General features: G+C 41.4%; 2 protein-coding genes and 2 pseudogenes across 12 annotated transcripts; 2 read left to right on the top strand and 2 right to left on the bottom strand.

Annotated features, from left to right (window-relative positions):
• Positions 1–38,502: 38,502 nt before the first annotated feature.
• On the top strand, positions 38,503–40,932 carry LOC308560449 (elongation factor 1-alpha 1 pseudogene; annotated as a pseudogene). Its single transcript has 2 exons — positions 38,503–38,512; positions 39,562–40,932. The product of its transcript is annotated as an elongation factor 1-alpha 1 pseudogene (transcript).
• A 51,521-nt stretch (positions 40,933–92,453) lies between these two features.
• On the top strand, positions 92,454–237,038 carry JAK1 (Janus kinase 1). 4 transcript variants are annotated; one of them, XM_081145546.1, is made up of 26 exons: positions 92,454–92,733; positions 93,146–93,589; positions 183,574–183,655; positions 186,439–186,637; positions 190,114–190,237; positions 196,176–196,329; positions 201,097–201,260; positions 203,217–203,559; positions 205,343–205,528; positions 209,642–209,799; positions 211,565–211,688; positions 213,674–213,860; positions 218,468–218,574; positions 221,315–221,458; positions 222,147–222,234; positions 222,660–222,787; positions 223,388–223,523; positions 225,032–225,183; positions 227,564–227,714; positions 227,847–227,941; positions 231,038–231,230; positions 231,998–232,122; positions 232,456–232,628; positions 234,131–234,248; positions 234,745–234,855; positions 235,497–237,038. In XM_081145546.1, the coding sequence occupies exons 3-26, from the start codon at positions 183,650–183,652 to the stop codon at positions 235,590–235,592; spliced, it is 3,462 nt and encodes a 1,153-aa protein (XP_081001672.1). In that variant the 5' UTR covers positions 92,454–92,733; positions 93,146–93,589; positions 183,574–183,649; the 3' UTR covers positions 235,593–237,038. The 4 variants fall into 4 exon arrangements, with proteins under 4 accessions (XP_081001672.1, XP_081001671.1, XP_081001670.1 ...); XM_081145545.1 differs by lacking the exons at positions 92,454–92,733; positions 93,146–93,589 and adding exons at positions 113,232–113,461; positions 162,894–162,983; XM_081145544.1 differs by lacking the exons at positions 92,454–92,733; positions 93,146–93,589 and adding an exon at positions 113,232–113,461.
• LOC308560448 (NADH-cytochrome b5 reductase 3 pseudogene) lies at positions 101,128–104,281 on the bottom strand (annotated as a pseudogene). Its single transcript has 2 exons — positions 104,143–104,281; positions 101,128–101,795 (listed from the first exon to the last, which is right to left on the bottom strand). The product of its transcript is annotated as an NADH-cytochrome b5 reductase 3 pseudogene (transcript).
• On the bottom strand, positions 237,036–287,555 carry RAVER2 (ribonucleoprotein, PTB binding 2). Of its 6 annotated transcripts, none has more exons than XM_081145552.1 (13): positions 287,207–287,555; positions 267,827–267,893; positions 265,430–265,899; positions 262,552–262,743; positions 256,815–256,941; positions 254,243–254,328; positions 251,694–251,798; positions 251,431–251,542; positions 249,169–249,425; positions 245,595–245,706; positions 243,760–243,896; positions 241,047–241,208; positions 237,036–239,140 (listed from the first exon to the last, which is right to left on the bottom strand). In XM_081145552.1, the coding sequence occupies exons 1-13, from the start codon at positions 287,441–287,443 to the stop codon at positions 238,997–238,999; spliced, it is 2,208 nt and encodes a 735-aa protein (XP_081001678.1). In that variant the 5' UTR covers positions 287,444–287,555; the 3' UTR covers positions 237,036–238,996. The 6 variants fall into 6 exon arrangements, 5 of the variants coding, with proteins under 5 accessions (XP_081001678.1, XP_081001674.1, XP_081001675.1 ...); XM_081145548.1 differs by having other exon boundaries at positions 251,694–251,759; positions 287,207–287,507; XM_081145549.1 differs by lacking the exon at positions 241,047–241,208 and having other exon boundaries at positions 287,207–287,504.
• Positions 287,556–287,811: the final 256 nt, after the last annotated feature.

The following is a 287,811-nucleotide window of genomic DNA, read 5'->3' as shown; positions in this document are numbered from 1 at the left end:
TCTTTCTCCCTCTTTTTGTAACAGCTAAGTAATTTTATATCCATTGCTTTAGGAAGAAATCAATCAGCAGAGGAGAGAAACCCAGAGTCTTTTCTTGGCTTTGAGTTTTGGCCTGTGCCTCCAGAAGAAAAAAAACTGTTTGTGCTTAGAGAGTATAATTGATTTGGGAGTCTGCAAGTTGTTGAAGGCTTTTACTCCCTGTACCTTAGACTAGGAAAAATCCCCTGGGCTACGGGGAAGGGAGAGGCAAAGGAGAATTTAAGTGGAAATGGTTCCCTGGAAAAAAAATGATCTGCATATCTACTTACTTTCCAGAACTGGGGCCCTATAGCGAGGATAAGAGATATAGCAGATAGATTGGAAAGAGCCACATGCAGGGAAGGCTTGTGTCCCCTTTCCCAGGTAGCCCCTAGAGAAGTGGTAAGGCCCTGGAGGGAAGTATATCACAGACTGAATCTGGCCCATAAGCAGGTCTTATGCCTCAGCAGACTGATTCCACTTACTCAAGAGAGTAAAGAGACAGAGAGACAGAGAGAGGAGATTCCAATAGTTAGGTACAAGGACAAGTCACCTGAGATGCTATGACACTTCCAAAATCCTACTCTCCACCAAAACTGGGGTAAAGCACAGAGACACTGATTTGACTAAGATTACGTTTTTACCACTTAGCAAAATAAATTTTTGGGTGGGCACTGTGGTTGTCTCCCCTGAATTTATTTCTTCCCTCTATGTCACTGAGTACCAGCAGTGAAGCTTGGGGAACTGGTCTTGACTCAAGTGATACACCTGATTGGTCCAACAGTATTTTAATTATCCCTTGCTATTAATTAATTCAGGAATGGATAAGTGACCAAATTCTGACGAATTATGAGTAAAAGCAATTTTATAGAAGTTCCTAGGAAGGTTCTTAGAAACCAATGGGAGCTATCAACCTTTCTTTCAAACAAGATGTGTTTGCAGCCCAGCTGTGGTTGACGCTCACCCTACAGTCATGGCGGGGGAGCAGAATTAGTTTGAAGCCAACAGTGTGGATGACAGAGAAGAAAGATGAGAAGAACTTGGTCCTTGATCATATACTTCAGCTTCGAAACCAACCCTGAATTCTTCCCTGCTTTTGGACTTCCTCTTACAAGAGTTAACCAATAAATCTTTTATTGTTTAAGTCCATTTGAGTTGGATTTTCTATTGCCCACAGTTAAAGCATCCTGACATAAGCTCATAATAAATATTAATTTTAGTTGAGAAAAATTTTAAAGTCACCATTTTTTACATCATGGTTGAACGATTAACATTTTTTTTGCTAAAATTTCCTATAACCTAAAGTTGAAGTTTCATTTTTGACAAACCCAGTAAGCATTCACTTATCCTGACATAAAACCCCAAGGACATATTCTTTTTTATTATTTTTTTTTTAAAGATCCTTTTTGGCCCAGCCGGGCATGGCTCAGAGGTGGAGCATCGACCTGGGATCCAGGCGATCAGGGCTCGATTCCTGGTCAGGGCACATGCCTGGGTTGCAGGCTCGATTAATGACTCTCTCATCATTGATGTTTCTGTCTCTCCCTCTCCTTTCCTCTCTCTGAGATCAATAAAGATATATTTTAAAAAAATAAAAATAAATAAATAAATAAAAGATCCTTTTTGTTATGTGTGTGTGTTTAATATATCTTTATTGATTTCAGAGAGAGGAAGGGAGAGGGAGAGGGAGAGGGAGAGGGAGAGGGAGAGGGAGAGGGAGAGGGAGAGGGAGAGGGAGAGGGAGAGGGAGAGGGAGAGGGAGAGGGAGAGGGAGAGGGAGAGGGAGAGGGAGAGGGAGAGATAGAAACATCAATTATGAGAGAGAGTCACTGATCAGCTGCCTCCTACACGCCCCCACTGGGGATCGAGCCAGCATTCTGGGCATGTGCCCTGACCGGGAATCGAACCTCAATCTCCTGGATCCTAGGTCAATGGTCAACTGCTGAGCCACGCCCGGCCTGGCTACAAGTCCTTTTTTTGAGGTGACCCTAGAAAGCATGGTGAGAGAGAGGAAAAGTGGAAAAGGAAATGCGGGGAAGCCAATGCAATCCGTGTGAATGAGAGGGTTGCCTCGGCGGGCTGCTGGAGCTGATTCTTACAGGGACCCTCTGAATGACTGTGTACAGCACACCTCACACTGTCCTGGGATATTAGTCCACCAGCTTGTTCTTCATTAGTTGAATCAATTGGTAGAAGGTTGCTCCCGAGCCATCACTCAAGCAGAAAGACACAGGAAGCCACCTGCACACATAGGAATTGTCTGCCTTTGACCTCACCGCAGGGGTAAGGGGTAGGGGTGAGGAACCCACAGCTCTGCTGTATTAGGAGTGTGCCAGGCATGTGGTGGGCACTGGACAAATATGTAAAAGACAAAGCAAAGGGGAAATCACTTACATCTACCTGAGGGAGACAAGGGAGCCTTTCTAGAGAAAGTCGTAATTCCCAAGATTAGGTTTTGAGGATGTCTGCCAAGGGCACAGAAGCACCTTGTGTATCCCAGGCAAGGGAACAACACCAAGGATGTGGGCTATGGAAGGAGAAAAAGACCCAGAGTTACTAAGGTTAGAGAGTAAAGGAGTCAGGATAGGAAAGGCAGGAGCCAGATCCCGGATAGATTTTTATCCAGTCCTAACCACTTAGATTTTATGTTAAGGGGGTGGAGAATCATTGAGTTACACAAGTACAACAGCAATGGGGTTGGCTCTGTATTTTAGAAAGATAAATCTGTCATCCTTGCAGACACCCCAGTGGAGCGGATTGTCTAATGTCGGGTAAACTAATTAAGATGGTGTTAATAATATTCTAGGAGAGACAGTGGCAGGGGAAATAGAAGAGTTGAATATAACAGTTACCTATGAAATAGTATAAATTGGTTAGATGGAAGGGAAGAGAAAGGAGTCAGGTTTCTGACTTTTATGACTAAGGAAAAATGGCACCCCTCACTGAGACAGGAAGCACAGGGGGAGGGGAACAGGTGGGGGAGTGAGGAATTATTTTCATATATATTGCATCAGGGGCCTTTAAACTTCTGTGAGCCATTACTTCCTAAAATAATTTAGAAACACGTAATCCTAACACATTTTGACACTGCCTGTTAAAATTGTATGTTATAGCCCTGACCAGTGTGGGTCAGTTGGTTGGATATCTTCCCTTGCACCAGAAGGTTGCTGGTTCAATTCCTGGTCAAGGCACGTGCCTGGGTTGCAGGCTTGACCCCTGGTAGGGGCGTGCAGGAGGCAGCCGATCAATGTCTCACATTGGCCTTGATGTTTCCTCTCCCTTGCTCTCTAAAAATCGATAAAAATATATTTATTAAAATTGTATATTATAAATGTAAAAAGTGGCAAGTAGTATAATTTCTAGCCATACTATAATACATTTCAAAATAAAACTTATATTACTCTTTTAAATGTATCAGAATCTAAATACCATAACAAATTGATAGCTACTATATCATCCTCTTGAAAAGTACATGAGCAAGTTCTTCTAGGACAGTGAAATTTTTACACCAATCCTTCTATTCTTTGAACACCTTCCAAGTTATATTCCAAAAACCATGGAGTGATCTATTGGTAAAATGCATTTCTTAGTCATCTGTTAGCTGAAACTCAATTCTTCCCTCAATTCTGTTGCAAAAAATTACGAGCACTTGACTTGTAAAAGGGTTTGTTATCCAGTCAGGAAAACCATTCACTTTCTGGATTTCTGGGAAGTTTATCAAAAAGACTTTCTCAAGAATTTTCAAGTTATTATTAAATTATACCTGTTACTTTTCCACTTAGAGACATTTTGATTAACCGGATATGTTCAGAAAGGATTAGCAAATGAAAAACATTATTAATTTCAAAATACCTTGGTTAATTAAAATTTTGGCCAGGACATTTTCTCACTTTAATCATGTGATTTAAACATAATTTATTCAAAAATCTTGGTGCTGTATTTTCAGCTCATTTGATTTATGGAAAATATTCACCTACCACCTAACTGCCAAAGTCAGCCCTGACTTTGTCAAACCAACCAGCCAAATCAGATTTTTTTCTGTGTCAGAAAATATCTGACTACATTTTTCTATTCAAATAAACATGTTAAAACACATCCCCATGGCAACCACCTCTCTTCTGAATTCAAAGAGAAAAAAGAGAACCCTGTGGAGAATTTGTTCCTGAATGAAATGGAATATATAAAGTGACATTCTATTTAATATATTCTTTATCAATACCCCCTTTTTGTTTAGGGTGGTTATTGTTTGTGTGTGTTTCTGTTGTCACAAGAATCTATGTCAGAAATGATAGATTCTTTGACAATGGTCAGGGGGTGGAAAAGCTGAGGTAGTTAAAGAAAAATTCTGTAACTGGATTCAAAACATCCCAACGAGGGCAAAAATAGTCCATTCCAGATGCTGCCTTTCATTCTTCACAGCATGTGGATAAGTCAGGAAAAAACGTAAGCCCTGCTTTGGGTTCACGCTGCCTGGACCAGAAAAGGGTTAGCCTAGCCCAGTATTTTGAAAGGTCTCTTTGGAGCTCTGGAGATATTTACACCCTATGCAAGGTACATAATAAGATGGGGACAAGTAAACCTTTTTATTTTATCAAATGGGATATGGCTGATTATGAAGGTGGCATTGAGGAAGAAAACTGGCATAACACCTCAACACACAGCTTCTTCTCAGAGAAATCTTTTCTAGCAAAATTAGATATGAAAATAAGATCCAGGAACTGATTCCCCGAAAATTCTCTCTATTGTCATACCTCTTGGAAAGTCCTTTTATCTGTCTTTGAAAACCAGTTGACTCATAATATTTGCACCATTTGATCTTCACAACTGCTCTGTGAGTTCTGTACTTAAAACAGCTATTAACGCTGACTCTCATTTAACAGATAAGGAAACTAAGGTTCTGAGACATTATGCCAGTTCGTCACTCGACCGCAGTTGAATTGGCATCCTGGGCGCTTTCAGCAGAGCGCCGGCTCCTGCAGCAGCCAAGCCCTCGCTCTTTGCCTTTGCGCCTGGCCCTCTGCCCTTCAGGGAATGCCAACCAAAGCGGGCTCTAGCCATTTCTCGTTGAGGCTCAATTACTCTTTTATCTCTGGCTCAAGCTCATTTTTCTCCAACATTTTATTAAGAAACTTATTTAAAAATACATCTATGCCCGGCCAGGTGTGGCTCAGCGGTTGAGCATCGACCAAGGATCCAGGAGATCACGGTTCGATTCCCAGGCAGGGCACATGCCCGGGTTGCAGGCTTGATCTTCAGTGGGGGGCGTGCAGGAGGCAGCCCATCAATGACTCTCATCATTAATGTTTCTATCTCTCCCTCCCTCTCCCTTCCTCTCTCTGAAATCAATAAAAATGTATTTTAAAAATAAATAAAATAAAATAGAAAATAAAAATACATCTAAATTGGAAAAAAATGTTACATGCCCACCTGTATACCCATCACCTAGATTCTACCATTAATATTTTACCATACTTGCCAGGCTTTTTTAAAAAAACAAATCTTGGGCAGCTTACATTTCCCCCTGCTATAAAACAGGAAAATCTCACTGTACCTTCATCTGAGGTGTTTTCAAAGATTTAGCCATCTGACCCACAGAAAACGATAAATATAAATTTTCTCATCTCCGCTGTTTGAGGTCATTCCTTTAGTCCAGTGGTACCAAACCTGGAAGTACATTAAAATCAGCTGGGGAGTTTTTACTTATTTATGTATTTTTAAATATGTTTTTATTGATTTTAGAGAGAAGGGAAGGGAGGTGGAGAGAGAGAGCAAAACATCGGTCAGCTGCCACCTGCATGCCCCCACTGGGGACTGAGCCCACAACCTGGGCATGTGACCCAACTGGGGACCTCTTCTTGGTGCACGGTGCGATGCTCAACCAGCTGAGCCAGACCAGCCAGGGCACCTGGGGAGTTTTTAAAACATATCAGCGCCCTGGCCCTACCCCAGATCAACTGAGTCAGAATCTCTGAGAATAGATACAGTATTTCAGCTTCCAATTAACGAAGTAATTAACGAGAACCAACTATGTGTCAGGTACCATTTTAGGCATCAGGATGAGTAAGGAAAGTCCCTTCCCTTATGCAGCACCACCCTCTTTCCTCACCACAGAATATTTTCCTAAACAGTGCGTTCCAGCCCCTTCCACCTAACTCTCCCTCCCTCTCAGACCTCTGGATTTTTGTTCAGGACCCAGAATATTCTTTCTCTTCTCCAACTAGAGTGTGCCTACTCATGCCTCAAGGTCCAGTTTACATATCTCCCCTTCTGGCGTGTCCCTGTTTAGCTCAGTTAATTATATCCTTCTCAGAGGTCCAACTCTTGGTTTTTCATATCAAAGTTATCATAGGATATAGCACATTGTGCTAGGGTTTCTGCTTTCATGGGTGGGACTCCGCTAACTGTGAAGAGGCAGGGACTGTTGTATTTGACCTCATAACCTCAGTATGGAGGAAAGTGCCTAGATCATGGCACAATTTCAAAATTTTAAGCAAACAAACGAAAGGCCTGTTGATATTATATTGAATATATGGCAATCACCACCTCTGAGCGGGGCAGTGTTTCCCGAGACTCATTCTGTGTTCCTTTCAGGTAATTTATTTGATGGTTTGAGGGATGCACTCTTACCCAAATGGACAGAGGCTAGACTTAGCTGTGGACAGACTCAAGATCATGAAGGGGTCTGGAGGCTTACAAATTGTTTTCTTGGATTTTTCTAAGTCCTGCATTGCAAACTCTTCATTGGAAGCAAAACCAATAGAATGTGTTGTGGGGACTGCCCTAGAGAAGACATGGCATCTGGGCTTGACAGAGATGGTGTGGGCTTTGAAGTCTCGCCTCCACTCCTACCTATTTGGCCTAGGCAGTTTCCTTCACCTCCCCAAATCTCAGTTTTTTACCTATAAAATCAGACAAACATTTCCCCCCTTCTCCCCTCATTAGACTACAAGCTTCATGAAGAAGTACATTAATGGCTAACATTTCCTGAGTACTTACCATGTGCTAGGCACGTTGCTAACCCCTTTACAGTTTAACACATGGAGCCCTCAAGGTACCATCATCACCTGTGTGTTACAGGTCACGAATCCGAGACACACTGAGTTGTCAATGACTATACAGCTGTTAAAGAGCGGATTCAAATCCAGATGATCTGACTCCAAGAGCTTTCTCTTATCCATGTCCTAGTGTCCTTGTTTGCTTTGTTCAGCCTGTATTTCTAGGTCCTAGGATAGCAACGGACACATGGGTGCTAAAAATTGCTCTTGAATGGATCAATCAATACCTTCGTGCAGCATTGTTGTAAGGAGAAGGGAAGTGTTATTTATCATTTACCATATTTCAGACTCTTTTATGTGTCTGATCTTTCTTAAATCCTCCCTGTGAAGTGTGTGCTATTATTAAACCCATTTTAATGATAGCATACCCAGAGGAGGGAAGCCAACTGAGAGGGGTAAAGTGACTTGCTCAAGGACACACAATGACAGCCAGCCTCTAAGCCTCTCTACTCCAAAGCTGTACTCTCTCCTCCATACCTATGTTCCTTGAACGTTTTTGCTTACCTTGTACCTTTTTGTGTTGACAGCTAGAATTTTTTGTCATTAGTTTAAGTAATTGCAAAGGCTACAATTTCCTGGGTATTATAAATATCGACCTTTTAAAACCATTGCAGCACCTTTTTTTTTGAGGTGGGGGGGCAGTTAAAAAGTCCTAACATGCCCTGGCCAGTGTTGCTCAGTGGTTAGAGTGTCGACCTGCTCACCAGAGGGTCCCGGGTTGAATTCCCACTCAACGGCACCTACCTGGGTTGTAGGATCTATCCCTGGGGCATGTGCGGGAGGCAACCAATTGATGTGTCTCTCTCACATCGATGTCTCTCTCTCTCCCTCCCTCCCTCCCTCCCTTCCTCCCTCCCTCCCTCTCCAAAAAGCAATGGAAAAAAATATCTTCAGGTGAGAATTAAAAGAAAAAAGTCCTAGCTTTTTTTCCTTTTTATTAACATTATTGGAGTAACACTGGTTAACAAAATTATACAGATTTGAGGTGCACAATTCTACAACACATCATCTGTACACTGTGTTTTGTATTCACCACCCCAAGACAAGTCTCCATCCGTCACCATTTATCCCCTGTACCCTCCGCCACCTCCCCCACCCCTCTCCCCCCAGCAATCACCACACTGCTGTCCATGTCTTTGAGTCCTAACTCTTTTTTCAAGTCCTAACTTTTTCATTCCTGCTACCGCTACCACAAGTTACAAATCAGGGCAACACGCCTGATGCGAAAGAAAGAAAGAAAGAAAGAAAGAAAGAAAGAAAGAAAGAAAGAAAGAAAGAAAGGAAGGAAGGAAGGAAGGAAGGAAGGAAGGAAGGAAGGAAGGAAGGAAGGAAGGAAGGAAGGAAGGAAGGAAGGAAGGAAGGAAGGAAGGAAGGAAGGAAGGAAGGAAGAAAGAAAGAAAGAGCTACAACTCATAGAAGAGCACAAGAATGTACATCTAATTGACACTACACGCATTAATTATTAATTGCACTGTTTGCAAGCTGTGACTATAAGAGTCCTGAAGAAGAAGGGTTTTCTGTTTAAGCTGCAGTGACTTTATTGGCCAAGGATGATCATTCCTTTTGCGACAGATTTTTACAGGTCTTCTAATGCATTTGGAATGACTGCATTAGAAGTAACCTGCGACTTTCCTGACAACTCCTGTTCTCTCTCCTGCTAAGAACTACAGCCCTTTTCTGCTGAGCTTTTAGAACCTCCTACTACCATATCCACCACTTCTACCACCAGATTCATACCACCATAAGGACTGCCCCCTTTATTGGTACATAATTTTTTAAAATTTTCAATATTTTTTTTATTGATTTCAGAGAGAGGAAGGGAGAGGGGGAGAGAGAGAGAAACATCAATGATGAGAGAGAGCCATTGGTCGGCTGCCTCCGGCACGCTCCTTGCTGGGGATTCATCCCAAAACCCGGGCATGTGCCCTGACCGGGAATTGAATGTTGACCTCCTAGTTCATCGATCAATGCTCAACCACTGGTCCAGAATTTGATTGCTGCTGTCCACTATAACTTCCAAAATCTTTATAATTCCTGCCACTATAAGAGTTGCCACTGCCAAAATTTCCTTCTTCATTGTAACCATTACACCCTCCAGCATTGCCACAGTACCTCCACCTTGGTTTCCATGTTCTGGTCCATCGACCATATCTGCCATAGTTGGGACCGTCACCTACAAATCCATTGTATCTATTACTATGTCCTTCATAACTACCTGCACTGCCACCACACCCTTTATCATAGTTGACTCCACTGAAGTTCCCACTAGGGTGGAAGTTCCCTCCATGACCCATAAAATTGCCAGGTTCCCCCCCGCCCATGACCTCTTTGTGATCCAGAAGATTGAACTTGTTTAGAAAGAGCCTTTTTCACTTTGCAATTATGCCCATAAATAGTGTAGTATTTCTGAACAACAAATGTATCAGCTGCATCATAATCACCAAAAATGACAAAAGCAAATCATTCTCTCATTCTTCCACCCTGCTTGTCTTCCTTAACTTCTGTGGTTTCAGTCTTACCATACTTTTCAAAGTAGTCTTTCAAATTACATTCTTCCGTATCATCCTTAACACCACCAACAAAAATTTTGCTTCCCTGTTAGATGGGCACCAGGCTTTAGAGACTCCTCTCTAGAAACAGGCTCTTTGGTTCCATTACATGCCCACCAGTCTGGTTTAGACACATGGCTGCCTCCACCTCTTCAACATCAGAGTAAGTTACAAAATCAAATCCTCTGAAACATTTTGTTTGGGGGCCTCATCTGAACCCTATCCTCTCAATCATCTCCTCTTGAGTATTTACCCCTGTCCCTCTCTACTCCTTTCTCATTCTGATAATACATGCCAGCTCAAGTCTCTCATATCTTGAGCCCGCTCTCCTTCCCTAGCTATTTCCCTTTCCCTTCTAGAAAGAATGTTTTCACTCCATAGCTCCTCTTCCTTAACTGCCATTCAGGCCTTAGCCTCTTTCAGTCTGACTTCTGTCCCAACCACCTCACTGAAATTCCTTTCATCAAGATGACCCGTCAGGCACTTCTCTCTCAACCATATTTACTGAAAGCCTGCTCTGTGCCAGGCACTGGGAATCTAGCCACAAACAAAACAAAATCCCTGTACTTACATATTTCCTATTCTAAGAGGGGTAACAGACAATCAACTAATAAATATTCTAATGTCAAATAGAGCTAAGTGTCATGACTAGAAGCTCATCTGGATAAAGGGCTAGAGTGAGATGGAGATGCTGGATTAGATAACGCAGTCAGAGAAGGCCTCTTTGAAAAGGTAACGTCTGAGGCAGAGATCTGACCAGAATTATGGTGCAAGACATGCAAATATCTGGGGGGTAAGAGGAGTTTAAGAAAGGGGGACAGTAAGTGCAAAGATACTGAGGCAAACAGCCAAATGAGAAGGGAGAAGGGACTCCTACTTCTTAAATCCAGTCAAAGGACATTTCTCAATATTAACCTTATTAGACTCTCTGCAGCATTCACTAACTATTGACTTCTCCCTCTGCCTTGAAAATCCTTTCTCTGCTGGCTTCTACCATGCCACTTCCCTCTAGTTCTCTTACCCATCCCACTTACTTTTGTTCTTTAGCACCTCATCCTCTGTCTAATTTTTTTAACTTTATTGAGAAATAATTGACAAATAGGGTTGCATATATTTAAAATGTACAATGTGCTGATTCCATATGTGTTGTGGAATGATTACTAAGATCAAGATAATTAATGCATCCCTCACCTCACATAGTTAACCCTTCCTTTGTGTGTGGTAAGAATGCTTAAGGTCTACTCTCAGCAACTTTCAAGTGCACAATACAGTATTATTAACTGTAGTCACCATGCTGTATATTAGATCCTCAGAATGTACTCTTTTTACATCTGAAAATGTGTACCTTTTGACCTGCATTTTCCCATTTCCCTCTCCCCTCAACCTCTGGCAACCACTATTCTATTCTTTGTTTCTATGAAATTGGCTTTTTTTTTTTTTTCTTTTTTAAGATTTCACAAATAAGTGATACCATACATTTTTTTTGTCTGTCTCTATCTGGCTTATTTCACTTAGCACAATGCCCTCCAGGTTCATCCATGTGTTTGAAATGGCACCTAATTCTTATACATGAGTCGTTTTTCCCTCTGGTTTTGTCTCTGCCCTGCCCTTCTATCACTCTGCATTCTCTCACTGAGTGATCTCAGCCACGATTTTGGCTTCAAGTACCACTCATATGTTGATGAAGCCAAGGTTTCTATTTCTAACCCATACTTATTTTCTGAACTTCAGATGCATATAGCTGTTATGCCCACCTCTACTTGGATATATCCTAGGAACTTCAAACTCATCCTGTCTAAAGATAAACTCACCATCTTTCTTAAAACCACTTCTTGTGTAGTATTCCCTATCCAAATTGGTGGGAAGTACCATCTACCTTAGTTGCCTAAACCAGAAACCTAAATGTCTCTGGGATTCCTTTCCTTCCATGTTTAAAGAGTCACAAAGCAAGTGTATTCTGTCTACCATCTAGTTCTCCATGCCCAATGCCACTGCCTAACGCAGGTCCTCCCCCACCATTTCTTGTCGTTTCTTACTGACATGCCAGCTTCCCAGCTGGTCTCCCTGTGTTTAGTCTGTTACTCCTGACTTTTTTGTTTGTTTCCTTCTTTCCTGGGGTATTAATTCCTATGCTGGGAATTCCCAAATTCCCCATGGACTCCTGGAATTCCCAAATTCCCCATGGACATATAAACCTCAGGTTTATACGTTCAATGTATATTCACAACTGTAATTCAGTGTAACTATATGAACCAGAACTTGAGGCTCATTCCAGTTCAATTTAATTCTTTATTAAAGTCTGCAGACAATCAACCATACATCCACCTTGCCTCCAAATCTGCTCATTCCTCTCTTACCAACTTTCCTTAAACTAGCAAACCCTTCTTTCATGTTCCCTGACCTTATTTTCTGCACTGACTCTGAAAAGATCTTTACAAAATGTGTATCCAATCTTGTCACTCAACACTTAAAATTTTCCCCTTTTCCATTAAGACAAAGCACAAACCCCTTAGTGAGGAACATATGGTTTTCCAAGATCTGGCTCCTACCTACCTCTCCAAGCTCATATTCCATTACTCCACACTGGCACCCTATAGTTCTGTCACTCTAAATCAATTACAATCACAACTTCAATATATCGTGTCCTCACTGATCTCCAGGCCTTTGTACACGTGTGCCTTCTGCACAGTCAGTGCCGGCAAAATTCTGTTCAATCTTCAAGTCACAGCTTAATCTCACGAGCCTCTTCTCACTTCTCATACTCCCCAGTGTCGCTATGGTAGATGCTTCTCCTCTGTGTTCTGTTTTGCCTGAGCATTCACACACATCTCTGTCCTTCCCTTATAATTTTAAGTCTACTGATTTTTCTTCCCCTTATTTTTAAGCCCTTTTAGACCCAGGCCTGTGTCTTTCCTCTTTACCCCCAGAGCCTAGCTTGGGGTCTAACACACAGGAAGCATTCAATAAATATTCTTTCGCAGGTATGGAGGGAAGAGAGAAAATACCATACACACTGTTAAGGAGGACTGCGGAAACTAGAAACAAGTTGAGGCCAGACACAGAGAGCAGGCCAGATGCCTTAAGACCGCTTCCAACCTTGAGCTGGGGTGAGTCTCTGAGAGGAGGCAACTGGAACACCGCGGAGAGAGAGGACATTTGGTGAGATTCTTCTCACTCATCTCCCTCCCTTTTCCTCTGGTCTGCAGAAAGAAAGATGTATTCAGGTCCTGAGCACGGATATGCCCACGGTTTCACAGGTGCCCTATTCAACTATTTACCTGTTAAAGCCCAACAACGCACAACCTGTTAAAGCCCAACAACACACAACCTGTCTTCCTTTGACTCTTCTTTATTATCTGCCTTTTCAAGAAGACAAAAAAAAACACACAAAAGACTTCCTGGAGGAACGTGTAGCTGTTTAATTTGGCCTCTCTTGCATCCTCTAACAACCCAGCAAACTGGCAATCCTCAGTCCTTCCTGAACTACACAGGATGTGTCACCCCTGCCCACCCTGCTGCAGGGGAAGGTCGGTGCGGGGAAGGGAGGGAAGGGACGGTACTTTCCAGGCCCTCCCAGCAAAGAGGAAAAGGCTATTGCCAAGGGGCTGTGGGTTTTACTAGGCACTGAATCTTTCTCTCCGGCAATAGCTAAAATCCTCTGGTGAACCCAGAAATTCGGCTTTTGGAAACCGCTCCACTAAGCTGAAATCATGAATAAATGAGAACATAGGTACATGAGTCTTTCGTGCAATGTGATTTAAAGTGCCAAAAGACAAAAACACTAGAAGCTGCTTAGTGTGTATTACAGGGGAATATGTAGCTAAAATATAGTATCTACAGACTATGGATATTATGCATAAAATAAGTTAATTCTATATGTGTTTACCTGGAGGGGTTTGAATGAAATATAGGTGAAAAAAGCAAGTTATTTTTATGAGTTTATAACTCCCATTTTAAAAGAGTCTGACAAAAATCTTTAAATATGTGAATATATATACATATATGCACACATATATATGGTATATGTAATATAGATATACATATATCATGTATATCATACACACACAGATAAGGGTGTAGAAATTTATATCCAAAATGTTCATATTTGTTAGGGGGGACAGATTAAGCAGGGGGGATATTGTTGACTGATTTACACAAAGGTATTCTTTGGTTTGTTGCCTCATGCTGGCATTCGTTTTGCACTTCAAAATGAAAATCCAAATTTTAAAAGTACACACACACACACACACCTGGAGAAAAGGGGGGAAATGGAAGCTAAAATCCTGTTGCTGGGCTCCATAAATCTTTTCTTAAGTTGGGCAGCCTGCTGAGTGACAGCGCTGAAGGCTGTGAGGCCAGAGCTCTGGAATGGTCCATCCGAACTCTGTGTCCCAGGGAGGGAGAAAAGTGGAAGGCAGTGTGCCTCTTGGCTCTGCGCCAAAGGAGTTGCTGGTGGTGGGAGTGGAATTTTTCCATGGCAAAGGAAGGGGAAAAATCAGGTCACGTTTCCTAAAGGCAGAGCCCTATTTATCCAGGAAGATCTTGGGGGCCCTTGCTGTTCACAACGGGAGCATGCTCATTGGATCATGCCTTGATTTTCACTGTTATAAATCTTTTCTCCCTTTCTCTTCTTCCTTTCTTTCTTTGCAGGTGTTTCTCCCTAAAACACAAACTAGAGAAGAGCCCTCATTATTAGACTAAGCACAAAGGGAAATCAGGGCCAACAAATGTGAAGAACTATTGGGTCAGCCAGGAAAGTTACACCCTCCAACGGAATCACACTTCTCTCTTCTACTTCATAAAACAAACTGCAGCAGCTGTTTGGGGGGACTTGAGAGTCCACGAGTCCTCTCCACCTCTCATCCCGCTCTCTCCCAGCAGGGTACTTGGGCAGGAATTATGGACATTCAGAAACCGTTTTTGTAAAATTTCAGTTGGGGGCAAATTCAATGGTAAGTGTGAAGCCATAGAATCGTGTACATGGAAGGGACTTAATGGCCATCTACTCCCACCTCTGCTGATACACTAATAATACTTGACACCATCTCCTGAGGGCTTACTATCGGCTACGTGCACTGTCACTTCATATAATCCCCATAGTATCCCTCGGAGGAAGAGGCTTCATTTTCCCAGTTTACATGAAGAAACAGGCTAAGTAACTTTCCATTGTCACAGAGGCAGTAAACCAGATTCCATCCTCTCTTTATGTCACTGAAAAGTGATCACAAGCTCTGCTTGGACCAGCAATGGGAAGCTCACTATTTTTAGAGGCAATTCATTGCTAATTATGAGGAATTCTTTTTTTTTTTAATGCTGGCTGTCTTCAGTTCAGCCAGGTTTATACCTTCAAGTGTCCCTCAGAATATATCTAATCTCTAGATCTGTTATCTGTTCTTAGTTCTTTCAACTGTTCCTTCTTGTTTCTCACCTTTTTGGTCCTACTTCTCTATATATACACTCTCCTGTTTGTCAGCTTCCCAACTTAATTGCATGGTCAAAACTGAAAATAATACCCAATTGTAAACTCCACGGTGGAAGGGAGGGTATCTGTCTTGTTCCCCAAATAGAACCAGACTCTTGTCTCATTCTGGATGCTTTCAAAGTTAGCTAATGCAGTCTAGCTCACTGCCACTTTTTCTAGCAGTTCCCCCACCTCAACACTGACAACCTACCCAGAGTTCACTGTCACTCAAATCACTAAGGATCTCTAAAAAATACTGGCACATAGCCAGGCAGTTCTTCCCCAAAATGTTTTTGTAAAATAGGCTTGTTTTAATGTTTTTGCCTCTGGAGTGTGCTGTTGTGAAAAGAGCATAATCTTTGGCCATCTACACACATACCCAGGCTTTCCTATTTACTGGCTGCATAACCTTGGATCAATCACTTAGCCCCTCTGAGCCTCCATTTTAAGCATCTGTAAATTGGGATAATAATGCCCCTTTCACAGAAATTTCTCGAGGATTAAATAAGATGATGGATGCAAGGTACCTAACATATAAGAAATGCTTCACAAATTGTTAATATACTTAAAATAAATTTCTATCTTAAGTTCTTACACTATACAGGGTGGGGCAAAAGTAAGTTTACATTTGCGAGTACGTGAAACACTTTATATTGATTTGTTTAATTATTGTATTATTTTCCAACTGTAAACCTACTTTTGCCCCACCTTATATGTGCCACTTAATCACACGAGGACGCTGCATTCAGTCAGAAAAGCAGAGAGAAGGAATGTATGAAAGTCCTGGTGTTTATATGAAGAAAACAAAACCTAGAAACTAAAACAACTAGAGAAACAGATCAAGGCTGTTCTGCAGAAGACCACTCAGTCAGATATCTCCCTGGCATAGTGCCAGGCCCAGAACAAACGACATACAGCCTGCAGTTATGAGGCGCTGAGGGCACAGGGAACCACCAGGTGGGACAGGTGACATTACGATCAATGCCTCCAGACCAGGCTTCCACGGTGTCAGAAAGATAAATCCAAAGCAATGAGGCACCCACAGCCAGGAAAGAATCGGGGTGAGTTTTGGGGATTTAATCCATTCCCTTACTCAATAAACAGTAGAGAACGCCCAATATATGCCAGGTGCTGTGCTCGGCTGCTGCCCAGCCGGCGAGGAGGAAGGCGTAGTGGCTGCTCCCAGCAGCCTGCAGTCTAGTCGGGCAGACAGGAACCCAGATATGCTCAAGGCAGTGGGGTAGGTGCACAGCTAGTATGTGCAAAGTCTAGCGGAGGCACAAAGGGCTGGAGAAGATGTCAAAGAAACGACCATCTTGTTTCTAAAATCTTACATTTGAGCAAAGGGCAAGATGTTATGCTGAAAAGTAGAGCTGAGACTCAGGGAACAGGAGCTCTAATCCCTTCCTGCTCCTCTGACTGTGCAAATCTTTTCACCTCTTTGGGACTTAGTGTCCCAATTGAACTACATGTTTCTTAAGCTTCGGGCAGAGACCCAAGCTCTCTATATGTCTGTTTCCTCGTTGAAAAATGGGGACAGCAGTAATATCTACCTCATAGGATTCGATGGTTTAATATTTGTAAACGTACTGAGAACAATGCCTAATTCACAATAAGCACCGTACACCTGTTAAATGAAATGAATGTAACTATCCTAATAGTTTGTCACCAGGTCTTTATTTTAAACCTGTGAGTGAAAGGCGTTCAAGGATTTTCTAAGGACCCTCCTAGCCCAGGCAGTGATTCCCGTATTATCGGGCCATGCTGCCCACCACTATTTTTATCACAGTCATCTGCCAACATTCAAGTCCCTGGCTTAGCTCCTGGTTCGCCTTGACTCTCCCGACACCATCCCCACCGTAATCCTGTGATTTCTTGACCCACACAGACAATTCTTTTGGTGTCATGACCTCTGCATCCCTTGACTTCTTGTGTTCACTTTTCTACGTGGGGAGCCCATGTGCATGGGGAGTGCATGTGCTTGGCTCACACTCTAAGAACTTTCATTTTGATTTTTGACAAAATGCAGTTTATTTTTATATTTCCTTGGGGAGCTTCCATTTAATTCTAGTTTGTACAGAGCTATGCATAAAATATAGATTTTTTTTTTTTTAATATGTCTTTGTTGTAGGCAGAGAGAGAGAGGAACCAGGTGTCTGAACCTGGGTTCAGTAACCTCAATAATTGAGTTCTGCCTAAGAAAGAATTCAGAGCCAAGACTCCAACTCTCTAGAGAAGATTTATTGGGAAAGCAAAGAGAAAGTACAGAGAAATTTTGAGCAGGAGGCTCAAAGAGCTGCCCTGGGGAGTGGGCTAGGGCTCCTTTTAACGCTTTGGATGGGGGTTAACTGCTTTCTTCGTTAAGCTGACCTATCAGGGCCTGTCCAATAATCTTCTGTCCTTATATGGAGGTTAGATGGGGCTTCCCTCCAGCCCCCTTGTTCTCTAAGGGTGGGGGGCTACCACATGACTAACCACATGCCGGGGGGAAAGATCAGGAGAATCTGACCTGCATGACTAGAGCCATTCTAGGGTGGAGACTGTCTTAGGGGCGAGGTCCTGAATAACAATACTTATCTCCAATACCTGCCATTCTAGGGTGAAGAGGGGGGTCTCAGAGGAGAGGTCTTAAATATTTCCAGTATCTGCTCTACCAGTTCTTTTTCATTGGTAGGTGTCCGGGACATTCTGTCCTGGTGACATTCTGTAACTGGCCCATCGTCCTTGCTCTGCTCACATCTACCGAACTGCCTACCATATCTTTAGTTTTTCTGATAAAGGGACTAAATGGGTAATAACATAGTGAGTTGGCATAACAGAGTTACTTACAAATCAAGTGAATCAGCTCCATTCCTAAAACAAACATATTTTTAAAAATTTTTTATTTATTTATTTTTCTTTATCTTTATTGTTGAGAGTATTAGAGGTGTCCCATTTCCTCCCCCCCAATTCACCCCCTCCACTTCGCTCCCACCCCCTTCCCAGGCCTTCACCCCATTATTGGCTGTGTCCAGGGGTTATGCATAAATGCATATAACTTCTTTGGTTAATCTCTTCCCACCCTCCACCCTCCTTCCCTCTTCCCCCCAAAATATGATCGTCTGTTGCATGCATCAATGTCTCTGGATCTATTTAGTTTGTTAGATTCTTTTGTTCATTAGCTTCTTGTTAAAGAAGACCTTTCAACATTTCATGTAGTGCTGGTCTGATGGTGATGAACTCCTTTAGCTTCTCCTTGTCTGAGAAGCTCTTTATCTGACCTTCAATTCTAAATGATAGCTTTGCTGGGTAGAGCAAGCTTGGTTGTAGTTCCATGTTTTTCTTCACTTTGAATATTTCTTTCCACTCCCTTCTGGCCTGCAAGGTTTCTGTTGAGGAATCAGCTGACAGTCATATGGGTGGTCCCTCGTAGGTGACTAACTGCTTTTCTCTTGCTGCTTTTAAGATTCTCTCTTTGTCTTTAACCTTTGGCATTTTAATTATGATGTGTCTTGCTGTGGCCTCTTTGGGTTCCTCTTGTTTAGGACTCTCTGTGCTTCCTGGACTTGTAAGTCTATTTCTTTCACCAGGTAGGGAAGTTTTCTGTAATTATTTTTTCAAATAGGTTTTCAATTTCTTGGTCTCTCTCTTCCCCTTCTAGTACCCCAATAATACAAATGTTGGGCCTTTGAAGTTGTCCCAGAGGCTCCTTATACTATCTTCATATTTGTGGATTCTTTTTTCTTTTTGCTCTTCTGGTTGGGTGTTTTTTGTTTCCTCATGTTCCAAATTGCTGATTTGATTCTCAGCATCCTCTACTCTACTGTTGATTCCATGTAAATTATTCTTCATTTCAGTTCCTGTAGCCCTCATTTCAAATTGGTACTTTATTATGTTATCGATTTTCTCAGTTATTTCCCTAATAGTCAGCTTAAACATCCTTATAAACAAAATTCTGAACTCGGTATCAGTTAGCTTGCTTGGATCTATTTCATTTCATTCCTCTTCTAGAGATTTCTTCTGTTCTTTCCTTTGTGACATGTTTCTTTGCCTCCACATTTTGGCTACTTCCAGGTGTTTGTTTCTATGTATAGGTAGAGCTGCTGTGTCTCCTGGAATTTGTAGAGTGGCTTTGTGTAGTAGGTGTCCTGTAGGGTCCAGTGGCTCAGCTTCTCCAGTTGCCTGAGCTGGGTCTTCTAGGTGCTCCCCTGTGTGGGCTGTGTGCACTGTCCTGTTGTAGTTGAGCCTTGGTTGCTGTTGGCGTCCCTGGGAGGAACTGACCCCCAGGCCAATCAGCTGTGAGGACCAGCTGCAACTACAGCCAAAGAGCTGCTGTGCTGGAGACACCCCTATGGAGCAGGATTTACCTCAGTGGGGCTTTGGTGTTCACCAAGCGCGTCCCTTTAGTGTTTCCCTTGAGTGTTTCACTCTTGGATGTAGTAGGGTTGTAATCCAGCGTGGTCGAGTCTGAGCACCAGGTGCACTGTCTCTGGGGCCTCCGGGAAGGTGCAAAGTCAGCCTGTGCCAGTGCCTTGCCCAGGACCACCCAGCATGAGCTACACAGCAAACTGTAGTTGGCTGCTACTTGTGCTGGGCTTGGAGGTGTCCAGGAGAGGCCAAGCTATGAGCCAATGCAGGCTGCCGCTAGTGCCAGGCCTGGGGCCACTTATCAAGCCATATGGGGCCCCGCTGCTGCTTGTTTGAGAGATTTTAGGAAAGTCCGAAGCATAAGGCTCGAGAGGCCACTTGCAAAGAAAAGCCACTGGAAATGGCCTGGAGGAGCCGCAGGTGGGGAGGGGCGGGGCCTCCGGGAATCACGGGGCGGGGCCAAAGGTGCGAGTCAGGTGCTGTCGATGCAAATATGGCGCCTGCCTGCTGGCTGTGTGCAGGGAGGACTTGCCAAGGGAGCAATGGCCTCCGCCAGCCCTTCTGCCTGGGAGGAAGCCGCCCTCCACCCCTCGCCCGGATCTCAGGCAGGTTAGTTCCTCCCCGAGTGTCCCGGGTCCTTTCAGGCTGCTGCCCGGCGCTGGGCTCAGAGGGAGCGTCCGAGTGAGTCCGTGCCGGGCCCTTTAGAGGAGCTGCTGGGGCTTCTGCAGCCTCCGCGACCCTCAGGGGCAGTCCCCACTGGCTTCACTGCCTGAAGCTGTGGGGTCTTCTCTTCCCGGCCCTGGAGCCCTGGGCTGGGGGCCTGCTGTGGGGCTGGGACCCCTCGCTCCTCTGGGAAACCTCCCCCACAGAGATGTCCTCCTGGGTTTCAACAGCGGCACCGGGTGTGGGCCCGCGACCGCATCTCCCGGATTTAGCCCTGATCCGCCCGCGTCTGTGCCCCTCCTCCCGGTCTCGGTGCTTCTTCAGGTCCCTGGTTGTGGGGCTTCTGTGCAGCCAGATCTCAGGAGGCTCTGAGTGATGGTGGTTCTGTGTTTTAGTTGTAATTTTGATGTGGTTGCAGGAGGCGGCGGATGCCACTGTTACCTACGCCGCCATCTTATTTCCTCTCTAAACAAACGTATTTTATTTTAGATGTTTCTCAGTTGAAAGTTGCAGTCCTTGGAGATTACATAGGTCGTCTCTAACATTAAACGAATGGATGGGGTGGGAGAGCCTCTGTATTGAGTAGCTCAGAAAGAATCTATGTTTGCCTCAAGAGGGCTGCCGTTTTATGATGGCGAAAGACAGGAAATCTGTTAAAATTTAAGAAAGGCTCTTTCTTCACTTCTCAAGTCTCTCATCCTTGTGTTTACCAGTTAATAAAATATCCCTCCCCTCCCTCTCCCTCATTTTCACCAAGCCCCCTCGCCCACCACCGTGGGCTGCTTCTCCTGGGGTCTCTCTGTGGAGTCGCCATCTGGACAGAAGCTGCTTCTCTAACTTCAGCCTTTGCTGTGCTGACATGTGGGACTGGACTGCTCCCTGAACCTGCCAGGAGCCCCGGCCCCTGCTCTAGCCCACTCTCAGATTCCAGCCTTCCAGAATCCTCTGCCGCGGCAGGAGGCTCCCAATGTCTCATTTATGCTTGAATTCCCCACTGGGCTGAGAGCTCTTCTCCGACCCTCTGTCTACTTATCTGGGCTCTCATACCTCCTTAGCCCCTCCTGGAACACCAGCTCTGTCGCCAGTTGTGAGCCTTGGGACAAGTAACCTAAGCTTTCTGAATCTCCATTTTTGTTTCTTTTTTCAGTTCAAAATATTTTACTTATTTTCAATTACAGTACTAAAGATTTATGCTTCATTTCCTCTGTGATCAATGGCATAAATTACAACAATAAAAGAATGTTTTTCTAGGTAACTTTGAACAGGAATTGAATCTGCAACCTATAGCACATTGAGAACGGTGCCATAGTGAAGTAACTAACTTAAAAACAAGCAAAGAAAGTGCAATAAAAGAAAGAAATAGAGCAAAGGAGAGAGGGAGACCTGGTGGGAAGGGAAGGAGGGAAGGAGGGAAGGAGGGAAGGAGGGAGGGAGGGGCAGAAAGAATCACCATTCTCTGCATCTCCACAGGGCTACTATGAGGACAGTCACCCCTTAGTGCATCCATGCCTCCATCCAGCCTTGAATCTGCAAACACTCAGTGAGGGCTTATCTTGACAAGACACTTCCCTTATTGATGAAAAGAAAAAGAAAAACCCTACACACTCCTTTCCCTCAGAGAGCTCACAGTCTTGTGGAGACACCGGTAGCTGGTTTATAGATATTTAGCAGGTATTGAATAGTGCTATTTACTCAGCAGTCACAAATATTTACTTTTTTCTAGGAGGCTAGGGAGCACAAGGAGGCATACACCACTCAGCCAATGGGGTCAGAAAGACTAACCAGAGACATTGACATCCAAGCTGAATGCTAATCTTTTTAAGACTCAGCTTACACATTCCTCTTCCAGGGAGCCTTCTCTGATGTATCTCTGCTAGGTTGGGGACTCCTACTCTATGCGCTATCCCACAGGAATCAGCCCGCCAAATGCCAAGAAAACACATTCCCAACCTTGGGAACAGCATGTGCAAAAGTCTACAGGCTAAAAATATCATGGAACATGGGGTGTATCTATATTAATATACCCTCTGCAATGATTTCTGTACATATCCATCTCCCCTACTCATCTGTGAGCTCCTAAAGGGCAAGAGCTATGACTTGTTGGTCTTGGCATTTCCAGCACCTAGCACAGTGCCCGGCATGTAGGAGGAGCTCAACAACTGGACAGCAACAAGAACATAGGTTTGGAGGGGGATTCCTTCTGGGTTTACTTCATTGTCCTTCAAACTGGTATCTTGACCCCTTCTAGAACAGTAGGATAAGACCTCTAAGAGAAAATGAGGTATTTTTTGTTTTTGTTTTTTAATTAAAGGGGGGAAAATACAGATGATGGCAGGTATATGAATCCTGTGTAAACAAAAATTAGCATTAAAAAGAAATCTATCTCATTCATTGGTAACAGTCAAAGGGGTGGGGAGGGAAAAGTTCAGAGGTGGCCAAATCGTAAAGCATGAGCATATATATGTTCTGGGTTGCACTGCCTCTCCACTTTCCAGTCCAGGGCACATATGTCCTTCACTAGAGACTCTTATACATGACTTAGTTACAGCCTCTGTGTTATATTTCATCTGCATATATCACCTAGGTGGGTTCCTCTTCTACTTGCTGCTGAGAAGGGAGCCTAAGGTCAGCTGTCTTGTTCTGGTTACAGGAACTGAAGTTACAAGAGCCTTAACTCCCACCCCCTTTTAAAAATTCTATTGAAATAATGAACTTTAGAGTTAAACAGACACTTAAAAAATCTTCTACTTCACCAGTTTCCAACTTGCAGCCCTTGGCTCCATATGAGTTATGGCAAAAGGTCACTGAATCTATATGGGCACCCTGTACTGGGTACAGAGTGAATTATGGTTTCAAACAAATAGGTTCTATTTTTCAAATCATGTAGTGTAGCAGTTTAGAACACCGACTCTGGAGCCAGACTGCCTGGATTTGAATCTCAGCTCCACCACAACAAACCTTAAGCCTTTAGGCAAGGCACTCCCTTTTTGTTTTTTAATCCTCACCTGAGGATATTTTTGCCATTGCTTTTCAGAGGGAGAGGAAGGGTGAGAGAGAGAGAGAGAGAGAGAGAGAGAGAGAAACATCGATGTGGGAGAGAAACATCCATTGGTTGCCTCCTGCATGCGCCCTGACTGGGGTGAGGGATCGAGCCAGCAACCGTGGTATATGCCCTTGACCAGGATTGAACCCGGGGCCCTACAGTCCGTAAGCCAATGCTCTAACCACTGAGCAAACTGGTTAGGGTGGCAAGACATTTTCTATGCCTCAATTTCCCCATCTGTGAAATGGGTATAATTAGTTCTATGTCTCTTGTAGGATTAAATGAGCTGATATTAGTATCATGCTTAGCATAGCATCTGGAATGTAACAATCACTATATAAATATTGGTCAAATAAAATGAAAAAATAAAGCTAGTTGCAGCATTTATTATAACTCTAATAAATAATTATTTATACATATATTAAACATTGTCTCTCCCTAGCCTGTAAAGGCAATGGAGGGCCATGTCGGTCTTTTTCTTAATGATATTGACAGTGCTGAAAGAGTAGTTGGAACACAGTGTTTAATGGATACTGTTATATGGGCTAGGCTTCCACCTCTTTCCTCAATACAACCCCCTGCTCAAGAATCTACCATGGCTCCCCATGGCTTACAGCACTAAATTCAGTTTCTGTGCCTGAATTTCAAGGTCTCAGTAGCCTGGCCACTTTTGGTCTCTCAATAAGGGCAATTCTCAGTAAGGGCAATATCGCCCCCAAGGGGACAAATATTGGCTCTTGGGATTGAAAACAATCTTATTCGTGGCTACAGCATAAACAGATCTATAGTCTACAACAGATATACAATATATCTGCGGTTTTAAGATTTCAATGGAGGGAGTAATTGGGGAAAATGCCCTAAAAGATTCCTGCGCAATAATGAAAAAAAGTTTAGGAAACATTGATCCAGCACTATTTCCCTCAAGAGAAAGAGCATTCAAAGCATAAAGGGTCATGGAAATCATTTTGTTTTTCCTTTTGGTCGCCAGTCTCCTCAGGAGTAAAATGAAGGAGATGCCCATGACCTCTGAGCCCCTTTTCAGCTCTGATAGTTGATGCCCCAAAAAATCGAGTGCTCACCGAGATGACACAGAGGCACTCACCCAGAGCCTTTGCCCTTTTCATAAGTGAATTTCATTCCCACCCACTGTCCTGTATTTAACCTTGTCATTCCCCTCCCTCACCCTCCTCCCCTTTTTGAGGCCCCGCCTCCTTTACATGAAGCTTCCTCTGGTAACACTCCCTTCTCCCTCCAATGCAGGTAGTGCTGACTACCATGTGGAGCTAGGATTGAAGTGATGAATGGTTTCTCAGAGCCCTAGGACATGAGATTTCTAGCTGGTCCCCAGCATGGTCCTTGGCATAGACTAAGGATCTGCCGAGTGAATGACTGACTGACTGAATAATATTTATATATCTCCTTTCTCTTCCTCATTCCCTTTCACAATGTCCAAAGCAGTCAATAACTCATTGGGTAGGGAAGGTTGTTCTAATTTGGGATTCCCCAAAAGCAAAGCATGAGACAAAGAGTGGAGTGCAAGCTGTCTTTTTGGGAGGTGACCCCAGGAAACTGGTAGAAGAGTAGAGAAGTGAGTTAGGAAAGTAACAGATACCGATAAAAACTGTGATATTAAGCAAGTCACTACTATGGACAACCATGGTGTTCATCTTGCTTAATTCAGCTGGAGGACTCTAGGAGCCAGTGCAGTTGCCCCACAAGAGAGGAAGGAGCTGGGGCACTCATCCACCAAGCCCCATTAGACTACTGTTGAGAGCCTTCCCTGGGAATAACTCCATGGTAATTCCAGCCTTCAACAGGAGAGGGCGTAGTGGTCACTGGCATCTCGAAATGCCCTCTGGCAAAGAGATCTAGGCCCTGGGAGTTGATGTTCAAGTCAGAAAACAGGGTTGTGGTTAAGGGATATGGTGGGACGCCTACAGCATCTGCTACAGGGATACAGGTGAGGAGTGAGGGAGAAAGGACTGCTCGAGACCTTCCCTTTCTCCCCTTCCCCAGGTCCGAAACACAACCCATCCCAAAAAGGTAAAAGGACTGCATTTGTAAAACAGCTTGCATTTTTAAATTTTTCTTTCACCTTTCTATCACATCAACTGTGAGGGGATACCCCTGCGATGTTGCACAACTCCCGGGTGGGCCCCAATGTCCACCCCTGGAGGGGGTTCCTGTAGTTACAGAATGTCCTGCAGGGAGGTCAGGAGTGCTGTTGGCAGTGGTTTTATTACTCTGTCTCCACTTGACGATAAAGAGACCTTAAACACCCTTTAATCAGGGACAGGACTGAATGAGAAGATAAGCAGAGGCCAGAGCTCTTTTCCCCGCTGCAGGAGATGGTGTGTTTAGAAGGTCGTGGTCTAGTTACCGGTCTGCTCTCTATTCCTCTGGCTCCTTCCTGTCTGCTAGGACGACCACACCTGAACCACTCCGTCCCCAGGCTTCCCCCTAATGCAGCTCCAGAAGCAAAGTCAGAGGCACGGAAACAGCTGGGCTTGGCACAGGGCCCTCTGACACTCCACCCCACTCGCAAGGGGGAAGAAAAGGCCCTGAGCTTTAGGCTACTCTGCCACTAGCTTCCCGTAAAGCTGCGGCCAAGCCATTTGGCCTCTCGACCCTCATTTGCCTTGTGTGTGAAATAGTTCAACTCTCCCATGGACATTGAGAGATAAGCTAGGAGAAAGTGTTTTGTCAGACTGTAAAGTACTATAATAATAAGATATTATCATTGTTGTTGTTAATAACGTCGCCTTTCTCTGAACTAACGTGCGTGTGTCAGAACCACACAACAGCACTTACATTTTCAACCACCCTTGAATTTCAAATGACTCGCTGGTCCCAGCAGGCGCTGTGCTCTTTCTTGTCTCCTTGCGTATGTCTCTGCCTCTGCTCATGTTGGATCCCTCTTACCTCCTCCTAGACCTTCAGGACTCCACTCCAAGGACTCTTCTTCTAGGCATTCTATCCTGACCACCACCCTTTGCAGTCTGAACAGATGTCTACCTGTGGGTGCCCATGGTTCCCTGGGCTCCCCTCTGTGGCTTGCTGCCTTCTTTGTCAACAGAAACTATAGCAGTGCAGGCAGATTGTATTATCCTGTTAGGGTTGCTGTCACAAAATGCTGAGTGGGTTAAACTACAACCATTTATTTTTTCAAAATTCAGGAGGCTGGAATTTGAGATCAAGATCAAGGTGTCAGTAGAGCTGGTTTCTTCTGAGGCCTTGGCTTGCAGATGGCCACCTTCTTGTGTTTTCACACAGTCATCCCTCTGTTTGTTGTGTCTGTGTCCTAATCTCTTCTTCATAGCAGGACACCAGTCACATTGGATTAGGGCATATTCCAAGGACCCCATTTTAAAGTAATCATCTTTTTAAAGGCCCTATCTCCAAATACAGTTATATTCTGAGGAACTGGGGGTTAGGGCTTCAACATATCAATTTTGGGGAGAAATAATCCAACCCATAGCAGGGACCTTGCTTTTATGTCCCTAAAATTTCGTGCTGACACATAGAAAATGCACAATAAGTGCCAGTTGATTCAATGGGCGAAAAAATGAACAGGTATGAATTATACTTATTTTTTCAACCAGAGCATAAGTTACCTAAAGACAACGAAAGCACACTGGGTTTGAAATTGGGGGACCTGGGTTATCCTTTGCTTCATGTTAGTAGAGGAGGAGATCCTTCTAGTAACAGCATCAAAAATTGTCCTTTAACCTGGATCTGACATGCATGCTTCTCTCCTAAAGGCACTAGGGATTCTGAGCACTTATTTTTCACAGTGCCTAGAGCACTTGCCAAATTCCAAGCTCCTACAATTTCAACTTAAGAAAATGCCATTTGCTGCTCAAAAATTTATTGTTGGCCTCCCTTTGCCTGCTAACATTCTTCCAGTGAAAAACCATGTTTCCCTGCAGGGTAAGTGGTTCTTCGTAGCCACTTAGTAATCACTAGAGAATCTATTGTTTTTACTCTTGTAGCTTGATTTGTCCTTAGTGTTTATTCAGCCTGACAGCATTTTGGAATTGGAAGGAGCCTTAGAAATCATGGGATTTGGAGCTTTAGACCCAAGTTTGAATCCCGTCTCCTTGGACAAATTAAGGTTTCCTCGTCTGTCAAATGAAGAGAATAATATTTCAAAGACATATTCTGAGTATTAACAAGGGCCTTAGACATAAGAGGACTGAAATGCTATCAGTTTTCTTCCTCTTTTCCTTTAACGGGTGAGCAAATCAAGGCCCAGATGAGTAGAAAGCTCTAAGCAATATCAAATCATCAGTCTTTAAAACAAGCCAGAGTTTAAACCCTGATGTCTTTTTAAAAATATTTTTTATTTTATTGTGGTGACAACACTTAACATGAGATCTAAGTGTACAATATATTATTGTTGACTCTAGGTGCAGTGTTATACAACAGATCTCTAGAACTCATTCCTCTTGTTTAACTGAAACTTTATGCCCATTGATTAGCAACTCCCCATTCCCCTCCCACCCTGCCCCTGGCAACCACTATTCCACCCTTTGTTGTTGTTTTTTAAATTTTTATTTGTTGATTTTAGACAGAGAGGAAGAGAAAGAGAGACATCAATTTGTTGTTCCACTTATTTATGCATTCATTGGGTGACCCCTGTATTTGTCCTGACTGGGATCGAACCCACAACCTTGGCATATGGAAACGATACTCTCACCAAGTGAGCTACTATCCCACCCTTTGATTCCATGAATTTGACCATTTTATATATCTCATATAAGTGGAATCATGCAGTATTTGTCTTTCTCTAATGGACTTATTTCACTTAGTATAACATCCTCATGGTTCATCCATGTTGTCACATGTTGCAGGATTTCTTCTTTTTTAAGGCTTCATAGTATTTCATTGTATTATCCCTGATGTCTGGATTTCAAATCCAAAACTATTTCTTTTGCCCCCATGCTGGATTTATAAAATCTCTTAACTACCCACTAAGGAAATAATTATTTTTAAACAACAAGCAGATCTCAGTTGGCAAGTCACCAAGTAAAGAACAGCAAACATTTGAAAAAGGAATACACTAGCTTTCGGTAAGAGAATGGCACCCAACACTCAGGCATCTCATGGACGAGTGAAGACAGCTTCCCTTGGAATGCTCTGCCATCTGGGCTAGTCTAGTCAGTGATGGAAGTTTAAAATTCAGGCCTAAGGGTGAAATCATGCAAAAGTGTGCGTCCCCATAGTAAGCTCACTTACACACTCTTGCCTTCAGCATTATTCTCCAGATGTTTCTGGAACTTTAAGCAGAGGATTCGTGCCTCCACTTAAGCACAGCATTCTCCTCATTGGATTGCCAGCTTCTTTTCAGTTCATCTTCCTGTTGACATCAGAATTCTCTGTCTAGGACACAGATTTGATCTTGTCACTGCTCTGCTCAAAAGTTCTACATGGGTCTCAGTTTCTACAGGATAAAGTAAATACTTTTTAATACAGGGAAAACAAGTGTATCTTTTAAAATGCCTGTATGCATCTGGCCAGATCGTATGTGTGTGAGTTTATGAGGGCTGCTCTAACAAAATGTCACAGATTGGGTGGCTTAAACACCAGAAGTTTATTTACTCATAGGTCTGGAGGCTGGAAGTCCAAAGTGTTGGCAGGGTTGGTTTATCCTGAGGCTTCTCTCCTTGGCTTGCAGATGGCTGACTTCCAGCTGTGTTCTCACACGGTCCTTCTTCTGTGTAGGCATGGTCTTGGTGTCTCTATGTGTGTCCAATTCCTCTTCTTATAAGGACACCAGTCAGATTGGATTAAGGCTTACTCTAATGGACTATTTTAATTTAATCACCTTTTTAAATGCCTTATCGCCAAATATAGCCACATTCTGAGGCACCGGGGGTTAGGGTTTCAATATATGAACAGAGAATGAACAGGAATGATCTATCTTTGGCAAATGTACATGACACGACATTTGATAAATAGTGGGGAGGAGGCAGATATTTTGTTATGTACTTGGCTGGGAGAGAAAATACAAAAGTGCTAATAATGATCTCTGGGAGGTGATATTATGGATGATTTTTTAGTTATTCTGTAGAATTGGTTGCATTACCTAAATTTCCTACAAAGAGCATGCTTGACTTGTATAACTGAAAATAAAGATACATGTTATAAAGAGAATATAACTCCATCATAGTATCCTAGGGGCCATAAAATTCAATTGTGTAAAATGTGGGGTCTTGGTATTGTGAGGTTACTGATATGACCAGGGCAAACCAGAGCAGCCAGCCAAGAGGTATTTGGGGGTCGGTGATTGCCATCCACATCTGTCTCTGCCCTGGCTGTGATTTGGCACTTCCTACTGGGAATGGACAACCAGCAATTTGCAGACAATTCTAATTAGCTGACCCTCATGTTATCAACCCCAATATTGGGGACACTGGGCGCCCTTTGCAAAATGGAGCTGTCTGCCTTCCTATACACGTCTCCTCAGAGGGAAGGTGGGGAGATGCTGTGGGAAGTGGCTGGCACAGTCAGTTGCCTCATCTCTGATTTTTGTTATGGAGAGGGTCACTACCTTGGGAATTGTGGCTACCACAGAGGAGCATCACTCAGATCTCCCTTCAAGGAAGAAGTTGCTGCTCGGCTTCAAGGAATGCAGTTAGCTGGTAGCTTCCTGTTAGCTGATAGCTTTTGAGCTGAGGCTGTGCTCTTTCTCGGCAGCTCCCAGCCAACAGCTAAGCATGGTGGGAATACTAGAGCCTGGCTGCTTTTGTCCAATGTGGGACTCTTCTAATGGGCAATCTGTGTTCCAGAGCTTCCCAGTGTTTCGTCCTAGACTTTTTAGATCTACAACATGGCCTGCACAATCTTGCTTCTTTCCCCTTTTATCTGTTATAGGCATTATCTGCAACAAACTTCTATCACTCGTAACTCTGGCTCAGTGGGTCCTACTGACAGAGTTTTACACACACACACTCACAAGTAAAGGACCCATGAGTATGACTGATAGCTAAGCCATCCATGCAGCATGAGATTACCTCCTCATTTAGCTAACATATGCTAAGTGCCTACTCTGTGTAGGAACCTTGTTTCTACCCTTAACAAAGCCCTGTCTAATGGGGGAGACAGAGGAAAATAGATCAGAAAAATACATTGCGATACCTTTGTGTATGCAAGCATGCTTCTAATTGTTTAAGTAAATGAAAACCTCTAATGAGTTCCCCATGTTATCAGCCTACTGTTTTCTTTAGTTGAGTAAACATTCCCCGTGCGATTTTGTTTATTATATTGCTTTGCAAAGCCTTTTGCTGCTGCCACAAGAAAATGAAACTGGAATACACATCCAGTTGGGAAGTTCTAATAAATTCTAAATTGGCGATTTGAAATCATGAGTTCCTGAATAACAGTTGATTATTATATTGTCCTTAGTATTCCAGTTGCTGGTATTTTGTTCATTTTGGCCTTGAAATGACTGATGATCAGCAGACCTAGTAATGACCGACATCCAGAAATAATAAGACTTCACATTCAAGCCAATAGTAACAATAAGCCTCTGCCCATACATAAAGCCTTGGCTCACTAATTGTACCTGTAACCTAAGAAACCACAGCAAGCAACTCTGAGAGCAGAACCAGGAACACAACAGAGGAGCCAATATTTTCTAGCATCACAGTGGGGTTTTCTCTGTTCTAAGAAACTCTAAATGACTTGTTGCCACCCTGGGGGAGTTCACAGCAAGGCAGAAGTTGGGCCTGATATCACTTTTCTGAATCACTTATAAAAGGGCTAGAATTATATCTTTGCATCTTTGACACAGAAGTATCCAAGCATACCAGCCTTCTATGTCTCTGGATCTATTTTGTTCATCGGTTTATTTTGTTCATTAGATTCCACATATAAGTGAGATCATGTGATACTTGCCTTTCTCTGCCTGGCTTATTTCACTTAGCATAATACTCTCCAGGTCCATCCATGCTGTTCCAAAGGGGAAGGGATCCTTCATTTTCACAGCTGCATGGTATTCCATGGTGTAAATGTCCCACAGATTTTTTGGCAATTATTATTTCCATTCTGGAAAAGAAATCATTAGAGTCCAAAAACATAGGTAATGTGCCAAAAAAAAAATTTTTCCCTTTAGTACTGAAAATTTTTTACATTATTTATTTGAAAATTTTCCAACTCTTATTATTTGGAATACTGGACTTCTTGGATTGACCCTCTAATTCTTTTATTATTTTTCTATTGACCATCTCGTTTTTGTTTTCTGGGGTATCTCCTCAATGTTATACCCCAATCCATTTACTATGTTGTTATGATCCTTTTTTTTTTTTTTAATTTTCTTTATCTTTATTGTTGAGACCATTATAGACGTCCCCCTTTTAACCCTACTGATCCCTTCCACCCCACCACATCCATCCCACCCCCAGGCCCTCCCCACACCAATGTCCACGTCCATGGGCCATGCCCATAAACATACAAGTTCCCTGATTAATCTCTCCCCACCCGCACCTCCCTCCCTGCCTTCCCTCTGAGATCCCTCAGTTTGTTCGAAGCTTCTGTGTTACTGGATCCACTTTGTTCATCAGTTTATTTTGTTTATTATATTCCACATATAAGTGAGATCATTTGGTACTTGTCTTTCTTTAACTGGCTCATTTCACTTAGCATAATACTTTCTAGTTCCCTCCATGCTGTGCCAAAGGCCAAAAGGTCCTTCCTCTTCACAGCCACATAGTACTCCATGGTGTAAATGTGCCACAGCTTTTTTATCCACTCATCTACTGATGGGCACTTGGGCTGTTTCCAAATCTTAGCTATTGTACACTGCACTGCTATGAACATAGGGGTGCATAAGTTCTTTGCGATTGGTGTTTGGGGTTCCTTAGGATATATTCCTAGAAGTGGGATCACTGGGTCAAATGGCAGGTCAATTTTTAACCTTTTGAGGAAATTGCATACTGCTTTCCACAGTGGCTGCACCAGTCTGCATTCCCACCAGCAGTGTACTAGGTGCCCTTTTCTCCACACCCTCGTTAGCACTTATAGTTCATTGACTTGTTGATGGAGCCATTCTGACAGGTGTGAAGTGATACCTCATTGTGGTTTTTAACCTGCATCTCTCTGATGATTAGTGACATTGAGCATTTTTTCACATGTCTCTTAGCCATTTGTATGTCCTCTTTGGAGAAGTGCCTATATAGGCCCTTTGCCCATTTTTTAATTGGATTTTTTGTCTTCCTTTTGTTAAGTTGTATAAGTTCCTTATAGATTTTGGATATTAACTCTTAATCTGATGTGTCATTGACAAATATGTTCTCCCATACAGTGGGCTCCCTTTTTGTTTTGTTGATGGTTTCCTTTGCTGTGCAGAAACTTTTTATTTTGATGCAGTCCCATTTGTTTATTTTCTCCTTAGTTTCTCTTGCCCTAGGAGATGTATCAGCAAACATATTGCTATGAGAGATGTCTGATATTTTACTGCCTATGTTTTCCTCTAGAATTTTTATGGTTTCATGCCTTACATTTAAGTATTTTATCCATTTTGAGTTTATTTTTGTGTATGATGTAAGTTGGTGGTCCAGTTTCATTTTTTTCCATGTATCTGTCCAATTTTTCCAACACCATTTACTGAAAAGACTGTCTTTACTCCATTGTATGTTCTTGCCTCCTTTATCAAATATTAATTGATGATAATGGCATGGGTCAATTTCTGGGTTCTCTGTTCTGTTCCACTGATCAATATGTCTGTTCTTGTGCCAGTACCAGGCTGTTTTGATTATAGTGGCTTTGTACTATAATTCAATATCTGGTATTGTGATCCCTCCAACTTTGTTCTTCTTTCTCAGGATTGCTGTGGCTATTCAGGGTGTTTTTTAGTTCCATATAAATTTCCAAAGTGTTTTTTCTAGATCTGTGAAATATGCTGTTGGTATTTCAATAGGGATTACATTGAATTCATAGATTGCTTTGGGTAATATTGACATTTTAATGATGTTAATTTTTCTAATCCATGAATATGGTATATTTTCCCATTTGTTTCTATCTCCTTCTGTTTCTTTTTTCAGTGTCCTGTAGTTTTCTGAGTAAAGGTCTTTTACATCTTTGGTTAATTTTATTCCTACGTATCTTTTTTTTTTTTTTTAGTTGCAATGGTAAGTGGGATTGTTTTTTTAGTTTCTGTTTCTGAGAGTTCATTATTGGCGTATAAAAGTGCCATTGATTTCTGGGTGTTAATTTTGTATCCTGATACCTTTCTGAATTTATTAAATCTAGTAGTTTTTTTGGTGGAGTCTTTAGGATTCTCTATGTACAATATCATGTCATCTGCAAATAATGACAGTTTTGTTTCCTCCTTTCCAATTTGGATGCCTTTTATGTTTTCTTTTTGTCTAATTGCTGTGGCTAGAACTTCCAGTACTATGTTGAATAAGAGCGGTGAAAGTGGACACCCCTGTCTTGTTCCTGTTCTTAGGGGAAATGGTTTTAGTTTTTGCCCATTGAGTATGATGTTGGCTGTAGGTTTGTCATATATGGCCTTTATTATGTTGAGGTATGATCCCTCTATTCCTACTTTGCCGAGTTTTTATCAAAAATGGGTGTTGGATTTTATTGAATGCTTTTTCTGCATCTATTGATAAGATCATGTGATTTTTATCTTTCAATTCCTTTATGTGATGTATCATGTTTATTGATTTGCAAATATTGTACCAGCCTTGCATCCCTGGAATAAATCCCACTTGCTCATGGTGTATGATCTTTTTAATATATTGTTGGATCCAATTTGCTAATATTTTGTTGAGGATTTTAGCATCTATGTTCATCAGGGATATTGGCCTGTAATTCTCTTTCTTTGTAGTATCTTTATCTGGTTTTGAAATTAGGCTAATGCTGGCCTTGTAAAAAGAGTTTGGAAGTGTTCCTTCCTCTTGGATTTTTTGAAATAGTTTGAGGAGGATAGGTGTTAATTCTTCTTTGAATGTTTGGTAAAACTCCCCTGTGAAGCCATCTGGGCCAGGGCTTTTGTGTGCTGGGAGCCCTTGGATTACTGCTTCAACTTCATCAGCAGTTATCAGCCTATTTAAACTTTCTGACTTTTCCTGATTGAGTTTTGAAAGGTTGTATTTTTCTAGGAATTCATCCATTTCATCCAGGTTGTCCAGCTTAGTGGCATATAGTTGTTCATAGTATTTTCTTACAATCCTTGTATTTCTGTTGGGTCAGTTGTTATTTCACCTCTTTCATCTCTGATTTTGTTTATTTGGGTCCTCTTTGTTTCTTGATGAGTCTGGCTAAAGATCCATCAATCTTGTTTATCTTTTCAAAGAACCAGCTCTTGGTTTCATTGATCTTTTGTATTGTTTTCTTAGTCTCTATGTCATTTATTTCTGCTCTAATCTTTATTATTTCTTTCCTTCTACTTACTCTAGGCTTTTCTTGTTGTTCCCTTTCTAAGTTTTTGAGTTGTAGGGTTAAAGAGTCTATTAGAAGTTTTTCTTGTTTTTTGAGGTAGGCTTGTAGTGCTATAAACTTTCTTCTCAGGGCTGCTTTCATTGTGTCCCATAGATTTGGCGTTGTGTGTTCATTTTTGTTTGTTTCCAGGTAGCTTTTTATTTATTTCTTGATCTCTTTTGGTAACCCATTCATTGTTTAAAAACATGCTCTTCAGTCTCCATGGGTTTAAATGTCTTTTAGTGTTTTTATTGTAGTTGATCTCTAGTTTCATGCCATCATGATCCGAGAAGATGCTTGATATGATTTCAGTCTTCTTGAACTTGTACAAACTTGTTTTGTGTCCTAACATGTGGTCTATCTTTGAGAATGTCCCATGTGCACTTGAGAAGAATGTATATTCTGCAGCTTTGGGGTAGAATGTTCTGTAAATGTCGATTAAATCCATCTGATCTAGTGTGTCATTTAGGGTCACTGTTTCCTTGTTGATTTTTTTGTCTGGAAGACCTATCCAGTGAAGTCAATAGGGTGTCAAAGTCCCCGAGTATGACTGTATTGCTGTTGATCTCTCCCTTAAAGTCCTCTAGAAGTTTTTTATAAATTTTGGTGCTTCTATATTGGGTGCATGTATGTTTATCAGGGTTATATCCTCTTGCTGGATTGATCCCTTTAGTTTTATGTAATGACCTTTCTTGTCTCTTGTTATGGTCATTTGGAAGTCTGTTTTGTATGATATGAGTACTGCTACCCCAGCTTTTCATTTCCATTTGCATGGAAAAATTTTTTCCATCCCTTCACTCTCATCCTGTACGAGTCTTTTGTTCTGAGGTGGGTCTCTTATAGACAGCATATAGTTTGGGTCATGTTTTCTTATCCATTCAGCCACCCTATATCTCTTTATTGGGGCATTTAATCCATTTACATTTAAGGTTATTATTGAAAGATACTTATCTACTGACATTTTGTTTCTTTATAGCTGTTTCTCATTCTCTTTATTTCTACATCTAATTATAGCAGTCCCTTTAACATTTCCTGTAATGCTGGTTTTGTAGTGATAAAGTCTTTTAACCTTTTTTGTCTTCGGAAGCTCTTTATTTCACCATCCAGATTGATTGATAATCTTGTTAGATAGAGTAGTCTTGATTCCACATCCTTCTTTTGCATTACCTTGAATACTTCATGCCATTCCCTTCTGGGCTGTAGAGTTTCCAATGAGAAGTCAGATGACAGCCTTATGGGAGCTCCTTTGTAGGTAACAGTTTGCTTTTCTCTAGCTTCCTTTAAGATTCTCTCTTTGTCTTGGATTTTTAACATTTTAATTATGATATGTCTGGGTGTGGGCCTCTTTGGATTCTTCTTGCTTGGGACTCTCTGTGCCTCCAGAACTTATGTACCTTTTTCCTTGACCAGGTTAGGGAAGTTTTCTGCCATTATTTCATCAAATAGGTTCTCTAACCCCTGCTTGCTTTCAACCTCCTCTGGCACTCCTATAATACAAATATTGTTATGTTTTATGCTGTCCCACAGCTCCCTTTAGACTATCCTCCTGTTTTTTGTTTTTGGGTCTCTGATTGAGTGATTTTTTTCTACCCTGTCTTCTAATTCACTGATCCGATCCTCAGCTTCTTCTAATTTATTTATTCCTTCTAATGTAGTCTTTATTTCTGCTCTGTCATTCTTCATTTCTGACTGGTCATTTTTCATAGTTTCCAAATCTTTTTTCATGCTGTTGAGCATCCTTACAATCAGCATTCTAAACTCTATATCTGAAAGGTTGCTTATCTCTGTTTCACTTGGCTCTTTTTCTGGAGACTTCTCTTGTTCTTTCATTTGGGGCTTGTTTTTTGGCCTTCTCATTTTGGCTAAATGTTAGGTAGATATGCTAGGATTCTCAGTCTTTTTGGAGGGTCTCTTGTACAGGCCAATGTCAGACGCAGTTTGTGACTGGCCCTGAGTACCCCTAGGGTATCATAAGATAAATCCAGAATTAATAATATATTCATAACATATACTAATTAAACATTTAAATAATTATTTTGATTGTTTTTTTAGAATTTTAGAAGTGTTTTAAAAGATGATTTAAGTGAACCATAGCTCTGCAAACTAACTTTCGGTTACCAAACAGGCTGATCAGGGGAATGCTATATCTATAAGCTTTTGGACATATCTTGGTAGAGGGATGGAGGGAAGAGATTAAAACCTGTGAGCAAGATAAATGTCAATAAGAATCATTGCAACAAATACTTATTGAGGCATTCACTACATAACACATTCTACCCATGTTATTTTATTTAATTCTCACAACTTTGTAAAGAGGGCACTGTTCTTAAGATTATTTTAAGGTGAAGAAATTAAGGTTCAGAGAAGTTAAATAACTTGTCTAAGGATGCAGAGCTAGGAAATGACAAGATGAAGATGAAGGCCAAGCCTTTGATGGTAAAACCCTTGCCTTCCCAAATAATAATGACTCACCTTCCGGAACACATGCTCTGTGCTAGGCACTGTTCTAAGCACATCGCAGGTGTTTAATCATTTAATCTTTTCAACAGTCCTATGAGTTCGGTACTACATTTTGCAGCAGAGGAAAAGGAAGCATAGATAAGTCAATGTGTACCTGGCTGAGCAACCATTCCTAAAGAATATTAATTGCTGATCACAAGCAACCAAAGGGAAGGTCTCACAGTGTCAAGCCACAGTGATCTGTCTCTGCCCTGAGCTTTTAGTTCAGACTTTACTTGGATAAAGACTGTGATCTGCTGCCCGGCTGGCATGGCTCAGCGGTTGAGCACTGACCTATAATCCAGGACACCATGATTCAATTCTGGGTGCGGGCACCTGCCCTGGTTGTGGGTTCGATCCCCAGCAGGGGGCGTGCTGGAGACAGCCAATCAATGACTCTCATTATTGATGTTTCTCTCTCTTTCTCTCCCTCTCCCTTCCTCTCTCTGAAATCAATAAAGATATATGTACATTTCAAAAAAAAAAAAAAAAAGACTGTGATCTGCTGCCCAAATATGGAAAGCATAAATATGGTGGGATAAATTATACTGAATGGCAGAAAATCAGTATGCAAAAGAGATCTCAGTAGTCTGAAATAATGAGCTGAATCTAACAAGATGTAATTGTAGGAGAACTAAACATAAAGTCCTAAATGAGTTCATAAACTAGATCAATTGGAGGCTAAATAAATTAACAGTGATGCATGTAAAAGAGCTCTATAGAGTTTAACTGACAAAAAGTGTGACTAGAGTAATGAGTGATAACTGAGTGCTATCCCTAGATATTTACCCTACTCCTGTACATGCAATCACACACACACACACACACACACACTGCATTTGTAAATTAAAAATAAGAATGCACTTTCAGAGTAAAACTATAAAATAGGTAATGAATCAGAGCAGAAAAAGGACAGCATAACTAAAGACAGAGAACTTCCTGGCAAAGATTTTACTTTAATCTGGTTAAATGTATTATATCAAAAAAGAAGAGTATGGCCATCAATAGGATGGTTGGTCAACAACAGAAGCAAAGATATAGGCAAGTCACAGAGGCAGATGAGGAAAGGATCCTAGATGCATGAACACAAGCACTTGACTCTTATGATATGTTTATCTTTGTACAGGAGATGGATGTGGAAAGTTACCCTAGCTGGAGCTAGAGGTCAACACTACTGTTCACAGGACATTCCAGTCTTTAGGAGGAATTTAAGGACATGCTACTCTACCGCCAGAGGAGGAGTATTTGACATTACCAAGGGTAAGGATATTTGGGGGCTATGGTGTGGGGTGCCAAAGGAACTGAGAAGGTTAATTGAAATGCTGTGAGCAAAGAATTTAAAAGTTATTATGATTCTTAGGCAACATGATCTTGTATGTAATTAATTGCAAAGGGAACCCTTCTATGCTGTTGTTGGGAATACAAACTGGTATTGCCACTATGGAAAACAGTATGGAGGTACAGCAAAAGATTAAAAATAGAATTATCATGTGATCCAGCAATCCTACTTCTGGGTATATATCCAACGGAAACAAAATCATTATCTCAAGAGACGTTTGTACTCTCATGTTCATTGCAACTTTATTCATAATAGCCAAGACTTGAAAACAACCTAAGTATCCATCAGAGATGAATGGATAAAGAAAAAGATATATATGTGTGTGTGTGTGTGTGTGTATATGTGTGTATATATGTACATATACATATATAGATATATATATATAATGGAATATTATTTAGCCTTTAAAAAGAAGGAAATCCTGCCATTTGCCAGAGGGCACTGTAATAAATAAAATAAGCCATACAAAGACAAATACTGGCATGGTATCATTTATAAGTGGAATTTTTTACAAAGTATAAACAGAGAGCAGAATGGTAGTTGCCAGTGGCTAGGGGATAAGGGAATAGGGAGAGGCTGATGAAAGGGCACAAAGTTTCAGGTGTAAGGTGACTAAGGTCTGAGGATTAAATCTTTGACATGCTGACTATAGTTGAAAATACTGTATCGTATAGTTGAAATTTGCTAAAACAGTAGAACCTAAGTGTTTTTATTTATTTTTTAAAAATATGCCTTTATTGATATTTTAGAGGGAGAGAGAGACACTGATCCTCTGTCTCCTGCATGCAGCCTGACCCAGGACTGGATGTGCAACCTGGGCATGTGTTCTAACTGGGAATAGAACCGGCAACCTTTCGATGCACAGGACAATGTTCAGATGAATTAACACTTATTAATTTATTAATTAAATGCCATCTAATTAATGTTAAACCATAAAGTATATGACAATTTCATTTGTCTGTTATACCTCAATATGGCCGAAAATAATTTTAATTGCAAAGAATCTACAAAAAAACTACTAGAACTAGTAAGTGTGTTTAACGAGGTTGTAGGATAAAAGATGGATAAACAAAAACCAATCGTGTTTTGCTTTTTCACAACGGGTTTGCCACCAGAGCACAGGTGTTGTGAAAACCACCACTAAATCAAAGCCAAAACAGGAAAGGAAAAGGCTCATATCAACATCATCATCACTGGGCACAAACACGTAGATTCCGGCAAGCCTACCACTAGCCAGCTGATCTACAAATGTGATGGGGTCAACAAAAGAACCATTGGAAAATCTGAGAAGGAGGCAGCTGAGGTGGGGAAGGGCTCCTTCAAGTGTGCCGGGGTCTTGGATAAACTGAAAGCTGAACGTGAGCATGGTATCACCATTGATACCTCCCTGTGGAAATTCGAGACCAGCGAGTATTATATGACCATCATTGATGCCTCAGGACAGAGACTTCATCAAAAAACATGATCACAGGCACATCTCAGGCTGACTGTGCTGTCCTGATTGTTGCTGCTGGTGTTGGCGAATTTGAAGCAGGTATCTCCAAGAATGGGCAGACCTGTGAGCATGCCTTCTGGCTTAGGCACTGGGTGTGAAACAACTGATTGTTGGTGTTAACAAAACAGATTCCACTGATCCCTACAGCCAGGAGAGGAGGAAATTGTTAGAGAAGTCAGTACCTACATCAAGAAAATTGGCTACAACTCTGACACAGTAGCATTTGTACCAATTTCTGGTTGGAATGGCAACAACATGCTGGAGCCAAGTGCTAACTGACATGCCTTGGTTTAAGGGATGGAAAGTCACCCGTAAGTAAAGATGGCAATGCCAGTGGAACCACGATGCTGGAAGCTCTGGATTGCTTCCTGCTGCTAACTCATCCAACTGACAAGCACCTGCGTCTGCCCCTCCAGGACGTCTTCAACCTTGGTGGTATTGGTACTGCGGGCCTAGTGGAGACTGCTGCTCTCAAACCCGGCACGGTGGTCACCTTTGCTCCAGTCCACGTTACAGCTCCAGTAAAGTCTATTGAAATGCACCGTGAAGCCCCGAGTAAAGCTCTTCCTGGAGACAATGTGGGCTTCAATGTCAATAATGTGTCTGTCAAAGATGTTCGTCATGGCAATGTGGCTGGTGAGAGCAATGACCCACCAGTGGAAGCAGCTGGCTGCACAGCTCAGGTGATTATCCTGAACCATCCAGGCCAAATCAGTGCTGGGTACGCACCTGTGCTGGACTGTCACACAGCTCACAGTGCTTGCAAATTTGCTGAGCTGAAGGAGAAGATAGATCATCATTCTGGGAAAAAGCTGGAAGATGGCCCCAAAGTTTCTGAAATCTGGTGATGGTTCGATATGGTTCCTGGCAAGCCCATGTGTGTTGAGAGCTTCTCTGACTATCTTCCTCTGGGCTGTTTTGCTGTTCGTGACATGAGACAGGCAGTTGCTGTGGGTGTCATCAGGCAGTGGACAAGAAGGCAGCTGGAACTGGCAAAGTCACCAAGTCCGCCCAGAGAGCTCAGAAGGCTAAATGAATATTATCCCCAGTACCTGCCACCCCAGCCTTCATCAGTGGTGGAAGAACGGTCTCAGAACTGTTTGAATAGGCCATTTAAGTTTAATAATAAAAGACTGGTTTATGATTACAGTGCATCATAAAACCTTCCGAAGGAGCCATGGCTGGGTAGCTAAGTTAGTTAGGCTAGAATACTCAGGAATAAATTTAACAAGAAAAGTGCAAACCTGTATACTAAAACTACACAACAATTCTGAGTGAAATCAAAGAGGATTTATTAAAATGGGGACATATACAATGTCAATATTGTTAAGATGGCAATTTCCCCAAATGGATGAATAAGATTTAATGTAATACCTATCGAAATTTCATAGGATTTTTTGTGGAAATTGACAAGCTGTTTCTAAAATTTATATGGAAGTACCAAAAAACTAGAATAGCAAAACAATTTTGAAAAAGAAGTATACAAAGTTGGAAGGCTTTACTTGATTTTAAAACTTACTACAAAGCTACAATTATCCAGAAAGAATAGAAATTTAGATGGATGGGAGAGAACAGGAAGTCCAGTAACAGAACTGGTCAATTGATTTTCAAGAAAGGTGCCATGTAATTCAACACAGAAAGAACAGTCCTTTCAACAATAGGTGTGCGACGATGGATAAACACCAACAAAAAGGTGAAACTTGACCCTCACCTTACACCATGCAGCTTAAAGAGAACATAGGATAAAATCTTTGCAGCCTTGGGCTAGACAAAGAATTCTTACGTATGGCCCAGTAAGTATGAACAATCCAAGATAAAAGCAACAAATTGAACTTTATCAAAAGTAAAACTTTTGCTCTTCAAAAGACACAATTAAGAAAATGAAAATATTTGCAAAATATATATCTGATAAAGGACTTGAATCCAGAATATATGAAGAACTTTTATAATTCAACAGTAAGAGAACTAACAACTCTATAAGAAAGGACCAAAATACTTGAATAATTACCTCACCAAAGAAGATAAATAAACAGCAAATAAGTACATGAAAAGATGCTTAATATCATTAGTCATAAGAAATGCAAATTAAAACTAAAATGAGATACCGCTACACACCTACTAGAATGGCCAAAACAAAACCGCTAAGTGTTGGTGAGGACACGGAGAAACACACGCATGGCTCAAGGAAATCTCAAGTGGAACAGCCACTCTGGGAAACCGGCACCTTGTGAAAAGTTAAACACGTGCTTACCATTCGACTTAGCTATTAAACTCCTAGCTACCTACCCAGAGAAATGAGAACTATGAACTATGTCCACACAAACATTCATAGCAGTGCTATTCATAATAGCCCCAAACTGGAAACAGTGTCCACCAACTGCTGAATCGAAAAACAAAATGTTGTATATCTATAGAGTGGAATATTGCTCACAATAAAATCATCATGCTAAATGAAAGGAGGCTGACACAAAAGACTACATATTGTCTGATTCCACTTATGTGGCAGTCCTAGAAAAGGCAAAACTGTAGAGACAGAGAGATGGGCTGGGGGTGGGGAAAGAGATGGATTGCAAAGGGGCATAGGGAACATTTTTGTGGTGATGAAAGTGTCCTAAAATTGAATTGTGGTGATGGTTGTAAATTTCAACATTTACACTTAAAGTGGATGGATTTTATGCTATCTAAGTTAAGCCTCAATAAAGATGTTTTAAACAAAACAAAACAGAAACCTAGTGTGTCTTTATGGCACACTTTTTGGCTCACCTTTGAAATACCTGGTGCCTGCACAAGTCTGTGGTAAAATTCTCCTTGGGCTCTCCCCCCCGAGGTGGTAGGTTTAGCAAGCAGCTCTAACCTTGAGGAAATGATTTTCTTTCTCCTGGCAGAGGTAGCAGGAGAAAACTGGCAAACAAGAGCATGGGTAGAAGAGTCCAATCAGGATGGTGAAGACCTTAAAATCATATCCTAATCATTCATCATTCTTCTATCAAATACTTTTTAGTCTTTCCTTGGCAAAATTATTGCTGTGGCTATAAAATAATGAATATTACAGCAAAGTCCTTGTTCTCATGGAGCTTATATTCTAGTAGTGAAATGGATGGATAGATGATAGATAGATGATGATAGATAGATAGATGATAGATAGATAGATGATAGATAGATAGATAGATAGATAGATAGATAGATAGATAGATAGACAGACGATAGATAGATAGGTGATAGATAGATAGATAGATAGATAGATAGATAGATAGATAGATAGATAGATAGATAGATGATAGATAGATGATAGATAGATAGATAGATAGATAGATAATAGATAGATAGATAGATGATAGATAGATAGATAGATAGATAGATAGATAGATAGATAGATGATAGATAGATAGATAGATAGATAGATAGATAGATAGATAGATAGATGATGATAGATAGATAGATGATAGATAGATAGATGATGATAGATAGATGATAGATAGATAGATGATGATAGATAGATGATGATAGATAGATAGATGATAGATAGATAGATGATGATAGATAGATAGATAGATAGATAGATAGATGATGATAGATAGATAGATAGATGATAGATAGATGATGATAGATAGATAGATGATAGATAGATAGATGATGATAGATAGATGATAGATAGATGATAGATAGATAGATGATGATAGATAGATAGATGATAGATAGATAGATGATGATAGATAGATGATAGATAGATGATAGATAGATAGATGATGATAGATAGATAGATGATAGATAGATAGATGATGATAGATAGATGATAGATAGATGATAGATAGATAGATGATGATAGATAGATAGATGATAGATAGATAGATGATGATAGATAGATGATAGATAGATGATAGATAGATAGATAGATAGATAGATAGATAGATAGATAGATGATAGATAGATAGATAGATGATGATAGATAGATGATAGATAGATGATAGATAGATAGATAGATAGATAGATAGATAGATAGATAGATAGACAGATGATAGATAGATAGGTGATAGATAATTTTTTAAAAAGTAATAAGGAAATACCTTAATTACTCTGAAGAGATTTAAAAGGGCCCTGGCCAGTTTGGCTTAGTGACTAGATCGTTGGTCCATAGACTGAAGTGTCCCGGGTTCAATTCCGACCAGGGGCAAGTACCTCGGTTGCAGGCTTGATTCCCCGGCCCCGGTTGGGGTGCGTGCGGGAGGCAACCAATCAATGTGTCTCTCTCATATCAACGTCTCTCTCCCTCCTTCTCTCTCTCTCCCTTCTACTCTCTCTGAAAAGCGATGGAAAAACTATATCCTCAGGTAAGGATTAGAAAAAAAAAAAAGGGCAGTATCAGAAAATGACTGGACCAGACGAGGGAACCAGTCATGCAAAGTCTGGGGAGAGGAGCATCCCAGGCACTATTTTTTTTTTCTTTACTATCCCTTGCCCCTAGAGGCCCTCTCTTCCCTCTTTACCCAGCTTAAAATTCAGGGTCAATAAATGTAATCACTCCCAGTAAATTCCCTTAATCACCTTAGTTCTGTCATCCTGGTTGGCAAAATCATAATCCCAGTTAAATCCAACTTGACACCTACATTGGTCTGATTTTAAACTTGTCACCAGGAACCTAAGGAGGCCCTTACTGTTTCCCAGCTAACATCCTACATCTTCCGGACCCGTTCACTTGCCTGCGTTCTACCTGCCTGCACTCACGTCCTGCTAAAGGACTGTTTCCCACCTATTCCTCTCTTCCCTCTCATCCCCACTCTCCTCTGCTCACGGTGCTTCCTTCCTCACTGAGAAAACTAGAGAACCAGAAGAGAACTTCTGGTCACTCTTACCACATCCGTAAGTCCCCACGGGTGTACTCCTTGCCTCCTGTCTGTAGACTGCACTCTCACTGCTTCTATATAAAAGCTTCCACTTGTAAATTGCTGGCTCAAGAACGTACGACCAGTTAATTCTCTCTCTCCTTCCTACGTCATGAATTTCTCTTCTACCAGACCGTTTCCATTAGTATATAAACAAATCATTTCAAGCACTTTAAAGACAAGTAAAACTCTCCCCTTGACTCTGTTTTGCTCATTTGGTTACCATTTGATTTCTCTAACTCTTTGTAGTCAAATAGTTGTCTATACTATCCCTAATTCCTCTTCTGTTCTCTCTCAAATTCCTTCTAATCTAGCTTTTGTGCCACCATTGATCTGAAACTGGTCTTTCAAAGGCCAGCAAAACTGAAGTACAACCCTGCCATAAAGGAAGATGAATGAGGCAGCCCCAATTAAAAGAAAAGAGGTGTGTGGGGGGGGGCATCCTGAATTCTAGCAGCCGCTGGACTACCTGTGTCATAGAATTCATTGCATAGTTTGTCTTCTTTCCCTCCGTTTGGACCATACATCCTTTTCATACATTTTCCTTTTTTTCTCTGGAATTTACTATTGCCCAGATTCTTGAAACAGTCTCAATACCAGATTAACCACTGATCATTTAGGGGGAAAGAGAGTAAAACAAAATCGTAGCAGTGAGTGAGAAAGCTTTCATTTGTTTTAACTCTAAAATCAGTGTGAAACCTCAGAAATCTAAAAGTACCTTTAACTCAACCAGAAATAATTAAAGAATTGCCCCCAAACAACATCCCGATTCTAAGATGAATATAATTGCCATTTGTGGTAATTCTGCAGCTATCCTTTTTTATAAGTGGCCTTGCCAGGAATTTTACATATTAACCTCAGGCAGCTTAGAAAGTCTGGCTGCTGCAGGCTGCTTACTGATCTTATCAGCAGGGACAACGGTGACTTAACTCAATGATGTGGTCTCAGCTCCTTTTTTGAGCTATGTGGGTCCACTGCAGACAACACAAAATGAGGTAGATATTTGACAATTGTCCTGGTTAGCTGGTTAATATAGAAAATCTCAGTGAAAATAGTACAGATCAGTGCTTAGCAAAATGCACGTCACAGCCCATCAGTGGGTGATGAAATTAATTTGGTGGGTTGACCAATATTTAAAAGATGGACACAACAGAAAATTTTAGAGTTCATACACATACTCAGGGTGGACACAGTTCATGAGATTTTATTTTTTATTATTATTATTTGTTAAATATATCTTTATTGATTTCAGAGAGAAGAAGGGAGAGAGAGAGAGAAACGTCAGTGATGAGTCATTGATTGGCTGCCTCCTGCACGCCCTCTGCTGGGGATCGAGCCTGCAACCCAGGCATGTGCCCTGACCAGGAATCGAACTACTATCTTCTGGTTCATGGGTTGATGCTCAACCCCTGAGCCACGCCAGCCAGGCCACTTTTTTATTATTTTATTTTTATTTTTCGCTGACAGTATTACAGATGTCCCCGATTTCTCCTCCTTTTACCCCCTCCACCTAGCACCTGCCCCACCCCAGGCCTTTCCCACATTATTGTCCGTGTCCATGGGTTATGTATATATGCATATGAGTTCTTTGGTTAATCTCTTCCTGGGCCACCACCACCACCCTGAGATCTGTCATTCTGTTCCCTGCATCCATGCCTCTGGACCTATTTTGTTCATTAGATTCCACAAATAAGTGAGACCCTATGATATCTGTCTTTCTCTAACTGGCTTATTTCGATTAGCATAATAATCTCAAGGTCCATCCATGCGGTAGAAAAAGGTAAGAGCTCCTCTCTTTTATAGCTGCATAATACAGGGTGTTCCAAAAAATGTATGCACGTACCTTGAATAATTACAAAGGCAGTGTTTATTAAAATACATTTCATTTTCAAAATTGAGCTATCAGCTGTTAAAAAATGCGTATACATTTTTGGGGGGACACCCTGTATTCCATTGTGTAAATGCACCACTGCTTTTTTTCCCACTTATCTACTGATGGGCATTTGGTCTGTTTCCAGATCTTAGCTATTGTAAATAGTGCTAATAGTGTAATAGTACATAGGGGTGCATATGTTCTTTCTGATTAGTGTTTCAGGATTCTTAGGATATATTCCCAGAAGTGGGATCACTGGGTCAAACGGCAGTTCCATTTTTAATTTCTTGAGGAAACTCCACACTGTTCCACAGTAGCTGGACCAGTCTGCATTCCCACCAGCAGTGTACCAGGGTTCCCTTTTCTCCACACCCTCGCCAGCACTTGTTGTTTGTTGATTTATTGATGGCAGACATTCTGACAGGTGTGAAGTGATACCTTATTATAGCTTTAATCTGCATCTCTCTGATGACTAGTAATGTTGAACATTTTTTTCATGTCTGTTGGCCATCTATTGTCCTCTTTGGAGAAGTGTCTATTCAGGTCCTTTGCCCATTTTTTTAAATATGTTTTTATTGATTTCAGAGGAAGGGAGAGGGGGAGAGAGAGAGATAGAAACATTAATGATGAGAGAATCACTGATCAGCTGCCTCCTGCACGCCCCCTACTGGGGATCGAGCCTAAAACCCAGGCATGTGCCCTGACGGGGAATCAAACTGTGACCTCCTGGTTCACAGGTCTATGCTCAACTGCTGAGCCACACTGGCCGGGCTGTCCATTTTTAAATTGGATTGTTTGTCTTCCTGGTGTAGAGTTGTATGAGTTCTTTGTGTATTTTGGAAATTAATCTCTTATCAGATGTATCATTGACGGGTATGTTCTTCATATAGCAGGTTCCCTTTTCATTTTGTTGGTGGTTTCTTTTGCTATGCAAAAGCTTTTCAGTTTGACGTAGTCCCATTTGTTGATTTTTTTCCCTTCATTTCTCATGCCCTAGGAAGATGTATCAGTGAAAATAGTGCTATGGGAGATTTTACTGCCTATGTTTTCTTCTTGGATTTTTATGGTTTTGAAAATCCATAATTTTTTATGGTTTTGAAAATCCAAGAATTACATTTAAGTCTTTTATCCATTTTGAGTTTATTTTTATGTATGGTGTGATTTGTATGTACCTGTCCAATTTTCCCAACACTGTTTATTGAAGAGACTATATTTACTCCATTGCATGCTCTTTGTCAAATATTAATTGACCACATTGGTGTGGGTCGATTTCTGGGGTCTCTGTTCTGTTCCATTGGTCTATATGCCCGTTCTTGTGCCAGTACCAGGCTGTTTTAATTACAATGGCTTTGTAGTATAGTTTGATGTCTGGTAATGTGATCCCTTCAACTTTGTTCTTTCCCAATATTAGAATAGCTAAGGCTATTTGGGGTCTTTTTTGGTTCCATATATTTTTTTTTTGAATATTTGTTTTAGTTCTGTGGTATTTTAATGGGAATTGTGTTGAATCTCTAGCTTGCTTTGGGTAGTACGGCCACTTTAATGATGTTAATTTTTCCAATCCATGAACACAGTATATGCTTCCTATTGTTTGTATCTTCCTCTATTTCCTTTTTCAATGTCCTATAGTTTTCTGAATACAGGTCTTTTACCTCCTTGGTTAAGTTTATTCACAGGTATCTTATTTTTTTGTTGCAAGTTCATGAGACTTTTGTTTTAGTTATGAAGAGGTGTGTCCAAAAAATTAAAATTAAAAAAAATTAAAGCTGTTGGTCCAGATCCATTCATAATGCAACAGCCAGTGCAGCTGAATGCATGAATCAAAATTAGAGGACATCTGGAAAATTTCCACATCATTTTATATCATTGGGCATGAGCAAAAGCAAAGGAAACCCAGAGCACTTTAAAGAGGGGCTTCCATGCACAAGACTAGGTGAAGACCTTGAAATTAGGTGTCTAAACTAAATTACCATCAGAAAGGCTTTACCCTTTCCAAACCACTTTTACAAACTTGATCTCATGTGAGTCTCTTGTCCATCCTTTGTACTAGGCAAGACAGGAAGGTGACAGCATTGGAGGCAGGTTTCAATGATCCGTCCAGTTTAGATCGGGAGCCCAGCCAGCAACTGGGAGAAAGAATCTAGGACCGCAGCTTCAGAGAGAGAGTTCAAAAGGCTGAAAAACCATGTGGGGTTCCAGCCAAGTAAACCAGGGTTCAGGGCAGAACTCCAGTTCCAGGAAGGAGAATGGGAAAGATGAACAGAAACTGGGGCCAAAGCCCACTTACTAAACAAGGCACACAGGTGGCCAGGCCCATCCCCAGCATATGGATTCCAAACTCCCATCTCGGAGCTGCGGGACCCCACGACTGGCTTTTGAAGAAGCAGAAGAGTATCTTGTGGGTGAGGAACAGGGCAGAGAAGTTATCAAGCAATTACAAAGGCACGAAGAGACTAGTGGGAAATGGAAAGTTAATCAATTAGACTTGCATATGTAGGGTTGCCAGATAAAATACAGGATGCTTACTTACATTTGAATATCAGATAAACAATGAATACATTTTAGAATAAGTATGTCATATGCAATATTTGAGACACATTTAGACCCCCCAAAAATGTTGTTTACCTGAAATTTAAATTTAACTGGGCATCCTGTATTTTTATTTACTAACCTGGCAAACCCTACATGTGGGTTATGGAGCATGAGGCTGGAAGGCTTGGCAGAGCAAGACCACAAATGGTCTTGTGTGCCATGCTTGGCATATAATGAGGAGCCATGACAGTTTTAAGTGGGGGAATAATATAACCGAGTTTGCATTTTAGAATCATCATTGCAGTAGTCCTTTGGAGAACAAAGCAGTTCAAAGAGACAGGAACTGAGAAAGCAGAAAGCTATTTATACAGCCCAGACTCGAGGAGAATTGAATATAACGTTGCTCACTTCACAGTTCTGCCTAATGCTAGAGAGATTCCCTAGTTCACTTGGGCTGTAGAGACCACACTATTCTTTCCAGAACTGCTCTTTGTTTTGAGGAGTGGGGGGATAGAGATATTTTGTCTTGCCCAAACCCTGTGTCTGTTGCACATTTCTTGAGGAAGCTGGAAAGATACATGTATGTATCAATCTCCTTCAAATAAGCTGAATATCTTACTCACCACTGCATTCCTAGTAGGTAATCAATAAACACTTGTTGAATGAGTTCCTGACAGGCAAAGTCTATGTCTTTATTATCTTTGTTTCTTTAGCGCCTGACCCAGGGCTGGGAATAAGTTTCTCAGAAAATGGTCCTTGATTAAAGTGGCCTAATTAATTAACAACCAGAAGTGCTCCCTATGAACTACATCTTCCAACATTACTTCAAAGTACAACCTGCATTTTTTCACACACGTGCAAAAGAAGCCTGACTTTTATACCAGTCCAGAAAACTGTTTTGAAAAGCTGCAGAGTTACACTGGTTAGATGGAATTTTAAAAGTAATCTTCCTCATGTATGTGAAAATGTGAGTTTTTTGTTTTGAGGTTTTTCTTGGGTATTTTCCTAACTACTTCCATAAGCTTTGTCATTGCCTGCGTATTAATAAATCTAGATCTTAATTAATTAAATGCTTCTCAGGTAGGTCATTATAAAGCGGTATGAACCAAGTGCTTGCCTTCAGTACACCAGCATCAGTATAGTTACTTGTATGTGTGTCTTTTCCGAGGCCTAAGGGTGAATTTATTCAGGGCAGAACTTATTCTTATTTGTCTTCATAGTCACAGCAGAACTTTCACTAATAGGTTTGTTGAATGTTCAAATGCAGAAAGCCAAAAGGGATAGACTAATTATAGAAAGTACATGGGGCAAATAAAAATACAATTAAAAAATTATTACAACCACTTATTAAAGATTATGTCACAAGTATCATGCTAGGTGTTTATATATGTTTTATTAAATTTCAATCCTAAAAAATTCCCCTTTGTGCCAGATGTTATTATGTTCATTTTATGAGCAAAGAAACTGAGAATCAAAACTGATTTGATGAATAGCTTGCCCAGGATGACACAGCTAATGGGTTGGCACAGCTGAGATTAGGACCTGATTCCAAAGTCCATGCTCGAATGCACCAGGAATTGTCATTTTCAAGTGCATATTGGAGAGAGAGAAGATTGTTGGAGTGCCTGTGACAGCTCTCTTTAATCAGCAGCTAGGTGTGCCACAGAGAACCAAAGTTTGATGATCTTTGTAATGTGTGAGTGCACATATGCGGAAGACAAGAGCTCTGGAGGTATTTCCTATATTTTTGAGCAATGTTCCTTTTTTCTTTGTTCAGTTTTGTATTCAAGGGAGCACATGACTTTCCACATAATTGGGTTTCATCTCCACCTTGCTGGAAGGTGATATTGTTACACTTAAAATTATTATCACACTGTTATTATCTGGGATGAATACACAATGGTAATGATGTTATGATCAGTGATACCAACTTCATCTGTCCTACCCTAAGGAATACATGCAGTTGGTGTTCAGATATGCATTCGAACCTCATCAGTCTGGATGTGTATGAACTCATCTGTGACAATCCAGACCCTTTGCTGAGCTGTAAATATAATTGCAAACATCAGTTATTCTTCTGTCTTTTAAAGTTGCAAATGTGCAGTTTTTGTCCAGATGCTGACATCTTTTCAGCAGCCCTCTTCAGCCTGCCTGCTCTAACTGCCAGCCTCCTCACTTAGTTACTGGGATTCAGAAGGAATCATTAAGAATGCTGCCTCTTGCCTCGGCTGGGTAGCTCAGTCGGTTAGAGCATCATCCTGATATGCCAAGGTTGTGGTTCGATCCCTGGTCAGGGCACATACAACACTCAACCAATGAATGTGGAAATAAGTAGAACAATAAATCCATGTTTCTCTCTATCTCAGATCAATTTAAAAATAAATAAAAAATGCTGCCTTTGATAATTTGATTCCAGGTTGAGCAGGGTTAAATCACAGCTTAACTTCACCAACCTTTTGGAATCTATGAAAGCAAAAATCAGAGGATGAGTGTTGACATAACTAATTATATGAATTAGAAGGAATTTGAAAAAGAGGAACCAAACATGGTGGAAAAAAAGGAGGGGGAGAGAAAGCACTTGTTTTAAAAAAAATTAAGAAAGCAAATTGTTTTGCTTGGTCCTGTTAATTAGAAACCTGCAAAAAATAGTCTTAAGAACCAGAAAGTATCTCTAGGGTTCTGCTTTCACCAGAAACATGGGAGGACTTCCTACAAATGGTCAGGATGGAATTATGGAGGGGAGGACCTTCATCACGCCTTTGTTTGCTCATTCATTGCCAGGCAGGGTGCTAAACATAGGAGATATAAAATGAACATGGCATGGCTCTGGCCCTCAAAGCTAACCCTCTAGTCCATGAGTTACATGAACTGTTCTGCACACTGAAGAGTTAAAGTCGCCGGGAAATAATATTCAAATGACACAGTGGATGCACAAAGGGGAAGAGGTAAACTCTGTGACTACTAAAAAACAAAACAAAAAAAACACAATTCATAATAATCATGTAGGGGTGTTCAGTGAGATGACAGAATTTGCCAGGAAAGGTGAAGTGGAATCTGAATTAACAGATATATTTGAGTCAAATCTTAAGAAAGGGGGTCTTGAAGAAGCAACCGATTCATACCCATCCTAAGAAGGGAATTATCTCGTAAGTGTTCTCCATCTTTAATTTCTAGGATATTAATTTTACGAAGCAGAATTGCTGCCATACGTTACTAAGCAATTTCTCCCCCTCGGTGCCCATTCCCCACCTTCCATGCCCATCCACCACCCTCCATCTCCACCCCTCTAACACAGCTATCAGGTGAATGGGGCTCCATCCGAAATCCACTCTAATTAAATATGTGGCCTTGAGCAATTCCCATCACTCCTCAGGTTTCTTCCCCTGTAAAGTGAGGATCCCTGGTCAACTCCAAAGTCCATTTCTGCTCTGAATTATGAAAGAGACAAGAAACCAGAAATGAAACTCAAGAGAAACAAAAGTGAAAGTGCCCAAAGGAAATACAGTAGTAAACAAAAGTACCAAATTTTATATCTCACTGAAAAATGTGGCAGAGTTCCCAAATACTTTTTTCCCCCCAGCAACGGTGAACACGAGACTTGGGAAAAAATGAAATGTCTATCACGCCCTCCGAACGTAAGATCAGTGTAACAGGAATCCACCTTGCTCCATGCAACAGCCTTCAGCAATGCTCCCCAGCTCTGAACAAGGGCTCATCAGAAATCTCTCCCAAATCAGTCAGTCACTGATGCATGGTCCCTTCCCACCTAACCACCCCCCAGGGAACACCACTCAAGGGTGTGTCCCCCTTTGGGAACAGAAGAGGGGGTAAAGAAAGAGTGTAAGGATTCGTACCAATATTAGATGCTGTCTGGCGTTGCCACGCGGTTGTCATAAACAACAGCATCGAAGCAAACTATTTTAAAACTTGGGAAATACTGTATCCTTTCTTTCCTTAGGTCATAGTGAGACTTCCCTGAACGTAACCGAGACCGGCACACTCGCCCCGAGCGCGAGCTCTGGGATGCACCGGCGAGCGGAGGCCGCCAGGCTGGACGAAGCTGACAGCTCCGCCGTGTGCGCGTGGCGGTGTGGGACCAGGACAAACGACTGGCACGGCGAGAGGGTGCGCTCCGGCCCCGCCGGGGTCACGGGGCTCCCTAGGTGGGAGGATGCTCCGGGTCCAGAGCAGGGAAGGGTGCGCACGCGCGCTCGCGAGCACACACACACACACACACACACACACACACGCACGCACACTCACCACCCCCACCCCCCTTCCCTGGGAGTTGTGTCTGGTCTCCCTTTTGTTTTTCTCCCTTCCCAGTCATGAGACCCGGAAGTTTTTTGTTGTTTTTTTTTAAATCCCGTCTCCCTTTTCCAACACCCCCCTCCCCCCAATCTATCACATGGCAGAGATAGAATAAAAACAGAAAAATGGCGACGGTCACGTTGTGGCGAGCCTTACTGCGTCATTAGATAATCCTCATGCAAATAGCGGGAAGAACAAAGGAAGGGGGGCCCGGGACCCCCGGGGGCGCAGGTGGGTGTGGGGTGGCGGGCCCGGGCGCCGGCGCGTGCGGGGGCAGGGCGCCTGCGGGCGGCGGGTGGCTGCGGGGCTCCGCGCAGCCGAGCGCCTGCGTCCGTGTGCGCGCCCGTGCGCCGCGGCGGAGCGCCGGCCCTGGGCGCGGGAACCCGGCCGGGGGCGCCGGGAGCCGCGGGGGCGAAGAGAGGCGTTTTCGAGGTTGGCGGCGGCGCGCGCACACGCACACCCGCCGCGGGGCTCGGCCGGCTCGGCGCCCGCGCGGGGGGCGGGCCGAGGGCAGGCCGGGCGGCGGCGAGGGCCCGGGGCCAGCCAGTGCCCCGCGCCCGCTAGCCTTCAGCTGCCTGGGGCACCGCGCGCCGCTGGTCATCTCCGGGTAGGCGGCGGGCCCCGGGGTGGCGGCGCCGGGCGGGTCCGGGGCTTCGCACTCCGGCACGGACTTCCAGCGTGTTGCTGGGCTGGGTTTGTTGTTGTTGGGGTGTGTGTTTTTCCAACGGGGCGGGGGGGGGGGGGCTCGTCCTTGGGCATTTCCGCGGTTTCCCTTCCGCTGGGGTGTCAGGCACTGCGCTGGGTGGACGGGGCCGCGGGTGGCCCCCGGCGCCCCGCTGCGGCCCCCCGGAGGGGGAGCGGCACGGAGGGGCGGGGCGGGGTGTGTGTGTGTAAATGTTGCGCACTCGCTTTTCCTCTACCCCCGCCTTCTTCCACGGAGCTGGCGTGGGTCCCTCGCGGTCCGGCGGCGACTGTAAATAGAGCCTGGATGTTGTTTACATGAAGGATCGGCGGGAGGAGTCTGCGAGGAGGAGGCGGAGGAGGAGGAGGAGGAGGGAGGAGAGAAGAAGCCCGGAGTCCCCGCGGCGGCGGTCCGGGTGAGGGTGAGCCCCGCGTGGCATCCGGGGACGGGGCTGCCACGAGGCTGAGACGCTGGACCCTGGGGTAGGAGAGAGAATGGGCGCCGGGTGGAGACAGGGGGGGCTGCTACGGTGGCGTTTTTAGCTTGCAACCTGCCACGCAGATTCTCCGGGCGAGGAGGGAAGAGGGTGTGTGGGGAGGGCGGGGAAGCCTCGGTTTCTACACGTCCCCGCTCCGATCTCCGGTCTTTCCCGCTTCTCTTCAGGTTCACCTGTTTGTTTTCATCAGCCAGAGCTTGCAGTTTTTTATGTAGTCATGAGAAACTGTTTCTTTTATTAGAAACACTGGGGAGGGGGGTGTAGTGCTGTAATTTATGCCGGTCCAGGTCGGTTTTCAAGAAGGGGGAGGGGACTTGGCGGACACCGCCTGCTCCTGGCCTGAGCTGACCCCAGGGCTTCTCCCTGCCTTCCCGGGCCAAGGAATCCTTTCCGTCACTCAGCCACCCGCTCGCCAGGAGCCACCTTATTGGAGAAGGACCACACCTGCGCGTGTTCCAGCTTTGGAGGAGAGGTGAGCCAAGAAACCAGGGAATCCTCTGTTCCCCAGAGCTTTTAGCCAACCCCTCACCCCAGAATTGGCCAGAAAGTGTTTCTTTCACCTGCCGATTGCGCTGGGCACATCCATCCCCCTGCCTGGCAAGTTGTGGTCTACAAATGTGTTGGGATTTTCTCTTTTCTCTGGACTTTCACCCCACCAACCAGCAACTAACTGCTGCGTTTAGATTGAGAGGCAGGTGAACGGCCCCCACCCCCACCCCCACCCCCACCCCCACCCCCACCCCCACCCCCCTTTGGCCCAGTGCCGTTATTTACTCCGCACTGGGTCTTCTAAAGGAATTCTCAGCTGTCCCCCTCCAGTCCCCTTCATCCTTCCCCTAAGAGTTTAGCCCAGAATCAGGCCTAAGCAGTCTCTGGCTCTCTTTCCCTGGGCCGCACCCTGGCCCCTCTTCGTTCTTCAGAGCCAAACAGGCCTCCCAAACCAGAAGGCACACCCAGCCCCAAATCTGACCACACAAAAGGGAGGAGAGAACAGCGAAAGAGAAGAGACCCAAGGGTCTCCTTTCTGTCCTGAATATGCCCCACAGCATTTCCCTCTTCAAGCGTCCTAGCTTTATCATGCCTCTATTCTTCTTGCCAACTGTCCCTCCCGCCCTCTGCCCCTGGTCCTGTGATAGATGTTTGGAGAGGTGGAGGTAATAGGTGGAGAAAGGGGAGGGCCACCCTTTTCCAACCTGGTTTCAAGCATTTTCCTCCTCCCCAGTCTTCTCATTTATGAGGCACTTAAAGAGTAAAATTTGTAAATATGCTTGCATGCTTATTTGAACTTGTTTTCTTGCTGGCTGATGAGTAGCTGGCACTCAAAAGAGAGGGCCCGGAGAGATGAGACAGGAATACTCCCCCTAGTTTCCACCACCCGAGCATCCCCACAGTTGCTGGAGAAGACCCTTCTGTAAAGCCAGCGGTCTCCCTTCCATGACATCACCCCCTAAGCCCTTCCAACTTTAGCTTCAGAACAGGAAGGAGGCTCAAAATAGAACTACCTTAGGAATCCAGCTCCTTTAGAAGATCAACTTTTAAGTCAGCTGTGAGAGGAACACTGAACTTTGACATGCAGAGAGAAAGCTGTAGGGTTTGTAATTGGTTCCTTTGGGTAAGGGTGGGGGCATACTTTCCATGTATATTCAGAAAAGCTTTTCTCAAGATAACTTGGGTACCTAGACCAATGAATGATTAATAGGATGGTTTGAGATTCATTTATTGAATTATTCATGTGTTTCAGTATGTCAACAATAACAAGCACTCTTTAGAATGAAGTAAGGATGGGCTCCTGGAGTGTGTGCTAGAGAGTTTGCTAGGGATAAAGGAGGTTGGGGCGCGCAGGCTAGGAGGGAGCGCTTGAGGAAGGTGAAGAATCCAAGGATGCGGTGACAGCAGCTGTGAGTATGGAAGTCCAGTCGCTCAGTATAAATAATGGCTATAACTTTCGAAGGGTAACTAATATCCTGGACAGAGAAGTAATGATGCCAAGATTTTGCACCTTTACCTCCAAAACAAATTCCATATCTTTGAATCTCAGTGTCTCCATTCTCTCCCTTAATTGAGATGTGCCTTTCTCTCTGAGCTAAAAGAGTTGTTCAGTCTTTGGGAAGAGCTGCTTAATAAGTGATCATCACTGAAATATTGACAATTTAAGGATTAGTAGTGGGGCAGAAAACAGTTGGCATAATTTGAGCACCTGGTGGTTGCTGTAGAATGACTTGCTGTTGAACAGGGGTAACTACTTTTAATCTGGTTCAGGTTTAAAAGAAGCCAGGTTAGAGACACAGGTTGGCTGTATCTGCATTAATATGGTAGCCACTTAGACACGTGGCTATCAAATACCTGAAATACGGCCACGGCGATGAGGAACTGAATTTCAAATTTCATATAATTCTTAAAATTGATATTTGATTCAGCTATTGGAAAATTTAAATACATTTGGAAACAACTTGGGCACGTGTGTGCACTTTTTAAACTAAATTTTATACAATCCAAATACAGATTATTTCTAATGAAATTTAGTGTTCAAATTGAGATGTGTTATAAGCATAAAATATGCTCCATATTTCAAAGACTTAATACAAAAAAGAAAGTAAAATATCTCATGAATACTTTTTATATTGATTATGTGTTCAAGTGATAATATTTTGTATATACTGAATTTAAATATATTGTTAAAGTTAATTTCATCTGTTTATTTACACACATAGCTTACATTTTACTTCTGTTGGACGGTGCTGGCTTATAACATCACTCCTTTTGGTCCATGGATTCATTTCAAAAGAGGTGACTGCATGACAGTTATTTCATGTTTGTCAGTCATTTACTTTCCCCTGCTTTTTTAGGGACTCCAGGAGTTATTACGGTATGTGAGACCTGATAGTGACTGCTTTGCAGATTTCTATGCAGGAGGTGTGCCCTACTCAGGAAGGTCAATAAAATGTGCAGGGTACTGGAAGGGTTAGTGGGGGGCAGCATGGGAAATTTTGAGTACCCAAATATTTGGCTGTAGCTGCTTTTGTAAAAGGCTCCTAGGTATGCCAGAATATATCAGAGAACAGTTTGTAGCACAGTAACAATTGTGACACCAGGTGGCATCTTAGTCATTCCACTTACCATTCACCTTTGCTTATTTTCTTTCCTTTCATTTACTTTCTTCCCCCACCCCCTGTCGTAGCTCCACTGGTGGTAGTTGTGCCTAGAAGATTGCTGACCCCTTTCCCCCCCCCCAAAAAATACAATGCTGATTTGAATAGAGATAGTGCTGTGTTGGGAGTTTGGTTTTCTCTCATGAAATTCAGTAATGGTACTGGAAGGGACTTAGGGGCCATTTAGTACTATCCCTTCATTTTATTATAGACAAACTGTCAAGTAACTTGCCTAAAACCATACCTACAGAGGCTGGAATTAAACATACTTTTGTTGATAACCTATTTAGAGAATCCCTGGGAAATAAAGAGGTTCATCAATTAATCAAATGTTTGTTGAGCTTGCGCTTTGTGGAAAGGACTATTGCTAGTGTTGTGAAGGGTCATGAAAAGAGTCCCTGACTGTAGGAACAGTCCTGTTGATTTGAGTAAAGAAGAGGTAAACCGTGCCGAATTAAGGTCCAGTAGGAGATACAGCACTTAATAATGAGTGTAGCCCAATTGTGGCATATGTTACAAGTAGAAATGTGTTCATTTTACAGCTGTAGAAATAGAAGCTCTGAGAATGGTGGACTCTGCAGAAAAGAGGAGTATAATTGTGTTTCTGGAACAGCCCAAGGCTCTAGAATTGGAGGTCAGTGCAAGTCTTTGGTATTGCCCCCTTTAGCTGTCTGTTAAGGGAATTTGAGAATTTAAGACCCAGCATTTTTAAATGGCACTGCTGCAGTAATGAGGAGATCATGGATTAATTGGAGACGGTTAGGGTTGTTAGAGATGGTTAGCTTTAGGGGTAGATTATTTATTCTAAAAGGATAGAATGCTGGGGTGAAATCAGAGTAAAACTGACTTGTGAACAGACTAAAATCCAAACTCTGAGGAAAAAATGGATTCTAGAGCAAAAGCAGAAAGTAAAATATCTGTGGAGTAGGCAGACTAAAAGTATGTATGCTGAGTGAAAGTGTAAGGGGTCTATATAACAGAATTTATGGGCCGGTCCATTTATTTGTAAATTTTAGTCTCCTGGAGCCAAATTTTGGACTAAAATACTGGTCCAGTATAAGCAAGAAAGCACATTCTTCTGTCTCTGCATACTTTCTATCATAGGTCTTTTCCTCCAGATGGGCCTGCTAAGGTTATGCAGCATGAGACTATTTAGAGGTCAGTGTTTAAAGTAGGTAAAACAGTTACACCACCAATTAATGCTTCTCTGGGAGAATAGGGGCAGATTTGCGTAGGGCAGTGGTTCTTAGCTTTTTCTTGCCTTTTCAGCCAATTTCTTTCTCCTTTAAAAAGTTTCCCGCTAAACTTTGGCACAAGTTAGTTTTAAAACACTCTTAATATAGTAAAGCTTTGCAATAAAATGCTAATATACATTCTCTGTACCTCTGACAAAGCAGTAGTTGACATTTGAGTATCTTTTGTTGACAGTACATTATTATAATACCACAGTTCAGTCACATTTGCATGTATTACAATGTCACTGAGTTGGATTATGGTTTTCACAGTGGGGGGAAAAAATCACACCAGTAAAAGACTGATGGATTTAAATGAACCTATTTAAACTATTTTAGTTTAAAAGTATTTTCAAATATTTTGTATGCCAGCAGCTTATAATACCTCCAATTATTTAATATATAACCAGATCCTTAAAGGTTCAAAATCATTTCATTTTTATTTTCTGTTCATAGATAAGAGGGACATGACATAGTTTTTGTGTGTATGTTTGTACTACACAAGATTTAAAAGCAAGTTCTTTAGTATACTAGTTTGCCAGAATACTCGATTTTCTAGGTGGTAATATTTGGTACATACATCGTGAAAAAATTGTTCTCAGCTGTATCATTTTTATCAGAGAAGAAAATTTAAAATCAATTTACTCCCTGGAGGAAAACATTTTACATCACTATTTCCTTTTCTCTCTTACTGTGCAGTATATTTTTCATATTGTAGCATGAGCACCTGCATTCACTTGTTTTAAAAGCAAAACAATTCCATTTTTGTAAGAAAAATCTATGGGAAAATGTTTCCGATAGATTTTTTTTTTTTTTAAAATGTGCATTTGTAAAGAATAATTTCCAAGGAGGAACAAAACTGACATTTTTGAAGCCTTTATTAATTAATATTTATAAATTATAATTTGGAAAACCCATATTTTTCTCGAAACTGCTTTAGAATTCTGAGAGAATATTAATTTCACTATTGACAGAATAACAATTTGCTTTTTATTACTTGGTCTCTTGTTTTTTAACCCCTAATTTAGATAGAAAAAAAATTGAAATGAGAGAAAAATAAGGAAATAAAGGAAATATCCTTTACTTATTGTACCAAAAATGTTTAGTTGTCTGGTTTTTGGTCTTGGCTAATAGAGTGAATTTCAGCTTTGTAGTACATTACAAACATTAAGTTCATCTTTGTATACTTCGCATTTAGACATTCAGTTTCACTGAAGAACAGTCTAATAACTGATAAGTTTATCAGTGTTACTTATTTGTTCCCATACTTACCTTCCCTCGAGTATCTCAAAGCAAGTATTCGTCTTTGCCAAAGCGGACAGAACTTGTGGCCAAGAGGTGTCAGGTGGTAATCTTTTTTATCCTTTTGATGGATCAGCTATCTTACATTTTATTCTCAAACTACCACAGTACCTTTGTTCATTTAACAGATGTTTATAATTTGGGTGAAAATGTGCAGCTATTTCCAGGAATCTTAGGTTATGGGATCCAACTTTTTCTTTAAAAAAATCTTCATTGCCCTCTCGTGTTTCAATTTTGTATTACATCAGTTGGCTAAGACCTAGGCAGTGACCTCTTTAACTTTCAGATATTTTTGCACTTTAGAGAATGTTGTTTTAATTTGTGTGTAGGTGGATTATTTCACTGGATATGACTTTTCTGAAGATAAGGTCAGTTTCATAGTCATAAAGGTTAGTAATTGAGCTAGAATCATTATACTCTTATTTTTTGACTTCTGCTTATCGAAAGAATTGATTCATCTTCTGACTTATTTGAAGTACAATGCTAATATCTAATTTACATATAATGAGTCTTTGAAACTTGAGTAAATGCCTAATTGAAAACATTATTTTTCAGATATCTGTCAAGTTTCACTCATATTGAAATGCCTTGAGAATTTATGGCCAACATGGAAAAGAACTGAGCGTCATGGTTTTTAATAAGTTGGTATTCTTAAGCCTGAAATCCAATTTCAGAACCTTTTTGTACTTTTTCATTAAAGTAAGAATCATCCCTGAAGTGACTTCAGGATACACCTCGAAGGTGCAGATAATTTCAAAGCATGTGATGTGTATATGTTGATTTTTTTTTAAAGGCATTTCAAAGTTTATCAATGATTCTTGCACCACCGTAAGGATAGGATTGACATTAACTGTTGTGAAAAACACCCTGCAAGTATGCTAAGTACTTAATCATCAGTGTCATTAATTTGAGTACATTCTTAGCGCTCAGAATAAGAACAATAAAAGTCTTTTTTTTTAACTAATGTACATTTCTTCTTAAAGCATAAAACCCCCACTAATTTCTGCTTTATGACCTGAGATACTGAGAAAACTAAAAACCTTAAGCAAAAAGTAGATATTTTCAGAAATCCTTTTGTTTGTGTAAATTGTGTAACCTGGATATCCAGTTGATGGAGTTGAATGGCCAGATTTGGGTAGAGAGAGAAAGCACTGACCTCAGTCATTAGACATGGACTGGAGCCCAGGTTCACCGTAACTTAGGGTATGATCTCAAGTGAATCACCTAACCCCTCTTAGGTTTTTATTTTCTGTCTGTAAAATGGGCCAATAGTATCTCACCTATTTCCGGAATCCTCTTTTTATGAATTCATGAATAGTTCATTGACAACCCAGTAGGATTCGTGTGGAAAATCAAATAAGAAAGCATCTTGAATGTCAGACAGAAGTGAAAGATCGCTGTGTTGCATCAGGAGCACTTTGAGAACAGGGGCCATGGCTTGTCTTAATTTCTTGAGCATCTAGGAGAGTCTTGCAACATCGCAGTTCCTCAATAAATTTTTATTTCATGCACGACTGAAGGCAGGGACACAGCCCGCGAGTCGCCGCGTGGGAGAGCGACCCGGAACAGCTGGACCGCCCGCCGCGCGGTCGCGCGGTCGCTCGCCCCCCGCACGTGTAGGTCGCGTGCGGGTCTTTCCTTCTGCTCGAACTCAGCCGCGCCTCTCACTATTTCAGCGTCACCCTCCGCTGGGGCTAGGACCCCGCGTTTCCTTGCGCTTGCCCACCTCTCCAGCCGGACGGGGACCTTTCAGCCTTTGTCACTTCGCGGGGAGCCGCCCAGGACGCCGCGGGCCAGCACGGAGACTGACAGGCTGCCCTGGCTCAGTTATCACAGTGCTGATGCTGTCCATTCTAAAGGTACAGTACTGTGATAACTGAAGGATGGCAGCCATCTTGCCTTCCGCCGCCGACCCCCGGGGCCGGGAAGGAGGCCCGAAGGCCGAGGAGGCCGAGGAGGCGAAGGAGGCGTGCGCCCCGGGCGCGCCGAACCCGCGCGCTCCCCGAACCCGCGCGCTCCCCGAACCCGCGCGCTCCCCGAACCCGCGCGCTCCCCGAACCCGCGCGCTCCCGGCGGGGGCGCCCTCCGCTCCGCCTCCGCCTCCGCGTGTTCTTCGCCGCGTGGTTTGCGCCGCGGCGCGGGGACTGGCGCCGGGCGGGCAGGGAGCAAGAGCTTTGGGACTTCTAGGAGGCTGAGGTTTGGACATTTGTTAAGATCTCTGAAACTTGTAGGAAACTGGTATTAGACAAGTGCGAAGTGTGAATTAGTATTTTTGGGGCGCTGTTCAGAGAAATGTGTGCCATTTTTGTAAACGTAAAGGGTAACCTACTTCCAGTAGCTTGGCGCTTGACAGTATTAGATGTTCAAAGTGAAATTCAACTTAATTAAACAGGGAGGAAAAAAAGCCCTACATGTTGAACAGTGTTGATATAATTCAGTGATTTTCAGCCCTTTTCATCTCATGGCACACAAACTAATTGTTAAAATCCTGCAGCACACCAAAAAATGTTACATGTTTTGAATATGTGACAAAAGAATAGGTGTAATTACCAGATGGCTATTGTTGTGTTGACTGTTGTCATTTTTTTTTATTTGACAGCCTAAGGGGAAAAAAGATCAGTGCCCCTGACTGGATAGTCAGGTATTGTGTGTTTTAAAAACTTGTGTAGCTCACTGGTTGAAAATCGCTGATATAATTACATAAATAAAGTTATATCTTTGTGTTTAAGGAATGGATAGGGACATGGCTTGTTTTTTTCAAGAACATAAATATTTTAAATCAAGTGTAATTTAAAAAAAATGTTTGTTGAATGCTCATGTTATTGCTGTTGGTGTCACCTTTACATGAAAATAAAATGTAAATTATTTTTATCAACTAGTCAAGGACCACCCTGCAGTGACATCTAGAACAAATCAATTTTTAGGATATGAAGCTATAAATACCAGGCCAACAGAAGATTTGCATAAAAGACTAGGAAATTTTACAGAGCACACACCTTCAACCTGCATCCTGCTCTAGAGAGTACTGTTGGGGTGGGGTTATTAGGGAAGCCAGGGTTTCCCCCACCCCTCCTCCAAGACTCCTAAGGAAGCTGTACCCATGGAATAACAGCAAACGAGAATCAAAAGTGCACGACTTCATCACGTGTTAGATAACAGTCGGCTGCAAGGCTCAGGTAATTTCATGTAGTTTAGGCTCAGTGCCTAAACAAGGACCTCTTACCTTTTCCCAGGCTCATGCCTATATCTGGGAACCTTACCATTGTTGATGGCTGACTGGTGAGGAACCCAAAGCAGTGACCCATATGCTTGGGCAAAGAGAACAAGGCCTGCCTGGCCTTGCCTCCTGCAGGGTGAGAAGAGCCAGGGTAAAGGAAAACCATTATGTGTCGTTTTAACGTGCTAGAGTCCTGGTCCCTGCTAACCAGCCCAGCCCAGTCATTGTCTTAGACGTGGGCCATTTGTATTATAAAGCCCTTCACTGGAACAGCTTCAGGAAAAAAGGTAATGGGAAGCAAGTGGCAAGGCAAAGCCGTGCCTCCCCTTCCAGGGAGACTGTTTCACCTTCATACGGTCCCCAGACATTCCTGGTCACTGCTCTTTTTGCTGGTTCACACAATTCTCTGTAACCTTTTTCCCCTTCTCCACCTGAAGAAGTAACCCCTTGAGCCACACCTGCTTGAATTGTTATTTTCCGCGTGGCATTGACCACATTGTGGCCCAGTACCTTCACATGTCTTTGTTCATTTAGAATTGCAGGCTAGACTATGTTCTTGATTAATTGTAGGGAGTGATGGCTCTGCCCAGATGTGTATTCTACCACCAGCCCTGCTCCCTTAAGCAGAAAAGGAATTTCTGACAGAAACTCTGGAAGAACTAAGAAAGGAAAGTTCTGGGATTGGTGAATTCTCAAGTAATTTGGAACACTCCGTTTTTAGTAGTATAGCAGGTGGAAAAAGTGCTTCAGGGAGTGAGGCGTTGTGCAATCATTGGCCTTGGAGAGGATTTCACCACCTTCCCCGATCTTCCTGTTTTCCCATTACTAGTTCCATTAAAATTCAGGTCTCATACTTAACCCGACCTTGATCCCAGTATCCACACCTGAGTCTGTGGGCTGTTGCAGAGGTGAGTGTTGGGTGTAGTTTGGGTGTATTTCTACAGATGGAACCATACTGGGTCCCACTTCATGTCCACAGGCAAGCCTGAGGCTCAGTCTGCTGCAGGAGCTCCAGGAGGCTTGCCTAGGCCCGGAGGTCCTTGGCATCTTCAAGGCAGTTCATAGATGTAAGATGTTCCAACAGGTTAAGTGACAGGTAATCCAAGAGAAACCTGATGGGGGTGTTCCCCATCAGGCTTTGGTTAATACACGCGCGCACACGCACACACACACACCGTTGGTTGGTATGTTTGTTGCATTCTTTGGTTTAGGTGCGTGAGAATGGGGAGAATGGGATAAAACACAGAAGTACCATATGGTCCAGCAGTTCCACTTCTGGTTATGTACCCAAATGAAGGACTTCAAATGTAATTATAAACCAGTGCTCACAGCAGCTTTATTCACAACAGTAAAAAAATAGATTCTGCGGCAAACGTCCATCAATAGATGAAAACAAAATGTATATACGTACAAGGGAATATTCAGCTTTAAAAAGGAAGAAAATTGTGCAACATGAATGAGCCTTGACAGAATGCTAAGTGAAGTAAGCCAGACACAAAGGACAAATACTGAGAGATTCCACTTCCATGAGGTACCTACAGTAGTCACATTCATAGATCCAGAAAACGGAATGGTGGTTGCCTGGGGCTGGAGGACGGGGGAATTGGGAAGTTCATGTTTAATAGGACAATTATTGGGAAAGATACAAAATTCTGGAGATGAATGGTGATGGATTTGTAACCGTGAATGTGCTTAATGCCACAGAACTGTGCACTTAAAAATGGTTAAAATGGTAAACTTTATATTTTACCACCAAAAAAAGCAGAGTAATAGCCTGTTACAGCCAGCAACAGGATTGAGTTGATTGCTCTCTTCCTAAGTCTTCAGGGTGAAGGTAATTGCTATTTCATGTAAGCAATTAAAATGTAATTCCCATGCCCTTAGCATTTAAAGTTCTCTAATTTGTGGACTGTTAAGAGGTATTTCCAGGGTTTCTGACTTAGCATAGCTTTAAAGTTTTGTGAAATATAAAGAAAGCTAAGTATAGCAGTGAAAGTATAAAAATAATTAGAAAAAGGCCTCGAACAAAAGTCAAATGATGGGACATCTCTTGATGGCTTCATGCCTTTTTCTGGTGAAATCGGGAACCCTTGGACCTCTCCATGCACCACCTCTTTGGAGTTGTGGTAAAAATACATAAATATACATACACACATATAGGTATGTACATGGCCATTTTGATGACTACAGCAGCATTCAAATGTGGCATATTTATACTGAAAAAGTAAAAATACAATGAAACAATAGTTTTTTTTAAATATGTCTTAATTTCAGAGAGAGGAAAGGAGAGAGAGAGAGAAACATCAGTGATGAGGGTCTGACCGGCTGCCTCCTGCTTCCCCCCGACGGGATCGAGCCCGCAACCCAGGCATGTGCCCTGACCAGGAATCAAACCCGGATCTCTTGGATCCTAGGTTAATGCTCAACCACTGAGCCACGCCTGGCCTGGCAATAGCAGTATTTTTAAATTGAAGTTTTAAAAAATTTCTAATAGAACTTGCAACTCTAGACACTACGCTAAATATATCATCTTCATAGAGAAAGGGGGCAGGTGACTTTCTGTTTTGTTTCAAGTAAATGTAGCTAAACAATGACTTAGATGAGTGCTGCAGTCCAAGGCTAGATTAGATACAGAAGTTGTGAGTAAACATTTAAAGTGTTTATAGCCATTTGTCAGAATAATTTTATGTCTGTTGAGTCTAGTAATAAAAACATTGGCTTGCATTTTATGTCTTTAAATTTTCTTCTAGCAGTTAATTTTTATTGTGTTTTATAAAAGTATTAGTCTATGGTGGGTTAGCAATAAGAACAGACTGGTCCTTCTCCATGGATAGTTTGCAAAGCACTGACTTGGACCCAGCAAAGTCGACCTCGTCGTTTGATGCCTCTTTCCTCCTTTTGTGCCAGGTGGTCACAGCTGCCCTTGGAAGGGGCAGATAGCTGGATGCAAGCCCTCTAACAGCAGAGTAGGACTTACTGTGCTATCTAGACTGCTCTGGGGGAACTTCCAATTCTAGAAATAGCTTCCCCTGTGTTGGGAGGGCTAGTGAAAACTGCATGAATACCAATAAATACCCCAAAGCTTTCACTTACTTCAGAATTACCAGAAGAGGGACTGGTGGGGATGTGAGTTCTGCTTTCCCCTTCTGGGAAAGCAGAAAGCTCCTTCCTTGCAAAGCTCTCCCCTCAAGAAAAAGTTCAACACAGAGCAAATCAAATTCTCGTTCCCCAAGACACTCATTCAGAGTGGTAAGAGGCAGAGGGCCTGTGCTACAGAGGTCTCTGGGAAAACGGCAGACTAAAGAGAGCCTGTGTATGCCCTTGACTCGCATGCTCTGTGGACAGCAGCACACTTCATAAATCCTTTCGGACTGCTTGTTGGCTGCATCCTCGGATTTGCACGAAGAACTGTTGTGAGGGAATCAGTGTGGCTTTGTTTGCATCTTCTGGAATTCCAAAGACCACAGCCAAGGAACTAGCAAGGCTGAGCTCTGGACTGAGCACTGAATCAGCTGAACGCTTCCTGATGTTTTTCCTGGTTTGTTCTCATAACAAGTGACCTTAGTCCAACTCCTAGCAACACGTGATTGCAGAATGTTCCCTCCTGAGGAATACTGCCTTGTTTTTTCTTTCTGAATGCGCTGAAAATCTGAAGATTCAGATGAGTTTGTTTGGACAGGGATAATGTAAGCTAACTGTATCTGCCCTGTGCCGTGTTATACATATGTTATTACCAAGTGCCGAAATCGTCCTGGTCAAGTGGAGGAAAAAACTAAGGCTTAGAAAAGTTAGGTCGCTTACCTGATGGAATGCAGCTCAAGCCCCAGTTTCTGTGTTTCTACATTTGCTACAGATTATTTTTTTGCTTAATCCTCACCTGAGGATATTTTTTCCATTGCTTTTCAGAGAGTAGGAGGGAGGGAGGGAGGGGGGAGAGAGAAACATCAACGTGAGAGGGAGACATCAATTGGTTGTCTTCCTTTGACCGGGAATTAAACCCAAGACCCTTCGATGCCCAGGCTGACGCTCCGATGCTCTATCCACTGAGCCACACCAGCCAGGGCTCCTCCGGGTCCTTGTCAGCATCCTTGCACAAAGGAGTCAACGCTGGAGCCCCAAAGTCATGACATGTCCACTTACGCCTTCCATCCTAAAGCAATATCAGGGTCCACTTCCTTTTGGTTTTAACTGAATGGACATACCTAATGAGTAATTCAGGAGCAGGGTGATGCACTTAACTGTAGGCCCTGCAAGCCAGAGTCCTCGCGGTGACAATAGCTAACTGAAGACTTTCTACAGAACCCGCCTGTGCTGTAACTTTCACCTGCATTGTCTCGCTTAATCCTTTCACAGAAACCACCTCCCCGGCCCCTCCCTTTTCCTGCTTTATTTTCTCATAGTTCTTTCACCTACTATGTTCACACTAACACTTCACTTTGCTTACTGTGTTTCTTGCTACCTCCTCGCCACTGGAATGGAAGCTCCATGAGGACTGTGTGTCTTTTAGCTCAGTGATATAAGCCCCCAGCTGGTAGAGCCGGTACATAAAAGTGCTCAAATATCTGAACGAATGAATGAGCAGCTCTTACAGGTAAATATCAGTCTCATACCCATTTTACACATAAGAAAACGGAACTTTGTGGTATTAAATAATGTGCTTGAAATGGAAGCAGTGTTGTTTTTTTACTTCACAATTAGTCTTTAAATGTTAGTAGTAATAATAGCTTCTTTCTTCACTGTATTGTTGGAATGAATAACATGAAAAAGAGGTTGGTTTGGCACTTCAGGTCCCCTCCTCAGAGTGGGTAAGGAGTATGTAATGGTTGGATACATATTTTGGGCCTCTTATCTACAGTAACTATAGCTAATACCAAATTTAAAAAGATATCTCTCTCTTCTATTGTGGTGCTCCTAAGGTAACAGCGTGAAGCAGAAGGTTCACACAAATGACTCGCTAACACAAGACTGCTACTGTGGGAGCCATTGTGGGCCTCTCAGGAGGTAGAATTTCAGGGTTGCAGAGAACCTAGGGGATGTCCAGCCCAGCCTCTCCTCACCCCCAGAGCTCCCGGAGCCAGATTTTGGGACTCAGGTCCTCCTCCACTGGACAGCCCGCTCCTCTGATGGACAGCTGCGTTGTCATTGGATGACTGCATTGTTAGAAGATTCTTTGTATTGAGCTAAATTTATCCCCAGGTAACTTCTACCCATTGGTCTGAGTTCTGCCCTCTAGGAAATGACAATAAATGAAATGGTTCTTTCACATATCAGCCCTTCAAATATTGGCTTGTTTGTACTTATTCTTAGGTTTCTCTTATCCTAGTGGTTCAAACATTCCCCTGTGGCATCTTTCCAGCTATTTTCCCATCCTGCTTGCTCCCGTTGGCATAATGTCCAACTTGTTCACGTCCAATTTAAATGTGTCATCCAGTCCCCCGGGTGTGGTATTGGAATTATATCCATTGTGTTTTTTTGCAGTCACACCACCCTGCTGGTTCATCCACGCCCTTCGACCTTTAGTGTGAACTATCTGCAAACTGTAGGGAAAAAGTACTGCGCAGCTGGAACCACAGGTTACCAGTGATTATGAAAAATAATAGTCATGTCTGTGGATACTGGCCTCCGTGTCTCTGTCCATTCCTCTGGCTACACCCGAGAGAGTTACGATGAGAACAACTACTTATTGCATTAGACTGCATATAAGACACTGTCCTGGACACACTACATATACTACCTATTTAACTTTCTAAACTCATATTTGTAGATACTATTGAAATCTATTTTACCCTTGAGACTGAGATTAGGAGAAATTAATGTATTTTACGATCACAGAGTTCGTCATTGGTGGAGCATGGATATGAATCTATGTTTGACTCCAAATCCCATGCTTGATAAGGTGCATTTCTGGGAGTTACAGAGAAGTTAAGCTTAGCTATCCAAGACTCCTATTTTCATTCACTGTAAAACAGGCACAGGAAGATATTTTAAAGGAGTTACGATATCGTCTTTCTATTCTTTGAAGGAAGAAAAGAGGATCCAAATTACTGTGTTCCTACTCTGTGCCATCTCGTCCATGTCTGTTTAGCTCACTTAGTCCTCGGGACAGTTCTATGAGGAGAGCAATGTTGTCCTTCCCATTTTACAGGTGAGGAAACCGTGGCTCAGAGAGGATGAACCTAGGTGACCCACACAGCCAGCTGAGTCCAGAGGGCACATGCTGTGTGCCACTTTTCTCACAGAAGGTTTTTAACTCAGGTGGCTAGACTGTCACCCTTTGTGATCATCTCCCCTCTCCTCTCCTGTCCAGCATGTCCAAACTTAGTCACTTACCAAAATATCTAAGTTGAAAAGGAAGAAGAACCCCTTACCAAATTAGATGATCATTCATTATTAAAAGTTTCCTGTATCCATAGCTTTGGGCCAAGGATCAGCTATGGAAGCAAAGTAAGAAGGTGGCAGAAGTTAGAGCTAAGCTCCGATGTGGCCCATTGTGCCCCCTTCCCAGTTGCTTGACCCCGTCCATGAATTCATGATGAATGCAGCACCTGGTCATTTAGTGATGCAATCAATACCTGACGGTCATGACCCGCCAGCCTGCAGACTTAATTAAATAACTTGGCAAATCATAGCTACATTATTTATTTAGGGACCACTAGTAGGAATCTTGCCAAATCACATTACTAATCGTTGCATTTGCATAGAACATAAGTGTTTACAAAATACTTCTTAACACTAGTCCATTTGTTCCTCCCAGTAACCTGATAAGGCAGGCTGGGCAGAGGCTCATCCATCACCCTATTTTGCAAGCAGGGAATCAGAAACTCAGACCAAGACTTTCTCAGACCCTCACCGTCTCTAAGGGACAACATCCGGATACAGCCGCAAGCTGTGAATCCTGCACTGTGCTGTGGCGTCCCTTCTCTCTTCATTCCTCTCGCGCACTGTGCACCAAACTCCTTGTACATCTCTGCCCCGGCCACTGGCCTGTTGGCTATGAACCGTCACCAGCTCAGAAGGAACTGAGCTAGACTAACCTGGGGCAGCTCTTTTTTTTCAAGCTCCACTTCCCAAGCCATCTGGTCGCTCTGACTTTCCACAAAACGGGTGCGATGGTTTGCAGGCTGTCATCAATCTTCACCGTCCCTTAAAAATCCAGTGACTTTCTGCAGCACCAAGCTGCCGTAAATGTTCTTTTTACCCAGGCAAGTACCTGTGTATATTAATCCTAGGGTCACACTAACCATTTGGAAAACTTACAACTTCACTTAATTTCTCTAAGGTGGACAATAAGCTGAGAAAGTGCCCTGGAAGCTAAGGCTTTCCTGCGGGTTGGCTCGAAGGACATCTGATCTGACTCCAGCTCTGCTTGGCCAATGGGCAAAAGCGGCCATCTCCACACCACCCAGTGGAGGCAAAGTCTGCTGGCTGCCCGCCCCCCAAACCCTGTTCCTGTCTCTAACCCTTGGCAACCACTAATCTAGTCTTCCTTTCAAAACTGTTATGTGAATAGAATCATATAATATATAACCTTTGGAACTGGCTTTTTTTCCTGCTCAGTGTAATTGCCTGGAGATTCATCCAAGTTGTCCTATGGGGTTTTGGCTTTATTATCTAAAGTCCATACATTAAAATGTTTAAATTTATTGTTTAGTTTTAATTGATTTTTTACAATTTCACTTAAGGTTTTGTTTTTAATTAGTCATAATCCATAGCCAGGGCCACTTCCTAGCCAGGAGAACTTGTCGATTGCTGAATCTTCCTGAGACTTCATGTCTTCATCATTAGAATGAGCATAATAATTAGACCTTTATATCAGTTTGACTTCTAAATGTTTCAGGGAGGAAAAGCATCCATAGTCCCTTCATTAATGGAGGTTTATTGTTTAGATATAAGATAGTGTCTTCTTTAGCCACAGAGTAACTTCAAGTCCCAGTACTTCAAGGGTTGTGATAAACAGCAGTCCTTGTGCATTATTTTGGGGGGAAAGACATTAAATTCAGTGATATGCCTTTTCTATGACCCCCTGATATTCATATTGTCCAGGAGAAAGGATCTGACTATTTCCAATACAGAAAACCTGTAATGGGCCCACACCAGACCACTTAAAGGTGTCATCTTTTCTCTGACCCTCTTGTGGACTCACTAGAATATAAACCTCTCTGGTCAGAACCAACCAAATGTGGAGGTTGCCTTGGGAGGTAATGCCCACATGGCTGGAGGTATCAGGGGACTCCATAGCAGATAGACTAAAAGCAGAGAGTACAACTGATTCGGGTTTAGTCTTTTGTAGATGAAGGGCAGAATTTATCTAACTCTACATAGTAAAAAATGCAAAGTCCCCATTCAGTCATTGTTCTCAGAAGGGGACTTTGGATTGGAAAGGTCTTTAGGGCTAATGGACCCCCCCCCCCATCGAGGACAGCTATTTCACAGGGTTGTTATGAGGAGCAAAATTCAGTGGCCAAGAACACCTTTGGTCAACTATAAAGCCCAATATATGCACTAGTGATTTCACAAAGTCACCTGACTTAATGTGGATTCAGTCCATCTAAGTAGCTTTTTGGTTACGTGCCACTGGAAAGGAAAAGTGTGTGTGTGTGTGTGTGTGTGTGTGTGTGTGTGTGTGTGTTAAATAGCCTGGTTTGTCATAACCAGGATGATTAAACAGGAAAATTAACAAATACACACACACACACACACACACACACACACACACGATTGTGCTTCTGAAATGAGACAGCAGAGTTCAGTACAGAGCTGGAAACGAGGCCCCTGGTCTGCGGGCAGGAACATGCAGGTCCAGATGATAGCCGCTGTGTTTCTTATGATAAGAGTTAGAAAATGGCCAACAGGTAGGAACAAAGGTCAGTCACCAGGCACATCCAGGCTCCTGGGCTGTGGTACAGCATCTAAAACAAACAGAAATCATCGTTTGAGTTGCAGAAAGGAACTGAACTACATCTTTGTGTTTTTAATCGACAAGTTTCTTCCCTTTTCAACTTTCACAGTAAGACCTTATTTTTAGGTCAGACTCAGACCGGGGACGCTGAGAGGATCGGCCACCTGGGTGAGCCCCCCCTTGGACCCTGCAGATAGCCTGTTCCTTTGCCGGGGGCGTCCTCGCCTCGGCCCTGACCTGCGATGCCGCTGGCCCCGGGCTGGGGCGGCCTGCGGGTGCCTGTGCTTCTGGGCCTCTGACGGCCGGCCCGGCCCCCGGCCCCCGGCCTCCCTGCGCACTGGCACTTCAGGAACTCTGAGACCGGATCACAGGCCCGCATTTTCCATGATGAATCCTCTCGATTTTGTGGACCTGTGATAGGAATAGGGGCGGTGAGATGTATCTATGCATATCCCTCTCCGCCCCAAACCCGAGTCCTGAGCGCCTCTCCACCCACTGTGCTCCCTTTTATCCAGTAATCGCCATATTGTCTTTCATGATTTTTCTGTCAGCTCAACCAAAATGTGAGCTCCTTCAGTGCAGGGACTGACTATCTTCCAGGTATTCCCTGCCCTAGCCGAATGCCTGCACATAGTAGGGGCTCTAGAAATGTTTATCGGCTTCACACAGAAGGTCCAGAATGCGTCCATCAGAAGGTGAGCAGGATGGAGGGGGCCCTGGAATCGAGGGCACAAGGGGAACTGTGAGTTTGTGAGAGAGAGGGGTGGGGAGAGGCTGTGCCCGACAGAACAGTGGGCCCCCGAAGATCTCCGTGCTTAACCCCTGGAAACCGTCACAATGGTATGTTACATGGCAAGGGAGAATTATAGTTGCAAATGGGGTGAAATAGGGAGATTATTATGGATTATGCAGGTGGTTAGTGTAATCATGGGGTTCCTAGAAGAGGGAGGCAGAAGGGTCAACATCAGAGGGGACGTGATGACAGAAGTAGTGATCAGAGTGACATGGTCACAAGTCAAGGAGCGCAGGCAGCTGCTAGAAGATGAAAGGCAAGGAGCGGCTTCCCCCCAAGCCTCCAGACGGAGCGCGCCTTCGCCGACACCTTCGTCTTAGCCCTGTAAAGACCATTTTGGACTCCTAACCTCCAGGACTGTAAGAGAATAAATTTGTATTTTTAAAAAAACTTTAGCACTGGCCGGTTTGGCTCAGTGGTTAGAGCAGCAGCCTGCAAACTGAAAGGTCTCAGGTTCGATTCCAGTCAAGGGCACTTACCTCGGTTGCAGGCTCGATCTGCGGGGCATGTGCGGGAGGCAACCAATCCATGTGTCTCTCTCACATCACTCTCTCTCTCTCTCTCTCTCCCCCCCTTCCACTTTCTCTGAAAAAGCAATGGAAAAAATATCCTGGGGTGAGGATTAAAATGTTTTTTTAATTTACTTTATTGGGGTGACATTGGTTAGTAAAATTATATAGGCTTCAGATGCACAATTCTATAACACATCATCTGTATATTGTATTGTGTGTTCACCATCCAAAGTCAAGTCTCCTTCTGTCACCATTTAAAATTTGTATTTTTTAAACCACTCAACTTGTGGTAATTTGCTACAGCAGCGATTGGAAACTACTATAGAGGCTAAGCTGGCGGGGGGGGGGGGGCATGGGGGAGGTGGAGGGACCCTCGGGAAAGAACCTAGCAGAGAGCATGAACATGGAAAAAGGAATGGCCACGTGGCAATAGCTCAGTCAGCACCCGAAGGGACCTCAGCTGAATCACTGCCAGTCAAAAGTAGCTGATGATAAGGTCAGAATTGGTTAATAGCTCAATATTTTAGAGGCTGCCTCTAGCCTCCCGAACAGTGAGCGCCTCTAATAGCGTGGGAGGAACCACAGTGCAGCATGGTGTAGAAGAGTCAGTCAGGCCTGGGTTTGAATTCTCTGCCACCTATAACTGTATGGTCTTAAGTTACGTAGCCTCTCCAAGCCACAGTTTTCTTGTCTACAAACTGGGATAAATCTGTTTCTTAAGTAGGAAGGCTGTCCTGAGGGTTAGATAACACATATAACACGCTTAACATAATGCCTGTCGCGTAGTAAACAATAATTGGTTCCCATTGCTACAAATATTTATACAGTCTTAGGAACCATTATAAGAACAGTGTTGGAGGCATCCCTATACTTCACACTGACTAGACCATAGGCAGGGTCTGTGGTGAGCTCTGGGAACAAAAGTCAAAGAACAACCAGGATGGTTGAAAGACCCCAAATCAGGTCGGGCAAAAAGAATGTCCAGAGAGATGGGGAAGTTTGACATGAAGCTATTTGAAATATTTTCAGGACAGGCTTCATAATTTGTGGGGTCCAATGCAAAATGAAAGAGTGGGTTCCCTCATTGAAAAAATTATTAAGAATTTCAAGATTACAGCAGCGGTCCTTCTAAGCACAGGGCCCTGTGCCCGGTTCACACGCCCGTGAAGCCGGCCCTGGATATCGTCATGGAAGGAGAAGTGATAGATCCACTCCGCGAGGCAGGGCTGACAGGAGCAGCCAGAAGATCAACAAGTTCAAGTCCTGGAAAGACGGGGACGGTGGGGACCGTGATCAGAATGAAGAAAACGACACACAGAAAGATGGTGGTAAGGAAAAAATGGAAGGGGGGGTCATGTCAGAGCGGCAGCAGGGGAGGCCTGTTGTCCCTGGACCAGCAGTGTCCCCTGCAGGGCAGCCACACTTGGTGCTCCAGGAAAACCCCTGGTTGTCCCTTCGGCTCACAGAGCTATGAACAGACACATTTTTCTGCCATCAGAGCTTTTGATATAGTTTCCCTATTGCAATTATTCCACTTATATATAATTTTTCTGTTTATGCGGTTTCACGATTACATACTATTCCGTGAAGTGAACATAGTATAATTTCTTATTCCCTAGTTATGGGGTTGCTCAGTTCTTCCCAATGTTTAATTATTATAAAGAGCAGTGATCTAGATATTCTTTAATATCCAGGTTCTCTTTGCTCTTGAAATACTTTAATACTTCCCAATTGGAAAGTTGTCCAATTTTTGAGAAAAGTTTGAGGGCTCTTAAACTCCCCCTTTAAAAAATATTTGATAGAATTACGAACTCTCAGAACAGGTAATACGTTTTAGAAGTTGTTTAATTAAATTTTTATTTCTTCAGATTCTGAACCTTTTTAGTGATGAGGAGCTCTCTGACCTCCAGTGTAAAGTAACTGCAAAGTGGCTGCCACCTAACGGTGGCTTGAATACCTCTGGCGACAGGAGTGCCAAAGGTTCTCCTATCTTTACTTGGCTTATTACAAAGTTTTCCCCCATTATGTCTGAGGTTCCTTCCCCTTAGTGCTAGTTCTCTCTGTTGGGGTCAAGTCAATCCCTTTCCTTCCCCCCTAATATTTCTATGTATCAGAGCAGTAGACAATTGCTCTGAAATTCATTCTTGGAGCACCAGTAGGTCTTTTATCAGATCTGCCTTTACCTGTAATGAAAGCGCCTCTTTTGGGGCCCTGTCCTTCTCTGTTCTTTTAGGAAACAGTGTAAATTGGAGGGTGTCCGGAAGTTAAAAACTTAGAAGAGAGTAATATAAACAAAGTAAAGAAATGCCTGTTACTTTCACACATTCTGCAGTCCTCCTGAGGAAGGACTTCTGGAAATAGAAAAGGGTTCTAATCTTTATTTTACAGGAGAAGAAACAGGTTCAGGAAATCTGTCTTGCCCAACATCTCTCATCTTACTTGGAGAGACAGGACTCAAGGTCAAGTCTTCTCACTCCATATCTGTGCCTTTTCCATGACGTCTCAGAGATGTGATTACTCAGCCAAGCTCCATACCCATCTGTTTCTATTTTCTATTATATACTGTACTCAGTTTCAGGTCATGAGAAGGAAGGGAAGAATTCTCAAATCAGAACTTGTGGGTGGGCTGGATCTGGGAAGTATAGTTCTACAAGAGCTCTGACAGCTGGATTAGTTTACCAATTTCCATCCTAATATAGGAAAAGCAATCATAATTTAACTTTATTATACAATGTGGTGATTCTGTGAAAGCCAAGGAGTGGAGGGATTGGTTAATGGACCTCAACCTTTACCTTGAAAAGTTCTGAAATATTTGCTGGAAACAAATGGCATTGCTAAGTGGATTTTTTAAGTGAGATAGAGGAAAAGATACCATTAGAATCGAAATGGGTGAATTTCTGCTGGTGTTTTATGGTTTGAACAGAGAAACATATTTTGTCTGATTGGCTTAATTAAATTTTAGGGGGGGAAAAACACCTCTGCTAAATGCCAGAGTCTTCATTTTATAGAAAAACACCACAGACGAAAGCTTAAAAGGACTCAGGCTACCCCGTGAACACCTTTCTAACCATTAGGTTAATGTTTTCTCTTAGGCAATCTTTCCATTAAATTAATGGCAACTTTTTGGGTTAGACACTCGCCTTCCATTTGGCACTCCGACTCATTTCCTTGTCACTTGTCCTAAAAGAAAATAACTCGGGATAGCTGAACACCTTAATGTGATGAGCTTTTATGATGTCTGTTCTGATCATTCCTTTGTATAAAATTTATGGATTCTCCCTTTCATATCAAGTCACAGATCTTCTCTTTGGCTTTCAACCTTACCGCACCCCATCTAGGCTACCTGGTCTCACACTACCTATGCCACTCTGTTTTCTTTAACTCTACAGTGTCAGTGATGTTGATGTCCTTGCAACTCCGAAATAGGTTCTATCCGGCCAGTTCCCATGTCTTCACCCATGCTACGCCTGCCTTTCCCTTTCTCTGTGTGGAACACCTTTCTCCTTTATCCACTCCGGACACTTTCACCCTTCACTGCCGGCAAGATCCAGCTCATTCTCTAGGGCTCTCCTGATGACCTCGACTTGTATGGATTTCATCCTTGGATGCGTTTTTGTAGCTTATAAATACTACTATCATTTATTGAGCACTTATTAAGTGCCAGGTCCATTATCTCTACTCCTCATTAGGACCACACAAGGTAATTATTGTCATCCTAATTTTATAAAGGGAAAACTTAAGTTCAGACAGTTTACAGAATTCGCCCAAGGTCACATGCCCTAAGTTGCTAAGCTGAGGACTGGACGGAAATGGCGATGGGCCTCTATTGCTTCTGTGGACTTTTAACTATGTGCGACCTAGAGGTGTTCTCTAAGTGGTTTTTGTGCACTAGTCTTCTTTCTTCAATTACTTCTTAAAATCGGGGACTATGTAATTCAAGAATTGCATCCAGCTGCTAGGTACAGAGATCCAGAGTGATGCTGGATTCAATAAGATCGAGGTTGAATTCTCTCTCACTTGGAAGGCGCCCAGAGAAAGGCAGGCCAGGGCTGGTCGTTTTGACCCTAACATTGCAATCCTAGCCTCTCTTAGTTCTTCCCTCCTTTAGCCCTCCCCAGAGCATGGCCTTATCCTTGGTGTTTACAAGGTGGCTCCTGAAAGCCATCGTATTTGTGTCCCAGGCAAGGAACAGGAAAAAAGGAGGAAGGGGAAGCGGTAGGCCTCCCAGGAGAATTTTAAAGACCTTTTCCAGAAGCTCATCTTACCACTTCTGTTTATATCTCATTGGTCGCCACATCTGCAAGGAAGGTGGGGAAATATTTTATAGTTGAATAAATGCAGTAAGAAAGGTATTCTGTTTCTGAGAAATGGATGTTGATCATCGGAAGAAACTATTAAAGTTTCAAAAATATAGTTAGTCGATAACTTTTTTCTTGATTTGTGACATTTACCACTTTTAAAAAAATGTGTGACTTGTGATTTCTTTTATCATTCTAAATAAATATTCACCTTTGCACCTACATAAATTAATTAAATGCTATTTAAGACATTTTTAAAAAATAAGAAATTGATGTTGAATAGGCAACTAGTAGTCTCTGCCACAGAGACCCATGTCCCAGTCTTCTCTTATATTTTCATAGCACCTAGAAGGTGTTCAGTAAGCAATGGTAGACAGTCTAGTGTAGAGAAATGGAGAAGGGAAAATGGTAATTTAGAAAACTGGTAAATGAATAAACTGAAGAGATGGTATTCTCACTTATAAATACTCTATAAGAAAATAAATACCGACTGTTTTCTCCCTAAACAATCCTGCTGTCACTCAGATATCAGGTATGGGTTGCTTACAAAGCTAACATCAAGATGAAGAAAACAGGGCCAAGTCATTTGAAATTATTTTGAGTAGATTCATTGTGTTTCTCTCAGCCTTTATTCTTTGCATACATTTTATTTCCATTTGTGAAATTGGAATAATAAAATGTTCTGTTTTGCAAAAGGGCTCACTGTAGACACCCACTTCTGACCAAATGGCCAGTATTCAGGCAATATCTGAGGAGCACTTAGAGAACAAAAGCAAATCACATTTCCAATAGAAAGTAGTGCTGTGCATTTCTGGAACTCTCCTGAGTTGCTTGTTTTGATTTTCAAAATAATTTAAATGCCTGAAACAAAAACCTGTGATAATTACCTTAAGTGTTTTCTCAACCCTCGGATTAACATCATCGAAAGAAGGTTTTTGTTTCAAATTAAAAGCTTATTTTTGTCGTTTGTAATTTTAATACAATTTAAAACTTAGAAGACATTTGTAAGAATAATACGAAGAACTACTGTATCCCCGTTACCCAGCATCACCAGCTGTTTAGAATTTTGCCCACTTGCTTTACCATGCTCTCTCTCGCTCTCTCTCTCCTTGGTGTGTGTATATGATTTTTTTCTGAAACTTTTGAGAGTGAGTTGGAGACATCTTCTGTAAGGAGACCCCTAAATACTTCAGACTATTTGCTGAGGAAAGAATATTCTCTTATATAAGCACAGCAAAATGATCACAGCAAGAAATTTAACACTGATACAATACTATTATCTAACACGTGGTTCATATGCAATTTCCCCAATAATGTCCTTATATCTGTTTTATTTCCCCCAGCAAGAATTGAGTCTCAGATCATGCATTGTATTTAGATGTCGTGTCTCTTTAACCTTCAGTTTAATCTGGAAGTTTCTCAGGCTTCCTTTGACTTTCTGTAACATGACTTTTTTTAAGAGTACAGGGCAGTTATTTGGTAGAGTGCCCTTCAACTTGGGTTTGACTGACTTGCCCGATGATTACATTCAGGTTATACATTTGGGGCAGGAATTCCACAGAAGCAGTATTGTGTTCTCAGTGCGTCATGTGAGGAAGCTCACCATACTGTGTTGTCTTAATACCAGAGATGTTGACTTAATACCGGAGATGTTGACTTGGACATGGTATCTTCCAGATTTCTGTGCTGTAAATATATTTTTCTTTTAAAATCAGGAAATAATTTGTAGGAAGGTTTGGGGGGCTATGTAAGTATTCTCTTTTTATCCAATAGTCAACTAGTTTTAGCATCCGCTGGTGATTTTCAAATTCCATCATTCTGTTTTTATTAGTTGGTATTCTCCTGTAAGAACAGAGTTCTAAGATGAACGTTTCTGATACAATGCGGCTACATGCTTCTGAGACTGTCTTAATTTTCTAGGGCTGCTATAACAAGATACAATAGATGGGGTGGCTTAAACAACAGAAATGTATTCCTCACAGACCTGGAGGCTGGAAAGTCCAAGATGCAGAACATTCCGTTCCTGGGAGAACTCTCTTCCTGGCTTGCAGATGGCCACCTTCTCATGTCTTCATATGGCAAAGAGAACCTGTCAGTGTCTCTCTCTCACCTAAGAATGGCACCAGTCCCATCACAAGGGCTCCGCCTTCATGACCTCATCTAAACCTCAGAGGAAATACTTCAACGTGAAGAAACCCAAGGTACAGAGTGACGTACTGAACATCCACCCGAGGGAGTCATAAAAGGAGCCAAGGCAGTTGGGTGGAGCACAGCAACATCCCGCCTCCCTTCCGTGAGGACAGTTACAGTCGAGGGCAGAGTGGCTAGGTGGGTACTGGGAGCTGTGGCAGCTATAGGGGCTGCCACTCAGCCCTCTCTTCAAGAAAGAACCTGCTGCGAGGGACGCAGAGAGCTGATGGCCTCCAGCTGCAGCACCTTCTGGACCCACCCTAGCATCTAAGGCGCAGCACTTTCCCAAGGCGTCCTCGGCCAGTGACTGAGCATGAGAGGTACTAGGACGTGACCACTGCTATGCAAGGTGGACGTGACTCCTGTTAGGCTGCCTGTGACATTTCCAGAGCTACATCCACTCTCTGAGGCTCCACTTACCTAATCATCCTTCCTTCCCCTCCTTTTGCAAGTATCAGACCTGCATCCTGGATTAAAAGACTTCCCTGCTCACTCCTACACCCTCCTCTTTTTACCTCCCACAGATATTAGTCCCCAGTAAGTTGCTTGCACTTCTGACCCGATCCCAGCGTCTGTCTGCTTCCTAGAGAACCCAGACTGACAGGAGGCAGAGCCAAAGTGCCCATGAGGAAATTTTGCTCTGCCTCTACTGCTTACGTAAGTCAGGTACAGAGCCACAGAGATGGAAAGAGGGCAGTCCACAGTGGTGTCAAGGGGTGATCAAAGTTCCTAGATAATCACCATCAGCCCCACCGCAAGCCAGTTCAAATAGCATACGATCTGAGTGAAACCTACGTATTAAAAATGCAGTTTCCAAAAACGGTTCCTCTAGATACTCATTTCAGCCAGACTGCTGCCCCTAAGCACTTCTTATCTAGAAATTCTGGGGCTTCCAAGGGAGCAGTTCCAAACCCTTAACCACATTTTGAGGAATAAGGGACACACAGCTTAGCTACCAAACTAGAATCTGAAGGGGCAGTGTGCAGTGAGGGGTGGGGGCGGTTGGCACTCACTTTCACTCCTGGAAGTCCAGCCATGGGAACCAGTGACATTTTCCAGGCTCTGCTCCAAGGGCACTGCCTGAGTCAGGCTAACCATGCTCCAATGGCATTCCAACCTGAAAGCATTCTTGGAGTTGAGAGGACCATGCTCTAATCACATAGCTGAGGCTACAGTTTGGGGGCTCCATAATGCAATGATCCAAAGATTTTCCTGGGTCAGGAAAGCAAACACTGGCTGGGAAGAAAGTAAGTCTGGGGTGGGGTGACTTGGAGGGAAGGTAGAAAAGGTTATGGCCCAGGATTTCAGAGTAAATATCCTTTATGTGCCAGGGACTTTCATGTGTTTATATTTCTAGAATCCCACTATGATGCCTGAAAATTATATCTTCAGGTTATTCCTGTTTTTGTGGCTTAGAAAGTGAAGTGATTCATCCAAGGTCATAATGCTAGCAAATAGCGGACAGACCTAGTCTTCAAGCCAGACCTTCTGACTCTAAAGTTAGTGATATCTCATGATTTTACTGCTGGCTAACTGTTCCATTGGACTTATCGGTATGCCTGTATCAGTAACAATATTTTACCCGGTGGCCTATCTCCTGGCTTCATTGTTTAGATAAAATCATGTCAGTTTTTAGTCAAATTATGTTTGGGAAGCACTGCAGTGGACATTTGCTAGTTTTTAACATCCCAACATCTATTTTCCTCTCCTTTTGGTAAAGCCCCAGAAAAGCTATAGAAATCCTAAAATGCAGAGTCACTTACAAACTTTTCCAGCATGGTTCCTGAAACCCCTGTGGTTTACCAGAATATCCATTTTGATGGCATTTTATGGATTAGAAAGAGCCCTGTTGCTCCTTCGTATGGACTTCTTTGTGACTTAAAAAAAAAAAAAAAAAAAAAAAGCAGCAATGTGAGCTCCTTTGGGGAATGGACATTACAAAGGAAAAATGGTATTATTTTCCAATACCAAGGAAATTCATTAGCAGACACATTTAAAATGGGCTTAAGTAGTCATCACACTGAATTGTTTTGGAAAAGGCCCTGCTTTGGAAAAACAGGGCAAAAACATCTTCAATCCTGTAGCTTGGCACAATGAGACAGCAGGATGACAAATGTCTTATTCCCTATGGTGCCTTAATATTTACAGGACATCTGCTACTGTGTTTCTAACCCCTCCTGAGGCACCTTGATCACAATCTAACATTATGTTACCGCTGTTCCCTATGCCCACCTGTTATAGTGATAAGTCACAGATGTCCTCCTCCAGTGTGGGGAAAACAGATGAGTCTTCAAGTCTCAGCTCCTATACTAACTATGCAGTCTTAGGCAAATTCCTCAAATTTTCTTGGCTTCAGTGTCTTCCTATGAAAAATCAGAAGTGTAACAGACATGGTTCCAAAGAACTGGAAGCTTGACTTCCCCCTGGTCATTAGGGGTTCCTCAGGCCATAGAACTAATATGTAGAAGGGGTGATATATCCTTATTAGCAGCAATTGGCTTGCTGCTTTATGGTGCGGATGGTGTAGAGAGGGCTATGTTTAGAACTCAAGGATTCAATAGACAGCCTCTTGGCACTCCTTGGCCCAGTAGCCAGGTCTGGTCACTGGAAAAGTGCATTCACCTAGTAAAAGACAAGAGTATCAATACCTCATATCCCATATGCATGAAGTTTAGGTTTTCCCAAATCTGATTTAAAAAAGCAGGCAGAAGTATCTTCCCATTGTGGTTTTAATTTGCATTTCTCTGATGATTAGTGACTTTGAGCTTCTTTTCATATGTCTCTTGGCCATCTGTATGTCCTGTTTGGAGAAGTATCTATTCAGGTCCTTTGCTCATTTTTTAAATTGGATTGTTTTAATGTTGTGTTTCATAAATTCTTTATAAATTTTGGATATTAACCCCTGATCAGATGTATCATTGGTGAATATGTCCTCTAATTCAGTGGGATGTCTTTTCATTTTGTGGATGGTTTCCTTTGGTGTGCAAAAACTTTTTGGTTTGCTCTAGTCTCATTTGTTTATTTTTTCTTTTGTTTTTCTTGTCCATGGCAATATAGCAGAAAAAATATTGCTATGAGAAATGTCTAAGATTTTACTGCCTATGTTTTCTTCTAGGATTTGTATGGTTTCAAGTCTAACATTTAAGTCTTTAATCTGTCTTGAATTTATTCTTGTGTATAGTGTAAGAAGGTGGTCTAGTTTCTTTTTTTTTTCATGTATCTGTCCAATATTCCGAACACCATTTATTAGACTATCTTTACACCATTGTATGTTCTTGCCTCTTTTGTCAAATTTTAATTGAAGAATACCATGCTGTTTTGATTACTATGGCTTTGTAGTATAGTTTGATATCAAGTAGCATGATTCCTCCAATTTTGTTCTTTTTTGTCAAGATTTCTGTTGCTCTTCGGGATCTTTTGTGGTTTTATACAAATTATTGGAATATTTGTTCAGTTCTGTGAAATAGGACATTGGTATCCTGATAGGAATTGCATTGGATCTATAGATTGCTTTGGGTAATATGGATATTTTAATGATGTTAATTCTTCCTATCCATGAACATGGTATATGCTTCCACTTACTTGTATCTTCTTTGCTTTCTTTCTTCAGTGTCTTACAATTTTCCAGATACAGGTCTTTTACATCCTTGGTTAAATTTATTCCTAGGTATTTTATTCTTTTTGAAGCAATTGTGAATGGGACTGTTTTCTTAGTTTCCCTTTCTGATAGTTCATTATTGGTGTATAAAATGCAACTGATTTCTGGATATTTATTTTGTATCCTGCTACTTAACTGAATTCATTTATCAGTTCTAGTAGGTTTTTTTTTTTTTGGTGGAATCTTTAGGGTTCTCTATATGTAGTACTGTGTCATCTGCAAATAGTGACAGTTTTACTTTTTCCTTTACAATTTGAATGCCTTTTATTTCTTCTTTTTGTCTGATCACTCTGGCTAGGATTCCAATACTCAATCCTTTATTTATCTATTTTATTGTTGATGAATGTTTGAATTGTTTCCAGTTTCAGACTATTCAGAACAATGCTACTAAGAAAATTCTCATTGACTGGCTTTCCTAACTCCAATTTCACCCCACAGTCCATTGAAGCAGGAAGAAGGCTCAAACATCCCACTTCTTCAATATCATATCCTTGTTCTGTCCTGTGACAGCAAACTCAGTGGTCTAGTCATGTTAGGTGGACAAAGTTGTCTCACTATAGTACTTAAAAAGAAACTGTGAGCCTGGCTGGGTGTGGCTCAGCGGTTGAGCATTGACCTAGGATCCAGGAGATCCCAGTTTGATTCCCAGTCAGGACACATGCTCGGGGTTGCAGGCTCGATCCCTAGTCCGGGGCATGCAGGAGGCAGCCAATCAATGATGACTCTGTCATCATTGATGTTTCTATCTCTCTCTTTCCCTCTCCTTTCCTTTCTCTGAAATCAATAAAGATATATTAAAAAAAAAAAAGAAACTCTGTGATATAGTCTACCAGGTTTAACCTGATAAATTAACCTGGTTGATTAACCAGGTAGGTTAACCTGGTAGGTTTAACCTGGTTGATTTGTCAATGGTAGTAAAAGGAATGTGGAAAATCTCTTCTCTCACACCTTTTTTTCTGGCTTTCTAAATAAGTATTTTGATCAAAAATCCTATTTTGGATGTCAGAAGCTGATTTTTAACACTTTCTTTATTAATTCTTCCTTTGGCAGTCCGAATCCCACCCTCTCCATACCATCCTTAGGTAAATGGATGCTTCAGGCCAATTGGGAAAAAGATCATATGCATGAAAATGCAAACGAAACAAGCATATTTCATAAATATCCAAGTTACAGATATATACAGATGTATTTTAAAATAAAAAGCATTTGTATTAATTATCTATTGCTGCTTAATAAATTATACCAATATTTAGTGGCTTGAAATAAGAAAATTTATTGTTTTACAGTTTCTATAGGTCATGAATTTTGGAATTGGCTAAGCTCGGTGATTCTGGCTCAGGGTCTCTTAGGAGGTTACAGACCAGATGAGAAGGGGCTGCAATCATCTGAAGGCTGGCCTAAGGGTGGAGGACCAACTTCTGAGTGCATTTACTCGACTATAAACAGGATGCCTCAGTTCCTTGCTGGCTGTTGGCTTGAGGCCTCATTTTCTCACCACATGGGCCACTCTTCATGACATGGCAGTTGGCTTCCCTGAGAGCAAGTAATTGGGGGGGGGGGGGGCAGGAAACTATCATGCCTATTATGTCCTAGTCTCTAAGTCACAGGGCCACTTTTGCTTTATTCTCTCCATTAGAAGTGGAGCACAAAGTCCAGTTCATGCCCAAGGGAAGGGGAATTAGGCTCCTTCTCTTAGTGTCAGATAATTTGTGAACATTTTTAATCTACAGCATTCAAAATCACTTTTTGCTCTGGAGTGCAAAAATCCACAACAAAACAAAGATTTCTCGCATAATGGAGCTCAAAGTCTAGTGAGTGTATAAACATGAAAATGGGCAATTACAGGACACTGAGATATGGGTCCTGGTTTTCTCCCATGTGATGTGGGGGACAGTAGGTACTTGGGGACACACAAGTCAGTACATGTGAAAATGCTTTTGTGTATGTGTAGTCAGAGGCAGAATGCCTGCATTCAAATCCCAGCTCTGCCACTTACCAGCTATGTGATCATGGGCCAGTAACTCAGCTTCTCTGTGCCTCAGTTTCCCCATCACCTCACCAGTAAGATGAAAGAATAACATCCTACCCAACTCGTAGGGTTCTGGTGAATATTAGGTCCATGTGGAAAGTCTTAAAAGGTACCTGGAACATAGCAAGGGTTTATTATATCAGTTGTAAACTGCAAGCTGCTTCAGAAATGGAAAGTAATATTCTACTTTCTGAGACTAGATACATATCCTTATGCCTGTCTTATTGAAAATTAAATTAACTTCTTTTTAATTTTTAATAATATATTTGTACTTTTTTCTTTTTAAAACAGATGGCATCTCTAGTAAAATGTGAATGTTGCTTTTCACCTCCACCCTGCCCACTCATCAATCCCACTTCCTTCCCCAAAGGAAACCACTCTAACAGTTTCAAGAATGTTCTTTCAGAAATTTTTCTACCTAATAAAAACTATGTGTTTTTAAAATACTTCAATATAAGTGGCGTGATATGATACATATTCTACTATTTTACTTGCCTTTTTCTGCTAATAATTTAACAAATCTTTTCATGTTAGTGACTATTGCTTTACATCATTCCTTTTAATATGATATTAAATTTTGTAGGCTAGATATACCATCGGTTCTTTAACCATTGCTCTATTGATGGGCATCCAGGTTGTTTTCAGCTTTTATTTTTTAAACATATCTTTATTGATTTCAGAGAGAGGAAGAGAGAGGGAGAGAGAGATAGAAACATCAGTGATGAGTCATTGATTGGCTGCCTCCTGCACGCCCCCTACTGGGGATCAAGCCCGCAACCCGGGCACGTGCCCTGACCAGGAATCAAACTGGGATCTGGATCCTAGGTCGATTGATGCTCAACCGCTGAGCCACTCTGGACAGGCATGTTTTCAGCTTTTTATTATTATAAACTATCGTGTAGTAAACATAAGCATTTAAACAGACTTTCTGACCTTGAAAGACTTCATGAATATAAGTGTTTTTTATTGAAACCTGTTACACTCATTGAACCTATATAGCTAGCTTGCTTGCTTGCTTGCTTATTTATTTATTTATTTATTGACTTAAAACAACAGAAATTTATCCTCTCACAGATCAGGAAGCTGTAAGTCCAAATCAAGATGTCAGCAGGGTTGGTTCCTCCTGAAGGCTCTGGAATAGAATCTGTTCCAGGCCTTTCTCCTAGCTTTTGGTGGTTACTGCTTATCCTTGGTGTTCCTTGCCTTGTAGCTGCATCACTCCAACCTCTGCCTGTGTCACCATAGGATTTTCTCCCATGTGTGTATCCACAGTGTCTCTGTCTACAGAATATTTAACCTTTTAGCTTGACAGCCAGGAATTTCTCCAACATGACCTTAAATGATTTCTCCAATTTAATCTCTCAGTGCTTTTACACAAACTTCATATCTAGACAAACTGTCCTACTCAATGTTACTAAAACAACCATACACATTTCTGCCTTCAGGCCTTTGACTAGGAAAGGCTTTCCTGCTCCCTTTGACTTTTCTCTCCTACCCTTCTGTAGTGGGAAACCGTCGGGTGCTCTCTCCATTTCATAGGGGTGGCTTACTGGTTTTTACCTTGATTACAATTACTTTGACTAGAAGTTGGCACCAGACCCAAGTTATGCCAGTCACAGCCTCTCACAGGGGAATCTTGGAGGTGAGACCAAAAGCAAGGGTTTGTATCTCTCCAGGCAGCCAGACTTGGGTCACCATTGGGAGCTATGATCCATGGGGCCTGGAAATGCAGCCAAAGTTCACTGGCAGAGACAGAAAACTTATACAGACCTACAAAGATGAGCCAACAGACAGGGTCTGGGTGTTTTCCCGAGATAGTACCTGGGTCGTCTTCCTTCCTGGAACCCAATTACACCCGGTCTTGGATTCTGTCAGATGATGGGCTTGCTAAAACTGGTTTTGCCTATTTACATTTATAAAAGTGGGTCCCATTGTGTGTTCCTTCAGGTTGATCCCCAGTTACTCTTTGGTCTATGAGGGCTTCCTTGGCCACACAGCCCCTGCCCTGAACCTGTATTCATTGGCCCTTAGGGCCACTCACTTGGAATTTACACCACTCGTTCTGGCCACTTTGTTTCAAAATCATGATTATCCAACATTACTATGCAAGAGGAATTCTAGATAAGGAAGATAACAATATTTTTCTTTTTAAAATTTTAGCCATCTTGAATGGATCTTTCTAAGGCTGATGGCAAAAATTACCTAGTTTATTAAATTAAGTGCCTTACTATTTAATTGTTTCTGGATACTTCAAAGTAAACATTATGAAGATCAAGTATTTTATGCACAAGGCATAATTCAGTGAGTCTACAGGTTCAACTAACATAATGAGCACCTGCTACTAAAACAGAATAAAATAAAAAGTTTATGCACAGCAAAGGAAACCATCCACAAAATGAAAAGACAACCCACTGGATTAGAGAACATATTCACCAATGATATATCTCATAAGGGGTTAATACCCAAATTTATAAAGAACTTATAGAACTCAACACCAAAAAACCAAACAATCCAATTTAAAAAATGGGCAAAGGACCTGAATAGACACTTCTCCAAAGAGGACATACAGATGACCAATAGACATATGAAAATATGCTCAAGATCACTAATCATCAGAGAGATGCAAGTTAAAACCACAATGAGGTATCACCTCACACCTGTCAGAATGGCTGCCATCAATAAACCAACAAAGAACAAGTGCTGGCGAGGGTGTGGAGAGAAGGGAGCCCTTGTGCACTGCTGGTGCGAATGCAGACCGGGGCAGCCACTGTGGAAAGCAGTATGGAGTTACCTTAAAAAATTAAAAATGGAACTGCCTCATGACCCAGTGATGCCACTTCTGGGAATTTATCTGAAGAAATCCAAAACACTAGTTGGAAAGAATATATGTACCCCTATGTTTATTGCAGCGTTATTTACAATAGCCAAGATCTGGAAACAGCCCAAGTGCCCATCAGTAGATGAGTGGATAAAAAAGCTGTGGGACATTTACACAGTGGGATACTAGTCCGGTATAAAAAAGCAGAAACTCTTACCCTTTGGGACAGCGTGGCTGGACCTGGAGAGCACTATGCTAAGTGGAATAAGCCAGGCAGAGAAAGACAAGTACCATATGATTCCACTCACATGTGGAATCTAATGAACAGAATGAACTAACAAGCAAAATAGAGACAGACTCATAGAGAGCAGGCTGACAGCTGTGACGGGTGGCTTGACAGTGGGGGAGGAATTGAGCAAAAAGGAATAAAAAGATAAATAACTCATGGGCAGGCACGACAGTGCAGTGGCTGCTGGGATGAGGTGAGGGTAAAGGGGCGATACATGGTGATGGACAGGTAGTGGACTTGGGGTGGTGCACACACAATACAGTGCACAGATGGTGTGTTGTAGAATTGTGCACCTGAAACCTGTATAATTCTGTTAACCAATGTACCCCCATAGATTCAATAGAAAGGACAAAACATTGTGTTTGTGTTATCTGTGTTGATGTTTGTAGCTGTCAGTTCCCTTTCACTGCTGTATAGTGGTCCCTTTTACAGATATACAGCAATTAGTCATATGTTCTACCCTTAGCAGACATTTGGATTGCTTCCAGTTTTTTTTTATTACTAACAATGCTGCTATAAACATTCATGTACATGTTTCTTAGTGCGAGAGTTTCTAGTCTAGGGTATACAACTGGGAGTAGAGTCGAAGAGTCATAGGATAAGTACAGGTAATGCCAAACTGTTTTTTTCCCAAGTGTTCATACAGATTTATGCTCCTATTCACAGTGTATCAGCGTTCACTGTTCCACTGCATTTTCTACGTTTGGAGTGGTCAGACTCATGTTTATCAGTCTGGCTGGTACATGAACGTCTTTCAGTGTGGTTTTACTTTGAATTTCCCTTTCTACTCATAAGGTTAAGCGATTCTTATACCTTCCCACCTTTAAGACAGCTGAGGTAGAGAAGGGGTGAAGACAGCAGAGCTAGAGAAGAAGATTGCCCCATTTCAGAGTGTATGTGGCCAACCTGAAAAATGATACGTTTCACAGTCTCATCTGATCACTGGGTCCCTCCCCACCAATCTTCTTGGATAAGAAGTTTGTACTCATATGATTATAACTGTATCATAATCATCATTGTGGAAACCATTGTTGATAACCCTCAAAAGAATGAAGTTTTACTCACGATTGCTATAGGGCTTTAATTCCCTTGATCTTTACATCTACTTGTTTGGCGACTGGTCCCTAATTTAGACATTTTGTTATACTTGGTCAGCCTTGAAACTTCAGAGACAACAAGCTGTCCAGCCATCTGCAAGATTGGCACTGAAGTCCTTTGTGTTCTCACAGGCTGCAGCTTGTGTGTTCTGAAAGGTGAGCAACAAATCGACTCCCAGCCTGAGTAAAATAGCCGACCAGTCGCAGAGCAACGCTACAGCCATTTAGGAGGCCAGCAGTTCCCAGGCAAAACACCACGCACAGTACTTCCAAAAGGAAAGTTAGTGGGAACCGGGTATCCTTCACACCATCTTAGAGAAGCACTTTTTAATTTGTTTATTTGCTTTTCTTCTTCTTTTCTTTCTTTTTAGGGGCGTCATTTGTGTAATTAAGGAGTGCTATTAATTTATGGGCATAGGACAAAAATGCCTTGCAAATCTCTTGCTTTGGCAATGCCCAATTTAGCCTATTACATGCATGTAATGGGATTGGGGCTTATTGTTGTTTTATTTGTTTTAGATGGGCAGGGAGAGGGCGTGGAGTAAGGATTTGCTGAGATTACTTTGGAAGGCATTTTTTATTTTCACAAAGAGGGAAAAATACACTCACTCCTAATTACAAGTATTTAGAGTTAAAATGTGAGACAGATTCCATTCTTGCCTTCTATATTAATCAGCTAACGTAAGTTTGGGCAAGTCACTTAACCTCTAAATGTACTTATCTGCAAAATGAATGCATTGGTCTACACACAGCATTTAAATACCCCCTCCAAATATTCATTCATCCCCTATTAATTCAGTACTTACTGTGTCCCATCAGTGCTAAGAACACTGTGATTCTTGGAGAGCTCAAGACAGAATATTATTCAGCCATAAAAAGTGAAATCTTGCCACTGGCAACTACATGGACGAACCTAGAGAATATTATGCTTAGTGAAGTAAGTCAGACAGAGAAAGACAAATACCGTATGATTTCACTTATATGTGGGATCCAAAGAACGATATAAACGAACAAACAAAAATAGAAACAAATTTATAGATACAGAGAACTAACTGTTGCCAGAGGGAAGGGGGTAGGGGGCTGGGTGAAAAAAGGTGAAGGGAATAAGAAGCACAAATGGTAGTTTAAAATAGTAACAGGGATGTAAAGCACAGGGTAAGGAATACAGTCAATAATATTATAATAACTACATATGGTGCAGGTGACTACTAACTAGACTTATGGAGAGTGCGGGAGGTCACTTTACAAGTTATATAAATATCTAACTACTATGTCATACACCCGTAACTAATATATAATAATATTGTCAACTGTAATTGAAAAAAAAAATTTAAGTTCTTTCTTTGCTGAAAAAGAAAAAAAAAAAAAAAGATTGTGTCGCCAACACCTGGAAGCATCACTCCCCACCGTCCTATAAAATCAGCTCCTGAATTCCCCCCAAATAGACTGAATCCCCTTTTCTGTCTGGAAATACTATAGGGGGCGGGGGAGGGCAGGTCACTTGCATTCACCAGGCGCTGACCCAGAGCGGATGTGCCAACAAGCCGCTGGGCTTTTCTTTCTTGGTAAAGGGCAACGTCTGCATTTTAAAGGACAACACAGTCGCCCTCGGAAATACGATTTAAAGGGCGCCTGGGGTCAAGGCGGGACACCCAGCCGCTGCTGTCCGCGCGAGGGAGACCTGGGAAGCGTTCCGGGCTCGGTCACAGTCACGCGGCAATTACGGGGCAGGAATTGTGCAATGGGGAGTCGGACGGGCGTCCGGGGTAGGAAGGAGTGGGGGAAGCTCGCACAGGGCCAGCTTTTTTCGTTCACTCCCTTCCCCTCCTTCCTCCCAGAGATCTGCGAGGTTCGACGGCGCGGTCAGGCCCGCGGGGTTCCGCATGGCCCCAAACCCCGGCCAAGAAAGTCTCGCTTCGCCGCCGGGTCCCCGGGTGGAGAAGCGCGGGGGGGGGGGGCTGTCCCTTCTTTGGGGGCAGAGACAGCCCCACGCGCTTTCCCGGACTGCGTGCGGGGCCCGAGGGGACGCAGGGCGAGCGGGAACGGAGGCCCGAGGCGCCGCGGGGGGGGGGGGGCGGGGAGGAGACCTCGCCACCTCGCCGGCGGCTGGGAACTCCAGCCTCGCACTTTCCGTAAGGGCGCCGGGGCTTCCAGCCGCGCCGCGCCCCCGCCCCCGGCTTGCACTTTCGGGCGGTGACGCAGCCGGCCGGGTGCTCAGAAGTCGGCGCCGAAACCCGGAACTCCCCCCTCCCGCTCCGCCTCCCGCACCCTGCCCGCCCCCGCGCGGGCCCCGGGCGCGCGCCCGCCTCTGGCGCCCGCGGGGCCGCGCCCCGGACGCCGGGCCGCGCTCTCCACCCGGCGCGGGACCCGAGGCGGCCCGGGACGCGCCGCGGGAGCTCGCCTTAGGAACGGTCCCCGGGCGCAGGCTCGGTGGCAGCCGTTGACATTCGTTACTCGGCCGCTCTCCTAGTGACGTGCGGGTTATCAGCTTCACGTAGACGTGAGGAAACAGGCTCAAAAACCAAACCAAAAACAGTGGCTTAGCTTGGAATCAGCAGGAGGCAGAGCGGCGAGTCAAAGGCAGGTTTGTCCTGACGCGGCCGTGTCGTCTTTCTCTTGGATCAGCCAAGGGAAGCTTCGTGGCTTTCGTGCCCGGGAGCAGGGGACAGGCGCGGCTGGGACAGGTGTACGGAGAGCTGGAGCCCCCCTTCCCGGGGCAGTGGGGCAGCGGGCTTCTGGTTGGTTGGTGCTCATTTGCCCAAGTGAGCTGTAAAAATATATTTTCCAAGTTCATCACGGATACAAAAATGCTGGGAAGCATTTCGCAGACCATGTGCCTTGTCTCTCTTTTCAAACTGTATGTTGGGATCAAGGACACCTACAATAAGGGGTTGTTGGAGGGTTGAATAAGGCTGTTTCACATGGGTGCTAGCGCCTCGGGCACCCTCAATACATGTTAATTCTCTTTCTTTTTTTTTTCTTTTTTTTCCAGCGTTCGCAGGGACATTCTAGGTCAACACCGTCTCTGACAGATGCGAGTTAACATACTCAACAGGAAAATCACCCCCATAGCCACCTAATTAGCAACAGGCACCAAGCTGGCGGCCTTGTCTCTTGGTCCTGTGCAAGGGCTCTTGCCACTTCCCCTCCCCTTTCCTCCCCAAAACTTCAGAACAGCTCTGAGGCTAGAACGTGACTTTTTCAGTGACCTGATGGCGGTGACTGGGGCGGGGACCTCCAGGAAGTCGAGTCACCCGACTTGAAGCCTGCCTGCTCCGCTGGAGAGGGGAACGCAGCACCTCAGGCATGGAGCCAGGCCTGGGCCTCTGCTGGCAGGGTCTGGCCCCATGTAGTAACTCTGGTAATAACTGCAGCCTCATAAAAGATAAAAGTGTGTGTGTGTGTCCAGCTGTGGAATGTCCAAGTAAATGAAAAAGTAAGTGGAAATATGCTGGCTTCAGGTTTCTCCCCTGGATAGGACAGGGTCCTCCCAAGGCAAATGGGAGGCACGGAATTTTGAAGGACTTGATCTTGAAAAGTGAAACAGGCTAATGGAAGTTCTCCAACATGAAATCTTGAGAATTGTTTGGGTTTTCAAATCACTGCTTACTCAAGCAGCTGTTTTTTCTTTCCAAGGCTCCATTTTCTGAAATGAGGCTAAAATATCTGGACAGCCCTTCCCTCCGGCACCCCGGACTGTTGGGAATATGAATGGCCTCATAGTAGGCGCTCCAAAGAAAAGCAGGACCACAAAGGGACAAGACTCTCTTCTTTAAAATCAACCCCTTTTTTAATCACAAAAACAATTAATACTCATTATAGAAAAGTTAGATTTTTTTTCAGAATTGGAAAAAAAAATCTAAACCCTATAGCCAGAAAACCATTGCTGATAATTTGATGTATAGCACTATCTGTAATCAGAGTGAACACACTGCTGTTTTCCTTGAACGTTGTTTCATCAAATTATATTATGACATGCCACTAAATATTTTTCATTCATGTTTTAAAATGGCTATTTTAGTATTCTGCTGTGCATTTATTTAGACAAAGCCCAACTGAAGGTCTTAAAATTGTGTCCAGGCTGCTAACTGCCTACAGAAGGAAATTCCAAATTCCTCACCTGGCATTTTAAGGCTCCGTACAACCCAGACATAACCTATTGTTTCAACCTTTCCCCTGCTCCAGCCAGTCTGGTCCACTTGTATGTCTCAACCATGTTTTCTCTGACCTTTGCTGCTGGCCGTTCTTCTGCCTAGAATGTTCTTTATCGTCTTTTTAAATTATTGATGACAGTATTACAGATGTCTCCCACCACTTCACATCTCCAGATGTGTGTGGATAGAACAGACTAGGCTGATGGCAGTAAAGATGACCAGTGAGAGGCTTTTTGAAGATGTGGGGACTGTCTGAAGAATGGCTGCATAAGAGATAAGACTGAATTACAAATGACTCATTTTTAAAACTTACCCAAGCTTTATCAGAAATATGTTGGATTCTTAATTGTTAATGTTTGCTAGTTTGATAAGAGGCTTGTTTTCTTCCAGAAAAAAAAAATTGTGTCCAGGATTTTGCTATTTCTACAGCAATGAAGAATGAGCCTTGCAGTGAAATCTTTGAGCACATTCAATTATTTACATAGGTTAATTTCCTAGGAGTGGTTTTTCTGGGTTCAAGGGTAAGATTGCCCTACAGTGACCTTTCAAGCTTGCTTCCCTCCCACCCTTTGTTTTCCCAGATTCTCTATACCATTTATTCACCAAGAATTTGAGCAACCATCACATGCTAGACGTGCCTGGATACAGAGATGAATACTTTGTAGCACGAGGTGCCATAGATGTTTTCAGAGAAAGCTTTGGGTAGCCAGATGCCCAGTTTGAGGAGGGTTGGGAAGGACCAGTAGACTTTCTTGAGATTTTAGGTGAGAGGAGATGAGTGTGGAAAACATTGGAAAAGAGTGGGAGGGACAAGGAGAGGGTCAAGTGGAATTTCCTGTGCAGAAATGGTGTGGCCTAAGAGCCCGGTATGTGATCATATATTTGGGGAAAGTGTGAGTTGTCTTGTGTGCTTGTACTGAGAGTAGAGCTGGGAAAGAGGGCAGTGACAGAAGGCAGAAGTCGCCTGTTATGCCATGCTAACAGTTTCAAACTTATTCACATAGTAAATAGAGAAAATGATTTAAGGAGCCTCCAAGGTCATAATGAAATTGGATCTCCCCACTTAACTCACTGAAGGGCAGTATCTTCAGTGAATCCCCAAAATCATTGCTGGACAGAGAAAACAGAAGATAGCAAAATTTGCAAAGGAAACATCCCCCCAAAAATGCTGAAATGAAAATTGCTGAGAAGCTATCAAATTCAGTGGTAGTAATCAGCATGTCTATCACACGTAAAAATGTGCTGTACCATTAGTAAGCTTAGTCATAAGAAAGTTTTTCTTCTCTACTTTAAAGAGAAAGGCCTAGAGATTACTTCAATTCCTTATCAGGAAAATAAATCAAAGACTTCCAATAAGTCTAAAAACATATAGTATAGATTTTAGTATTTGAAAGTCCTTTATAAATTGTAAAGTAGTATTCAGTGAAAGACATATTTCTTAGTTTAATAAAAATTTACTTATAGACAAGAGGTCAACAACTTACATGCCTTCTGAGACCAGGTAAGTAATGACTTTCAGTGATTCTGGACATTTTTCAGCTATTATTTTGTGTGTTTTCTCTCCCTCATTTTTGCTCTCTCCTTGGAGAATTCTGATTACATGTATATTAGATCTTCTAATTCTATTGTCCAAGACTTTCTATCTTTAATATTTTGTATCTGCATTTAGATAGGTTTTTTTTTAGGATCTGACTTCCAGTTCACTATTTTTTTTCTTCAGCTATGTCTAATTTCCTTTTGAACTTGAGTTTTAAATTTCTATCTCCCCCCCCCCATTCCTATAAGTTCTATTGCAGATCTGTTTGGACAATTCTATATAGCCTCTTATTTCTTGCTTATATTTTCAGGCTTTTATTTCTTGAAACAAAGGATTCAAAGGTAAGCCAATCTCTCCCCTGGCTTGATTTTTATGTGAAATCAGCAATTTTTAAATGTTGGCTGTTGGTTCAAAATTTTTTTAAAGCAAAGTGGGGAAATCTCTGAGATTGGAGAAAAAGTAAAATGGAAAATACCTTTTTTTACATTGGTGGTGTGGATGAAAAAGAGGCCACATACTAAACCTGACAAGATCAGGGGAGGCTTGCATGGCAGGCTCGACAAACACAGAGGCCAAAGGCAACCATGTAGGATGGTCTGAACATAAAAAATCCTAACTAAAAACAAGTCATTGCGGGTGCTCACATTGTAGGCCTGTAGTTTCCTTAACAAAGGTCACTCTACCTTAAGTAAGCCTGTCTATTGTCTTTTTGTATCTAAGATAACGTAACCCTTGGAATGTCAGAATAATCCCCTTTTTCCAGACCCCTCAGGGTCCACCCACGGAACCAGAGCAGGAGGTAACAGAGCCCCTAATTACCTTATTCCCCACATGCCATCTCTATGTGCTATAAATGTTCATCTTTAACTATCCTGTACCCACCCGTATAAAAGAAATGTTTGTCTCTTCATTTTACTCTCTATCCAGTCTCAAAGATTTCCCCTCTTTGCTTTCTCCCACCTCCCTAAGCTACCACGAATGGATTTCATGTGATCCCCCTCCCACTTACGTCTCCTTTGATTGTGGCATATAAAATAAGTTAAACTGCCATCTTCCGGAGCATTTTTCAATCTGTTGAGATTTTGTTTTCTGGCAATTGTCACCTGTTTTGCTGAAACAAACTCATAAAAATTCTCTACAGGTTTGGATATTTCTTACGTCGAAACAACCCACCAATCAAACCCATGTGTGTTGTATATATGTGATGCAGAATGCGTTCTGTTAGATACAATAACCACAGGCGTGGAGAGGAAAGTCCAATTTCAGGTTTCTGCTTTTTTCTATAAATGTACTTGCCAAATAAGCATCAAGATTTTCTGTTCGGGAAAAAATGGTTACTATATCTATAATATAAGGAAATACAGGGTATAGATCCTGATTTCAAAGATTTTACATTCTGTGCAGTATAGAATATGTGAGGTGGGTTGAAATATCACTGATTTAAAGAGAGACAAGCGACTAGGAAGTCACTGCCACAGTCTGGGTCTGGTGTAAAGGAGCTGCAGCTAAGGTAGGTGTGAAGGCACTAGAAGGAAGGGGGCAGATATCAGATATTTAAAGGAAGAAGTGACAGCAATCAATAAGTGAGTGAATGCAGAGTGAGAAAAGGGGAGACACGGTATTTGTGTTTAGTAAATGGGAAAATTCTAACCAAGCATCGTGTTTCATGACTGTTTAAAGGGTGTCTTCAGTGATTATTTTGAAGGAAATTTTTAAAAAGCCCAATGTCACTTTTCTTCTGGTTTGCTCATTTCTTATAAGCCAAAGGAATGGGAAATATTTTCTCTTTTATAAAGGCTCAAAAATGTAATCAATTTTTATGTAATAATAATAAAGGAAAATACGCAAGTACAGTATTAGGGGGAATACTTTGGCTGGTATATTCATGTGTATGATCCCCTTCTACTACCTTCTTATCATTAAGTGATTGCCTTTCCTCTTTAATAAACAAAAACTGTGCATAGGTATATTAAGATTTTAAAATCTCTGTAGGCTGCTCATGTTGGAAAGCTTCATTGAAATAGACCATCAATATTCTCCTAAATCAATGCTGTTAGTTCACTGTGGCATTTCACTGGCATTGATTGTTTGAAGGGGCTATAGGGAAACTGATGACATTAAGTGAGATAGATTATGGATCACATTCAACCCTCATCTCTCGGTGGGCCGAGCAGGCACACCTCTCCTTATTGCTAATGGGAGTTTTGAGCATAAGCCTTTGTGCACTTAAGAGTATACCATTAAAAGTCTATCAATCTTGCCTTGGCTGGGTGGCTCAGTACACCAAAAGGTGGTGGGTTCGGTTCCCAGTCAGGGCACATACCTAGATTTTGGTTTCAATTCCCAGTCGGGACGCATACGAGAGGCAAATGATCAATGCTTTTCTCTCTCTCTTTCCTCCCCTCTCTCTAAAAGCAATACAAAAAAAAAAAAAAAAAAGAAATGCCTCAGGTGGGGATTTAAACAAAAAACATCTACCAATCTCCTAATCCTTACAATAGGTTGCAGTTGGGCTTTAACTTTAGGTGTAATTGGTTCTTTGGCTGGGACAACAGCCTGATTGTAAATGATTAAAACCCAACAGGTGTTTCCCCCCTCTTCTGCCCCTTTTTAGTTCCAGAACAAATGGGCATTTATTAACAGCCTAGAATAAAGACAACACTAGGAAAATTGGGTTGCTTATGTAGATTTAAGACACAGTGCAGGTATCCATGTAGGGTTATGTTTGTAATACTTTAGGAATTACCAAGCATGTTCACATGTATGGTGTCACATTTGAATCTCACTGCTGCAATTCTGTCCTGATAGTTGGTTAATGCCTTAGTTCGGGCAGCTATAACAAAGTACCATAGACTGGGTAGCTTATAGACAATAGAAATTTATTTCTCACAGTTCCGGAGGCTGGAAGTCTGGGATCAGGGTGCCAGCATGGTTGGGTTCTAGTAATACCCCTCTTCTGGGTTGCAGAGTTCCCTCTTATTGTATCTTCACGTGGCAGAAAGAGGAGGAGGGAGCTTTGTGGGGTCCCTTTTATAGGGGCACTAATCCCATTCTTGAGGGCTCCACCCTTATAACCTAATTACCACCCACAGGCTCCACCTCCTAGTACCATCACATTGGGGGTAGGACCTCAACGTATGATTTTGGGGAGGGACACAAAGATTCATCCATTGCAGTTGGGCATGCCTATTATAGCAGCGTAGAGATGGATTATCAGAGTTACCTTGACGTTTCTTGATTAATGTCACAAAGCTCGCACATATGAAAACCAGGACTAGAATCTAAATCTTACGGCAAGTCCGGTGTTTATTTCCAGGGCCCCAAATTGCTTCTCAGCCATTTGATTTAATAAGGATTCCTTCAGGGCCCATTACATGTGTAACTTCATCAGGCTCAGAGAACGGCAAGAGTATACAACATTGCCACTGGTCTCAAAGGACTTGGGGCTTAGTTAGTTAGTTAGTTCATCCTTACCTGAGGATATTTCTTCCATTTTCATTGCTTTTCAGAGTAGAAGGGGGGGAGGAAGGAGAGAGGGAGGAGGAGGAGAGAGAGAGAGAGAGAGAGAGAGAGAAACAACGATGTGAGAGACACATTGACTGCTTGTCTCCCACATGCTCCCCAACCAGGGATGGGGAGTGAACTTGAAACCGAGGTACCTGCCCTGGATGGGGAATCAAACCCTCCACCCTTTGGTGCACAGGCTGACACTCTGACCACTGAACCACACTGGCCAGGGCAACTTAGAGCTTATTAGATCCAAGTCTGTGTACATGTAAAATGGCTACGGCATGAATTGTATTTTCATAAAGTGTTATAGGAATGCTGAGAAAGGGGAAATCATCGTGGGCTGTTCACTAGGGAAATTTTCATGGAGGAGGCCCGTGGGTGTTCGTGGACGCTCTATAACGAAACGGGTGGCTAAGGAGCTAACCCTTTCGAGCGCCCACTCGGTGTCAGGTACTGCGCTAGGTACCTCTCATACCTTCTCTCCTTTAAACCTCACCATCATCCTCTGAGGTAGGTATCATGTAATCCGCTTTGCAGATGAGAAAAACAATGCTCAGAGAGGTGCAAGGCACACTTGTCCAAGCACAGAGATGGGGCAGAACCAACGCTGAACATATGGGGACAACAGTGTTGCAACTCTTAACCACTTCATTTTTTTCTGCTTATAAATAACTCTGAAAAAACCCATGTGCAAGAAGCTAACACAGCTGTGGAGGCCACTGAGAATGTCTCATACAAGAGGCACTGCTTAAAATCTCCTCCACGCTGGGGGCCAAGGCAGGAGGAGGGGTAGAGCTCTGCAGGCAGGACTCGTGGGCCCAGCCTCGAGCCCAGGTCCCCTCCTCTCTACCCCCTGCCCTGTAGTAGATCAGACTCTGCAGTGCTGGCAGCTTAGAACTCCCAAGGCTGCCTGAATGTTTGGGTGTGTTAGGGGAAAATGCCAGGGGGTCAAGGCAGCCCACCTGCCAGCCCATGTGCCAGCTCAAGGGGCTCCAGACCAGCACCCTCTTCCTGTTTCCACCACAGTTAGAGCCAAGCTCTAGGCTGGCTTGGGCCTGCTGGGGACTGGGGTGGCAGGCAGCCTCTCATCCCCAGCAGCCCTCCTCCATGCTGCCAGAACTTTTTCATGTTAATGGTCTCAAGCAGTGTCAGAGGCTGCTGAGGCCTAGCCCTGGGTCTGAGGCACACAGTGAGGGGTGGCAGGCAAAAGTCCCAGGACTATGGCTGAAGTGGCTCCTGGCCCCTCCAACTCTGACCTGCCTATACATTTATGTTTATTTCTAGACTGTGCTCCATTGCAGCAATGGGTGAGTGAAGCAGGGTGCTGGCAGCCTCAACCTTTTTGTGTTTGTGTGTGTTGGGGGGCACAGGGGCAGAGGGAGGGACAAAGAGTCATGAGGACAGGGGCAGGGCCAAGTGAGAGCCAAATAGGAACTTGCCTTGAAAGTGGTTCACCTGAAACAAAACTGTTCCTAAGGGGACCCCTTTGGTCAGAATAGCTTGATGACCACCCAGGGCACAGGCAGGCCAGGCTGAACCTGGAGCCACAGAGTTAAAGAATGGTGGCGAGGGAGGACTGGGTGGGGAGAGGGCATGGTGAGTATTTGGGGTGTGCATGCTTGCTAGTGCCCAGCCATCAGGAGGCAAAGCAGTGCTTCTTGGAGTGGTCCATGAGGCCCAGGTTGGGCAGGCAGGCAGGCATCCTCGCTTATGGGCAGGAGCACCAGCTGCTCCTCCTCAGGGATAGAAGGTAGTCCTGGATCATCAACTTGTTCATAAATCTCTAGCTATAGTCCCTGGCTCAAGAGCTCTTTCCACCATGTTCAAGAGCTTGAAGCAAGCAGAATGTTCGTTCCTCAGTTCTGCCAGCTCTGGTGGCAGCAGGATGACATTCTCAGTCTGACTGGCAAAGAGCAGTTGGCACTCAGTGTGGCTGTCCAGGTCCTTCATAACGGCCCAAATCAACTGCAGCATCTGAGTGATGCCTGTTCCTCCTACAGTCTTGCCCACAGACTCCCATCTTGATGTTGGGGTTGGATTTCTTGTCTGGACAGATGGCAAACTTTCCTTTGCTCTGGTAGACTAGCAGCCCATTTGGGCCTTGGAATTCAATGACGTCTCCTCGTTCATGTTTTCTAGGTACTGGGACATCTTTCTTTCCAGTGCAAAACTTGGGATGGGTGTCTTTGAAGTAAACTTTGATGACCAGGTCCACTAAGCCCTTGTTGTCATGGCTGGAGACTGGTTTTGGTGGATTTGAGCTGAAAAGTATATATGTTAGCCCTCAGGGAGGCCCAGAATGTGACAGGGCCATAGCAGGGTGAAATAGAACTGCTGGGTGTTGTGGCTGATGATCTCCCTGTTGATGAGTCATAGTGGGTTCTTGATGTCTGGGCTTTCAAAGATGATGGCTGGGACCCAGTGCTGGATAGCTATGTGGGCTGCAAAGGAACCAGACTGGGGAGAGGCCCATGTGGCCCAGTGTGCTGAGCTGGGCCCTGTGGTGACGCCCAGAACAGGTGGGCCACCTCTTTTCACTTTCTTAATAATGTCCTTTGATGTACAAAAGTTTTTAATCTTGTTGAAGTCCTATTTATCTATTTTTTTCTTTTGTTGCTCATGCGTTTGGTGTCATATCTAAGAATCCATTGCCAAATCTAAGGTCACCAAGATTTAACCCTATATTTCCTAAGAGCTTTATGATTAAATTTTGAGTTAATTTTTATATAGAATGTCAGGTAGGGGTTCAACTTCATTCTTTTGCATGTGGAAATCCAGTTGTGCCAGCACCACCTGTTGAAAAGATTAATCTTTCCCCATTGAATGACCTTGGCACCCTTGTGGAAAATCGGTTCACCATAGATGTGTGGGTTTGTTTCCCAACTATCAAGTCATTCCATTGGTGTATATGTCTATCCTTATGCTGGTATCACACTATTTTAATTACTATTGCTCTGTAGTAAATTTTGAAATCAGGAGATGCTCTTTTTTTAAAACATAGTTTTGGCTATTCTGGGCCCCTTGCACTCCCATATGAATTTGAGGATAGATTTTTCCATTTGTTCAAAAAATGCTGTTGGAATTTTGACTTAATGTGTTGAATCTGTAAATCACTTTGCCATCTTAGCAAATGAAGTTTTTCAATCCGTGAACATGAATGCCTTTCCATTTATTTAAGTCTTCTTTAATTTCTTTCAACAATGTTTTAACCTCCTTGGTTAAAGTTATTTGTAGCTATTTTATGCTTTTTGACCATATTATAATGTTAGTGGAATTGCTACCTTTATTTCCTTTTTGAATTATTGCTGATGTATAGAAACACAGCTGATACTTGTGTGTTAATTTTGTTAATTTCCACCTGCAAATTTGCTTAATTTGTTAGCTTTAGTAGTTTTCTTATGGATTCCTTGGAGATTTCTATATAAATGGTCATGACATCCGCAAATAGAGATAGTTTTTACTTCTTCCTTTCCAATCTGTTTGCCCTTTATTTATTTATTTTTTGTCTATTTGCTCTAGATAGAAATTTCAATATGGTGTTGAAAATTAGTGGTGAAAGCAAGAGGCATCTCTGTCTTGCTCCTGCTCTTAGGGGGCAAGCTTTCAGTCTTTTACTACTGAGTAAGATGTTAGCTGTGGGTTTTTCATAAATGTACCTTATCATGTTGGAAAATTCCCTTTTAGTCCTGTTTTTCTGAATGTTTTTTTTATCATGAAAGGTGTGTTGAATGTTGTCAAATGCCTGTTCTGTGACAACTGAGATGATCATTTTTTTCCTTTGTTCTATTCATGAGGCTTATTACATTGATTGATTTCCTTACGTTGAAGCACTCTTGCATTCCTGGGATAAATCCCACCTAGTTATGGTGTATAATCCTTTTAATATGCTGTTGGACTTGATTTGCTAGTATTTTTGCATCTATAAGGGATATTGGTTGTAATTTTCTTTTCTTTGATGTCTTTATCTGTCTTTGGTATCAGTGTAATGATAGCCTTATAAAATGAGTTAGAAAGTATTCCCTCCATCATGATTAAGTGCATCAACTATGCAGACAGATGGTGTGAATTTTAATTGTGCCTTTGTCACCCAAAATTTTATAATAAGTTACTTCATTATTAACCTCTCTAAACTTTAAGTTCTCATCTGTAAAATAGGAGCTTTGGAAGGATTAATTGGAATCATTCATTGTAAGGCCAGTGGTGTGCTGGTAAATGTTTCACAATCAGCTCTCAGAGGATGTGAGGGTAGATAATCCTGATTTGTAGTGTTTGCCAATTTCCAAGGTGTAAATACTCCTGCCAGGGCTGATTTTATGATGCCAATGTGAAGTCATCTAACGTGAGTTGATTAATAATCATAATCTGCTTTCATTAGCCAGTGGGAGCTAACTCCAGCACATCACATTTTAGAAAAAGTATGAAGTACATAATACATAGTCAATAAATAAATATTATCACTTTCAGCTGAATAAAATAAAATGAAAATGGGATGATTCCTTTAAAGTCAAGAAATAGAATTCTCCTCTATGTTCTATAATATTTCATAATCTGAGTACTTTGAAATATTATCCTCAAGTGGTCTGTCTTCTGTGAGAATCATATTTTATATCCCCTTTCTATCTCTAGACTTTGCATCATTGTTTACAGTGAACATAATCACAGAAAGAATGGACCTTGCCCACAAGTCTCTCTGCCCTGCTGACAAATGACCACACCTGGAAGGACTTGTTGCTCCTAACTGCTTAACATATTAACCTTGAATGCTACAGGAAAACTAAGAGACATCACCCTGCCTTGGCTCCCTGGTTACTAAGGTGTTCTGCCTAATATTGGCTCTGTCAGCAGTCACCAGCCAGTCATGCTTTTCCTGGAAGGCACACATAAGTTGCCCAATCACCTCATCAGGCAATAATTCTGCAAACGTCATGTCCTTTACACTTCTTTTAATACCCAGGCTTAGGAAAATTTATGACACAAACAAAGATGGTCTTACCCCATCCCCTGGGTACACAGTTCTAATCCCATTACCAAGTCACTGTGTTTTCCTTTGTTTCTTATCCATCCATCCATCCATCCATCCATCCATGACTTACAGAGTGCCTGTGACTGCACATACAAAGATGCTATATGGTCCCTGCTGTCCGTAAACTCACAGCCTGGGATGGTGTGGAGTGGAGGTAGTAGATATGTAAATAAATAATGAAAATAGAGTGTGATAAGAGAAAGTACAAAAGGACATGAAAAGTACTCTCGGAAACTAAAGAAGGAATTTTGTTTGCCCCTGGGAGCTAGGTAAGTTTTTTTCAGAGTGTGCATGGGTAACCAAAGGAGAAATAGAGGCCTGGGCCAGATTATGTTAGACCCTGTATGCCTGCCTGTGGCACTGGACTTGGTCCTCCAGCAACAAAGGAGCAGCTCTTTCCCGTCCTCTTTAACTGCCCTGCATCTTAGAACTTTCAGGCCCTGGTCCCTCTAATAATAAAATAATAACCAACTGTTTTAGGGCTTACAATGTGCCAGACACTGTACTAAGTGCTTTGAATTCATTATTTAACTTAATCTTCACAACAGTCTTAGAGGACAAAATGGTATTATCCCCATTTTACAGTTGAAAAAAAACCCCTGAGATTTAAAACTCAAAGCCACACAAGTAAGAATATGCAGAGCTACTAAAATATGCAGCTCTGATTCACTGCCAAACCTGTGCTTTTAGAAACACAAGTCAGCAGGACTTTGATGTAGTTGAGGGACTGGGAAGAGTGGTTACATCGCCCCAAACCAGTCCTAAAACTTCTCCACATTTTATAATGCTCATATCTCCTACCTGGGCTGATAGCAACACTCTGAAGGCACCTTGTTTAGGAGGCAGTGGCAGTTACTATAGAGAAGGGCTTCAAAGGATGTGGACTGTGGTGTCAATTTACCTCCAATGACTGTGGTTGCTGCTGAGTTAATGTTTAAGCTGCTCTGGGTGAGTCAGCTAATGCCCCTCCCAAATAATGTAATGTGTTAACCCAATTTAAAAATACCTGCCCAACTAAGCTGAATGTCAGACCTGAGTGTCAACTCCCATTTTATACTCTAAAAGGGATCAGGAATTCCACTTAACACTGCTTGCCAGGGATATATATATATACACACACACACACACACACATAAATACATACACATACATACACACATACACACATATATTTAACTTAGTGTTGACATCAACTCTGTAAAACTGTGTGTGTACAAATAAGTACCCTGAAGCTTAGAAAGGTAAAACCACTTGTTCCAATTTGGAGTCAATTTCCTTTCTACTACTCGAGGACACTAACTATTGGGGTGCTCTTGTTTAGTTTGGATCCTAGTGAATGACTGCTCTTGCTTTTAATAATGAGCATTTAAATGTCTCTATGAAAGCATTATTATTTTAGAGAAGTGTAGTGAAAAGAATGGGAGCTTTGAAGCTGGGTGTCCGTGGGTTAAAATTCTACTTTCTGCTCTGTGGTTGGTGTGACCTTTGGCAAATCACCATTTCTCACTTTCAAAGATGATTGTGAGAATTGAAGCAGATGGCTGGTCCCTAGGGAAACTTCAGTACCTATTAGTTCTTTCTAGCTCCTCCTTGCTGTAACATGAGTGGGCATCTCCAGCCACCTCAAGCAGTTGGTTAAATAAATACTCAATACATGGTTAGAGGTATTTGGATTTATTTTAATTAAAACAAACTCCTGCCATGTGGCATTTTGGGGGGAAATTGTGAAGCTAGGCAAGTGATCCAGCCTCCCACAGCGAGGCCTGTTAGCCGTGAGAGGTCTGGGAGGAGTGAGAAGAGCTACTGTGTTGGAGCTGTGAAAAATCTGGTCGGGGAGACAAAATACGCAGACAGATGGAAAGAGAAAGAGCAATAGAAGGCAGTAGAGGACAAGTTTCCAAGGAGTGGTTAGGCAATAAATGTTGTGTGAATTTGGAACACAGAGAGAGACCACTTAGAAGGGGCCAAAAACCCCTTCCTGGCCCATTTCCTGCACACTCTCATTCTTTGGTCCCTCCCTAGCACTTTGAATTTCTCTTAAGTCACCAGTGCACTTATCTCTTTGTAACAAGGTGGAGAAAATATCACTATCTCTTAATAGCGGTGCCACAATTCCTCTTGGGAATAGCAGCATAGAAGCTTGAGGGAAAGTTGAGTCCCAAGGACTTGGATGTTAGAGGAGGGGCAACTTGCTGTGCATACTAAAGGGAGAAGTTGGCATCCTTGGGGGTAATTTGGGGTGAAAAGTATGAGAAAGAAAGGAGAGAGGGCAGAGGGGAACGGAAGAGAGCAGCTAGCAATGCAGCAGAGCTGTGATACCTCCCTACAGTTACCTACATCTCCAGCGATTGCTACCAAACTCAGGCAGCTTTGTGAATGCCTTTGATGGGAAAACGAGGAAGGGACAGAGTTTCATTTCAACACTGTGCAGAACAGATTAGACGTAAGGAGGTAGAAGTGTCTCTCTGGAAGTTACCTAGCTCTTGAAAGAGCTGTATATTTCCATAAGCCAGGTAAAGGGTTGGGAGTTCAAACCAAGTTTACCTAGATCTTTAAGAGGCAAAGGGGTCTCAGCTGACTTCTGAGTTGTATCTCCAATTCTTTTCTCTTTCCTCCTTTACCTTTTTCCTTCCCCTCCAAAACTTACCCAATATAGTGCCCCATGTACAGTACACACTTGGTAAATATCGGTTGTTCTGAATCAAATATAAATATTATACATGGTTTCTGCTGTCATCATACCTAAAATTGAATGAAAACAACACAAATGTATTTCATACATAAAAATAAACCTCACCTTAACAATTCTGGAAAGGTGATAAATACTAAATATAGGCTTAGCACTTACCCACTTCTTTGTTGTTCAGTATCCTTCAAGGGCCAGCTCACATCTCACCCTCCAGGAAATCTACCTAGATTTTCAGCGATGTTTCCTGTCTCTGAAATCTTATCACATTTCCTGCCTGTATGAGCCATTTGACACTTGACCATTTAATTTTCAGATGGATGTTTTGCCTTTTCAACTATATATTACCATCCCAGTGCCAGAAGAGTGTCTACTCTTGCTAAGGGCCTAGTATAGTACCCTGTACACACAGCAGTTCAGTTGATTGTTACCGATCATTTGTATACTGCGTCACATTCTCAGAACTTGAGAACTTGAGCACTAAATATTTTTTGAATTGAGTTGAAATGTTGGGTGCCATAGACCCTGAGAATATATGATTCCTACTTATTATTCTCATACCAGAATAACTGAAAATTAGAGCTTGGGAAGAAATCGCATCTACTTCTTGTTAAGCTATAATTTATTTTCCTATTGCTTTGGGGCAGGTACTTTAGGCTTTCCACTTCAAAAGCAAATACGATTTCTTGGATAGTAACTTTTATATGAGATTAAATAAAGGTGCACAGAATTTTGATGCTGACAGACATAAAATCATGTGATCTAACCCAGGAGAAATGTGAGCTCAGAGAGGTTAAACAGACTACCTTATGTTTCTTCTCTCTGTTGCAGAGCTCACCTGGCATTCAGGTCTGCTGCTTTCCGGTCCAGTGGTCTTTCCAGGGCACTAAGCTTATTTGTCAGAATACCATTTTTTCCCCCACAAAGTGTTTTCATTATTAATGCAGTAAGTCTCTGGGGTAGAATAAGTTATTATTGCTAGTAAGTCAGTCCTAAGCAGTCTGATATTCCTGTAAAACTGAATAGATTTTGAAATAAAGCATCCTTGGACCCACTGCCTTCCGAGGGGGGCCAGCATCTCATTTGTTTTATATATAGCCCCGTAAATGAGCCTTTCTGTATGGAAATTCATTGTAACTTAGCTTTATTGATTCTGTTACAGTGCTGTTAATTACAGGAACCACAAAAACCTTCAATTAGGTTAAAGCCATGATAGATAAGATTTGTAACACTTATTCTGCTCTGTATTTCGAGTGTTTTTTATAATAAACTGATTTTTATCTTTTTAGAAATTACTACATTGACATATTATAAAATAATTATATCAGAAACTTTGATGGTTTTTGGCAAAAATATTTGAGTGTCTTCTAATAACTAATGATATTAACTACCATTATTAATCCTCATGATGGCCCTTTGAAGTGGACATTATGATTAGTCTCATAGATGAAGAAATCAAAGCTTATAGAAATTTGGTATCTTGCCAAGATCCTATAAGAGGGGAGCCAAGATTAAATGAGATTATGTATATGTACTTAGCACAGTGCTGGGAAGCTAGTATATTGAATAAATGCAACTGAAAGGGTCAGTGTGAAGTGAAAATAAGTGCAAGAAAAGATGAAGCTGTTGTGAGGATCATACATAAGCATATGTTATAAGTTCCTATATGTAATAAAGGTATGAATAAAAGTTGATTGAGCTTCCTAACAATCAAAGGGAAAATATAATCAGTTACATAAGTGATAAGTAACCTTGCCCAAGAGAAGTGTAACTATTTCTAGAGTCCAAACCTAAGGGTATTATTATTATTATTGATTTTAAGCCAGAGGAAGGGATTGAGAGAGACAGAGAGAGAGAGAGAGAGAGAGAGAGAAAGAGAAAAATGGATTGGTTGGCTCCTGCATTCGCCCTGACTGGGGATCAAACCTGCAACCTAGGTATGTGCCCTGACTGGGAATTGAATCAACTGAGCGACAACTGCCAGGGCTAAGAGTCCTTTTTTTTTTTTTTTACATTCTCACCCGAGGTTATTTTTTCCATTGCTTTTCAGAGAGAGTGGAAGAGAGAGAGGGAGAGAGAAACACCCATGTGAGAGAGACAACATCAACTGGTTGCCTTCCACATGCGCCCCTACTTTTTTAAGACACAATTAAAAACCTTAGCAATGAGGATGAGGCAAACTCACTATGGGATGGCTGTTAGAAAAAGTGATGGCTCAATCTGAGTGAAGTGGAGAAGCCTGAGTTGCTCTGGCAGACGGCTGAGGAAGGATTATGACGTTGAGGAAAAGGGCACGCTAGAATGGAAATAGTACTCTGTAAGGCCAGGAGACCCACCAGAGGATTATATTCTATGGGGAGTCTAAAGGACACACCACTCACCACGACCATTAAGAATGCACTGAAGAGAGGGGTACCAGCATCACCAAGAAGTGCAGACTACCTCTGAAGGCTGAGCTCAAAGTAGGAGAGTCGTTCCAAAGTTGGGGTCCTTGATGGTCATGGGCATGATGGGGCTCCTCTTAATTAATAGAGACCAATTACAAGTGCTAACCACCGGAAGCCAAGAGGTTACCATAATAACCCGTAGGATGAGAGGGGCAGCCAAGGGGGCTTAGTCTGCAGGAATTGTGGAAAGGGTTAATAGCTCGTGATATCCCAAGGGGCGAATGTACTACATAAAATCTAGAAAAGAAAGGGAAGGCCCATGACCATGAGATCCTCTGCTGACTTGCCAATATGAATCTGTGAATCAAGAATCTAACAATATGCAGGCCATTTAATTCAATAATTCCATTTCTGTGAACCTCTCCTAATTATCTAAATATTACATATTTAATTATTGTTATTTGCATGAAGAAATTCATTAGTTAAAAAGACTTATGTTAGTAACATGGGGAAATATTTATAAATTAACTATAAGGAACAATTTACAAAAGCACATGTATACCATGATAATACTTATATTAAAATATGCTAGTGAAAAAATAACTAGAAGAAAATATATAATATGGTAAGTGTGTTTATATCAGGGTTGTAAGATTACAGGTGATTTTCTCTCTCTTGTTCCCAACTCTTAACTGAATTTCATGATTTGTACAATGGTATTTTAGTTTGGTTTTGTCCAATAGAGCCTTTTAAAGGTAAACCTCATTGATTGAATCTCTTTTTCTACTGTGATCTAGGCAATAGCTTTAGCAGATAAATAGACTGGTGAGCAAATGCTCTTTTGATGAAGATTTATGGTGAAACCTATGTGTGTATGATTGTTGGTTGGATGGGACTTTTTAAAAGAGAATTTCCTAATAAGAAGCTTCTACTTCATTACATTTGGTTTACTTCAATTCAGGTGAATATTTATAACAGGTTTACAGGTTTCACGGCACATATTCATGTTAGAAGGAAATATTTCTCTTTTTACCTTGTCCTCTCTCTTTTTTCCTGTGTGTTCCCTATAAAGTGATTACATTTTTTTCTATTCTTAAATATAAAATTGAATTCCTCATCTAATGTAATTAATTGGTGGTGTCCTTGGTCCTCTGTCACAGCACCCGCATCTAATCAGTTACCACACACTGTCTATTCCGTCTCCTCAGGCTTTTGACATCTTCCTGGTATCCCTCCCCAGTCCACTATCTTAGATATATTCTCATCACTTGCAGCCAGTAGGTCTACAATGCTGTGTGATTAATCTCCTTACCCCCCCAATCCATTTTCCACATTATCCCTTGATTAGTGATTCTCAATGGGGTGATTTTTCCCCAGGAGACATTTGGCAATGTCTGAAGGCATTTTTGTTTGTTGTAACTGGGCCAGGAGTGGGGTTGGGGTTTGGAGGGTGGGTGGCAAAGGAGGGAATTGCTACTGGCACCTAGTAGTTAGAAGACAGAGATGCTACGCTACTAAACGTCCTACAATGCACAGGACAGCACCCCATAACAAAGAATTTTCCAGCCCAAAGTGTCAACAGTGCTGAGGTTGAGAAACCCTGCCGTAGATTGATTCTTCTAAAATAAAAGCCTGCATAAATACCTCAGAAACACACTATTTCTTTTAGGCAAAAGTTTTCACATAAGGCTCATCTTTTTTTTATTCCCCAGCCATGCAACATATACACTTATTACTGCCTGAACATGTCATGTACTCCCTGGCTCCCGTAAGTTGTCTGATGCTAATAGCTTCTTCTTTCCTTCTTGATTGCCTCAGGCTGGGTTGGGTGATTCTCCTGTGTGTTCACTTTGAGAAGAGCATGAATCACACTGAATTATTGCTTATCTGTCCCCCCCCCCCCAACTCCACTGTGAGCATCTGGAAGTCAGGAAATGGGCCTTTTTTTCTCAGAATCCTCAGCACCTAGTGCAATGCCTGGTACAGGGTAATGGATCTAAACCCACCCAAGGCCCTCTCTCCTCATTCCCTTTCATGAGTCCTGCAGCGCAGTCAGACTTGTTCTTGAGCACAGTGAGGTTATTGCTGCCTTCCTGAGTGTGCATTTTCTTTACCCTCTACTTTACCTGAAATGTGGTTCCTGTTTCTGTTTCCATTCATGTCACTCCCACCTGTTCTTTAAGGCCCAGCTTAATAAAAAATCACAGTGACTTACCAAGCTCGCCACATGTGCCAGGCCTACATTATTTTAAGTTCAGCATGAACTTCAGCATTATCCCTATAAGGAAGGTATTGTTCCAGTGTAACGGGTGAAGAAATGATACAAAAACAGCCCTGAGTGGCAGGTGAGGCAAGTCACGCACACTAACAGGTGTTACTATTGTAGGCGGCTGGGCCAAGACCCTCCCTGCTTGATCCTCTTCCCTGCAGCTCTTCTACCTCCTTCCAGAAGGCAGTTGGAGGTCCTTTAGTCTACCACATAACTTTTATGTGTAAACTGCAAATTGTTTGGGCTAACGCAGGTGGTTAATGGTGCGACCCAGGCCTAAAATCCAGGATTCTGGATTTGAATGCTCTTTTCACGCACCACTACCACACCCAGCACTTCTTGCTCAGTATGAGGTAAGTTGCAGTAATCCCCCAAGTCCAGGGTTAGTGGGGTTAGGGCAGGCGGGGAGCTTCGGTCCACAGTGACCTGAGCTGCAGAAGCCTGATGGCCATGCATGGCTGAGGAGGATTTTTATCCAAGGATTTTCAAGGGGAAGGCACTGGACTGTTTTAAGCTCAGGAGTGAGGAATAGATTTGAATTCTTATTTCAATTTGTATTGATTTGGGAAAGCGGGGAGGAAGGAGAGAGATTTGTTGTTCCACTTACTTATGCATGCATTGGTTGACTTCTGCATGTGCCCTGACCGGAGGTCTAATGGGCAACCTGGGCCTGTGTGGACCCGGCTCCAACCAACTCAGCTACTTGGCCGGGGGCTACATTTGAATTTTTAAAAGCTCACTGTGGAGAATTGGAGTGACTGCAGAGTGACAATTTAAGAGGTGTTTTTGTCCTTCAGGTGAGAGACGGTGGCAGCTCCCATCGCGTTGTTGAAACACTTGGAGAAACGAAGGGACTGGAGAGATTTTAGGGAAGTAAAATTGTCGGGATTCGGCTGCACACCGCTCACGGGGAATGAATCTAAGCCATAGCGCGACCTTATGATACTTAAGCCTTAATATGTTTCCTCGTGGATAAAATGAGCATAATACCTGCTTTGAGAGATTCTTAGTAAAAAATGAAAAGTGCTAGACATATTAAATATCAATAAACGTTAGTTCTTATTACTATTACAAGTAAGTTTTTCTTAAATTAAAAAAAAAAAAAAAAGCTTTTCAAATACGGAATAGGTTGGATCTGAAGTAACCCGTTCAAGTTGGAAGATTTATTTTTCAAGTTCCCGTTAGTCAAGCGCTCCACAAGCTCACCTCCTGCGCGCTCGGGACTAAGATAAACGCACAAAGGTGTGGGGGGCGCTACGGCCAGAGCCCGACAATGTCACTTGCTGCGCTTGGCTGACCTCTCATCCCCGAGGTCGGTGTTTCTAGAAGACGCGGCAGAAGCGGGCGAGTTAGAGGCGGGAGCAGCCGGGAGCCGAGCCGGATGGGGGCGGGGCGCGGTGGTTAGAAGCCGGGGTCCAGCGCGTCAGCGGCGCTGCCGCCCCGACCGCGGCCCCTCCCCCGCCTCCCCGAGGCTGACGCGGGGACGTCCGCGGGGCGGAGCCGGCCGCGAGCGGGGAGGCGGGCGCGTCGCCGAGCGCAGGCCGCGGCGGCCGCGGAGTACCCAGCAGCCGCAGAGAGCGCGGGCCTGCGCCCGGACCCTGGTCGCCCCCTCGGCGCCCCTTCGTCCGCCCCGGGCGCGCGCACGCCGGGGCCCTGCGGGGCTGGCCGCTGATCCGGCGGGCCTCCCGACCCCGACCCGCGCAGCGACCCGGAGCCCCCCGGCTCGGGCGCACACGGAAGTGGTGAGTGCCGCCGAGGGACGGGGGAGACGACTTCTGCGGCCGCCGCCGCCGGGGCGAGGGGCGCGGATCCTGTTTGCCGGCGGGAGACGCGGCCGCTGCTGGCGGTCCTGGCGTGTCGAGGACCCCGGGCCGCCCCGCGAGCGCCGCGCTGGACCCGAGGGCCGGGCCGGGTGGGGGCGTGGAGGCGGGGGATTTCCAGCCGAGCGGAGTGGGCTGGCCGCCGAGAGGTCGCGGGGCAGGGGCCCCAGGCCGGGACGGGGAAGGTGCAGGCTCGCCGCCCCCTCCCCTGGAGCGCACACCAAGTTTTCATAAACAAGCCTGGAGCGCGCTGACATCCTGTTTATACCACCGTGAGATTCAGGCGCGGGCTTGAGGTTTGACGTCCCTCGTCGCACGGAGAATGTGACCGCCTGCGCTCTGGTAGAATTGCCGGGGGGCCCGAGGAGTTTTTTTTCCCTGGCCTCAGATTGGAGGCTGAGGGTCTTAGCGGTTTTCCTCCTTTACGAGGTCGGCGAAGGAGAGTTCCTGGGCTTTGGGACGGTGCTTTCGGCGGCTGGGGCTGCGGGGGCGGTGTCGGTGGACTCAGGAAACGCCCCCTCCGCCTTTAGGCTTTGTTGGGACCCGGGCCTTAGGCGGCCGGCGCGGAGGGCTAAAGACGCCCCCGGAGCCGGAGGGCCGGGGAAGAGGAAGAGAGAGCGCGAGGGAGCCAGCCACCTGGGGAGCTGCGGAGTCTCCTGTGAAAGGACTGATTAACCGAAATTGGGGCTGGGCTCTGGCCCCCGCCCTCCTCAGACCCCGTCTGCGCGGTCGGCTAGCATCAGAAAGACGTCGCAGGAGTAGTCGACTCCCCTCACAAGTCACTCTCCAAGGTTCCAGAAATGTGGGCTCCTGGCGCGTGTTTACCACGGAACTTCCCCGGGGGGACTAGATAAAAGGTGGGATTGTTGCCAGGTGTTTATGTACATTGTTTTGGGATTGTATGTACATCCTCCGTGAAGCCCCCGACCTCCCTGCTACTTCTTTTAATACGTGTCTGTGAGCTGCCTTCTGCCCCCGGTTGGCTACGTGTTATTAAGATTTTCTTTTTAGAGTCACGGTTTTTCTCCTAGTGGCAGGCGTTTACAGCTGTACAAAATTGTCATTACTTTTGGGGGAGGAAAGGATTAACAACCTTGGAAAGTTAAGTTATGAGAATAATGCAGAAACAATAGATGTCATCATGGAGTTTGATTATTGACTTTTTTAAGAAAAAGATTCTAGCATGGCCATATACACAGTGGTGAAAAAGTTTTAAAAATGAGCATTTTATATTGATTGAACCTTTGTTCTTTGTTTTCAAAACCCCATTTTGTGTTGTTTCTTGCTTTTGCTTTTGGTGACTCTAATGTTTACCAAGACCTGAGAGTTGTTTTCACTGAAGGATCAATGTGTTCTTTTGTACTTTGTGGTGAAGGTTAATGGAGACCAATCACTTTGGGTACAGTATGCTTTGTATTATGGAGAAAATGTCTCCTATGTATAGATTCAGATTACATTTAAAGATGTAAGTACATCATACCTGAGTATTTGTGGACATTATGAATAGGAATACAACCTCTTGATTTTATATATCATAATATTAACCAGTTTCTTGGTGTCTTAGTTTCAATAAATAGCTGCAAAATGTATATTTTAATACTAGGATTGCAGTGTGACACGCTGTGTTAAATAAAAACCAGTTTAAATAGTTTCCCCAGTCCACAATATACTAATTATTACTATTGGGAAATTGTGATAAAGGGTGAATACGTTATATATACATAGATTAAATAATTCAAACATTTCCCGAAGTATAACTATATTTCAATTTACAGTTTTAATTTGGGTAGTCTTAATATCATTTTGGCTAATGCTATGCAGGTACTTGTAATTATCTCTCTGTTGGGCTGGTATCCACCCTTTCCAGATTTAAGGTGTTAAAGGAATTAGGTTGCAAGATCTTTTCAATTCAGGCATGTGTTAAAAGGCTGGTGAAAATAATGAAATTTGAGGGTGGAGTTGCTTTTGCAGGAATAAAGCCTCAGATTAAATGTCATGAAGAAACTTAAACTTTGTGTCTAAATAGGATTGTGAGGTTGGCCCGTGTAGATTCTGGGTTCACAAACATTAGTGGTTCAGACCATAAATTCTAGTAATGTTCCAAAGTTATCGCTTAGTTTCTTCTGAATAGCTTTAAGTAGCATATATTTGGATAGAAACCCAGATGACATGTATAGGTTTATATCTACTCACTTTTATACAGGGAACAGTAGGTATGATTGCATTAAGAAAGCTTATTAGCAAAGACAAGATCTGTTTTCTAACTCCTCTGGTAAGTTTTTCCTCCTAAACACAACACATTTATTTTATATATATTTATTATGTATATCCTTATTATGTTATAATGAGATAACATGCTTTTAGATTCATCATTTAAGATGTGAATATTTGTACAAGGAGATTTTCTTGCTCATTTCCACATTTAAAAAAGTTGTTTTAAGTGGATGGGGGATTGGTTAATTAACTGAATCTTGCTGAGCAAGCATCATGTAATGCACTGTGATTTATTGTGGCTCAGTGGTATATGGAGCCTTTTCATAGAGATGCCAGAAGGAACATCTTGGATTCTTTTAGACCAGTGTTTTTCAACTGGGTATGATTTTTGCATCCAAGGAGATATTTGTAGTTTCTGGAGACACTTTTTATTGTTATAACTTGGGGTGGGAGTGGGAGGAGGCATTGTTACTTATATATATAGTGAGTAGAGGAGAGGATGCTGCTGCTAAACATCCTATAATATATGGAGCAGCTTCCTACAACATATCTGTAGTGCTGGGGTTGAGAAATCCTGTTTTGGAATGCCAGGTTGGGTACAAGAAGATCCAGGCTTCTGTCATGGCGAATTGTTTCACTTCAGCCCCTATTTTACTCATCTGTAAAATTGAACTAAAAATATTCACAGTGGCCATCTCACAGATGTGTTGGAAAGAATCAGATAAATAATGCATGGAAACTGTGAGTGCAACACAAATTGTAACTATTATGAAGACATGATTTTTGCCTGGGGAGGGGGCGGATGCCGGGTGGAAGGGATCAGTGGGGGTAAAAAGGGGACATCTGTAATACTTCCACCAATAAAGATAAATTTTAAAAAAAGACATGATTTTTTTAAATAAATGAGTTGTTAGATATACTGGTGGTTGAAGAGGAAAGGGGTTAAGGCAATTTGTTGAGTGAGAAGATTGGATGGTTTGGTATTATTGAATTTTTTGCTGTTCTTTTTTTGGATAAAGGATTTTTTAATGTGGTTTTCTTTTTAGAACATAAACTTTTTAGCTCTATAATTTCTTTAAACATAAATATTATTTTCTCATAACAAGAGGGGAAACTCGCTGTAGAAAAATTAGAAAATTTAGGAATTAGAAAGTAGAGGAGGAAAGTCATCGTGGTCAACTCCCTTTTAAGCACAATCAAGTTCTTTCCAATTTCTTTTCTTTAAGAGTCATTAAGATGGGAAGAAAATTAATGATGGAAAAAGGGGGAGCAGTTGGTGACCTAGGAAGGTGCTACTTGATTCTATGCCCTTCATTTTTCTCTTTCTATTACCATGAACAGGTAAATTCATTTATAAGAAGCGTTAGAGAAATTGGCTCATTATTTTTATACTTTGCCAGCTAACCTCCAAGGCCTGTTCTCTTTGGGCATGTTGTTTCCTCTCTGCTGCTTGTTCTCCCCTGCGCTCAGCTAGGTGTGCCACTATTGCTTCCTGTCTTGAAAACCCTATGGTAACGTGGGGTTTTAAACAGCTGCCATGTTGAAATAACCGGGTTTCAGGGGCAGGAAACTACTTCCTATAAGTACTCTTTCCTATGAAGTGCACCAGCTTCTTTACGCAAGAAGAAAGCATAAAACATTAAGTTCATATCCGTGATATATTTACTTCTAAGGTTTTATGATCTGTGATTCTTAACAGCTGGCAGCAGACACATGTTTTTCCTTGGTGCTCTGTGAATAAATTGCCCAGTCACGAGCAAGATCTGCTTTAGAAGCAAAGTGAAAATGTCTTTATTATTTTATTTTATTTATTGATTGATTTGAGAGAGAGAGAGAAACAGAGATACATCTGTTTGTTCCACTTACAGTTCATTGGTTGATTCTTGTATGTGCCCTTATCCTTATCAGGGATCGAACCATCAACCTTGGCATATTGGGACGATGCTCTAACCAACCGAGCTACTTGGCCAGGGCACAAAACAAAAATTTCTTTACATCTACTCCAGCCGAAAGACAGAGCTGGTCTCTGTTGGAATATATTTAACATGCAGTAACTGGATTTACTTAACATTAGTATTCACACGGCAAGTTGTTCATAGATTCCGTTCAGTAAATACGTTGAGCTCCTGCTGTGTCAGGGAGTGAATAAACTGACAGAACAAAGGCAAAACTACTTGCCCTTGTAGAGTTTACAGTCCTAGTGGAAGACCCTTGGGCCTGTTCATTCAGAGTTTCTCAGTTGCAGATTAAGCATGTTCAAGTAAGGAAATCCTACTTTTTGGTTGTAGAACTTTTTCTAGAAACCTTCATGGCATTCCTTAAATCTGAGGACTAAGAAGTAGCCCCCCCCCGCCTTTTTTTTTTTTTTTACAGATTAATTTAATTAGCTCATTCTTTGTATATACAAACATCTTTTCGGTACTTACTATATTCCTGGCAGATGGGTAAGACAGCTTACATGGAAATAATCTGCTGTAAGTAGCCATAACAGTGTGAGTGATGTTATAGTAGAGGTTGGAATTAAGAGCGCTGGAAACCATGAAGAGAGCTAAACCCTCCTTGGAGCAAGTCATGGGTGGAGTAGGAAGCTTCTGTCCGCATTGCAACAGGACAAGCTCAAAGAATAGGTTTTCTTTAGAATGGCAACCAGTGAGGAATCTTTGCTCAGTAAAAGGTGTTTTAACTCTTCAGAGAAAGAGTTAAGAGTGATATGGGAGAGTAGGCTGCCTCTGAGAAACCTGAAAAGAGGAGCTGTGGCTTGCAAAGAAGGCAATAATAACTTGAGCCCCCCTGGGTGGCACTAAATCAGGTCAATTTATTATACCTTTAGGGAGATGAGAGACTGATTTATTATATTTTATTCTTGTTTTTCATAATCCGTGTTTTTGGAGGCTCTGGAGCCAAACTGTTTGGTTTGATCCCAGCTGTGAGAATGTAGGCAAGTTACACTTGTTTCCTTATTTATCAAATGAAGATGAAGGTGGTACCTACCTCTAAGATTGTTTTGATGATTGAATGACTACACCTAAAGATTTTAGAATGGTGCCAGCTAGGCACATAATGTGAGCTAAAATTTTGTTAGTTTTTTTTTTTTTTGAATTGGTGAATATGCTGTTTGTTAGTAAAGAGCTCAAATTATATTAAGAATGCATTTTAAGATTGTAGGGAAGTGCAACCTACTAAAATGCAAAACAGAGTAGTTGACACATTCTCTATTAGGTGGGCTTCAATTAGAAATGGGTAAGTCAGAAAAGTTTAGACATTTAAAGAAGGCAGTTTCTCAAGTCTAGAAGAATTTATTATGTAGACAGCACCAAAGACGATAGATAAATTAGGTTTTACTCTGTTTTAAGGAAAAATGAGAAACAAAGATGCCTTTAATTTAACTTTAAATACCGTCCAAAATATATAATTTAGTAGGAATATATTAGGTTTTCTTGGAAAGTCAATGTAAAGATAGTGTTGCTGTCACTGATTCTTAGCAAGTGGTGGGCTGTTGGCAGGGAGGCATAGGCATACCTGTTTGTAAAATGCCGTTTTCAGAGTCCTGTGGAAATTAAAAATCTTTTAAATCAGATAATGTGCCAAGGAGGCACATTTGCTGCTTAAGGAATTATGAGTTTAAAGGAACTCTTATATATTTTGTTTTCTCTGAATGTTTTATCAGTTTCCATTTCCATATATGTATTGTGCTTTCCTGAAGCATGATTTACCCAGAGTATAAAATTGTACAAAAGGTCAGCTTTTCATACTAATCATATTTGAAATATATCTTTAGTTCCTTCTCAGTGATGTTTATGTTGCATTTATTCATATTTTTTCAAGAACAGTAGTTGCCACATGGTTGGAAAAGAGCACTTGATGATACTCTCATCCCTTGTGCTTTGATAGAGGAGGAGTTAGCTCTGTCTTTCCTTGCCTTCCCATTTCAGAAGGAAAAAGACAGTAAAACTCCCTAATTTGTGTTTGTGGGGAGCAGAAGGTAGGGAAGTTCAATTCATATGGTGAACAGGCTGACTAGTAGGTATTTAAAAAAAACCTTAGGTGTATTATTTTCAGGTAAATCAGACAAGTTCAATGTATAAAGTAGCAGTAGATAAGAACAATTTGTAGTTAATGCAGCTCTTGTTTTTAATGGTGTTTTAAAGGGCTTAAGGGTATGAGAACTGACAACAGTTTATTCAGTTAAGCACAATTATATCTGCAGGCTTATTTGCACAGTTAATTTGCTCAGACTGTAGCAAGGCTGTAATTTGTAGCAGTTTTTTCAATTAGTAGAATTTAAAATAACCTTTTATGTTACGGTAAGAGAAAAGACAAAAGAAAAAATCTCAGGAGAAAACAATCTGCCAAGTGTATATTTTCCCAGTGAAAAATCTTGTTATAAATACATGCAGGGAGGCAGACAGATATGATTCATATCATAAAGAGGTATACTGGGTTTTTTGCCAAGTACACCTGGAAACCCATTTTAGGGGCTGACTTATAAAACATAGATTTGAAAAAGTAAGGTGCATGATGCCTAAGTTTAAAATCTGACTATTTTTGTTAGGTTAAAGTCATTTTGTAAAACTTTAGGCAGGTCTGCTAGTCACTGTATATCAGCTGTCCAATTGGGAAAATCATTTGAGGTATGGTGGCATTTCCAAAGAATCCCAGTCCCACCTTTTTAGTGTTAGAATGACCGACCATTCACTAAGATGTGTTAGAAATAGGAGGGGGTGGTCAGAGGAAGCTGGACTGGCCTGAACATAAATTGTAAGCCCACTTGATGTGTATTTAGGAAGTAGACCACTTGTGATGCACAAACTGGTGGAGATAAAAACACTCTCAGGTTTTCATGCTTATTCCTCTATTTAACAATTATCTATAGATCACGTAATCTGTGAACTCAAGAGAGGCCTGATTCCTGCCCTCAGGAAGCTTCTTTGCTAGTGGAAAGCACAGTAATTCAACAGTTATACTACAACTCTTTGTTACATTTATATTAAGTACCGGGAGAGGCGTCTTAGTTTGCCATAAAGCAGAGGTGGGAACAGTAAGAAGAGGGGGTCTAGTCTCTGTGGCACATTTTTTTTACATTGAAATCTAAAAGGTGACCTGCTTTCACTTGAGCTCCACTTGTCCCTTTTATTCATATTCCTTCTCTGCTCTCTGCCTCTCCAAATACTGGTTGAGGAGCATCAGGCACTGTTCAAGGCACTGGAGACACTGTCCTTAAGGAGCCACCATTCTCAGATGTTAAACGTCAATAAATGGGATAATATCAGGTGGTAATAAGTGCAGTAAAGAAAATAGTTAAGTTAATGGGTAGTGAATACTTAGGTGGATGGGAGAAGGGCTAACTCTGAGGAAGTGACATTTGATCTCAGACCTGAATGATGAGTAGGAGCCAGACCATGCCATGGTCTGGAGGAAGGGTGTACCGGGCAGGGGAAACGGCAGGGGCCTTGGCCCCCATTTGGAGTGGGGGTGATCTTTCCATGTCATGCTGGGCTGCCTCATCTGGATGCCTTGTGGGTATTGCCCATTTAATTGCTCCAAAATTGTTCTCTCTCCCTCTGACTCAGCCATACCAAAGGAGGATTTCTTTGTTCCTTGTAACATCATCTCTGTCCACCACTCTCAAAACACTGCAGTGGTGAGAAAACTTTTTCTGTAGAGGGAAAAATGAAATATTTTCAGCTTTGAGGGTCATGCCTTCTTTGTTACCTTTAGCAAACTTGGATATGTAAACCAATGAGTGTGGCTGTGTTCCAATAAAACTTTATGTATCAACCCTGAAGTTTGAATTTCCAGTTGTCACAAAATATTATTTTCCCCCCCAACTTATTAAAAAGGTAAAAATTTGTAGAGCTTCTTGGCGGCAGGCCAGATTTGGCCCTTGGCCAAAGTTTGCAGACTGGTGTATTAGGCGAGTCTTGATCTCTTCCCTTCCTTGTCCCCCACGCCACATTCTGCAGCTGGCCAAGCCCTCTCTGCTCTCCCTCCCAGTGTATTGCACGTTTGTCTTCTCACCATTCCCCGCCCCTGACCTGGCTTCCACCTGGGTGATTGCTCCAGTCTAGTTTCTCTGCTTCCAGCCTTTTCAGTCTGTCCTCCGCACAGAGCCTGAACGGTCTTCCTTTAGCTTGACTCTGATCATAGAATTTCCTGACCACCAGCCTTTGGAAGCCCTTATTGCCTACAGAAAACAGACCAGACTCGACCCTGATGTGGTATCAATGCTCCTTGTGATAAGACTTCAGCTTCTCAGCTTATTCTCCCATTTCTCTCCTACACTGTATTAAAACAGGTTACTTACTGCTTTGCATTTGACCGTGAAGCATTTCTCATATTTTTCTACCTCCTTATTCTTCTTTAAAAATACAGTTATGCCTCATGCTGTCCAACTGAAAATTCTGTAACTTTCAAGGCCCCTTCAAATGCCCCTGATGCCTCCCTCCTCCCCCCAACAAGAGGTATGCATACCCAGAGCACTTGGGTGTTGTGTGGTCCTGTTTCCTGGGCACCATGTTCTGCCTGTGCTTCAGTTCTTTTGTAGACTTATCTCCACTCTGCAATCCCAGGTCCTCAGGGACAGGACCTTGTCTCATTCATTGTAATATCCCCTTTCACAGTAGGCACATGAGTGTTTATTGAATAAATGCTGAATCCTTTGTAGATAGTACAATTTGTAGAGGTTCACAGTGGGAACATTTTACTGAAAGAAGTTTGGTCATATGAAATCATTGATTGTTATATAAAGTAGTATAATTCTTGAAAGATCACCAAGTATTTTGGAAGACTTTGGTGATATTCTTGGTCCTGTCAATGGCTTAGATAAATAAGTTCAGGCAAATTATTGTTTTTCTTTAGGAATTTATGTTTCCTTTTATAAAAATGAAAAGAGTGCTCCTGTTTTAGGTTGCTGTTTTTCTTACAATAATCTCCCTTCCTCAGTCTCCCACCAGATCACTTGTCACATGTATTAAGTTCTCTTTTTAATGAGCGGTTCTGTTGTATATGTCTTTTATATTTATATGGGTAGCTTCAACTTTTTTTGGGTGACAGAAATATGAATAAATAAATACTAGCTCCTTCGTTTACCCAATTTAAGGTGACATCAATATGGTAAAAGGTAAATATTTTGGAAGAAACAGGAAAAAGGCTCTGGGGCAGTATGAGAATCATGATGTGGGTCTGGTGGGAAATGAGAAAAGTGTTTTGTAAGTGTCTTGTAATCTGTTGGTGAACATGTGCTTGGGGTGTGCAGCACACCTTCCCAGATGGAAAGGAGGGAGAAAGGATGAGACTCAAGGTTAGTAAGCTGTTACTGTGTGTCAGTTGTTGCACATGCTTTGCATTTGATACTTAATTTAATATTTTAATAGCCAGAGAGTTGCATCTTAATTGCATCATTTTCTAGGTGAACAAACAAACCTAATAAATGGCAGAGCTGGAATTCAAATTTGAAGCTCTCTGGCATTAAAACAAAAACAAAACCCCTTTTTACTGTTTTATCCCTTCTAGCTTTACAAAAGTATAATTGAAAACCCTTCTACTCTTAAAAAAAAAAAAAAAAATCTTCTTTCTACTGTCTTGTCTCACTTGTCTTTTTTTTCTTTCTTTTTGCTGACATTGGGATTTAAAATGAAAACCTATGGAATTTGTTTCTATCCTGTTTCCAACTTAATGCTTCTGACGCAGTTTTAGGCTCCTGGAGAGTTGCCTCTATGCACCTGTGTTGTATTTGGTATTGTTAGATGCTGAGTAATAAAGAGGATCTAAAAGAATTTAGGGGGTGCAGTTGTGAGGGGGTGGGCACTGAAATGGGCAGTTGGGTTCATTTAGCTGTCCTAAAGAGAGTTTAGTATTTTCTTGTGAAATACGTTTGGCATTTAAATCAAACTTGATTTACTATTACTTTATATTACTCAGTTATTATATGATGTGGCTTATGTTGACCTGTTTGGGTATGCGTATACCAGATGTGTTACAAAAGGCAAGCTGGACTTGGAAACAGGAAGAGCTGGGTCTGAGGCTATCCTTTGTCACTTACTAGCTCGTGACTTTGGGCTCATAATGGATCCTCAATTTTTCTCAACTGTAAAATGAATTTTTAGAACCTGTCACAAAGGTGGTTCGTGAAGGTTTAATGAGGTAGAACATATGGAGTAGCTTTAGACAGTGCCTGGTACTCAGCAGCATTTAATAAATGTTGGTTCCCCACTTCCACCCCCAAATACTAAACAATGCCAGAGACTCTGTAAATAATTATGTAATGTTTACATGTTTATAAGTGGGAACTTTATAGATATTACCCAAGTTATAAACTTCTCATGCAGGAAGCACCTTTATACAAATGGCTTGGTTCCCACTACTACCAAAGCATCAGTATAAGATAGTGGTTCAGACTCCCAAATCTGTAACCAGATTCTGTGGTTTATCCTGCTTTAGTTTACTAGCTGAGTGATCCTGGGCAAGTTATTCAGCCACTTTGTGCCCCAGTTTCCTTATTTGTAGAACGAGGATAATAGTAACAGTTGCCTTAGAGGGTTGTAAGGATTAAATGAATGTGTATGTATGTGTTTACGTGTGTACCAGCACCTTGTAAGGGTTTGCTAGTCTTAATACTTACTATCCCTCCTGTCTTCATTCCCCTCTTTGTGTAGGCAGCCTTTATGTCATGTGGAAATTCCCTGGAATTCCCCCTCTCATCTTCTCTCATCAGGAGAATCCTGGGTACATGGTATACCTGTCTTTTCCCTCTCTCTTCAGTCCCTTCCTAGTTACTTCATTTTAATTTCGTCTATCTTTTTCTCATGTCTAATACATTCTCATCAATTACCTTCCTTGTACATTTTTGCCTAGCCACTTAAAAAATCTGTGTGTTTTTAGAAAAAAATGTGGGAATTAAACATTTTCTAATTGTGACCGATAAACCCAACTATGTGTTAAGGGTACTTTTATACCAAGGAAAATGAAAGCCATATAGTCTCAAGCAAGGAATAAAATAAAATAAAATAAAATACTTTATTGTTTATTGAATGCTAACTCTGTGCCAGACATTCACATCAGTAAAATGAGACTAAGAATGGTTGAGTAACCTGTTTAAAGGCACCCAGCTTTTAAGCAGGGGAACCTGGATTTGATTGAAACCAGGCCTACCTCGCCCTTGGTCTCAAAATCCCTGAGATTGGTTGCCTAAAAGCCTTCAGGCACCCCCACACTCCTCCATCTGCACCCCTTAATAACCTATACTCTGCTTTCCCTCAAGCTCCAGCTTTCGAGATGACAAAATCACTCATGGCTCTCTTTGGCTGCAGGAATACTTTCTGTTCTTTTAGTAGGGCACATGTATAGTGTTTCAGGTACTATATGTGTTAAATTGGTCTTTTGTGTGTTGATTTGGAAACAAAACCAAATTTATAGCAGTATGTGTTGGAGGAAAATGTGTTCCAAATTTCAACAACCTACTGGGACTGAAGTTTTAAAAAGGCAAAACTGTTTATAAACTAGAGTACTAGTGTATTGTGTATTTGTTTTAGTGCCTTATCTGTATTGATATACTTTAAGGGCTTATGTGTCATGCCTGAATCAGGCGCATTCTGGAACGTGTACATATTTTACACTTATTTGCTGAGCCGACTATCCTCATCTGTGGCTGACCTTTGTATCTCGAACCACTACCATTGTGTTTGGCACATAGACAGATTTAGTACTCCAGAAATCAATGGTTCGTTACACTTTTCTTTATGCCTGATATATTTCAATAAAAAAAATCAATTGGAGTAAGGATCAGGAAACATTGAAAGAGGAATGTGGCCATGCAGTTACCAAGTAGATGAAAATACTGCTTATGCTAGGCTGAATTGAGACATTTAAAGGTATTTGGGAGCCAGACACTTAATAAGAATATTGCTTTGATTATTGGAAGGCAAGGAAAGCAGTCAAACAAGTTCCTTCTTGGCTTGGAGTCTTGTTTACTTTTCTCAGGTTAGAACGGATACTCTATTGGTTTCAAGAGATCATGGAGACAGGTTTGCCATGAACCTTACCATATTTGGTTCCAGGTTTATAGACATTTTCTGGTAAGTGCTGTTTAAGGATTTGTAGCACACAATGATCATAAAATCTTATAATACTTTTAAGAGTTGGAAGAAATTGAAGTCACCAAGGGACACTTCCTTTCCCAGTTTTGCAACAGAGAAAACTAGAGTAAAGTACTCTTATTTAAAAATAAGAGTAGTTTATGTGACTTGCCCAAGACCTGTGTGGACCACTGTTTTAGTGTGTGTTTTTTTAAGTATAGCATCATGCTGGATTTGTGATTGAGTAAACAAATAATGCAGAAGGTAGTCACATGTAGAATTTAGCAAACAAAATACCCATTTATTCAAATGGTTCTGAGAAATGTAAGATGTATTTGTGGGTAGGAGATTTTAGAGATTATATAAGAGATTAGGATTATGCAGGGTTCAGCCATTACTTTGGACACCTTGAAGGGCAGTGTCTCATGGGAGAAGAGAGATTGAGCTGCTCTCACTGGCCCTTGACACTTGGAAGTTCCAGAGGTTAGGGCCCAAGTCACTCTTGTTTATCCTTTTAGTCCTAGTTTAGCCCCTGTGCCTGCTATTGAGCAGATGGTCAGTAAAATATTATGGAACACATGAATGCTAATTATAGAAGCTAACTATGGCTTTGTCTTATGGAAAGCCTAGTTGTTTGACTGGCATTGCTTTTTTATGTTGTTTCTTTTACCAGGAGAAGAGCCACTTTACAAAGCACCCCTAGCTTAAGCACACCTTAATAAGAGGTAACAGTTATATTAAGCACAGCCAAAACAATGTTTTAAGAGCTCATTGCAGATAAAAGTTGCTCTCTTGTATAACTTTCATTTGAGACTTAAGGCAACTGAGATTCAGAGGTAAAGTGATTTTGATTGAGCTAGGCCAAAACCCTGTACTGTTCTCATGGTGCCTGTGCCTGCACTGCTCTTGATTAGTTTTGGGGAGTAGCACAGCATGTAATGCCTCCTGTTGCAGTCGGCCACTCACTGGCCCCTCTGCTGCCACCTGGTTCCAGAGTCTCCCAGAAGCTTAGTCTTCATGTCTGGTCAAGGTCTTGGTCCTGACCACATAACTGAGTCAGAATTACCTGTTTTCTTGTTATCGCAGCTAAGCCTGCTCTCAGCACATTCTCACCGTGTGAACAAAGCCTGAGGAAGTAATTCAGTCGAAGTGTTTATGGCTGAAACAGGGTGCCTCAGAACAGTCAGTCTGCTGCTAACCCTGATTTGGGCCTCTGAGGAGAGAAGTTTTTATTTCCTCTTTTCTTTTGACCTTTTTCTTAAGTCATTAAAAAGCCACAGGTTACAAATTCAAAGTGATTGTAACCTTTCAGTTTTATAAAAGAAAAATACATACATTATGGGATCTCCACAGATCTGTGTTATGTTTAGTTGTTTTTTTTTAAATATGTCTTTATTGATTTCAGAGAGAGGAAGGGAGAGGGAGAGAGAGAAACGTCAGTGATGAGAGAGTCGTCATTGACCGGCTGCCTCCTGCACGCCCCCGACTGGGGATCAAGCCTGCAACCCGGGCATGTGCCCTGACCGGGAATCGAATTGCAGCCTCCTGGATCCTAGGTCGATGCTCAACCTCTGAACCATGCCCGGCTGGGCTGTATTATTTTTAGTTTCCATGGACATTAGGCACTTGCATGTTTAGTTGTTTCTTTAGATTTACACTTGAATTAATTTTATATAAAATTTACTTATCCAGTCTGTGCACAACAAGTAGTTACAGTTTCATATGGAATACTGTTAATCATTCTTGCATTTACTTTCCAAGAAGTCAGATGTAAGCCTAATACTGGCTCTTCATAGGCAATAATTTGAAATTTTCTATAGCTCCTGAATTATTCTTTTAAACTTTTATTTAGCATTTTAAAGAAATTAAACAAGTAATGTATTTTCATTTTTTAAAAATTAAGAAATGTAATAAAAATTCCAAGACCTTTCATTCAGGTAAACATTTTTGTTGATAGTGTTTATTATTTCAGACTTTGTTTTATACATATATAGACTTATAAATTTAAAAAAATTGCAGGAGATCATAGAACATGATGCTGTTTTGTAATCTGGCTTTTTCACCAAGTGACTGACTTCTCACAGTTTTACCCCCATAAAGTAATAACTTTTGGCTAGGGTGATATAACTTTTCATGGTACATAGTTTTCCATGGTATGGATGAATGAAAGTTCATTAACTTAACCCTCTAATGTGGAACATATATATTGTTTGTTTTTCCTACTATAAATGATCCTGTTATAAACATCTTTGTGCCTCCATTTTTGCGGATTTTTCTGTTTCTTTCTTAGAAGACTGTAAATGGTATTGTCTGAGAGTTTTGATACTTACCTATGCCATGATATTGAAAGCACACACTCTACTTTAATGGAAACATGATAGATCTGCCCAGTAGGGTTTTTTTGGAACAGTAAGTTCTGTAGGTTCCTTGGGACTGTGGGTGACCTGAGCAGTGTTTCTTACAGTTAGATTTTCCCTAGTCACCATAAACATTCTCGCGTGCCGATTCCAAGATTTGCTCTGGAGGTGTGAGGTGGAAGCCACCTTAAAATTAGACGATAATCATGTGGAAGAGACAAGTGTTATCATTTTGTGTTTACCAAGTGTGTTGCAGTGAACCTTGCAAACCCTTCCAAATAAAATAGGGTCTTCTTTTTTTCCCCCTTTTGGTTAAAATACAGGTTGCTAATCTTTCATGATAAATGAGAAGCCCAAAAGCAATTTCAGAAGATGAACTTTTTCTGATTAGTGGTTATAAAGATTTCACACAATAATATTCCCAGTGTCCTGAAGTTATTTTATTGGTCAGGTCAGCTTCAGTGAAATCAACTAGACTAGTTTATCTTTGCAAAGACTTGTGACAACAAGCTCGTATCTGCACTACCTGAGGAGTGCAGTTCATATTTAAGATTTTGCTTCAGGCCTCTCTGTGCAGCTTTATGGTGTGAGTGTTTCAGATTTCTAGATATCAAACTGGTTTGACATTAATTTAATTCCTAGCATGGCAGTTTTTAAAATATCCTCTTAGCATAAGTCAGACAAAGTCTGCAGAGCTAGCACCATGCACGGCACATTGATTATTTTCCCCTTTGTTTGCTCCTTTCTCCATGCCTCCTAGTTCATGCAAGAGTCATTACCTAGGCAGTCATAAATATTTATTCATTAGATTTGTATTAATAAAATTAAGCCTTGTCAATAATTAGTGAAAACGAAGCCAAAGGAACCTATAGTTAATGGAGCAGCAGTAAGTTGAAGAACTGTGAAAGGGCGAAGTTCTCCCTTAAAATAAGGCACAGGTAAACGATCTTACCTGTGTGTTATCCTCCTGTTCTTTGACTTCAGTGTTAGAATTTTCCATCCAAAACCTCAGTTTCAGGGTAATATTTAGACACTCTCTTCTGTGCTATACTTCAGGTAATTTAGAAACATTTTTATTTCTAAATCTGTCTATTTCTATATAAACCTTTTATGCATTGTATATCTCTCCTGTATATGATCTAATCTAGTGTAGATTTAAATTAATAATAACTTTTAAAAAAATTATTTTTTCTTAAGAAATGTAATAACAATATTCCTGGCCTGATATAATAATGTATTTACTAACCAGAAAGATTATGTTAATTTGAAATTGTACTCACTAAATTATGGAATTGTGTGCTATTTTTCTAGTAGAGATACGTGATACTGTACCTAAAATTCCAAAAGCAGCTATGGAGAGAAAATTCTTGTTCAGGGACCTTTTGCTCAGTGAAATTGCTTTTCTATTGGATGTCTATATTAGTTGTCTTTTGGTGACTTGAGAAAAAGGGGGGGGGGAGAGGGAGAGAGAGAAAAGAAAAAAAGAAAGGGTGTTGGGACTTATTAGCCTATGTAACTAGAGCCTCTTAAGGGGAGTGGGGAAGACTCCATGTGCTCCAGTGAGGTCAAACATGGTCTCTTCATTAAGAGTCCTACTTGTTTCTGCGGCTGTTTCGTTGGTGTCATTTCTTGCCACAATGAGGTTTTCTCCAACTGGCTACCCCAAGGTGATGCTCCTCTGGATTCTATTTATCAAATCTCCCTGAGGGATTCTTGCTTGGGTCCCCTCTTGGTCATTCATGGATAGGGGTCAGGCAGGACACTGTGATCTGTAGTCCTAACAGAACCACATGGGATAAGAGGTTTCCAGACAAAGACAACAGATGTCTACCATAGCATCTTGAACTAGCAGTTAACATTTTTTTTTAAATTGTGGTAAGATACATAACATGAATTTACCATCTTTACCATTTTAAAGTTACAGTTCAGTAGCGTTAAGTACATTCACATTATTGTGCAACCTATCTCCAAAAAGCTTTTCATCATGCAAAAAAGAAACTCTATACCCATTAAACAACCCCTACCACCCCCCATTCTCCCCTTCTCCCCGCCCCTGGCAGCCACATTTTACTTTCTTTTTTTCAATAGAGTTAATAATTGTATTAAAATTTAAATATTGTATTAGAGAATATAGGTTATTAGGCCTATGAAATTATACCTCCATTTATGAATTTAAAACATCCTTGACACACAAAGAACAATACTAGAGGAGGTTCTTCTGATGAGCTAGGGTACAGGCTTCCAGGAGGGTGAAGCAGTGGACTTTGTAGTTTATGTCCTCAGAAGCCATCCTCCTTTGGGCAGAGGTTCCAGTATTAGTTTGTCTTCCCCATTCTTTTTTCCCCCCCTTAAATTATTTTTATTTTTCAATTACAGTTCACATACAATATTATATTAGTTTCAGGTGTACAACCTAGTGATTAGACATTTGTATAACTGACAGTGATCACCCTGATAAAACTAGTACCCATCTGACACCATGCATACTTATTAGAATATTACTGACTGTATTCCCTATACTGTACTTTAATATCTCCATGATTATTCTGTAACTACCAATTTGACTTCTTAATCTTTTCACCCGTTTCACCCATCTTCCCCAACTCTCTCCCATCTGGCAGCTATCAGAATGCTCTCTGTATCTGAATCTGTTTCTGTTCTCTTTGTTTATTTTGTTTTTTAGATTCCACATAGAAGGGAAATTATATGGCATTTGTCTTCTCTGTCTCACTTATTTCACTCAGCACAGTGCCCTCTAGGTTCATCCACGTTGTTGTAGATGGCAAGATTTCATTCTTTTTTGTGACTGAGTTATATTCCTTTATATATCAGCACCACTTCTTTATCCATTCATCTATTGATGGACACTAAAGTCACTTTCATGTCTTGGTTTTTGTAAATAATACTGTAATGAACATTTGGATGCATATGTCTTTTTGACTGAGTTTCTTCGGATAAATATCCAGAATTGGCATTGCTGGATCTTTCTTTGTCTTTGGTTATACCCTTTGTTTTAAAGCCTTTTTTGTCTGGCATAAGTATTGCTACTCCAGCTTTTTTTTTTTCATTTCCAATTTTATGAAATATCTTTTTCCATCCCTTTACTTTCAGTTTCTGTGTGTCTTTCAGTCTGAAGTGAGTCTCTGTGGACAGCATATGTAAGGGTTTTGTTTTGTTATCCATTCAGCCAACATATATCTTTTGATTGGAGCATTTAGTCCATTTGCATTTAAAGTAATTGTTGATAGACATGTATTTATTGTCATTTTATTATTCATATTTTTGATCTTTTATTTCCTTCTTCATAAAGAAGACCGTTTAGCATTTCTTGCAGTACTGGCTTGGTGGTGATGAACTCCCTTTAACTTTTTCAATTCTGAGAAGTTCTTTATCTGTCCTTCAGTTCTAAAGGATAGCTTTGCTGGGTAGCATAATCTTGGTGTAGGACCTTGCTTTTCATCACTTTGAATATTTTGTGCCAGTCCCCTCCGGCCTGAAGTTTCTGTTGAGAATTCAACTAATAGTTTTATGGGAACGCCTTTGTAGGTAACTAACTGCTTTTCTCTTGCTGCTCACATTCTACTTTCTGTCTATGAATTTGACTATTCTAGGTACTGCATGTAAGTGGGATCATACAGTATTTATCCTTTTGTGTCTGACTTATTTCATTTAGCATAATGTCCTCAAGGTTCATCCATGTTGTGTAGCATGTGTCGGAATTTCCTTATTTTTAAAAACTGAGAAATACTCCATTGAGTGCATATACCACATTTTGTTTATCCATTCATCTGTCAATGGACACTTGGTTGCTTTCACCTTTTGGCTGTTTTGAATATTGCTGCTGTGCACATGAATGTACAAATATCTCCTCAAGGCCCCGGTTTCAATTATTTTGTGAACTGGCAGTTTTTTAGATAACTCTAACTCAAACAGGTCCAAAACTAAGTTCGTTTTATCCCTTAAAAACTGTGCATTATTTTAACCTCTCTCTCGTATCACCTTTACTGGTTACCTGAGCCAGATCTGAGGCTTATTTTGACTCATCTCACATGGGTTTAGTCACCAAGTTCAGTTGATACATATCTCCTAAACATCCTTTTAATCCAGTGCTTCCCTGAGTATGTCTGTTCTCAAGGACTTCTGGGAATAAAGAATTTCATGACCAGATAAGTTTGGGAATTATGTGATATTGCTTAGTTTATTTTTTTCTTGGAGAACCAACAAGTATGTTAACATAAAGTCTTTTTTTTTTTTTTTTTTTTTTTTTAATATATCTTTATTGATTTCAGAGGGAGGAAAGGAGAGGGAGAGAGAAAGATAGAAACATCAATGATGAGAGAGTCATTGATTGAGCCCGCCACCCGGGCATGTGCCCTGACCGGGAATTGAACCCTGATTGTCTGGATCCTAGATTGACACTCAGCCGCGAGCCACCCCCAAGCCGAGCCATAAAGTCTTACAGTAAAGGAACTATTGAATGTTTCTTTAAATATTGAATGACTCAGTCAACTATTTTCTAAATATATCTGACCACTTTTTCACTTAACATTTACTAATATGAAATTGTGTAAGAAACACAGCTTTTATGTCTCCTTCCCTTTGCATCCCCACACCTTCCCTTCTTCAGATTTCATCTCTTGCTTGGACGGTAGTCCAAGCCTCTGAAATCAGGGGTTTTAAATCTTTTTTTGTTTCATCAGTCCACTTGGCAGTCAGTTGAAGCCTCTTTCTTTTGGAATAAGAGAACATATACAATAAAATGCATAGGATTACAAATCATTCACTGATTTGCTAGAGATGTGCTGTTCTCTGGTTCATCTTCAGTTGCTGCAGACTAGAAATGCTCTGTGGGGAATATTGTTTGGTGAGGAATAGTGTGGGCAGTGGAGTTAGGACACTTTCTGTGGGCAAGTTACTTAACTTCTCTCTCAGTTTACTCATCTGTAAAATGAAGATAATAATAGTACCTACCTCATGGGCATTATGAGAATTGAATCCTTATATTTAAAGCACTTAGAATAGTAACTGATGTATATAAGTTCCCAATAAAATGTTAGTTGCTATTTCTTTCCTTCCTCCTCCTCTGGTAGCATTGTTTTTATCATCTTACTGCAAAAGATGATTTACAACTTCTGTGAAGCTCATTATTCAGAGATTTTGCATGCATTTCTGTAGTTAATCCTCAGTGAAGGAAAAACATCATCTGATAATGTTGCCCATAATTAATTTTTTTGGCACTTAGTAAGTACAAAATGAAAAACCTCCTTTGTTAGTGTAGATATAGAATGTTTGCTTTATTTAACAAGCACTTATTCTCAAAACCTAGAAAACAAAATATTAGAGGAAACACGGTGGAAGGAAGTGTGGTTATGGGTGAATGGCTGACTTACAGGATTTTTATTTATACTGAGACTTAAATAGTTCCTTTTGAGAGTTTCAGCAGATAAGAGCATGAGTTCCAGTCACAGCCCTGTGACTTTGGGCAAGTTACCAAATACCTTGCCATTTACTTATTTACAGAAATGGGTCTAGTTATACCTAGTAGGCTTAATTTGAATATTGAATGAGATAACATATGAAGAAGACATAGCCTGTGATAGGTGGTCTGAAAATGGTTTCCTTTCTCCTCTCTTCTTACAGGGAATTAGAAGAGGGTCCCTGTGTAAACTGTTACTCAGCTCTAATGCCTCTCACTTTGTGGGTGGCAAATCTCCGTCTTACCAAGGTTTTCTTGGCAAGCAATTTTAACTTTTCATTATTATTATTATTGGTGTTGCTGTTGTTGATATTTTGCTTGACATGGGTACTGTATTCACATGGTTCAGAAAGCAAAACAAGCTACAAATTCAGAAGGCTTTGCTCCCATGTCAGCTTTCTTCCCTGTTCCCCTAAGTATCCTCCTTTATTAATTCTTTGTGTCCAGGTATAATTACGGTATATATTCTTTTTTTAAAAATCCTCACCTGAGGACATATTTTTATTGATTTTTTTTAGAGAGAGGAAGAAAGAGAGGGAAACATGTGAAACACAGATCGGTTGCCTCCTGTACACGCCCTGACCGGGGATCAAACCCACCACCTTTTGGTGTATGGGATGATGCTCCATCCAACTGAGCCACCTGGCCAGGGCAGTATATATTCTTTTTCTGCTTTTGTACGAAAGGCACCATACTCTGTATACTATTCTGCACTTTGTTTTCATTATTTTACAGTATATCCCCCTCTCCATAGTTTTTCTGACTTTTGAGTAATTTTCCGTTAGTCAAATGTAACCCAGTCGCTAAAATAAAAATAGGCATGTTATGATTGTTTTTAAAATATTGACAGGGATTAAGTATAGTATTTAATGCCTTAATTTTTAAAAATAAAAAAGCAAGTGTAATGTTCCATTTAACTTTTCACATGATATCCTTCATTTTGTCATCGTCTTTTTTTAAAAAATTGAGATAATTACATTATTTTAAACAGGAAAGTGGTATATGCAACTGAAAGTAGTCCCCATAATATGAGAAATTCTTCCTCCATTTTCCTCCACATCCTGAGATATAATTTGGGAGGAAAAATGTGTTGTATTTGGTTAATTATGTTATCTACTATTACTCTTTCTAAGGCAGGCATGGATAGACTGATATCTGGCTTAAAATCTAAGAATCATGTGTAGATAGAGCATGCTAAATAGTTACACTTTGGTATTAAATTGGAGATTAAACTTTCATTTGGGTTAAAGTCAAATGTATGTACTAATGCACAGCTACCGAACCACTATTCTTGATTTAATTTAAGAAAATGAATGTGATTTTTCTACATTTTCACAGTTCCTTTCATGTATAAATTAGTTTTATTGTTCCTTTCACTAAAAAATATTCTGATGAAATAGTCTTGCAAAGAAAAGCTAACGTAGCTTGGTGTCTACAATAAAAAACAAAGAGTAAAGATTAATTTTCTGCTCAGTTATGTTTAGGACTTTTACATGCAGTGCATTTGTCTCTAGAGAACACCACCATGCTGCCTGTACCAAAATTTTTATCTACTCTACTTGAGCTCAAAATGGTTCATACTGATTCTCTAGTAAACAACTGGAAGAAAAGAACATGGCTCTTTATCCAGTGTAAAGTGGTGATAAATTCCTGTAAGAAGTGTTAGCATGTCTTTTTTCTCCATGAAAATCTGGATCCATTTGTTTTCTTTATCTCATATAAAAATATCCACTCCATCTATGATATATCAAATTTCATCATTCAGATGTTCCTCATAAAACATCCTCATTTTTCTTCTAATTTGGTAGTTCACTTTTACGTATAGTTATTATGTTCATCCAGGAGTAATTTCTCCCTTTTTGGATTTTGTCTAATTCTGGGTCATTCTCACATTTGTCAGCAACCTGTTTCCAGTAGAAGACACCAAGCTGGCACTGTTGCTCCAAGTTGAGTGGACTTCAGTTGGTAGAGCTTCCTCTGGTCCATATACCATACCTCCATCATCTTCCCTGCCCTGCCTGGAGAATTGCCTGCAGATCCCGGGGAGCACTGATGGGACACAGTTGACCTCAGACTCTTCATTTGAATTTTAGATTCAGATATTTGTTTGCCACTTACTTTTTTTAAAAAATATATCTTTATTGATTTCAGAGAGAGGAAGGGAGAGGGAGAGAGAGAGAGATAGAAACATCAATGATGAGAGAGTCATTGATCGGCTGCCTCCTGCACGCCACCGACTGGGGATCGAGCCCCCCTCTTAATCTCACTTTCCTCATTTTTAAAGAAATTGGGAGTGAAAAACTTGGTATAAAATAGACCTTCCGTAAATGATAGCTCTTATGATTATTATGATAGGGATGCCCTCCAGGGTCTAGTGAGTTGTGTATACACAACACACAGTGTATTTTCATACTAACTAGTTTGGGACTAGAATTCTTGTTGAGCTTTCTGTAGTTTTTCTATCAACTTCCCTGTTTTCACTTCTTGAAACCACCAGTATGCCTGTGTATAGGACCTCTTCCCATAGGATATACAGGCTTGTTGGCATCTAGTCACTCTTATTTTATACACAGCTGAAAAGGCCTGCTAATGTGTAATGTTCATGACTGTCTGTGTGAAATTTCTGCAGCATTCCTTTGGTGAACTCATATTTTATGTGTGTTCCAAAATGGTAAAACTCAGCACCTGAAACATAAGTGTATATTTGCATACTGGTCTTTATTTAGAAAGGAATAGCATTGAGCAATCTCGTAGGGAGACACATAGTCTGAGTTGTTTTTTTCTTATTTCCTCTTCCCCTTTTATTGACTTGTGTGGCACATCTGAGTTTCAGAGTAAAGATTGAAACCATGTGGTTTTCTGAGTTGTTGTTTTTTTAAGTTTTGTATGGGATTATATCCATGACCTTAACTTTATAAATTACACATCTGCTGTGTGCCTAACCCTTGTGCTTTGTTTGGTAATATCCCTATTGAAAGACGAGGAAACCAAGATTTGGAGAAATTAAGCATCTTACTCATTTTATAAATGAATAACTCTTGTCTTGCTTCAAAGTTCATGCTTTTTACCACTAAACCATGCTATCTGTTAGCTTCAGACTAGTGACTCCTAACTTTTGCAAACTGTGAAGCTCTGGTCATCTTAGGTGGATGTATTGGAGTTGGGTGGGGCAGATGTTTACACTTCTTCCCTTTTCCTATGTAATAAGTCATAAGCTGCCACCTGCTATTCCCAACTGCATAGTCAGTCTTAGAGGTGTGTGCTGTGCTCATATGTGTACATTTATGCAAAGATTTGCTGCTCACAGAATCATCTGGCATCTTACTGCCTCTAGAAAAGAGGGTTGGTAGCAGCCAGAACAGTGTGCCATGGGGCAAGGTTATCTTTAGAGCACAATATGTTCACAATTTTCAAATAGTAGTGCTGTCAACACATATGAGCCAACAGAGTCTGTATGAAAAGAATGCTAGATGAACCTTCAATTTAGTTACATTAATTTCTTTAATTATCAAATATTAAGTTCATTATAACATTAAATAAGAATGCCAGAGGAGGGCAGATGCCCAGGATTGTGTTCTGGGGCATAGGAAGCATGTCCTGAGATATATGGTGCTGCCGTCTACCTCTGCCCCCATCACATCCTGTATAGACATAAAATATTAAGAAGAGGGACTCCATGAGGAAGCATTCGTTTTTCAGTTTCTTTTGCAATGAACTCTTAATTTTAGCTGAGAAACATGAAAGCATATGCTCTGGTGTTGAGAAAGTTTACTTGCTACTTTCATTCAGAGGTAATACACTTTTGGGCTTTATAAATGGTACTGGTGTTGAGGGAAGTAGAGAAGGGAAATAGTTCTGGTGTTGAGGAAGGCGGAGCAATGATATCCAGTTGAAATATGGCCATTAAGCACAAACTAATCAGATGATCTGTGTGCCTTCATAAAAGGCTGATAGATGATCTTGGTCTAGGCCTTCATTTAGTTCATATAGTAACATGGAATCATATTTTATGTGTTCCAAAACAATGGAGTCTAGCACCATTAAAACTTAAGCGTGTATTTTGCACGCTTGTCTTTATTTAGAAGTTAACCCTCACCCGAGGATATTTTTTTCCATTGCTTTTTCAGAGGGAGTGGAAGGGAGAGAGAGAGAGAGAGAGAAACATCGATGTGAGGGAGAGAGAGACGTCAGTTGGTTGCCTCCCTCACATGCCCCGACCAGGGCCCCAAATCAAACTTGCAACCGAGGTCTTTGGCCAGTATTGAACCCGGGACACTTCAGTCTGCAGGCTGACGCTCTAACCACTGAACCAGACTGGCTAGGGCTGGATTATTTTATTTTATTTTAATTAGACTTAGTTTATAGGCCAGAGATTCTGCTGCTATCCCATTATTGCTGAGCCAATAGTTGAAAAGAGCCTTTATGTTACTGATGAAAAGGAAGACAAAATTACACAGTGCATCTAAAAATTTTGATTAAAGTTCTTTATAAAGGGCCATTTCTTGTGTCTTTGTATATAATTGTACTTAAATTTTGTGTGTGAAATAATTCTAGATTAGCAGGATGTTGCAAAGATATTACGGAGAGGGCCTGTGTTAATTGAACTTTCTCATAAGTAAAATGCTTTACTCTCTCATTTTAGTGGTTTTAGACTTATGGAAGAACTTTCTAAGATAAAAGATGCTCGTTATTGGGTCTCTAAAACCTCTTTTGAACTAGTTTTCTGAGTGACTCCGTATACAACTGGAATAATGGCTGGAATCCAGATGGCACTGGTCAGGATGAGGACTGTGGCTGTGTCATAAATATGAAGAGGTTTCCTTAGAAGCCAAAAGCACCATTAAAAGAAGAGTGCTGTGGGGTTCTCTGGTTGCTACAGCTTGGACCTTTGAGCTTCCTGTAGGTGCTTGGTGTTTTGCAAATGGTCCTAGTAGCCCTGAAGCTATAGTTGTCAAAGTAACAGGTGGTGGCGGCTAGTAGCCAACTTGGCAGCCAGTCAGCTCCCCAAATAGCCAAGGTTGCTCAATCTTGACAAGGTCCTGCAGACCAAACTGGGGATAGGAGGATCAGCCCCACACAGATACTGTATTTGATTCTTTTTTTAAAAAGATATACCTTTATTGATTTCAGAGAGGGGAAGAGGGAGAGAGAGAGAAACATCAATGATGAGAGAGTCGTCATTGATTGTCTGCCTCCTGCACACCCCCGACTGGGGATTGAGCCTGGAACTGGGCGTATACCCTGACTGAGAATTGAACCTCAATCTTCTAGATCCTAGGTCTCCACTCAACCGCTGAGCCACACCCAGCCGGGCTGATTCTCTCTCTCTCTTTTTTTTTAACAATCATTTGAAGGGTTTTCTATAAAAGGCCTGAGCTTCTATCGGCACTTAGGATGAAATAAAATGTACTGCGTTGTGTTCTTATTCATGCCTATTTGATTTAACCATATGAACTTGCCATTTTTGTAGGTTAAAAAAATGATCAAAGGTTGGAAGTTGCATATGGTTCAACTTAACGTTTTCTGCTGTCACAGTGAAAATTCTTAAGAATGTTGAATAGCATGTTTTCAAGGAAACGTTGGCTCTACCTTTTCATTTATGGAGGAAATATAGCACTTGCTGTTTTAGGTAGATTAATTAACCTAATCTTCTTAACAATCATGAAGTAGCTCCTAGTATTTGCTCTCATTTTAAGATCACAGCTAATGAGTGGTGGAACTGAGCTCACACCCAGGCAGTCTAGGCAAGAAGCTCTGTTGCTTTTCAGCACTTTTGTTTGGCCCCACCTGTCTAGTCATACTTGTGAAAGTCCTGGGTGTCAGGGCAGCTGACAGGCAAATGACATAGGTGTGTCTCTGACTTTGTGGGAAAAAGAACTAATTTTTCTCTTAAAAATGAATTAATTTTTCCACAATACAGGAGCTTGGGAGACTTAAAGATACTCTTGCAGTTTTTAGGCCTCTGGAGTTGAGGGGGAGGGTAGAGACTTGTTGGTTCTAATAATGAAAGAGTAGATGGTTATCACTTTAGAAGAGGAGAGTGAATGTTTGTTTGGTAGAGTTCATTCCAACCTTGAAATCCTGTGGTTATCTAATAACTTGCTGCCTCTCCTCTGTGTTGTTTAACTTCTTGGATCTCGAACATGGAGGGAAAGGAAACAACTCAGCCTATGAATGAGTTTTATTTAGAAATTGCTCATTGGCCTCTTGCTTATTGTAATGATATTGGTGGAGTAAGGCTGAGGGCTAGGAGACTGGGTCCCATGAGAAATGAAGTGGAGAGAGTCCTTGGGCCATTCGTCTCTGGGCCAGCTGTCCTAGGTATTAAGACACTTACAGATCTGTTCTAAGATGGTCCTCCTCTATCCTGTCAAGTAACACTCCAGACTTTCCTGATTTATTTGTACATAAATTTTGGCTCTGACATCCATTGGACAAAATTGTAAAGGCTCACACAGTGGCTTTCCAGGTACTTTCCCTAGTCTTCTCCCTTGGCATCAGAAATGAGCCATTGTGGTTGCTGATGATTCTTTCATCAGTATCTAAGGTATTCTGTCACAGCAGGAAGGGCTGGACAAACAGCAAGTGACTGCCAGAGACCTAGATGACTTCCTATTCAGACCGAGTAGGAGGAAAGGACAGGTTGATGGAGACTTGGTTTAAAATGAATTATCAGTCCTCTTGGTTTCATTCTCTTGATGGGCACAGGAAGGAAAAAGTCAGAAATTGATTTTGTAAGTATTTTTTAACACCCTTAGTTTGATCATGGTGGATGTGAGATTGAAAACCAGTTTAATTTGTTCAGTAGTACCATCTCCAAGGATGCCAGCCACATCTGCATTTCTATTCCTATTTCTAGAGGGCAGTCAAGGGAGAAGCTCCCTCATTCCTGTTTTAGAGGGAGCAAAGAGAGGATCAGTGCACATCCCCATGGCTGGGATTGTCTTGATCTTCAAGTAAGGTGATTTCATAAGTTGGTCGTGAATCTTCCTGCAGACTGTTACGGCCTTGGGAACTCTGGACGGTCCTGATGATGGACATTCATTCATCCATTGAGTGCCTAGTATGTTCTAGGCACTAACTGTGAGAAGAAGAAAAATAAAACCAGCATTAGACCCTAGTATAGTCTGGTGGGTGATATTTACAATGCAGAGCAAGCTAAGGTTGTGATGATGTGTTTAACAAACTACTGTGGAGGCACAGAGAAGAAGGTGACTGCATTTATCTGAGGAAGTCAGGAAGATTCCACAGGGAAGGTGAGGCATTTCAGCTGGACTTTTAGAGAATGAAACAGGATTCTCCAGGGCCAGGAGCCGGGAAAGCTTTCAGAAAAGTCTCAGGAGGACAACGCCGTGGGAATAGTCAGGGTCAGGGGAGCACTCATGGGGGTTCATGACTTGAGTCCCTACCAATCTCGTTTTGTGACTGGAATGCAAAGCTCTTTCTATTGTTTTTTACTTTATTCTATGAGTTCATCGTGAGGAGTCACTGCAGCTTCTGTTGGCAGTGATGCCACATACTGCCTGTAAGAAAACAATTTAGCTCTTTACTGCCCTTTGCTCTCCCCTATTCAAAAACAGCCTATGTTGTGCTTTTGTGTCATTTAGTGAGCACGATTCTTAGGACCAAACTGGAGGACTTTTGAGTGATGCATTTGGGGTCCCACTGAACCCCTTTCCCACTGCTCTCAACCAGTGACCAGGAACAGAGGCTACTTTCAGTCCTTCCCCATTTCTCCATGTATTTTTTGGCCTCCTAAGATACCTCTGTCCTTCCTGGGTTTTGGTCAGCACCTGTCTTTCCTCCTGTTTTGACTTCTACTAGTGTCTGGGTCACTTTCTGCCAGCTCCCCAATTCTAGAGGTAGACCTGAGTTAGGCCCTTGGCTGTGTGCCTTGTTAGTGTGTTTATGTTAACTGAGAGTAGCCATACTTACACATAATTGTACACTCTGCAGTGCCTGAAAATCCTGAAGACCGAGGCAGGTTTGAATGATTCAAAGTTAGTCACTTCGTTGTGAAACAGTGAGTCTAAGGGAAAACCATGGTTTCTTTGAAAGCAAAAACTTTCTTTAGACCAGCATGTTTGATGAAGCAAATAGATTGTATTTGTAGTCTCCATCCTACTGTGTTGTCAGAGACGCAAAGATCCTTTGAAGTGAATTCTGGCCCCACAGTTTTGTGGGGAAAGTCAGTGTGATACAGCAGCATGAGAAGGAAGGACGTCCAGCATGCCTTTGAATTTCTGTAGAAGGGTGAGCATCAATCAGCATGTTGCCCGTAGGGAGGGTGCGGGGAGGATGCAGATGGGAGGTGGGTCATGTCCCATGGCATAATGTTTGTGGAAGGCCTTTTGGAATCCTGCTTTTAAAGTAGTGTTGTGCAAGTCCCTCAGAAGTTTCTTTACTTCCCCTGAGAGAGGGATACTCACTCTTATGCAAAGATTACTCAGGGGCTGAAAAATGCTGCACTTGCCAGTGGTTTTGCTGAGCTGGAGATTGGTCAGATCCGATGTCTGGATTGTGGCCATTATTAAAAATAACTTCCTGAGACCAGGGATCTAGGAATTTAGAAGTTCAAAGTAGGGGTGTGGGAGCCCTATGTTCTCCCTCTTACCAGGCAAGGGAAGTGTTTCATTAGCTGCTGAACTTGCAGCAAAACTGATCTTTGCACCTGGGTTTACACATTTGTAATATGGGGAGAATAGTGGTTACCTCCTCCCCCCTGCCATGGGCTGGTTCAGGATTAAGTACAGTTAATATAGGTAAAATGTTTGGCATGATGGGTGATTTCATATAGCTAACACTGATGTAGTGTTTACTTATATTTATTTATTTTCTCATTATTATTTATTTGAGAATTCCCTGAGGTTCTGTATTTATTTAAAAAACATAAATCTTTGTATGGCCTTAGGCTCCATCCCCAGTGGCTTATGAATTCTTACTGGGAGGAAGAACCTTTGGTTTGTGGTTGTTTTCTTAATTACCTTCTGTTGCTTAATTCCCCACCCTTGGGGCGATGTGGGGCAGAGGGCAGTCAGAGTCAGAAGTCAGTGGAGAACAGAGATGTGTAGTCAAAGACAGAGGCATTAGTTGAGCTACTTACTACCTGGCACAGAGTTGGGCCCTTGGGATTATTTCATGATGGAATCAGTGGTTATCCCATTTTACCAATTAGAAAAATGCCACAACATTAGCATTAGGAGAAGCTGGACACAGGTGTGTGAGAACTCTCTGTCTATCTTGCAGGTCTTTTGTAAAACTAAAATTCATTCACAAAAAAGTTTTTAAAAATTAGGGGAAATTGGGAGTTGATCAATGGTTATAGAGTTTCAGTCATGCAAGATAAAAACAACAATGCGCATATAGTTAACAGTACTGTAAGTTACACTTAAAAATGGTTAAGAGGGTAAATTTATGTTAAGTGTTTTTACCACAATAATGAAAAAGAGAAAAAAAGGCAACAAAAAAGTTAAAGCTTTTGCAACAAAGCTGGCATGTAGCACCATGCCTGGCACATAGTAGATGCTTAGTAAATGCTTGTTGGATACAAGAGGGAGTGAGTTAGGTTTGAACCGGACCCTGACACTTACTAGGTAGGTGACCTTTGGCTAAATTATTTATTTTATGAATCTGCTTTGCTGTTTATAAAGTGCAATGAAGTGTACCTCATAGAGTTGGTGTGAGCATTGAAATTAAAGAACCTTTCTAGCCCTGGCCAGGTAGCTCAGTTGGTTAGAGCATTGTTCCTATACACCAGGGTTGCATGTTCAATCCTCAGGGCACATACAAGAATCAACCAGTGAATGCATAAGTAAGTGGAACAGCAAGTCAGTGCTCCTCTCTTTCGCGCGCTCTCTCTCTCTCTCTCAAATCAATGAAGTTTTTTAAAAAGAACCTACCAGATGGTGAGCACACAGTACAATATACAGATGATGTGTTATAGAATGGTACACTTAAAACTTATATAATGTTAACCAATGTCACCCAGTAAATTAAAATAAAAAGAACCTTACCAGAGGATCCAGTATATAGTGCTCCAAAATATAGCTATCATTACTATATTAATTATGTAATATAAAATTATATGTAAGTGCAAGAGAGATGATAGTGTGTTCACCCTTTCTATTCCATTGCAAACTGTTATGAATTTGTTATTGCATAACTGACTATTTCTCTGTGGTAAGAGTATGAGCCCAGCAGATATGCCTGAGACTTGCCTGGCATTTAATTGAGCATGTGCTGTAGTTGTAGACTTGCTAGAGCTATTTTAAGGGAGCAGACAAATATAGGCCTGGATTAAAAAAATAGAGTTCTAGCTTCCTTCAGAATCAGTGACATATTTACAAGATGTTTAATTATAAGCTCAGAATTGATGAGAGAAGCTTTATTCTGAGGTCTGCAGAAAGAAAATATGAACACATTGATTTTCAGTGGGTTAAAATTTGCTATAAAATTGAATTTGTGAGGATTTATTATAATTTCAAAGATTGTTAAAATATACCTTAAAAGTGAAATTGGAGTAGATCCCCTCCCCCCAAGAATTTTATATCATTCAGAAACTTTTGGTTACTTAGAACATAGCTTGAAAATTACATAATTTAATATGTTACATATTATAGTCTCACTGATTTTATAAATAATGAAAATGAGGTCTAGAGAGGGAAAACGACTTTCCAAAAGTCACTCGGCAAGTTATTGGAAAAGCTAAGAGGAATACTTGGGCCTCTTTATGCTTCTCTGTGCTGTTTTCCTCTGCTGAGAGTTAGTACTTACTGAGGGGTCAGGAAGCTGGGAAACTGAAGCGGCCTTCTCCCCCTCCCTTTGTGCGTGCATGTGTCTAGGCATATGAATGCACTTCTGTGTACCCACTCATACTGAACACTGTGAGAGCTAGCTTTAGGTAAGAGGATGAAGTTTGGGGTCCCCAGACTAAGCCTGCCCTTCCCCTCAGTACTCCCTGTTCTGAATCTTTCTCACACCTTTTGCTGCATGAAAACAGTCTTCTCAGGCCTCAACTTTCAGGCTTCTCTGCTCTGACAAGTAATAGTAGCTCATTTGATAAACAAATCTGAGTTAAAAGGTGGTAGTGAACTGACTGGCTACCCCTCCCTGTTTTTGTATTATCAAAAGCATCTCAGGGAATATAATTCTTTCATCCCTCATGGCTGTTCAGGGCCACTGGGAGAGTGGAAGGGTGTTCTTAATAGTGTCTTTTGTGCTGTTAAAATCCCATAGTATAGAAACTCAGCCTTAAGAAATAAGGCTGATCTTTCTCAGGGCTGCTACTGACCTGTGTGTTAACCTTTATGAGAATTAGAAGAGTGCCTTGTCTGGGTGGGGCAGCCCTGCACCAGGGAGCCCGACCAGGCTAGCAGAAGGCAGAAGGGATTTCGGCCATCACTCCTTCGCTTCAGTTGGGCATTCTTGGCACTATGCCCAGCCATACACTGTAGTCTTCATCCTGCCTATTGTCTCCCAGCCAAATACAATGACTTTATTGTTTTGCATTATACAGAGAACATACAGATTTGCTCACTGTGGGTGCTTAACAGATGTTTTGGTTGACTGATAATTCAGAGTTGATGAAATAAAAAAAAATGGCACTTTGCAGGTTGACACCTGTCCTTGTAACAGCAGTGACCATCCATGTATTAACTTAAAGATACCGTTTATTAATTCAGTAGATAGTTGCTGAGCACTTACTGTGTAGAAGGTGGCAGGTACCAGCAGATACTTACTTAGCGCTGATGATATGCCAGGCTGTTGGCTGGATGAAGAAGATACAGTGATGAGGACAGGTACGGTTCTTTTCCTCACCTCCAGCGAAGGAGATCGACCCTAGACAAATACACAGACCAATAAGTAACAGAATCCTAGGTTGTGATAAGTGCTGTAAGGGTGTGTTAAGGCGCAGCTAGGAGTTGGTGGGGGTGGGGAAGAGGGCATTGGAGACCCAGCCTCCATGATAAGGATCTTGAATAGGGTTATCAGGGCATGTCCCTCTGAGACAAGCACATAATCACACCCCAAAAATGGTAAGGAGCTGGTGTGCAAAGAGTAGTCAAGGCAGCTTGGATAGATATGAGAAATAGTTTGGTATATTTAAGGACCTCAGAGTATGGACTTGGAGCATAATATGAATCAAGATTTCAGGCAGCACTGATAATAACAATCGCAAACACTTATTTAGTCTATACTATGTGCCAGGCACTGTGCTGAGTGCCTTCCCATATATTAACAGTTTTAATACTGATAATAATCCTGTGAGTTTCTATTATTATGCTTGTTTTACAGATGAGGAAACTGAGGCACAGAGGGCTAAGTAACTTAAAGAAGGTTTCACAGCTAATAAATCTTAGAGCAGGGATTCAAACAAAGGGAGTTTGATTTCAGACTGTGCTTAACTACTGTTAATAGTGCCAGTGGAGGCTGGATCATGCCAGGCCTCAGTAGCCGTTCATTAAGTGGACCTTATATCTAATGCTGGTGGTGGTGGTATTGGTAGTTAGTATTGTGGGAAGATATAGAAGTAAATAAGGAACTAAAGCTCTAGGGAAGGGTTATGTTCTTATTACTGTGATGTAAGGAGGAGTTGGCTAAGAGCCCTGAGAAAAGTGCTATGAAGGCTTTGAAATGGGTTCAGTCCCTTCCAGCTGGAAAAGGAGGAGAGACTTGGGGGGCAGGGGACAGGAGCTTTACTGTAGAACTTGAAATATGAGCAGGATTCACATATACAGAGCAGGTTGGAGGGACATTTCCTCCAAGCCATCAGATGAACAAAAGATCTAGTATTTGCTCAGAGGGTGGAAAGTAGGGTGTGGGGGCACCAGCACTGGCCATTCCTAAGAGAGAAACAGGAACCAGGTATAGGCAGAGTGATGATAGGTTGGAGCTAGCATTCAGAAAGGCTTGATGCCATCCTGAAGCTTTGGGTCATTATGCATCAGGAAATGTGATGTCCTGGTATCCAGAGTTTGGTTTTGAGATCTAATTTGGGACCCCTTCCAAGCCTCAGATTGGCCTTTGGCTGAGTCAGTAAGAGCAATTTTTTGTTTTGGCTTTTATTTGACATGCCATCTGGCTGCCCACATCGAGGTGCCTGCCCAGCTCTTGGGTCCAGGCAGAGAAGTGCAATTCTAATAGAAAGCATTTTTACCCCACTCCTTTAGACAGGTTGTTTTACAGATGGTTGCAGATTAGCACAGGCTTTGGAGCTAGATAGATATGGGAGGGAATTTGGGCTCTAATACCAGCTTTTGACCTTGGATCTTGTGTTTGGGCCCCATTCAGCTTCCTATGAAGTGGAGATTTTTACAATCTCATATTGTTGTGTATGGGTCAAAAAAGCATTTAGCACTGTGTGCCTGAAGCACATAGTAAGTGCTCGGATGATAGTAGTCAAAGTTACTCAATTGCATAGTGTGGAAGGCTCTAAGAAATATATTTGAGGACACTAATTTCTTTCTCCCATATTTCTGAGGTTAGGACCCCTAAACAGTTGGCAGAACTATTAGAGTCGTGTTGAGATGGATTTTAAAGACATTCCCAGGCTCAGTGGGACATCATGTCACGATGTGTATTTGCTGTCCTAGTCTTAGGCTGTCATTATGGGGGCAGGAACAATAGCATTCTTTAAAGTGTTTCTGATTGTGAGTGAAATGTTGTCAGCAGTTTTACATTCCAGTCCAGTAGATGCCATTTTCCTATTGACTGAAAATATTGACTCTGTTTTTCTGCTACCTAAGAATAAATGGAGGAGTTTTAGAACTACCACCCATTTCCTCAGACTTATTGAGCACCTTTGTAGGAGCCAAGCATAGTTCTAAGGTCAGTACACGAAACAGAAAGACAGTAAGACTCTTCTTGGCCTCAAAGTAGCACCTATCATAAACAGCTGGCTCAGTGATTTTCTGTGGGGCTTTGTTGGTTGATGGTGGGGTGGGTACCTTTGGCACTTAGAGGGCATGGTGAGGAATACTAATTTCCTTTAGTGTACACAGGGGTAGTCCTGTGCAGAGAATTTTTTAATAGCCTATATGACTTTCAAATGTCTCTCTATATATTCTTGTAGGGGAAAAACCTGTTTATAATTTTATGAGCCTAGAACCTGATTCCATTTTACATAAAGTACTTTTTGCATAATTTTGTTATACCTTGAATTTTCTAGGAATGAACTGCTGTATAATATATATACACACATATATAAGTAATATACTACTTTATTTTGTTTGGAACTTTACCAAAAGCTGTTTACCATTTTTATAAATCATGTTACCAGTGTTGACGTGCTTGTATTTGTGTTGCCAGTAAGAACACACCAGTATCTGTCTGCATTTGTAGTTATTTCATCCATGCTTATTCTATTGTATTAGACTGCCTGATCTTCTAGTGTACTCATGACAGAGCAATTACATGTTGAAATGCAGATTCTTATAAATTTCTTTGTTTTTATTTACAGTTTGGACATTATATTGATTATTTTGAAATTTTGCGTGTAAATTGTTTATATTATTTTGGATTTTCATTTCAGGGTAGTAAAGGAAGCATTACAAAATATATGTTTAAAAAAGGGGAGGAGAATGTTTAGACTCATTGGCCTAGTGCATTGGTTTTATATCAGTTAGAGCTGGCAAAGTACAGAGAAGTCTGTGGAGAGAGTTAAAACTCCATTTTGTTTTAAATCATGATATCCATAGCCTCAATTCCAAACTCATTTGAATAAAGAGTTGTTTATAGCTGATGATTTTGAAGTTCTAGAAAATGGGTGTATCTCAGTGGATGTGTAGTGGTTATTGGTTTAGTCCACAACACCCTGTGCCTGAGAATCTTAGCCTGAGGGACTCTTAATTTGTGTCATAGTCACCACAGCCAACTAATCAATGGGTGTGTCCCATGAGATCTGAACAGTGGCAGTTTTAGAGAGTGTTAGATGTTTGTTTAAAATGTTTACGTTGTCTGGCAGTGTTCAATAGTGATTTTTGCACTTTCCAGTTTCCGCAGTTCTAGTGAAATGGTACTGTATAATTGCTTGTGGTCTCAGTGTAGTTTGTAATCAGTGAGGATAATGAATGGGCGACAAGACTAGAAGATAGAGAGAACTCTTCCCCTGAAGGTCTTAAATGGGTAGATGTTAGGACCAGCTAAGTAGTGATTCTGGAAACATAATAAAATATTTTATAAAGTGCTAATTATGTGTCAATCATTGTAGGCTGGAGTTGATGGAGATAGTAGAGGAGTGGACCTTGAAGACAGGAGAGTAGAATATAAAAAAAGTTCTAATTGTTTCCTGTCCCAAATTTCCATGCCACTATTACCCAAATGGTCACATTGGCTTGTATTCTGAATTTACATTCACAGTAGTTAATGATAGCTTTTATTTAGTGCCTAATGTATGATTTCCTCTGTGCCTGGTCTAAGGCATCAGATGAGAGGGAGTTGGTATTATAGATGCAGAAATTTGATCTGAGAGACTCAAGTTCCCAGGGCCACATAGCTCATAAGTGGCAGGGCCATTTAACCCAGGTTTGAGTGATACCCAAATCTCTCCTTAAGGCCTTTGTCATATTGTCGTTCTGAAGATGGTGATCATGATTAGCTTGTCTACTCAGCATTTTGTACCCAGATTATAAAGCAGATCTCATTTGGCCCAACATACGGAGTTTTTAAAAAAAGTTTTTAATGTGCAATCTATGACTATATTTAAATGAGGTATGGTTACAAAGTTCCAGCCCACTTAGTAATTTAGCAACTTAAAGCATTTGACAAGCATGGTTAACCAAAAACCTAAATTGTACTAAATGTTTGAAGTGGTGAAGGGTAGGGGATATTTTTATATTGTTACTAATCTGCTTTAAAAAAACGTGTTTGTAAACTGAGAAGCCTAAGTGAGTGGTATTTTATACTACTGATGTTAAACTCGCTTTGGAACCCCCCCACTGTGACTTCCTGTAAAAGCTGGCTTAATTAACTGATGGGATTCCAGCCCTTGTATAATTAAAGGTAAGGATACAGTGAATTTCCATGCCCCCCAACTATCATGAAGTTAATTGTAGCTGCCAGTGAAACTGTCAGGTCATTGAAAAAATCTTGTTTTTAAACAGGGATGGTCTGGCTAGCTATTCTCAGAGAGGACATCTAGTAGTGTTTTTTTCTTTCTTTTTTTCTTTCTTCCCTTCATAAAACCCATCAGATAAGGAACCTAACAACACCTTTGGCTGCTTAGGGAATTTCTGTCACTGAAAGGATGACTGAAAGCTCTGTTTCTCAAGTAGAATTGCCAGATGTTTAAATATCTCCATGTGAGAGAGGATGCAAGGCCCCATGCTGCTCTACATTGCCTGTTATTTTGTGATCTGAGGGCAGTCACTTAATCGCTTTGCCTCCACTGCATGCTGCAGCTAGCAAGTTCTGTTCTGAGGGCAGATTTGAAGAATTTTCTCCTTGTTGGGAACGGTAGAGGGGGTACATCTGGGGTCAAGGCCAAATGGGGTAGGCTGCTTCAGTTCCTATCCTAGCTGGCCCCTCTCCCACCTCTGGGATTGCTATCCTTAGCTCCCCTTTCTCCGCTTCTGAGGCTCTCCTGACCCACTGTGTGACGGACAAGAAAGATGATGGGAGCAAACTGGATTTATCCGTAGGACTGTCACTGGGCCTGGTTCTAATTTTGGCTCCACCACTTCTTTGTTCTTTCTGGAAATAGGGTTCACTCAATGATTTTGGAGATAGGGACAAGTGAGGAGTAGTAGCTGTTTTACATACTGGCGTTCTTTAGTTGACACTTTCTTAGAGGTGATAACTCCAGCAACGTGAGGTATAAGGGGATAAATAGGAAATGGAGAAGGAAGTTTAAGAATCATTTTTGGAGTCTACAGTATTCACAAAAGATTGAACTACTCCCATAAGTTTACAAAGGATTGAACTACTCCCGTAAGTAAAATCCCAAGGATTTTTAACAGATTTTATTTTGATCACTTATTTTCTTATTATCACACAGCAGTTTGGTGAGAGGAGCCCAGGTTTTGATTTGGGATGATCTGGGTACAAGTCTCAGCCTCACCACTTGCTAGCTGGATACCCTTGGACAAGCCACTTAAATTCTCTGAACCTCTGTTTCTTCACCTGTAAAATGGGTACAGTAACATTTTCCGTAAGCACTCTAGTGGGTCACTGGGAATCAGCTAAGTTAATACATGTGAAAGTGCTTTGTAAACTTCAAAGGGCTTATATAAGCCTGAAGGATAATTGTCGTTTTGGTTTCAGGTATTAAAAGTCTAGGTGGCTGTGCATGGAAAGGTGTGGGGAGTCCTATTTTGGGCAACTGACTAGAGGTCCTGTATTCCAAAGCCCAGAAATCTTCACTTGGGCTTTTTCCTAATGCAACAGTCCTGTGCTGTTGTCTGGAGTATGGCCAGAAACACACGCTGCAGTTATTAAAGGGCTTTGGCACTCTGTAATGTGGGATTACTGGCACCAGAAGATAAAATGATAAAGGAACGTATCATTATATTCAGATGTATGAGTCATGCACATTTATGAGTTACTTTAAAAAATGGAATCATAATAGAAATGGGCATACGTTCAACTTATATTATTTTCCTTGGCTTTAGCGGTTTTCAGGTTAAAAGCCCCTGCACTTAACTGTCTTAAAGCATAGCATTTATAAAATGCTTTTGAAACTTAAACTCTGTGTAAAAGCACTCCTTGATTTGAAACTGTATCTTTTAATTTCCCTACCAGTAGGATATTAGAGACAGTTTTGATTGGATGTGTTCCCCTGTACTGCTCTGACTCTTACTCAGTGAATCAGAAAGGAACATATAATTCCTATAAACCTGTTGGCCTTCAGGGAGCTTCAAGGTCATTTATTCTGCCTACTTGTTTTATAGTGGGAAAACTGAGGCCCAGAGGGGTTCCCTGACTTGTCTAAGGCCCAGAGCTAGATTATGGTAGAGGCAGGTTTAGAACTCACTCAGTCCATCTATATTACGCTGCTAACAGGGAGATGATTCCACCAAGGCTTAGTCACTGTGTTGGGTAAGAAGCCCCTTCCACCAACACCACCAATGTATTCCATTTAAAATCACAGTTTATTTAGTTTGAGCCACTTTCCTCTGGTTTGGTTCTTTTCAGACTTGGAAATAATTTTCACGGATTTTTCTTAATACCCATCACCTCTTTATGTTTAAAAATTTTTGCTTGATTCACAATGATGTTTACCTTTCCATATGGGGCTACTTTTTCATTAATTAGTTTTTTCATATTTAGTAAACCTTTTTCTTCTCATTTCATTAATTATCAGCAGACATTTGAGTTCTTACTCTGTGCCGGGCTCTGTGCTGGTAGGTGCTGGGAGTGGAAGGCATTAAGTGATGGAAAGACCTCATCTAAGAACTTGACTTTCTCCTGAGATAAACTAGTGTGCCATTCAGGCCCCACCTGCATTTGACTTAGGGCCATCATTGTGTTTTATAGAAGATAATGGAAGGCCGAAAGAGGAAACACTCATTATTTTTTTAAAAATTCTGTTTTCAACCTAGCTAAGGAAACATATATTACCAGGAAATAATGATACAAACCGGAAATAAAAGTCAAGATTATTGTGCAGTTAAGGCTTCAGAAGGTTGCTGCCATTCAAGATGGTCTTTAAAGCAGCACAGGATTTGGCTAACTGGAGAGGGTAAGGTAATTGATAATTAATGAGTAATAAGGATCTCTCATTTATTGGGGGCTTTCAGGGAGGGAATTTTTTAAATTGAAAAATGTATCTAGCACACAAAAGAGTATATAAAACATATGTGTGTAGTTAGAGAAAAATACCCATGTATTTATCATTCAGGTTAAGAAATAGAACATTACCAGTATTTTAGAAGGTGCCAGCTACCCCTCCCATTGCACTTCCCTCAGAGGTATCACCTGTCCTGACTTTTATATTAATCATTCCCTTCCAGTGGAGATGTCTCTAAAGCAAGCACAAGCCTAGGTATATAAAGAAAGGGCAGTGTTTCCATCATTCTTCTCAGGAGAGGAGCTTCATGGTCCCAATTGAATTCATTACCCCTGGATCTGAACAAAAGCTCTGGGTCAAGTCTGGATTTCGAGTTGAGAGGTTGCAGGGACACTTTTGGGGAGGTCAAGTGGAATAGGTTGTCAAAGAGTTATGGGAAATGGGGTTCCTCACAGTTGGGGTTTCTGGAGGACTGTAGTGGGTCCAGCTGTTGAGATCCTGCAAGTGGTGTAGTCAAGGGGAGCGGGCTGCTTTTAAATTTTATTTTTTCTTCACCCTGGCTTATGTCTAGCTCTCAGGTGTAGGCCAAAGCAGGATACTTCTGTGGGGTGAGATGGTCTTCTACTGAATCAGGCATCAGGACATGGAGGGAAGAACAGGAACTTTATCAGTACATGGTAAAGAAAAGCGAAATTCAGCTAGGAATCTGGCATTCTGTCTCTTTATGTAGTCTGGGGGTTATCTTGCTGATGACAGCCCTAAATATATCTGTCTCTTGAATCTCTTGAAAAGTATTTCCCTTCAGAATTTTGAAGGCATTGGTTAGTTTTCTCCTTGCTTCATGTAGCTGTTAAGGAGCTTCCCAGTTACTTAGAGAAAAAGAAAAGCCAGAAACATTCTCAGTTCTTGATCTTTTGAAAGTGACTTGTTTTATTCTCTTTTGGACTCTTATAGATTCTTGTGTCTAATATTCTCAGTAATACTCAGAGCAGGTTTTTCCTCCATTGTATTGTTAGGCCTTTTCCACTTGGCAGCTGGTGGCCTTCAGTTCTGAACATCTTTCTTAAATGATTTTGCTGATGGTTTTCTTTTCTCCATTTTCTCTGTCTTTAGGAACTCTTTTTACTCAGATGTGCAACTTTCTGGGTTGGACCTTTTAATTTTCTTAGGTTTTCTCTCATTTTTAAACTCTTCTTTGCTAAGCAGTTTCCCAAACTTTATACTCAAATCCTTCTATTGAAATTTAAAAAATAAAGATATAATTTACATAAAGTACACCAAGCCTAAGTGTTTATTTCACTTAGTTTTGACAATAGTATACACTCATTCAACTACCACCCAAAACAAAAACTATAGTACATTTCCATCAATCTAGAGAGTTCAGTAGGGCCCTTTTCCAGTCCTGCTTTTCATATCTACTATCATCTTTTTAATATTTAAGAGCTCCTTTTCCGCTGAAATGTTACTTTAAAAAAATAAAACTCAGCCTGGCTGTGTGTGACTCAGCGGTTGAGCATTGATCTAGGATCCAGGAGATCACGGTTCGATTCCTGGTCAGGGCACATACCCGAGTTGTGGGCTCGATCCCAAGCGGGGGACATGCAGGAGGCAGCTGATCAATGATGACTCTCATCATTGATGTTTCTCTCTCTTCCCCACCCCTCTGAAGTCAATAAAGATATATTTTTAAAAAAAAGTTAAAAAAATAAAACTTAGTCTTGCTTCATAAATAAAACATATTCCTTTATCTCTCTGAAGACCGTCATTAATTTTAAAAGTTTTTTTCTCTGTGTTGTTTATTCTGAGTTGCTTTTTTTCTGTGTCTGTCTGCCTTGGAGGCTTTCTTCAGTCATTTGTTTATCTTGGCTGGCTGTTCATGGTTAAACAGGAGGGGAAAGCTGAGCATGCGGGTGGGGCTTGTGAACTTTGAACAGGAACTCAGGGCAGAAGAGTGACTTGAGTGGGCCATTTAATTGGGGAACCCCCAATGTCAATATCTTTAGGTTTGTTCCTGTGGGATGGTAACATTCTTCAGAAAACAGTTTCAACCCCTTGCCTGGAGGGGTAAGGGACTGGCTGCCAGAATTTCTAGAGCTGTGTGGGAAAGAGGGTGGAGGTTGCAGCATCCAAGCCCTCAGCATTCATTGTGTGTGCCAACACAGTTCACCTCTGTGTGTGTTGTAAGGTTCCTATGCTTTGCCTGGCATCTCTAGTCCTGGGATCCTCTGTCTTATATTCTCCAAAAAATAAATCTCTCAACCTGTGCTGTCATAGCCACTAGCCAGCCACATATAGCCACTTATATTTAAATTATTAAACATTAAATAAAATTAAGTCAGTTCCTCTTGCTCTAGCCATATCTTAAGCTCTAGAAACCACACGTGACTAGTGGCTACCATACTTGGCAGAGTAGCTAGGGAGCATTTCCGTTTTTGCAGAAAATTTTATTGGATAGTGCTAGTTTAGACTCTCACTGGGATAGAGGACTGAGCAAGGGAATTCTGTTACACACCTCTCCCCAGCCCTCTTCTTTTACCCCAGTTGCTGGTGCTGCCAATTCCTGTGACATTTGAGGCTTCAGCTGTTGTTATTATCAGCTTAGGATTCAATTTTCGTGGGTTATCTAAGTCATTTTTCTACATATCCATCTAATTACCAGTTTCTAAAAGTTAGCTGCAGTTTTCTTCTCTCCTGTTCCCCTTCTATATTTGTGGTTTTGGTCTTAAAACAAATAGCCTTAATATATTTGCTGTCTCTCTCTCTCTCTCTCTCTCTCTCTCTCTCTCTCTCTCTCTCTCTCTCTCTCTCTCTCTCTCACACACACACACACACACACACACACACACACACACACACACACACACACACACACACTCTCACACACTCTCTCTCACACTCACACGAGTTTAGTGGGGTTGCAAGGCAATGAAATTGGGCACTTGTGTTCAGTCTGCTGTTTTAACCAGGAATACTGATTCATTTGCTCCTCACAATCCTGTAAGGTATAGATGTGGTTATTCTCATTTTACAATGAAGAGAAACCGGTAAGATAATTGGCTCAAGGTCACATAGCCAGCAAGTAGGATTTGACCTCAGAGTTTAAAATCTGGTGTCTTTTTCCTTGAGTAGTAGTATGCCTCATCTTGTACTCAGGAGAAACTCTCCCATCACACGTTCCCCAAGTTATACTACTTTAATTATAGTTGTGTTTTAAGTATAGTAGTCCGGATATTCCCAGTTACCTTAAACACACTTAAGAGGCCAACCTTGAATAATTCTGTCTCAGAAAGGTTTTTTTTTCCTTCCCAGCTGTTCATTTCTTTTGTTCCAAGACTTCATGACTTGTAAATTTTGTGTATTCTCTTCAGCAGTTCTTGAAGTGTTTAGATCTGAAAATACTCTGTTTTTTAATTTAAGCCTTTTAGTCAAGCTATTTATGGTCATTCTCTCATATTAAAATTTTCCCTATATATCTCTTCAGTTGGGCCGAACTGTCCATAAAACAGCAAGTAATCCTGTTTATCCTTGAATCTCTAGTACCCAGCCCCCTACCTGAGTTAGGAGCTACATAAATATTTGTCACTCTTGGAATTAACATCACTTACTTGGACCATTGCGTTCCTTGCTTCATAACTGCCAGTCTGTGTGCCTTCCATCTCCTGCTTGCCTGAGATGACCTATACATATTGTTTCTTCTCAGATGTAGCCTTTACTGGCTTCCTCTGACCTTCAGTATAAACTCCTGGCTCCTCAGCATGGCATAGAGGGTTGACCATGGCCTGCCTTTTCCCACCCTTTTAGCCCCATTTCTCTCCACCCACTGCCTCATGCACTGCACCATCTTGCATTTCATGGAATAGTATATGCTCTTGAATCTGTGCCCTTTACATGTGCTTTTATTTCTGTGTGAAATGTGCTATCTCCTTCCCCACCTTCCTCGTGTTTTAATACCTACTATTTTTCTGCAAATCTCAGCCCCAGGATATTCTCCCCTGTGAAACCTTGCCTGATCCACCACTAGGTAGAGTTTGAGAATTCTGCTTTCTGCTCCCACACCACCACATTTCAGTATACTCCATCCATCCATCCATCCATCCATCCATCCATCCATCCATCCATCCAGATAGGATTCTGCCATACATATTATTCTGTAATTGACTTTTTTATGTTGTAACTGTTGATTGACTAGTCAGTTCTTCCTGTTAGCTTCTGGTTGGGAGGAATTTTATTTTCATATAACCAGTCCTAAGCATAGAGACTGACACATTCTAGGCACAGAGAAATTGTCGAATCACACTGAGCCCTCATGTTCAGTGAATCTGTGGCAACTGATTTCTCCTTTGTTGTCTTTGAATTCTGCCATCAATAGGGTAACCATAAATTCCATTTATGTCTGTTTTCCCAGCATAATTATGAATAGCATCCTTTTACTCTTAAAAGTCTCCTAGTTAAGACAATAAACTATATGGCCACCCACCAATCAAAGACATCCATGTAGAGATCATTTTTCTTTATCCAGTGGAGCAACTAAAGAGGAAGAAATGGCCCAGCCAGCACGGCTCAGCGGTTGAGCATTGAGGTATGATTCAGGAGATCGAGGTTAGATTCCCGGTCAGGGCACATGCCCAGATTGTTGGCTTGATCCCCAGTGGGGGGTATGTAGGAGGCAGCCAGTCAATGACTCTCTCATCGTTGATGTTTCTGTCTTTCTCTCTCCCTCTCCCTTTCTCTCTCTGAAATCGATAAAGACATATTTTTTAAAAAGAGGAAGAAATACTTGAAGTGTGAGATTTCATTTGAAATATTGAATCCTGTTTGTCCCCAGCCAGCCAGAGAGGAAAGTCCCAAATTACATATTGGAAGAGTCACCTTCAAAGTCTAAATATTTCCATTTTCCAGAAGGACTTCCGGTTCCTTCCAGAAGCGCTGTTTCATAAATGGATCTTTCTCTTCCTGGTGCTCATGTTTAGATTTCAGTTTCAGTCTAATAGAAAATCCCAAGAGCTTCCTGGATCCTTCTTCCATTGAGACCCCAGTGGGGTCCTGGGCTATGGTGTGTATCCTGAATGGAAGCTAGCTGTCCTGTAGGCAAAGAGGACTCTGAATAGCTTTAGGATAGTTGGTGGGTGTATTGAGAACTTTGGACTTAGGTTCAAGTCCTTGTTCTGTTAATTCCTAGCACCGTGACCCTTGGGAAAGCTATTTTAACTTCTTCCATATGACATGGAGATGGGCATAGTCCCACTTTACAGGGTTAATGTGGAGATTGAGCTCATGCATGCAGAGCGATTAGCACAGCTAGTGGCAGAGTAAGTGCTTAGCAAATATCAGCTTTTGTTGTTGTTATGGTCACGGCAATTTTTATATTTTGACATTAGCTAACTCAGAAGATGTTTGTGATGGTGTTGGGGAAAAGTGAATAGGATTTGCCGCACAGCTTTCTGATTGCATTGTGCAGGTCCTTAGCTGCCAGTCAGTGCTGCATTGCAGAGTAGGAAAAAGAAAATAAAAGGAAATCGTGTGGGTTGTAGAGGAGTGAGTAGAATTACATAACTGTGGTTGCTGGTGGGTCAAGTAATACCTTCGTCTACCTTGGAAATATTGGGTTGGCAAGATTTGGATTGGGGTTAGAAGGGCTGGGCCTCAGAATCACCTGAAAAGTTTAAAAAATATTCTCTTCTGGGTTTCTGATTCAGTAGGTCCAGAGTACAGTATGGAACAATATATTTTTAAAAGCTCCCAGGTGATTCTGATGTAAATGTGGGTTTGAGAATTACTACATTAGGTGACTTTATTACCTAATAATTATATAAAACATTTTCTAATCATTTGTTACTTAATGTAGGGCAGGTGAAGGGATAGTAATACTCACTTTAGGGTTAGAAAATTGAGATTATTGTTAATGTATTAAATTGGAGACCCTGAATTAACTTGAGTTAAATTGAATTCAGTTTTATGAGAGTTTTTAATTTAAGCCTGTCATGCCTCTATATTATTATTATCCAGGATCCTTGCCTATATTTAGGTTATTTGAAATGAGGTAACAAAGAATATTGTGAAATCAGGAACAATAAAAAAATGCTGTTAGAAATGTTAAACACTCAAAAACCCAGGTATGTTTGCATTTAAAGTGTAAAGGAAGATATTGTCTCACTGTATTTGAAAACGTCTTCAACTTTTATCACTGTTACTGAAGAAGAGAAAGAGCTTAGGTAGGTCCACATCATTGATATTTGCCTGATCCGGATCATTAGATTATTTAGTGGAAAGTATTGGATTAGGAGTCAGTAGACTCTGATGGAATCTACTGACTTTACAAACTCGTGTTAGTTTTTAGCTAGTCTCTTTGGCATGTGCTTTCTTAATCTGTAAAATGAGGGTAATACTGGCCTTCTTTATCCTATATGATGATGATGATGGGGGTTTCATAAGCAGGGGTGGGTAAAAGTAGATTTACATTTGTACAAATAAATAATACAATAATTAATAATAATACAATAATGAACTCTGCATTTCGTGTACTCACAACTGTAAACCTACTTTTGCCCACCCCTATATATTTGATAGGAATGTAAAGCCTTGATGAGCTCACAGGATGGCCCTGGGTTATGTCTGTTGTTGGGTGTAATTATTAATAGCAAGCTCTTTAACTCTCAGGTGTCCCAGTTTGGATGATAAATTAGTTGGTCACCTGTTCTCAACACCTGTCCATTGTTTACTTTTAATCTGTTACACTAGGAAGGTTTTATGGCTTTATTTGTGTAGCCCCAATTCCCTCATGAAGTAATTTAGCATTTCTTAGACGGTTTTTGATAATTTTCTTCAATTTTATGTCGGTCCCATCTCTCTAGCTGGATTGATCAGTGGATAAGAATGGTTTCTTTGTTTCTCTACTCCTGAATAATTTTGTAGATATGTCATAGTTTTAGCATGTTAGACACTTTAAGTGCCCATTTTGACTGATGTTGTCCTAAGGCAGTGAATTCTAAGTGCAAGGAGAAGACAGAAAGCATAGAGGGGGAAGTGGCTTTATGGAAAAATACTAAAAAACAGAGAAATAGTTTTTTGGCTGGTGTCCTGGCTTGATTTTTTTTTTTTTTTTTTTTTTAAATATAAATGCCCTGTGTTGTTGATATTCTCAAGTATAGCACAAACCTCTAAGTAATTGGGAACACTGCAGAACTTTACAGAGATCAAATTTCAAATGCTCCCTCCCTCTTCAGGAGAAATAAGTTTTAGAACTAAGGCCAGAAAAAAAAAATTATTTCTTCAAAGAACTGGTGCATTCAAAAACAATTTTTTTGACCCTTTCAACAGTGAAAAGAATGTATTTGGTCATGTTTCCATTTTCCTTTTGACCCCTAGGAAACTAAGAGCCAAATTGGTGGCTCATCTGTTTGGAAAGCTGTAGCTTGCAAGTAATGTTTCCCTCATCTTGACTTTCTGTCCTATGTTACAGTTTCTTGTTCCTGAAGTTTTATTATTTTTAAACATATTTCTGTTTTTAAAGTAAGTCTTATTTTTTTGTTAAATATAAACTGCCTTAGAATATGTGGGTTAAGTCAGAGGTTAAATAACTAACAAATATGAAAATAGCATTATAGCTGCAACAGTATTTTCATGGAATTGTTAGGAGTTTAGAGAGCAGAAACCTCTGTGGCAGAAACCTGTGATAACTTAGAGTCATAATGAGTATACACTGATGTACCATCCCATTGAAGAAGTCACCTCTCCACAAGAATGAGGGCTAAACGAAACAATAGCTCCATAAGTTGCCTGTTAAATAAAGCTGATGGGCAAAGAATAAAACTAGTGTATCGCAAAGAATTAACATGAGGGTAAGGACTGGAACTTCAAAAATTCCACCTGGACTAGAATATCCATTTTCTTTTCTCTAAAAGTGTCTCATGATACTGTCCCTCTTTATCTCTCCCTCCATGTCTTTTCCTTTCTCTCAGTTTTCTCAGCTTCAGTATTCAATCTACTCTTTCTTCTGGTCTAGTCCTCCCCTCTGTTTCCATCCTAAAACTTTGTATTTGATCATCAGCCAGTTTCCCTTTAACATCATCTTCTCCCCTCTATTACCACTCCACCCTCACCTGCTTTCAAGCACTCCTGCCCCTGAGACCCTCTCTTTCTATAATCACCTCAGACCAAGCAGTATGCATGTGCCAGCTTACTTGTCAACAGCTTCTGTGTGAAGCCACCGTTGGCCAACCAGCTGCCCTCACACCAGGAAAAGAAACACACCATTAAATACCAAACTCCAATTTGGAGAAAAACAAAGTAAAACAGCAAGTTTGATTGGAATGTCTTACATTGCATTCCAATAGTTTAATGGTAGGAAGGAGAAATAAAACCATGGCAGTTGCTAGCATAATGCTAGACAGGAGTAACTGTAGAAGCTCAGTTCTTGTGTCCTCCATTTGTTCATTCATTGGTTTTTCCATTTCTTCGTTGACTCTGCAACCACTTATTCTGTGTCTGTTATGTTGCCAGTAATGTTTCAGTGGTCTGGGCTTTTGATGAATAGAGTTGGTGAAGCCTGTGACCTTGTCTGGAAATTGGATACTGGCTTGATTTTTGAGCTGGAGAAAGGCCACCTCTAATTACACAACTTCTGTGCATAAAAGTTTGTCGTAGTCTGTTTGGGCTGCTATAGCAAAATACCAGAGACTGGGAACCTTATTAAGAACAGAAATTTGTTTCTCACAGTTCTGGAGGCTGGAAGTCCAAGGTCACAGTGCCAGAATGGTTGGGCAGAGACCCTCTTCCAGGTCACAGAATTCCCTTGTGTCTTCACTTTGCAGAGGGGCAAGAAAGCTCTGGGGTATTCTTTTATAAGATCACTAATACCATTTATGAGGGCTTTCTCTACTCTCATGGTATAATCACCTCCCAAAGGCCCTACCTCCTGACATCACCATATTGGTGTTAGGATTCCAGCTTGTGAATTTTGCGGGGTGAGGAGTACACAGACATTCAGACCTCTCAAGGTTATATTTATAAATATAGTATACACTGAATATTTACTTTATTTAAACAGTGTGCGTCTCTATATGCCATGAACACACAATATATTATTTTCTAAAGACTGTGGCATGTGCTTCTATTTTAGCAAGTTTGAAATGAAATCCAGCAATTTGAATGCCTGGTTAAGATTAATCAAATGGCATTTCGCTGATTAAGGAGTAAAACCATGAAGACTGGGAAAGATAGGAGACTTAACTATCTGCTTTTGCTCTGCTGTCTTTGGGACCATCTCCCAAATGCACTAGTATAAGCAAAACATAATGTGTTTCTTTTTCAATCTACATAGTAAAACTTTTTCTTATTGGAACAAATGAGAAAGACGACTTGCCTGAGTAGGTTGAAAGCTTGAACAGTGAAATATGTAAAAAGGAATGAAGAGTACTTGGAAATGGTAGCTCAGTAGAAAGACCTCTGTCATGTTAACATTAATAGGGACACAGCCCAATATGCATGTCATTTTGCGAGGTTCACCACCATAAGAATGACTAGAAAAAAACCTCGCCTTATATATGGCTTAATAGAGGTTTTATGTTTAAGGATTTGATAAAAATTGTGATTATAGTGCGTATATTTTGACTTGAGCAATGGTGACTTAACTTGACTTTAGCACTAGACATTTGTAAATTGTCTGAAGTGTTATTTATTTTCTTTACTAGTTTCATTTTTGACAGATGATACATGCTAAACACTTTTGAACCTGTCTCAAGTTCCCAACTGGGAAAATCTGATTTAGAAGGATTTAGGCTAACGGGAATAGCAGAGTAACGGCCATCATTATGTTTTAATCAGTGGGTACAATATTGGTGGGAGCTGAGTCTTCCTAGTTTTTTTTTTTTTGGTGTAGTTCTTAAGAACTGATAGTAAAGGAACACGTGTGCAGTTCACTAGTATATTGTACTTGGAGGTAGCTCCTGTGTCTTCTCAGGGCCCAATTCCATAAAATTTGGGAATCTTGGCATGTCAGGGCTGAGAGAGCACACTGCTAACACATCTTATTTCTATGCTCTTGTACCTGAGGAATCTGAGACTCAGTTCAGAGCAGTGGAGATTTATTGTGGCAGAGCCTGTAATGGGTCTGGCATTCTTTATAAATTCCACTTTGCTGCCAGTCTGAGAAAGTCCCAGAGAGGTTTATTGTGCTTAGAAAACTATTTTCTTCAGCACCCAGCCTTTTCATTTTCTAGTAGCTATTTAAGGACACCAATAGGAATATATAAGTGCATTTAGATAAAATGTATGCATATATCGCTTTCATAGAAACACCCCATGCCCCCACCCTCTGTCCCCATATTTTCAGTTCATAATTGGGGTTAGGTTTCAGAAGCATCTGATCTGGTCCTTTTCCCCATCATCTTTATTAATCTTTAAAACATTTTAAAATATTTTACCCCAACAGACTCAGTTTTAAAGATGTTTCTGAAAAGTTTACTGTACTTTGGACCCACTAACACTTTTCTTTTTGTATGCATTTCCTCAGTGCCTAGAGTAGACGTTTGTTGCAAAAGAAGTTTTGGATGTGTGTATTTGAGAGAGAAGGGTAAAAGAAAAACGAGCACAGAGATGAAAGGTTAGTAGTATTTACTACTCCCCCTATCCTTTAAAGTTTCAAAAAGTGTGTAATAGTGGGAATGATCCTTTCTTTCATATGTGGAGATCTGGGTTCAAGACCTGGCTGTTGTCATTAACTTACTCCGTAAGTCAGATCACCTCTCTGAGCCGTTATTCCTGCATGTATTCACTCACTATTGAGCATCTGTTGTGTGTCAGACATTGCAGATAGGATAGAGAATAACCTCTGCCCCCTGGTAGCTTGTGTTAAGATGGTGATTGGGAAGGGGTAGTAGCAGTGGAGGTGGTGAGAAATTTTTGCACGTGTGATGCATTTTGTAGCTAAAGCTGATAGAATTGGTGAAGGTTTGGATATGGGATGTGAGAGAAAGAGATATGGCAAGGTTGACCTCTGGTTTTTTGTTTGTGTGTTGTTTTTTTTCCCCCTGAAACAGCATGGTGAATAGTGGTAGCACTTACTGAGTTGTTGAACACTGGGGAAGAGGGAGGTGGTATGTGCGGTTGGTTGTAGGAATCAAGTGTTGCTTTTTATATAGGCTATAGATGCTTATTAGATTCCCAAGTGCAGATGTTGAAGAGGTAATTGAGTATTCGAGATGGGCATTCTGAGATAGAAGTTGGGAAATTGTCAGCATATAAATGGCATTTAAGTCCTGAAACTGGGTGTGATTGTTTTGGTAGTGAGTGTGGATAGAGAAAAGGTGAAGATCAAAGTCTGAATCCTGGGGCCCACCAGCATTTGGAGCTTGGGAAATGGAGGAGCCTCCAGTCTCTGAAAACAAGGATGTTAGAACCTGACCCCTCTCTCTCAGAATTGTTATAGGGATCATGTAAGATATTATACATGAATAAAAACTGAAAATTTTTTATTGCTTAATTGCATAAATAAATATAGGAGTAGGAGAAGTTAGGTAGGGAAATAATTTTCCTACTTAATTTTTCTCCTGAGAATCTGTTTGCATGCAGTTGGGTGGGTGAGGGGTATGTGTGTTTGAATTTGGTATATTGTAGAGGTTGTCAATGTATAGATTATGTAACTGTGGTGGGGAGGCAGTTTGGGAAATTTTACAACAGGCCTACCAAACAGCATATGCTTTAAATATGGTTACTTCCTTTTTTTTTTTCAATCAGTCCAGGAAAATATACAGCAGAGGGATCATGAGCTATTGCTGTTATCAGGGTTCTCATTCTCAAAAAATTTAACACTGATATTTGATACATGCATATGAATGTTTATATGTATTAAGTATGAATTGGATATAGTTGGCAGTGTCTGTTTTTGTGAACAGATAACTGAGTTCTTAAATTTTAGTAAGCTGTTTGAACTTGCCATCATCTTACTCTCTGCCATCCCCCTTCTCTGTCATCTTCCCTTTACTGGGAACAAGGCAGGGTTTCCTGAAAAGTGGGCTCTCTTCTGGGAAGACTCTGTGGCGAACTGCCAGTATGTCATATAACTCATCCAGTCACATGGTGAAAAGAGAAGACTTTCAAAAAGATTGGGGATATGAAAACAGGAAAATCAAGTGGGTCGAAGGGGAAAAAAAGCAAGAAAGCCAAGGCAAATAAAGGCAGAGGGTCATTTGGGACAGAGTTGGGGAAGGGTGCCTCCTCCGTTCCCTAAGTGACCTACGTACACCTACCTACCATTACCTCTCTATCTCTCTCCACCCTCCTTCCTCCCCTTGGGTTATTTTCTTTGTGAGCAGTTGCTATTTTCAGACTTGTAAGCCTAGTTGCAAGGACTTTCCCCAGGTGTTTGGGTTATTGAGAAATAGGGAAATGTAACTTTGCCCTGCCATTACCTTTCAGAATACCTGTTTGAGGCGACATTGCAAAAATGCACTGTTCTTCCCCACTTTCTTTTTAATATTTTTTTAAGGGAGGAATGGGGGAGAGAAGGAGGGAGGGATGGAGAGAGAGAGAGAGAGAAACGATGTGAGAAAGATACATCGATTTGTTGCCTCTTGCACATTCCCTGACGGGATCAAACCCACAACCTGGGTGTGTGCCTGACCTGAAAGTGAACCTGTGACATTCAGGTGCACTGGACCATACTCCAACCAACTGAGCACACTGTCTAGGACTCCCCACTTTTATGAGTGCCTTTTTAGTCTGATCTGATTAAACTTAAATCTTAGATTTTATTCTTATGCTTTTGTTTATTCAATTTTAGGACGTGAGAGAAAGGGGGTAGGGGAAGAGGGATAGGGGACAGAGAGAATATGAATATAATTGAATGAATGGATAGATGAATGAATGAATGCCTTTTCTGAAGAATCTGGAATATTAAATTATCTGCCCAAGAAAGAAGGTTTCTGAGATTGATACTCTTAGATAACTTTTTAGAATTTGAAAGGTGAAAGCATAAAATTTATCTGATTCAGACTTTTCCAAATATGTATTTTATTAAAAAAGAAGTGCAAATACTTTTGCAAAAATTGGAGACTCACTACATTTATTAATATATTAAAGGCTGAGCGTTCTTGTTAAAAATACGGTTTAACTTTGTTTTACTAGTGTTTTCCCAATTTATTTCACTGTGGACCTCCATTTTCCTTCTCCCCATTTTTTGAGCAATATGTGTATAGTATAATTGCATGGAAATACAAGGCTCTAGAAAGCAGTTTTGGAATGCTGATTTAATCTAATCCTTACATTTAGTGTGAGATTGCCACTGAACTTCTCTTGGTCTTTGTCCACATTTATAATATGAGTAGGTTGAAGAATTAATCATTAATGTCACTCCTGGCTATGACATTTTCTGGTTCAGATTCCTTAACTAAATCAACATTTTAAAAGTTACGGGTGTTTCTGTATTAAAGAATCTTGTCTGTCTTGTTCTTCACTATAACCACAGCACCTAGTACAGTGTCTGGCACATAGTAGTATCTCAGTGTTATTGAACAAATACTTACCTATTAGTTTTCAGAGCACTGTGCCAGCTATTCCTTAAAGCCATAGGTAAGAAAATATCTTGTTCTTGCCCTCTAGGAACTAGTAGTCAAGTTGGTGACTCCCAAAGAACATGGGATGTGCCAGGGAGAGAGCCCAAGTTAGATTCTGATTGCAGTAATCTGTAGGATGGAGATACATTGGACATGATTTCTGACTTTAAGTCAGATGTGTTGATTAGAGCACAAGTGGGTGGTGTTAGCATAACTTTCATGACAAAGATGTCATTTAGAGTTATTGTCACAGTAGCAATCATGTAGTCCTTTTGTCCCTGTCAAGGACTTTACTACCAGCTCTAGGAGATGAGCTAGTATTATTCCCATTTTATTTTTTAATTCTTGAGATATTTTTCACATTGTTCCGCCCCCCCCCCCCAAATATATCTTTATTGATTTCAGAGAGAGGAAGGGAGAGGGAGAGAGAGAGGTAGAAACATCAGTGATGAGAGAGTCATTGATTGGCTGCAGCCCACAACCTGGGCATGTGCCCTGACCGGGAATCAAACCCTGATCTCCTGAATCCTAGGTCGACGCTCAGCCGCTGAGCCATGCCTGGCTGGGCCACATTGTTTTCTTTTTAATATGTTTCCAGCATGTTGCTTGCTTTAGACCTTCTAGTCTCAATTAGGTCAGCAGAGATCATTCATTCATTCATTTATAATTGACATATAACATTGTATTAGTGTTAGTTGTACAACATAATGATTTAGTATATGTATATATTGTGAGATGATTAGCACAAAAACTATAGTTAACATCCATACCACACATAGCTAAAGATTTTTATTATAATGAGAACTTTTAAGATTTATTCTCTTTAGCAGCTTTCAAATATATAGTAACTACAGCCACCATGCCATACCTTACTTACCCCAGGGGTGGGGAACATCCAGCCCCATGGGCTGTATATGGCCTGAAAAATCATTTGGTCTTTCCCTACCAAGGCAATTGCAGGCGGGACTCAAAATTCAATAAATCTAGAAGCTTTTTTATAGCTAACTTTTAAATTGATAATTTTTTATGGCCTGAGAATGATGTTATAAATATCTAAATGGTCCTTAGCAGAATAAAGGTTCCCCACCCCTCCTTACACCTCTGGGACTTATTTATCTTATAACTAGAAGTTTGTACCTTTTTACCATCTTCACCCATTTCACTCACTGGTCTGTTCTCTGTATCTATGAGAGTTCCTTTTCTTTTTCTGGTTTGTTTTTAGATTCCACATGTAAGTGAGATCATGCAGTACTTGTCTTTGTCTGACTTATTTCACTTCACATAATGCCCTCAAGGTCCATCCACGTTGTTGCAGTTGACAGAATTTCCTTCTTTTTTTATGGCTGAATAATATTCCACTGGGTGTGTATCATATTTTCTTTATTCATTCGTCCATAGACACGTAGGTTGTTTTCCATGTCTTGGCTTTTGTAAATAATAATGCTGTGATCATGGGGGGTACAAATATCTTTTTGTTTTCATTTACTTCAGATTAATACCCAGAAGTAGAATTGCTAGATCATATGGTAGTTCTATTTTTTAAAATTTTTGTGTGGAACCTTCATACTGTTTTCCATAGTGGCTGCACCAACTTACATTTCCACCAACAGTGCATGAGAGTTCCCTTTTCTCCACATCCTCACCAACACTTGTCATTTCTTGTCTTTTTGATAATAGCCACACTGACAGATGTGAAGTGATATCTTATTGTGGCTTCAATTTGCATTTTTCTGATGATTAGTGATGTTGAGTACCTTTTCATGTACCTGTTGGCCATATGTATGTCTTCTTTGGAAAAATGTCTATTCAGATTCATCCTCTACCCATTTTTAAATCAGATTGTTTTGTATTGAGTTGTATATAAATTCTTTATGTATTTTGGGTATTTACCCCTTATCAGATATATGATTTGCAGATATTTTCTTGGTCGCCTTTTCATTTTGTTGATATTTCTTTTGCTGTGCAGAAACCTTTTAGTTTGATGTAATCCCACTTGTTTGTTTTTACTTTTGGTGTCAAATCCAATAAATCATTTCCAAGACTGATGTCAAGGAGCTTACTATCTTTTTAAAGTTTACTTTTGTTTTCAATTATAGTTTGCATTCAACATTATTTTGTATTAGTTTCAGGTGTAAGGCATAGCAGTTAGACAGTCATATACTTTACAAAGTGTTCCCCTTGATATTTCAGGTACCCACCTGGCATCATACATAGTTATTACAATATTGGTGACTATATTCCTTGTGCTGTACTTTACATCCCCATGACTATTCTGTAACTACCAATTTGTACTTTTTAATTCCTTCACCTTTTTTACTCAGCCCCCCAACCCTTCTCCCCTTTGGCATCTATCAGTCTGTTCTCTGTATCTATAAGTCTGTTTCTGTTTTGTTTGTTCCTTTGTTTTGTTCTTTAGATTCCACATATAAGTGAGATCATATGGTATTTGTTCTTCTCTGTCTCCATCTATTTTTTTAAAGATTTTTATGGTTTCAAATTCTGTGTTCAGGTGTTTAATCTATTTTGAGTCGATTTTTGTGTATGGTGTAAGGTAGTGGTTCTTCTGTTCCATTCTTTTGTGTCTGCCCAGCTTTCCCAACACCATTTATTGGAGCCCATTTTATAGATAAAGGAATTGAGGCTCAGAGATTTGGAAACAGTCTAAGTTGACATATCTCCTGAATGAAAAGTCAGAATTAGGACCCAGATGTGTGATTTTAAACTTTGTACACTTAACCACTAGACTTCCTGCCCTGCCACTTAATCCTTATATCTTTCATGATCCCATTCATATTGGAAGCTTACCTTAAAAAGATTTAGAGGCTGTATACACTTCTAGAAGAGATTAAGAAAAAGGAGCAAAGGTCATATTCTAGGCTCTTGGAAAAAAGCTGCCATACAACACTTTGTTTGCATCCCATTGGCCAGAATTTACTCACATGACTTTATCTTGCTGCAAGGGAGGCTGGCATTTGTAGTCTTTATTGTGAGCATTCATGTGCACAGCTAAAAATTATTGAAGAGGGGGAGGAACGATAATGGCATATAACAGTCTACCACCGTGTCTTAATTGAGAGACTCTATCCCCATCTTCTGGTTAGTAGATCATCCTTTCTCCCTCTCATACCTTCATCATCCTTTTGACTCTTCTTTCCATCATCATTTGAATATTCTCAAGTCTCTCATCTTTTTTTTTTTTTTTTTTAATATGTCTTTATTGATTTCAGAGAGAGGAAGGGAGAGGGAGAGAGAGAGGTAGAGATAGAAACATCAGTGATGAGAGAGTCATCGATTGGCTGCCTCCTGCATGCCCCAGACTGGGAATTGAGCCCGCAACCCGGGCATGTGCCCTCACCGGGAATTGAACCCCGATCGCCTGGATCCTAGGTCGACGCTCAACCGCTGAGCCACGCCCGGTGGGCTCAAGTCTCTCATTTTAATATGCTGTAACACAATACAACAAAAGAAAAAAATCTGTAAATAAAGGCACTGTGTATCCTCAGTGTTCACATTATATCCTTACACCCTTATGTAGGGCATAGGACATAAGTGTTTAAAACTTTTATGAGCAAATGAATGAGGGATTGAAACATTGTCCTTTAGCTTTTATCAGCTAGTTGACAGGGAGATGCTGCTTAGTTTTACTGATGGCACAAATAGTAGGACCAGTTTTATTGCTGAGAGTACCAAAGAGAGCTGTTGTGGTTTTACCACTTTATTAGTTACACTTGGCAATGGCATTTGGCAATGTACTCGCTATGAGCCCCAGTTTTCTCATCTGAGGAAATGAAGACTCCACTGACCTCACAAGGTTGTTATCATGATTAAATGACAAAACTGTGGTAAAGAATACACCCCTGATAAAACTATTTTTTGCTTTCTATGATGATTTTTAAGATCAAGTAGTATCTTTCTTTACCTCTACTATTTTATTTCTCTAAAATGATTTTAAAATCTAAGTGCCTTTATACAATGGAATATAATTTAGCTATAAAATGGAATAAAATACTAATACATTGTACAACATGATGAACTTTGAAAACATTGTTGGGTGAAATAAGCCAGTCACAAGGCCACATCTTATATGATTTCATTTATATGAAATGTCCAGAATAGGCAAAAAGATTAATGATTGCCAGGGGATGTGGTAGGGGAGAATGGAGAGTGACTAATGGGCATGAGGGTTTTCTTTAAGGGTTGATGAAATTGTTCCAGAATTAGATAGTGGTGATAGTTGTACAATTTTACGAATATATGAAAAGCCACTGAATTGTACTCCTAAAAAATAAATTTAAATTTAATTGTAAGTAAGAGAACATTTTTAAACTGTCTATAATTTTGGCTCACAATTTGTTATTGATTATTCTGAAACAGACATCAACATTTGCTTAATACCTTATATGAACTGAAGAGTGATTATCTCTGGGGAGTAGGGAGAGAAACTTTTTTTTTTCAGTGATACTTTTCTGTATTCTTTTTTTTTTTTAAATATATCTTTATTGATTTCAGAGAGGATAGGAGAGGGAGAGAGAGAGAAACATCAATGATGAGAGAGTCATTGATTGAGCCCACAACCCGGGCATGTGCCCTGACCGGGAATCGAACCCCGATCGCCTGGATCCTAGGTCGATGCTCAACTGCTGAGCCACACCCGGCCAGGCCTTTTCTGTATTCTAGAATGCACATTGTTATTATCCTGAGTCTAAATAACTTTTATAGTTTGAAGATGATGGTAATTTATACTTCTACCTAATCCAGGCTTGTATCTACATTTAAAAATAACAATACCACCTTTACTGATTAGATAGGTTAAAAATGGTATTCTGTTATTTTAATTTGTTACTGAAATTTTACCTTTCTACCATGATCATTTGTCAGTTTTTTCTTTAATTGTTTCAATTTCCTTTACCTCCTAGTGACTTGGATTTGAGTCCCAGTTAATAAATACATGTGACCTTTCACTAGTCACTTTATCTAGGCCTTAGTTTACTTTTTAGTAAAATAAGAGGAATTACACTTAAAATTATTGAGGAGTAATATAGATCATGTATTGAAAGTGCTTCGTAAGCTATAAAAAGTATATAATTGTAAATATTGATTTCGATTGATTTTTGTATTGATTTTGATTAGTTAATGCTTATGAGTGGTTAAGCTGACTTTGCTTTTCTTGCGTTCTTTGGAGAAAGGCTGAAAAGGCAGAGGTTCTTTCTTCATTAATATTTATTTTCGCCCTAGCCTGTTTGGTTCAGTGGTTAGAGAGTTAGCCTGCAGACTGAAGTGTCTCTGGTTCGATTCTGGCCAGGGGCATATACCTCGGTTGCAGGCTTGATCCCTGGCCGGGTCTGGGTCCAGGTCTGGGTCCAGGCCTGGGTCCAGATGGGTGCAGGAGGCAACTAGTCAATGTGTCTCTCTCATATTGATGTTTCTCCCTGCGCCCCCCTTCCACACTCTCTGTAAAGCAATGGAAAAAATATCCTTAGGTGAGGATTAAAAATATATATATATTTATTTTGGTGCAGTGTGGGATCTGTGAGATTTGGCATTAGGAGACCTGATTTGTGCTGCATTTCTGCTACCTATTAGCCATGTGTACAGGTGTAGTACATGATACAAATGCAGTTCTTTTGGCTAAGACCAGAAATGCTCAGTGATCACTTGGTTGGGCACACATCAGAGAGCTCTGTGAAGTGAAAAAACATTTATACATTTTCATGGAGACTGTGTTTAAATGGATGATATAAAAGGAAACTTGTTTATGCAAATTCCACTAACTGGGTTCCCCCGCCCCCGTTCCACCCCTCCCAGTTTTGTGAAATGGAAATTGGTCAAAGGTATGATTTGAAGCCCTGAGAAGGTCTGATATGGTCTTCTGAATCATCAAAGGCAGATAAACTTGCCATTTAACGTGATTTTTGTGAATTCCGCTCTATTTAAATCCCTGGAAACATGGGTAGTGCCTTATGTCTATCAATTATCCAGAGCACTGAATTCTGGATACTAGGGAAACAAGGGCGGCATAAACAACTCTACTGAGTAACAGATGACCTCTTGGCCTCCTATTTCTGACTCTGTGTTCCCTTTTATCCAAGGACAAGTTGCTACAAAAATAATAGAGTGACTCCCAAGGGTAGTCCTCCGACTGCAGCCCCGGAGGAGGATGGGTCACCAGCCCCCTTCCTGGCTGTTAGAAAATACCCCAGACGGGCTCTTCACCCGTGAGGAAAAGGCTTTGGGAAAGTTTTCTCTGACTCATTCACAGTGTAATTGTAGAAGAAAACTAGCTTCTCATTTTTGTTTTTTTGAAGAAACATGTTTCTTCTTTGTGTGAGTGTGTGTATAGTAAGGTGTGGTTAGGGTATGGAGTCCCCAAATGAATATTCAGATTAGCTCTTACTGGTAGCAAAGGGACTGTTTGCTCAGTTAACTTTTTTTTTTAAAATATATGTTTTTATAGATTTCAGAGAGAGGAACGGAGAGGGAGAGACAGAGATAGAGACATCAATTATGAGAGTCATTGATCATCCGCCTCCTGCACGGGGAATGGAGCCTGCAACCCAGGCATGTGCCCCGATAGGAAGTCGAACCTTGATCTTCTGGATCATAGGTAGATACTCAACTGCTGAGCCACGCCTGCCTGCTGGGCTGCTCAGTTAACTTTTATTATCCTGGGATGTTCACACTTCAGGGGAGGTGGGGAGTGGGGAGTATCAGTGTACCATGCTTATATATACATCAAGAACTAGTTGTTTCATTTGAAATGCTTAAAACAAAGGACAGTAGTTTTCCACAATTGAATTTCAAGTGTCCCTGATCCTTTCCCTATCATCGCCTTGTGTCTGAGACCCCCACCCCCATATAGCACACATTCCCGTACAAGGGGGACTTTCTTGTTTCTGAAGAATTCATGCGAGTCTGGGGATTTGAGTTCTCCTTGAGGGTTGTCTCCTCAAAGGAAAGTCCAGACTCCTTAGGTGTGGGCATTTGTGGTCCCCTGTAAGCTGGCCACAGCTCCCTTTCCTCATTTCTTTCTGCTCTACTCAAACCTTCTGTTCAGTCTCCAAAGGTTTTACGCTCCCCCTTTCCTGTTGCCCTTTTCCACGTTTCTCTGATTTGGAATGTTTCCCTTCGTCGGCTGCTATTCTCATCCTGTTTGTATCTTCCCCATCCCTAGAGGCCCGGTTGGTATCTTCTCCATAATGGTCATACTATTATATGCCGGCTGTGGGTCAGATGTTCTACGAGACCTATGTATTTATTTTGTTTCTCCCAGAGTTAAACAATCCTGTAAAAACAATTACTGTTCTTCTTATTTGCAAGTGAGAAAACAAGCGCAGAAAATTAAAAAGTGACTTGAACCCCGCTACTAAGTGGCAGGGCCAGTATTCTGGCTCAGGTCTTTTGGACTTGAAGGTTCAATTCCACCACACTGGTTTTCCCCTGAAGCCTTCTGGATTGGTTTAGCTACACCAGCCCCCACCTCACACTCTCTCTGAACATGTTTTTTTTTTTTTTTCCTTGCTTGGGTGTGTCTTGTGTTTGGCAGTCAACCATGTATTATTACATTCTTGGGTTGCTAACTCTTCTTTGCCGATAGATCTTTTCTTGTGTTTTTTTCTTCCCACCAAGCTGTGCTTCACAGGCTTTTCATGAGTTTTTGCTTGTCTATTTTACTTAGTGAATGATGTCCAGGAACAAGTAAGTTATTTCTCCTGATTGTTGTTATATTTATTTTTCTGTTTAGTTCAGTTAGTCATTAACATCCTACCATAATATTTATCTTAACAGTAGTCTTAGCAAATTATCCTTCTTTCCTCTATTTCTTCATTTTTATTCCCTTGAAAGAACCATCATGGCTGGAATCTGTACTGCCCCCAACCCCCAAAGAACCAACAAGAAAATTAAATGGGATGAATGAAGACCAGGCATTGCCACTAAATAGTTTGGTCCAATGAGATACCAGTTTGGCTAAATTCAAGCATTGTCTGTTAGACAAGGGCTGTTTGATAAAAGAATTGTGGATATAGTTATGCTCTGAACCTGCTTGGGATCTCACTTCAAGGGTACGAAAAAGTGTCTCATTGAGATTCTGTCTTATGTGCAGATTATAAAGTGAGCATTTATCTTGAGAAGGGGTAGCTGTGTGTGATCACTTTTTTCAGTTCATTCGTAGATAAATGTAATTAGAGTTGCTACAAAAGACTCCTATGTAATTCATGTTATTTGCCATCTAAACCTCCAAGACTTGGAAAGCACTCCCTCCCCAGAATTCCCACTGATGGCCATACAATTGAACTCTTCTTTCTGCTCACAGTGGTTATTTCCATGAAGTACATTGAAAATTTTACACAGATGCAAAGTAAACAGAATGGACTTTGGATTCTTTAGGTTCCCACAAAACATCACTAGGAGATGTAATCATAAAGTTAGAAACTGGGAACTGTGGGAATAAATCACAGGTAAGAATAGTGGTTATTGGCAGAATTTAAAACATGGATCTTCCATGCTTTGTGGGTATATTTTTATGTTTTCTTGATCTCTAACATCATTATATGGATTTAGGAGGTAACCAACTAAAGAGCTTTCTGGGAGAACGAACTATAGTATTGTACAACGAAGACTGAGTGTGGCTTTGTACAGTGGACCTCAGTGCAGCTGTTTGTGTTGAAACATCATAGGCTACATACTGTGGGCAAAGAGGGATGAACTTCTGGTAATCAGAGGCAATCCCGATGAAGTGCATTTCACTGTTTTTTGTTCAGGGGACAGGATGCACATTGGATATAACAGAGAATATGAAGTAAATTTTATTGGTTATTTTGTTGAACCCTTTAGTGTTTTCTCGACTGTGATTTGATATTCATTAGTGGACTGTGAAATCTATTTTGTGGGTCTTATTTAGCATTAAAAAATATATTATTAAATACAAGAGAATAGTGAATTGCACATAGTAAGGATATCTTTCTGTGAAACTCATTTTTGTCACACACTGAAATGTCTTTCATAGTGTGGATCATGGTCGAAAAGGTTTGAAAAAAACTCGTAAAGCATGGCTGTCAGCACAGGTTCCTAGGATATCACTGGTGATGTGCAACCCTTAGAGGATTCTCGGCTGATGCTAGAGACAACTGGGACAGAGGGGAGGAAAGAGAAATTATGGCTGAGTGTTCTGGAGGAGCAGTGTTGACTTGGTGATCAAGTCTGCTGCCTTGGTGAAGACCAAGTACATTATACACTGGAGACTGGAGGCCTTGTTGGCAGCCTATTTCAAAAGTAAACATAAAAACTGATTACAGCCCGGCCACCATAGCTCAGCAGTTGAGCATCGACCTATGATTCAGAAGATTGAGGTTCGATTCCTGATCAGGGCACATGCCTGGGTTGTGGTCTCAATCCCCAGTAGGTGCGTGTAGGAGGCAGCCAATTAGTGACTCTCTCATCATTGATGTTTCTATCTCTGTCTCTTTCCCTCTCCATTCCTCTCTCTGAAATCATAAAGATACATTTTTTAAAAACCCACTGATTACAGTTTCTTGGTTGAGGAGAGGTATAGGGACCCATGTAGGGAAACATTTTTCTTGAGATTTCCTCTTATTTTTCTTCCCCAACTTTACTTATATTTTGAGGTAATAGCTGAGTTCCTTTTGGATGTCGATTAGAGTGAACTGTGCCGTTTGGGGGATTGTTCAGCATCTGAATCCCCTTCATTTCTAGAGTGGTCTTCCACTGTTGCTATGGAAGCTGAAGGGGGTACAGACCCATGACTAGGGGTGAACTGGGTTTGGCCTCTCGGATCCCTCTGTCCTAGGACTTTGAATCTGGAGGGAATGGCACAGGTACATAGAGGTGGATTGAGATCATTCGTGGAAGCAGCAGGTACAGGAATCCAGTTGTGATGGCTGGTGACACCAGGGGTAGCCATGCTAGATTGGTGTCCTTATCAGACTATTTATGTGTGCCTATATCTTTCCCTTTTTATCCTAAGGTAAGCAGAGCTTGTTTTTCTTGTTTGCACCCAAGAACTCTGAGTGGGACCTGGAGAACATTTTGCTAAAAGCAAAATAAGCCAGTCAGAGAAAGACAAATATCACATGATCTCACTTATATGTGGAATCTAAGGATCAGAATAGATTGACGAACAAGATAGGACCACAGACATGGAAGCATGGAACAGACTGACAGATCTCAGAGGGAAGGCGGGAAGGAGGGTGGGAAGAGATTAACCAAAGAACTTATAAGCATATATGAACAGCCCAGGGACACAGACAGTAGACTGGTGGGGACCTGGGATGGGGTGGGGAGAGGGATGGATGGGAGGATGGGGGACATCTGTAATACTCTCAACAATAAAATAAATAAGTTATAGGAAACATGCTCAGTGGGTTTCTGCCTCCCAAAGAGTTTAGTACAGGACAGAGAGGGGCAGTAGGTGAATATGCAGTAGATACACTCAAAAATTAGTAACAGCCATCAGGGCTGGAGGGACTAAGGGTTGTCTCCTGGCATTCCTTTAAATTAAGGCACCTGTAAGCTTTGTCATGTGGCGTATCAGCAAGAGGCTCATGACATTTTTGAAATAAAAATTAATGAAAAATTAATGTTAGGGTGCAGCATAATATGGTTTCAGACATTTGTAAAATAGGGTTTGTTTTTTATTCTTTTTTGTTCTTTGTTTTTTTAATCTAAAAGATTTTTTTAAAGCCTTGAGTATGCTCACAGAAAACTGATTTCCTGATCAACTGTGAACTCTTTTTGAGTTTGAGCCAGTCAAAAACTTACTTTAGAAAAAGAGATTTAGAGAAATCTCAAGTCTTTACAGCAATCCTATAAAGTAGATACTTTCATTAATCCAATTTTACAGAGGAAACCAAGAGGTTGAAAAATTTGCCTAAGGTCACACAGACATTAAAGCTGGGATCTGAACCAGGTTAAGGTGACTCTAGGCTTCTAACTACTTCTGTTCTGTAAGGAACTTGAGAGGTCATATAAGTTCTTTTTTACTACACAGGATTTGAGCTCAGAGAACTTTAGAGGCTTGCTCAAGACCAGGTAGGTCCTGGCAGAACTGGGCTGAAACTGGGGTCTCTTTCTTACAGTTGTTTCTCTTATTGCCTACAGGAGGGAGCTGGCCCACAAACAAGTCCTTCATCGACCCTCCCTCACCTTTACACACTGTCTGCCACTTTCCTGCATGACCCCTCCAGGTCTGCATATTCCTTCCTGCACATCCATCCTCCTTGTTTCCCTTCCTCCTGGCCCTTTTCCAGAACGGTTGCTCCCTTTCTTTCTGTCTTTTAAAATCTCTAGTCTTCAAAGCTGGAAACAGATTCCACTTTCCCTGATCACTTGACTCCGGAAGTTCTTATTGCCTGTCTCTCGGCGTCTCCTCCACATCTGCTTTCTTGAGGTTCCCCCTGTATATGTTTATCTTGCCAGCTATTAATAGACTGTTAGATTTTGGTGGGCTCAGATTTAACTGTGGTACTTCTTTAGGTTCCCCCAGAACCCCATGCCTTGCCTAAGGAAGTGTGGCAAACTGAAAGGTCAGTGAAGCTGGAGGCCGAGAAGTATGTTTGAGCCTAGTCTTGCCACTCACTGGCCACTTGACCGTGGGAACGTCTGAAGCTGAATCTTCTCATCTGTGAAAGGGGCTGTGAGACTCAAATGTGGTTATAGATGTGAAAACCTTTTAAAGGTCTAAAGTTCAAGGTTTTATTGCAGTGGTACAAGAATGATTGAAAAGCACATGAGGTGAAGACAAACCATTCCCCACCCTCCATGTTTGGCGTGTCCACTTCTGCTACCATATTTTGACCCCTATATTCTGTGTTCTTCTGCAACCTTATAGTTGTATTAGTGGTAAAAGAAGAAAAAGTAGCAAAGCTTGGTACAATATGGCTTTTAGGAAAACACTTATTGACTTTAATTAAGCAAAGTACTATATTTACTTTGATCAGAAACCCTCTCAGGGAAAGTAGGCTCATTGGGAGCAGTGCAGAGAGCCCTGACCCATTGAGTTGTCATTGATTGTTTGAGCATCCCTAGAAGTTTATTGTAAATGAAGCAGCACTTACGGTTCTGAGGCATTCCTGGAATTGCTGCTATAGTTATAAGTGAGTAATTCTGTGTGGCAGGAGTGGCATATAGAAAAGCCGTAATTCTGACTTGCTTACGGGAAAAAATAGCAGACTTTGTATTTATATTATCTAGTCCTCTGGGTGGAATCCATCAGCTTTGCACAGTATCTTGTGATGCTTTCAGCAGAATAGTTATTCTGGGTCTCGGCAAGTAGGGGGGCACCGGGAGCAATAGGCACAAGTCATGTTGAAGGCTTCTGCGGGCGTGAAGCCCCTGGTGATGAGGCTGAATGGGAAGCAGAGACGCTTTCCCGGTGTTGATCAGTGTGTTAGGTCCCTGGAGGTTCACTACCCCTGTGGGGTGGGCCTGTGCCAGGGCCACCAGGACTTTCCGCCCCAGGCCTGCAGTAGTAGTGCCAGAGCAGCGCCTTAGCTGTAGGCTGGGGCACACGCAAGGCTGGGGCACTGTAATGATATTTTTAATGACAGCCTCTGAAGAGAAAGGCCTTGGAATGAGATCAGTTTCCTAGGTGGATGTTTAGACTATCAAAAGCACAAAAAAGGCATAGAAGACAGTGGTGTTGGTGATGGGGGCATTTTGAAGCAGTTTTTTTTCCTCCTCTGGAAGGAGCAAGATCCTTAGAATCAGGAGTCACGTGTTTGACTCCTGGCCACTCCCCTGACTGGCCTCTCCTGGTTTTTATGAGAATTAACTGCAAGTGCCTAGCTCCATGCATAAGATGTAGATACTGGAGTTCCCTCTCCTTGCCTGGAACTGTATTCCATCAAGCTGTAATCAGTTTAACAGAAATTATGGCCAAAATCTGAATGCTTACTGCCTGCTTAAACTCTGTTAGGCACTTTGTGTGCATTAACTCATTTAACTCCTAACAGCTCTGTGAGATATACATTATTTTATCCCCCCACTTAAAGCTGAGAACATTGCGGTTTAGGGATGTTAAGTGACTTGCCTAAGATTATAATAGCTAGTAGGTGGGGAAGGCAGAATCTAGATCCAGGTCAGGAGGAAGCCAACTCACAATTTTAGCTGCTCTGCCGTGTCATCCAAGATTTATGAAACAGGACTTTGATTAGTGACCAGTCTTTTGCTCAGAATTCCCATTTATTCTTTTGTTCTTCTGAGCAAGTGTGCAGCCCACTTTCATCTTCTGCCATAAAGCCTACATTATATTGCTTTAGCACTTAACTCCTTCCTGAGCACTTTCACATCTCTGGTCTCATTTGAAAAAGGCATCATGGTAGGAGCTTGATGAAGATTTTTTTGGAAGACCCTTTTGATCCTTACTCCAACCCTTTAGACAGGATGTTTTGTCTCAGGTTAATGGATGGGGAGACTGAGGTTCAGAGATTAGAATGACTTGCTCAAGATCACCCTTGCTAGTTGTGTATCAAGTCATTAAGAACCCACACACCCTGGTTATGGTGAATTTTCCAATGCATATGTTGCTTAGTTTGTCACCTTCATCTTTCATTGAACAACTGTTCAACTACTTATTAATCACCTGGCATGTGCTGGCGTAAAGCACTAAACAAAAGAAACAAAAATCCCTGCCCTCTAGGAGCTTGTATTATTATTTTTTTAATGTATCTTTATTGATTTCAGAGAGGAAGGGAGAAGAAGAGAGAGAGAGAGAAACATCAATGATGGAAGAGTCATTGATCGGCTGCCTCCTGCACCCCCCGCTCGGGATCGAGCCTACAACCTGGGCATGTGCCCTGACCGAGAATTGACCCGAGATCTCCTGGATCCTAGGTCAGTGCTCAGCCGCTGAGCCACTCCTGGCCGGGCTAGGAGCTTGTATTTTTGCATTAGTTTCCTCACCAGCCATAAGACTTGTGCTATAGTTTTTTAAGGTTTAAGATCTTTAATCTTAAAATTTCTTAAGGTATTAAACAGCTGATTTCAGGACATTTTCTAATTACATTAAATTTTTTCTCCTGAGTTCATTAATTCATCAACATTTTATTTTTATTTTCTACTTTAAAGACTAAAAGCTTTGATTCCTTTAAAGCATGCATAAACCCGCTCGCTGGAGGTGTGATGGTTTCTTTAGTAAAAACGATCAGACACCCAAAGTATTTTATTTTGATTGTCATTGATTTTAACCGTCATCCATTCTGTTTTCGTCATATAAATCTGGCAGTGGCCTTTGGCCGGAAGCACTAATATTCTGATGATCATATTTGTGAATATTAAGATGGTCTGTTTTTATGTCTCTTTTCTTCACTATTCCAAAGTTAATTGTATGTTCTTCCTTATATAGATACCTATATTTCAAAGGATGTCCTTGAAAATACAAGAGGGTTTCAGTATCTTCAGAAATAGATCCCTGGAATGGTGCATTTTGGAAAACAGTTGTGATGTCCCGCCTCTTGCAGCTTAGTCCTTGGTCAGGCTCATAGGATTATGTTTAGTTTCTGTTACTTTTCCCTCATTCAGAATGTGTCAGATGTTCCTGTCTCTTGCATAAGATTTTATAAATTTTAAAAAAATTGAGAATCTAAAAAATCCCCCTCCCCCTTTTTTTTCTTCTATGTAAAGTGGCAACTACAAGATTGAGCCACAAAATTAATCCTCTGTCATGGAAAGACATTTCCTTTCAAATCCTAGAAAATTTATAAGTAAATTAGGGTGGAGGAACTCATTGCGTGTCATCAAAAAGCTTTTGATTACTCACTTTTATCCTTCCCATTTTCTGAGCTTCATTGTGTTCATCTGAGTTGGGAGTGGAACCCAGTGAATCATGTTATTTTTAAAGGGCATTGTGTGATTCCAACTGGTCAGTTTTTCTAACATTAAAGATTTTCTTTTTGCATCTTATAGCAAGAAACTTTAATAGACTTCTTGGAATTATCCAAAGTATTTATAAACTGACCTTGCTCTTTTCCTACCTGTTGTAAAAATAAGTAGCTAGAACATATTGTTTGGTGTATTTGGAAAGAATTGTTATTTGAATTAAGCCATTACACAAATGCTGTAGCACCAAAGACTGCTTGTCATCCTGAGTTGAGGACAATTGTCATTGCATATGAATTGAATTGGATCAGCAGTCCTAGGTTTATTTAAGTGCTTAGGATGATACATGTCTATTAAGCTTCTCACATTTTTAGTTAGAATGTCAGTTTCCTGAGAATAGGAATTTTGTTGTTACTGAATCAGCATATACAACATCACAGTACATGCATATTGTCTGGAAATTCTGTTGCTGATCTTGTTTTCTCAGAGTTTAATCTCTAAACTAAGCATCACAAATTGATACCATTTTTTATCCTGTCCAGTAATACTGGAGATTAGTTTGGAAATTAGGTACAATGTGATTTCATTCGATATAATGTTGCTCACAGTGGAAAAAGAATAATGGAAACACCAAACTCTGCTTGATTGCAGGTTTTCACAGAATCCAAGTTTTAGAAGACTCTTAGTGATTTTAGTCTGATCCTCAAATCTTACTTGAGGCCCAGAGCAACCCCACAACTTCTCTGAGTTTAAGTAACATGTGATCTGATGGTGCATATTTAAAGAGCCTGGACCTGGTGGAGCTTATAGGTCTCTTCCTGCTCTAAAAGGCTCCGAGTATGTGCCCCCTTCCTGGTTTGAGATGGGCTTCTTAATGCTTTAAAGCATGGAGCTCATCTGGTTAAATTTTATTCATCCTTGGCAGCAAATTATAATGGCATGCTGTATGAAACCTGGGGTAGAAAGATCCCAGACATGCTTTTGGCAAGTACTGCTGCTAAATTGGCTAGTGCTGATCTTTGCCCAGATGTAAAAAGGGGTATTGGAGGGATTTTCCTATTCTTGAAGCTGGAGGAACCAGACTGGTTCCTCCTGTCTACAGGGGCTTTGCACATGCTAACCCTTCACCCAGACTGCTTTCTCCCCGCCTCCCCAGATAGCCATTACATCTTAGGTCAGTATTACTTCCCTCTTGAGCCCCATGCTAGATCACATTCTTCTTATATGAGCTCTCTTTTTCCTTCAGCACATTTTAAGCTCTTTGTAATTACCTGTTTCTGTGCATTTTTGTTTGATTCCATTAGTCCTGTAGACTGTAAGCTTCATGTGATCAGGGACCATATCACTCTTGTTGTGGCCTCCTGATATAGCTCAGTTTTTGGCACTTAGAAGTGCTCAAAAAATACTTGTTGAATGAATCTCCTAAATGTGACTTTTAAAACCCTGCTTCTGAGCTGAAGCAAGGCATTAGCATGTGCTAATTTCAGGTTGTTGTTTTGATGCAGAGCAGAATATCTATTCACATAATTAAAACAATTGATTATATTACATTTGAAAAGCTGAAAGTCTAATGATTTGTTCTTTGAATCTTGTTAAAATTTTCCATGTAAAAATAGCTGAGTCAAAGTTGTCACATCAAAATTCAAACTTGTATCTGCCTGGCCTCCTATCATTACTTTTGCTTAAGTCATCCATTGCAGAAAGTCTTCCCAAATTAGCCCTCACCAGTGTTAGTCACCAGTTAGCTAGAGGTGCAGATGATGACATCGTGACACACTATTGATTTTAGATCGCTTTTATGTTTTCCTTTGTGTCACTTCCCACTTGGACTGTAAGGCACTGTGGGAGCAGTGGCCTTGCAGCCTCAGAGGTAACCCATCCTCATGTCATTCTCTCCAGTCCCCCTCCACTTCTGCCGCGTTACACCTGGAACTGTGCTCTTCCTAAAGCTGAATGCTGATAAAATGTGTTGTATGACAGACAGAAAACTGAGACAATAACCTGTATTAACTTGGAAACTACTTTCAGATCACTAAGGGTAGTTGTTCCTTATTTGCAAAAATAATTTGACTCTGCTGTTGAAAAAGAGAATTTGTGAGCAACACCAAAGAAAATTGTTAAAACAATACAGATCTCTGTGTGTGTGTGTGGGGGGGGGGGTTGGTTTCGGGGGTGTATGTGGTTGAGTGGGTGGCTGTGAGGCACTTTAATTCTACAGAACCAAGCTGATATTTAGTCGTCTTTAGTAGGCTTTGAGGTAAGGTTGGGGAGTTGGGAGGCAGCTTTATTTGCTACCTAAGTTTTCAAGTGAGAATGCTTGATGAACTGAAGTCGTTGTCAGATTTTTCCTAGGCCCTCCCCTTTCATCATACCATATATTGGTTTCACTGTAAAAATGAGGCCAAGGACAGACCGCTTTTGGAGGAGGGTAATTCTAAAGGAAATGGAAATAGGAAATAAGAGGGCACGTCTTTGAGCATCCTAAACTATTGTTCACAGCCTCAGGAGAGAGGTGGTTGATGGAAAAGGTGCACAGTCTTCACTTACAGTGGACAGGCACTCTGCGCCAGGAAGCAAAAGTCCCCGGCTTCCTTTCCTGAAGCAATGAGAATAACATCATCTTTGGTGTTTACACCCTAAGCTGCCTCTCTGTCCCCTCAGTGTCCTCATCAGTGTGTTTTCCCCCTCCTCCCAAATGCTTTTTTCTGCCCACTTCTGGTTTGGGCTGCCTCCCTAATGAAAGAAGTGCCTCCTTCTTTTCTGATGCAGTTACTTCTGCAGCTGATTTATTTATTTATCTTTGTTTAGCTCAGCTTGGAACCGGCTTTGCAAAATAGAGAAGAAAATCCAGTCTGCTTTTGGGGGACATTGGACAGCCGAATAAATGCAGGTATGTATATTTGCATATTAAAGACAAAACAAAATAGCTTTTAAAAATGATCTTGAAAATGATCTTGAACTTGTAGGGCTACCTGTACTATATATATCCTTTAGTTCTTAAATATTGGTATTTTAATTTTTGTTCATTTCAAATGTAGAATGTGCTGCTTTTAAAAAATCCCATGGTCTTAGGTGCCATAGATGTTAATAAATGTTTATCTGAAGTAGAAAAAAAGAAAAGAATTTGCTTCATAATTTTCTCAGTGTGTCTGATGGGTTGGTGGTGTTAACCTAAAAATAAAAGGCCAAAGTGAGAGGCAACTAGCATTTAAAAAAAACAGCCCCTGAGTACAAAAGTATTGGAAGTACAAAGTACAAGCTAAAGTTCCCTTGTAATCCCTCCTAGATATTTTCCGCTGTTAATTGTATTGTATGTTTTACCAGATTGTGGATATATATAACCAAAAGATCATAATATACATATGATGCTTTTTTTTCATTTTATAGTATGTCATAGACATCTTCCGGTGTTGGTTCATATAACTTTATGTCAGCTTTTTTAAACAGCTGCATGGTATTCCTGTTGCTGTTACTTATTTTGTTTAGTGAGTCCTCTCCTGTTAGACATTGTCAGTTGTATTTTTTCCCCCCATTTCAAATGGTGCCACATCTTGTGTGTATATATACAATTATGCGTACTTGCCTGATTATCTACTCAGGGTGAAAGGGTATCACACTGTCTTTGATTTCTTCCCCTACCATGTCTGTATAGAATCTCAAGGACAAAGGCTTATCTCAAATTAGGAAGCAGACATTAGCTACTCTGTTTTCCATCTCTGTTTTTCATTGTGGGGTGAAAAGAAAAGAAAATTCTTTTCTTTTTTTAAAAATATATATTGATTTCAGAGAGAGGGGGAGGGAGATATAGAAACATCAGTGATGAGAGAGTCATTGATTGGCTGCAGCCCGCAACCTGAGCATGTGCCCTGACCGGGAATTGAACCCCAATCTCCTGGATCCTAGGTCGACGCTCAACCGCTGAGCCATGCTCAGCTGGGCTAGAACTTTCTTAACAGTTGATCTGAATCTCAAAGTAAGTTATGAGCTTAGTCTTTCACCCTGGTTTCTGGCAGACTCTGGCTTTCAGACTCAGTTTAGAGATCAAACGAGTAAAACAATGCCTCTCAGTTTGTAGCATTCAGGCATACCTAGTTTATGCCCCTCCTGTAACTATCTTAGCTCACCAGGGCAGCTAATAGACCAAGCACATGAATTTGGTGTGACTATTGTCCATCCTGTGTGACTTGTTTTGAGGAGCTTCCTTGGGGCATTCTGCAAGCATAGAAGTTTCTGTGCTAGGTATTGGGAAACAAAGATGAATGACACAGTCCTTGTCCCAAGGGAATTCACAGCATGTGCAAATGAGAGACAGACACATGAATAAAGCAGTAGTAAGTCAGTGTTGTTAGTGCAGTGTGCTGTGGGAGAGGGCATCTAACTTAGGGAACGGGATGAGGGTTCAGAGGCAGCTTCCTGGAGGAGTTAACATCTGAGCTGAGTTCTAAAGAGAGTTGAAGTTTGCCCCAAAAGGGTCGAGGTGGAAAGGTAGTCTTGGTCGAGGCATCCACATGAGCAAAGGCAGGAAGGTGATAAAAACGGCATTGGTGGGAGGGTTCGGGGTGGGGGCAGGTAACAAGAAGATGGCAGCTTTGTGGGTGTGAAGCATCAAGTAAGAGGCTGGGAGTAATAGAAGCTGAGACTAGTGAGGCTAGCTGGCCAGGTCACAGAGGGCTTCTGTTAGGAGTTTGAGATCAGTGTGTAGATTAGTGGGGGGCCTTTGGAAGATCTGACTTGTGTTACAGAGATTACTTTGGGGACTAAGTGAAGGCTGGCTTGGCAGGCAGGAGAAAAGTTGTGACTTCGGGTCAGGGAAATTAGGTTGTAGGCCATTGGTGTTGAGGTGAAGAGAGGAAGAAAAATCGTGTAGGGGTTTCCCTTGTTTCCCTTTTCTTTCTGTCCTTGCCCGAGACTAAGTTGCTGAGGTTGGCTCTTTGATCCTAGGTGCCTTCCCCTTTTAGGAAGCTCACATAAATGGCTTTTCTGCAAGTTTCTCACCAGAGGATTCTGACCTTTTCAAAGCAAGGCTGCCCACCCTCATTCTGCCACAGTGTGTTGCCCATCCTCCTGCCTGCCCATGGGGTGCTGGGGACCTGGCTCCATTTATTAATTTTCATGACCCTTCCATGTAGTTTATGAACATGAGTTCCTAGTCATTTTGTGTACACTGTGTAAGAGCCAGCCCTGGGCTGGCTTCTGAGGGCATGAGGATAGATAAGACATGGTTACTGCCTTTACTGAGCTTGCAGGTTAGTGAGACAGACATAAAATTATAAGACAGTGTGACTCATGCCATAGCTCTATTCAAAAATGAAATGATTCCAGTAGAATTAGCAGCAATGTTAGTATCATTAACATCAGTGTTTCAGAATGAACCACATTTTTCAGCTATAGCTTGTGTGCAAATAGAGAAAATAAATTTAAGCCATGCCTAAAATGATTCTGATTTTTGAGAATATGGTCTGACCATAATAAATTAAATAGAATGTGTAATTGATTATTTTCCAATTTCACCTCTCATAAGCTGTGATGCATTTGATTTTCAGGGAGGGAAAGGGCAGAGAGAGGTACTTACCCAATACTACACATATTTCTGCTTGCTTACCTTCATAACACTCTCTTTACCATTGGAACTTTTAGTACATGGCATGACCATAGTCTTGTTTTCCCTTGCAGTATCTAAATATAAAAGAGGACTGCAATGCCATGGCTTTCTGTGCTAAAATGAGGAGCTCCAAGAAGACCGAGGTGAATCTGGAGGCCCCTGAGCCAGGGGTAGAAGTGCTCTTCTATCTGACGGACAGGGAGCCCCTCCGGCTGGGCAGCGGAGAATACACCGCGGAGGAGCTGTGCATCAGGGCAGCGCAGGAGTGCTGTGAGTACTGGCTGCTGCCCTGGGCTCAGGGCAGGTTTGGGTGGCACATCATCCTAGAAGCAGATCTGGGTGTCTCTGCCCCTGATGTTGAGTGGAGAGAGGCTGGACTCTGGGAGTCAGAGATTCTGCCCTGCCTCTGCCACTTGAATTTTACCTTAGGCCAGTGACTTGAATTCTGAGAGTTTCACTTTTCACTTTCCAAGGGACAATGCTTGCCTTCCCTGGAGGCTTAGTTTTATTTCCCCACATCTGTGAAATTGGAATAGTATCAGCACTAAATGAGCAAAGCACCTAGCACAAAGTCAGAGGCTCAGTAACTGGCATCTCTCAATATCATTGTAATTGTTCAAAACTTCTTAAAAGTATGATTCATCCTGCTGCTCTGACCTGCCTCCTCCTCCCACCCCCACCCATGTGATGCTGAGGTGAAGTGAGAAATTGAGTGTCACTTTGTGGCTTGGTCAGATTGCCAAGTTGTGAAAAGGACAGTGAGGCTGTGAACAAAACCCATTTTTTTAAAAGTGAGGCTCGTCTTACTAAACGTAGTCTGTTTCCTTCAGAAGGCGGAAACCAAACCAAATAACAAAATAAAGCTCTTTTCATTATCCTTTAAACTGGGGGTCAGTGGCAGTTTTTGCCTGCCAACTTTTAAATGACAAAGTCATGTCAAAGAAACTTAGAGATCTAATCCACTTAGATCCTGTAGTGACAACTCTGTAAATATACTAAAATTCATTGAATTATACCTCTAAAGTGGGTAGACTTTGTAGTATGTAAATTACATCTCAATAAAGCTGTTTTTAAAAAAAATCAACTCAGCCTGGGCTGGGTAGCTTATTTGTTTGGAGCATTGTCCTGTACACCAAAAGGTGGTGGGTTTGATTCCTGGTCAGGGCACACACCTAGGTTGCAGGTTTGATCCCCCGGTTGGGGTGCATGCAGGAGGCAACCAATCAATGCTTTTCACATTGATGTTTCTCTCTCTTTCTCTCTCTCTCAAATCAATAAAAACATATCCTCAGGTGAGGAATGAATAAATAAAAAATACGATCAATTCATTTTATGTAGATGAAAAGGTATGATCACTAGCTATGATGACGACAGTCCGCTCCATGTTTTATTTATATCATCTTTAGCCCTCAGAACAACTCTATGGGGATAGTATGATTATTTCAAGAATCATCTTCCTTGTTTATAATACAACTTGTCTAGAAAACCTGTTTTCTTTCTGATATATATCTTTCTGCCTAAAATGCTTTAAATACCATAGTTTTAATTTAAAAAAAAAGAGAGACTGGCGCTATAGGGAGAGGTATAGCAGACCCTTACTAATTAAACATAACACTAGGTAAAATTGGTTGAGCTATAGATTATAAGGGAGAAATGCATTAATATTCTACAGTTACTTTGACTAGATAGCAAAGTATATAAGGAACTGGCTTTAGACAAGTGTTGGACTGTAGTTAGAGAAAGGTCAGGGCACTGCTGCTAAGGGAAATGAGCAAGCCTGTGAGTCCAAAGACAGCCACAGTCGCTGGATCTCCTGTAACCCTGGGCTCAGGACCAGCCAGCCAGTTTGGGGCATCCATTTCTAAGCCCAGTCTATGGAGAATGAGCGGTCTCTATTTTAACTGACTCAGGAGAATGTTACAAAAATTTATTAATTTTGAAAATGCGTGACTTTGGGATGCCACACATTCTTGTAGCTCACCATTATTATAGTAAGTGATGTTTGGGGGTGGTATTGTTTTCTTCCATGTTTTTTGCTATTATATGGCAAATTTTTGTATTTTTAGCTCTCATTATTTTGCCTCCTCAGTAGTTGTATCTTGGCTTAAATCCCAACTTTGCATTTTACTAGCTGAATAACCTTGAATCAGACTAAATTTCAGGAGCCACAGATTCTTTATTTGTAAAATGGCAGAAATAATACCTCATTAGGTGTAGGAGGATTTAAAGATAATAAATGTAGCATATGTTAGCCTAATGACTGACAGCCCTAAGTAAATGTTAGTATCACTATTATTCCATACTTTTATGTAAAAATATATCTTTGATCTTCCTATTTAGAAATACTAATATTAGAATCAGATGGGTGATAGAATTACATACAGATCCATGATTATAAATAAATTATGCTTCAAATATATATGTCAGTGCACATTCAAATATGGGTATGTATGAAGGAAGGCTAGGTTTCTAGGCCAGTCCACAAAAGCCAATTTGTGAATGAAAACTATAGTGTACCTGAAATGTTGTCCAAACAATACTGAACCCAAAAGCCATTTGCCCATGGTTCCAAGAGAGAGTGCTGTTTGAAGTTTAGCTCCATCTTCTCTGCTACAAGGAGGAGAATAACTTCTGAAGGGGTCACTCCCAAATAACTTGAGACGCAGGAATTGAAATGAGGTATTTGATCAGAGGCATCGAGATGTCAAAGCGGTTGTAGCTTCTTAACCCATTGTGCTCATTGAAGAGGGTCCCTGCCTAGGTGGGCAGGGCTGGTGAGAGTTCCCATCACTGCCTGTCTCACTTCAGATGTCTGATTTGGGAACCAAGGACCAGTTACCTCATATTCTTGAATTGTTTTTGGTTAAGTTCACCATGTCTTAGTTTGATACCTGGCTGCACATGAAAATACCAGTCAGTGTTGATTATTTGCAGTCATTTTCCTCCCTTCTCCACCTGCTTTTTAGATTACAGGTCTGTGTAATTGTAATCATGGGCTCAGAAGTGAGTGAAAAGGTCCTTTCCTGGCTCAGAGTCTCCCTTATCTTTTCCTTTTTGTTTAGAGGAAGCAGTTGGTGGGGTGGGGAGGCAAGGGAGCTTATTAGACCACCTTTGTTAAGCATACAGCTTCTTCTTAGTTGACTACTAAGAATATTTATGATAACTCTACAGAGTACTTAAGTATATTTATTATTAATGGTAATAGATTTTAATCACTGACAAAAATCACTTTGGTTATTTATTCTAACACATAATTTCATGTGCTACTACCAGAAACTTCTTTGCATCTTTAATGTATAATCACAGTATGTTAGAGTTGTTTAAACATTTTTTGTATGAGCCAGACTGGGGACCTCTCAAACTCTAAGAATGTTTCTGATTATGATTAGCAAGGTGAACACCAGGTTGGGGTCTGGGAACCTCTCAGATGGCCTTTTTTAAAAGCAGGTTTTGGTAAGACTATGTTATAGACACTAGTGAGAAATATGAGACATACATTTAAAAATGTTTTAATCTGATTTGCTAGGAACTACAATGCATATTCCTGGGGAGCCATAGTTGTTAATGATTTTGATTAAAACTGCTTCATTGAACATGGTTGGAAGTCTTACCTGCCCTAAGAAGATATGAATGTGACCTAGATTCTTTTTGGATAAGAGAATTTCCTATCTTTGCATCTGTCATGCATTGGAAACAGCCAAATGTATCTGCCTTCGGTTTTTGATATGTTCTTTACTTTTCCCCAGCTATCTCTCCTTTGTGCCACAACCTCTTTGCCCTATATAATGAGAGCACCAAGCTTTGGTATGCTCCGAATCGCACCATCACAGTTGACGACAAGACTTCGCTTCGGCTTCACTACCGGATGAGGTATGAGTACTTGCCTGGCTTCCTCTTGCAGGGAGGGATGATGGTTAGCCTGGAGCCCTGAGTCACTTACCAAGAAATATTGTAGTCATTTTTGTAATTTGTAAGCTTCGTCAATGCTTGGTATGAGAAAGGACTTCTTCAGTATTTGGATTACAATTCAAGATTAATTTGATCACCTTCCTCTGTGACATTATAGAAAAGAAATTGTTATGATGCAGAGGGTATTTTGAATAGAACTAGTGTACTGTAGCAGAGTTTTTCAAATGGTGAGTCATGGTTATGAATTTATTTAGTGAGTTGTCACCAGAATTTTCTTAAACAAGAAACAGGCAAGAATAGATAATATCAGCATATATACATACCCTAAGAATGTTGTTTTTGAAAACTTTTGTTGGAGATACATATAATACATACGTATGTACAAGGTGATCATATGATAAAATATATTTCTTACTAAAAGTTGCAGCTAAGGAGCTTGAGAAGCACTGCCTAAAGTGGTCTCCTGGAAGTTCTAGGTTGGCCTTGCTCTGGGGAGTGGGAATGTTTGGACCCATCTCTGAGGGCTTTGTCTAGGGGGGCTGTAATTTTTCTTCCGATGGGTACTTACTTGCCTTTTCTCCCACGTTGTAGACCGTGTTAAATGTCACAAAGCCTCCCAAGGTGGCATAGTCAGTCAGTACCTCATAGCTGTAGTCTCTTGAGTTTATAAACATATTTGTTCTGTACCTAGAATTGAGAGTATGGTGGTTAGATAGTAGTTAAACACAAGTTAACATGTGTATTTAGCAAAGGAACTCATAAATAGGGTAGGATCTTAACTTACAGAGATGTGATTAAATCAGTGTGTTAGCTCAGGTGTTGATAGAATGCAGGGACAAAAGCCCTTGGGGATCTCAGAGGCTCTCCACAGTATCTTAGCTGCCATTTCCTTTTGGAAGTCAGTAGAGTTGTTTCCATTCCAGAATGGCCTGGATGTTTTTCTCAGAGGAAGCTGAACCAGATTTACTTTTCTTGATAATCATCGTAGGGCTGACTTTTTCTCTTCTTTCTGTACTCACCCAAGGTTTCACCTTATGAGGAGAGAGGTATATGCTGTGTGAGATTTCATGCCCCAGATTTAGCGAAACATTCACCCCCGCATACCCAGCTGAGCTTTCTGACTATATTTGGATTTGTTTTTCAAAGTATAATCTTGCTTTCTGTGGCCTGGGGATTGACTGTATCATCCAGCATTTAAACGTGTGTTTGCAGTTACCAGTCTAGGATGGGAGCATGTCATTGAGTTCTGGTTCTTTCCCTCTAGGTTTTTCTACTTGGCTTGAAATCTAGAATGGTAAAATTGGAACTTGGAAGAGACTCGAGTTTACCTGATTCAACTCTTCCAACTTTTTAGGGGGAAATTGATGTCCCAAAAAGAGAAGTGAGTTTCCCAAAGTCACACAACTAGTGAATCACCTTGTTGGTACAGAGCCCTGTTGGAGGCACTTGTTTTTGTTGGTTGTGTGAATTGCCTCACTATAGACAGCTGTCTTTTCCTGCTCCCCAGTCTGTTAGCTGCCAGGAAGTGCAAGTTGCTTCATTTTTGGCACCTTGACTTTGTACCTGACGTTGTGCTTCAACAGGATATTGTGTTTTTACCGCAGACTCTTTGAAATTGGGAAAAAAAGATCCCACCCTAAGCTCAAACATTTGCATTACAACAAACTACAAAAATTTTGAAAACTCATAATCTCACCACTAAAGAAGGTATAATATGAAAATAAATGTTGGCGACTATTTCAGTGGAATCTCAGTTCTATTTTGGGATATAATCTTGTACTTCAATTATAGTTTTCTGTTTTTAGATAATGATTTTGATAATTATTGTTTTATATCTTAATGTAAGATAAGCATATTCTTTATTCCTTTTTAAGAAAAAAGTTTTCTTCTCCCCATCTAAATGGATTTCATTATCCATTGGTAAATTTCTGGAAAAACCTGAGGAGAATTTGTTATGTAAAACATCTGTACATAAGCTTAGACTAGGCAGTTATCTGTAACATAATTTTCTCGAGAACTTGCAAGGAAGGCCTGTCATTGATTGATAGGTCTACCTGTCTGTCTCTTCCTCCTTTCTTATTGCGATATTCCCCCACATCATTCTGAAAAGGAATCTAGGTAGCTATCATACTACATCTATTTATGATAGTCTTTCTTTTTTCCCATTAACATGTTATAACATGAGGAATTAAGTGTTTGGCCTAAGTTTGATGAACATCTTGATAATTAATTTTAAAAATTAATTCACTGTGCCCTGGCTGGTGTGGCTCAGTATTTAAGAGAGTCAGCCTGTGCACCAGAGGATCACAGGTTCGATTCCTGGTCAAGGGCATGTACCTGGGTTGTAGGTTTGATCCCCTGCCCGGTGGGGTGTTGCATGCAGGAGGCAAGCAATCCATGCCTGTCTCTCACATTGATGGTTCTCTCTCTCTTTCTCTCTCTCTTCCTCCCCCCCTCACCCTACCTCCTCCCTTCCACTTTCTAAAAATCAATAAAAAAAATAGTCTCTGGGTGAGGATTAACCAAAAAAAAGAAAAATTAATTCAGTGTAATTCTCGTTTTCTCTTACTAGGATTAGGACAAAATTAGGCAGATGCTGATTTTGGCAGTCACTGCTTTAACTTTGTTTTGTTTTGTATTTTTGGTTTTGTCACCTTACTAGATAGAAAGAAAGCCTTTGACTTGAGGCAATTTCTAGAGATCTAGCTTTGTTTTAGGCTCTGTTCAGCCTTGAGTGAAGTGGAGAAGCTACGCATTATCTTTGATTTTCTTGTCCTATACTGTCCAAAAGGCTCCTGAGCCAAAGCTGTTCTATAGGGCTCAGAGAGCAGCCTTAAAGAATGTCCTTGTTCTGATGGATTGAAGATTGCATTCTGCCCAAAAGGAGTGTGTTGGGCCCTTGGCTCTACCAGGCCCAAGGACTATCTCTCACAGAGATGCAGTGAGATGTAGAAGAAGCCATGGCTTGGACTTGTTGAGGGAAAATCTATCTCAGTGCTTCTCTTTCAGACAATTTCCTCTTTCCTTGAGATCCTTTTTCCTCTTGTCCTAGGTCACCTTTCATAGTGCACATAATTCTCATTCTCTGATCACCATCTTCCTCCACTATCAGACAGAATTTACCTGTCCTTCCTGCCCATCTGTCAGAGCTGTGCTTCAAACCTTTATGTGATGGAGTGCGGGCACATGGTGAGCACGCAGACGCTTCTAGCTACTATCTTCATCATCCTGCATAGACTGTTACCTATTGCTTTCGGGGCAGACCTCCAGAACTTATAGTAGATTTTCAGTTATTGTTTGAATGACAGAATGCTCCATTTTGGATTTTCCTCAGCAGTCAGAGGAGTTGGCCATATCTTTGTCTACGTATCTTTGTCTATTTTTTTTCCTGCTCCAGTGTCAGATTTTCCTGTGTCTGCTCAGCTGGTGGAGCTGGTTCACTTCTTAACTTTCTGCCTGTCGTGGAGAACAGATCCCAGCTGAGTCCTCTGGGCCTGTGCTCTACTCAGGCCTTGAAGAGCAGGCTCCTTGGCCTGAGGACAGCATGAATGCCAGCCTCTTCATCGGCTGATAGAGCCAGGCTTCTGTTACCAGTGCCTGATCCCGTGCCATGTAGGTGGGTGAAGGGACAATTCCTGCAGGTGTGATTTATGCTGCATGTGAACTCCTTGGATATGTGGTACTTTCTGTGTGTGAGCAAGAGACACCAAAGCCCACAGTCACTTTCATAAGTTACAAGTATAGAGTCCCTGGAAGTTTAAAAATGTTGATTTTACTTTTAAAGTAACTTTCTTATCCATTCTTTCCTCTCCATGTTAATTTCTACCCCCTGAATTAGTTCATTCATTTGATATTTATTCATCCAACAAGCATGTATTAAGCACCTGTTATCTGCCAGGCACTAGGGATTCAGTGTTGAGCAAGACAGCTGAGGCCTCTACCCTCAGAAAGCTCACGTCGTTGCCCAGACTATTGCCATAGCATCTACTTGTCTCTTGGCCTCTCTCATTTCTTCCATAGGGCTGTCTTCCAAGGGGATCCTGCCTCACATCGGCTTGCCTTGTGATCTTTCCTCTGCTTGCTACATATATCCAGGCTCTATAGCATTGCATTTATTTATTCTGGTTCCAGTTTTCCTTCCCCAGCCCTTTCTCCCTTCCCTGCCACCTTCCCTGGTAGCAGAGGCCAGCTTCTCCTTCCTTGGGACTCCTTTGGCATCTTATCTGAGACTCTCTGATGTCCAGGGACAACTTATCTATTAGGCACAGTGCCTGGGGCTGACGATATATTAGGAGCCCACAAAAGTGTTTAATTTCATTTAAAATCAGGAAAAAATTAATATAATCCAGCATAGATTCTGTTTGTCTTTGTACATACACAGGTATAAAATATAACTTTGCCCTGGCTGGGTAGCTCAGTTGGTTAGAGCATTGTCCCAAGACGCCAAGGTTGCAGGTTCGGTCCCCAATCAGGTGCATATACAAGAAGAAACCAATGAATGCATAAATATATGGAACAATAAATTGATCTCTGCCTCTATCACCCTCTCCCTTCCTCTCCTTTCCTCTCCCTTCCTTTCTCTCGCAAATCAATAAATAGCCCTGGGCAGTGTGGCTCAGTTCTTTGGAGTGTTGTCCTGTACACTGAAAGGTCATAGTTCAGATTCCTGGTCAGGGCACATACACAGGTTGCAAGTTTGATTCTAGGTTGGTGTGCATGCAGGAATCAGCCAATCGGTGGAGGAAGGGAAAAGTGTATGGGGCCCATGAAAATCACAGTGTAGTCCTGCTTATGAGATGTGCCCCCTTGTATGTGACTTTATTATTATTGTTGGAATTGGTTGCCATGTGGATATGTAGACAGGGAACCTCACCAAGGGCAGGGACTGTGCTTTTTCTGAGACCCTTTGCATCACAGGGCCTCGCATGTGCTAGGCTGTGCAGATACAGCACAGTGACAAGTGTCTGAGGTGTAGGGCAGTTCTTTTTGGGGAGGCAATTTTATTTGTTGTTTCTCCGTGCTGTGATTGTTTTTCATTAGCACATGGGCATGTCAAGGGAGAGAGACCAGGAACCAGTGGAGTCTATATCCTAGAGATGGCCTGGGTCAGCTTGGCTCAGTCATTCTTACACATTCCAGGACTCCTGTGCTTCTCTTACAGGCGGCAAAGGAAAGTGGCAGTTAAGAGAACAGGTTTGTAGTCTTAGGTCACCTAGCCTTTTGAAACTTCAGTTTTCTTCCTCTGTAAAATAGAAACAATGAAATCTATCTGGTATAGTTGCTTTGAGGGTTAAATGGCATACTGTATATAAAGTGCTTATTAATTTAATTCACAACACTACAAGCTGGTACTTAAAGTAATTAATGTTCATTTATTTCTCCTGTTTTAAAATTCTGTTTATTATAACATGAATCATCAATTTATTAACAGCAATTTGAGAAATAGGAAACACTGCCATATTAGCTGTACCTTTTGGCTGTGTGATGACACTAGATTACAGAAATGTTAAAATGTGAATAAAATGTTTTAGATTCAAGGCAAGATGGCATTATTAAAGGTAAGGAGTTGCTGGGCTAGCCTCTACTTCATCAGCAGTGTTTTCCTATTTAGGAAGACAGTGAAAGTTACAGGAGCTGTCTTTGTGATCTTCAGGAGGTCACTTTATCTCTCTGAGTCATAGATGAGGTTCTAGCAGGATGTTTTTCACGGAGTGTTGTAAGAATGAAGAGAGAAGGACCTCATAAGCAGTGAAGTGTGCTACAGATGAAAGGTTTGTCTGCTTTCTTCTCAGTGAGGGTTGGCCTTGGGCGCTGATGAGTTCCAGTGGAACCAGGACACCTCTCCCAAATATTTCAAGGTCTCCGTTTCCACAATTGACATTATTTTACTACGTTCCAGGTTCTATTTTACCAACTGGCATGGGACCAATGATAATGAGCAGTCAGTGTGGCGACATTCTCCAAAGAAGCAGAAAAATGGCTACGAGAAAAAAAAAGTTCCAGATGCAACTCCTCTTCTTGACGCCAGCTCCCTGGAGTATCTGTTTGCTCAGGTAAGTTTGGGCCCAGGGGAACCTGGAGTTCATGGAATGAGTGAGGCATTGTAGGGTTCAGAGTCCCTGCAGCAGCTGAACTTGGTGGTAGCCAGGATACTTTCTGACCTCTTCTGTGGGCAGTTCTTGCCACCCCTGAACTTGCCCCAAGTGAAGAGGGGGAAGGCAGCAATCCTGTGTTCTAGGGGGCTGTTTATCCCACTGTGGGTTTTCTAGACTTCACTTGTTCCCCATTGCTTTCCTTTCCCCTTCACCTCCTACCATTTTACTTCTCATCTGCAGCCTTCTGTGGAGAGTGCAGAGGGAACCTGTAAGCAAGGGAAGGTGTAGTTCAGTGGGGCTAACAAAGGCATTTCTCGGCAGTCACAGTAACGTTTGGGGAGGAAGGGGGTGGTCACTCCGAGTCACAGTGGCGGTAGGAAGATCAGACACTAGGAACAAGCCAGAGAGAAGTTAGAGTCATCTAAATTACATTACCCTGAGATAGCATATATATAAAATATATATTCATATAACATTTTTGTTTTTGTGCTTTTTGATTTTACCGTGCAGATATGTGTTGTGCACTGTGTTGTTTTTGAAAACATTTTACTGTTTATATCATTTTATAAATTGCTTTTTTATTCATCCTTTTGATGGTCCTTCACCTGTCAATTTAAAATATAGATCTGTGGTATTTCAATGACTTCATAATAATCTGTTTATTCAACAAATATTTCCCGAGTGTATACTCTTTGCTGGGGCACTGCAGATACTGTGAACAAGACAGACATGGTCTCTGCAGGCATCAGACATAAAGTCAAGTTGGGCAAACAAAAAACAAGCAAGCAACTAAAATGATACATAGGGTTCGGCCGGGCGTGGCTCAGCGGTTGAGTGTCGACCTGGGATCCAGGCGATCGGGGTTCGATTCCCGGTCAGGGCACATGCCCGGGTTGTGGGCTCAATCAGTGACTCTTTCATCATTGATGTTTCTATCTCTTTCTCTCCCTCTCCTTTCCTCTCCCTGAAATCAATAAAGATATATTTAAGAAATAAATAAATAAATAAAATAAAATGATACATAGGTAATACGTAAGAAATTGTGACAAAGCGCTATGAAGGAAAAAGCTTTTGTGATAGAGACCATGGGGAGGGGTGTGCTCCAGGGAGACCTAACTTAAACAGTGTGATCAGGAAAGGTCCCTCAAAGAGGTGATATTTATATCAAATCTTGAAGAATAAAGAGTGTGCAATTCTAAGGGAGGAGTGGGAAAAGGATTTCTTCTATGTAGAGCAAAGATTTTCAACAGCAGCACTGCTGACATTTTGGGCTGGATAATTTTTTGTTGTGAGGGACTGCTTATTGTAGGATATTTACTCATAACCCCTGGCTTCCACCATCCTCCCAGTTGTGACAATAAAAAAAATGTCTGCAGACTTTGCCAAATATCCCCTCAGGGGCAAAATCTGTCCTTTTAAAAACATCTGATATGGAGGGAACAGAATGTGGGAAGCCCTGAGGTAGGTGAGCCCTGAGAAGAATCAGTGTGCTGGAGAAGGGCAGGGCCCTGATAAGGAATGAGACTGGTGGGGGAGACTGGAGCTGATCACACTTGTATGTGCTGGTGAGGGGCTATATTTTCACTTACTCTGAGTGTGATTAAGAGCTCTTCGGAGGGTTTGATTTTATTTATGTTCGAAGTAAATGATGATTCTTCTTGCTGTATGGAAAGTGGATTGTGCTGCAACTGAGAGTACACTTCAGCTGAGGAGGTGCTCTGATTGATCCGGGTGGGAGAAGGTGCTGGTTTGGCTTTAGTGTAGTGTCAGGAGAGTTACAGAAAAATGGATGGATCTCTGACTACTCTTAGAGGTAGAATTAATATGTTTTGCTGATGGGCTGGTTGTGGAAGGTAAGAGATTTTGAAGAATCAAAGATTTGAGATTTCTGTTTGGGGCAATATTTGAATGGGTAATGGGGATACTGAGAGGAACAGGTTGGAGAAGGAACTGGAATTAGATGTCTTCTTTTGGAGATGCCTGTGAGACATACAAGTGGAGATTTTTGGTAGGAAATTGAGTATGAGGAGGAATCCAGAGGAAAGCCATCATTTATTTAACTAATCTCTTATTTCTGGACATTTGTGGTTTTTCTCAAGTTTTCCCTGTTATTTTCTCACTGTTACAGGCTGTGTGAGCAGCCTCATACATATATGTTTATGTATAGCGTCTTATTAGTTCCTTAGGACATACTTTCATATATGTGATTTTGTCACAGTTATACTCCAGGTACAACTTTAGTTCCTGATTGCTCACCATCCCATGCACACAGCAGAGAAGTGTACAGCTTGGGGAAGTGCTGTGCAGAGAAAATGAACTGGCCATTATCAGATTGGTCTTTTTTAATTCAGCCTCCCAGTTTTATATATTTCTAGCTGAGATTTATTCTTTTACCTTTTGGGGAGAGGAAGTATAAAGGCAGAGTGTGCCATACGAGTTGAGTATTGCATTATTATCTGACCTTTTGGAGCTTTAGGAATGAGTTACTTGAGGTTTACAGTGATGTTTACAGAACAAAATAGTTGTGACTTTTGTTCTGCTCTTCACACATTGCTGGCATAGATGATTGTTGTCTGTGTTCAGTAGCATGTGGAAGTGGTCAGTGTTCCTTTCTTACCTGAGAGAAAGAAGAAGTCCTACCTTGGAAAGAAGGGGAACTGCTGTGGTGAGAATCCTCCATCCAAAACCACTCAAGTAAAGTCCCTTCAGGGAAAAAGAGTGGCTTATTTATGTGGGAACACCACCCCCAGACATTATGGCTACCTCTGTTCAAGCTAGAGAAAGGCTAAACAGTTCCCAGTCCTCAAGAGTACTGTATTTTTAAGTTAGTGAAGACTGTTTGTGGATGTAGCACGTATTGAGGAAACACAGCCCTGAGTCACATCCAGGTCTGACTGTTGACCCCACCACTCACCCAGTCCCTGGCCTTCACGCCATACTTTCTACTTGATTTTGTTTTTTATAACTACCTGATGTTATATATTTCTATTTGTTTATTCTTTCTGTTTAGAATGGAATCTCCATAAGGTCAGGGATGTTGTTTGGTTTACTGCTATATCCCTATCGCCTAGAATAACATCTGACCTGTAGTTGGTTCTCAGTAATCAATAACTACCAAATGAGTGAATGAATTTATTTAACCTTTGGTGCCTTAGATTCCATGTTGGTTAGGTAGAGATGATGTTAGTTTACCATCTACTTCATAGGGCTGTTGTAAAGATAAGTGACAGTAAATAAAAGGAACCTAGCGTAGTGTCTAGCACTGAAGTTAGGGTTTTATGAAGGGCAGCTAGCATTGACATTGCCTTCATCACTCTGTATATGGCAGGTGGTGGGTACTGCTTTTTGGTTTTATTTTTTGTTTTTGAAGCCCTCATTGGCTCTTGGAATGCTGTGCACCTCCCATCAGTGAGGGGGTGGGGTGTATTTTGGTGATACATTTTGCTGCTGGAAACTTGAGCAGCAGATGTTGAAAGAAACTTACATGTGGTAATGAGGCACTGTAGAAGGTGCATTCCTTCCCCTTTCTCTAAGTCTACATCAGAATGGTGCTCTGTCCATCGTATACCCAGTTCCTAGACAAGGATGTTCTCAGTATGTACTTGTGGAATTAGTGAATGATCAAACCCTGGCCAGCTGTCACCTTCCCTTGCCTTGATGCAGTCCAAGCCTAGCACATGCTACTGTTCACCATTTATATGGTAAGCCCCATGAAGGGGCTTCCGTGTGTTCATGCTGTTCACCAGGACCTAGCATATGCTCAGTAAATATTTGTTAAATGAGTGAGAACATCTTCTGAGCCCCGTCATACCCAGCTGTTGAGAAAGAGCTTTGGTGTCAGACAAACTATCAATCTTTTTTGCTGTTATTAAAAATTTTTAATGTTGACATTATTGCAGGTGTTTCCCCTCACCCCCCTTTGCCCACCTCTCCTCATCCGCACCTCTCCCTCTTTTGGCCTTCATCATACTATTGTCCATGTCCATGGGGTATGCATATATGTTCTTTAGCTAATTCCTTCACTTTCTTTATCCAGACACCCCTGCAGCCCTCCCCTTGGGCACTGACCAGTCTGTATCATGTATCCACTCTTCTGGTTCCATTTTGTTTGTTATTTTATTTTGTTCATTAGATTCCACATATCAGTGAGATCATATGGTATTTGTCTTTTCTCTGGGTGGCTTATTTTGCTTAGCATAATACTCTCCAGGTCCATCCATGTTGTTGCATAGGATAAGAGTTCCTTCTTTTTATAGGTGCATAGTATTCTATTGTGTAAATGTATCACAAGTTTTTTATCCACTCATCTGCTGATGGGCATTAGGGCCGTTTCCAGATCTTGGCTATTGTAAGTAACACTGTAATGAACATAGGGGTTCATGTATTCTTTCTGATTGGTGTTTCAGGATTCTGAGGATATATTCCTAGAAGTGGGATCACTGGGTCAAAAGGCAGTTTCATTTTTAATTTTTTGAGGAACCTCCCACTTTTCCACAGTGGCTGCACCAGTCTGCATTCCCACCAACAGTGCACACGGGTCCCCTTTTCTCCACATCCTCGCCAGCACTTGTTTGTTGCAAAGTGTCAATTGTGTTAGTCTCATTGTTGTATTGCTTTTCTGGGTAGCACCTCCCTGTGTGGAGAACCTTCCTCTCAAGATCAGAAACATGGGTGGACACTTGAAACTTAAGTGGTAATTCATTTCTCCTCACCTCTGCTCTAAAGGGACAGTATGATTTGGTCAAATGCCTGGCTCCCATTCGAGACCCCAAGACAGAGCAGGATGGGCACGACATCGAGAACGAGTGTCTGGGGATGGCCGTCCTGGCCATCTCCCACTATGCCATGATAAAGAAAATGCAGTTGCCAGAACTCCCCAAGGACATCAGGTAAGCTTTTCTTCTGGATAAAGAATTGATTGTGGGGATGGTGTTATTTTTGTATGTTCTCGATCATCTCAGTTTGACCTCTGCCAGCTTTTGGCTGACCCTTCCTCTCTTCAGAGTACAAATGTTTTTTAGAATATTTATAAAAAGTAGCACAATTAGGATTGTGTCCTGATTTTAAATGTTTGCTGATGACCTCAGAAATTTGTATTAGAGTGAATCTTCTGGGCTGGAGGGGGGTGCCAGTCAAAGTACTGGCGCACATGCCCTCCCCTTCCTTCTCTGCCCATAGTTGGCATTGCCATCTGTCATTGCACTTTCTCCTTGTGTGCTGGACCCATCTTAAAATCTTTCTCACTACAGCTCTACAGGTAGCTACTACCATCCCTAGCCTGAACTAGAGTTCAGTAGAGAGCTGTTAATTCTAATGTGAAGGATGATCAACTGTTATCTTAAGGAAATTTTATTTACTTAAAAGTATCAGTTGTGAATCAAGTCTTTGTGAAGAAATGGTCAGTCTGTGTAATTTCCACACATCTATGAAATACAGTATTTTTTTCCAGGGAGCTCTCGTGGTTGTCACAAATGAAGACAGCCTCATTTTGAAGAGGAAATAATTGTATGGAGCTGTAAAATTTGTGATAGACAACATGCATTTTCTCGTAAGGTTACTTCTTGTATCTCTTTGTATCTCCTCTGCCCTTGACCAGAGGAGTCTAGAGCAGATCACGAATGGCTCCTCAGTAATGCAAGGACTGATTAGATATATGCTGTATCACTGCTTTCTCTCTTTTTTCCCCCTGTGGCTTTTACTCTTTGGGTACCTCCTCTTTATTTTTTCAAGAGGCTAACAACTCTCCTCTGATCTTCCCCTCCATTGCATTAACCTAATAAAAATTATGAAACTTGGGGATAAACTACTAGCTGCACAGTTTCCACTGTTTTGGAACCATTCACGCAGCAGGGATTACCCTGTGCCAGGTGCTGTCTCAGGCCTAGAGTGACAGGCACAGCAGTTTTCCCACTCACTTGGCCCCAGTGGACTTGTTCTTTCTTTCATGGGTATTCTTACTCTCTTTAAAACTGGCTCATGGTTTAGCAGTTTGAGATTCTGTTAGTCATAGATACTGCCCCCTTAACCCTCTGATGGATAATATTCTTTCAGTTTACTTGTTGGGACATTTTCACATGGCAAACACTAAGTCTTTTGTATTAATTAGCTTTGATACAGTTTTTCATTTCTAATAACAACGTGTGATCTTCATAGAAAAAATTATAAAACTGCCTGGAGGCATGGGTCAGCAGTTGAGCATCAACCTATGACCCAAGGAAATCGCAGTTAGATTCACTGTCAGGGCACATGCTTGGGTTTCAGGCTCCATCCCCAGCAGGGGGCGTGCAGGAGGCAGCCGATCAGTGACTCTTTTATCACTAATGTTTCTCTTTCTCTCCTTCTCCCTTCCTCTCTCTGAAATCAGTAAAGATATATTTAAAAAAAGAAAAGAAAAAATATAAAACAGACATGCAAATAGAACATAGAAAGCACCAATAATCACTCTTGACACCTTTCAGACCACTTTTGAATTGATGCTGTATAGTATGTTTATGTGAGTACCAGTGTGCACAGGAACAGTGACACTAACAAGCAAAAACATAGATAAGTCAATTTCGCAGCCTTCCTTTGTGACCCATAAAATTTGATGATACTCACAGGAATTCCATCTCAATAAAGTCTGTGGAACGTGTACTTTTCTATTCTCTTTCAGTCCCTATTGACCTCTTCCTCCTAATGATTATCCTCCTCGGTCCTTACTCCATCTAATGGCTGGGAGTAGATCCTTCTTTCTCATCCGGCAACAAGTGCAAGGAAGACTTATAGACTTAGGTTTGTTTCTAAACTCTTCTCTGCTAACCTGTTTGTGGGGGGAAAAAACCACATTTTTTTCTACTTTCTTTTAGCTACAAGCGATATATTCCAGAAACATTGAATAAATCCATCAGACAGAGGAACCTTCTTACCAGGATGCGGATAAATAATGTCTTCAAGGATTTCCTAAAGGAATTTAACAACAAGACCATTTGTGACAGCAGTGTGTCCACTCATGACCTGAAGGTGAAATACCTGGCTACCTTGGAAACTTTGACAAAACATTATGGTGCTGAAATATTTGAGACTTCCATGTTACTGATTTCATCAGAAAATGAGATCAATCGGTTTAATACGAATGACAGTGGAAACGTTCTCTACTATGAAGTGATGGTGACTGGAAATCTTGGAATTCAGTGGAGGCAGAAACCAAATGTAAGTGGCAATAGCTGATCAAAACAGAGCATCCTGTGTCACATAGTATGTTCTGTTTATCCGATTGTAATTACCTGTTTGCATGCCCATCACCCCTGTCAGCTGAGTTTGTTTAGGCTGGAGACCATGTATCATTCAGCTTTTTTTTTTAAGATTTTTTAATGTTTAGAGAGAAAGGAAGGGACAGGGAGAGAGAGAAACATCTATGTGAGAGCGATACATCAATCGGCTGCCTCCTGGACACCCTGTACCAGAGATTGAGCCCGCAGCCAGGACATGTACGCTGACTGGGAATCCAACTGGCAACCTTTTTGGTACACAGGACAACACCCAACCAACTGAGCCACACTGGCTAGGGCTATCATTCATCTTTTATTGCATGTAGCAGTAGATCTAAATAAACATTTATTGAATTTTGTAGGGAAATAGAGAAATATAGCAACATATATAATATGTAATAATATAATAACAGCAGATGTTTCCTGAGTGTTTACCGTGTACCAAGAGTACTTTTCCAAGCATTTTACATGTTATTAACTCATTTATTCCTTAAAAAACAAAACAAATTTGAGGGGAATACTGCCATTATCTCTGTTTTATAGATGAACACAGAGGCACAGAGAATTTAAGAAACTTGTCCAAGGTCATAACTAATAAGTGATTATGCCAAAAATTGAACTTAGGCCTCTGGCTTCATGACATAGGATATTTGATTTTTTAATTTGAAGCTTCTTTTTGAAGTATTTGTTGAATGAGGCAATAGAGCAGAGTAGTTTCAAAGCATGAGTTTTAAATCTAAATATACCTGGTTCTAACTAATCATAGCTTCACTATTTATAGTTACATGGCCTTGGGAGGGTTAGTTATTTCACCTAGATCAGCCACATACTTACCATTAAATTGTATCTACCAGATAAGGTTGTTGAGAGAACTAAATGTCATTTAGTACAGAGCCTCACATATAATAAATGTTCAGTTAATTACTATAGCTGCCATCATCATCATCATTATAAATAATAATATTAAAGGTAAGATTCATTTTCTCCTGTTTTATTCTCTTGCTAAATAACAGTGCCTCATACTTACTGAGCGCTTTCTATATAGTAGGTGCTGTGTTAATAAGAACTTACCTAACCCTCAAAGAACCTTGTGAAGATGTAAGGTCTCTGCCTTATGGATAGGGAAATGGAGGTGCAAAGAGGAGAACTAACTAGTTAAGTAACTGGCAAAGGCAGGATCTTAACCCAGATCTTTAGTCTTCAAGACTCATGCTACACAAAATATTTAAACTTACGCTGCCATGACTCCCCTGGATTATTTATACTTTCTTTTGAAAATTTTCACTTGAAAGTTGTTATGAAGTTGAGACAGTGATAGATGGTGGAGAGAGAAAGCCCACGGTCTGTCCCGTCGTATTTGGGAAGAGCGTGTTCTCTGCCTGTTGAAACACCAGGAGTCCAGGAGGGAGGGGACCTGACTGTAGATACCCATCTAGTGTGCAGTTAGTTATTTGCCTTTCTGAGTTTACTTGTGCATCATAGGTTATGTAAAGAGTTTAGTCATCGTGTTCATTAAGGTTTCCTCTAGGTATAAAAATCCATGATTTCCTGATAGGACCAAAACTGTGGCCCTAGCCCTAGGCATCCTCTCTCAGTCTCTGAAACCCAGGCAGGCTGGCTTCTCCTCGGATGCAGGCCCCGCAGTGTCCCCAGGAGCAGTGACCTTCCACCAGCAGAAAACGAGAAAGCCAACTCAGCTCTCTCACTTTTATGCATGTTGTCAGGTTGTTCCTGTTGAAAAGGAAAAAAATAAATTGAAACGGAAAAAACTTGAAAATAAACACAAGAAGGAGGAGGAGAAGAGCAAGGCCCGCGAGGAGTGGAGCAGCTTTTCCTACTTCCCCGAGATCACCCACATTGTGATCAAGGACGCGGCCGTCAGCATTAACAAGCAGGACAACAGGAAAATGGTGAGTCCCTGCCAGAGCTGTTCATCCTGTGTCTGGTGGCGAGAGGAAGACTCTGCCAGGGACAGGCATGTAGCACGTGCTTCTCAGAGGTCCCATCCCAGAGAGAGCCTGAGGATTGTCCTCCCTAAGTCAGAAGGTCCCTTTTGCTGACACTGACATGATGACGTCCGTTTTTGTTAACACCTGTACATTCCAGTGCCTTGGTCTGGTCTTGCAGATGTGTATCCGTTTCAGGGTTTGCGGCCCTCCCAAAGACATTTCTGCAGCAGTACTTAGTTCACAAAGTGTGTGGATTTGAAGGAAAAAAAAAGATCAGTGAATGTCAGTGTTTCCCCCCAGGGCCCCTGTGCGGCCTCTCTGCAGAGCCAGTGGTGAGGTTGGTAGGAAGCCCCGCTTTGCACTTTAGCAGACTGTCACGCTGGTGGCTGTGGCCACCCTGGCCGTTCTCATCGTGGTGTCAGGCACACCCAAGTGACTGCCGGACAGAGGAAGTGGTGCTCAATCTCACTTCCTCTCTTTTGGTATCATTTGAAGACATAACCTATACAAGCAGGCCAGTTTGGCAGGGGAAGTGGGAACCCTGCCAAAATATACATGTTTGTGTCAGAGAAGTCACGGCTGACAACATGTGGAGAGAATGGGCTGGTGAGGCAGGGTGCCCTCACAAAGTGAAGGTAGTTAACACTAGGGAAATACTATGAGTATTTGCCTAAAATTTGGCAAATACTCATTGCTGGGAAAGAATCTGGTGATAGGGTTTAGGACAGACGGCCACCCTTTTACAGTAACTGTCTTTTTAAAATATGTCTTTATTTTAATTCTCACCTGAGGATATGCTTTTATTGATTTTTCTTTTTTTAGAGAGAGGGAGAGTGAGAGAAAGAAACATTTATATGAGAGAGAAACATCAGTTAGTTGCCTCCCCGTATGTAGCCGACTGGGATAGAACCTGCAACCTTAGTATGTGCCCTGACTGGGAATCTAATCCACAACCTTTTGGTGTATAGGATGACGCAGGGCGTTAACTTGTCTTTTGGTGTACGTTTTGGAAAACAGTTTGGCTACATGTATTGAAACTCTGGAAAATATTGATGCCCTGGCTTGTGTGGATCGGTGGTTAGAGCATTGGCCATGCACCGAAGGGTCATGGGTTTGATTCCCGGTCAGGGGCACGTACCTGGGTTTTAGGTTTGATCCCTGGCCCTGGTCAGAACATGTGCGGAAGGCAACCAATCAATGTATTTCTCTCTCATTGATGCTTCTCTCTCTCTCTTTCTCTCTCTCTCTCTTTCCCTACCCCCACCCCCACCCCCACCCCTCACTTCCTTCCACTCTCACTAAAACTTGGTGGAAAAAATATCCCTGAGTGAGGATTAACAAAAAGAACAAAAGAAAGAAGGGGAGGAGAGAAAGAAAAAAAAAGGAGATATTGCTATGTCCCTCCATTCAGGCTCCTAGGCATTTGTGCACAAACAGTGAGATGCAGGCAGTGATCTGTGAATGAGAATATATTATATAAATAAATTGCTGGATTTCTTTAATTGGAAAAATGCTTTATAAATGGGAAAGAGAAGAATATAAAACTATCTGTAGAATGGTACCAATTTTGTTCAAAAACCATTGAAAAGGTATGTATATACCTCATATGATCTTAGAAAAAAGTAATCAAATATTAACAGTTATTACTTATAGTGGGATTATGGTGATTTTAATTTTCTTATCCCCCCCTTTTTAAAACAATAAACATACATTAATTTCATCAGGGAAGCATAGTAAAAAATAACGTGCAGAGAGAGTAAAAGAACCCAGATAGATGTTAGTGGGAAGATGGAAAATAGGAGGAAATAAAAAATAAGTGTTATTTATTCAGCACCTTGTAGATAGTAGGCCATGTTATAGGCTGTGTCTCCATTGTCTTATTTAGTCCTTACAAGAACCTTAGATGAGGAAGTGTGGCTCCATTTCCATTGGGGAGTCTGAGACTTAGGAGATGTGTAGAAACTTGTGCAGGTCACGGAGTGAGAAAGTGGCAGGTCCGCCTGTGCTGCTGAGGTTTCCAAGGCATTCTCTCATCCAGAGACTGTATAGTGAGGGGAAGATTGGCACACCTGTGGTCTGGCTCCTCAACATGGCCAAACCCTGCAGATGCGTGGCAGAGGAGCAGCAGCCAGCTGGTACAGTTTTTGGGAGCCTGCCCCTGTCCTGTCCTGCCTGACAGAGGCAAGTTTTGGCACCCATTTGGTACACCTGTCATTTAAGTCAGAGTTCACTCTGACCATATGGGTCAGTGACTCTGCCAAGCTACAGTGCTATGTAGGGAGCAAGAAGAAGTCAGGAAGAAATAAATACTTGATCTCCCCATTACTTTATTTTCTTGTACAGACACTAGCTCTTACTACATGCCAGGCACTTCCTATTCTGAACACTTTACAAATCTCAACTCTTAATTTTCATGTTGATCCTATAAGGTGGGTATATTATTATTCCTGTTTTACAGAGGAGGAAACTGAGACACAAAAAGGTTTAAGTAGCTTACCCATGGTCACACAGCTATTAGAAGTTGCCAATATTTGAAGTTGCCAATATTTGACAATTTTTGACCTATAAAAATGATTACACATGCTTGCACATAATAATAGCAAGTGGAGATAAAGAGATTTGAACCCAGATGAGCTTGGTCTGGAACCTGTGGGTGAACACTGTGGATACTTTCTCATTTTTGTTTCACTCCTCTGTCCCTTCATAGCCAAGGGGTTTCTAAGCTGTTCTTTCAGGAAAGCATGATGCTAGCATGTTATAAAATCATATCTTGATTTCTCTCTTCTCTCTGCATTTCCTTAATGTCTCCTATTTCCATTCAGACTTCCCCTTTTAGGGAACGTAGTGCTTACTTGGTCTCGCTCGTATGATTGGATGAAAGGCTACCCAAACCAGACCATCTTGAATTTGCTCTTTAGGGATCTGCAGGTAGATGCTAGGTTATATCTGAAAGGAAGCATATTTAGCAGTCTCTCCTTCCTGAATTGCCACCCCTGTGTTGGCCCTGCACTCTCTTGGCCTCCCTGGCTCACAACCCCAGCGCCCCCTTCCCTTGGCATCACAGCTCACTGTGCCTTGGCCCCCTTACCTCCGTCCTTTCCTATTGCTTTTATCTGCTCCCTTCCCCTTCACTGGTCTGTTTTTCTTTGCCACTAGGTTCTTTTTTCATTTCAGTGGAAAAAGTCTTATACTCAAGTCTCTTTGTGTTCTACTTTTAAGACTCAGGTGCTTTTTAATATTTTTTTGAGTCAGAGCTCTAAATAAAGGCTTTATATACCTTCCTTCCCCAGAAGATGTTCCTGGTTGACCCCATGGCTCCTCTCAAATGGGCAACCTTTGCTCAGGACTATATGATTAAGACCAAACACATACACACACACACACAAACTACCTGAAGCCTCCAAGTGTTTTTCTGAGAACCTCCCTTGCATGGAAATTCCCTCCCTCTTCACTTTTGCCTTTTCCTCTCCCACTTTGAGTAGGATTCTCTGCCACCTCTACACCCTCAGAGGTCCCTGGACTTAATCTAGTAACTTGATCATTGTGTCTGGGGCCATTCCTGAATTAAAATCCAGGAGTTTCACCTAGACCAACTGTGCATGAGATGAAGCATCTATGTATGCTCTGCTTCCTTTTCTATGAAACAGGTATAATGCCTACTGCATTGGTCATTGCTTAGTGCTAAGACCTGGGTACCACTTACACATGCTCTGCCCCTCCCATCTCCACTTCTATGCCTCTGCCACCTTGATTCTGGCTGGCTTTTCCATTTGCACCCAGGTAGCAGCTTCTTCACAGGTCTCCTGCCTACCACAGCTCCCCCTTCCACCCTTCCTCACACACAAACACACAGTATCTCATCTGATAGTTTTAAGATAATAGTTAAAGTGGCAAACAGTCAAAATCCTATATAAATGTAAGGGGTACAGTTATCAACAAAACGAGTTTCCCTTTAGGGTCATGTATTCTCCATTGTGTTTTAAATATCTGCTCCCTGTGTACCTCCCTGTAGAGTCAGCTGCTTAAGATGGTAGGCAGACTATGTAACATGGGCATTTTCTTCTTTCTCACCAGGAACTGAAGCTCTCTTCTCACGAGGAGGCCTTGTCCTTTGTGTCCCTGGTAGACGGCTACTTTCGGCTCACAGCAGACGCCCATCATTACCTCTGCACCGATGTGGCTCCCCCATTGATCGTCCACAACATACAGAATGGCTGTCACGGTCCAATTTGGTTGGTTCTGTTACCTTTTCAGTTGCCTACAGTGTGAAAAGAGCCCTCACTTTAGTGATGGTGTGCATGGCCTCCTCAGACAGGTGTCATTGGTTGTTTAGGTGGGGGCCAGTTGAGCATGTTGTTTAGTTCTGACTTGGTGCCCTATATAAATGCCTGTTGTCTGTTGGTCAGGCATTCCTGTCATCTTTTATCTTGGTCTGCGGCAGCTCCTCACCTCTTCTCCCTCACTTGGGTCTCCTCGTAGTTTAACCCCTCACCTCTTCACAGCTGACCAAGAAGTGCTACACTTCCTAATCCCTCGCAGTGCCAAACATTGTGAGTGACTTGAGAGATAGGAACAGGTCTCAACATCAGACAGAGAAGTAAATAATAGAATCCTGAGTCAGCTTGTTGTAAAGTGTCAGATAAATGGTGGGGACAGGGAGGGCAACCAAGCCTAGAGCTGGAAGGGGCCTTGCTGGAATTTTGTCCCTCCTGCATCTCAGAACTGGTAGCCAGTGCTCATATAGCTCTGGGGATGTGCTACTTAGTATTACGTGAGGCAGCCAGCAGATTCCAGCTCTAACAGTTCCAGACACATATACCTTTCTGGTCTGGGATTGAATTTGCATCTCTGTAACTTCTGCCTGCTCATTGGAGTTCTGCTATTTGAAGCTACAGGTCTTGGTTCACTTCTCCTTTCATATGACTGCCCTTCAGGCAAAGGAAAACAGCTGCAGTTTTTCTTCTCAGTCTCTCTTTCCAGACCAAAATATATCTGGGGAAGCATCTCTTTAGCTGCTTTACACATGACACAGTTCCCACCTTCTTCCCGATTCCAGTTACCTGTGGACAGGTAGTTTATAAGTGGGTGAACCCTGGCCTAGAGAGGCTTACAGACCCCCAGGGAGATAGATACAAAGAATTGCAGAGCAAGGGGCTGAGCATTATAGTGAAGCACGTCCTTCACAGTTGGGCCTCAGGGCCCTGGCACTTGCTTTCCCTTGGCCTGGAATGCCCTTCCTCCAAAATCTACATAGCCACCAGTTTCTTCAGGTGTTGCTCAAATATCACCTTATCAATGAAGTCTTCCCTGATCACCTTCTATAAAATAACAATACCTCTTCCCCCTCCTCACCCTGCACTTCCTGGCTCCTTTACTCTGCTTTATTTTTCTTCAGCATTTATTATCTCTTGACACCATGTTTATTTCTGTGTCCATTTGTTTCTTGTCTGCCTACTTTCCCTATCCAAAATATGAGCTTCATAAAGGCTGGGGCACTGATTTAATTATTTAATTATTTACTCGTTTATTGAGCAGCTACTTTGAGCCCAAGGGTGCTCTGGTTATTGGGGATACAGCAATGAATAGAATAACCCCGAAGTTGCACCTTCCTGAGGCTCCTGTTCTAGTTGTGCTGCCTGGGGACGGTGCAGAGGGACCCCTACCACTGCATCATGGGCAGCTCCCCATCACCGGCCTTGGGGGTGCTCTTCTGACTAGCACTGGAGACAGCATGTATGGGGAAATTGGGGATAAACAGGGCTCAGTGCCTTGGGCAGCATGCTGAGTCCTCTTCTAGACCTTGGAGACTCAGATGATCTGTTTCAATGCTCGCCAGCATCTCTGCTTGCCTCATGTATCATATCTGAGAGGACTTTAGGACCCAGGACAGGTAAGGTGATAAGGCTACAAGACTTGAGGGAGTTCAGGGAGTGGTTGTCCCATGGGGTTCAGAGTGCTCCTGTTTGGTGAGCTCCCTTTGTCTGTCTCTGCCTCTAGCACAGAATACGCCATCAATAAATTGCGGCAAGAAGGAAGCGAGGAGGGGATGTATGTGCTGCGGTGGAGCTGCACTGACTTTGACAACATCCTCATGACCGTCACCTGCTTTGAAAAGCCTGAGGTCAGTCAAGACACTGGCTTGGGTCAAGCCATATGGCACAGGGCGTCCAGTGCCACCTGGTCCAGGGGCTGCTGTGGAGAGGACTGCTCTTGGGTGGGGGTAGAAAAGTCTGGGTCTTTGAGAAAATCCCTGCCAGTTCTGATAGGGGCAACCTGCTGTCCAAAAGAAGGCCATTCCCCAGCAGCCAGATCCCCCATAACCTTTCTTCCTCTTTCTTCCTTCAAGGGACCCTCGGCAGGGGTCCACTGTGGTTCTAGAAGGTGGAACATGACCAGAAAACCAGTTCACACCCATACTCGTGAAGTTTAGTGTGACGTTTAGAGAAGTTTATTTTATATTCACTGCCAAGGTTAGCACAGACCCAGAGCTGTGTGCATTTGTGGCATTCACTGGTATAAGTCAGTGCCAAGAAGGCCACCTTAGCAGTTGTCCTCACATGTTTCCCCCAGATTGTAGCTGCAGACATTTGAACAGATAGATTTCTGTTCCATGTTTTTACAGGTAGAGATGTCTTTTGGTGACTCAAGCTTAGCTGGAAGCTTGGAATAATGTGAGAGAAGTCCCAAAAGCTAAGATAAAAGGCAGAATTGGCTTTACCTCACTAGACCACAAATGCCTTTTGTTAGTCATGTAATTTTTTAAAAAATACAGGAAATGGAATGTTTTAAAAAGACAATGCATTTCAGAGAATTAGTCCAAATAAATACACGAGTATTGATTGGGTTTAACATGAACTGGGAGAACTGGGGTGGGGCCTTCGAGATGGAAGTAGCATGTTAGCATATTGAAGACCTCAGACACGGAAAGGAAAAGTACCAGAGAACCCTCGGGGACTGGATTCAGGAGTAGGAAGAGGAAATGGCAGAGGTACCCAGTGCTGCCAAGCGTCCTGGGCTGTGTCTCTAGGAGCCATTGCCTGCCTGAGGGCATTCCTGTACACCTAGGCCTTGGGCTGATTCGGGAGCAGTGGCTGAGAACTTGTCGGGCTTGTCTTGGCAGGAGGCCTGTCTTCTGTGTTCATTAGTCTTTGGAGGAAGTTTAATATTTTAACCTGGATGGGTGCATGAGACAGCTCAACCTCCTTGTGAGGCAGAATCCACCTGTACCAAGAATGTCAGTGAGTCAGTGATATAGTCCACCTGGTGTCACCTTACCTGGGGAAAACAGAGATCACAGCTATGATTACTCCTACTGTTCGTTTTAGCTCACCAGGCACTGTGCTAAGTGCTTTATTTAGATATTCTCATTTAAGCCTTATATTAGCCCTACGAGGTAGGTGATATTATCCCCATCGTAAAGGTGGAGGCATCGAGATTTTAAATATCTTATCCTAATTTACAGCATAAGTAGAACTTTCTGGCTTTTATTCTTAACCACTAAAATAGTTTCCTTGTACCGAAAGTGCCCATGAAGGAAGAGGTGTGCTTATGCTTCCTCTCTGTGGCACTGCGGGTCCCTGAAACGACCAGACAGCTGACTGCCGCCTCCCAAGGCGGTTCTCCTCAGATGGACATGTAGCCTGGAAGGACTCAGTTTGAGGGAGTTCCTGGATAAATTTTGAGATAGTAATAACTATTTTATGCATAATCATATTAGATAACCTGTATAAAGTGCTTTTCTATATGCACCATGTCGTACAATCGTAGCAGCCATCCTGAGAGGCTGATGCTCCCGTGAATGTCATCCTGCAGGTGCTGGATGTGTTATGCTGTTATGTTATGTAACACTACTGTGTTATGCTGTTGCCTGAGTGTCAGCGCCCTTATCAGTTCCTTCTTCTTGACCCCCTTTTATTATTTATATATTTATTGTTTTGCTTTCTCGTTTATGATAAACTTTTATTTTTAAATAGTTTTAGATACAGAAATGTTATAGAGATAGCACCAAGCTCTGTATGCCCTTCACCAGCTTCGTCTGTCGTTCCCTATGGTACATTTGCCTGACTCTTTTAAAACACCATTTGTGCTCATTTTTCTGAATGGCAGGTGCTGGGTGGCCAGAAACAGTTCAAGAACTTTCAGATCGAGGTGCAGAAGGGTCGCTACAGTCTGCACGGCTCCGACCGCGGCTTCCCCAGCCTGGAGGAGCTCATGAGCCACCTCAAGAAGCAGATCCTGCGCACAGACAACATCAGCTTCGTGCTGAAGCGCTGCTGCCAGCCCAAGCCCCGAGGTCCGTCCCCCTGCCCCACCTGCCCAGTGCTGCCCTTGCCCTTCACTGGTGCCCCCAGATCCAGACCCACCAAAACATGCTGCTGCTTTGCAGAGTGGCCCCTCTCCACAGTTTCTAGGTGTTTTCATTGAGCTTTCTTATATGTTTGTCCCATCTCAAATCCCATTCCTCAAGTGTAGCATTTTTTATAGAAAAACACACTTTTCTCCATATCCCTGTTAGGTTGCAGAAGGAGGCCTGTTTAGGATTCATAATGAGAAACTTATTTCTTCATTAACATAAAATGTCTTGAGGTTCCCCTGTCCGTGGTTTATTTGTCTGAGAAATGATCCCGACACATCTTTTGTGGGCCAAGAACTATGTTACATGCAAAGAATCAGAAATGCCTAACACCCGGTCCCTGCTCTCCAAGGGTTTCCTCTCTAATACAGAAAATGTTGCAGGGAAATGAGGCCACTGCAGGATGTATTGGGTATTTTAATTAACACACATATGTAACAGACTCTGGGCTTGCAGAGAAGCGAAGGTCAAAATCCCTGAGTTACAGGGAATCGAAGGCTGTACGGAGGAAGTGAATTTGAGCCCAGTGTTGGACAGCGAGGGGTAGCTTACCAGTTAGAGAAGGGCATTTCCAGCAGAGCATGTGGGGGGCGAAGTGGCAGGCAAAAGCAGGCTGCGGAAAGGTTCTGGAGGGCTAATGTTTTCGATGAAATTAGAAAGAAGGGGGAAGTGAGACTGGGGAGGGAGACACTTAGGACTGTGGGCGGCCTTGAGTGCCACACCAAGGAGCTGGGACTTTATCCTATAGGAAGTGGGGAGCCATGGGAAGATCAGAGAATAAGATGGACAGGAGGGGATGAGGAATTTGGCTGCTCTTTTTCAAGCCCTGCAAACCTGTCACTGATGTACTGCAGGTGGGTTCATCACCTCTTAGAATGTGAGAACTTGAAGGACCCTTAGGGGTCACCCAGTCAAGTGCCCCATTTTGTATATGAAAAAAACTGAGACCTGGAGAAGTGTTGAAAGTCAGGGTCAAAGGGGTGTGAATGCCAGGTCCACCTGGATGCCAGACCCCTTGAGTATTGGTTTTTTGATGTTCCCCTACCATGTGTCAGATCCTTCCCTTCATAGAGGTCAGGCCTCAAAGGACAGCACACTTTTTTCTGATAGCAGTAAAAGTGGTTGAAGGTGCTCTGGGGAGTCTCAGATGTCCCCTGTTCTTGTAAGGAAGTACATTTGAGTCTTTACATCAGGGGTGGGCAGTGGAGCAGCACCAGGACAGAGAGGGCCTGGGCTCTTGATATTTGAATCACTTCTTGGTCTCTCAGCAAGGGACTGTCACTGAGTTTGGTGAAAGAGGAAGGACTTGTGTTCTGGTCAATCAGATAGGGTTTCCTGCCAGCGTCACAGAATAACTGTAGCCTTTGTTTTTGTGCTCAAAGATGTTCCGCAGAGGTAAAAACTTATCTGCCACTTGGCCGTGAGACCTCAGACTGAGTTAAAACCTTAAAGCCTAACAATCCCGTTTACTCACATAATCTCTCCTTCCAGATATTAGAAGCGGTTTTTATTTTCCTAGAAATTAGTGGTCTCTGGGTGAGGTTGAGGACATGGAGAACAGCAGCCACAGGAAGAGACAGGTGGTGAGGTGGGAGACTGGAACATGATTTTTTGCAGGCATCAGCTGGGGAGGTCTCACGGGTAGACGCCACCCCTACTAGCCCAGATCTGGGAGCCAGCAGCTGTGGAGGGAGAGGCACAGGAATGGAATTGAGCCCCTCTGTTGTGGCTTTCTATTGAGGCTCCAGGAACCTGCCTTGAGTATGTTTAGTGTCTGTCACTTCATGTGAATTTGTGAAGATCTGTGTCTCATCACTCTGTGACTCTTGGGAAGCTCAGCACCTAAAATAGAATCATCACTCACTAATGCCTGTCAAGTCAGTAACTAGCCGTAGCTACCATATTGGTGGGTACTTACTAGTCCCAAGAAGTATAAATGCATATTTGCATTTCTTTCATCTATATCATAGTTCTTTGTAGCTGTCATAAAGATGAAGAAATTGAGTCTCAGAGATGTTCAGTGACTTGTAGAAGGTCACACAGCTGGCAGTATCAGTAGAAGTTACAATAATAGTAGCGATGATGATGATGGTAATGGCTACCATCCTGTGAGTAATGCTTGCAATTTGCCAGTGTTTGAGGGTCTTTCATGTTTTAATCATTTAGTCTTCATAACCACTCAGAGTATGCTGTTATCCTGATTATACTTGTCCAAGATCACTTAGGTAGGTAGAGGAAGAGGGGGATTTGAAGTCACGCTTCTGACTCCAACTTCAGCGATCTTTCCCCTTTGTCACACTGTCTTTGCAAAGGAGCAGGTGCAGCCATCAGCCCAACTCTGGGGCAAGGTCCAGTTCTGATTCCAGGGTAAGCAGGGAGGAGAGTGCTGGGGAAGGAAGGAGGGAAAGGGACTAGAGTTAGGGAGGGTAGGAGCCCTGTGTGTGAGGTTCTCATGCAGGCCCTCAGAGGCCTCTATCTTCCTCTGCCACCTGCCAGTTAGAGAAGTGGTGAAATCATGAACATTAAAGAGAATGTCATTTTGAGTCCCTCAGTGTCTCTGCCCTTCTAACCATAAGGCTCTGATGGCCAGACCCCAACCTGCATTTCTCACTTGAAAACATAACCTAGAAACTCCTCATGGAATAAATGAAAGTAGGCAGCCACTCAGAGTGCCTTGTGTGTTGTCTAGCCCCACTGCCCCTCTCCACGTCTGAGGGTAACCATGTTAGGAGATCGCGGCCCACAGAGCTCACTGGCCCTATCACCACTGATCCTCTCCATTCCTCATCTGTGGAGTCCAGCTTGGTGCTCTATTTCTGCATCTTTAGCTCTGACACTGAGGACTCCTGTGACTGTTGCCAAGGCTTGAGAAACCATTGGTGCAGCGCAGACAGTGTCGCTAAGATGTAAAACTGGTCACAATCACAATGGCTACCAGTTAAGGAGCATTCCCCCCACACATCAGGCACTGAAGTAATCCTTGCACGCACAATGTCTTATTCCTCACAGCAGGGGCCATAGCTGAGACCCACATTTTTCTAATGAGAAAACAGCTTCATGGAGGTTAAGTGGCTTCCCTTGCTCACATTGACCTGAGGGCCATGTTCCTGGAAGTAGCCATACCAGTCATCAGCCCATGAATGGCCCCTGTTCCCATCATCCTCCCTAGTTTCTCTGACAGCTCTGCGCTGACCATTCTGATGGCCCCTCCCTGATGTCTTTTCTCCTTCACGGCAGTCCTGAGATGCCTGTTGAATCAGATTTTACCCAGGTACCAGGGTGGAATGAGGATAACAGAATGGAGGAGAGTAGACTCAGGATGTGATAACGGGGGAGTGTACCTGAACCCAGTTTTCAGCACGTAGATTTGTATGTCCCAGTAGGATTACAGGTGCTGTGGGAACAAGGTGAGATTGGAGCCATCCCTGACTTCAAGGGCGAATCCCAGGTCTTCGGGCTTACTAGCTGCCTTACCTCGGGCAAATGGCTTGATCGTTTAGAATCTGTTTTCTCACCTATAAAAGGGGTGGGTAAAAATATTATATACCTCATAGGATTGTTATGAGGACCAATGAGTTAATGTGGTAAAGCTCTTAGGACTGGGGCTAACACAGAGAAAGCAGTCAGAAAATGTTAGCTTAAGGGGGAAAAAGGAGAATAAAACCCTGCCTTGTCGGGGTAGTGAGGGTTTGAGAGACTGTGCTCTGGTCACTTGGCCTGACACTCAGCAGCTAATTGATGAACACGTAAAAATCTTGAGAGGTTCCCAGAACACTCTAATAGTCGAATCTGAAGGTGCTCCCTTCCCCCATCCTGTAACTAACCTCGGGGTGGGAAGATGACTTCCATGGATTATAAATTCCTAGTTAGCCACCTGTGGTCACCCTGGCCTGGCAGATTTTATAATGTGTTCCGTTTGCTGTTTGAATCTGTAGAGTTTGGAGGATGGTCTGCTCATAATCTGTACAGTCTGCAAGTATTTAGTAAGTGCCCCTTTGGTGTCAGGCAGTGTGGGAGCATAGAGAAGTTCAGGCACAACCCTCTGCCTGGGCCACCTGTCGTCTTCTGCACGAAACCAGTATTTTCACCCCCCTGCCTTTGTTCCCATCACTCCTTAGGCCCAACATACTGCTGCTTCCTCCCTCCTGAGCTCACACCCCAATTATTCATTCACACATTTAACAAATCCTTATTGAGTGCCTACTATGTACCAGACTGTGGAAGTAGAGCAAGACATGCTTGGGGAAACCTTCCTTACCTCCTCCTGGGACAGATCCTGCTGTCAGCCCACAGCACTTGTGCCTGTCCTTAGAGTAGCTGTACAAGTGGTAGCCTCCTTTTGATTGGTTATTTGATTTGTTTTAGCTCTGTTATTAGCCTATGAGCTCCTGGAGGGCAGGAATGAAGTACTCAACAAATATTTGTTGAATTAGTGAACCAACAAATGCACAAATATGTGTTCAGCAAGCCCCTGGCTTGGTGACATTGGCTGATTGGAATCTTGGGCCTTTGCTATTCCGTTCAAACTTCTCCACTCTCTTACACAGAAATCTCCAATCTGCTGGTGGCTACCAAGAAAGCCCAGGAGTGGCAGCCCGTCTTCCCCATGAGTCAGCTGAGTTTCGATCGGATCCTCAAGAAAGACATCACGCAAGTGAGTTATTACTGCGGCTCCTGGGTCCCGCCTTGGTCCTACCTCCCTCCAGCAGGGCAGTCTGGGGACTTGGGGAGGAGTAGAGTCAAGTTTTGGGCAAATCTAGTTAAAAGGGGACAAGGAAACTTTTCTTTCAGAATTAAAGCAGTTTAACCAGCACCCTACCTTCCTACCCGGCCTTGCTGATCCCCCCCCCAGAGACGCTTTCTCCTTGAAGGAATTGTATTAGTTGGGTTTTGGGGGGTTGTCTAGGGTACAGGGACCTTATTGCCCCATGACATGCTATGTGACAAAGTACTTCTGAAGTTTAGTATGGACTTTCTGATGATGCTTCCAGAAGGAGCAAAGCTGAACACAGACACAGTGAGGCAGCAGGAGGTACAAAATCGAGGCCTGAAGAACTCTGGAGAAACAGATCCTAGAGCAGTGTCCCAGCCTTGGCAGGCCTTTAGCCCAGAGTCTGCAGCCTTAGGCAGGCTGTTTGCCTTGTAGCTGCCCTGGGGCCTTGGCTAGAGGTGTGAGGTCCAGGGAATATCCCCCTTTATATTCCACACCCCTTCTGCAGTCCCCTTACATCGAGCCACACACCAGGGAAGGCTAAGGAGAGAGCACCCAGCAGCCTTGGGGAGAAAGAATCTACAAAGGGCCATTTGCCACCTGAGAGAGGCTGTGACACCTTGGAGGTGTTGGAGGGTGCATCATGGGCTCACCGCCATAAAGGAGGCTGGTGGAAGGTGGCAGGCATGGGGTTGGTTTGCTCCTTGACTAAGTTAATTTTTGAAATTGTTGGGTAGGGTTTTGAGGGAGTGCAAGTTCACAGTTATAGCTGCCTCACTTCCATTACTGTAAGTTCTTTACTAAAGGTAGGTCTTTATTATTCTCTGTCCCTCTGGTGGTGTCAGCCCTGTGCCCAAAGATTAAAATCACCAGACCAGCAGTGCATCAGCCTCTTTTCTGTCTAGAATTTGACATACACTTGGGACTTTCCTTCTTTCCTTCCCCTGGAGCTACTGGGCAGATAACCACCATCCTCATGCCTCAAGCTTCATTTAGCCAGTAGTGATGGAACACTTTTTGTGCCAGGCACGATCCGCACCCTCTGCAGGCTCCGAGTCTCAGGGGAAGAGAATTATATTATCAAGAGGTAAGTCCTAAGTAGGGAAAGATATTAGGGTGTGGACTCTCAGAGACAGTCATCCCACCTAACCTTGGGAGGACAGAGATGGCTTCCTTCAGGAAGTGGCATCAAAACAGAGCCCCAGAGGATGGAGAGCAAGCACTGCGCATAAGCAGAGGGAGCAGCACGGAAGGAGGTCTATGTGGGGCCTTTGCGGGTTGCTGTGGAATCCTGACAGCTTGGTGCCATGACTTGGCCACTGGAATAAGTAACCCGTCTGGGGAAGAGTAATTATTCTGAAAGCATATGGCTTTTATGGGATGTTCTGGGAGCACTGCTTCCCATAACCTTGATGAATCGCTTCATGACAGATGCCGCTCTAATAAGTCATTGCAGGCCCTTGCCAGGACACGGGAGACAGGGCAGATGTATCACCATCTGCAGTGACAGATGACAAATGGTGATGTTTGTGCAAATTAATACACCCGATTAGCGGTGGTGTACATTCCTATGGGGTACAGGAATCAGCCGAGGAGTCAGCCACCATCCATTCTCTGCATTTATAGGAGGTCCTAAAACAATAGAACTTTAGTTTACAAGTTTTGTGGGGTTAATGTCCATGACTCAACAATGCCTAAGTTTTATGAATCACATGCTGATTCCAAATGTTAAGAATGTTTAGATCAGGATTATTCAAGCTTAAACTGGGAGAGTCCTTAGGTACAGGTCATTGTGTGCTAAGGGCTTTGTGCAGATGATCTCGTTTAGTCCGCATACCACTCCTTGGGTGGGATTATCCATTTCCACATGTGAGGAAACTGAGAGCCTGCCCTCCAGTCTGTGCCTCTGGTTCCACATAGCCTTTTCTGTGGGATTGCTAGGGCAAATACATATGTAAATGCATCGCTAATTCTAAAGCATGCACATGTGCACACCTGCACTGGGTATATGGATAGAAGATGAACAGTTCACATATGAGAAATAGCAAGCACCTGGTCAGGGGGCAATGAAACAAAGCACACCCTGTGCCAGGGTCTGTACCAGGAGCCTTTATAGCTATTTGCTCATTTGACTCTTACAACAATCCAAGCCAAATACCATTATTATCCCCGTTTGCAGAAAGTGGGCAGACATTGAGCATGGTGAATGTCCCTAAGTTAAGCAGTCAGCAAGCAGTAGAGCCAGGACTAAGAAGCCCCTGTGTTTGTACCCCATCTTGTGAACAGAGCCCCCTATAGGGTCCTCTCTAAGTCTGCTCTGGGGGCCCAGGCTGGGGCTGATGTCACTGGCTGTTGAAGCACTGTTGGAAGTTTTGTGATAGGTCAGGATTATGTTTTCGCCACAGGCTATTGCTAGGAGTAGAAAGGAAAGAGTGTTTGGGAATAGGAGGGCTGTCTCCTGGGGCCCAGGAAGTGCCACAACTCTGTTTGGCCAAGTAGCTTTTTGTTTTCTCTGGAGGCCTAACCAGGGTGAGGCACTGGAGAGGCTGTGAGCTGTAGGAGCTCTCTTGCCTTTGCCTCACCCCTTTCTGGTATTGTGTTCCCATTAAGGCCTCGGTCCCAGACTCTGGCATCCCAGCAGCCCCAGAGAGCAGTCACCCCAACCTCCTGCTTCCTCCTGCAGGGCGAGCACCTTGGGAGAGGCACACGGACACACATCTACTCTGGGACCCTCATGGATTACAAAGATGACGAAGGAACTTCTGACGAGAAGAAAATAAAAGTGATCCTCAAAGTCCTGGACCCCAGCCACAGGGACATTTCTCTGGCAAGTGTCTTCCTTCTAATGCCATCCCTCCCTACCCCATGTCTGGAACTCATGGAGCACAGTGGGCTGGGAAGAACCTTATGTTGGCCTTATTTATGGTTTTCAGACTTGTCTTTTATGTAATTCCTTTTTTCAAATGTAATCTTAGGTAAATGAGGGAGGATTGAAGATGAAGTGGATCGAGCAGCCCTTCCTGCCTGGCCTCTCCCTTCCCTCTCTTCCCATTTCCTACCTGGAGGTTGTTGTGGCCCCGGGACTACAGCTGAATGGTCTCAGAGTCCCTGATGTAGTCAGGCTGTCACTTCACAGTCTGGAAAATTAAAGCCCAGGGGAGTAAAAACTTACCCTGGATCCCACAGACTATTAGAGAAATGGAGCCAAGTCTTGACAGAGGTCTGCCGCCTTGGTTTCCCTTTTATTCTAATGTAGTGCCGAACATTGTCTTTTCCCCAAGTTTAAAGGAAGAGAAAGTGGGGCATGTGTATCCAGTGGGGAAAGTGTTAGCTAGCCTACCCATGGCCCAGCCAGACTGGTGTCAAGGTGAAGGCTTGGAACAGCCTTCAGGACCTGAATGATGAGAGTTGCGAGCTTTCCTGGGATCCATTGACTTTTCCTCTCAGCAGAGCCCCTTTGGGATCAGACCAGGGGTGGCTGACCCTTGACCTTCCTTTGTCCTGTTCTCCCACAGGCCTTCTTCGAGGCAGCCAGCATGATGAGGCAGGTCTCCCACAAGCACATCGTGTACCTCTACGGTGTCTGTGTCCGAGACGTGGAGAGTGAGTGTATTCTGAGGAAGGGGAGGTTCTCTCTGGCTGCGGGGCGAGGGTGCTGTGAAGACGCCTGGTGGCTGATACCTTCTTGTTGTCCAGATTTCTTGCCTTTCTTTTTGTAATTGAGGAATTTGAGGTACTGAGCAGGTCATATGTTTAAGTTAATAGTGACCATGGAACTAAATCCTGAGACTCTGGGCCCTGGAAGGCTGGGGTGGGTAAACCGAGTTTGTTCCCCTGTATAAGGAGCTCTGGGCCAGGCTTGAACCCAGGCCTCTCCAGCTCAGAGTTGCTCTGCTGTTTGCCTCTCCCAAGGATGTTTGTATCCTTCCAAGCCAAGCATCAGCCAGTAAAGTGAGTCCTAGTCAGGAATGAGGGAAGGTACTGTCCCAGGCAGAAGGTTCCAGATGAGGCTATTTTTGTGCTTGTAGATATCATGGTGGAAGAGTTTGTGGAGGGAGGGCCCCTGGATCTCTTCATGCACCGGAAAAGCGACGTCCTCACCACACCGTGGAAATTCAAAGTTGCTAAACAGCTGGCCAGTGCCCTGAGCTACTTGGTAAGTATATTGTGATCTGGTGTTGGAGGTCTACCAGGAACCAGAATGTCCTAATAGGGGTGGTAGGAAGGAGGTGCTAGCCAGGCAAAGCCAAGCAGGTTGGAGTGCCTGGGCTCAGTGGTTAAACACGGGTGTGCCTGGTGCTTAGTGAAAAGGGTCATTTTGGGACATTCCATGTGCTCCAAACGTAGGAATCTTGTTTAGAGGGAACTTTTGTCACATCAGTGTATTGGTAAGAGAAGAAATAGTGCAATACCTATTGAATGAATGAATGAATCTACCAGCATCAGTAATAGCTCACATTTATTGAGTGCTTACCGTGGTTCAGCTGTTCATGTGTTTTTACAGATTCTAATTCATTAAAGTCCCACAGAAGCCCTATGAGGCATGCTCTACCATTCTCCCTGTTTAACTGATGAGAGATGTTATATAATGTGCTCGAGTCACACATTCTGTGGAAGAGTTAGGCTGCCTAGGTCTGGTTGTAACGGGGGAACATGGAGGGATTGATTTAAGGGGCCAGGGTTGGAAATTGTGGGAAGGATGGAAGACAGGCAGCCCTGGGGCCGCTTTGTTTAGCTCACCCTTTCTACTCCACAGGAAGATAAAGACCTGGTCCATGGAAACGTGTGCACTAAAAACCTCCTCCTGGCCCGCGAGGGCATCGACAGTGAGTGTGGCCCATTCATCAAGCTCAGTGACCCCGGCATCCCCATCACTGTGCTGTCCAGGCAAGGTGAGTCTCCTCACCCCTCCCCCCCCAAAGCGGAGGGGGGCTGGGGCTGGGTTTGGGGTTCTGTCTCCTTTCAGAAAGTACACTCAAGCCAAATGGGTGTCTGGTGCTCCTGCTGTGCCCTCGGGGCTGGGGGAAGATAAGGAGTGGAAGGAGGGTTGGTCCCTGCTTTCTTTAAGAAGCTGACTGTGCAGTAGGAGAAACAGACAACTCACCCAAGGTGTGTCTGGTCCTTGCAATTAAGGAGCTGTGTTCAAAGTGTCGGGTTAGCACAAAGGTAGGCAGCCGGTCCGGAGGTGACCAGAGAGGTGTCAGGAAGAGTTGGGCCTCCTAGGTCCTCCCTTGCACCTTTTGAGATCCACTGGAGTTAGTGAGCAGTTTGGGGAGGCACTTGAACAATTACTGTGGTCTTGCATTTTCTCTTTGAATGAGGTTATCATGTGTGGGCCCCAAAGGAGAGAGACCTGGGAGCTGAGACACTAAAACCAGTGCTGCACAGGTCATGCTCTGCCTCTTTGCCTTATAGGCCATCCTTGAAGACCAGCGTGATCAGCCAGCCATCCACCCACCCACCTGCAGGGGGCCTGTCCTCAGCAAGAGTCTGAGGCACAGGCACAGATGACTCTATAACAAGTAGAGGGGCCTAGGTACCCAGCAAGAGATGCCAGTTAAATGCTTTGGACATTCAAAGGAGGATGGGGGTGATTCAGGGAGGTGGTGGGATGACAGGTCAATGAGGTGGGCCTGCAGCAAGGTGACGGTAAGCATGTGATTCTAGAGTATTGCCCACATGTGCTTGTGTCAGAAGATCTAGAGTATGGAGAGGAAGGAAGGGCCAGTGGGCCTGACCATGAATGCTGAGCTCAGGAATGGCTCTCCTGCCTGAGGAGCCCTGTGGCTGTGCCATGAGGCCATGTACTGGTTGAGGAGCATTTCCATGGGCATGGCAGAGGTTTCTGCTCAGATCACTGGCCTTGGTTAGAAGCAGAACAGGGGCTACAAAGGTCCCTGGGGTATGAGAGATGTGTGGCTTCTTTACTTCAGTCTTCCCTTCCCTGTTGTTTTCCAAATGAAAGAAACCCACATGAAATAAAGATAACATTGCAGGGTGATTGTGTAGAATACATGAGATTAGCATGTGCCTGCTCTGTGTAAGTTGGCCTCTTCTCCCATGCCTTCTCTTTCTGAAGCCTTTGTTCACTTGACCCCCCTGTTCTCCCTCCTCGGGGTGTTGGCCTCCACCCTGGGTGCTGTGCTGGTTCTGAGGCCAGAGCTTTGGAAGACGGGCTGCACATAACCTTCCTGGGGTATTTGTGATAAACAGACACATCTGCTGGCCCCTACTCAGACTGCTGCATCCAGAATGCCAGGGATGTGGGGCCTGGATTTGTTTGGAAAACACTACTTGAAATAGTTCCTTTGTGAGCTCACAGTGCTTGCTACAGTGATAGTGATTTGCTCCCCAGGTAATTGCAGAAACTCATCTATAAATGTCTGCTGTCTTTCTGCAGAGTGCATAGAACGAATCCCGTGGATTGCTCCCGAGTGTGTTGAAGACTCCAAGAACCTGAGCGTGGCTGCTGACAAATGGAGCTTTGGAACCACACTCTGGGAAATCTGCTACAATGGCGAGATCCCCCTGAAAGACAAGACACTGATTGAGGTGAGCATTTGTTCCCCAGGGTGCGAGCTGAGTGAGAGCTCCTTGGATACTCATAGACATCTCAGGAGTTAACAGGAAGCCTCATATTGTGGGAAGAGATGGGCCCAGGTTTGAATCTCCTCCACAGGCTTACTGGCTATGTGACCTTGCAACTGTAACTTAACTTCCTTGGGCCTCAGTTTTAGCACCTGTGCAGTGGAGATACATAGACCCACTTTGTAGGGCTGTTGTGAAGACTAAGTAATGCACAGTCTAAATAATGTACAGTTCAGTACATGTTCAGTAGGTCATTATAGTATTTATCTGAGATTTTAAGTGCCTGTTAATCAGCAAAATTAACACAAGTATTTGTTGAGTTCCTTCTGTGTATCAGGCATTGTCCCAGGTAAAAGCTGGGGGCTCACAATAAAATAGACATAGGCCTTGTCATCCCTTGAGAACGTGGTAGGAGAGTTAGGCTAAAATAACAATAATAAGGATTCCATAAATAATATCTCAAACTGTCACTGTAAGAGCCCTGTGGTTAGGTAGGAGAGTGCCATTACCCTCATTATACAGGTTCCAGGTCAGGTAGCAAATGTAGGTGTAGTCTAAGATACTCACCTGGGTTCCCAGCTAGAATGTGAAACAGGTGAGGCTTGAACCTCTCATATTTACTTGTGGAAAGAATGGAGACTTAACTGCAAAGGGATAAAGTAGTAAAAATAACAGTAAAGGACCACTGACCCCGACCCAGTGATTCAGTTTTTGGAACATGCTTGTGTGTTCAGAGGTATAGACATAACTTTTAGCTGGGAGGGACTGAACTGATCAAAGTCCAGGGGAATGTGGCCTTTCAGTTTTCTATGGGAAGCAATGAGCGGTTTCATTTGCCTAGAGTATGGAAAGGAATGACAGGTGATAAGGTTGGAAAGATATCTGTGGTCAGGTTGTAAAAAGCCCCAAATTGCAGGAATTTTACTTGGGGGGGGAGGCATTGAAGCATTTGGGCGAGGAGTGAGATGGTTGGAGGTCAGCTTGAGGACACTATCTGGACATGGTGGTGGGAATGGACAGGCTGAGGAGAGACCAGCAGGGGACTCGTGCTCCGAAGCTAAAACAGGAGTGGCATTGGGGACCCAGAGTGGAGGGTGTATACGTAGGAGATCATCAAAGATGGAGAACCTTTAACCATTTAACCTTTTGCCGGGTAAAGATGGTGCAGGACTTGGGACAGGGCAGTTAAGCTAAAACCAATAGGGAAACCATCAGATCTGTAAATCTCTTTGGAATTTTCAGCCTAGGCTTTTGGGAAAGTCATTTTATTTTGAACTTCCTTGGAAATAAAACAGCATACCCTTTGATGTCAGTTGGTATTTATTGAATACCTGCTCTGTACCCAGGGCTGAGCAGGATACAGGGCTGGTGTAAGGAAGGGTGTGTGTCTTCAATAAAATAAGTGTCCTGCTCTTCTCCTAAGTAGCCTGGGTTGGGTTGGACAGCACTGGAACAGGGAACGGTGAGTGACACCCAGAGGTGAGGGCAGCTCTCAACTCCTCCTCCCCTCCCCTAGGGGGCCCTCTTACCTCCTCACCCTCAGAGGGACCAGAAGAGGAACCTAGTACTCTTGGGATTCAGCTATAGGCAGAAACTGGAGTGTAGTAATTTCACTTAGTTTTTAAAAGTGGCATCAACAGTTTGTTTCTGAATTTTAAAGTAATTAAACAGTTGAAGGAAATCTGAACAGTTAAAGAAAATAGTAGTTACCATGTTCCTGTCACCCCTGACCACTATTTAACACATTGGCATACTGTCTTCTAGTCTGTTTATATGTTTTTTGAACAAAATTGGGACCATGGTAGTTATATATGCTCTATCTTTTCATTTAATATTGAGTACTTTCCTGTGTGATTAGATGTTTTACAGTTATTATAAATTCAATGTAAGAGTTCATTGCTCTGTTAAACTCTTAATTTACTTAACTAATTTTATATCTGGCATTTGGTTTGTTTTCATACTTGTCATGTTCTGTTTAATCCTGCAGGGAATACCTTAACATAGGAATCTTTGTTTGTATCTGATTTATTTCTGTCATATGATAATTAGAATTAATGAGTCAAAGGGTTTCAAGAATTGAGAGATTTTTATATATAACATTGCCAAATCGTATTCCAGAACGGTTATCTAACTTTACTGGAATGCAGCTTGTTTGGGTTCAGATTATTTTAGTATCAGATTTCCCTACACTAGAATACAGCAACAGAAACACACACACGATTATGAAATCTACTTTTAAGCAGAGCTGTTAGAAATTAAATTAGGGATTGGATACTCCTGACCTGGGGCTAAAGGTTTGTGGGTGGTTCCTTTGATTTCTTCCATGTGATCCTCTTCTTTACAGAAAGAGAGATTCTACGAAAGCCGGTGCAGACCAGTGACACCGTCTTGTAAGGAGCTGGCTGACCTTATGACTCGCTGCATGAACTATGACCCCAATCAGAGACCCTTTTTCCGAGCCATCATGAGAGATATCAATAAGCTGGAAGAGCAGAGTAAGGCACTGCCTGGCACTGTTTAACCAAGATCAGCCATGCCCTGGAGAGCTGGTTTCGGGGAGCAGGGATAACTAGGGGCCTGTGAGTGGCACTCACATCTTTTTAATGTTTTCATTTTTTTTCCTTTAGATCCAGACATTGTTTCAGAAAAAAAGCCTGCAACCGAAGTGGATCCCACACATTTTGAAAAGCGGTTCTTAAAAAGGATCCGTGACTTGGGAGAGGCAAGTTCCATCCTAGTACCCTGCTGACCACATCACCTCTGTGTGCATTTAACGCTGCTCTCCATTCTTTCTCATTTTGGGTCAAAGTTCATTAGAGAAAGTATCTTATTGCATTTTCTTTGGCCACTTGTATCACAAGGGATTGTGTCACTCTATGCATAGTGATAGCATGCGCATGTGGCTGTATATGCACACAGGACATGCTCCCTGAGGCACAGAAGAGAATGGAAGGGGAGCAGTATGGGGGAGTAGGTACAGATATGGTAGAAATAGAAGATTCTCTCTGACTTTTCTGGGCACTGTGTCCTATGAAGCTGCTTAAATGAGGGATTTACTGCAGAGAGCACCGTCAGCTTTCCTTTGGACCTCAAATGGGAGTTTCCTAAGAGTTAATGTGATAGAGAAGATACTGGTATTTGCGTTTTTATACAGATTTTTCTGTAGTTTGGTTAAGTAAACAGGTCTGTGTCTTGCCTTGAGTCTCTGGTGTGTCAGGCTATGTGCTGGGCATTTTACAGGCAGTGTCCCTAGTTCCTTACAGTATCTATCCCTGAGGGTTTACTACTACTGTATACATTGAGCACTTCTGGACCAGCTCTAAAGATTTGGTGACTGGGCCAGCGTCACTATCGAGTGGCTTAGCTGGGATCATATCCCCTGTCCTCTAAAGACTCCTCATTCAGTGCTCTTTGCAGCTACCCCATGGTGCCTCTCCTGTCGGGTGGACCCAAGGCTGTCCAAAAATGCCATAGTTATCCTGCATGTCCAAAATATCTTCATTTCCTTTGGGTTACATTTTCATGGAAACTGGATTGATGTGTTACTTCACCGGATACTTGCCTTGTCTTAGCTCAGTAATAGAGGGGGTGGCATGTGAGGAAACAGCTATGGTGATGGGGTGAAAGCCAGCAGGAGGCAGCTACTGCAGGGTCAGGCTGTGCAGTTGACCCCTGACCTTCTGGGGAATAGCATGGGGAGCAAGACTCGTCTTTTAATTGGAAAAATTTGACGTTCTATTGTGTAAATTTAAGGTATATAGTGTGTGCTACTTTGATACATTTATATATTGTAATATGGCTGCCTGTGTAATGATGTTTATCACATTACATACTTGTAGTACATTATTATCATCTGTGTTCAATATACTGTAAATCTCTGTGGCTATTTTAGTACCTGTTACAAGTTCGTACCCTTAAACACCATCAGTCTTAACCCTCCAACCTCACCACCCATTCCCTGGTAACTGTTTTACTGTGTTTTGTTTTTTTTTAAACAGGTTTGATTTTTGTTTTAGATTCCACATATAACTGATATCGTGTATTTGTCTTTCTCTAGTCTGACTTATCTTGCTTAGCATAATGTGCTCAAGGTCCATTTATGTTATTGCAAATGGCAGGATATCATCCTTTCTCATGGCTGAAGACTATTTCATTGTGTATGTGTATTACATCTTTTTTACCCATTCATCTATTTATGCCATTCATTGATGGGCATTTGTTTTTTTCCTACATCTTGGTTATTGTGAATAGTGCTGTGATAAACCTGGGGTGCAGATATCTCCTTGAACTCCTTTTTTCATTTCCTTCGGGTATACTCCCAGAAGTGGAATTGCTGGACCATATAGATCTATTTTTATTTTATTTTTTTAATCCTCACCTGAGGATATTTTTTCATTGCTTTTTCAGAGAGAGTGGAAGGGAGAGAGAAACATCAATGTGAAAGACACACATTGAGTGGTTGCCTCCCGCATGCAACCCCACCTGGGGTCAGGGATCAAGCCTACAACTGAGGTACGTGCCCTTGGACCCTTCAGTCGCAGGCTGGTTCTCTAACCACTGAGCAAAACCAGCTAGGGCTATAGATCTATTTTTAATTTTTTGAGGAACCTCCTATTTTCATAGTAGTTGGACAAATGTGTATGAGAGTTCCCTTTCACATTTTCACCAGCATCTGCTGTTTCATTTTCTTGGTGATGGTATTCTAACTGATGTGAAGTGATAGCTCATTGTGGGTTTTATTTGATCTCCCTGTGACATTAAGCACCTTGTCATGTACCTGTTAGCCATTTTGGTGTCCTTTTTGGAAAATGTCTAATTAGTTCTTCTGCCCATTTTTTATTAAGTTGTTCAGGTTTGTGTGTGGTTCTTTTTTTAAACAAATCTTTATTTTTATTTTTTTAATATGTCTTTATTGATTTCAGAGAAAGAGAGGGGGAGAGAGAGAGAGAAACATCAGTCACGAGAGTCATTAATTGGGTGCTTTCTGCACGCCCCCCTCCTGGGGATTGAACCCAGAACCTGGGCATGTGCTCTGACAGGGAATGGAACCGCATTGCCTGGATCATAGTTTGATGCTCACCCGCTGAGCCACGCCGCCTGGGCTGTGTTTGTTTGTTTTTTTAACTTGTTTAAGTTCTTTACATATTTTGGATACTAAACCCTTATCCAGTATATGGTTTACAGAAAGTTTCTCCCATTCTGTAGGCTGCCTTTTCATTGTGTCAGTTGTTTCTTTTGCTGTGCAGAAGCTTTTGAGTTTGATATAGTTCCATTTGTTGATTTTTTCTTTTGTTGTTTGGGCTTTTGGCATCATGTACAAAAAAATCATTTCCAATGTAAATATTTGCTTTTAGATAGAATGGAAGGGAGGGAGGGGGGAACAGAGAGTGAAAGAGAGGAGAGAGAAACATCAATGTGAGATACATCTATTGCCTCCTGTGCACCCTTACCGGGGCTGGGGACAAACCTGCAACCCAGGAATCTGCCCTTGACCAGGAATCATGACCCTTCAGTGCCTGGGCCAGTGCTCTAACCACTTAGCACACCAGCCAGGGGTTCCTTATGTTTTTTTCTAGGAGTTTTATGGTCTTATGTTTAGGTCTTTAATCCATTTTGAGTTAATTTCTGTGAGTGGTGTGACATAGGGTCCAATTGTATTGTTCTACATGTATTTCTCCAGTTTTCCCAGCACCATTTGTTGAAGTGTTATCCTTTCCTCATTGGGAGTTCTTGAATCCATCTTGCCTCAACTTCTGAGCATGTTCCTGCTGGCCCAGGCTGGGCTTCTCTAATCAAGCACATGCATTTTTCCCTCCAGGGCCACTTTGGGAAGGTTGAGCTCTGCAGGTATGACCCTGAAGGGGACAATACAGGGGAGCAGGTGGCTGTCAAATCCCTGAAGCCTGAGAGTGGAGGTAACCACATAGCTGATCTGAAGAAGGAAATTGAAATCTTAAGGAACCTGTATCATGAGAACATTGTCAAGTACAAAGGCATCTGCACAGAAGACGGTATGTTGTGCAAAGCAGGGTTGATTTAAAGACTAAATGACTGGGGTCATAAAGGCCAGTGAGGTGGTACCCACGGCTTTATGTGGGCCACCTTGAAGGTGTGCTAGCTGGTGACCCCTATGAGCTCTAGGGCTTCTAAGTCATATGCACTGTGACATCACTCAGCAGCTACCGGGCTCCCAGGGAAGCTGCTCAGCCTCCATCCAGCCAGGGGATGACTCCAGCATTGCCTTCCCAGGCTCTTCACACACCCACACTGGGATTGATCTTCACCCGTCCAGATATTGGCATTTGGGGCACACAGGCCATATGAAACTCACACACACCTCTCCCTCATCTTCTGATCCAACACTAGCCAGGAGGTTTTGTTTTCTAGTCTAAATGAAGGTGGCAAATAGTATTTACTAATAAATGTATCTGTTTGCAAGCCAACACAAGACTCCTGTATTATACTTTAAAATTGGTAGTGAAATGATGTGGCTAATATTTTTTAAGAAATTATTTGTCTAATGAGTTGCAGCACACTCTGTATTATCTCAGTGAATGCTGATAACTCTGGGGTGGAGACACGAACGTTACAATGCCTGGTCACTGCTGAGGGTCTAGAGGTTGTGGGGCTTCAGAGGCTGAGGGACTTGCCTGTGGTTCAGGGGTGATGCTGAAATCAGTTCAGGTCCCATGTCTCCAGGTCCTGTGCCCCTTACTCTCCCACAGTTCCTCCTTTTGGTAACTGTGTACTGATGTTTTTGGGTTTTTTTTATATACAGGAGGAAATGGAATTAAGCTCATCATGGAATTTCTGCCTTCGGGAAGCCTTAAGGAATATCTTCCAAAGAATAAGAACAAAATTAACCTCAAACAGCAGTTAAAATATGCTGTTCAGATTTGTAAGGTAAAAAATAATAATGTTGAAGATTTAAAAATCAGGCACTCGGCCTGGGTAATGGGTTTGTGATTAGACTTTGCAATAATGGTACTGAGTTTATTTTGCTCTATGTGATTTGGGTGAACAATTAGCTCTACTAAGAAACTGAACTGATTTGTTAAGTATAGCTGATTTACTGTGTGTTTCTTGCAATCAGGTTGCTCTTATTATTTTTGCATAAAGTGAAAACAAAAATCAGTAATATTTGAATGAAATGTATTTTGCTATGAAGTGGTAAGTACAAAATACAGTCTGATCTGACTCTCAGCAATGCCCTCTGCCTTTATTTCTCTCCCTCAGGGGATGGACTATTTGGGTTCACGACAGTACGTTCACCGGGACTTAGCAGCAAGGAATGTCCTTGTTGAGAGTGAGCACCAAGTGAAAATTGGAGACTTCGGCTTAACCAAAGCCATTGAAACCGATAAGGAGTACTACACAGTCAAAGACGATCGCGACAGCCCTGTGTTCTGGTAACTGAGTCAGGCTTTAATTCCATCGGCGTTTTATAGGGTTTCTGCCATTTAACATACCTAGAAAGGGCCTATGGAATGTCTCTCATTCCTCTTACCTGAGTCGGGGTTAGAAAGGACTTAGAACATATGAAATTGTTTGATCTTTGCCTTCAAGAAACGGCTTTTAGGCTCTTTCACTGAAAGCAACTCACAGAGAAATGCCTGAGGTTCGTATGACAGCTTCTTGGGAGAGGGCACTCATCTGACATGGTTCTTAAAACTGTTAGCAGTTGGGGCACCTACCCCAACTGCTAACAGTTGCGGAGGCAGCCTGAAGGGCAGGGGAGAGAAGGGCAGGAATGAGGTGACAGAGTCAGCATGGAACAGATTCAAGGAGATCCTGGACAGAGCAGAGCAGAATCCATGGGAATGTGGCCATCCTCTAATGAATCACCTGAGTGCCCTGTTAGAAGGTCACACCCTGATTTCTACCCCCATCAGCCTGGAACACTGTTCAGGAGAGAAGTTGCTAAGTGTCCACTCAACACCCTACCCACCCACATAAACTAATGAGCACCTGGGAGGTACAGCCTACGTAGACACAAACATGGCTCTCCCCCACCCGTGGAGACCAAACCTTCATTCGTTAAATGTGTGTCAAGACACTAACAAGCAGTCTGAGTTCAGAGTTTAATGGGTGAGGCCGCCAGTTTCGTGGTACTGTAAGTATTGGGGGTGGGGGGGTTCAGGTTTGGTTTTCTGGAAGTCTCGACTCTACAAACCCCCACGGATCTTTTAAGGTTTTTTAAAGATGGTTAGAAGGCAGCACGTGTGACTCACAAGATGACGCAAGAGCAGTGGCTATCCCAGGAACTGACATCAGCTCAGTGTGGCTGGCTCATAGAGTGGGAGGTCTGTCTCCGGGGGATGAGGCAGTGCACTGGGAGGTGGGCTACAGAGCTGGAACACCTCCCAGGAGCTTTGGGAGGCCATTGGGGGTTTTAGGATGGGGACTTTTGTTTTAAAAACTACGGGATGGAGAAGAGTAAGATTGGAACCAGAGAATCTGATTTGGCTATAGCCAGTGGTGGTGTGAACTAGGACAGTGACAGTGGGGCTTAGGAGAGGGGAATAGGTTTGCAAAGTACTTAGGCAATCAGATATGGGGATGCCTCAATTTCTGGCCTAGGCAGTTGGGTATCGTTCATTAAAACAGCTGACACTGGAAGAGGACTGGGCAGTAAGGTCACTGCTGACTCATCCTGAGCTTGCAGGCAAATAAAATCTGGGCCTGTCATGTGCTCCCCTCCCTCCACATGGAGAGCACAAACTTACCTTACGATTGTTTTTGGAGCAAATATGTACTGAAGACAGCAGTGTCTATGTGATTAATACATACATGCTTAGAATATTAAATTCTAAGAAAAACCAAAGAGGTTGTTTTTGTTAGTTACTCTGTAAGGTCCTTATTTGTTGCCATATCCTTCCCAGGAAATGAAGTTTCATGTTCTTTCTTTTAGGTATGCTCCGGAATGTTTAATTCAGTGTAAATTTTATATCGCCTCTGACGTCTGGTCTTTTGGAGTGACTCTGCATGAGCTGCTTACTTACTGTGATTCAGATTCCAGCCCCATGGCCGTAAGTTGTATTGTCTCTTCATTTGAGCCTAGCACCCAATTAAAACATGTCCATCCTTCAGCTTTGTAAGTTTTGTTCTTAAATGGAATCCAATTCATGTATTACAATGAAAAGGGAATATGTTGCTTTTCATTTTACTTGGTTTGTTCCTTGACAGTTGTCACTCTCTCAAGTCCTGCTTTCCCTAGGAGCCCAAAGTTCTTTAAGATAACCCTGACTTTCAAGGGTCTAATGTGTGTGAAAGAGCACTGCATAGCCGCCTTGTCTGAGCCTCAGGTATTTGTAAATGAGGTCGTTCTCACTGGAAAAGGCTCTGCGACCAGGAGGAGTGGTTGGTTGAGTCTGAGTTTGCAGACTGGTCATTGAGAGCTAATAAGGGTTTTGGACTTTCATTTAAAATTTCTAAAGAGAAAAGCCTTTTTATTTGTAATTTCCAGTTAATTCTAGAAATTTCACCTTCATCTGTTTGATGTTTATGTGGTTTTATTTTACATAGCTGTTCCTGAAAATGATAGGCCCCACTCACGGCCAGATGACAGTAACAAGACTTGTGAATACGTTAAAAGAAGGAAAACGTTTGCCTTGTCCACCTAACTGTCCAGATGAGGTACGTACTAATGGGTTGGGGCACTTCACAGTTATAAAACTATTATGTTTTCACAGCTTGAGTCATCCAGCAAGAAAGGGCTGGGGGTGGGGAGAGCAGGAACGAGTAGAAAATGCCTTTAAAATTGTTTTCTGAAATGGAATTTCAGATAAGATTTGAGAAATCATCTTTGGGCCAGATGACAGCCACAAATTATGTTCAAAGCAAGGATTCCTTCCAAAAATAGGCTCACCTCAGAAAGTACCCCAAAGGAGCCTATTTTGGTATAGCCTTATTGTGAGAAATACATATAATTGCATTTTTGTGTAGTTCATCCCATTTATGATGTCAGTTTTCTGTATTCTAAAGTGAATCGAGCCTTTAAGACTAAGATGTACTGAACAGTGTGAGTTACAGAGTAAAGCACCTAGTGCAGAAATTTAGAGTCGAAACTGAAATATAACTTCACCCTTAAATTGGTTTACGGTAATTAATGACCTGGATTTTTTGAAGGTCATTTAACCCATGAGCTTCTCAACTGTTAAAACATAATTTATGAGTTATAGTTGTGACATTTCTGTATTTTAAATCATTCAAATACTCTTGTTATCTAAAGGGAAGTTATTTACATTTCCTTGACATGTCTATAATTGATTTTACAGGTTTATCAACTTATGAGAAAATGCTGGGAATTCCAACCATCTAATCGTACAACCTTTCAGAACCTTATTGAAGGATTTGAAGCACTTTTAAAATAAGAAGCATGAATAACATTTAAATCCCCCGGGTTATCAAGTCCTTCTCCCCCCAAAATACCCAAGCCATTTAAAAATTTTTTAATGGAAAAACTTTGTATTCTGTCTGAAACGATACTTGGGTACGTATCCATGTATAAGGCACGCTGTGGTGCCTCATGTGTAAGTACTTCTCTTTGTCACTGTTACTGGTGCCAAATTTAATGACAACTAAAATATGAGCAAGCATTCCTCCTTTTGGAATGGAGATACCACCATTTCATCGGGCTGGTTTATCATTACAGTTGTGTACCAGAATGGGAATTTTCAAAACAAAAATCTCAAGATGATTGCTTTCTCCTAGCTGCCAGTTGATTTTAAGTGTTTTTCTGGCACATAAAGATGAATGGATGTAGCCGATACTCTAAACATGCCCTAAAATTTCATCATCTATACAGTGATTGATAGAGAAAAGCATTCTTGAAATAGTATATACCAGTTAGTATACTATTTGGACTTAAACTTTGAGTTGTTTCTCCAGTGGCTTAGCTCCGGTGACCAGCGGTACCCTTTTTAAAATTTTTTTTGAGAAAACTGGTTGTAGCCAGGGGACAGCTGTGGAATAGATCCTTTGCTGCATGATAATTCTTGAGAACTAAGCCTGTGCTTTCCTAAACAGTATACCTTTAATTCCAAGAACCTGGATGCTATTATACATGCTTTTAAGAAATGTCAATGTATATCCTTTTATGACTCTACCACTTTGGGGCAAGCTATTCCAGCACTCGTTTTGGATGCTGCTGTATGCAACCAGTCAATATATACCACATCCACTGCACTCTTCTTAGAGTCTTTCAGTACTTACCATCTGTCTGTAAGAGTCAGTATTTTGACTATTGTCCTATGGCAGCGATTTTCAACCTTTTTCATCTCGTGGCATGCCAAAATATATATTTTTTGCCAATCTGACAAAAAATAGGTGAAGTTTTGATTCATTCTTTTTGTTTGACAATCTAAGGGAAAAGAGGTCAATGCCCATTAGTCAGGTATTGAATGTTTTAAAAAAAAATTCTTGTGGGACACTGGTTGAAAATCGCTGCCCTTTGGCATAAAGACTTGAAAGAAAAGATGTGCTAGAAGCACTATGGAGTTCAGGATCCACTAGGCAGTTTTCAGTTTGCTTGGCAGTAGCTGGGTAAATGTCTACTCTCTGATTCAATGTGAACCGTAAGATCTTTATGACCAAGAGTCTGAAAAATGTTTTGTTAATGCTTCCTAGCATTTATTTGGCATCATCATTTTTCACCTTTTGAGCCTGAAAGAGTTCTGGATTGATGCAATGGCAACAATAAACTTGCCATTTAAATTTGTTCAATAACCATACATTACCAAGGTGTCTGTCTGAAACCTGTGGCCATTCTATATGCACTTTGTTTACTCTTTATACAAATAAATATACTAGAGACGTCACATGCATATGCCTTTTAATATTAAGACTCCATTTTCAAAGCATTTCAAACAACTTGTTTACTTAGAAAAATAACAATATGGTCTTTGGGAAGGGTCCTTATTACTAGCAACACTAGATTTGTACTTATCTGTTATGTCCAATGACAGTGGGGCACAGGCCAGTACAGATGGCAGATCCACATGTGCTGTAATCCAAAACACCTTCTAGTTCTTTCAACCTCTTCCCGAAGCTCTGAATTAAAATTCACCGTCTCCCTTTTCTTCTGCTTGTACTATCAGAGGTGTGACTAAGCACTAAAGAAGCTTAACGCAGAGCATGGAGAATCCTTTATTCACCTGCTGAGTCATACATAACTGAGTGATGCCTATCCCGATCGGTTACTCATAGGTAGTATCCTTTGTAGTTTAGCTTTCTAACTGTCATTTTCCAAAAGTTAATATATGCAATAAATTAGACCAAGTAATATTCTTTACAAATCATACAACATATGTACCAATTTTTAACTTCATAGTTAAAACAGGATAGATACCTTATATCATGGTCAAAAATAAGTCCCCCAAATTACAAGATATTGAATGATCTGAGTTCAAAAAGATTAGGCTCACTGAGACCCCTAAACTCTAACATCAATTACAGCCTCAAAATGAGGAACAAACATAGATATTTCTAGATGATGGGTTTCTCATGCATTTAATACCAAAGTCGTCAGGAAATGGTGATGTCAAAAGTGATATGCAATAGACAATTTTTTAGCCTAACATACTACAAAAGAATAAGAGACAAAGCAGAGAGTGAGGTAAAGCTTATTAGCTGAAAATGGTTATAAATACTGTTATTCCATGAGACTCCTTCAGAAAGGACAGTATTGACTGCTTTATTGTGATATTGTGGAAATAGCACATTTAATGATCAAAATATGCCCTGTTCTAGAAATTAGATCATTATTAGACAGAAATCCAAGTTCCTTGCCACTTAATTCAGCTGCAAAAGTTAATGGTCTTTCTTTAGGGAACTAGTACTTTTAGATCAGGGGTCAGCAAACTTTCTCTGTGAAGGGCCAGATAGTAAATATTTGAAACTCAGACAATACGTAAGTGAATAAGCATGGTTGTGTTCCAGTAAAATTTTATGTGTGGACATAGATTTGAATTTCATATAATTTTAAAGTTATAAAATTTTAATTTTTCCTCCAACCACTTAAAAATGTAAACATCATTCTTAGCTTGTAGTCTGTACAAAAACAGGTGGAGGACTGAATTGAACCCCAGGGTGTGGTTTGCCACCCCCTGAAATTAGATCACCAAAGCTACTTCTCTTAAAATACCTTGTTTTTCACAAAAGGCATAAATGGTTCATAACATATTGAGAGCACAGACTCTGTGGTAATGTATCCCAGACATCGTTATCACTCAGGTGTGGGTTTTATAGTACATGGCTGGTGTGGGCGTAATAATTTAGTTTGCATGTAGAGCATCTATTTTTAAACATTACCACTGCTGCATTTTGTACTTGTATTCTTGTAGTTCTAAAAATCTATAAACGATTACTTCTAGGGAAAGTAAATAGAAATGCACACTGGCTTGTAAGAAACTTTCTTCTAAGGCCCAGGAAACAAGACCGTTTCCCATTTATTGCTTCAAACTTTTATATATGGTGTCAAAATTATTCCCAGTCCTAAAACAAGGAATAGTGTTCATTTCTATGATGGACTGTAAGTTAATACCATATTGATTGAGATGCATCTAATCCTATTGGAAAATGTCCCCAATTGATGTCTCTTCTTATTGCTACTTACTTTTTATTTGGCAATTCTGCCTGCTGCACAACACATTTCCTTCTGGGAAATTATAAACCCGTATTTAAAAGGATATGGCTAGTATGAATGTAGTTAAGGCAGCGATGAACAGCAGAGATACTGCAAAGAACCTTAGGAGGTTATGTAAGGAGAGAACTTAACTCAGTACACGCGCTTCTTTTTTAAGTAGGTCTCCATGTAATGTGCTCCAGTGCCCTGAGAATGCTGGTCAACAAGTTCCACGGAACCTCCTTCTGGGGCAGAGATGAGATACGATGAGCCTCGCTTTTCATTTCTTAAAGACACCTATGAGAAAAAGAAATCATAACTAATGCTAAAATCTAAATTACAGTTGGTTTATTTGTTAAAGATGTGTATAAGAAAAGCCATTCTACTTCTGCTTTGGTGTAAAAACAATAGCAGGATAAATAACAAAGCTATCAAAAATTGCACAAACTCCTTTGTTAAAACAAACTAGATTTTATGTCAAACTTTTGCAAAATACAAACCAGTCTCCAAGTGCCCTCCGCCCCCACCAGCCTCCACATTTTGGGGAAACAAAGACACTGCAGTTGCATCTGCCGTTTGTACCTAGTTCAACCCCTCTGACTCATATCAGTGTTCCTCTGAGCAAGGGGAACAGCTAAGAAATTAAGCTGCGTATCAAGTTAGATGTTAAATTCATCTAGTAAACAAAGTAGCAAGAGAATAAACTAGGAGGTGTAAAAACTGGCAAAAGATGTCAATGAAAATTACAATGATGAAATTCTAGAGAGCAAATTCTAGAGAGCAATGTGAATTCAAACTTTAGGAACTGCCTTAAAATGCAGATTTCCAGGCTGCATCACAGATTCTGATCTGGAAGTGTTTGTATAACAACCCCATGAGCTCCTAATTCCTCTTAGTTTTAGCTTTCACAAATATTACATGTGACAATCTTATTGCAGAATTGTGTAATTTAATGACTCATAAGGAAAAAAACATCAATGCAGAAGAGCCTTCTCACATTACAATTAAAATTGCAGCTTCAGAGGGGACAAAGGAGTCTGTCACAACTCCTTTTAGAAAAGTTCTCATTCATGTTGAGAAGGATATGGAGGAGTTGACCAGCATAGCGACAGAAGAGGCTACTGAGTGCCCCCTTCCATGGACTCACCACATGTACAGCTACACATGGAGCAGTTCCTTGTGATAAGAGATCCAGAAACTAGTTGAATTACTACTACACATTGGACACAGAGAAAATGCCCACATGGAAATGGGTAGGAGAGGCTGACATACACTTGCCATAACCTCAGCACAGTACCATACAATTGGGAGGGAGCCCTTAACTTCTAGTTCTGAGGAGTGAAGGGTTTGGATTTCACATCTAGTGCCTCAACTTTTACCAAAACACCTAGCTGTGAAAGCCAGCAGGTGTCCATGAGATCCACAGACTAGCAAACAAAGCAGCAATGGGTGTATGAACAGTCACTGTGGCTGTCCTCTCAAGGCCCAATGCAGAGGGACCAGGCAGACTCGTCTCCCAAGTCTTTCCCTGAAAGAGGTTTATTTCTGTACCTTAAAGGCTGCTGAGGGCCAGGCTTCTAATCTAGCAGGCCCGAGGAGCTGCTTGTGATTTTCCCCTCAGCCCAGGGAAGCTGGAGGACATACCTTCCACCTTCTTCCAATCGAAGTCACTAGTATGTCTGTGGAAGGAGCTTGTACACGCATCTGTGCCTGAGCTTTGGCTGACACCCAAGAGATGTCCCCCAGATCACCTAGCCTTGGTAGCCTTTGGTGCTTTCATTCATGAGTCCCACAGGACTGTAACAATTTCTAATGGGCACAGAAGAAAAGGCCAAGCAAATTGAAGCAGGTCAGTGGAATTCCTCCACTTAGGGTTATAAAGAAAAAAGAATAAAAAATACTGTAAATCCTAGCCAGAACAATTAGCAAGAAAAACAAAGAAAAGGTATCCAAATCATAAAGTAAGTAACATTGCCTATTTGCATATGACATATTATATATAGATACCTTAGAGGCTCCATGAAAAAACTGTTAGATCTAATAAACAATTTCATTAAAGTTGCAAGATACAAATCAGGTGCATTTCTATAAACAATGAAGTTTTCAAAAAAATTAATTCTATATAATAGATCAAAAACAATAAAATACCTAAGGGTAAATTAAAAGTAGACACAATAAATAGCAAGATAGTGTTCGGCCCTACCAGGTGTGGCTCAGTTGGTTGGAGCGTTGCCCCACACACCAAAAGGTGGTGGGTTCGCTTCCCAGTCAGGTCTTGTGTAGCAACCCAGGTTGTGGGTTCGATCCCTGGTTGGGGTGCAGGCCGGGAGGCAACCAACTGATGTTTCTCACATTCTCTCCCCCCCTAAAATCATTTTAAAAAAAAAGGTATTCAGTGTTCAATAATTAAATTAATATTGTTAAAATGTCCATACCACCCAAAGCAATCACTATGAAAATTCAAATGGCATTTTCACAGCAGTGGAATAAACAGTCCTAAAATATGGAACCCCAAAAGACTCAAATCTTGAAAAACACACACCAAAAACCCAAAGCTAGAGACACCACTCTTCCTAATTTCCGACTGTATTACAAAGCTATAGTAATAAAAACAGTATAGTACTGGCATAAAAAGACACAAATCAATGGAACAGAGTAGAGACCAGAAATAACCCATGCAGGTATGCTCATGTAATTTATGACAGGGTAGCCAAGAATATACAATGGGTAAGGACAGTCTCTTCAATAATGGTGCTGGGAAAACTGAACAGCCACATGGAAAAGAAGAAAACTGACCCCCATCTTACGCCACACATCAACATTAATTCAAAGTGGGTTAAATACTTGAACATAATGTGCTAATCTCTCATATATGCTATATATGAGAGATTTTTTGTTAATATCACAAAATGAAATATATTGGTTTAAAAACATTTTTTAACGGGAAATTTATATTTAAATACAATTTTAGAAATGAACTGTGCTTAATGAAGAAAAGAGAATCAAGTTAATTTATGTTTCTCTTGCTGTGAAGTCCAAAAGCTGAACCTGAAACTGTAAGAAAGGGATGTTAAGGGTTTGAGATTCCAGAATGACTGGTGGAGTAGTCCTTTTAGGTTCTCCATGCAATCTGACTCCGCTAAAGAGGCAAAACTTAGAAAAGGTAAAATGGGGCTAAAATCATGTCTCATAGAAATGTGTACTTGAAACCTATATGATCTTAATAACCAATGTCACCCCAATAAATTAAAAAACAACTTGGCGATAAACACAAAATGGTTCTAGAAATAAGAAAAAAAAGTAATGAGGGTAAGTTAAATTTCAGAAGTTTGCGTCTCTTAATTACAATTTTTAGCAAAAATCATTTATTAAAAGTGCTTTCCAAGTTGCTGTCTATGATAAAAATAATCTGTGGTTTCATAATGATTGTTTAAAGTGTGTTTAGGTTTTTAAAAATATTTTATATAGTTTGTCACAAGATTGGGATCTATCCCAGTCCACACAAAAATCTTTTTGTCAAGGTTCACTGCATTATTTTCCCGCTAGATGGCAGCATTAGGCGCTATATGAAAGGACTAAGCATCATGAGGTCCTTTCCTTCCTTTTCTGTTTCCTCTTCCCTCATCACACATTCTGTGGCTGATTCACTAGAAAAGGCAGCCAGCTTCCTGGCAGGAAAGATGCCTTGTTGACCAAGAGCAACCCGAGATTACAGCCCCCAGGTAAACAGTATTCTAATGGGCAGCACAGCAGACAGCAACCTAAATGAACAAGCATCCCTGATCATTTCCTTGGCTTTTGTCACCTGGAAATATAATCAGCATACAATCAATGCCCTCATCTAAGTCATTACTTAAAACGTTAACTAATAAGGGAAAAAAGATGGAGCTTATGAAACATACAAGAGAGTGCCTTCCAGGTTGTACCAATTCATGATTACTGTTCCTTAAATATAAGCATGTTGCTACCTAATTACCTAGATTTCTCCACAGGTATACAAGAGACCCTATTATATACTGTGCTAATAGCCAGCTGCACCGTTTCGACGGTCTATCTGACCTGTGTTTGTAGTCCCCTATCATAAAGCATCCTTAGGCATCGACGGTTCTAAATGAATTCACATTGGGTTTCTTTTCTAAGTTTATTAGAGACAGATGACACAATCGCAGAGTTGCTCCCAGGAAATCAGTGGAGGCACTGCTCCCACAGACAGGACGGAGCTGAGAAAAAGCTGCCTACTCTGGGAAATTGGAAGGAATCGGAATTGTAAATCATAAACCTCTCGTGATCACATACTGCTAGCGAGACAATACTCAGATTAAGCCACAAAGAATAAGCTGAAGGGAAAAAAGAGCAAAACTGACATAAGTAGGTAACGGTACATCTCATGCATACAATACTTTTCATGTTATTGACTGTTTGGTTGAAAAGTTAGCATAACAGTGCCTGTAATGATCATCATGTTTCTACATATGTGAGCACTGCTGAAGAACAGGCATTTCCTTGGGTTTCTTAGTCAGGTTTACACTGGTGTCAATCAGAGGTCAGCAGAGTTTTTCTGCAAAGAGCTACACTGTAAATGTTTAATCTTCCAGCCATATAGTCTCTATTGTAACTACTCAACTCTGCACAAGGTGCAAATGAATGAATCCAGCCGTACTCCAGTAAAACCTTATTTACTAAACAGGTTGTGGGCTGGATTTGGTCTGTAGTTTGCCAACCACTAGTGTAAACAATGACTGATAAACAGTGCAAAATGTGTCCAAAAATTCCAAATGGTGAGCGAGAAATGCTGTGTAGATCCGTGCAATTTTAATTTCCTGTGATATTACAGGATTCACGATTTCATATTCAGTGAACTCAATATATAGTTGAACCAATTTTCTATATAGCCTCAAAATCTGAAACTCATTTACCTGTGCGTAATCACCAAAAGGCTGAGAGTAAGCAGTGCACTTTTCCAACGTGTGTTGTGATTCATTTCCCTGAGAGATTGCCTCCAGAATGTTGCTTGCAATTCCAGTCTTCTGCAGAGTGGTTTTACTTGCAGGGGCTACAGGCAAAATCAATACTTAGGTTTTAGTTAGGTTGCTTTATTATTAATTATAAACAGAGTACACAACTCATTAATTCAGCATATTTTCAAATAGAACACAAATTTTAGTTTGCCAGTATACACAGGATGTCCGAAAAAAATGTATGCACTTTAACCAGCTGATAGTTCAATTTCAAAATTGAAATGTCTTTTAGTAAACATTGCCTTTATAATTATTCAAAGTGTGTGTATACATTTTGGGGCGATACCCTATATGTCTGTATTATGCCCAGGGGGAAAAACATATAGTATATGATATCGTCTTACTCATTTAAAACAACTGAATGAAAGTTTGCCCTGCAGGTAAATCATTTTGGTGGAAACATTTATAAAATATATGTCCAGCCCAGCCGGCGTGGCTCAGTGGTTGAACATCAACCTAGGATCCAGGAGATGGCAGTTCGATTCCCAGTCAGGGCACACGCCCGGGTTTCGGGCTCGATCCCCAGTGGGGGGCGTGCAGGAGGCAGCCGATCAATGACTCTCTCATCATTGATGTTTCTCTCTCTCCTCCATCTCCCTTTCTCTCTCTGAAGTCAATAAAGATATATTTAAAATACATACATACATACATATATATATATATATATATATACACGTCCAATCTCCAAAACAAGGCATTCAAAATGTAAATAAACCATTCTTGTTAATGTAATAGTTGTAACTCTCAATTTTTAGACCAGATAAAAATACTGCAGGTATACTAAAAGCACATTAAAATTATGTCTGGCTTTTAAAAAAATAGGAATTAATGTTTAGATTCAAGAAGATACTTAATCAAATAAAAGAGAATGCACATTAAAAACAAAATTCATCTTTCATCTCTTTTCATTCAATCCTATTCTTTTTCCCAGAGGTGACAGTTTAGACTTTATTTTCCCAGTTTACTTTATGCATTTACACATTCAAGTGTGTACATGTAAGAATATATAGCTTCAAATAAACAAATGGAATAATTTTATATATACATTTACTTTTCCCACTTAATTTGTTTAGAGATCAGTTCACATTAGTCCATATAACACTCAGTTACTTAAAAAAGTGTTTCATAGTGTTCCACTTTATGATGAACTGTTTAACCATTCCCCTTTTGATAGACCTGAAGACACTTTCCAGTTTTTCACTATTGACAACCAATGTTCTAGAATATCCTAGTGCAGAGTATACCACATTTGTGATTTCCTCTTAAGCTGTTAATTTACACTAACTGAAGGCCTGAGGAGATCTCAAAAGAGTAAATGAGGATTCCATTTTTGCCAATTAGTAGCTCATATGTTTTTGGTATATTTTGCTAGTACTCCAGATATATTAAATTACTTAGAAGTTTAAACCTCTATTTTAGAAATATTCTATATGTAAAGAATTATAATATTGCCAAATAATTTTTGCCCCATTATTTTTAATCATGCTTCAATAATAATTCAATAAATTGATTATATTCTTAATAAAATATTATAAAAGATATCTTCCTTAAAGTAGAATACATTTGAAGTGTTAATTTTAATTGTTCTTTCATTTCAAAGACTGGGGTCATAATTTAGGCTTTAATTGGTCAATAGACATGATTTGCTTCTATTAAGTTAAAAACTGAAGTAAAATTCATTATGAAAAGTATTCAATAAAACTCCAATATATTAATACTGAGTTCTCACTTACATGATAAGCACACACTGGGCAACACACTTGCCAAGTTCAAGTATGGATTTTTACTGAGCCGAATTTCTTTTGGTGGTTCTCCCAAGAGTGAAGTCTGATTCTTAGAGGCAGCCTATTTACCAAAAACCAAAGAGCGGAGCTTAAAAATGCAGAAACAGTAAAGAAATACTTATTCTTCAATAAATCTAGTGGAAACTGTTTGAAGATATGAAATTATGAAACATTTCTGGATACTGATTAAAGTTACCACATTTCACCTATTATTTTTTTCAGTAAGTTTTTAAAAAAAAACTATTCTGACCATGGACACAGACAATAGTGTGGTGAAGGCTGGGGGAGGGGGAGAGGAGAAAAAGGGGGACATCTGTAATACTTTCAACAATAAAGATAAATTAAAAAAAAACTATTTTAGAACCATGGAACTTTAGAACTGAAAGACAAAGGCCATCTTGTACAACCTTCTCATATGAACTAAGATAATTCATCTTCACAAGAAAATACAAATTCCATACCTTATTTCCAGAAACAAAGTTATCAATATATATTTTTAGAAGTACATTTAGTAAATGGAACCAGGCCTGAAACCTTTCTTAACAGTTATATTGCCCAGAATAATGCCCTGGACCAAATGGCATCACTGGAGAATTCTACCAAACATTTTAAGAGGAATTAACACCAACCCTCCTCAAACTCTCCCATAAAATTGAAAAAGAGGGTTGCCCAGCCGGTGTGGCTCAGCAGCTGAGCATCAACCTATGATCCCAGAGATTGGGGTTTGATTCCCAGTCAGGGCACATGCCTGGGTTGTGGGCTTGATCCCCAGTGTGTATCTCTCTCCCCCTCTCCCTTCCTCTCTCTCTGAAATCAATAAAGATATATTTAAAATTAAAAAAAAGGCTCACCCACTTAAAAAAAAACTGAAAATGAGGGAATACTTCCTAACTCATTCTATGAGACCAGCATTGCCCTAGTACTAAAGTCAGACAGGTACTACAAGAAAACTACAATATTGATGCCTTATCAATATTGATGCAAAACCATAAACAAAACACTAGCAAACCATCTGGCAGGACAGTATTATATACCATAACTGGCTGGGATTTTACAAAAATAATTCAATGTAACACATCACATTAACAGAATGAAGGGAGGGGAAAAAACATATGATCATCTCAGTTGATGCAGAAAAAGCATTTGACAAAATTCAACACCCTCAACAAACTAGAACTAGAAGAAAACTACCATAACATAAGTCATATATGAAAAAACCAATATTATACTCAACAGTGAAAGACTGAAATCTTCCCAAGACCAAGAATAAGATGAAGATGCCTTCACCACTTTTGTTCAACACAGTATTGGAAATTCTAGCCAGGACAATTAAGCCGGAAAAATGATATAAAAGGCATCCAAATCAGAAACAAAAAAGTAAAATTATCTCTGTCTGCAGATGATATAAAAAAAAGATTATACAAAAACTGTTAGAACTAATAAATGAATTTCAGGATACAAAAAACGATATGTAGCCCCAACCAGTGTGGCTCAGTTGGTTGAAAGTTGTCCCATGCACCAAGAGGTCACTGGTTCAAGATTTCCAGTCAGGGCACATGCCCAGATTGTGGGCTCTATCCCTGGTGGGGGATGGGCAGGAGGCAACCGATCAATGTTTCTCTCTCTCTCCCTCTCTCTCTAAATAAAAACATATTTTTAAAAAATCAACATGCAGAAACCATTTATGTTTTTTTACACTAACAAAGAATACAATAAAAACAATTGCAGTAGAATAAAATACTAAGGAATTAATCAAGGAGAAATACTTGTACACTGAAAACTACAAAACATTGTTGAAAGAAGTTAAAGACAAGTGAATGAAAAGACATCCCATGTTCATGGATTGGAAGACTTAATACTGTTAAAATGTCAGTACTACCCAAAATGATCTACAGATTCAATAATCCCTATCAATGTTCCAACCTTTTTGCAGAAAAAGAAAAACCCATCCTAAGATTCATATGGAATATCAATGGACCCCAAAAAGTTGAAACAATCTTGAAAAGGTGAAAAAAGAAACAAGAATGGAGGGCTCACACTTTATGATTTCAAAACTTACTACAAAGCTACATTAATCTCAACAGTGTGGTACTGGCATAAAAACAGACACACAGACAAATGGAACAGACTAGAAAGCCCAGAAATAAATCCCCACATACTATGATTAAATGATTTTTAATGAGTGTCAAAATTATTCAATGGGGAATGGACAGCTTTTTCAACAAAAATGCTGAGAAACCTGGATATCCACATGTAAAAAATGAAGTAGATCCTTACCTAACACCATATACAAAAATTAACTCAAAATGGACCAAGGACCTAAATGTAAGAGCTAAATCTATAAAACTAAAAGGAAAAGCTTAGGTAGAAAGCGTTATTATATTAAATATGGAAATGATTTCTTGGATATGACACCAAAAGCAAAAGCAAAAGATATATGTTGAGTGACAAAACAAGCCTTAACAAATTTAAGAATACTGAAATCATATCAAGCATTGTTCTGACCACAGGGGTATGAAACTAGGTATCAGTAACAGGAAAAAAAAAAAAATAGGAAAATTCAGATATGTAGAAATTAACTCACTGCTAATGGGTTAAAGAAGAAATCAAAGGCAAAGACCCTTAAAACAAATGAAAATGGAATCACAACATACCAAAGGTTATGGGATGTAGCAAAAGCAGTTCTAAGATGGAACTGTATTGTAAATGCCTACGTGAAGGAAAAAAGTAAACAACCTAACCTGACACTTCAAGGAACCAGAAAAGGAACAAACTATACCCAAAATTAGCCAAAGAAAAGAAATAATATTAATTAGAGTAGAAATAAATAGAGAAGAAAACAAAGATCAAGAGAACAAAGGATTAGTGTTCTGAAAAATAAACAGACTAACTTTTAGCTAGACTAACCAAGAGCAAAAGAGAAAGGACTCAAAGTTATAAATGAGAGGAGACATTACAGCTGATACCACAGAAATACAAAGAATCATAGAAACTATTATCAAGAAATACATGCCAACAAACTGAAATTAGACTATCAAACTGAATAGACTATCAGAAATGTATCAAGCCAGAAAACCAGGCAAGTGTCCCAACCAGGAATCAAACTGGTGACCTCTTGGTGCATGGGAAGACACTCAACTGAGCCACACTGGCCAGGGCTATAGTAACAGTTTTTTAAAAAGTGCAATATTTTCTTCTAGTTTGTGAAGTGTACACTCTGAAAAAGCCATCATGTCTTTGACATTCTAGCAATTATCTAGTTTGTAATCTATATTTTATACTTTACATTATTAACTTTCTTTGACATTTAAAAGTAGTTGATTGCTTTATACTTCATAAATTATATCACCTGTAAAATAATTAAAAATTATGATATTCTAGAATTAGAATAACCTAATTGAAGATAGAATTTAAAAGAACATAGATATACATATATATATTACATACATTATATATATACATGTAGCATTCACCTGCACTATTTGCATAAGCATCCACACAGTTTTCTTACTCCTGAACTCACCTCTGAGCCTTTTGGCTGACTCTGTTGTTGCTTCTGGTGTCCTGTCAGCAAACCTCCAGCAGTAAGGTTTGGAAAGCTCTGAAGATAAGCCTGTGACCCTGAGAAATTTCCTTCTGCTACTCCCACGGAGGCTGGCTGTTTCTCCTGAGTATTTCCATGCCCTGGCCCAGCTTGTCCAGTAATGTGCTGATTTGGAAAGAAAGGTAATATGCCCATTCCAGCTGTTATGGTTGTTTGAGTTGGAATCAGATTAGATGCTGTAGGGAACCACAAATGCAAAAAATTTTTGGTTAGACTTTTTCACAATAGTCCTTTTGATTTTAAGTTAGAGGCAAAATGCAAATAAATGTTTTTAACCTATTGGAGAACAAAAGGTGAGGTTGAGGTTGTAAATTAGCAGGGAATTAGTATGGGAAAACAAAAACGGATAACAGGAATCATGCTTTTCTTAAACAACTTCCAGAATAGTCTCAAGGATATGATATTTTTTAATTCTAACTTTTAACTGTATATTTTAAAAGTTGAGTGCAGAATTTATGTACTTTTTGGCATTTTAGTGATAGTGTTTTTTTAATGCCCAATCACTGCAATTTGTCTGTTTCCATATCTGAAGGTATAATCAGTCTTCAGTTTAAAAAATTCTCTGACACTTAAAAATTGATAAAATTAGATGAGCTCAACAATAAATTTGGTCAGCCAACTTGCACCAGTCCATCTCTTCCCAGCTCTCCAGTTCTATGTCTTCATGTTGGCAACTTGAATCAACCACGGTTGGAGTGTTTACACAAAGGAGTCACAAATCCTACAAATCAAGACTTTCTTAACCTAGAGCGCTAGTGAGCTATTTTAAACATCAGCACACTATTACTTAAAAAAATCAATATTTGTTAATAGATAAGCACCAAATTTAACACATGGAAGTTTTACATTTTTATTTATAGAGTATAACAAGGAATTCTGTGGGAAAATGATAGTTTTAATAGGCAAATTCTGAACCATTCCACTTTTTGAAAGTCTATAGGTCAAAATTAAATAAAAGGGGCTATTTCAAGTCCAGTTTATATTTTACAAATTCACTAAACAAATTTCTGAAATTATTTTTAGTATTATATACTTAGAGATGAATACTTTAGTTTTATATTTAGCAATATAGTTATTTGAACACTGAATTTTCGGTGTTTTTTATGCAGCACACGCTAAAGGGCTTATTATTTAATCCAACACAAATAATAAACATCTGCATAAGCTTTTAGGCATACAAAATTTAATTTTTAGGACAGACCCCTTCATACCATAAAAATTTCTATACCTGTCTACGTAATGGTTTAACTTTTGCCCAGTCAATACCAACAATCAGAACTGATTGAGTTATTTTTAAATATATCTTTATTGATTTCAGAGAGAGGAAGGGAGAGGGAGAGAGAGATGGAAACGTCAATGATGAGTCATTGATGGGCTGCCTCCTGTGCGCCCCCTGCTGGGGATGGAGCCTGAAACGCAGGCATGTGCCCTGCCCGGGAATCGAACAGTGATTTCCTGGATCCTAGGTCAATGCTCAACCGCTGAGCCACACCAGCCTGGCTGATTGAGTTATTTAATCATTTCACTTGTTGGTTTTATGTACAAGATATATATGTTACCCACCTATATTTTTAAATTTTAATAATGGTGGCCCTTTTTTCCCTCAACATGCTTACTTCAAACAAATTTCAATTAACTTGCAAACTGAAAGCATCTTTCAAAGTCATATTCAAGTAAGAAATCACGGTAACCACCATGCTCCTGTTCTTTTAATAAAAATTGTACACATATTATGTTTCTTCTAACACTAATTTGGGGATCACATTTTTAAAAAATGATACAAATGGATAAACTTTAAATGTACCAAAAAATAAAGCTTTTTAAAAAAATAAAAGCTCAGGGTTTCTGATCTAGGCAAAAAGTCAGTGGATGCCCGTGCAGGGTGTGGTCAGCCCGGTGGGCAGCTTGTCGGCCTCCGGTGGGTGTGTGTCTGCCTCATGCCGCTGAGAACCTTCATCAGATAGGAAGGCTTGGCCCACAGGGAACGCCGCATCCTGGCGTGGGAGCAAGTCAGTCAGTAACTTATCAATAGTTTTCTAATATTGAAAAGGGCTCTCTCTGGAAATTTTAAACGACGGCATAAAACTCAAATGTGACCTTCCTGTAAGACGTAGACTATCGGTCAACCATCTTTAAGCCTCAAGCCTGTTGCTGGCGTCCCAGGAAACACCCATCACTTACTTTTATGCGCGTCCCCGTGGTGGCCCAACTCCGTCTTCAAGGGCAGGGCTGGCCCGAGCCCCACTGCGCCCTGAAGCACCATGGCCGGGGGTTCGCCGAGCAAGCCCGGTTTCTGCGAGGAAGAAAAGGCAGGCAGGCTTTCGCCAAGGGCAGCAGGGTGGCTGGACTAAGAGGCTACGCAAGTGAAAATTCACCCTGACCCACAGCCTGGTGACAGCGAAAAAAATGAACTCACTGCGAAGAAAACACAACTCCACACTTACGTTATTAGTATGAATATTCTCAAACTTCATTAACTGTTGCTGTGCCAGTGGTACGTGGGAAAGGTTCTGAAGGAACAAATTAGAAGTATTACCCATAATTGAGCTCTGTGAAAAATGTAAAACATTAAGTTAGTTTAATTTTTAAAAGCTGCTTATTGTATAACCCAACTCATACAGTTCAATTCTCAGCGATCTGAGCAACAGCAGAGGCTTCTTTGTATCTCACTTTTCAACTTCAGGCAACACTAATTCATTCTTGTATAATACACAAGATGTGACCACACGGTCATGAAATGAACTCCACATCCTCTCCCCTTCCTCCCCCCTCCCCTCCCCTCCCCTCCCCCTCTCCGGCTTTAAGGTCAGCATCATTCAATCATTTACTTATTTCACTTAATTATTCAACAAAGGTTCACTGTGCGCTTTCTATGTGCCAGCCTCTGCTATATAGTGAGAAGTATGACAACGTGATCTGCCTTCAGGGGCCTCACAGTCCCCTGAAGAAAGAGGCACTAACTAGTTACAAAAACACGGTTACAGATGGCATTGCCCACAAGAAGGGAAAACGCAGGAGCCAGGGGAACGAACAGCGGGGAGCTGCCTGAGAATGACCAGTTCAGAGAAGGGCTCCCCAGGAACGAGCTGCTGTGCGGACACCGGGGGCTGCGGGGAACGGACTCGATGAAGTCGGGGGGAGTCGGAGGGTGGCGGAGTGGGGGGCAGCCCCGGCAGAAGGGAGAGCGGAGCAAAGCCTAAGGAGGGGAGGAGGGGCCACGCTCCTGTGAGGACCAAAAGCAGGCCCCGGGCGGAGACGGCGATGCCCGGTGAGCACGGGGTCAGGCGAGCCCAGCTCGGGCAGGCCTCACCGGCAAACGCAAGCATTTTGATCTCTATTCTAAAATAAACATACTGTCAACACTCTGAACAACCCTCTCATAGCACTCTTCACACCTTAATGTAATTATTTTTCTCTGTTCACTGAAATTCTCTAAGCACAGGGACAATGAGTGTGTATTCAATGCTGCAGCCTCAATGATTAGCAGAGTGTTAGATTCTCGATAAAATATGTTGAGTAAATGAATGAATGAAGGCCCTATAATGTACAAGGTCCTATGCTAGATTCTAAGGATGAAAATTAAATAAAAGATAGGCCTTTCCCTTAAAAAGCTAGGTTTAGGACTAGGCGTTCATTCACCCAGTCTACAATCACCTGTATCGTGTATTAGGTTTGATTTGTAATTGGGCTTCTATGTAAATACAGCCTTAACACTACCTGAAGTGAATGTTCACTCCAGTATTATATTTATATTTGCAAACACATTTTACAATACTTATCTGAAAAAGGTAAAACAAATTTTTACTCTCATAAATATATGAATTATTTTTATAACAGCAATTAAATTTTAAGAATGAGAGTTCTTGTTCATTCGTTTTTGTATTTTTCTTTCTATAAATACTTTTTTGAGTTGGGACCACATAAGAGGGTTTGTTTTGAGCTACAGCCATGCACCACGTAACAACATTTTGATCCATGATGGACACCAAATATATAACAGTGGTAGAAAATAAAAGCTCCATGCATGTTGTGGCCCCTGAAGACCTTCCCGTGGGACAAGATGTGGAGGTGGAAGAAGTGATATTGATGATCCCAAAGCTAATGTGTATTTGTGTCCTAGTTTTTAACAAAAAAGTTTAAAAGGTAAAAATAATAAAATTTTAAAACATAAGAAATAAAGATATAAAGAAAGGAAATATTTTTATAAATGTACAATGTGTGTTTTAAGCTAACTGTACAGAGTTAAAAACTTAAAAAGAATTTAAAAGTTTATAAAGTAAAAAAGTGACAGTGAGCTAAGGTTTATTTATTATTGAAGAAAAATATTTTTTATAAATTTAATGTGGCCTAAGTGTAGTGTCTATGAAGTCTACAGTAATGTCCAGTGATGTCCGAGGCCTTCACATTCACTCAACTCTCACTGACTCACCCAGAGCAGCTTCCAATCCTACAGGTGTACCAATTTTCACCTTTTATACTGTACTTTTACTGTACCTTTTCTATGTTTAGATACAAAAGCACTTCCCACTGTGGTCCGACTATCCACAGGATTCAGCACAGTAACACGCTGCCCAGGCCTGTAGCCCAGGAGCCGCGGGCCGGCTAGACCACAGACCCGGGCATTGCACAGGAGCCTACGCCATCTGGGTTGTGTACGTGCACTCTATGAGCTCACACATGCTGAAATCACCTCATGCATTCTCAGAGCATATCCCTATTGTAAATCAATGCACGAGTGAGCTGATTTATTTACGGGAAAATATACCACAAAATATACCTCTTCCCTTCAGTAAGTATACGTATATAACTATGTTGCATTGATTGGCTTAATTTGATCTGATGTACTCAATAAGTTTTTTCCCCCCCGTGGCCATACTTATGCATAGAGATTTTAAAAAAATACTCATTTAACGTCTTAAGACCTTTACTTAAGAACAAACAAAAAATTCCCTCCAAACTTTTGGTGCTGCAATACTCAGTGCTATTGATATACCTGATGTGCTTTATTCAGATGTAAAAGTGCAGGGGAGATGGGTGGGTTCATCAGATGTGGCAAGCTGTGAGGTGTTCCAAGAACGGCTTTAAGAAAATAAAAGTAAAAATTTAACTTTATGATATATATGGAATTTAAAAATAAACGAAACAAACTTCTAAAAGGATAAATGACTACTTCTTTAAACTTTCAACAAATTAACTGGAAGTTCACTTATATACTGACCTTGTCATTGCACAGGGACCCTTCACTCCGCAGGCCGACACTACCCATTGGGCCAAACCTGCTAGGGCTGAAGTACTTCTTTCAACACTAATATAATCTTGGCTGCATTAATAGAAATGTAATGATCATAGGAAGGAGATCTCACTGCACTCTGCGCTGGCCAGATCCCCTCTGCAGGACATGCCCATGCCTGTGTACACCACAGCTCAGGACAGCCCAGAAATCCTGGCTTTATCTACAAGAGGACCACTTGGAGGGAATCTAGACAGCATATCCTAACGTGTTATGGAAAGTCAAATATAGACTCCAAAGTATAGTCTCCAAAGAGGCGTAAAAAGAAAACATTAGCACTCTTTATATTTACTTCCATCTTAAAAAAATAAAATCATTAAGCTTTAAGATTTCTTCCTATATGGGTTGACAAGAGTGTATTTGACATGTATGTGATACATGCACTGTATATATTGGGGCTCTGCTCAAAATTTATTTCACTGACAGAATTCCAGAGTCAAAAAATAAAGAAAAGGAGGCCTCTGGTCTGGAGACTAGAAGACAGGGAAAAGCCAAACATGACTAAGACTTCATGTTAGTGTCTTCAAATATTAGAAGGCTTTTCTTCCGGAGGAAAGAACATATTTATTCTCTGATTCTTCAGAGGAAGAACTAGAATAAGTGGCTAAAGGTTATGGGAATTACCATCTAATAAAAAGAAAAAACCTTCTAGTAATTAAGTATGTCAAACCAGGGACTAGGCTGCCTTGGGAAATAATGAGCTGCTTATGCTTCAATTAGCCAAGACATAACAAGGATATCTCTATACCATTAAAACTGCAGAACAGCTATCAGATTGCATATTAGACTGAGCCAGAAAACCTCTAAAGCTGCTGCTTACACACAAATAATTGATGAGACTATGAAGTACTTAACATGAATATTGTTGTATAAGAACTACCTTGGTCCTTGTGCCTGGCTCCTGGAAGAAAAACTCTAAATCTTTGGAGTTTCCCCAGTGACCAGAGTATCTGTGTTATGCTAATGAGGTGACTCTAGGTGGGCCCCTAAATAGCTTCAGGATGGGGGTGGCCATACCAGAAAGACCAACCATGTGGTTAGAGGACTGGGTCTTTAAGCCAGACTCCCTGACCTCCAGAGAAAAGAGGAAGACTGAGGGTTCAGTTCCATAACATGGCCAAATATCATGCCTACAAAAGGAAACCCCAATAAAAACCTTGGACATCGAATTCAGTTCAGTAGAGATCCCTGGGTGGTGAACAGATTGATGTGCTGGGCGAGTAATGTGCCTGATTCCATAAAAGCTCTGTGTTCAAGACCCTCCCAGCCCTAGCCCTAGGTGTCTATTCCTTTGGCTGTTCCTGAGTTGTATCCTTTATAATAAAATTTTAATCACAAGTATAGTGCTTTCCTAAGTTCTGTGAGTTGTTCTAGCAATTTATGAAACCTGAGGGGGTCATAGGAACACCCAAATTTGTAGCCAGTTGGTCAGAAGTGCAGTGGCCTGGGGACCCCCTGACTTTGTGGCTGGTGTGTGAAGTAGGGGCAGATGTGTTGGGGACTAAGCCCTTAACTTAGTGGGGTCTAGGCTAACTCCGGGTGGTTAGTGCTAGAAATGAACTGCAGTCCACTAATTGGCGTTAGACCTGTTAGGGCTGAAACTGAATAAACATATTTACTCTAAATATTTTTACTCTAAAACTTAGTGTTGAATAGGAATTCACTTCCTCATAATGCTAAAGTAGACATTATGTGTTTATACAGTTGTTCATTTCAGAAAGTAAGTAAGCTCTTATCAGAGAAAGAACACTAAATAAGTAGATTTTTAATGTATGCCGTAATGATTTAAGATTTCCATAATACTTAGAAAATAATGTTTTGGTTATTTTCTACAAAATGAAACAATTTTACAATGAAAACAAAAAAATAAGAGCAAAGAGGAAACGGACCTTTAGCACTATTCAATAAAGTAAATTCTGCTAAAAATATTACATAGAAGAGTATCATATCCTTTGTTGATACAGTTCATAACAATGTAGGGTATTCTGGTCTATAAATTCATGTCAACCAGGAGCTAAACAGAAGGTTTAATATTTAACATTTGTTAATGGTAAAAAAAAAAAAAAGGGAAGGAAGGAATTAGGAACACATAAGCAGATTGTATCCACCAAAAAGAGTCAGAACATATTATCACCTCAGATCATTAATTAAAATTCACTGAAAATTCCTAGAAAATGAATATTTCTGGATTAATTTAAATGTGTTTTTCCATGTAAAACAGCACAATTAACTTCATGCCATCAATTTAGATGTAATCCGTGCACGTGGTGCTCACCTGGTTTAACAGCTCGCCCGCAGAGCTGGGGTTGTAGAAGAACTTGTAACATGGCAGGGTTGTTTAAACTCTTCATAATTTGTACAGGATTTGGCTCTGGAAGTAAGCCCTTCTGATTACTGTGCATCTTCAATGAATATAGAAATATTTTCGGAAACATTAGGACAAGGGTAAGTACAAAAGATGACATTTTAAAGGCTTCTTCCAGAAATTCTCATTCGCCTGGTAAGATTTATTTTACGATAAACAATTTGCTTTGTATTACACATTTGTTGTATACATTTCACCACAGTCCCTAATTATGTTATATTCTACTATACAGCGTATACTAAAATCTTCACAGAATGCCTCAGAAAATTGGCTTTAAGAAGACTAACAATTTAGCAAGGTAAATCTCTTAGTGCCATACAAGCAGAAAGATACCTGAATTTACTAACAGGAAGACGACAAAATGGGACGGGCCCGATTATAATGCTGATCTCTACAGTGTAATAATGTGGATTGCTTCCCTTATCAACATTTTCTTATAATAAAGGTCTTTATTTCATTCCTTAATCCTCTAATATGAGAAAGAAGATGGACTGGCCTTACATACATGTAACTGGGTAGCTTCCTAAAAACATTCAATTGTTCTAGGTTTAAAAAGCCAGCCTGATAGAGGATATTGGTATCACGTTATAATAGCAAAACTATAAACTGCTAGCCACGAGAAAAGGGAGAACTGACAATGACTCTGGAATGCCTCTCCACACTCTTAGAAACGTAACAGATTTTTATTGGTAACATGAAGCGAGGACAAGTAGCTACGAAGAATAGCCAATTAGAAATACTGGGTATGAAAACATTACTGTAAAAAACAAACAAACATAGCAGCTCTCCCTCGCTACATCCTTGGCATCATTCGAAGCGTTTTCCATGCATTATATCACTCAATCATCCAAAGAAACTCCAAGGGCTGGTCCACGAGCCCCACGACACAGGCGAGGGGCGAGAAGCCTGGCACGGCAGGGTCCTAACTATCCTGGGCCGGAACAGGCCGGTCACCGGGTTCAATATTATGCCCGTGCCTCAAACCAAACTGGTGACCTGGAAGATCCGTTCAAAGAAAGCTCCCAAAAGACATCAGCAGAGGGGGGAATGCAAACGGGGAAGACAAACCAGGGGAATAGAAAATGCAAACAGAAGAAAAGAACCAGCAATGAAGAGGCTAGAAGTGCCACCCTGTGTAAAACAGGGATCCCTGACGGAGAAAACAAAGAAGGACCTCTCTGAAGATACCATGACTGAAAATTTCCCATTATTAAAAAAAAGTTAAAGAATGAAAGGGTTCATAGAGTTCCAAATATGATACATACGAAGAAAGCACATCTAGTCACATTTTTTTGGTGCGAAGTTTAAGAAGATCAAAGCCAAAACAAAAGTGTTAAAAGCGGGTGGTGGGCACACAGAGCAATATGTAGATCTTGTAACATAGAAACCCACACCTGAAACCTATATGTTCATATTAACCATTGTCACCCCAATAAATTTAATAAAGGAAAGAAAAACTTACTGATTAAAAAAAAAAGTTAAAAGCTGTCAGTGAGAAAGAACGTATCTCCAAGAAACAAGAAGCAGATTAATATCATCTTCTCTCTCAAAGCAACAGCACTGGATTCAAGAAGGCCACAAATTAATATTTTCAAAGTGCTGCAGGAAAAGAAATTTAAATCTAGATTTTTTATATCCAGCTGAGTTATTACTTAAATATGTGAAAAAAATATATCCACAGTCATACAAATTCTCAAAAGCTTTACTACACAAATTACCCTCTCTGAAAATGAGAAGGAACAATAAAAGCATGATGCACGGAAATTAAGGCGTTCAGTACCATCAATTTCAATCTTGCATACAAAAGCCAGGACCATAAAACAAAACAAAGCAAATGTATGGAACAATGCCTGACAGAGTGAGGAGAAAGAAAATTCACAACTATACACAGTAACTTCTGATACATTCCTCTCAGACGCTGACAGATCGAACAGGCAAAAAATAAGTAAAGATCTGGAAGATTTGAGTAACAATAAATTCAAACTAATATTTATACACACACATATGTGTACATATAACTTTATGACCCACAAAGTGCAGATTGTTTGGGGGCACACATGGCACATTCACAGAAATCAATCATGCACCAAGTCACAAAAGAAGTCCCGACACCCCATCCCCCCAAATCAACATTAGACTACATTACATTGTCTGACCACACAAGGCAATAAAGTTATAAGTTTATATCAGAAGAATAGCTTTTAAAAATTCCGAAGTGGCTATAAACTGAAAAAACAAATAAACTAATTAAGCTTTTCGTTTAAAAGGAAATCATAAAAATTTGAGACGCTAATAATCTAAAATTTATGATCCATAGTTAAAAGGAAACTTGCTTTAAATTCATTCCCCAGAAAACATCTAGACTGAAAACAAAGGCACTAATGAAGCATGGGTATCAATAAAAATGGGAGGGGAAGGTGTAAACCCAAGGAATCGAGAAACAAAAACATCATAAAGATACGGGCAGAAATATGCAAAAGATAGAAATAATATCAAAACTAGAGCTCTTTCTTTGAAAAGACAAAACAGAGAAATCTCTTATAAGATGTATCAAGGGGGAAAAAAAGAAAATGCAAGTAAATCAAATACACAATGAAACCAAGGAAAACAGATGTGACAAATTTTAAAAATAATAAATCATTATGAATAACTATGAGCCGGTAAATTTGAAAACTTAGACAAAATGGATACATTTGTGGAACAGAATCAAATGCCAAATATGGCACATAAAGAAAAAAGCCCTAAAATATCTAAATATCCACTGAAGAAACTTAAGGGGTAGCCAATAATCTCCCTCTGGAAGGGGCTCAAAAACCAGGTCTACATGGTCTCAGAGACGAGACTTCTTAAACTTTCAAAGGCTAGAGAGCCAGATTTTATAAAAGTTTATCCATAAATAGAAAGAAAACGGAGAGAGGGGAGACGGGGGGGAGAGGGAAGGACATGGCTTTGCTGTTTCACCTCCTTGCGCATCCACTGGTTGATTCCTGCATGTGCCCTGACTGGGGCTCGAACCCGCAACCTTGGCGTACCGGGATGATGCTCTAACTGACTGAGCCACCCGGCCAGGGCGCAGGAATCTGAATGGCTGCGGACATTAAAGAATATTAAGCAAGAGAAAGACAAGCCCATCTGAGGGTGAGAAAGGTCACTCCTGCGGCGCTGTGGACTGATAAAGGGGCGGACCAACGACACGGTGCTCGGCAGGGGTTATTCCGATGGCATCGCGGTGAGAAAAGATGAGGTCCTGAGCAAAGTGACAAAGATGCTAACAAGTCCCAAGGATGTCAGACATCAAGAGGTGCCGCGGGAAGGACTGGCTAGTATTTCTCACATCTGTATTTGGGGAGTGGGTGAGGGAGACCAATCCTGATTAAGTTTTGGGTTCAGATAGTTTTTAATTTGGATGGACTGATGCCATATATAAATATCACAAAACACAGAAAAGAAAGTCCCAGAGAAAAATAGGAGTTTTTTGGGGGGAGGGGGGTGTTAAATACTGAAATTGAATTATTTATATAACAAAGGTAGAATGTGTACTCATCACCCGGAAATACAGATTTAATTCTAAGAGTAGTTTGGTCCAAAAATGTATGCTTAACAGTGATCACAGATAGGCAAGAACTAAACCCACTGGAGTCTTTAAAAGGAAAAGAAGTGAGGTGGTCACATACAGAAGTCTACTGACACTGCTCTCAGAGAAAGGGGGGGGGCAGTCAGGGAAAGCATGGGGCGGGGAGCTCAAGGTAGCAGAGTACTGCAGAGGGGCCAAGCAATGACCGAAAAGCACCCGGGCGGCCTGAGTGAAGAAATCGCCGTCTGTCTTCGTGAGAACAGGTCCCCTTGAACAGGGAGGCGGAACGGCAAGGCCCTGGGCTGAGAGAAAATGGGAAGTGAAGCGACGGAGACAGCGAGCGGGGCCCACCTGTTCCTGCCAGGAGCTCCGCTGGGGAGGAAATTAACAGAAAGGCCAGGATCTAGAGGAAAATTTTAAAGGAAAAGATTTGAGACTGTTTATAAGCAGATAAGATGGAGCTAGTGGAGCAACAAGTGAAACTATATAAAAAGATGGGAATCAAGGCCCTTGGGGACGGGCGCGGGGACCCGGTGCCCGCTCGCTGCCCATCCTAAGCAGGTGGTAAGCACAACGCTACTGAGGAGAGAAAGAAGTTAAAAAAGAAAAACCCACCAACAAACAGGGCGCATGTGCCGGGGGAGTATGAGAGAAGGTGAACGAACGAGCCCAGCCCAGGGCCTCGGTATTTCTATACAGCAGGAGCCGCGACGGAAAGGAGGTTTGAGACAGTTGCTGTAGAAAACGGAAAGGAGCCGCTGATGAGAGAGGAGCTAGTTTTGCTGTGGGACCAGCGACAAATGTATGTCACCATTTGTGGTGGCATCAAGACACCTAGCGGTTTCTCTCCGAGAGGACACCGGGCCCGGCTGTAGACGTCGGTGTCTGGATGGATTCAGAATTGTCAGCTCAGCAAATCCAATGCAACGGAGAGATGATTTAACCAAAGGCAATGAGACCGAGAGTGAAGGAAGGGCTGGACTGATGAATTACGCACGGGAGAAGACGACAATGACAGGAGGACCTGAGGGGAAGGGGCCCGGAACCAGAGGTGAGGTCAAATGAGAGGGAAAGAGATGCGAGACCAGCGACAGTCCCCACCTTCCCCCGCCCCTGATGTCCTCTCTCCGGTTCGTCTGCAAACCACTTGCAGACTCACCCGCGGATGGCTTAACTCTGCCCCGCCGCTCCCCCGTGTGTGTGCTTTATAACCCCCGCTGCCCGCCAGTCCGACCTAAATTCTCGGGGTGCTCCACAGCGCTGCCTGACTCGGCGTCGCCCGACCGCTTCCCCGCACACCCCTCCCACCGGCGCGCCCAGACCGCTTCAGAGGCTTTGTCCCACCTGGAATTTGACCCCCCTCTCTGCCTCAGGGCTGCCCGAGTTATCAAGTAAAAATACAGGAGGCCCAGTTAAGTCTGGGTTTCAGACAAACAAAGAGAAATTTTTTAATGTGAGCATCTCATGCGAAAGCTGTGTTTACCTGGCAGTCCTACCCTCCATCCCCATCAACACATTTCAAACTCACACTCAATACTACCTTCCTTACGAATTTTCCCTGACCCCTTCAAGAGCGTATCCCTTCCTTCGTTCAGTCAACAGATGTTTACTGAGCTAAGGACTAGGAGTAAAAAGTGTGAGGAAGGGATCTCCCCGCGTGGAACTCCAGGCGGAGAAGCGGGAGAGCGGTAAGGAGACGCTTACAACAGAGAGGCAGCTACAACGTGCACGTGAGCAAAACCAACTACTTGTACTATGGATACTTATGAACACTTTGCAAAAAAGAGGCACCTTACACTCAAGATTTCGAGCAGAACAGGAACTCAAGTATTTGTTGAATGAACGAAATTCCTTCAAAAAATTTCCTAAGCTGAATACACTTGAAACACAATTTCTTCTTTTGTAACGACTCTTGGCTTGATTCGAGAGAGATGCATGTTCATCAGTTTTTTTAAAAAGAAGAAGTCTTTATGAAGCAGAAAGATAATAAAGGTCCAATCAACAGTAATTAGTTGGGATAGGTTAAAAAAGTGTTAGAATTTTTTACATGCTAATAAAGAACCAAAAACTTACCACTCGTTGAGCTGCTATCAACGCTGCTAACGTACTTCGCCCTGGTGCTCCTGGGGCGCAGAAGGAAACTTGGACTTTGCTTCCCTTGACGGTCATGCCATCGGCGGCCTGCTGAACCTCCTCAGCATGCTCCGCAGTGTTATACTCAACCACCGCGAAGCCCCCGACGTAACTGCCTTCATCCTGCGCAAGCTGACGTAACACATTTCATCAAAAGGGAATTCTATCATTTATTAGAAATGGTGCTTTACAGCATTTCATTTTCAAGTTCAAGAACAAAGGTATCAGAGCACAGAACTGGTGATAAATAGTGTTCTTCCAGAAACTAAATTTACTACTTGATTGGAGGCAGTCCTTTAAACAAAATTCTGTCCTTTCTTTTGAATTCTTTGATTTTCTAATTTATTTTAAAAGTCAAAGCCCGAGTGTGATAATATTCCCTATATATTAAGAAATATATATAACTGATAACTTATAGGAAAATACGAGGACACAATGAAAACTTTCTTTAAAATAAATTCGCCAGATACATGAACAATGAAACATACTGAAACAATTATTTGACCACATATCTATGTAAAATAAAGTTTGTACTATCAAGAGAAGAAAGGTAGGAGGAACCATACTCAACTTTTATCTCAACGTTTTAGACAGATTCCAGAAGTTTGGTCAAGTACACCTAAGCAAACCTTATTTGTAAAATTATGCCCCAGATTTATTAAAATACCATATGCAACACACAATCTTTATTTCTGAATGTGCCCTAAATTAACTCCTAAAATGCAGAACTCAATTTATTTCCAGTCACCCACCTGTGAGAATGTAAAGGAAGACACTAAAGTCCTGGATCTGTAAAGACTGGCACAAAGAGCAAAAATAAGAGCAAAGTAAGACACTAAAACGTTTCTGAGTTTTGAACTTGTCTGAATTATTTTAAATACATTCAAACTAGAAAGTGATCAATGAGATAAAATTCAGGTGGGTGTGTCTTTGAGATGACACATGAACAACACTTCTATTTGGATTTGGCACCTCACAAGCTAATATTACAATTAAATCATTTCTAGTTCCTCTTCTCTTATTTTTGAAACTTCTACTTTCATGTATAGTAGACAAATTTTTTATTTTTCCTTCTTATTCTTCCTTCTTTTAAAAACTGTCCTCATATGTCTTTTTCTCCATAAAACATTTTCCCAATCACGTGGGAGAAAGGGAAAACACCTGCCTCTTCTAAATATTTCTACTACAACCTCATTCCTCCTATAACCCAAACCAGATCTTAAAATCAGATTTGTAAAAGCCATTAGTCTCTTTGGTCTCTCTTGATTACAACATAAGAGACTGTCTTCAATCTGTGTCAACCTACCAAGCAAAAGAGCCTGAATTTAACAGAGCCACTGACAGAAGTGTCATAAAGTAGTTTTTATTAATCTTTTGAAAACTTTAAAAACATTTATTATTATTCCTGGTTCACTGTGATAACCTCCATGCCTATATAAATTATAATACCATTTTAATTCTTTCCAAAGACAAAAAACCATCTAAGTCCATGGCATGGGTAGTTTTAAAGAGAACATTTCAGTTCAGTCTGAGACCCATTCAAATACATAAATGGTCTGACTTGTGATCTAGTTAAATTTCCATTATTTTGAAATATTTTAACAGTAGGTAACGGTCAGATACAAATATTTTAACAAACATTTTTCTACAAGATGGCAAGCTAGACTAGATAACCTCTCAGGTCCCTCTGACTCTGGGATTCATAATTCATATACAATTTGTGACAAATAGCTTTTCCCCTCTCACTTGTATCAAAGGCCTCAACTTAAGCTACAAAGAATTATGTATGGCCACAGGATATTGCTATACAATTCTTAGTATCAAGAATAGCAAATAGATAAGATAATCAACTTTCGATAGCTGAGATTTGAGGTCAGAGATTTGATTAAAATTTGTTACAAAATTTTATAAAGCTCTTGGGTGGTTTCTTTGATGCTTATTATATTGGGATTGGAGGGGTGGAAATTTGAGAAAAGGAAGATGGTAGCATTATTCATATACATGTATATATACATCTGTATTGTGTATATGTGTATTTATGTAGATATATGATTACACTATGACTCTAAACTTCCTACTGCAATTATGGAGAGTCAACAAATATATGATTAAAGAAAAGGGGGGGTAAGAAAAGCAGGGAAGACAGCAAGTTCATCAGTTGCTATCTTACCTCTGTAAGGAAAGAAGTTACAGATAGCAGCATTTTTGTCTATTTAGTCAATATATTTAATTTTACTGTGATAAAGAGGTTGAAAATTTTTACCAGTGTTGTCAGTTTTCAGGATCTTTTCTAAATGGTTCACTTACCATGACCCCATTAAGACAAAATTGTATGTTCTCTTTAAGCCTCATTATACTTTTCTATCTTCTATTATATCACTTTTCATACAAGATTTCCAATTATTAGATTACCTGTCAGTCTCGTCTACAAAATTGTGAGGTTATTGAGAGAGTATCTTTCTGATATCTATATTCCTGGTATTTAGCAATATAGTGTCTGGCACAGAGAAGGTGATAAATAAAACGTGGATGGAGGAATGGATCAATGGGTGAACGGTGTAATGAATGAATGAAATGAGGTGATTAAGTGATGGACATGCTAAGACATACTTAACTATATAACAATGTAGTCTGGTCCATCAACAAAAGGGCTTGATTAAAAATTTACCGTGACATTAAAATCTTCATTGTAGACTAAAATAGAATGAGGTTAACCACTGTGATATTCACACAGGTATCATAAATTTGTGAGTGCATGCAGAACAGACACAAAGCAGGTATTTTAAAGTATTTCTAATGCCATCTTAAGAATACATACCTGGCAAAACACAGGTTTATGGATAGTGGAAAAAAACTGCAACAGCTCCTCTGAATCCCTGTAGTCAGTAGGGAGTTTATCTATACAAAGGCACTTAGAATGAATGAGCTCTGCGGCCAATAGATTAACATCCATCCACTGTGCAAAGAGAGCTGAAGCCCCCAGCTGTTTGCCCAACAGCTCCAGTCTAGCCTTTGCAGCAAAGTCCTTTTTCATGTATTCCACAAATCCATAGCCTTTGGAATGGCCAGTAACTTCACTGTAGACCAGAAAACATCTCTCAATGTTCCCATAAGCTCGAACGAGTTCTTCAAACTCTTCTAATGTAAAGGAAGTGGGCAAGTTGGTAATACACAGCAAAGCATCTGTTGGCTGGAGCTGGACTATTAAGTCTTTTCCTCGAAAAGAATATTGATGAAACATCTGAATTGCATTCTGGGCTTGTTCCCCATTCAACAAGGTAACAAATGCTGGAAGATAAAATAAAAGAGTTTTCTAAGCCTGTGTTTTCAAACCTTTTTGACTATGACTCACAGTAAAAAATACATTTTATGTCTGCGACTCAGTACACATATACATATATATTTCTGAAACAAAATTATCAGGGAGTAATACTCTTACCATATTCAAAGTGCTCTAATATTTTCTATTTCACTGTGCTTTCTAATGCTGACACACCCACTAAACTAATATCATGACAGTAACTCAAATTAAAAATATGACGCACTCCTCCCATCCTCTGTTCAGAGACTCCAATTACTGTAACAGGACTCCTGGAGTTGTCCAACAGCTCACTGGTACTCTGTCCATGTCACATAGGCTTTCTCTCTCTGTTTCCTTTCAGATAGTTTTTATCTCTATGTATTCATGTTCAGTAATCCTCCCCACCCCCAGTGTCTACTCTGCTGTTAATCCCATCTACCGTTACTTATTTACTTACGTTAATCTCAGACGTTGTAGTTTTCATCTCTAGAAATTTGACTTGGTATTTTTCAGTATCTTCCATAGCTCCACTTAATATATTCAATCTTTATTATAATTTCTTGTACTGATGCAACATTGTTATAAAAACTGTTTTAAAGTCCATTTTACCAATTCTTTTGTTTCAATTCCAAGTTTTGTTTGATTTTTCTCTTTATTGTGGGTTGTATTTTCTTGCTTCTTTGCCATGTCTAGTAATTTTTTATTTCATGCCAGACACTGTAAATGTTACCTTGTTGGGGGCTGGATGTTTTTGTCTTTATATAAATATTCTTAAGTTTTGTTCTAGGATGTGGTTTAGTTACTAGGAATCAGCTTGATCCTTTCAGGTCTCATTTTTAAATTTTGTTAGGTAAGACCAGAGTTAATTTTCTTGACTCTTGAGACAAGACCCACCTGCACACTCCTCGGGATGCACCATGGATTATAAGGTTTATCACCTAGCTGACGGGAACAGCACTATTCCTGGCCCCATGTGAGCTGTGAGACAGTTACCTCTAATCCCTTTGTCAATATTTAGTAACACTGAAATTGTACATAACATATGACCCAGTAATTTGCTCACAGAGAAACAGTTACAGTGTATATCAGAAGACAAAGAAAAGGATATTCATTACAGCATTATTTGAAATACTGGAAAGGTTAAAGCTTCCTAAATGCCTACCAGTAATGAATGGATTTATCAGTGGTGACAAATTCACAGGACAGAATAATATGTACTAGTTTAAATCAATGAAATAAAGCTCTATGTATCAACATGGAAAAATCTGAAACTAAGGCTGAGTTAAAAAAATAAAAGCAAGTTACTAAATGAAACCTATAGAATACCACTTACGTAAAGTTTTTAAAACCACTGAGAACAACACTGTTAATTATCCATATAGTAAAATTATAGGTACTAGTGAAGGGACTCTGGTAACAAACAGCTCCACAATTTCAATGGCTTAACAAAACAAAAGGGTTTTTTTGGTTATTGTTCATGCTGCATATCCCTTGCTGAAAGGAAGAAAGGAAGGAAGGAGGTTTTGCCCATCATAGTTAATGGAAAAATTAAGCAATTTCCCCAATTTGCCAGTGAAAGTCAAATCATACACTTCTTTATTCACCAGGTCCAGTAATAAATTATTAAAATTGAAGAACACAGAGCTTATAAAGAATATTCACTACAACATTAAAACCTATAGCATCAGAATAGTCGTCATAAAAATTCATAAGGCTTTAGTAACATATCGATTTATGTGATTAAAATTTAGTATAATATTATCTTCAAAAAATAAATTTTATGAGTAACATTTACATGATTAATGCTTAAGAATCTAAATGATTAGCTTAAGAATGAAAATATACTATGCCTTTTTGTTTTATGACTATATGTACAATCAAAATGAAATTAGATCCTTAGAACTCAAATCTTACCTGTGCGCTTATTTCTGTCCACATAACAATACTTTAACTCATAGTCTTGTAATAAATCGTGAACTTCCTAAAAGAGACAAGACATGAATTCAGTTAGTACACAAACGCAGTTAGGGGATAATCCAGCTGTACTAGCCTACCACTTTACCACCACCCTCTCCCATGTAAAAAGCACTCATAAATCTCCATTACTTATTTAAATTAAAGGCATTCAAGGCTTACCAGCATGGCACCAACCTACCTCTCCCAATATACCCCCAAAACAACCCCTGCACATTCCCATATTCCTGCTCAAAGGGCTGCTCACTGCCTTGCCAGTACACCATGTACAGTTCTTACTCTGAGTTTGTTTACTCTGATACCCTGACTTGGCATAGGGCAAACATACCACTAAAGCTCCCAAACTTTACCTGAAATTACATGCATCCTTTGAAATCCCAGGTCGAAGATTCTTCCATGAATCTTTTCCCAACTGTTTTCCACAGGATATGATCTCTCCTACATCTATGCTAACAATGGTCATACTTTATTCATGCCTCTCTTATAGAAAAAATATTAAACATTTCTATTTGTGTACTACCTACTAAGTTTGTAACAAGTAATAAAACTGTAGATGCTTGTAGTACCAGCATGGAGAATAAATAAATGTAGACTGCAAACCTAACTTAGAGATCCCTGGGTATGAAAACAAGCAACCACCACCAAGGTATGGTACACAGTTCAGTTTATTTCCCCAAAATGTTTAAACTGGCCTTCTGGTTCATTCTGACTCTATTATTAATCCAGTCTGAAACTGTGCCTTCTGATATCATAACTTCCATCGACCTGGGGGATTGAAAAAGTAGATTTCAATTCCTAATCCTTGCTGTTAAATTGATAATACTTGAGTACAGGAACTATATTTCATATATTTGTAAAACACCTGTATAGCTTTGCATATGCTGGGCACTCAAATATACATTAAAGTGAATATAATTTAATTATTTTGACACTGAACTGATATTTGGCCTTGAAATATTTTGCTCATAATACACAACAGATGCAGTTATTATTTTTTAAAGTGGTCAATAAATTAATTCCATATAGCATTGGAAAAGACAGAGGAAAGGCGGATATAAACAAAATAGTCTAAAAAAAAAAAAAGTCAATGGAACCAAGAGCTGGTTCTTTGAAAAGATAAAAGAAGATTGACAAACTTTAACCAGACCCAAGAACAAGAGAGAGAGGACCCAAATAAATAAAATCAGAAATTAAAGAGGAAAATTAACAACTGACAACTGAAATCAAAGAAATACAAAAGATTATAAGAATATATTACAAACAACTATATGCCAACAAATTGGAAAATCTGGAAGAAATGGATAAATTCCTAGAAACATACAGTCTTCCAAAACTGAATCAAGAAGAAACAGAAAATATGAACAGACCAATTACAACTAATGAAATTGAAGCAGTAATCAAAAAACTCCCAGCAAACGAAAGTCTTGGACTGGATGGTTTCACAGGTGAATTTCACCAAACAAAGAACACCTATCCCTTTAAACTATTCCAAAAAATTCAAGAGGAGTGAAGAATTCCATGCTCATTTTAGAGGCCAGCATTTCCTGATCACAAAACCAGATAAAGACACTACAAAGAAAAAAATATATATAGGCCAATCTCCCTGATTAACATATATGCAAAAATCCTCAACAAAATGTGAGTGAACCGAGTCCAGCTATACATTAAAAAGATCATACACCATAATTAAGTGGGATTTATTCCTGGGATGCAAGGTTGGTACAATACCAGCAAATCAATTAACATGATGCACCACATAAACAAAATGAAAAATAAAAATCATATGAGCATATCAATAGATGCAGAAAAAGCATTTGAAAAAATCCAGCACCCTTTTATGATTAAAAACTCTTAGCAAAGTGGGACTAAAAGGAACATACTTCAACATAATAAAGGCCATATAAGACAAACACACAGCCAACATCATCAATCAATGGGCAAAAACTAAAAGTGTTTCCCTTAAGATGAGGAACAAGACAGGGATGTCTACTTCCGCCACTCTTATTCAACACAGTACTAGAAGTCCTAGCCACAGCAGTCAGACAAGAAGAAATAGAAGGCATCCAAACCAGAAAGAAAGAAGTAAAATTGTCAATATTTGCATATGACTTGATACTGTATATAAAGAACCCTAAAGATTACACCAAAAAACTACTAGATCTGATCAATGAAATCAGTAAAGTAGCAGGATGAAAAATTAACACTCAGAAATCGGTTGCATTTCTATACACCAATAATGAACTATCAGAAAGTGAATTTAAGAAAACTTTCCCATTTACAATTGCATCAAAATAAAATACCTAGGAATATATTTAAGCAAGGAGATAAAAGACCTGTACTTGGAAAATTATAAAATGCTGAAGGAGGAAACTGAAAAGGATACAAGTAAGTGGAAACATATACCATGTTCATGGATAGGAAGAATTAATATAGTTAAAATGTCCATACTACCCAAATCAATCTATAGATTCAATGTAATTCCTAGCAAAATATCAATGGTATATTTCACAGAACTAAAACAAATAATCCAAAAATTTATATGGAACCACAAAAGACCGCCCCAATAGCCTCAGCAATATCAAGAAATACGGCCAAAGTTGGACGTATCACGCTACCTGACTTCAAAATATAAGGTTATAGTAATCAAAACAGCATGGTACTGGCATAAAAACAGACATATAGATCAATGAAATAGAATACCTAGAAATAAACCCATGCCTTTACGGTCAATATCTGACAAAGGAGGCAAGAACATACAATGGGGTAAAGATAGTGTATTCAATAAATGGTGCTGGGAAAATTGAACAGATACATGTTTACAAAAAAAAAAAAAAAGAAACTAGACCACCTTCTTACACCATGCATAAGAATAAACTCAAAACGGATTAAAGATGTAAATGTCAGACTCAAAAACATAAAACTCCTAAGAAGAAAACATAGTAAAAGCTGTGACATTTTCGTAGCAATATTTTTTTCTGATACATCTCCTTGTGTAAGGGAAACAAAAGAAAAAATAAACAAATGAGACTACATCAAACAAAAAAGTTTTTGCACAGCAAAGGAAACCATCAACAAAGTGAAAAGAAACCCTACTGAATGGGGGAGGCTATTCACAATGATACAATGGTAATGGGTTAATATCCAAAATTTATAAAGAACTCATATAATTTAACAGTAGAAAAACAAACAATCCAATTAAAAAGTGGGCAGAAGACCTGAAGAGACACTTCTCCCAGGAAGGCATACAGATGGTCAATAGACATATGGAAAGTTGCTCAATGTCACTCATCATAAGAGAGATGCAAATCAAAACTGCAATGAGGTATCACCTCACACCTGTCAGGATGGCTGCCATCAACAAACCAACAAACAACAAGTGCTGGCGAGGGTGTGGAGAGAAGGGAGCCCAAGTACACTGCTGGTGGGAATGCAGACCGGGGCAGCCACTGCGGAAAACAGTACAGAGGTTCCTCAAAAAATTAAAAGTGGAGCTGCCTATGACCCAGTAATTTCACTTCTGGGAATATATCCTAAGAAACCTGAAGCACTAATTCGAAAGAATTTATGCACCCCCATGTTAATGGCAGTGTTATTTACAGTAGCCAAGAAATGGAAGTAAACCAAGTGCCCATCAACAGACAAGTGGGTAAAAACGCTGTGGTACATATACACAATGGAATACCATTTGGCCATAAAAGAGAATGAAATCTTATCTTTTGCAAAAGCATGGATGGACTAGAGGGCATTATGCTAAGGGAAATAAGTCAGTCAGAGAAAGACAAATACCATAGGATTCCACTTATATGTGGAATCTAAAGAGAAAAATCAATCAACAATCAAAACAGAATCCGATTCCTAGATACAGAGAACAGACTTACGGCTGACACAGGGGAAGGAGGCTGGGGGGCAGAATAGTCACAGAGATGTAGATTACAGCACAGGGAATATAGTCAATGTACAGGGCCAGACGGGTACTTGAAATATCGGGGGGACCACATGATCGTCTAACCACTGTGTTGTACATCTGAAACTGATACAGAACAATATTGAATGTAAACTGTAATTTAAAAATAACATATTCTGTATTCTTCATTAAGAAAACATAAGTCTCTCAGTAGCATTATGTACACATCCTGCCAACAAGCTAATTCAATACTTTATGGAGAGAGTGACATGGTTTTGTTTGAAAGGATCCAGTGTATGCTTTTAGTTGCACAGACTAATCTCTCGTTTCACTAGTTAACAGCTGTCAAATGCCAGATACAGAAAACATGATACGGCTCTTCACATTATCAAGTACCCGTAAACAAATGACATGCTCTGTTACTAATTCAGCTGAGAGATTTACCTGAAAGAGATCTCAAGTATTCAAAGATGCATTTTGCAACTTAGAAGTTTTATTTTTCAAATGCCTATATTTCTAGTCATGGCTTTTAATGTGACTCAGATGTGGGATGTAGATTTTGCCAACTTGGAAACCTTACAAAGTTTCCTGCAAAGAAAAAAACGATTATTATTTTCCATGCCCTGATTGTTTTGACCCGGGCAAAAGTGGGTCACGCCTCAATTTGATCCTCGGTAAGTTGGCCAAATTAAAAACTTAAAACCGGAGAGTCCTAACAATCATTTGCCAAAATTCTACCATGCCCCACCACACAGAACTAAAAGGACTAAAATTATATCTCCCTATACTAACCCAGTGTTATTACATTTCTATTAACTTACAAGCTAATTTTAAGGAACAAAGTAGCACCTTTGATGAAAGCACTTTGCCCCCTAACCAGCAATATCACTTACAAACTTCTTACAGTAAAAAGAGTTCATCGAAATTGATAATACTAGATAGTTCTAGTAACCTATTTCCAGACCAGATTCACTATCACTCCCTGGAATTAAATGTAAAATTTTGCACATATGAAATGTCTCCTGGACAGAGGATCAATAGCTTTCAAAGCAGTTAGTCAATGACTCCCACCGTCACACCTACACATGCTGTTACTTGCTCGGAACTGCACTTGGATGTTCCACACCAGACAGGACCCAACAGAGGGCCTATCATATAATACTTTTCAGGATACTAGCTGAGTAAATGTGGCGTCAATTTTAACTTGGCTAAATTTTTAACAGCTCTCAATGCAGCTATTTTGCTGGAAAGTTCATTTGAATACCAACTTTTTGGCAGAGGAACATTCCAACTTGGCATAAAAAAAAATTAATAAACTTTCAGCTTTTTTATTAGCAGTATAATAATAACTTAGTAAGTGCTTACTTTATCCCAGGCACTTTATACACATTATCCCACTTAATCCTAACAACCTGATGAGCTGGATTTTAAAGCTAAATTTTAATATCCAGATTTTAAAGATGAGGACATTGAGGACTAGGGAAGTTAAGTGACTTGCACAGTACGTAATGGGTCTGGGATTCAAACCCTCATCCACGGACTCTGGAGCAAACGCAATGAACTACTGCACCATACCGTATCTTAAGCATCACCCAAACAAAAATAAAATCTATGAAATGTCCACTCTCATCACATTCCTAAAGCTGACTGCGCCGCTTGACCTCCTAACCTTAGAATGGGTATCAGAGAAAAAAAGTTTGGGAGATAAAAACAAAAACAACATATTTTAATTTTGACAGATAGATATCTGATTGCATCACTCCCTTCTTTAAACTTCAATGATTCCTCATTTCCCCTAAAAGGAAATCCAAACTCCTTCATATGTCTTACAAACTTAGAATCATCCGATCCTGCTCCTGTGCCAGCCTTATATCGAACCACCATCCCTCTCAAGCTCTACGCTGCAGCCACAATGAAAGCGTTTTTGGCCATGCTTTTTCTTGTCTTTAGAACTCGGTACGTCTTATTACTACTGCCACCAATGTTCTAGACTTTTCTATTTCCCTCCCTTCCCCTAGCTACCTTCTCTCCCCGGGACTCAGCTTATATGAGTTTCTCTAAGGAGCCTTTTTGAACCTCTCAAGTATGGATTAGATATGTTTCCCTTGTGCTTCAATAGCACTTTTTACTTTCCCCATCACAACACTTACAGCAACTATGACGCATATTTTAACTGCTTATATACCTCTTATCTTCATTAGATTGTAGGCTTAGCAATAGCAAATACCACACAGCTGTCTTGTTCATGCACAGGTCTCCCCAATCTAGCACAACACCTAGTGAAAAGCAGACCTTCGATATTTGTTAAATGCACGAATGTTTGTTTCCACAGATTGCCTTTATCAACTCCAATGCGGTGTATTTTTTTTCTGGGATTATTTTACAATCTTAACATAAACCAACATATGTGTAAAGTGCTCAAAAAACTGAAAATATACTTTCTTTACACTAACCTAATACACAGCTCACTTTCTAAAAAGAAAGTATTTACAAGCCTCTAAGTAATATTACATATCTAGCAATAAGAAGTTCTCCTGGGGCACCTTTTGCCTGCAGATGTCCCCAGGAAGAGCACTTCAATCTCCAGGAGATACATTTAATAACTGTCGCTCCCCCCAAAAAATCATATAAATCACAACGTTGTCTTCTCTGATGCACAAAATGTTTTTTATTTCTTTAACTATCACCTAGCTGTACTACATTATTAGTTTTCTATTCCTGTGCAACAAATTACCGCAAACTAAACTGCTTTAAACAATACCCATTTATTATCTAGTTCTATAGGTCAAAAGTCCAGGCGGGCTCAAATGGGTTCTCTGCCTGTGCAGGATCTCTCAAGGTCAAAGCCAAGGTGTTAGGCAGGCTGCACCCTTATCTAGAGGCTCAAAGGATGAACACATTTCCACTCATTAAGGCATTATGCAGAATTCCTTACGCTTGTAAGTTCCTGCTCTCTTGCTGCCTGTCAGCTGGGGGCCACTCTCAGCTCACAAAGACTGCCCTCAAGTCTTTGCACGTGGCCCACTTTATCTTCAGACCCAGCTACAGTGCATCCAAGTCCTCTTGTGCTTTAGACCATCTGATTTCTCTTTCTGCTGCCAGCCTGAGAAAACTCTTTTTTTAAAGGTCTCATAAGATTAGAATGGGCCCACCTCTGGAATCTCTCTTTCAGTAACCCAAAGTCAACTGATTAGTAACCTTACTTGCATCTGCAAAAAAATCCCTTTTTGTCATGTAACGTAACAATTACACATGTGAGACCTTGTCACATTCACAATTCCACGGATTAGAAATCTTGGAGGCATTTTTAAAATTCTGCCTACCACAGCTATCACTGATAACAGATATCATTTAGTGCACACTTACGCACGCTTTACACAAAATATCATATTTAATATCTCAGCTTTCAGAGCTGAAGCAAAGTGAGAAGAACATGATGCACAGGAGACAAACCCCGCACAGAGTGTCAGAACACAGGCAATGTGCGGGCCTTCTGGCCAGTGGAGCAGCTCAGTACAGGGGGATGGAGCCAATGTTGCATGAGGTAGGCACCTGCATGGGGAGGGGGCAGACATCTGCAGTGGTGATGGGAGATTTATTACATAAAGGGGGATTGTTCGAATAAGTAAATATACCAAGGATAACAAATACCAGGTTACTCACTGTCAGAAAAAGGAGTAACAAATTCGGAATGGGAGAAAACTAGAATGAACTCTAAAGTGTTAGATTGCAATCTGATGTATCAGTGTGAACTTGCTACTTTTGATTGATAGATAGATGTGTATACAGTTACATATTCTCTAGCACTGTCCACTAAGAGGACCTGAGAGCAGTGAAATCTCAATGGTAATGAGTACATCAAGCTCCCAGATTCTGGCTTCTTAATAGTATTTTCCTCTGAAAGAAACTAGGCACTATATTAGTCAGCTCAAGCTGCTGTAACAAAATACTGTAGACTGGATGGGTTAAACAACACAGACTTATTTTCTCACAGTTCTGTAAGCTAGAATTCCAAGATCAAAGTTCTAGTTGATTTGGTTTCTGGTGAGGTCTCTCTTCCTGGCTTGCAGACAGCCACCTTCTCACCATGTCCTAGCATGGCCTTTGTTGAGTGCCTGTGCACACGGAGATGAGGGGGAGATAAGGCACACAGCAGACAGAGAGAGTTCTCTGGTGCCTCTTCTTGTAAGGACACTAATTCTATCTGATCAGGGCTCTACTTTTATAACCTCATTTAATTACTTCCACAGAGTCCCCATCTCCAAATGTAGCCACACTGGGAGACAGAGCTTTAACATATGAATTTGTGTTTAGTTTATAACAGGTGCCTTCATGAAATGGCTAATTCTAAGGCGTGGAAAGTACAAAATAAGCTACAACATCTTGTTGTGTCAAAAACAAGTTTAAGAAGAGGATCCAGGAGCCCTGAAGAAGCTCCCACTGCCCAAATGTAAAACAATTCAGGCATCAAAATACTCATAATAATGGAGTATAACCCATAGAACATGGGAAACCATGAGCCTATTTTTGATATAAATAAATTTATTGAACATCTGAAGGGTAATAGAATATTTACAGTCTTATTTAAAGTATCTCCTCTCAAAAGCTTTGTTATTTACAAAGGGAAGAATTTTGCATGGAGAAGCCTGGCAGATTCTACTTTAATAAAAGTAAATCAAAACGATCAAAGTTAACTTTATCAACAATGAGACAAATCTTAAGCATGCACCCTCCAGTGATATTCCTGCCCAGGATATACAACTTGAATCTAATCGTGAAGAAACAGCAGACAATCCCAAACTAAAGGACGTTTTATAAATTAAATGGTGGGTAATCTTCAAAAGGGTCAAGGTCATAAAAGTCAAGGAAAGATGGAGGAGTTATCCCAGACTGAAGATGACTAAAGAGACATGGTAACAAAGTGCAAGACGTCATTCTGAGCTGGTTCCTTTCACTATGAAAGATATTAACGGGACAACTGGCAAAACTTAAACACAACCTGAGGGTTAGATTGAAGTATTTTGACTTTGATGGTAGTAAAGTAGGTTATGTTGGAGAATGTCTAAATTCATAGGAAAGACACAATAAATACTCAGGGAGGTAGACTATCAAGTCGGTGTCCGCTCTCAAACAGTTCAGGAAAAAAGGTTCTTTGTACTGTCCGGCCCGCACCACCTAACGACGTTTCAGTCAACGACAGACCACGTACATGGCAGCGATCCCCTAAGATTATAAAGGAACTAAAAAATTCCTATCACCTAATGATGATGTAGCCATCCTAACATCACAGTGTTAGCGCTACTCCTGTTTGCAGAGATGCTGGTGCAAACAAACACAGTGCAATGCCAGTCATATAAAAGCATTGCACATACAACTGTGTACAGTACACAGTACTTGATATCAATAATAAACGACTGTTACTGGTTTATGTGCTTATTACACTATATCTTTCGTCATTATTTTAGAGAGTACTCTTTCTTACCTATAAAGTTTGCTGTTGCCCGGCCGGGCCTGGCTCAGCGGCTGAGCATCGACCTAGGATCCAGGCGATCGGGGTTCGATTCCCGGTCAGGGCACATGCCCGGGTTGCGGGCTCGATCAATGACTCTCTCATCATTGATGTTTCTGTCTCTCTCTCCCTCTCCTTTCCTCTCTCTGAGATCAATAAAGATATATTTAAAAAAAAAAAAAAAAAAAGTGTATTGTGCTATACCTGCAGCAGCCTCATACATCTCATGTTTATTATGTTCCTGATTGTATCGCTCTCTCTTGTGCTTGATTTAATCTTACGTTGTTTTGGAGAGTAACATGCTATACAGGTTTGCAGCCTAGAAGCAGCAGGCTACACCATCTAGTCTAGGTGTGCAGTGGGCCTTACCATCTAGGTTTGTGCAAGTGCCCTCTGTGATGCTCCGCAATGGTGAAATCGCCTAATGACCCATTTCTCAGAAGGATCCTCACCATTAAGTGGCGCCTGAATGTACTTACAACTTTCCTGTAAGCTTAGATTATTTCAAAACATAAAACTTCCCAGATTTGCATGTTCTTGTTTATTGCTGTTACTTCAACTCCAGAGCAGGTGGCAAAAAACCCGCAAGGGATAAAGTCAGAGAACAAGAGACTAATCTGGAATCAAAAGCAAGCAGTTAAACTTGCAGGTTATAAAAGATCCACAGTCCAGGAGGTAAAGGCAAGCTGGGAACGAAGAGCAGATAATCACTGTAGTGGGCGAGGAAAGACAGAAAAACGGAATAGCTGGGGCAGAGGGGTGGATGGAGTGGGGCAGGGTGGGAGTGGGTGGCAGGGACAGAGGCCAAACCCTGCCTGCAAATACAGGTTAAAACAAATTCAATGAATTCTAACACTATTTTGGCATTCAGGTGGTAACCAACATCTAACAGAAAGCTTCAAACACACCAAGAAATGTACAAGCATAGGGAAGAAGGAAATAAATTCACAAATCTAAAGAGAATGATAGTAAATTAAGCACCGAATGCCTAGAAAACAAGTTTAGGGACTCGAAGAGTTAGGGACTCACAAATCTAACAAAAGAGAGAAACTACTTTTTTTTCTTAGCAATAAATACTTATTGTGAAGAACACTGAACACCACAATGAACAGTAGTCTTGACACACTGTAACAAGTAACATCCGTTGCATCAATCTTTGCCTTTTGTTAAGGAGGAAATAGTAAACATAATTTCTTCTAAAGCTCTTAGGAAAAACTTCTTTGGGCATCTGTTCTGTTCCAGGCACAGGACCTACCTGTCAGCTGCCTGTGCCATGCCGGGTGACCAGAGAACAGGAGCTTTTACACCAAACATGAAGCGGCACAGCTGACTTTGCAGAAGGAAAGTTAAGGAGCCTGATTGATATTCTTGCCTAGGTGGAGCTCAACCCACTGATGCCTAAAAACGCCCACAGCGGTTTTTGATAAAGCTCTTCTCAAGCAGCAGCCTCGCGTCTGCTCAAGCGGCTCACGCACAGGGGAGTCCCACAGACAGGATAAAACTCCCATTGGCCTGGGATGCGCTTCTCAACCTGGCCTACGATCCCGAGAGATCGGGGTGAATTCCACGAGGTCCATGACCTCTTGAAATTATATTTATATATATTTTGTTAATCCTCACACGAGGATATTTTTCCCATTGCTTCTCAGAGAAAGTGGAAGGGTGGGAGGGGCAGAGAGACAGACAGACTGGCTGCCTCCCACACACGCCCTTGACCGGGAATCGAACCTGAGACCCTCAGGTGCGCACAGGCCCACGCTCTAACCACTGAGCCCACCGCCCGGGGCACAAGCAAAATTTTGTATGCCTATGCATATTAGCATTTTGGTTTTTGGAGAGAGGGTTTAGGTTTATTGTTTTCAACTTACGCATAAGCCATACACATTTGACTAATTATAAGTGAACGGAGTAACTTCGTTGCCAAAACACAACAGAATCTTATAATGCAAAAGGTGTTCATTTTACCGAGCAATCCTCAGAGCTTGCCATGTGTCAGACAAAACTAACAGAAGTAGTACAGCGTTTTAGAACAAGATGAGCACCCCCTTCTGTTTTAAATTTCCCTTGGAACAATGTGTCAGGTTCTAGGTTTAACACTGGTGATACAAAGGTAAACATTATATAATCACTGTCCTTTGAAACACAAATACTTGGACAAATAGCTTGACATTAATTTTGCATCTGTTTCTCTATCAATAAAATAGAAATAAAGTTCTGATCTCACAGCCTTGAAGATTAAATATAATGTAAGCAAAATACGACGTACAGTGCCTGGCAACAGCAGGCACCCAATAAACAAAGGTCGTTCTTTTTATTATAGCCATCCAGAGGGAAGAAATCTGTTCTGCTGAGGGGTTACTGGGAGATCTCAACGGGACAACCATGTCCAATCTGGGTGCCACATTTTAAGAGATACAATGACAAAGTGATAGTGGTGTGTGTTCAGAGAAAAATTCAGGGTGGGCAAAGTAGGTTTACAGTTGTTTATATGGAAAATAACACAATAATTAAAAATGATATAAAAATCATCTGTTTTGCGAACTCACAACTATAAACCTACTTTTGCTCCATCCCCCTGTAAATAAGATGGTGAGGAAATTTGGACTCAAGTCCTAAAAACTAGTGGTTTGAGGGAACTAAAGTTTTAAGTCAAAAAAGAAATTACTATAAATTCTCTGTATTACTGGGGGGGAGAAAATGAATTAAGAAATCAAAATTTCAGGGAAATAAGTTTTACATAGTTAATATAAATAAGAAATTTATAACAAAGACAGGTGTCTGAAGATGCAGTGGGATACCTTACAAATCAGTGACTTCTTTGAAACTAAAGCAGTTAAAATGTGCTAGAATTCACATGTTGAGGATTCTGTAAATTGGATTCATATGTTAAACCTTGCTGACCAGCTATTTCGAGCCAGAACTCGCCCATGCGGCCGGCTACTTTGGTCAGCAAGGTGTTTAAAATTACTTAAATTAATGTAAGTGCAGACACGAATTATCTCATGACCAGTCAGCAACGTTCAGACGCAGAAACACGTGTATACTTGTGACCGGTCAGAAAAGTGTTAAGAAAACAGATGTCTTCTACCATCGCTTCCAATAGTGATATTTATTTTTTAATTAAAAGTCTATACTAGTGAGGATACTATTGGTGGGTGGTAATATAAGACCCAACTTGAAATTAATGAAACAATCAAGGGAATTCAATGGCTTGCATAACTAAGAAATCCACAGGCAGGGTAAGCTTCAGATACAGCTGGATCAAGGCTCCACCTCAGCTTCCCTACTTTTCCTACCCTCCTCCCCCCAGGTCAGCCCTCCATTGGATGTCCACTCTGTCCTCAGACTGTCAGCTGCAACCAGGACAACATGTCTCTGCACGCATTTCCAGCGGGAAGAAAGAGAATCACTTACCCTAACAGCCAAACAAAAATCCTAGGCCTCCCTGTTATACCAGGCTCAACAAACAGTATGGCCAAGGGACGACCACGCATTCCCTGGCTCAGCTCCACCCTACTGCCCAACTTTTCACCAACTCCAAGGCAGAAGGAAAAAACTCTTGTTTGTTCATTTATGTCACCCCTACAGATGGGGAGAGAGCTCAAACCCACACAAAGCACTGAGTCGCTAAATGAGGGGTAGGCCCTCAAAGGAAAATCTGGGCGCTGTTAGGAAAACGAGAGGACAACTGGAGACTGGGTAGGCCACAGCATCAGTCCCAGCAAGGCCAGGTGGCCCACTCGAAGCCTGTGCAACTGGAGAGGATTTTTTAGAGACTATCTACAAAGGTTTAAAGAAATCCTATTACTAGCAACAGTCCCCCCAACCCCCTAGGTCTAAGGAGACAAGGGAAACGATTACAAGCCAAGAGCTTAGTGGTACGGAAAGCGCCGCTGGAAGAAAACCTTGGGTGCCTTCTGAAAGGGGACAGAGCCAAGTCCCAGTACCTAGCAGAGAGCGGGCGGGTGAATGAATGCTGCTTTCTCTCCCCTCCGCCCTTTGATCTCCCACCAGTGGCTCTGGCCAAATGCAACCAGAAACCAGAGGACCAGAGAGCCTCGTTAGTGCAGTCCCAGTACAGGCGAGCCTCCCAGGACAGAGGACGGTGAGCAGGGGGGAGCCAGACCTGGAGGAACGAACGGAAGACATCCGGCACAGCAACCAAGGATGACCACTGCAGGTAACCATGAGGCAAAATACATCATCTAGACAAGCATCCCAGGGGGTCTAATCGTCCCACTTCTCACTCAGTGCGCCTCAGTGCACCCGGGCCCTTAGAGAGTAAGGCAACTGCAAACAGACTATCAGCAGAGCCAGGGTCCCTGGTAAGCAATTTTACAATCCTTAAATTTAGGTAATTTTGTTTTCTTTCTTTACATTTTTTCATTTGACTGCTTCAGCTAGCTAAGTGTAGCTAAGCAATAAAGCTTCTGCCCACAGATAAGAAATAAGCTGTGGAAGCCCATAAGGGTCACTAGCTACAAGGTAGGGAAAATAAGAATTAAGACACAAAACTCAGGGGGTGATAGAAACCCCTTTTGCAAAACAGCCTTCCATCAGAGTTGATTGCATTGAATGCTTTCCTGACCTTCTGAATCTTGCACTATTTACAGTCATCTTTCTTACACTTCAGAAGCGTCACAGTTTAAACAGACATTAAATGCTAGCTGGCCAAAATAAATGCCACGTACCATAGTCTTTCTATAGGGAAAAGTGTTGCACGTCTAAAAATAACTTGTAAGCATTAGGAAACGGTCTATAAATCACCTGAGACTTCTTTAGACTGCGTGTTAACACCTAGCGTTGAGATGCTAACCACAAAGTACTGGTCTCCTGGAATGTCTTCAGAGCAGAGAGCAAGAATGGCTGAAACACTTCAGGAATTTCTGCCAAGACTAAAAAATTACAGAGCCAGTGGCATCCCAGAAATCTAGAAGTATAGTTCCTAGCAGCTTTCAATGTCCTTGTCACATTGGAAATAGGGTAATAAAATACAAAGAAGAGAAGTAGAACCCATATTCAATTTTGATTAACTACATTAAAAAAGAAAATACAGTACGTAACTTTTCTGTAGTATAAACTCCACTAAGGAAAGTAACTTTTAGAAGTAAGCAAAATGACATTCTCGATGAAAAGAATACTGTAATTCCAGTGTGAAGACATCCCAGTATTGTTAGAAAAAGTGGTAAATAATAGCGCTCCTTTTTTTTTAAAAAAAAAAAAAAAAAGGTAATAATTACTGAATGCATTGTCAGACAAAACAAATAAGGTACATTTTTAAATCACAGTTAAGGAACACAAAGCATGTGAGAAAATGCTATTGCTCTTTGACCAATAGGAAAGAAAAATGGGAATAAGTAGCTTTTAAGAAGACAATCAACCCTACATTTGGTGGTTGGTTATTTTAAAAGGTGGTTGGTTGAGAACACTATGCTTTCAAATACCCCTCTGTGAACTGATCACCAAGCTTCTCAATTAACTCCCATAATAGAGTACCCCGGAATGAAAGTTAGAAATACACAGAGTGAGACACTAGAATGTTTCTTCTATTACTGATCTTGGCTGTTAGCCCTAAGCACTTCACATTTTTTTCTAATTGTGCAATCAAATCTCTTTTAGGTTTTAAAATAAACACAATAAAAACAAAACACATGTACACATATGCAGTGTGTAAGGAAAAAACTGAGTGAACTCAAGTGATATAGGAAATGAAATACCACTGTTTTCTCCATTTTGAAATCCCAATAACAGTGCTATTGAAACACAAGGTTAACCATAAAAAAAATAAACAATTTATAGAAATGCAATAAAAGCCACATATTAAGGCATTCCCTTAACCAACCAAAATTCTAAATTCAGAGTTGCAGAGGACTACTCAGACACATACACAATAGCTGTTCTGAACAAGAATCAGTGTTCACAACACTGATATTCACTGTAATTATAATAATTACAAATATTATTCACAATAAACTAATCACTATAATTACATTCCAAAACACTAACATTCAAAGACATAACTATAAATATCCAAATCACAGTGGTATGAAAGACTTGGGGATCTAGTTATCTTGATAAAACTACAGTAGAATCCAATGCAAGACTAATAAATGAGACTAAAAATGTAGGCAGGGGCCAAGTCACAAAATGCCTTCTAGCCTATCATGGCATGCTTTTCAAAGTGAGTTCTGAATACTTCATGGGACTATAGGAGTATTAAAAACCCCAGGTCCTGCCCCTGTGGCCCAGCTGGCTGGAGCGTTGACCCGCACCCCGAAAGGTGGCGGTTCATTCCCTCGTCTGGGCACGTGCAAGAGACAACCAACCAACGTTTCTCTCTCACATCAACGTTTCTCTCTCTCTTCCTCTCTCTAAAATAAATAATGATAAAAATAGGATAAATATGGTGCATCTTCCGTAAGCGTCCAGTTTGTGGAAAAAATAAATTTGGAGGGGAGTTAAACAAGTCAGTCTTTATATTAAATCCAATTTTACTAGAATATAAAAGCTGTGTGTGTGTTTTCTCAGACAGAACATGAATCTTCAAAGCAATCTCATTCTTGCAGAAGGCTAACTCAGGTTCACTACTCCTTACAATTTGAGCAAAAGAGACAGACTGATGAACACGTTGAGGGGATGTTTGCGAGGCCGTGCCAGAAACGTGGAGTCAAAGGATTTGTTTGTTTTTTAAAGTGGGAGCCTGACGGCAGATGTGTGCTTTGAGCAGTTTCTCAAGGGCAGCCGTAAGCAGGAGGGGCTAAAACCTAAGAGGCAGGGCAATAATGAGGGCGGATGACACACAGACAATTGTCATAGTCTGCGTGAAAGATGAAAAGGACATGAACCAAAGCCGAGGCTACAAAAACGCAGAGGGCTAGGAGGCCTGGAGAGAGCGGGGAGGCTGGCCGACGGCGCCGACCGCGGGCACCGGCCAGTGAGACGGCTTCTGAGGACTTGCTGGATCAAGGTGTTCATTTCCTCTAGGGCCGGTGCTCTGCGAGGTATCTGATCCACGTATCTTTAAAAGCTCCCATTTAAAAATAATACTCGCGTTGTGCCTTCTCATCACAGGAAGTGTAAAGTTCTGAGATGCTACTGTAAACCTGTCATACCGAAAATCAAACAAAATTTGAGTAGCATTTCTAAAAACTACGTTTAATAAAGATAATGCCCATGTTTTCAAAAAGTTACAAAAAAACATATTGGGCTCCCACGAATCAGTTACCATTGTAGCTTTTCTGAGACAGAACAGTATGAGAACTAGAGTTAGGAATGGCTTTAATCCTTCAATGATATTCTAGAATAAATGAACGAAGGAACCCAGACTCTTCCACAGAAGAACGAGAATTTGAGTATTTAAAATATCTGATTACTTAATAACTACATGAAAAGTAGTAACGTTTTCAAAACTATAGTAGTCCTTTTGTAAGAAGTAAATACATAGTTTAGTCAGGTGATACTGGCTAAAAGGCACAAAGTAAAATTAAAGTTAAACCTTCATCAGTAAGTTGACAGTAAAATGCGGCCACAAAGAAAAAAGAGACATTAGCATTGTTAAAAGATAAAATACCAAAACCCTTGCAGGCTATGCTCATGAAAATTTCACAACTTGAGGAAAAGCACATGAAGTAAATAGTAACTTTACTGGATCAATAAAAATAGTCATTCCGAATCTAAAGAAAAGACTGTTTTAATTGCTTTTAGAAACTAGAATATTCTGGTCTATTCTCCTTATTTACGCAACACAGAGAACTGATGGTTATATTATGGCTGTGATGAGAAAACTAGGAAAGGTACAAGTATGAAACAGGATGGGGGAAAAATGAACACTTCTCAAAAATATTATTTGTAACCAAACATTGATCTGTTTAGAGTTTAAAACTACATATCAGGAATATTAAAATAATTACAGGGAAAAAATGCTAGGACAAGTCTGGACAAGTTTCTAGGTCCAAAAACCTTTTTTTTTTTCTGCTTTTAGATGAAACTTCAGCTCTTGGGGAAAAAAAGACATAAGAATTTAAGATACTTTAGTTGGCAGTAAAAGACTCGTCTAGACATACAGATCTTACACCAATTTTATTCCATAGTTTATGCCTGATACCTTAGAGAAAATCCTAAGATTTAGGCTAAACATAAGTTCATAACAGTGAACAAATATCTCAAAAATACAAATCAGTGTAATTCTCATAAAACCTCTCTTCATCATGGACACAAGGTAATTAAAACTGTTTCTTTTATTAGACCCTTTGATCTATTTTTTTTTTCCCCATGTCTCCTGAGAAGGGAAATGAGAAAGATACCGACAACAAAGCAAGCCTAGATAGAACTGTCTAAAATTTGGGGTCTAAATATCTTCAGAATGCAAGGAAATGCGACAAAAATAGATGACATTCTACAAAGGAAATCAAGACACTTCTCCATCTCTCTCCAGGATTATCTACACACACAGCTGCTATTTCTTCAATTTGCTTTTTAAAAAATGCCATCTGCCTCTTCCAAGCCCCCCTCTTTCTGAGCTCCCTGGCGCTCCTCTATTCTCGTGGGGAGGGGAAAGTTGCTTCTGTGACGTCCGTCCATTACAGGTGTCCTTCAAGGTAGCCTCACAGAGCACGACCTGCCTGATGGAAAGTGGACAATGACAGATTTGAAAGAGGCTATGAGATACTGACACAGACTTTTTCACTTTGCTTCTTGAAACAAAATGGCCCCTCGTGCAAATGGGCTATAAGGTTCTATGCTCGCATTTATTGTGAGTGGCTACGTAAGGCCCAATCACCTACCGATGAGGCACCGGTCTCAGTACTTTATAGATCATGGAAGAGCTGCCCTGCAATTATCGATAGTCCTCCCACTTGCAATCCCAGGCTCCCGGTTACAGGTGGAACTACACGAACTGGCCCAATTCTGCAACTACCCGGACGGTCCACCCTCCCCATCCACACAAACTATATAAATTCAACTTATATATGATATAGACAAGAAACCCTAAAGAATCAAAGATATGATTTTTTTTTTTTTTTGTAAAACAAAAATACATAGATATACGTACGCACAGGAAAAGGGAGAAGAGTAATACCCCCGCTAGCAAGGGTTCTCTTTAAGTATCAGAAACACGGGTGATTTCAATTTCCCCACTTTTCGCTTCTCTGTATTTTCTCGCTTTCCTAGGACGAGTGTGTAACCTCTGCAATCAAGGCCGGGGGTAGTGAAACACACGCAGAGCTTCTCATCTTAAGGCAACAGTTAATCTGGACGAAAAGACACAAAGTAGCCTCTGCGGGCTTCCTCCGAGTCCCTGAAGGAGGCTCCCCCGGGCGCCGGGACAGCCCCCCTATTCCACGGCCTTAAACTCCAGGGACAGAGCTGTTCCACGCAAAGTTGGCCAAGTGCTTCTGCAACAGGAAAACTCAGTCCCAGATCCCCCCGGAGCGCGCCCCCGGGGCACACCCAGGTCCCGAGGACGCAGCCGGGACCCTCGGCCCCTCTCGAGGTGCTCCCGAAGACTTCGCACCCCGAAACGGAGCCCCACAGCTCACCTCCACTCTCCTTCAACTACTTGTTCCCCTCCCCCCGCACACACCCAAGGGGCCGCAGGGTAGGGAGAAAGGCGGCCGGACTTGGAGGCAGACGCCCCCGATTCCCGTGACCTTGGACCAGCCTTTTCACCTCTAGGAGCCTCAGTTTCCTACTCTGCCGCCCCCGCAGGGTGACCACAGGTCCGGAAACCACGGGGTGGGGGGTGGGGGGGCCAAAACGACGCGCCGTCCCCGCACCTCTGCGCCGACCCCTCCTCCCCTGGCGCTGCGAGGCGCGGGGCACCCGCAGGGGCACCTCGGGGCAGCTTCTCGCTGGAGTCCTGCCCGCTGCCCCCGGGGCGCGTCGCCACCCAGCCCCGTCCCGGTACCTGGCAGCTGCTGTCCTGGGGCAGGTTTTTCACCAGGATTTTCCTGCGGTTACTCAGCTCCCGGCGCATCCGCTGCAGCCGCGCGGCGACCTCCTCCGGGTGCAGCGCGGGGGGCGCGGGGCCGCGGGCGTCCTCGCCCGTCTCCGCCGAGGGGCCCGGCCCGCGCCGCCCCGGCCCCGACCCCGCCGCGCCGCCCAGGCCCGCGCCCCCCTCGCCGCCGCCTCCCGCCGTCGCCATCTTCCCGGCCCCGCGGCCCCGGGCTCCTCGGGAGGCTGGAGGCGCAGCGGAGAGAGAAAGCGGGAGGAGGCCCGGGCGGGGGCGAGGCGGGCAGAGGCCGCGGATGGGCCCAGCGCGGGGAGGGGGCGGGGAGGCGGCGCCGCAGCGGCAGCCGGCGGCCCGGAGAGGAAACCTGAGCGCCGAGGAGGAGCCGAGCACCACCTCGCGGGATCCTCCCCTCGGGCCCCCGGCCCTGCGCGCCCTCCCCTCTCGCCCGCCCGCCCCCGGGCCGGGCCGGGGCCGGGACACCTGCGCGGGCGGGCGGGCAGGCGCGCCCCGGCTCCCTGCGGGGCCCCCGTGCGCTCCCAGTCTGGGCTCCTGGGGATGCG

Source organism: Miniopterus schreibersii (genome assembly GCF_964146895.1).
Source record: "Miniopterus schreibersii genome assembly, chromosome: 8".
NCBI classification, from domain to species: Eukaryota; Metazoa; Chordata; class Mammalia; order Chiroptera; family Miniopteridae; genus Miniopterus; species Miniopterus schreibersii.
The sequence above is the reverse complement of the archived record's forward strand: the minus strand, read 5'-3'. Positions and strand labels throughout refer to the sequence as shown.

Bases quoted from the DNA above. Each gene is read 5' to 3' on its own strand.
- JAK1 (XM_081145546.1), top strand. The intron at 203,560-205,342 runs GTAAGTGGCAAT...GCATGTTGTCAG, and splicing joins AGTGGAGGCAGAAACCAAAT to GTTGTTCCTGTTGAAAAGGA. The intron at 231,231-231,997 runs GTATGTTGTGCA...TTTTATATACAG, and splicing joins AGGCATCTGCACAGAAGACG to GAGGAAATGGAATTAAGCTC.
- RAVER2 (XM_081145552.1), bottom strand. From the start codon at position 287,443: ATGGCGACGGCGGGAGGCGGCGGCGAGGGGGGCGCGGGCCTGGGCGGC. The intron at 265,900-267,826 runs GTAAGATTTGAG...TTTATCTTCCAG, and splicing joins GGACAGAAATAAGCGCACAG to CATTTGTTACCTTGTTGAAT. The intron at 254,329-256,814 runs GTGAGCACCACG...ATTTTCTTAAAG, and splicing joins CGGGCGAGCTGTTAAACCAG to CCGTTCTTGGAACACCTCAC.